This window comes from Platalea leucorodia (genome assembly GCF_965183815.1).
Source record: "Platalea leucorodia genome assembly, chromosome: 6".
NCBI lineage: Eukaryota > Metazoa > Chordata > Aves > Pelecaniformes > Threskiornithidae > Platalea > Platalea leucorodia.
The window spans coordinates 76793841-77080211 of NC_138828.1; the positions used below are offsets into that span (position 1 = coordinate 76793841).

The window sequence follows — 286371 nt, forward strand, 5'->3', positions numbered from 1 at the left end:
CTGAAATGGTTTCTGTATCAGGTTATTTGACGAAATGTAATTAAAGATAATACTGGAGAAAAGCGTGAATTTTTGCGTGTGTGCTATCCAGGTCCTATTTAATACATTGCTCTTCCCAGTGAGATGCAAATGAAAGTAAAATTTTAGTCATAAATCTTATCACATGTTACTATTAACAGCTATTTTTCCAAAACAAGAAAAGAACAGGAACAGAGAGGAATTATAAGGGAGCAATGAGACATTGTTGGTCAGCAAGCTGGGCAGTGCTCACAACGCATCAGTAGTCTAGGCCACCGTCAAGGTTTCTGAAGGCACAGCAGTTGGGTACTTTTTATGCTTGATTCTTTGTTTGTGAAATGACTGGATTACGTCTGTCTCGAATGATGTCTTACTCATATGCATGAGAGTTTGCAGAACTGGATACCTAGATTTTAATGTTCACATGACAAGAACTGTAATTCATTTGCTTATACACATGCACTTGTTTTTGTGTATGAAAGACCAATGATAGTAACAATCAGGACTGAATGTCATTAATCTGGTTTAGCAATGGGAAAAAAAAGAGCACAGAAGTAATTTTGCATAGTGAGAATAAAAATATATTTTTGAAAATTGGTCTTGTATTTTATATACCATCATATTCTGATGTTAGACAAGAACGCTTGATCAAGATGATTCATTCCTACTGTGGTAAAGATAATTCATTTATTGTTTTAAAAGGATATTGTAACATTTCCAGATACAGTGTTTTTGTACCCTGCCTCTCAGCACTATCATACTCAATAATAATTGCCTAAACAGCACTTTCAACTACTAATCTCAAACCCCTGAAAAAAAGAGTTTGTCTGTGACTATACTTAATATAAGCATTTAGTACGATCAAGACAAAATGTCCAATTAAAAAAAAAAGTCCAGCAAAACAGGGCTGGAGCATGACAAGGGATGGCAAACAAACAAACAAAAAAGGTGCTACTGTGTCTCTTTGTCGGAGGAGGAATCACCGTTTCTCCACTCCTCTGAGAAACATGACCTGTTTCTCTGTACCTGCCAAGGTTCTTACACTCACAGGGGATTTTGGATAAGGGAGAGAGAAATACCTCTGTACTCATTCAGGCTGAATCATAATTCAGGCTCCAACAGCTCTCCCAGTGACAAATATCTTTTCTTCTGGCATAGTAGAAATAAGTTTGAGCTTTCATGCTGATATTCACCCCTCCCCTCCAAATAACAATCATGAAAACCAAAAAACGGAATATGAAAACTAAGACATATAGTAATGCCTTGAGAACTCTGGACATACAGGGGTTCTTAACAGAAAGAACTTCAGTTGTGATTGTATTTAAACAAACTGCTATTATTATCATAAATGTTTTAAAACACACACATCAGGAATAAAATGCTTTGTGTTATGACATGCACCCTTATTTCCACACAGCCATTTAGGAGAATATTCTAATGGCTATGTATAAAAATGATATAAATGTATACTGTGTACAAAATGGTAGAAATTTTCTTTCACTATCAGATGTAGAATTTCAGTTAAAGGAGGTAAGAACCTGACTTAGCCTTGTTTTACAACGGAGCTTGGAGATATTTTGAAAGCAATTACATAGGATAAGACTGGCCACAATTTTAAGGACTGGTTTCAATGACCTGAAAGATTCCTTCAGGTTTTACATTTGCTCCTGCGTTCCTGGCCTAGAAAGACTGTGATTGCATTTCCTCTGATGAAACCTGCCCGTCTTAAAGAGAGGGCTGAACTAAGCCTCCCTGCAAAATTCAATCAGCTCAAGCAGCTACTGCTCAAAATAGAATAGGTGTTTCTCTCAGCTGTGTGCTAGAAAAAGAGCCACTGAATACAGAGTACAATTGTCCCAATGGTTACATCCTGCCGTTCTCGTTTACCCTGGACTTTTCTGGATGGCTGACTGTCACCTGAGCGTAGCAAAGAGCAGTTCTGGGCACGGGTCCTCTTCTCAGCAGATTCCTCCCTTAAGGCAGCAAAACATCAGATGGAAAACATTCACCCTGAGCAGCTATAGCCTGGATCTTATGTTTGTTTTTAATCTGCAAGTATTTTGATGTTTTGCGTACCTACTACAAGTATTTTCTTTGACACAGTATTTTTTCCTGTCGAAATATCTTGTGGAACTTCACAATTAAATATTCTGCGTACAAAACCTTCTGCGAGTAAGTGAAGTTGTATTATATTTACGAGATAGGGAAGCCAAAGGACACCAAGGCTGGCTACTTGCCCAAAATCACAACAGTTAACGAGGAGTCTGGGAGCAAAGCCCAACAATCCTGTCCACAGCCTAACACAGGCCCCATTGATCTTTTCTACTGTATTTACAGACACCTAATAAACGAGTGAAGTAGTTATAAGCCTGCCCAGGGCACCAGACCCTTTCTGCGTGCCAGACGCACCACGCGTTTCGCCCATTTGTGTTTTGAAGGTGTAACGCGCGGCTGGGGCCGCCCCGCCGCCCGCGGCCGCCCCTCAGCCCGCGGGGGTCCAACGCCGGGCCCCAGGGCGGGCGCCGCCGCCTGAGGTAACCGCGCGAGCGCCCGGCGGCCCCTGCCCCCGGGGGCGGCCCCGCAGCCCGGCGCTGCCCGGCGCTGCCCGCTCCCGTACCTGGCTGCCCCCGCCGGAGCCCGGCGCCCCTCTCCCACCGCGGCGGGACGCTCCAGCCGCAGAGACGCCGCTGCGGCCGCCGGCGGCTCGGCTCGGCCCGGCCCGGCCCGGCGCCGTTGCTAAGGGGCGCAGGGGCTGCTGGGAGCTGTAGTTCTCCCACGCGCCCGCCTTCGTGTTGCGGAACGGCCCGATGCGGGGCAAAGAACTACCCGGCCGGGAAAAAAGATGGCGGCGAGTGTTTGCCGCCGTTGCCAAGCAACTCGTTCCGCCCCTCCTCGATTTTTGTGCTCACGGGCAGCTAGAAACCAACCAGCCGGTTGCCACGCACCCGGGCGGGGCTGGCTGTCACACGCAGAGGCTTGCTGGCCCGAAGCGGACACGGTCAGCGTACCCGGCGGAGAAGACTACAAGTCCCGGCATCCACTGCGCCGCGGCGCTGTGCACGGCGCCCCCGGCTGCGGGGCGTTGCATGCTGGGGCGCGTAGTCTCTCCGCCTCCTCCCGGTGTTACGCAAATGAGCGGCGGAGTGGGCGGGGCCATCCGACGCGGGGCGGAGGGGGCCGCCCCAGACCGCCATCCGATTGGTCGCGGCCGCGGGAGGCGGAGCGCGGGCCTGCCCCTGGCCCTGCGCATGCGCCGCGGGGCGCCGCTGCCGGCCGCGCAATGTTTTGGGGTCTGTCAGCGCGGCGCCGCGCGCTCCGTGCCGGCGGCCGGTCCCTGCGCTGAGGGCAGCGACCGCGCTCCGCCGCGGCTGGCGGCCTCTGCCCGGAGGAGGAGCGGCGGAGGAGGAGGCGGAGGCGGTTGCTGCTGTGGTGGAGGAGGAGGCGGCGGCGGCGGCTGCGGTGACCCGGCGGAGCCTCCCGGCGAGGGGCAGGGCTCGCCCCGGTCCCCCGAGCGGCGCGGGCGGGGAGCCGGCAGCCCCTGTGGCAGCGGCAGGTGGCGGCGGCGGCGGGGTGGCAGCGGCCGCGGTGATGATGAACAGGTTCAGAAAGTGGCTCTACAAACCCAAGGTAACTTGCGAGGAGCCGCCGGCGCCGGGCGGCTCGGGGGAGCCGGGTGGCGGCTCGGCTCGGCTCGGCTCGGCTCCCCCCCGGGGTCACCCTCACCCCGCGCTGGGGAAGTTGAGGCGCGGCCGGGGGGACGCGGAGCCGGCGGCCGCGGGTCGGTTCGCGCGGGTGCCTCCGCCCGGGAGCCGCCGCCGCGGGGGTGGCGTGAGGCGGGCGCGGAGCGGCGCCGGCTCCGCTTGCCCTCGGACGGGTCCTGGCGGGCAGGGTGCGCGGGGGGAAGGCGGGAGGCGCTGGGCCGTGCGAGGCGCCGGGGCGGGCGCAGGGCTGGTGGCGGCGTGCGCCGAGCCGCCCGCCCGCTGCGGGGGGGGAGATGACAAAGCAGAGCGTGAGCCGCCGGACCGGGGGGAGCGCGGCCCGGGGCGGGCGGGGGGCTCGGGCGGGCGGCTCTCCCCGGGCCTCGGGGGGCGGCGGCAGCGGGGAGCCCGCGGCGGGCGGCGCGGCGCGGGGGCGGCTCCGGCGGGCTGGGGGTCGTCCGGCTGGGCTGGGCTGGGCTGGGCTGGGCTGGGCGGCCGCCGGGGCTGGCGGGTAGCCGGAGCCCGGAGAGAGGCGGCTCAGGTGCCGCTGTCAGCGCCGTCTGCGTGCGCCCCAGAACTTTTTAAGTTAAAAAATGTGCTGAATGGTGCTCTGTGGGTGTATGTTTTCTGCCCTTTTCTTCTCGCTTTGAAATTCTTGGAAGGAGTCCAAGAATCATAGCTTGCTTTGTAATGAAATTATCATCTTCTGGCACGAGTTAAATAACAACTGTCTGGAGAGCGATCTCGTCTCGCCTGTGATGTTCAGATCGTATATGAAGGGCATCGCTGGTTTTGAACATCTACAGCATCCTTTTTTGTCCAGGCGGTGCAGCAGGCAGTGTAGTTATTCACTTTATGAAGTATTCGGTTTGATTTTCATCCCGTTCTGTCACTACTACCCGTTTTTTCTTCTGTTTTAATTTCAGTAATAGTGTTAAGCCTCATTTTTGTAAACCTTCCGTGCACACAGTCCTTTCGCCCGAATTACAGCCATTATGCTGGGGTTTAAAAAAAAAAAAAAAAGAGTCGAGGTGATACTGCAAAATAAAAGTTCTGATTGTGCTGGCTTTATGGATTTTTTGTAGTCATAACCCTGGTGAGTACTGTTGAAGAACACGTACTTGTCTGGTATTGCTGTCAATAACTGAAAGGGAAATAATTTAGAGATTGACTAACTGAAAATACAGTAACAAATTACAGGTAGCTTTCAGTAAACTTTTTCATTTGTTTTGTTTTATATTCAAGGAACAACTAAATGAGAAACAGTTAATGAACAAAAAGAAATATTGGTGGTCTTAAATGCAGAAGAAATCATTGCAAATATAGCTTTTTGTCACTATTTTTATCAAAACTAATTAGATTCCACATTAATTCTCTTTCTAATGGAGATTTCTTCTTTTTATGATAAAACTTACTTATTAACATACTGTTCCTTTGTTGTATGCTGTGTGTTCAGCATCCAAGGTCTGTATCAAACACTGTATGCTTATATTTCTGTGGGACTTTTCTGTGGTAAAGGAACTTTCCAAGCCTGTCACATGACACTGGGCCGCATAAATCGGTCACATCTTTTGCTGTTAGTTTAAAACCAGCACCATGTCCTCTTTCTTGTATATTTGTACTTTCTTTGCAAGCAGCTTTTGTTACTTTCCATAGCTTTTTTTTTGTACTTGTATTCAGCATGGGCTACTGGTGAATTGTAGTAGCGTGTGTTCCTTCAGAAACAAGCATTTTTTTCTGATGTGCCTCTTGAATTGGTATGGATAATATAATTAAACACACAGAAGTTTGAATAGCACTTTTTTTGGTAGAAAGTAGGATGGAGGAGCTCACATTTAGAGACTGTAACTGTCCTGGTTATACTATTTGCTTTCCTATTTTGTCAAGGAATCCTTAGGATTCCTTCCCATAATGTTAGTGGGTTCCACAGTCTATTTTGAAATGGTTTTGAATGTAATCTATTTTGAAGGTTAATTTTTGATTATTTATTCTGGTGGGGGCTAGCACCACTAGTGACTTACGTTGCTTAGTTATAATCCTCTGCTAGGTACTACGGATGCCAGGTACATTTTATCTGTTAGATTTTGCTACTACCAATGATGGGGCATGCTGCTTCTGAAGTATTCCAGATCCTACTATCAAATAATTGGACTTGTGCATGGCAGCAGATTTTGATGGTACTGGGCATTTGGCCTAGGGCTTTGATTGCTGTTCAGAGATACTTTTGAAGGGGGGGGGGGGGGGGAAGAGATGACATCAGAGTGCAGCAAATTCGCAGTACAGCCTGTTCAGAAACCTGAATATATGATTTAGCTTAATCCCAGGGGAACTATTTCATAATTCTTCCTTAAAAAAACCCAACCCCAAAATTGTATAAATTAATTCAACTTAATCTTTGTAAATGGGGGAGACAAGGAGATGGAATAGAACAGGTATTGCTTAACAAAATGGAATTACAAAGCTATCAGGATAATCGTCAAGTTACTGTAAGATGCAGGGACCTGCATCTAGGCAGAGATACTTACTCGGTAACTGCTGCATCTCTGAACATACCAAGGATGGGAGAGAAAACGTGAGTGTAGGCAGTGGAAAGTCTTGACTGATGTTGTGAGCATGTCACGAGAACAGCACGACTCCCCTAGATCCTTGTGCAGTCAGGGCTCTTCCTGTCCAGCCCAGCCCTATTCTTCAGGTATGCTGATATACCAGATTTTAATAAGCCAGATCAAATGCCGATGGTAGAGGTAACCAGAGAATGAAATAAATAGCAGTGGCGTGATCTGTATAGCTGGTAGGAGGCAGACTTTTAACTGATGTGTTAGAGACAGAGCAGAGATGAGATTTTATTTCTGGCCTCCTGAGCCGCATCGATTGTTATTTAATTTTTTTAAATGTTTTCTGTAAGGTGCATTTTCCTTCTGTAGATTCAATGTGTTAAGTTTTTGGAGGGGGGTTGGTGTTTCCTTTTGAAGCAGGAGAAAATGCAGAGGAGTGATTTGAAGCAATAGCGTTCTTGAACTGCAGCACACCGGTGGAAGGATAGTTACTCTGTTTGACCTCCTCAGGACACTGCAGGCTTCCCAGGTGCTGCCACTTTTCTGAGACAAAGGATGATTCCTTCTGAATCAGAATATTTATCTGTATGCACACATATAATAGAAATATTTCCCGTCACTTAAGGGATTTTCTTATCTTGTACCTTCTGCTGCTGGAGCATTCCACAGGTGTCAGGTCAGAACCTGTGCCCAGGCAGATCTGAGCATCCAGCAAAAATATGGAACTGGACTGGTTTTGCAGAGTTTTGAAATGCTTTTGATATCCACAGTATTCAGAATAATTTCTGTGAATGTTGCTGCTTAAATCTAGAGACTAGCTTGAAAAAAGCATGGGTAACTAGCTCACCGGGGTAGCTCTTTTGAATTGAGCTCCAGTTTATTGATATTGTGCAAGAACTGTTTAGTGTTTGACAGGGGAAAAAAAGTCTGTCTCTACAACTTCAAGATGTTTTTAATCTGATTAGCATAACAGATTGAGACACCTTTAGTGTAGGTTTATTTTTCATATTTTAATTTTTTTAAAATTACTGCTTGTTTTGTATTTACATCTATGAATCTGGATAAATTTTTACCTGGGGAACAAAAGCCAAGGAATATGTTTTTCCATGAGACCTTACCTTCTTTTTTTGATATTTATTTCAGTTATGCCTTTACTAACCTAATTTTTTGCTCCTAATTTCTTTTACATAGTAAAAGAATGCAAACTTCTTGTGCTAAATGTTGAAGAATTTTTTATGTTCCTATAATTCACACAATTAGTAGTCATTGGTAGTAAAGATATTGCTTTGTCCCAGTTAAATGATGCTCACAAGGCTTGCCTAAGCCTGGAGGTTTTGTATGGTTTTTTTAATGCCCCTCTCATCTAAGATTGACCAAGGTACAGCTGTGCTGTTAGAGTCTATTTTAAATAAAAGGCTACTTAACTCCCACGGAGATGTGAAGATAGGTTTACGGAAATGGCCCCAACTTGTAGCTAGGAGTGAGCACTTACTGACAAGTAGGTACTCAGCAGACCTCTTTCATATGCTTCAGAGGTTATGCATCTTCTCCCCCTGGAGTGCTTGGAGATGCTGAGAATGGTAGTTGCTATCTTCCTGGGTATTTATTTTGAAATACTTTTCATTGGTTTCTTTTTTTAATCTGATCATTACCTTCTGCAGCTGGATTAGCAGACCCCTCTTCAAGACAAGAGGTTCTTGCTTGTTGTTGACATGTTTCTGCAATGGTGCTCTCTGATCAGAAATAACATTTAGGGATAAGTGGAATGGCTGGTACTTGGAGAAGGCTTGTTTCTGTGTTCGTGCATAGTGCCTTTCTCTAACTTTTTTAAGGGTCTTCTTACTAAGCTTTATTACTAATTATAGGGAAGTAAGCTATAGCTAGTAATAAGAGTTGCTAATAATAGTTGTTAAAGGACTTTGAACAAAAGATAGGTATGCTAATTTTAAAAAAGGCTTTAAAACAAGACATAGCAAATGGGTATCTTGGAAGAAGGTCCCATGCAAGTAAGAGAGAGCATTCCTAGGGGATCAAGAGCAATCCCCTGAAGTAGAAAAGGGAGCACCAATGGCCAAAAAAAAAAAAATCAACCGACCTCTAGGAGTTTCTGCATTACTTTACACAAGGAGAAGTGTTTAAAAAAATTCCTAGGTGAGTGTTGAACATTAAAAGCTACATAGAAGGTAATCTTTCTCAGCGGTGTTGTCAGGATTGCTTAGTGCCAGAGCTGACTCAAAGAAGTAAAAGATGGGAAATACAATAGGAAATAATCAAAGCTGAGTTGTTTTTTTTTTTTTAAAGGAAGAGAGGAAACATGTTTATAGGAATTTTTGTAGGAAAAAAATGGTTGTAAGTAGAAAAAGAAGAAAGGATTTTTAAAGATTAATGGAAGTTTGAACTTCAGAAGAATGGAAGATAGAAAAAAATTACACAGTTGACTGGGCTTAACATACTGCAAAGAGCATTTTTAAAGTTGGGTCAGTAGAATGAGATGCAGGAAGAGGGAGGATTATTTTAAGTGGTGTTTTGATGGATGGAAATGGTCAGAAATGAAAAAGGATGAAGCTATTGGAGTAGCCAAGCAGCTATTGAGACTGGTTTTGGGGGAGTGAATGAAAAAGGAAGGATGGTTTTACAGAGTGATAGGTAGAAAGCAGTTAGCATCTTATTTTAGCTATGATTTCCAAATCTTAAAAGTGAAGGGTTTGCTCTTCACAGAAGAGAACTGGAGCGAGTTCAGTCTTGGGAAAAATGTCTTAGAGAAAACTACTGGAATGAAGAGTAAAAGATGTAGTAAATGCTACTTTTAGCATAAAGCTGCCTTTTACATGTGCCATACAGTAATCAAAGCCTTTGGACACAGCAATATGTGAACAAAACTTGTTACTTAATGCAATATTTACGTTAACATCTAATGACTTTCAAAGACAGAAGAATGAGGAGTTTTTCTTACTTGGGGAAACAGCAGTTACTGCGTTTTTGGCAGTGTTTTCATGATCAGCTCTTTGATCTCAATTATCTGCTTAATTATTCTTACTGCTACTGTCTGATCAGAGGTTGCAGTTATTGAACCACGCTAATCAGTGTTACTGATAACAGTCCTGAGGAAGGCAACTTATAAATCAGTGTGAGTTATTCAGAGTTTTGCATACTGAATTGCTTCATTTTAGAGGCACCATCTAGTGGTTTGAACACAAGTGTGGAAACTAATAATTCTTTGCTGTTTTATTCTAGCTCTGCAGCTGACTGAAGATAATTACCCGCAGTCATATTGTTTCTTAGCCTTGATTTTTACCTGTATCTGAAAAAGGGAAGTAGGCAACTACTGCAGTTGTCTATTAAGAGAATTGCTTCGCTGTTCTTAATTACTCTGATGCCAGAGAAATACATATACCTTGCAAAATTATTTTTGGTGTGGATTACTGTGAGCAGAGTCATAGTGTATCAGATCAAAGGTCCATCTAGCCTGGTGTGATGTCAGGTGGTTATCTCTTTCTCAGTGTCCTGTAACAGATGCCTAGGGAAAAAAGATGAGATGAATAGAAACTGATATTTCCCCTGGGCTTTCTTTTAAACTTATAGTAGTCTGCAGCATAGGAGTTTGCTGAGCTGCAGATTGTACCCTTATAATTCAATTGCTTGTGAACATTTTTCCTTAAAATGTCTAATCAGTTTTCGGTTCATTTATACTTCTGGTCTCCATAATGACCGCTGACTTTCAGTGCTTAAAGCTGAGTTTCATTCTAGTGAGGTAAGCATTTTCTTTAGAAACTTTCTCAAGCGGCCATTGGTGTGACCTAATGCGTCCCTGTCCTGCAGGCTCTCTTCTGCTCTTTCTCTTGGAACCTTGATTTGGATGTTTAGATTCTGTTCCCCTCCTCCCCCCACATGGTGGTACTTATCAGAATTTAGAAAAAAATTGCTTTTTAAAGATCACAATGCGTTCTTCCCAGATTATTTTGAAGAATGACAAAACAAAAAAAAACCAAAAAAAAACCTGCCAAAATACCCTCTGCATTGGACCACAGAAGAATATTTTCTTACTGAACTAACTGAAAAAACCCCAGTGCAAATACTTTTGACATGCTCCACTTAACTGCTTTAATAGTTATGATGATCTACTTTCATGGCAGTTGTGCTAGCAGTATTCATTTGAATTCATTCAGTAAAACTATTTTTAAATAACAATGTTAAAAATAAATTAATTGAAGGCTGAGTATGTTTGTTTGGCTCATGTTTGAAGACTGACCAGCCTTCATAGTGCTTGTGAAAGAGCAAGTTTCTTGAGCTTAGTCATTTTACTGGAGGATGCTGCTAAATTGGAGCCTGTCTTGTTCTCAGCTGAGTCTTTGTTTTCATCTTGAAAGTACAAAATATTCCCACTCCTTATTGTATCTGAAATGACAAGTTGGGGATCGTTGGTATAACGACCGTAGACCCCCTGCTTGCATTCAGGAGGTGAACTGCTGCATTCCCTGCTGGCTGAAGCTGTTGAATCCTAGATACTCAAGCTGTCCCTAAGTCAGCTAAAGCAGAGCACTTAACCTGTGTCTGATGGATAGCTCAGTGTAACAGAACACGGTTTTCCTTTGAGGCAGTGTCAGCTGCCTGCTGTTTGAAAACAGGTGAGTGACAAAAGTTGTAATGCATTTCATAGAGGTCTAGATTTAGGATATAGGAAAGAGTGAGTTTTGGGGGAGATAGACTTTTTGGACAACTTAAAGATACAGCCTTGCTGTCTCAGTATACCTTGCTGCTTAACTGGAAGGTCTTGCTCTTATTTATTTATTTAGATGACGTGGGTCTGACTTATGACATCCTGTTTGTGTATTTCTGTTCTACCCTGCAGGCTGTAATATTTTTCTTCTTGTCTCCCCAGTAATCAGTGACTTTTTTGCATTACTTCCTCAGGGCTCTAGCCTGGCAATTCTTCTTGATCTTTCTGATCCCATCGATGGTGTTTCTTACTCTGATTCCTCTACATTCACCACACTCTCCTCCCTGTAGTATTAATGCTTTTGATCCTGTTTAGGAATAAGATGCCCTGAAAAGCTGATCGACAGGAACTGAGTTATGAAAGGAAATAGGATTCTGCAGTGAGGCTATGGAAGTGCGTGACAATCTGCAGCAAGGACAGTTGACCTCCGAGAGCGTCATGTAGGGACTGCCTCTACTTTGCTCTGTCTTTCTAGGCCATAAGCTCATTTTTCGTTTCTCTCGCAGGGCCTTTATCCACACTTGGTAGCCCTTCGGAATGAAGAATGTACGAGTGAGCATCATGTCAGTTCCACATATACCACCCTGGGTGAATGAATGAAAGGAAGGCAAAAGGGGGAAAGGACACTGACTGGGAGAGAGGTGAAGAAGATAGGGTGGAAGAAAATGTTTGGCGTAAAAATGTAAGAAAAATAGTTTGAGGGAGGAAAAAGGGAGGATTACTCTCCTACTATTTCAAAATGCCTGCTCTTTATTTTCCAACAGGGCACAGGTTAATTTAAATTGGGGTGATGTTTATGCTGGAATGTGTTAATTCCTGCCATCGACTGGCACTTTGATCTCTGAGAATTATAGGTGGTTGAAGCTAAACTAACCGGATACTCAGGGTGTTCTGCTTTTCTGCTTTGCATTCTTCTAATTCTCACCTTCCTTTGTGAACCTTTTAATGTAGGAAATGCTTCCTGACATTCTGAAGTTCATCAGATGTTCAAAAACCCAGTTTATTGAGGTTATTGTTTCCTCCCATTAAGGGAGCTGAGCATGAAAGGGGTCTTGCATGTTTGTCTACAAGTGGCTTTTAGATGTTTGTCATCTAGGTATCTTTTTTAGGAATGGTATGGGCTCTCATATCAGTGCTTCTTTCTCTAATTCTCCTGTAAGCACCAATCTGCTGGCAGAAATTTCACCTTGCTGTCTTAGTCCAGTTGCTGGAGTTTGTGTGCTCTTATCATAGAAGTAAGAACATTGTGTGTGTTGGGTGGTTGTAAAGAGGTATTAGAAAGTTTTGCATTGATTTTTCTGTAAGTCTCTTTCTGTTTGGTATGTATGCTTCTGGTGGTGAGTTTGGCCAGATCTGGAGGTCTGTTTTGAAGACGATAGGTAGCAGTGGGTTCTTTCAAGGAATGAGCTTCCTGTGTATCTCATAGCTATCTCACAATTTTTTGTATAAAATCGAGCATAAGAATGTTATGTCACGATCAGCAGCAAATAATTGGAAGAGGGCAGGTTATTTGGTGTGCCTTATGTTAAAAAGTGCATATTGTTTACTGACAGGTGTTCACTGGTGTAATTGTTAATTTGGCTAATATTTTCTTTACCTTGAAGTGATTATTGAGCGTTTTCTTCAGAAGTGATGTTCATGTTGGAGACTGGTTTCAGATATCATGGGGCTGTTTTGGAGGTATTTTATGGAAGGGCGTTGATGTAGTTTTACTGTACTTTGATAATTTTTCTGCTAATTGCTTTGTCTAAACAGTTGGTTGAGTATATTTAAGGAAGATAAATTACATCCAGAGCAAACATCCTCAGCTTTCAGTAAGAGTGGTTTTTGATTTTGTGGGTTCTTGTTTGTGGGGTAATTTTTATTGTTGCTTGGGTTTGTTTGTTTTTTTTAAATTTTTTTTGCTTAGGCTATATCATACCTCTCTGTGTCCAAAAGTTTTGTTCACTGTTTGCGACGGCTTCTGTTTCCCTAAAAAGACATTACTTCCTCCTAGAATTTTTTGGGGGGTTTTGTATGTAATTGCAGACTTGCTACAAATTTTTTTGCCCTCTTGATTTCAGTCAGGATACTTGACAAATACTATACCTGATAGTAGTGGTGACAGTAGGAAGACAGGTACTGAAGTAGAAAGGCAGCAGGCTTTTTTCTCTGCTTCTCTCACTAGAAGAGGCAAGGAAGCAAGGCTTGTTATTGGGCATTTATCTTTATTTCAGAGCATGTATTACCTTGACACTTTGATTTTTTTGTCCAGTTTTTAAAGGTATGTTTTTCTCAATTGGCCACAGTATTTCCTTTGACAATTAGTTTCTTTAAGAAAGCCTTAGCCTTAGGTTGTATTTATTTTTCAGTTGATTTCTTCTTTTCCTATTGAACTTTGAGAGTTACTATTTGACACTTTCTTAGTAGACAGTGCTGTGTATAGTTGATAGCAAGAAACCAATAAATTGATGTTAAAATAACTCATAGCTCTCTTTTTGCATTTTGAAGTATTTTTAGATACGGAACCTGGATGCAAATTTTTAAAAAAATGAGTGCATCTTTAAAAAGCCATGACATGCTTTTCAGTATAAAAAAATAAAAATTTTTTTACTCTACATTAGAAATGTTCTGTTAATTTCTTGATGTAATGTGTGTATATCAATCTATATGTACATATATATATACACACACATATATAATCTACTGTTCTGATGTTAACAAATAAATGTAGGTGAATTGAAGGTGCCTAGTTGCTTTTGTTTCCTGCATGAAACAGAGGTACTTCATTGTTTAAATTCAGCTGACTTGATTGGTGCTTAATAAGCTTTTTAATTAGTTAAGAAAAAATGTGTATCTGATAGATATTAATTCATGCTTTTTGAAAGAAGATAAACCATGTAAGACTGTCCTAAATAATACTTCATGAATGTTTCTGAAGAGTTAATAGGTGACAACCTTTCTCCTGGAAACATTAGTTCTAATGTAAGAAAGCTAAGCACAATTTTTGCTTAAGCCCAGTCTCATTTGTTATCAGTCAGGTCAAGCAATGAAATGGTGTGAGGTTGGTTCCAGCTCTTTTTATAGTTATATTTCTCTCTCTCTCTGTCTCTGTGTCTATATTTATCTGTGTGTGCCTGTGTGTTGTGTGTGGTCCAAAACTTGTGCATCATCTGTGCATCTTTCAAATACAAATAGTCATTCTTTCTAGCTTTCAAATGGGGGACTGAGGTATGAAGGTGAAGTGAGGCTGTTCGGTGCCCTTAAATGTAAGCCAATAGCCAAACTAGCCAGAAAAGCTTAATTTGGGGGTTTCTTAACCATTTTATTCCTCATTTGCCATTTCTCCCTGTCCACTACTTTATATGAGATAATTTTTCCATTTAGGTTACACTGCAATAACATTTTACAGCGGAAGCAGTGGACCAGATTGTATGTGCTTTGCTATTCAAAGAGTGGAGTGCAACTTACTGTTGCCATATGTTAAGATTCACTGTCCAACTCCTGCTTACAAATGAGAACATATGGGAGATAGGTAATGGTGATTTTCAACTGTTAATTAGTCATGTTTAAACCAATGCCTCACTAACCATGCCTCCAGTCAGTTCTGTCTGTCTTTCTCATCTCCCCCTTGTGGTAAAATCACTGGTGTATGTTGACATGCAAAACTTTTGAGGGGGGGAAGAAAGATTTTCTTACTGCGATGCCTCTGTAATTTGGAGGGTGGGGCACGCCTTCCAAGTCAATAGCTGTCCAGGAGTCCTAAGTGCAAAGTACAGAAAATCCATTTCATTGAGGTGGGGTATTTTACTTGCAGATGGTACGTTTTGTTTGGTTTGTGTAAAATAAAGTTGATGATGTGGTAAATGCAGCATAATAAAATAGGAATTAGAAGTGTCCCTTAAATGCTGGCATCTATGATGTACGTAGGTTTTACAGTGTTGGGTAAAAGTTTTATCAGTAATGACTAGACGTAACCTTTGAACCTGTTCGCTGCAAACTCTTCTGATGAATGAGTCTGTTTTATAGTTACTCCATATCACAACTCCAGTTACTTAAATTTTACCTTATACTGTTTATGACTCCCTTCTTTTACTGCATATTAGGCAACTTCTCTATTATAGTGACCTAAATCTTCTGCAAAGTACTGTAAGATACGGTGAAAAGTATTAGTGCAGTAGTGATCCCTTCAGCGCAAAGGGAGATGTGTTCACTTTTCTCCAGCGTTCACAATATGACTCCTACGAAGAATCTTTGTGCGCTTCCCTTGTGAATTTTAGGTCAGCCAAGACAGTGCAGAAAGGGCAGAAACGCTGCTGGTGCTTCAGCTTACGGCCACGTGCTCCTGTCTGAGCTCCCTGCTGGTTGTATTGGAAATTGTGTGGCCATGTTTGGCATTGGTTCGGCCTCCTAACACTGGTGGAAACTTACTTTTTTTGTTTCTGTAATTTTGCAGAGTTAGTTGCCAGCTTAATAGAGGAGAGGGGCAGCACGAACTCCTTTTGGTGGCAGCATGGTCTTTATATTACCTTGTACCAACTCTGGAGTTGCATCTTCAGTGTCTTTAGTGCTTGTGTCTTATGTTGTTTTCATAATATAAATACTGGTAAAACGAAACCCTAATCCTAATTGCACCTGTTCTAGTGCTCCTTCTTTTGTATGAAAGCTGTTAATTCCTGTAATGCCGAGAGCAGTCTGAAACCCAGTTAAAGTCATGCAGGACTAAGAGTTGGACTTCTGATTCAATTCTTCACTGTAAAACAGGCTCTCTCAAAGTTATTTTTAGGTGACATTAAGGTGCAGACCTTGTATAAAATGTTAATGCAAGTAATCTTGCAGTGACAAAGGCACAGACAGCATTTGCTGGAAGCAAAACTCCGCAGAAGTAGCGAGGCAAGACAGTGAGCTATGTAAAGGGCAGAGTTTTAATTCTTGAACTACTTGATGCTTTGAGCTAGCTGTTCTTTCAAAAAAGAATTGTGAAGGTATTTGGTTAATGTTCTATTGTGTGTTTGGCATATCTGTTCTCCGTTTCAAGTTCAATATATGAATTGTCAAACTTAGAACTTGCTAATTTGGGGCTTGGAGCCAGCAAAGTGAAGGATCAGCGAATTACACTATTTAAACATTTTTTAAAAAAATTAATTTCAAAGCCTTTAAAAGCCTTCCCTCTAATTTTAAGCAGCTGGCTCAGAATTAATATATTTAAATGGCAGTGTTGTCAGATAATGTAAGATTTTTCACTGTGTGCTTACTGGAATGAGATTGAAAAAACTGTAAGAAAGGGGAGAAGTACAAATTCTTGTTAAATTTAGTTTTAGCTGGAAGAAGGTTTTATTTGTTACCTGCACTTTGCTTACTTGAAAGCTAGCAAATAAAACTTCTGCAGTGCTAAATACAAAAGTAAGATCTGGGATACACAAGTAGAGGTACTCCTTTATTTTGTGGATTCCCACCCCCCAAGACTAAAGCACTACCTGCGCAAGCCACTGTGTTCTGCACTGAGAGCACTTTGTAGTGGTCTTGAGTGGTCGCAAAAAGAGCTAAAAGCTTGGCTGTTTTTGAGGAGCTATTCTTAAAGCAGCAGAATTTTCTTCTAGGGAGGCTATTTGCTTAAGCACCTTAAGAGCAATGTGGTTGATGATATTACGGTATGTGGTTCCATATCTATGTGCCCGCTTTCCCCGCTCCACAGTCCATTAGATGCATGTGGAGCAGTTAGGTATTTCATATCTTAGGTGCAGAAAAAAGGCAACATTATGGAGAAGTGCTGCCTTCCTAGATGTTATTCCCACTCAGAACTCCTGCTGTTGGTGAGGGGGGGGAAGAATTTTTTTGATTCATATCACCTTTCTCTCTAGATAAAACAAGGTGTTAGGGGAAGTCTGCCTTCAAAATTTTTTCCAAATTATAATTACTGGTGAAAAATCAATGAGTGATTTGCTGAGCAATGTCGGGATTGAATAGAAACTGTCTATAAGCAGTGTTGGAGCACCCCCTGCAGCCTCATGATAATATTTAAATGAGCTTTGTACATTTCTGGTGATAGATTAGTGGCATGAATATCCAAAAAGGAAAATTAAGTGTCCAGGTGCTTTATACTGCTCTACAGGCCCATCAAAGTACAATGGTAGATCCTCAGGGAAAATAATTAATTAGCATGTTGTAGACCTTTTTGTGTCTATTATCCTACTGTACCTGTCCTGAAAAGAAAACTCTCAGCAGTTGCTGTAGATGCACTGCAGGTTCACTGCAGTTCAGGCTGAAAAGTAAAGAATAGCGTGTCCGATGGGAATTGCGTGAGAACTAGTTCTGTATGATAGGCAAATTATAATGCTATTAAGAAGTATTCCCCTGTTGAACTGCCAGTTTACTGCCTCATGATCACAAGGTTCCAAGATTTGGTAATTTATGAGTTGTTTGAGAGCTCCATGTTCAGCAACAGACTAATCACTGGTGTCATGCTGGGACATTGGTTCAGGTCAGGTTGGGAAAGCATGTGGCCAAGTATATTTCCAATGCTATGGGCCTTTTGCAAACATCTGGGTTTCTTCTCACCTGCTGTTGAACAGCCTGACCTTCCTTAATTTAGGACCCACACTAGGTTGCAGACTAATGTGTTGTAAGGCATTCAAGACAGCACAACTGAGCCATGAACAACTTGTGACTTGTTTTCATAGGTGAATGCTGTTCTTAACATACAACAGTAACTTAAATTTTTTTTCTATAATGTCAATGACACTGTGGGTATACCAGGATCATGTCAAGCCTTCTTTGTGTTTCTTCAATGATTTGTTCAGAATATTGCAATGATAACTAATGACAACTAATGAAGCACATGGGAATTCTCTCTGCTGTGTCTGTGTAGAATTGCTGGGCTTTGGGTGATGCTATTATAGTGTAGCTTTCTGTATATCATAGTTGGATTTGCAGCTGTGCAAAAAAATCACAGAACTGTAGAAAAGATGAGGTTGAAAGGGACCATGTCTACTCAGGTTTTGAATGCTTCCAAGGATGGTGACTCCACAGCCTCTCTGGGCAACCTGTGCCAGTGCTCAGTCACCCTTACAGTGAAAAAGTGTTTCCTGATGTTCAGATAGAATTTCCTGTATTTCAGTTTGTACCCACTACTTCTTTTGCTCTCGCTGGGTGTCACTAAGATAAGTCTGTCTCAGTCTTCTTTCCACCCTCCCATCAGATACTTCTACACATTGATAAGATCCACTCTGAGCTATCTCTTCTCCTGGCTGAACAGTCCCAGCTCTGTCTGTCCTAGTATGACAGATGTTCCAAGGCGTGAATCTTTGTGGCCCTTTGCTGGGCTCTCTCCAGTAAGTTCATGCCTGTCCCGTACTGGGAAGTCCAGAATGGGACCCATCACTCCAGATGTCTCACCAGTGCTGACTAGAAAGGAAGGATCCCCTCCCTTGACCCACCCAACTCTCTACCTAATGCAGCCCAGGATGCTGTTGGCCTTCTTTGGTACAAGGGCGCATTGCTGGACTATTCTTCAAATTTGGCAGAAATGGTTTTCACCATCTCTTTGGACGATCTATTGCTCTTCCTTCATAATAGTTCCTTTCTAACTCTCAATGCCAATCACTTTTTTCCCTGCAAATGAATCTAGTTTTTTCCTCTCCTAATCCCAAATAGACGGGGAAAAGAAATCTATTTCCGAACTTCTTCCATATCAAAATGGTGGTGGTTGGGTTTTTTTTTTGTTTTGAGTGCTTTTGGGTTTTTTCTACTTCCTTGCACTAAATGAGCTCTCTCTTTTTTTAAATACTTTTATAGGCTGTGTTTTTTTTGAAACCTCCTATTCTTGTTTCTTTTCTGCTCCTTCTCTAGTTTGAGATGTAGATCTGCTATAAAGCTTGATAGGCAGGGCTTCAACTAAGACAGCAAGAGTGTGGTGTGGACTAATCTGGTAGCTTACATGTGATCTTGTTTATTGGTGTTATGACATTGAGTTACATTCGGTTGATGATATATTGTAATCAGCTGATCCTTCTTTGTGTTCCTCGCTCATTAGAACCTGTTCTTCATGCATACATTCTACTTCGCAGTTTTGTAGGCTATCATCCTATTGTTTTTTGGATCGTGTCTGTTAAGACAGTGAACTTGATGTGATGATGCAGTTGACCCAATCTTACAGCGTGCTGTGACCACTTCTCACCTTCTGCCTTGGTCCCACTGCTTCCCCAGCTTTGACTTTGGCATTTGTTGGAGCCCTTGCTGAGCTGACTCAGGCTAGAAGAAAACAGTTTGGGGATGTGTAAGGAGACCTGAACTGACCTCTTTTCCACACTCTTTCCTGCCCCTTGGAAAGCTTTTTGGGTTTTTGTTGGTTCCCTGCCTCCTCTCCCCCCAGATTTGCTGATTAAATCAGTTTGACAATGAAAGGCCAGATGAGCTGTAGTCTCACGCAAGAACTGAACAGTAGCCAGCCAGGTATGTAGGAATGGAGGAGGAGGATTCAGAGAAATGGGATTACTCTTTTGGCAACAGCAAGGCATTGAACTTCATCAGTGAAATTGAATCAGTTTATTCAAATGTAAATTCTTTTCCTGCTTTCCAAGGCATTTTTCATGCCTTAATGCAATTCACGTATAAGTAGACTATATCCACACTTCATTTCTCAAAGTTGTATAGAACCGGGCCCATGACAGCACTTGAAACATGCTCAAATTTTAACAGTAATATAGCGTGTAGAGTCTTTATCTCAAGGCAACTTTATCTAGATTGTGTTCCTTTCGTTTGTTAAGAATGTCACATGGGTCAGCATGAAGAGCTTTAGTGAGGTAAAGAGGTTGTTCTGTCTTCACTAGACCAGTCTTGTGATAGAAGAAAGGAGTTGAACTGACTTCTGTCCTTAATGGAAGAAAATGTCAGCAGTTTGTTAACTTATTGTCCTTTCCAAGCTTACAAATTTATGCTTTGTGTGTCTCCCCCATATCTTTCTAAGCTTCTCTGAATCCTTCTTGCTTCCTCATCTCAGTAAAACAGTTTTTTTGACTTCTGTTCTTGGTCCTCCTAGTGTTCTCTACTCTTCATGAGGTGGTCTTTGGCTCATTCCTTAAGTATTCTAAGGGAAATTTTATTTGGTACTACTGATATGAATAATACTTAGTTTTTAACGTTTTATTTGATAGATATGTGTTTATTTCAGTACCAGAAATGCACCTTTTCCAGGACTTTGTTTCTTGTTAGAGGTAACTTGTTAGTACTCTTCTGTTGTAATATTGGAGAAATGAACATTTCCGAGCCTATGGATTCATTAACTTCTTATGAAGCACAATTAAAACCTTTGCATTCTTCTGTATTGAATGAGATACCCTAAATATACATGAAGTAACCAAAGCTATTGAATGAGGCAGTAAAATTAATAAATTTTCTGTTTCTTTTCAGAAATGTTAGAAAATAAAAAGGCCAATTGTTTTTTTCGGATCCTTTATTGAGGAAGGACAGGTTTTGACAGATAACTTCTCATATTCAGTGGCCAATATTTGATTATTGGACCATACACTTTGCAAAAGTGTTGACTGTTTCATTCTAAGTCTTCTTGCCAGATTTATGCGTGGGTGCATGGTGTGGGTTTGGTTTTTTTGTTGTTTTTTTTTTTAGATGAACATGAGGAATCATCAGTTTTGGTGGGGAAAATTCTTCTGGGAAAATAGCTTTTTTACTTAGAAGCTTTGACTCTGTATACTTTGAATATAGCTGCATTTGCTGATTTAGTTTGTGGTCTGCTTTGGCTTCTAAAATATCTATTTGCAGCATCCTGAAGGGTTTTGTTTTCGTGAGAAGTTGCATAGGCTGTAGGCTATTTTTAGAAAAGTTTCTAAAGAGAAAGTTTTCCCTGAAGATAAAGTTATGGCTTGCTTTCTATAATGAAAGTAGCTGAAGTCCAGAATGGAGCTCTTTATTCTTATGAGTTACTGCAGTAGAAGTTTCCAGAAGGTACCCATAAGTTGATGAAGAAGGAATACAAGAACTCAGCTTTTTTGTAGGTAGCTCCTTTAGAGATGTTTGCATGCAAGGAGAGCCTGGGGCAGGGTTGCTGCTGCCTCTGCCACTCTCGTGTTTAATGGCTGTTTGCTGCTGCCATAGAGCGAACCTTGAACAGCCTTATTTTCTAAAACTATACTGCTTTAGAACAAAACTATATTGACTTTTTCTGTCTTTTCCATTTGCAAACAGTCTGAGAGTATTTGCAATTATGTAGGCTTTACAAGAGTTGCAGGGAAGGAGGAATATTGCCCCCTTTTCCTAAGGGAAGAGGTATTGCAAGCTATTCTAAGGCTAACTTTAGCCTAGTGAAGCTAGTCTGCTTCCCACATCAAGGAAGTGAAAGACACTTCTGCGGGAGACAGTCTGTAGCATATGTACATAGTTTATAGTGTGACTTGCCACCTAGAAGAGCTCTTCTCTCCTATTCTCTCTGCTGACTCCTAAGCAGGGCAAGTCACGTTCCTGCAAGTCTAGCTTCTGTGAATACTCCTCTTGGAATTCCTGAAGTGAGCTGGGGAATCTGCTCTCAGCATTTGAAGTAGTATTATTTTCTCCATAAGAGGTACTTCGGGGTTTTGCACATAAAATAATTATTTTATTTAAAATTTTAGAGACATTGGAGAAGGGAAATGAATCATAGCAATCAGTTAAGAGTTTGTATATGCTACATAGGATTCCTCCAGTTTCTGACCTTTCCTAAAGTCATGTTCTTCTGTAAGAAAAAATTCAAATAGCCTGGAAGACACTAGAGGACATTCACAATACCGATCATGTTATTTTAGTCTGTTTTTCTCTTCTGACTTCATCCTTTTATCTCATGAGAACAGCATGAGCTACCCTGAGTCTTTGTTTTAAAGGTATTATGGATTCCAAAAATAAAAAGAAAGATTTGTTAGAAGAGCTTTTTTAGTAAGATTTGCCACAACTTGGTTTATGTTTGAGTGCTTTCATATAGCTTTTGTAAATGCAATTTTTGTTGGTGCCAGAATGCTGCTAATGGTAGCAACTGCCTCAAGGTGCAATCCAATTACTGTCTCAGAAAATTCGCACTTTCTATGGCTTATTTTTTGTTTGAGGATTGGAAAATATTGCATCTGTTTTAAGGTGACTTGTTGGTTTAGTTGGATGGTTGGAAGAAAATAACTTTGCAGGATTGGAATATTGTATTTTAAACATAACACAATATATTTTGGCATGTAATTTTGCAGGTGTTAGTAGGTATAATTTTTTTGGTAATTTTGTCATGTCTGCAGAGAAGGTTTGAGAAAGGATAGTTATCTTTGTGTTTTGTCTCTATGCGTTGTTTCTCACCTGAACTACAGAACCACAGAATGGCTGAGGTTGGAAGGCACCTCTGGAGGTCATCTGGTCCATTCCCCCTGCTCAAGCAAAGCCATCTAGAGCCAGTTGCCTGGGACCGTGTCCGGATGGTTTTTGAGTATCTCCAAGGACGGAGACTCCACAACCTTTCTGGGCAACCTGTGCCTGTGCTTGGTCATGCTCACAGTAAAAAAGTGCTTCCTGATGTTCAGAGGGAATCTCCTGTGTTTCAGTTTGTGCCCATTGCCCAGTGACAGGACCAGAGGCAGCACTGGAAAGAGCCTGTCTCTGTCCTTTTTGTACCCTCCTTTCAGGTATTTGTGTACATTGATAAGTCCAGGCTGAACAGTACCAGCTCTGTCAGCCTTCTCTCATAGAAGAGATGCTTCAGTCCCTTCATCATCTTCATGGCCCTTTGCTGGACACTCTCCACTCTGTCCACGTGTCTCTTGTACTGGGGAGCCCAGAACAGGATGCAGTATTCCAGGTGTGGCCTCAACAGTGCTGAGTAGAGGGGAGGTATGACCTCCCTTGACTTGCTGGCAATGCTTTGTCTAATGCAGGCCAGGCTACCATTTGCCTTCTTTGCTGCAAGGGCACATTGCTGGCTTGTGTTCAACTTGTTGTCCACCAGGACCCCCAGGTCCTTTTCTGTGGATGGCAGCATGACTCCCTGGTATATCAGCCACTCCTTGCAGTTCTGTGTCATTAGCAAACTTGCTGAGGGTATGCTCTGCTCCATTATCTGGATGATTAATGAAAACGTTAAACAGGACTGGACCCAGTAGTGACCTCTGGGGTACACTGCTGGTTACTGGCCTCCAACTGGACTGTACCACTGATCATCATCACCCCCTGGGCCTGGCTGCTCAGCCAGTTTTCAGTCCACCTCACTGTGTTCATCCAGGCCATACATCAACAGCTTGCTTATGAGGATCTTACATGATACAGTGTCAAAGGCCTTACTGAAGTCCAGGTAGACAATATCCACTGCTTTCCCTTGTCAATCAGGCCAGTCACTTCATTGTAGGAGTTCATCAAGTTTATCAAGCATCACTTCCCCTTGGTGAATCCATGCTGATTACTCCTGGTGATTTTCTTGGTGTTCATATGCCTGGAAATGGTTTCCAGGGTTAGCTGCACCATCATTAAATTAAAAAGGTTTGATGGATTCTTCTTGGTACCAGGAACTAGCCAAAATAACTTCTTTGAGAAAGATAGTTAGGGTTGTCAGATCCCATTCAACATGCTCTTGGTTGTCATCTCTCAGAGCTCTCAGCAGAGGAAAGGGATAATTGTAGTATGGCTTACGTTGCAGCATGGATGTTGATGTGTGTTAAAGTAGTTACCAGGATTTTATTGGGCTTCTCCTGGGGTTTCTAGTCCTCGATATCTTCATTTCCATTGCCTGTGCCAGTTTGGCTAAAGCTAGCAAAGGTCTACCAATCTATGACACTTACCTTTTTGATCATCGTTTGTGTACATGAATGTCGCATAAAAGGCACTTATAGACATGGCCAGCTCAAGACTCCTGCACAATTTAGGCCAGTTCCTAAAAACAAAGTAACCTGAAGTTGTCCTGATTTCAGTATTTTACACTACTTTCCATTCATGTATTTAACTTGTAAACCTTGAGAGTAAAGTAACCACCCTGGGGAATAATTCAGATTATGCAAAGTGGCTGGATTAGCCCCTGCTGTATCCCCACTGTCTCACTCTTCTGAACATTGGCAATGTTTGAGTTTTAGCTGATATTTCTAGCAGCTTTTTGAAAAGAATTGGTGAACTCAAGCAGAAAGTCATATGAGAATGGGACACAAACTTTGAGTTACAGCTTGAATTAACAGCATGGTAAGGCAGAGCCCTCAATTTGTCATATGAAAAATGCAGAAGTTTGCCTTTTAGATCTGAATTAATCTGATTATAGAGTACTAGTCCCAAATTTGAATACCTATGGGTGCTGTACAGGCAGCAAAGACTGCAGGCAATTAGATACAGATTTTTTCAGTATATAGATAATCTGTATACTGCATTGCTTAAACAGTGCACAAAAGAATTGGGTAAGTTAAGGTTTGTAAAAGTCTAAATTTATGATGAAACTGATTTCTACTGATCTCTCCTGGAATTCTTCTTTCTCTCTGAAATGTTTAGCTGAGCAGCAGATGGAGATAAAGAGTACTTATAAAGATAAATTGTGTCTTTCTTCTAGTTTTTTTTCTGTCTGTTTAAATAAGCAGCACATATTTTTATAGCTGGTTAGGATCAAAGAGCTGATACATGTGCAGTGTTAAAGGCCAGCTGTTGACAGTCAATCTATGTAGAATATATTTTTGTATGTTACTTTCTCATCCTATGTGATGTTTTTTTATAGTGAAATTAAAGAAACCAAAACATCAGCACTCCACTGCCCCAAATCCTTCTGTTGCAATCTCTTTTCTCCCTTTTTGTTTTCCTTTGAAGAAATAAATCTGATAGCTCCGGAGTCTTCCAACCAAGCTCTACAAAGCTTTTTTATAGGCCTGACTGGGCCCCCCAACCCAAAAAACTGCTGCCACTACAGATAGATATGCAAGATCACAAATGACTAAAATTACACCTTATTTTCTGATGTTTGAGGGACCGCAGTGTGCCTGGGATTTCCAAGCACACGGACACTGTGTAACTTCTAGCAAATGTGATGATAGATGATGGATGCATCAATCTTGCGACATAGTAGAAGCGACTTGGTCTCAGTGAGGTGTATCATGTGCAGTACGTGTAATAAGCAAAAGCTGCTAATACTTGGTTCTGTCCACTGAATGCCAATGTTTTTTTTTTGCTGGAAAAACACTTCACCTTGTGTTGTTCAGACAGTTAGCATCTACTGTTGAAATATGCGCTGTTTTGTGCTAATTCCTGAATGGGTTTTTGTTGCTGTTGGCACCTACAGGTGGGCAATTGATCTGAAAACTGGCTGGAAATGCTACGAGAGGGTATGGCATCAATAGCTTTTCTCTATAATATGTAACTAACTATTAGAGTTGCCATGTAACTTTAAAGTAATGGGTTTAGGGATTGAAAGGATTTGTACCCTCTTTTTAGAGGTAGAGTACATTCTTCAACATCAGTCTTTTATGCTCTTTTGTTTTCTCTGGCAAAGAGCTAAAGCTCGTGCTGTGGCAGGGTTTAGAACACTACTGAATTTGGACACGGGACTAGAAACCAGAAATTCTTGAACACTGGTGTTGCGTCTCATAACGGATTTCGCTACTTGTAGGTGAGTCACACAGAATCATGGACCTGTGTATAGGGATGGTGATGAAGCACTTTTGGGAAGATAGTTTGCTAAAAACCCAAACCAGATGAGCTGTTTGGACTTTTCTCCTTGATGTGTTCTATAAGTCTCTGTTGAGCAGTGTAACCCCAGAAGTAAGATCTGCCTTTCCAGAATACGTACTAAGTGAACAGGGGGGAATCCTACCTCTGAGTAAAACTGATATGATAATTTTTAACAGAACAGATTTCATTAGGGAAAAAAAAATCAGTTTTGTTGAGGTATGTGGGCACAAATTTTTTTCTTGATGCTTTCTGACTTTATTGTTTTTGGTATTCTGTCCTTGCTTAATTAGTACTTAAAGGTTCTACCTGTTGCTGGTCGGTGTTGCACAAAAAAAAAAATAATCTTGATATTATAAATCAGAATCACTGAAAACTTTCGCAGCATTATCAAAGCTATTATGCTTTGAATTGGTTGAATTTCAGCTCAGGCATTTGTTTGGGGGGGTCGAACCCACGTGCAGTCTGTTCAAAGGCATGTCTATTTTACTTCTGATAGCAAAGAAAATTATTACAACATTCTCATTCATTGTTCCATTTTCCTCTGGATTTAAGGTCAGATTATCTTTCTGTGCTTTGTGGAGCACATTCAGATGATGATAATTAGTTGCAATTTAGTAATGGGCTGTATTTTTGGCACAGTGTACAGGAGCTGTGTATGCCACATGAAACAGCTTGTGGGAATTTGTATTTCAAAGCACCTAATGGAGCTCCTGTTTGAGCCTGTGCTTAGCAGAACTGTGTGATTGACCAACTTCTAGAATAGTTTCAGATGTTTTTAAGATCTTTATTTGGGAAATGTCCAAGTTACTATTTCACTTAAGGTGTGCATTTTCTTTCTTGATGTCAATCTGGAAAGTTGATTTTTACTTTAACAAAGGAAAGTTGATATGATGATGATCGGTTTAGAAATGATATTGGCAAAAGAATCAGTAATGTGAAAGTTCAAATTTATTTATATTTACGAAGTCATTGTATGCTTTCAAAGCAGGGATTATCCCTATCAAAATCTGGGGAGGAGAGAGGGAGGGGGGAAATAAAGCAATCAAATTAAAAATACTATGGCTATCTGGGAAGTGGAAGTAAGTGGCTATGAGATATTTATTACTTGTCTCCCAGTGTTCTGAACAATGTTCTTAAATCCTGAAGGTGTTTTTGTTGTGTGTGTGGTTTTTTTTTTTTTTTTTTTGCATTTGGTAATCTGAGGAATAGATGAACAAAATAGAGCTTCATGAGGGATTTATTGTGGTAGTTTGGCTGCCAAATTACCAATTTACTATTTATCAATTTACTATGGTAAATATGTCTGGTTTGAAGATTATTTTCGCTAGCTATGTCTCCCATTATATTTTTTTGGAACATTGATTATTCTGTTTAATTAAAGGATAATGCCAGAGATTTTTGATGCAACTTATTCTTTACTGTTCTAGTTAGTAACTCTGTGATGTGACTACTGTGGTTAAATCATTGACTACATGGTAAAAAGTAATAAGGGACCAGAGTGCAAAGTGCTTTACAAAATAAGCCATGGGCAATTTTGGATCTTAAACTTCTATGAACAATTTCAAATATTACATTAAATATGGTCTCTAACATAATTTCACTAAAGAATTTGTAATGTCTTATGTGACAACCATTTCAGTGTATTGGGATGTCTTCCTGTCTAGAAATAGGCAAATGGCTTTAGTTATCTGCACTGTATAATCTGACTTTTTATGTGACCATATTTAGTTTTTCAGAAGGGACGAAGTTTTTTGTAAATGTGAAGTGTGATAATTCACTGACAAGAAATTTAAGTTTGAATCCTACTATTTGAAATAAGTGTTTAATACATAGGAATTCAGTTTGAAAATTCTAACTTACCTTTTCTTGTCTGTCTTATGCTCTTCTGACATACTTTATAAAACCTTCATTGTATTACAGTTGCCTTGTAGTGACACTTCTAGTATGGAAGTGATGGAACAGCAAATATTGTCTTTGATCAGGAAAAGACCAAATCCTCGTGTGGTGTAGGGGGCTACTGATCTGTAACAGGGTCTGCTTTTTTCTTTAAATCTTAAATATCCCTTTTAGGCTGCTTATGGAGGAACAGAAGCTGGGCAGTGTTTCAAAACTGGAAAGGTTAAGATTTAAAGTGATTATGAGAGAGAGAGTTCTCTTGGCTATTAAAAAAAAAACCCAACCAAACAACCAAAAAAATCATTCAAATATAAACCTGACCGCTGTCATGCTTGGTTTGTGGCTCAGAGGTGTGCTTTTGTAAATTGTTTTAGATGAAGCTTTTAAAATGGACTAAATGGGAAAATTGTCATTATAACTAACACAAGTTACTTTTGTGTAAATCATTTTTAATATTAACTTGCTCTTTTTTAATGTTGCTCATACATAGTTTCTTCATAGTGTAGCAATGGTATAAAAAAATAACATGGCTGTGGCTGCTGTGAGGAGTGAGAACTTTGGTCTCACTGGCTGTGGCAGAATATAGTTGGTAACTATTTAAAGTGTTCATAGTTGCGAAGAAGGCTTCAGTGTGGAGTTTGTGTCTTGTTTGACACTAGAGAATTGTATCCTGAAAGTAAGTCAGGAAACTAAACTTCACGTAGCTCTGAGCAGCAGAAGCGCCCTTCCCATGGCGAGGTGCGCTGGCGGAGGGTTGTCCGTGCTCAGGGTGAATCAGTTCACAAAACTGAATCAGCGAGTGGTTCCTCAAAGGAATGCTATTTGCAAAAGATTACTTGAAATAACTGTAGAGAACCTGCGTTCTTTGTGGACAGCGCTAGTCCTAACTTTCTGCTGTCATCGGTAACACACTGCAAGCCAGCACATACTGCAACTGAACGATTAAACCCAAGCCTTGCAGGAAGGTACAATCATTCATTTGCAATAACTATTCCCTACCATTTTCACGTTGTGAAGAGAATCTTTGTTTAGCAGTAGCTTAAAGGCTTTAAATAACTTTTTAGTTCTGAAATAAGTTTTGACACTATGATAATGTTTTCTTGCAAAGGTTTTGAACCTTCCAAATTTTTTGTGCTACTGCATGTTCTGTGCTTTCAGTGTTTGGCAAATTTGACAGACTTAATCTGCAAGAGAAGCATTGGAATCGGCAGAACAGAAATAGACCGGTTATGTGCCTGTTGGAAGGTAATGTATGTAAGGAGTTTGCGAGGGTAGCCTGAAAGAATCCCTGCCATTCTGAGTTTGGTGTGCAGAGACCATGTCATGGAGCAAGGAACAGCATGAGATTGGTATATTTTTTCTTTACAGATAGACTAGGTAACTAATAAATACTCTCTTTCTAGTTTTTACCCTTAGAAATGTCATCACTGAATTAACTTTTCTTGTTTACTAAAGCATGTGGATAACGCACCAGCTGACCTTATGTGAAATTTCTGTGTGATTTCTGAAGTACATCAAAGCGTAAAACAAAATAATTGCAGTGCTACCTGCAACTTAGTGGAATCTATTATTTGAAGTTTTTAGGTGTTAGTTTATTTGGCTCTGTACTTCAAATGTCAGGATAATAGGCACCTCTCTGTGGCTTTCATTTGATTGTTTTCAATCAGCTGTATTAGAATTTAACTTCTTAAAAATGTGTGGTATATTTCAAATGTATGAAGGGAAGGGCATGACATCTCACTGAAATTATATTATCTTTACTTACGGGTGGCGTAGAACTGTCAGGGATAAACTGATTTTGAAACCAATGTGAGTTGGCTTATTAAGGCTGAGAGCACCAAGGAAACCATGTTATCCTTAGGCAAGCTGTAGTTTTGATATGTTAATACTGAATCAAGTAGTCTAGGAGATGGTAAACCTTCTGTACTAGCTAAAGAAAAAGATATCATCGTAACTCTGCTGCCCAAAGGGAAATAAATGAGTCCAAGTAAGGTTTTATAAAATTTAAACCTGTGAATGCTCCAAGAGGCCATGGTTAAACTTGTTTTGAAATCTGTTTTTGTTAAAAATACGCGCCATATGGTGCACTGAAGGCTTGTCTGGTATCAGTTGTTCATCTGTATTTTTGCAGTGCTGCAAAGGGCACGGGGCGGGACCTGCTGGGGGGAGGGAAAGTGGTAGTTCTTGAATAATTCGTGACAAAAGCCAGTGGAGAAAGAGCCTGCATGTAGCTACCGGCAGGCAGTGTCCTGCTTGCGGGCGCTTGAGGAGGGTCCTGCATTATCCCTTACAGAGGTTTTTAATGCCGTTCTTACTAAGAAAGTGCTGAAGCTTCTACTCTCTCAAATCTCGTATTTTTACGTCTTGTACAGTTTTGCGAATTATTAGGTGGGTTTTTTTGAGATGTTAGTGCTCCCTCTTTTATGCCATTTAATATTTCTAAGGGATTGCCTATCCAGTCACATTCAGGAGAGTTGATACAATTAACTAAAGATGAGAAATTAATGCCTGTAAGTTAAAGTGCCTTACGCCCATTTGCAGAGGAGATGATGGCCTTCGTTTGATTTTCAGGTTGATCTTCCTGGAGGGAATGTCCTTATAAGAGTTTAATGTGCTTTAATTTATGTGTGCTGATGTAATGCCTTTGGCTAACTTGTCTTCCTTCTCTTGACTCTCCCTGTTTAGGTGATCTGTTAGACATGTCCTCTGAAGGCCAAACTCAGGAAAATAACTGCTTGATTATCAGATATTTCTTGTATTTCAGTTGTGCTATTTTTGAAACCTTTTCATTTATGCTTATGGGTTTCTACACTGTTCTGCTCACTTCTAGCTTTGTTCAATGTGAAGGGAGTGTGGGGAAAGATGTAGTACTTCCTTATGTTGGTCATTTATACTATATTATCTCATCTTTTTTTCCTTCTCATGTTTGTACAAGTTGGTCTTCGTGGCAAGAAGTGATGTGGTGGAAAAGCTGTTCCCCAAGCCAGGAATCTGCAGCCAAGGCTGTCATTTGATACGGGAAGCTCTCTGTGGGTGTGACTGTGTGGTTCCACGTGCTAGCTCTGTTGTGCAAAACCCCACGAGCCCAAGATGCGCAGCGTCTTCCCAGACCCACTTCCCTTGGTTGCACCTGGGATATGGGTTCCTCTGCAGGGTTCCTTCTCCTGAAGGCTGTGCTTTCTAGGGAGGGATGCTGCCTTTGGGAAACTCTCTGCATGTGCTGACAGGGATTGTGAGGATGGGATTTTGGTCTCCTCTGTTGCTGGAGGAGGAGGGAGGTATCATATCTCACCAGGTAGTTGAAACCTCTGATTGCTGGTGCGCTCTGACTCTGTGGCATACTGTCTCTGTAACTCTCACCAGAGGTCTGTTCTGGAGTGAGAAAGCTTGGACAGGATGTGTTCTATGGAAGAATTTGCTGATGTGCTTAGCTAAATATTTTAAGTCTTTTTGAATTTAGCTGTTGACAACGTGTTAATCATTGCCAGGAAAAAAAAAAAAAGAGAATTTCATTCAGAGCCGTGGAGGTGATTGCTGAAGCTTCCTCAACGAGTGAGTGACAGCACTAGGAAAAGGGTGTAGATACCTTGGCTTCAAGCCCTGTGTCCTGCTCAGCAGATTTCTTGTGTTAAGTGGGATTAGAAATGGCAGAATCTGTGCCCATAAACTATGTAATCTGAAAACACACTGCTCTTTTCGCATTGTTTTCTTAATTTTTTAAAAGAAACAGAAACTTGTAAAAAGAAACACATGCAAACTACGGACCTATGGCAAAAAAAAAAAAAAAGGGAAAATGATAAATGATAGTTTGTCATGAACTTCGAGCACCACCTTGCAGACTTCTAGCTACAGCCAGGTAGGGAGATGGTGAGTGGGGTCACAGCCACACTCCTCGTGTGGCTACGTTGCTGTCTGCTGGAGAGTATGTTTAGCAAAGCCATACCAAAACAGTGTTGATCTGCATGGTTTGAGAAGTTGAGAGCTGCTGAACTTGGTGGTCTCTTCCCTCCATGGATGCAAGTTTGAAACAGCAATTTTAGAGAACGTGTTCCTTTCAACCCCTGGTACCATTAGTAGAGAGCAGAAAAAGTTGTATGGTGTGCCCTGGTATTCCTGTGTTACTATGTTTTAGTCTTAGGTTATAATGTGACACATTCAGTATTATATTTTGTGTTCTAAAAATATGTGATGGCTTTCAAAGGAGTTAGTTGTAATTACTTATTAACGTCAGATTCAAAACCCTGTTTTTCATGCTTTATCAAAAGGCGAAATAGAACACTTATTTAATATTTCAAGACAAAGCAGGATCGAGACAGTTATTGAATGGTGTGCTGCAATCAAATGTATGGTCTTTGTTTTCTCATGGCCGTCTTATCACTGAATAATTATGGAATTAGCAGGGAAGGCAAAGGGAAATAGTTGTGTGGGGTAATGATTCTCTCTTTTGAGAGAGAGAAGTAAAGAACTGAACCTGAAGCAGGTTAGTTGCGCAGGGTATGTAAATTTTAACTGTAGTTGCAGATATTCCTTGAGGTTAATGTAGTATCATTTTCATTTTAACGTGTACTGAATTTTTTACTTATTTTACAAAGATTGTATTGACTTGTTCTGAGTGGTCAGTTTTCACCATAGTTTACTCTAATTTTAGGAGCAGTAATAATTTAGGCTGACTTCAGTGCCAGTGGTAAACTAGTCACTTATTCTAGAAAGTAATCTATCCAGGAACTAAGACGATAAAACCAGCAGGTAGTGTTCATAGGATTTGGTTGCGTTGTCCTTTTTCTTTTCCCTAAGAATAGGTTAAATTAGTGTTACAGCGTAGTTCTGGAGTAGGTTTTCCGATATGGCGTAACTTTTAAAGTGTGATAATAGTAAATACTGTGATTTGGAATTTTGAATCCATAATGTGCTAGCTGTATGTAGTTTATTTAAATCTCCATATGGCTTTCTCAGTTTGATCTGATGTACCAAATTCTACATGCTGATGGAGTGAGGTCTGCCCCTTCTAGAGCTTGTCTCCTGTTCTTTAGCGAATATTAATACAGGTCGGTTAGGTAGCAGTCTCTCAGATTTCTTCTTGTATGCCACGGAACTTGAGTTCAATGCTTTGTATGACACTGGTCATTTTAGACAATGAGAAGTGACATTAATTTTGCTGGATTGCTAGACTGAAATGAGTACTGCTCATTTCACTGAAACTAATCTAGAGCTAGGTCGCTTCATCCCAGCCATTTATTTGTTGATTTAATACTGCTTCCTAGTGGAAGGAAGCTGAACTCTTGTATCAGCAAGTTCGAGTTTAGGATGTTGTGTTGGCTCATGCTCATGTGGTTCTTCAGGATAGGGGAATGAGTTGGTCTTTTGGCTATATGGAAAAGTGTCAGAGTTACAAACTCTGTTTTGGTTTTTTTTTTTGTTCAGTTATTACTATATCTTCAGACATACTCAGAATTTCTGTTCTTAAGGCAGTATCAGGGTCTCATGTTAACCATGACTGTTTAACCTCCTTGTATTTTTATCTTCCCTGCACCTCGCATCTCTCTAGTGATGTTGCAGTTGAACTGTGCTAGAATTGAAGTTGCAGAGCAAAAAGAAGGGGGAGGGGTTTGAGGAAGAAACCAAGCAATAAAATAGTGAGCAAGAATGTTCCTTAACCTGTTGCTAATTTTTGAAATTATAAATTCACGTTAGAATGCAAAGAGGCATGTTAGGCATCTCAGCTAGCTTTCCACCTGTGCTCTGGTTACAATAGAAAATTATAATGTCCACTTAAGTCTTAGTTCCAAAAAAACCCCACCCCCCACCCCAAAAAATTATGGCTAGAAATGTGAGGATCTCCTTGCAAAATCGGTGCAGTCAACATAAGTGCTTGAGTACTGCTGTTACTGACACATACCACCTCTTGCTGTTTTTTCACTGGTCAATTGCACTAGGAGCTTGGATGTAAAAAATTATAAAATTTGACCAAAAAGCTCACCCTTCAATTTTATACTTATAAATTACAAATTAAATTACTAACACTAGTTATCAGCACTGTATTTCATCACAAAACAGTACTTACTTGAAAATAATTTTTTTTCATAGCCTAGAACTTCCCATGGCTTTCAGGATGGCCTTACCAGAAATCATGTGAACACAGCTGAGAAATATAATTGCTCAATTTCCAAAACAGACTAAGTAGAAACAAGAATAAAGCTACTTCTACAGCATATAGCACCATCAGTACTTATTAGAGATGGTCCAATATACATAGATGACATTTTTAGCTTTTGCTTCAGTGATAAAAGGCAAGACCTTTATAGATTGTGACACTGGAAATCAAAAGAGGAATAGTGACCTTGCTCCAATTGGAAGTATTCCTCTTGAAGGAAAAAGATGAAAATGTGTTAGAAAATCTTTCTGATTGAATGTTTGTACTGTTACTATATACTTTCTTCTAAAATGATCCCTGGGGGAGAATAAATTCAGACAGTTGTAAACACCTCATTAGTGCTGCTTCTCTCTTGCGAGTCCTTACACGTAGAGATGCGCTTTGTGCGCACTGGTCCCTCTCATGGTGAGAGATGGCAGAAATAGTTTCCTAGGAAAAGAAATTCCATTGTTTTCTGAGATTTACTCCTTCCAGTGGAGCATCATCTCTCGTTTGTGCTGTATCGCTCAGTTGTGTGGGTTCGGGATGATCCATGGCATCTGTCTGATTTTCTGTTCGCAGAGCTGCTTTGTTGGTCTGGGCATCCTTTTGCTTTCTCGTTGTTTGGAAAGGCCATCCAAAGTGTTGCCTTTTGCTTCTGTTTTCCTCGGGTGCATTTGGTTATAGGTATGTGTGTGTGTACAGATGTACACATTTATCTATACCCATACCTTGCCTACATTGTTATAGTTTTGTAATAACAAGGTAGTACATGGAAATTGTGAGGTATACTTCAGGGGGACTGTCTGCTTGGAAGACTTCCAAACCTTACTGTTGGCTCATAAGCTATGTAATTTATAGTTGTACATATAATATAGTTGTTCAATTTTTTTATTTCTCCTCAACTAGAGCAGTTGCACTACCATCAGATGTCATCATGCTACGGTACTTGCACTCTTCCCAGTATGTGTTTTCAGAGTCCGTATATTTGGGGAAGCTTAAGCAGATAAGTTAATCAGAACATTAAAAATCTTGGTATATTAACTGTTCAGTGGTGATTTTTGAAAGGTGGGCAGCATGGTTTCCAGGAAACATTTTTTTTTTTTTAAAGGAGGGAGTTCTTGTCACTGTTAAGTCAAGAAATCGTATGAATCTGGTGAGCTCCTAACTCACTGTTGCAACAGTGGCCGCTTAGTGCTGGGCTCTGTGGCCCCTGTCTGCAGCATTTGTTGCCTGGGCTGAAGCAGATGTCTGGCGGGACAGTAGTGAACATCAGGTGCAGGTGTGCGTACGGCTCGTGTGGACAGCGCGTGCAAGTGCTTGAAACTCAATGAGAAAGAATTTCCCATTGATGAAGTTGTCACCAGCCAAGAAGGAATGATCATTTCCTGAGCAAGAATAACTTCCACTTTTTTTCCCCTCTTCAAATAAGAGGGTTTCCCCTCTTCTGATTTTTCAGGGCAAAGTAATACCAACAGATTATTGCACATGATCAGATGTCCAGTAATTCTGGCAACAGTGAAGTTATTTTATTTAGCTTAATTGTCTCCCGTTGAGGGAATCCCTACCTCTGATTGCCTGGCATTTGCTGCTGGCGAAGAGCGTGCACAGCTGTCACCATGAGCCAGATGACGGGCAGTAACCTGTTTGTGTGCCGAAACTTTCAGATGCTCTGACCCTTTTCCCCTGCCCCCTTGTTACAGATCATGGAACCACACCACAAATTCACTGTAAAAATCCTGAAAAAGAAATTAACAAAGATACAATATTAATATTTCACTGGTGGCTTGGTATTTTTCTAGCCTTTTTTTAAAAGCTTAAAAAATAACAGATCTGGGAAATATTTGCGTTTTGAGCTAGAAGAGATGTATGTGTTGTTTAGAAGCTTTCATTTCTACTTGTAGAGCTTATTTTCTCCTGACTGACAAAGTTACAATTTGCTGTTGGGAACTGAGGATGCTTCATTAGAAGCAAGACAGGAGAAACCACTTTAGGGTTTATTTGCGACTTAAAAGAATGTGGCTTGTGTGGTGTGTTGGAGGCTTTGAAGCGGTGACTCATATTATGCATCATCAGTATCAGGAAAGAGTGCTTTATATAACATTGATTTTTGTATCTTGATTAAAAATTTCAGACAAGCAGCCTACATTTAGAAACAGTGAATGTGATGTTTGAAGAAACACCAAGTTGGAAATTTGAATGATGCACATTACAAGTAACTTCAATAAGTGGCTTTGCCGTAAGAGGAATGGGGATTTCATATATTTATTCCAGCTTTGACTATTATAAGCAATTTGTGCTTTCATGATTATTATAATTTTGGAATGGTTTAAGTACAAAATGATGGTCTATGAGATTATTTGCTCTGTCAGATTCTGTCTTGGATTTATCGTGACTGTTAGTGACCACCTTTTGCTTAGCTTCCTGGATAGCATGAATAGCATAAAGCTTCATCAGCTGGAGCTGTTTTGGGAAAAACGTGCTCTGTAAGACTAAGACACGGAGGAAAAAAATGTTTGAATTGTGGAGGTGCCTCCAATGAAACTCTGACATAGCCCCTAGTATACTGCAAATTTAGATATCATCAGTATACTGCATCATCAGAAGGGTTTTTTCTCATTCTCACTTTAGCTCTTCATATGCTTTGTTTTTTTTAGTATTAAGAAACATAGCTGTGACCAAAAAACCCTAAAGCAACCAACTCCAAACAAAACAAAAAAACACAAGCCCCCCCCCCCAAAAAAACACTGCCCTGAAAAAATTTGAGAAGATGGCTAATATGGCAATGCGGCAAAAGAAGTACAACACAACAGATTGAATAGAAGTAACATTTTTAGAATCCTGAAGCTGTCTGTTGGATGTATTCAGAAAGTTTGTAAAGAAACTTGTCCAGTCTCGAGCAGACGTAGGAGGGTAGTGCAGGAGTTGTATGGCCTGAAAGGGAATCCACATGCTGTGGTGTAATGCTTATACCTGTACTTTTTCTGTCTTTCATTCATCTGCAGTTAATGTAATTGTTAATAAGGACTCCCAGGAACAGCTTCTAAAGTAGAAATTACTTGCATTGTAGTTGTAACAGTATTTAAATTTTGACCTGATTGACCAGAAATCACATACTTTGTGAGTATTCCCTGTTCTCTGAGTATTTTTCTGACTTTCCACCGTTACTCTTACAAGCATTTAAACTCTGATGCTTGGGAGAAGATCATGCAAGGTATTATCTCATGCTTTTCTTTGCATTTGAGGTCTCAGGAAAGTCAGGCGTGGCTCAGTGCCAGTTATACCTTCCTCTGCATTTTGTTCTGTTTTTGGCTTCCGTGTCACCACTGAAGCCTTGTGCTGCCTTTGTGTTAAGGATTCAGAGGATTAAAAAATTATTATTGATCTAAGCTGTTCATAATCTTAATTTTTATAAAGGAAAATTTCTCTTTTTCAAGAGAAATGAATATGTAAACACCCTAATTTTTAAAGATGGTTCTGCAGTAGAAGTAAACAGGTATACAAAATACCTGAAGTTGAATTTTTTTTTTTTTTGTCAGGATTGATGTTAGCCTGCTGGCTTAATTGTTTTCATGCATGCTTCAAGGAAGAATGAAGTAGTTCTTTATTCTTCTCTTTCCTTAGTGGTCTGATTTAGAAAGCTCTGCTTGTTAGGTAAGAGAAGTCAGCAGTCTTTTTATAAAATTCTATTTTGTGTATTGAGACTTGAGTTTGGAGTACAAATGCATGCAATTAGATTTGAAGAACTGAATCCCCTTTCTTGTGCTTTCCTAATGTACTTTGGAGGAATTAAGTTTTAAATTGTATCTTATTGATTAAAACCTATGCAGTATGTCTACTCTCAAGAGCTTTCATATCTACAGGTGAAGATAAACGTAATCTCCAGTAGAAAATCGAAATGGAGGATAAAGAACTTGCTAAAAGCTGAGCTGAGACTGTAACCTGCTTCTCTTAACCCAGTCTTGCTCAGTAGTTACTCTTCTAAATTGACTAGCAATCTAACCTCCTCCTCTGTGGGTTGACTGATGGAAGAACTTTCTCTGGCTAAAATCTTGTGTGTTTCTTGATAAGAAAAAGTTCTTTGATAAGAAAAGCTCTTTGCCTTGGAATTTCATGTTCGTATCTTAATGCTGTTCATAGAATTCATCGTAAGCTTTTTGTGGAACGTGCACATTAGTTACAGCAATCTCTTTACAATGATGTTGCGCCATATGATCTTTTTCATTACATCTGAGACCATTTTTGTGGTTATCTTTTTTTAATTTGTGCAGTGTTTTGAATATTGAATAAGAGGTAAGTACAAAAAATTGACCCTCGTTTTAGGAAGTAGGCTGGTTAAAGCTGGCAGACTCTTTTTGAAGTCCCTGATATTACTATGACCTTAGGAAAAAAAGATAGATAGAATTATGGTTCCATTGCAAGTATTTAATAAAATAGTATTCAGAATCATTCTAAAAGAAGATACTGAATGGCTTGCAAGTCTTTTTTTTTTTTTTTTTTCTTCCCCTCCCTTGTCCTTGTCTTTCTAGAAATTGGCAATGGTCACTTTTATCAGGAAATGAGAAAATTTCTGAATGCTTGCTTTTACGTTTGCTTTTGTTTATAACTGGCTCTGAGAGGGTCTGGAAAGGAAACACTTGGTTCAGTGAATAGGTAAAGAGATTACAAAGGATTGTAAAAATTCAGGTGTATTAATATATTATATGTCTGCCTTTCTCTTTAAAAAGATCCTATTCTCTAGATGTAAGTGTTCATCTTGATTTGAAATAAAGTCCTTTTAAAGACATTGAAAGTTCACCATCCAAAAATAGAGGTTTCCCAAGTCATCTCTTCTGAAAAGCTTTGCTCAGTGTCTTGAGGCTTCCACTTTTCTTCATTCCTTTATCAATTAAAAGTAGTTCTCTAAAGTATTCGAGAGTTCATTGTCATTATGATATATGTTGATTTTTGTATTGTGACAAAATAACATGTACTAGTTATTGTTTAAAGGGCTTAAATTTCATAGAAATGTATCTGTAAGGAAACTGAAATCTTTAACAGAAACAATACCCTAAAAGTGAACCTTAAAATGTGGTCTTTTTGGTAAAGTCCAAATGCCAGGCAGGTTTTCCCTTGTGGGTGCAATGTGACTATGAAAGTTGCAAAATACTGTAAATATTACTGTAAAATAAAGCTTAGCTTCACAGTAGCTTCTGCTCTGTTCATTTTAGAAGCATACTGTTACAATAAGTTGTCACAAAATCATCATGCCTAGCAATAAGCTAGAGATGTTTGTGGAGCAATTTGCTTGTCTCCTGGCTTTCCCAGAGGTGGATATTAACGTGCCAGACTTCATTTCTGAGTTCAGAATTGTTACTGCTAGAACTGCTTGTAATTGTTTTACATTTCAAGAATTATTTTTCTTTGTGAGAAAAGGTTATTTTTTTTCTTTCTCCCTTGCTTTAACATAACTGATCTCCTTCTGTTTAAACCTTTCATTTTTGGGGGGTGGGGCAAGATTGCTTACCGCAAGAGATGCTGTCTGAAAAATATTGATTTGCAAGCTTGCTCTGGAGAGTTGTGATAAATTGAAAACATCAGTATTATAATGGAAATACTCCTGAAATTCCCTTAGTGCTAGCAGATAGTGTAGTAGTACTCTGTAGTGTAAGGTAGTGTTAGTCTTTTTGAACAGTCCAGTTTCTCTACCAATATAAAATTATCTTATCTTCTGTGATTTTTCCATTTGTGGCTCCTGATACTATATAGCTTCTTGTATGCACCTTTAAAGGAACTAGTGGTATTCTCATCCGCAAAGCTCTGTTTTCTGAGGTTTAGCCCTGAAGGCATTTTAAAAATAAACTTGGCACACTACACCCAGCTATAAGAAGGAAATTTCACTGTATTAAAAAAACCCTCTTGTCTTACAGCTTTTTTTCTGTTTACTCCTGTATTTATTTAACAGCTCGATTCGCTGAAAAGATGCAGTTAAATTGCTTCATACTTGATTGTAGGTGAAATGCTGGGGAGAGCCTGCTCTGCAGGAGAACTTGGTGCTGGCACGCCTGACCCCGGGCTCGGAGCTGCTGGGACCTAGAAAGCAAGAGGGTGTCCTTGCTCCGGTTGTCTGCTGCCTGTAGCTTTTTCTGTCCTGGGAGGAGGATGAGTGAACAAACTCAATGTGTTGAAAAAAGTTTCTTGAGCATTTAAGTTCACAGTGTTTTTCTGCATTAGATCTTGCTTACTATGTTTCTTGATTTTTTTTTTGTTGTTGTTGTTTTGTTTGGATAGATGGTCCCACCATCCTGATTTTTCCCTCGATTCTCTCTACTGTGCCATTTCAGGCTCTGAGTAGACTTCGCCTCTAATCTGTGTCTCTTTTTTTGCAAATGCTTTTGGCATAGCATTGGTATGATACAGCCTTTCTGTACATCCATGGATATAAAACACTTTGAGCAGACTGCAGTCATATTTTTCCTCTTAATTCAGTGCGTTCATTGACTGTGCGAAATAAATTTTTCTCCCTTTGCATTTAGATTCATACGGTCACTCAAAGTAATACCCTCACTGGCTACTGTAACCATGTATAGTTATATGGCACTCTTTTCCACTCCCTCCCTCTTCCCTGTCGTAACAGACACGTAAGCTATTTCCTTTGTTTCCTTTGCTTTCCTGCCTGAGCCCCCTACCCCACCTACCTCCAGCATATGTAGGAGGTTTTGTTTAATATTGAAAGGTCAGCTCTCTGCTGTCCGACAGTAATACCCAGCTTGTGTTGTTTGCTTTCCTCCCTGCTGCTTCCTGATGGGAATGCTGAGTTAGTTTTCTTTTTTTTTTTCCTCCTGCTATGTAATCATAAAAAACCTGGCTTTTTTTTTTTAGCATGCTAGGCATATCTTGTTCCCCTATTTATGAGTGAAAATCCTAAAGCTCTTCCTCTCTCCAAATATTCAGGAGGTTCAGAGCAATGTCCAACAGCCCTGAGGTGGACAGTAGGTTGGGAGAGAAAAGGACATCCTGGAGAGGTGAGAGGTGAGCAGAAGCACTGAGATGAGACAAGTACTGTTAGCTGGGAGAGGGAATTTATTCCGTGTTTTCATAACCTGAGTTGTGAAACATCACCTGAGTGATGTCCAGGGCAAAGGGGATGCTGCAGTTGCTGGCTGATCTTTTGAGTAAAAGAAGAGATCTTGCTTGTTTGGTCTATTTCCTTTTCTTTAAACAAATAAACACAAAACCCATATGAAACTCGGATGTCTGAGTAGGAACTTCAGCTTAGCCCTTCTCGTTGTCCCCAGTCTAGCTACAAATATTTATGAAGCTTTGTTTTTACTTTGAAATGGTAAGATTCTGTAGCATCTTATACTAATAATACTGGTATTGTCATTATGGTAGTTCCTAGAAGCCACACACATTGTCCAAGTCACTTTGTTTAATGACATTTCAAAAAAACAAACTGCTTTGCAGTATTACCAACATATATTGATTTGTACCAAGTTTTGGAGGCTGGGAGATGATGATAGATGGTGATAGCTGTTCATCATCATGTTTCACATAAAGACAAGAATTTAGGTCTTGTAACAGATAAATACACAAGTCATGAATTCCCATCAGCATGTTGTTCATAATGTCTAAACATACAGAAAGGTAGCGAAGCAAGGTGGCTGAGCGTTAGCTCTTTGTGTATGTTGCAGACTGTTTATTCTGAGTATCCTTATCCCTAGTTATCCTGTGTGGCACACCTCTGTTTTTAATTGAGAAATTTGTCTTCCAAATATTTTTTGATGGCTTCTGCTTGCTCCCTTGGCCACTCCTGACACCAGTCCCTGTACCCTAATACATAATTTCTAAAACCACCAGCACCATGGTTTATAGCAAATGAGTCCTCTCTTCTAATCTTGGATGAGTTATTATTTGTCATAATTACTGGTTTTGTGGAGTTTAATATTTCAATTATTTCATGTTGCTAGGGTTGGTGTTTGAACAATTTAATTTTAACCCTCGAAAGCAACTTGTAAAGATATATTTAATGTAATTTTAGTTACAGGTAAAAGAGAAAACCGCCACTTGTATGTTATAGATACAACTGAAGTATCACATTTGTGTTGGGTTTGCGTGGCAAGGTTTTGGTAGCGGGGGGGGCTACAGGGGTGGCTTCTGTGAGAAGGTGCCAGAAGCTTCCCCTGTGTCCGACAGAGCCAACGCCAGCCGGCTCCAAGACGGACCCGCCGCTGGCCAAGGCCGAGCCCATCAGCGATGGTAGTAGCGCCTCTGGGATAACAGATTTAAGAAGGGGGGGGGGGAGGGGGGAACGGGACGGGACCTGTGCAATTGCAGCAGGAGAGAGGAGTGGGAATATGCGAGAGGACCAACCCTGCAGACACCAAGGTCAGTGAAGGAGGAGGGGAGGAGGTGCTCCAGGCGCTGGAGCAGAGATTCCCTGGTGAAGCCCATGGTGAGGCAGGCTGTCCCCCTGCAGCCCATGGAGGCTGATGGTGGAGCAGAGATCCACCTGCAGCCCTGGAGGACCCCACACCGGAGCAGGGGGATGCCCGAAGGAGGCTGTGACCCTGTGGGAAGCTTGTGCTGGAGCAGGCTCCTGGCAGGACCTGCAGACCCATGGAGAGAGGAGCCGGGGCTGGAGCAGGTTTGCTGGCAGGACTTGTGACCCCGCGGGGGACCCACGCTGGAGCAGTCTGTTCCTGAAGGACTGCGCCCCGTGGAAGGGACCCACGCTGGAGCAGCTCGTGAAGAACTGCAGCCCATGGGAAGGACTCACGCTGGAGAAGTTTGTGGATGCTGTCTGCCATGGGAGGGACCCCAGGCTGGAGCAGGGGAGGAGTGTGAGGAGTCCTCCTCTGAGGAGGAAGGAGCGGCAGAGACAAGGTGCGATCAACTGACCGCAACCCCCATTCCCCGTCCCCCTGCACTGCTCAGGGGGAGGAGGTAGAGAAATGGGGAGTGAAGTTGATCCCGGGAAGAAGGGAGGGGTGGGGGGAAGGTGTTTTAAGATTTGGGTTTATTTCTCATTACCCTACTCTGATTTTGATTGGTAACAAATTAAATTAATTTCCCCAAGTGGAGTCTGTTTTGCCCACGACGGTAATTGGCGACTGATCTCTCCCTGTCCTTATCTTGACCCATGAGCCTTTTGTTGTATTTTCTCTCCCCTGTCCAGCTGAGGAGGAGAGTGATAGAGCGGCTTTGGTGGGCACTTGGCATCCAGCCAGGGTCAACCCACCACAACATTGCATGTAGCTGCCATTAGGGCCAAGTGTGCCATTTAAATGTTATTTTGCCAAAGCAGCTTGTGGTATGGATTCTCGTTTCTTTTCATTAAGTCTTTAAGATGATGATAACTTGCGTTTTCTCTGAGCAGGATTGAACACTGCCCATTGTGACTTAAATGATGTTTCTCAGCATTGGTATAGGCCTGGTTCTCTTATGTCAATAGAAGATACAAAATAGATTCAGTGCAAACCTGTGAAGATTAAGGGAAAAAATTAGTTTGTCAATATCTGCTATATTAGGGGGAAAGCTACGGATGCTGTTTTTATTTTTACTGTTGCGCTTCAAGGCTGTATTGTTTCCCATGGCACTCCCACTGAAATAATTTGTCTTGAAAGTGAATGATGTTCATAAGAGTACTCTCCAGTAGTTCTTTGCATGGCAGCCACAAGTTAAATTAGATGATTCTTATTTTTAATGTGAAATTACCATCTTAATTCCCTCTTCTTACTCCTATGTGTGTCTGATAAACTAGCAGTTCTGCTTTGCTCCAAGCTGTCAATCAGCTTGGATAAGCCTTTCCTTTTATATTTTAAAAGAAAACTAGTTAAATTTTATTTATACCATTTACTGAAATACTAAGACAATAGTGTATATGAAGTTTTCAATAACAAACTGTCCCTTTTATGACCAAAATAAAACCAAGGAAGGATATTCAGAACAACAGTGGAGCAGCCTCTTAAATACCACCCAATCTTAAAAAATAGAAGGTAACTATAACAAAAAAAGAACAAACAAATGTTGGTGGGCTTGTACAATTTTTTGAAAGATTATGCTTGAGTTGTTTTAGACTGACAGGGAAGGTAATTACTGAGTGCAGGTTCCTCCTGAGCATGTTGCCTGTCACTAGGCATTTGTATTTTGGAAGCTCCAGTTTGAACACCTCACTTCACCCTATTACTGCAGCACGGTGCAAGAGCAGTAGCAGCCTCCTGCAGTAATGGTACAGGGCTCTGTCAGTGCTTTGAAAGCACCAGGAAATAAACAGGGAGTCAGGATGTGTATCTGAGAAGTACCTTGTTATGTGGTTCTTGTAATTAATGTTATGAGACATGTTCAGCTGCACTTGTCCACAGCCCAGCCTTGCAGGGGTCTCCTTCGGTTCCATCATCAGCTCTTCCCAGATCTCATGGCACTGAGCTTCTTCCACAGAGTCAGGTTTGTATATTTTGCAGCCTTCCTGCGTCACGCGCTTTGAATATCGGGTTCACACAGATGGCTTCTGCATTGCACTTCCATTTGGCTGGGCCGCGATATCTGTTCCCTTCTCAAACCTTGTACGATGCCAACCAACGCATCTGACACAGGGCCATGGTGCAGGGAAGAGTCAGTTGCACTGTGGCACCCGCCCAGGTCGCCTGAAGGCTTATCCCGAATCTTTCCCGTGTATCATCTCTCGACTGTTGTGCAGCCTAATGTACGATATCGCATGTTAAAAGAGAAGGCAGTTGAAGATTCTGTGGGTTTTTTTGTGGTGTTTTTTTTTTTTCCCCCCCCCCTCAATCTTGTGTGATTTGGCAATGTTCTGGCAGAAGGCAGAAAAAGAAAAATTTAGTTAAATCTATTATATAGAAGAAAGTCTGATAGATGAACAGTTTTGAGGTACTGAAAACATGGGACTGTGCCCATTTAGGTAAAATTTTTACTCAAGGTTTATTTTGTAGCTCAAGAATTTGTTTTGAGATTTTATTTTTGAATGCAATGTGTTAAAAACCATTTTACTTGTACTTGTTATTGCTAGAAAAAGCCTTTTGAGTTTTCTTGATATTGAAAGAGGTGATACTTTTATTCTCTTCTTGAAACACTCTAGCTTTCTTTTACGTAATAAAAACAGGCTATTTTTGTTGTTTGTTTGGGGTTTTTTCCTTCTGCTCTCACCAGGAGTTAAACACATTTTAGAATTTCCTTTCAGAATTTCGCTTTCAGAATTTGCTATACCTTTCTTTCTTTCATGTCCCTGCCCCTCTGCTTATCTCCATTTGACCTTACAAGCCTTTTTCACTCTATTCTGTAGCTTTTGTTGTTGCTTTGTAGTTTTATTCTTGTTTCCTTAAGAGCAAAACAAACCCGCAAAAGACAGTTGAAACCTGTGGGAGGACTCAGGATATGAACGTAATGGACAAAAGCATCCTAAAGTCTAACTTGCGTTGTTCTTTTTTCTTTGACAGGTTTGCTCTGTCTAGTTTTTCTCCTGTGAATTGGCATAGTGAACTCCTCAGAGGAGGATCAATTTAGTTTTGCAAAGCAATGAAGCCCTCCCCATATTTTAAATGTAATGTAATTTTAAGACAAATATATCTTCACCAGTAAGACTGTAATAAGCTGTAATATGTTGATATGGACTAGGTAAGTTGTGCCTCTCTCATTTCGTTGATAAACTTCAAGGAGCAACTGCTATATGCTTATTGCAAGCTTTTATATTTCTTTGATTTAATGTTAAAAGCAGTTCTTTCTTTACTGTTTACAGCTGTTCAAGACTGTCTGATTTTGCTGGGCTGGAACTTGGGGAGTGCTTGGCTTGCTGCCTGCTTTTCAGCAGCTTGTCATGGACAGATGTTGTGCTGTCTCCTGAGTAATTTAAAGCTGCTCAAGTGAATTCTTCAGACAGCACTTATAAATCCACATGCAGGCTTTTGAAGGCTAATAATTTAAACTGTAAGGCTAAAAATTTAAAATCTCAAATGGCATCTTTGACATGCTATTCAGTGAGAGCACACACACAAAAACTGTCAGCCTTTCCTAGTTTAAAAATATACTTAGAAAAAAATAAATACAAATTCTAATAAACTCCGGTAATTATATAAGGTTATGAAAAAGGAGAGGAGCATGTTCCTCTACTTTGCAATGTGTCCCTAAGATATAACTTTGAATATTCACGTTTTGAACGTGCAAGTGATTGTCATGGATTCACCATGCCTAGTTCACGTAATTCCAGATTCATGTATATAATGGAAAATATAAAACAATTCGCATGTCCATAACTGCTAGGAGAAATTTGGAATGTAAATCAAGTCTGACTGCCATGTCAGTGATAAAAGCTGTCAGTGTTTCAGGTAATTATAAGTTTGGAAATGCAAGCCTAGAGTATATTTGTTTAAAAATTGCTTGAGTCTACTGTTCTATACCGTACTGGCATAAGGATAATTTCAAAACAGTAGTAAGAACTCTGTTTTTTACTGGGTTAAAAGAAATTCCAAATAAGACCAAATATATTTTTTTGTATATTCTATCCAAAACTTTCTCAAGACACTAAGTTGAACACAAGTGTGCTTGATATTCAGTTTTTTCTTAACCTTTTGTATTCTGTTCATCTAGAGAAATTGCTGTGTGAGAGAAGGGATAAGAATGCGAAAGTTGGTGGCTTAAAGAATGGAAAAATTCACTTAGCCAATTTTGGTACTAAGTTGGTTAGAAGTATTTTCCTGTTCCATCTCTCTCATCCTTCTATTTTACATTAATGGCATGTACCATCCTGGTATGTTTGTTTTATCCTGGGGATGGTTTGTAGCTGCATGTCAGCCACTAATGCAAGGCTCTTGTCAAGCTGTGGATTGAAAGGACCAGACCGTTTAAGCTAATGTAAGTGCAGGGGCTCCAAGAGAAGAGAAAATACTTTCATTAAAAGTTACAGTTTGGTTTTGTTTTTCTTCCCTCAGTATGCTACTTGAATACATTGTATTTTCTGTAGTTATCCCTTTCTCTTTTTTTTCTTTTTCCCATGATAGGAGGTGTAGGGATTTTGTGTAACTGTGTGCTGTGTGTTCTTTAGTGTCCACTGCAGGCTGCAGGAAAACAAGACAAGTGATCCCAGCCATCCTTTATTTAGCTTTTCACGTGTGAATAGACATGAATGATGATCCTCAAGTTGAACTAAACTGCGTAATATGAATTTGTATTGTGTGTGGTCCCTTAGGGGGATTTAAAGGTGTTTGGTTTTTTAAAAACGCATTTATCCTCACAGCAGTTTTGTTAGTGGGCTTTTATGGCCGCTGTTGCCCATGAAGAACTGACTTATAAAGCAGCACAATATTTTAGCTTGCCTCTAGCAAGTTTTGGCACAGTGAATTGAATTGCAAGTTAAGCTTAGTGTGTTTATGAAGGGGTGATCCAGAAGTTCTGCAACAACTTATGCAGAGACCACAATGTGCAGCAGCCTGCAAACAAAATAAGCTGTTAATCACATATTTGCACTGAATTAGCCTCTTTCTAGATGATCATGATTTATTTCATTCGTGTTTGTGTCATTATACCTAAGACTTAGGTCAGGATTCTCAAATACTGAATACTTTATGGCTTAGAGATGAGGTGCAGATACTCGTGTAGTTGAAAACTGGTAACAATGCTGTTGATGCATGAGGCAGAAGAAAATCCTGCTTCCTATCTCATAACTATTATTTTCTAATTTCTGTGATAACATAGAATAAATATATTCAGTTAACATATTCCTTGTAGCCATGCGTATGTCCTTGTAGATATACCCGTGGATCTATATAATGCAGGGTGTGTGAAGGGGAATTTGGCGCTGGTCCTGCTCAGAGCTGGGTGAAACAGGATGGGGGGACTCAGCCTCCTATGGTGACGGTATGACAAAACGTTCAATAAATCTGCCTCGTTTCACTTCTTAATATGTTTTTGTTTTCTCTACTATGGAATTTACAGAGCTTTTGTCTTTCAATATACAAACTCAGGTCTGGGGCTATGCTATTGATTATGCGGATATTTGTCTTTTCTATACAACCTATAACCTTTATAGTACTTTTGGAGTTTGTAAGTAGGCACTGCTAGGAGAGGGACCTGTTGTTATGGACTAAAATGTGTATCTTCATCTCTTCCAAATTTGTAAACACATGAATTAAATTTGAATTGTCTCTTTTAACTTATACATAAGAAGCAAGTTAGAAATCTGAGTTCATCGGTTTGAGTCATCCTCCACTCACTTCGTGATTTCCCCTAAGAAATCCCTTTCCCTTACGTACTGCTTTCTGCCTTCAAACTTGTACAATTACAAATGATGTTGACGCACAGTGAGATGTATTAATGCAGCAGTACATTTTCCTTTCCAAATGTAATCCATGTAGAATAATGAAAAGCACAGGCTGATCTCATTTGTGATATATGTGGTGTTAGCCAGAGATCATTTCTTCTCCTGTCCTTGATGAAAATTAGGCTGTCAAAGATACTAGCTGTCCATGTGTTAGCAGATGGGCTTCCTTGGCTCTAAATGTCACCAAGTTTTATTATGGTAATGGCTCAAGGTAGAAATGGTGGAGAATAGGTTGTCATTAGCTAAGTAAAATTTAACAATGAAAAAGCGTTCTGACAAAGTTTATTTAAAAAGATGTCCTATCATCTTAGTTTGTCATCTTTAGGGTTTTACAATTCTGTGGAAGAAAACAAAAGGTACAAAGATGCATTTAAAAAAAGTAACAGCCCCCTCCTTGTACTTCATCTTTAATGTCCATTACAATGAACCTGCCTAAAGTTGGTTAGCTTTTATAGTGGATAATTGATAGTTTTGATTAAAGAATTCTCTTCCATATCCACTTTAATTAAAATTGCTGGGAATTAACTATATGTCAACTGATTGCAAAATTGTTAATGTAATCGTTGTGATTTAACTTGAATATTGTCAATAAACAGTGTGGTTGACTTCAAATTTGACTCTGTCCCAGATTTGTAGTAAAATGTTCATTAATTCTGATCTCAGACGGTGCGTAAAGTCCTCCAAGTTTTGTGTTCAATATTTTTTGTATTAACTTATGAAAATAGTCACAGTAAGGTGACTCTTTAAAATATATGCAGAACTCTGAATCTGAACGTTACAGGTGGTTGAGTCTCTGCATTCCTCCTGTCATGAAGCAAGCATTAATACATGGCTTTAGTATTGAATATCTTCTACTGAACAAGTGCTTCAAGACAGTAACTGTATGCAGGGTAATTGAGTCTGAGTAACAAAATGTTTTGAGAGCTACCTGTGCTTAACCAAGGAAGACTGAATGTGTACGTCAGGCACTGGAATATATACCTCCTCCAGCCAAGAAATGCCTGTACAAACTTTTTTCAGCATTTTGAGTGCAGCACCAATGAGCACCTAAATTGGCAACCAGATGAATACACTTCTGGCGTACCCTTGCTCCTCGGAGGAGCATTAAAAACATTAAAAAAACCCAAAAGCGTCTCCATCTTCATAACTTTAGAAAGCAAGGGGACAGCAGTATAAAGCCCAAAATATAACCTCCAAGTTGTCTGAACTGACTTGTGCCAAAGTGGTAGGACTGGAAGGAATGAATAATGAAAACTTTACTAAGGAGTATCTTGCATTCCTCTTTTTCTTTCTGCTTAGTAATACCTAAGTAACTTGTGATGAATTTGCTTTATAGTTTTTTGGGTTGTGGGTTTTTTGTTTGTTTTTGTTTTTTAACTAACCAAACAACACCACCTCCAACAAAACAAAGCGCATGCATTACAAATCATATGTCAGTGCTGCAAGCTTGCTTTTTCTGTCAAGCCTGCCTCTGCCCTTTGTGGTCCTCTGCTCTGTGGTAGGCAGGACGTGAAGTGACTGCAAGAAACTGTCACAGACTTTTAGTTAAGGAAGCTATGCACATTTAACGTGCTAAAAAAAAATTCTGAAAATGCCTGTTTAAAGATGGGGACACTCTTTTAAAGCCCCCCTCATTTTTCAGGGTAGTGATGGAAAGTTAATTTGTAGTCAGGATCCTGGGGCTGAAGAAACAAGTCTTACACTGGTACTTGGAACCTCAGAGACATCTTGTAATAACTCTGTACTGGGTCTGGTGGGGATGGAGCCATGAAGTTAACTTTCTGCATAGCAGCCTGTATGGTGCTGTGCTTTGCATTGTGGCTAAAACAGTGCTGGTAACTCAGCAAAAAACGTGAGTAGGCTGGGGGTTGGCGAGAGGTTGGGAGGGGACCCTGCTGGGACAACTGGCCCCAGCTGACCAAAGGGATATTCCCTGCTGTATGACACTGTACTCAGCAGTGAAAGCTCAGGGAAAGGAGGAGCCAGGAGGGATGTTTGGTTATGGCATTTGTCTTCACAAGCAAGCATTACCCATGCTGGGGCCCCACCTCCCAGGAAGCGACTGGACATCTGCCTGCTGATGGGGAGCAGTGAATTAATTCCTTTGTGCTTTTCTTACTAGACTGTCTTATCTCAATCCATCAGTCTTTTTGTCTTCCTTCTATTTTTCACCCCATCCCCAGGGAGACAGCAAAAGGCAGGGTGGGTGTCTGGCTGCTGGCTGGGGTCAACCCACCACAAACTCTTTCATGGGACATCTGATATTGGGTATGATCAAAAAGCCATTGCAGATGGAGGATGACTGTGAGGCCAGACCTGGTTTATGAAGTAAGAGGACCTAGTCTGCTGCTCAGAGGGAGGGATTTACCAGGAGTTGCAAAGTAAAGGATGCTTAAGCATCTTTAAGGGGTTTGTGTAGCTGGCTAGGATGCTGGTGATAGAAACCATATGTGTGATAGCTTGTTCTGTGCTCTCCAGCCCTAGTCCTGATCAAGCTGGTAGTGTTGAAAGTGCAAGACAGGCTAAGTTCAGGTCCTCTCTGGAAAAAAAACCAACAACCAACCAAACAAAAAAACACACACACAAAAAACCAAGACCAAAAAACAACAACAAAGTGAGGCTGTGGGTTTTTTAGAGCAACTATGAAAATGGGCTGCTGATGCTAGTGGTATCTGCTGTTGCTTTTTAGAAAGGGTTTGTGTAATTAGCTAATGCCACTCCGTGACTGTCAGACTGTTCTTGTGCCAAGCTGAACGGATAAACTATGAACTATTAGAGAGACTATATTTCAGCATTTGGAAATTTGTCCTTGGAATATTGTCTGTGTAACCTGTATTTACAGAGTGAGAGTTACAGAATGAAAGAATTCTGTATTAATTTGTCAGTGGAAGGTATTATTATTAATTACAGACTCTCTCTCGTGAGCAAATTGATATAATCTGACTGTGGAACTGTTTTTCTGCATGGGTAAACAGATGCATGAAACTGTAAACAGAGATGTATCAGGGCTTCTACTTTAACACAGGAAAAATTAAAAGTCAAAGTTGGTGAGCAGGTTCAACATTAAATAAAATTACCAGACCATCAGATAAATGTTTAATGCAGATCATCTTCATCACTTCACCATCCTAACACCTCCCGAGATAAATAGGATACTCTATGCATTTTAGTGCTCTGTTCAAGTTCCCTTTAAAATGAACCAGATGCAGCTTCATCAGTTTTTACTTGAGGGAGTTATGCTGATATGTAGCAATATAATACCATAATTAGAGATGTACACTCAGTGAAGTTAAAATTGCATATTTACAAGATGTAAATGCAATTCTATAGTTGTGAAGTCCAGGAATTAAATAGCTGAATTAATCTGGCAGAAGCAGAGTCAAGAGAAATTATTGAATGCCAGAAAAGGAAGTCTGCAGTACATTTTCTTTATTGCTTTAGTTTTATACAGTCCATTACTGATTGGCAAACAGGGCAGTAACAAAGGCTCTGATTAGCCATGGGAAGGGCTGAGAGTTACAGTGAACAAATCTGCTCATCAAGTGAGTCCATAATGGGTAAACAATACCATAAACATTTTTCTTGAGTTTCTGCTGTTTACTGTCAAAACCTTTTACATACTGATGAAAAAAGCCAGTGTGCAACCTGTAATCTCTGGCAGGTTTATTAATACTGTAATTTTTTTCTTTTTAAAGGTGTGTGTAATGAGAGCAACTTAGGATGCTGGGTAGAATGTTAATAGCCAGCCTTGACAAAATATCCACTATCAAGTGCAGTGTTCAAAATACAACATTTGCTTTATGGATGTGAATGATGAACTGGAATTTTTTAGTGATAATTAACTTGTGAAGCCAAGAAAAAATTCTTATTAGACACTGCAGTCATAGGTAATACTTTAGCATAGTCCCAGATGAGTCTTGTGACACTTTTATTCAGACTTGGACTATTTTGCTCATCCTAATAGCACACAATTTAAATGTTTACTGTGAATTAGGAAGATTGTCCCACCTGCTCTTGGTCTTTCTCTTTCAAAACGGTATTTATGCCATTAGTCACCATTAGTTCTCCTTCTCTGGAAGGATTCTGCTTGAGACTGTAAGGTGATCTGCTTGAGAGACTGTATATTCAGATTTATATTTCAGTTCAAAACTAGTTTTGAGAAATGTCGTATCAATGGGTTTGTATGTGTTACTCTAAGTCGAAAGCCTGTGAAATGCACAGTACATACCTGAATCCGATTTGACACCTTAGGAAGGTGCTAACAGCAACAGTCAGGAACAGATACAAAGGAAGTTTAGTTTGCTTATATAATTATAGTGGGAGAAAAATCCTAGAAGGCATAAGAATTAAGATAATGTGGGAATCAGTTGCAAAGTATCTGAAACTTTTTAGGCTTAAGAAAACAATCCATCCTAAAAAATGGTAAAGGAACCTTTACATTTAATGATGCATGTATGCACATGGTCATTCTTCTCGAAATGCAGCAGTTTGCTCTCTCTCCTACCTGTTTCTTCTCCTCCTCTCGGAAGTGTTATTTCAGCTTATTGGGAAAATGGTATTCCTGTAAATTTCATGCCTTTATCTTAAAAATATTTTTATTAGATTTTGTGGCTTATTGTAAACAGGTCAAATTAATGAGATGGTTCTCGTGGCATATCGGTAACTTTAAAGGTTTTAAGAGGTGGTGTGCATCTGTGCCACATGGCTGAATTTCTAATTATATAATGGTTTCTAATTATAGAATGGTTATAGATGCTGTACAAAGATACAAGAAGATAGCAAGAAGGCTAGGTTTTGGCGGTCCAGTTTGAGACTTGGAGCTGCATTTTTATCTCATATCCACCCTTGTTTCACACAACTTCCAGAAGCTTCAGATAACTTGTGAGCTCTCAGCATTCCCTGTTGTAGCTAGTAATTGTTCTCTCTGACTGCAAGCAGGATGCTTAATGATCGTGTGCTGTTATTTGTCTGAATTTGATAGGTCTCAGTTTAAAGAAAAAGTGGAGCTGTAGATACCAAAAGTGCAAAATATTATTTTTCAAGCTTTCATTATGCAGATGCTCTTCATTTTCTGAGTTGGTTTTTTTGGAACTTTAAAGTCATTAACCAATTATAACAGAGCTTGTTACAGCTTGGCTTGTTTAGTGTGTTCCCGAGGACAAAAAGCAAATTGCTGCTCATGCATTCAGCCGTAGTTGAGCGTGCATTAAACTCTGCCTCACCCCCTGTATGCTGTTCTGAGCTTCTGCATGCAGACATGTGCTGAGTCGAACCAGGTATACCAGCAAAGCCTTGATGTCCCAGGGACGTCGGCTGTGATGGGATGAAATCGTACACCTTGCTGTTATAATAAACATCTCTAAAGGGTTTGGGGCGGGTTTCAGGGGAAGAGTTGTGCTGGTACAGCCTGTGGCCTTCAGTCTGGCTAACAGAAACAGGGCAAAGAATATTTTTTGCCAGTATAACTTGCACTTTTATCACAGGAATTAACAAAGGCTGAAGAATTTGGAATTACTGTTTATAAATCACTTCTGACTCCACTTCCAGCCAAGAGCCCTACTGGCGGGTGTTACGATGCCACTCACAGCCACAATTTAGGAGCTTTCTTCTAAGGAGGGCTGCAGAGACTGGTGGTTGGACTTTGATTGCTTTAAGTCTCCCAGCAAACGAGCCAGATGTGTTCATAGACACAGGAAAGCCCAGTTCTAAGGTTGTTAAATGAGTTGATTTGCATCTGGGAATAGGAGTTTCTTCATTACAGAATCCTTTCCCAGGTATTCTGGAGTGGTGTGTAGGTTTCTGTGACTTTTAATATGAGGCTTTGTATTTAATTGCATTTTGCTAAACTTTGTTAGATGGGAATTAGTTTTATTTGCTGAGCATTTCTTCTGTGAGCTTTCAGAAGGAAAACTAAGTGCTTCAAAAATATACCATGCGAGTACCGAGTTACAAGATGTCATTCTTATGGCCAAATGCAAATTATCCTTAAATAGGGTAATTAGATCAAGTATTTTTTAGTACTCCATGTATCCAGCAGTGAGTATCTAATATTTATACGTAAAAGAAAACAAGTGATGAGTCATGTGATAGGAGCCAAATATGTGTATTTTCATAGCCTGTTCTATTATGTATTCTGTTGTTTAGCATTTCACATACTTAATTTTGTAGTCAGTTTTTATTGAAGTTGTCAATTGTATACCTAGTAGTTAGTATTCTGTACATGCTTTAACTATTTCCTTGTTTCTAAGTACATGTAGCACTTGAATGTGTAAATATTCTGAGTTTAAGGCAGTTTGAGAGGCAGAAGTAGTTAAATAAAGCTAAACCAAGTGAGTTGGTCTTTAAGATGTAATACAGTGAAGTATTTTTAGCAAGTCTGGTGTTTTTCTGAAAAGTACAATGAGAGACTATATGATAATGTTTGAAAAACACATCTGTCTCTGAAGGGGTAACATTGAATAATACAATATCCAAATAGATGCCTTATGGGGTAGATAATCACGTACTGTTCATTCTCTGCTATAGTATTATGTAGTTTGGCTACAGTAAATTGTGTTTGTACCTGAGGGAAAGGTATTGTAAGAGTAAATACCAGCCAAAACTTTTTAAAATTCCTTATTCTGCAGTCTTTAGCCAGGGTTCCTCAAGCAGGGGTGGTTTGCGGGAGGTGGATATTAACGCTCTGTGATTGATTTAGTGGGACCCAGTGAACGTGCACCTGATGTGATACCCAGTAAAAAACGAGAGAAAGGAGCCTTTAGATTTACTGCAACAAGGAGTATAAACTCTCTGACTAGTTGAGACCAGAGCACTGACAAGCTGGTATTTCTTTACTGTCACCGTGGGTGTGTTTTAGGAAAATGCAAAACTGCAATTGCTGCCGGCAGTTTGAGAGCAATGGGATTGTGTCATGTTTCCGACAAAAGCTTTGCTGTGCAACCACATGACTGCGGCATCCAGAAATAATCACATAATCTTGCTGCTAGAGGGCCTGCGTTAGATTCACAGCAGAACTCTCTATTTGGAGCCTAACTGATCTTTATTTTTTTTTAGCTGAAGATGGAAGGAACTTTCCAAATGCACCAGGCCCCTTATATTACTTGTCTGTTTTTTATCTGCCAGACATTGTAGAAAGTGAGCGGTATATTTACAGATAATTGAAATTGTACAAATGCATAATAATTTTTAAAAATGAATTTTTGCTTCAGAGGAAGCATCTTAAAATTAAACATAATTCCAGGTTATTGCTTGTGAAAAATAATGTATCTGGGAAAAGTTGCAGATAATTGAATTTCCATTTTGTTCCTAGGGTTATGTTTTTTACTTCTGTTGGCATTTCTGAAAATCTCAGTAATTCTATTATGCAACTGGCAGCAATAATATGCTCTGAAAAAGCATGAGCAGCAGCCAGGATAGAATTTAATGCTTTAAATAGGGAAATCTATTGAGCAACCTGATCTAGTGCAAGATGCCCCTGCCCATGGCAGGGGGATTGGACAAGATGTCCTTTAAAGGTCCCTTCCAACCCAACCTGTTCTATGATTCTGAGAAACGTTAATATGTTTGAGCTTTTACCGATTTTAGAACAATTGCTATACCTTTGCTACTTGCCTTTCCTATTTAGATGGCAAAAGGAAGAAGTTGTCATTTGTAAGATCTACCAGGTTTTTACCCAAAGTGGTTTTTTTTCAGACTCTGAATGTAATGTTATGTAATTGTAATAGATGGGGGTTGGTAGGTTGGTGTTTTTTTTAGTTCTGTATTCAGTATGCCAACTTTCCCTGTTGTATGGAACCTTTAGAAGACTGTTGGGAAGGGACGCTTTAGCTTTGTCAGGGCAGGTTTCTCTTGTCAACAGAGATTATAAAGACAGGCAGTTCTCTTGTTTTGGGTAAGCCAAAAAGCAGGGAGGGAGACTGGCTGCCCAGAGCTCGGCTGTGTAAAAGACGAAGGTGGTTCTGCAAGCCTTGCATGTTCAGTTGAGCCGGGGGGGGAAGTTATAATGTAAGGCTGGTTAGAATTGCCGCAGTTTTAGCTGGTAAGACTTGACCATATGACTGATATAAATCAGTATCTTCTGTCTTGGCTGGATTTTCTGATTTTTAGCATCTAGCTTGCCCATGTCAAACACACATTTAAGAACACTTACTGCTTGAACCATCCAGCCACTGCTGAAGGATACTTCATAACCAGGTATCCAATGCAGTTAACTAAATGTGGCATGGCATACATAGCCATCGCTCCTTAGCTATCATATTAAAATTTTGCCAGCTCGTTGCTCTGGCTTCAAGCTTCTAGTAAAAGTGTGGAAGAACAAGTTACTTCCCCATTCATTTCCACAGTTGCCTGAAATGTCTTCACCGAACTGATTGCTGAAGCTGCTGTTTTTCAGACACCTCTTTTGATGATAAAAGCAAGTTAGGGATAACTTTTGATGCTACCAAATTATGATGTGTGTACAGCTACAAATAGCTGATGTGTGTAATTTATTTTCATGGTTATCGCTGTCCTCCCCATAGTCAATAATACCAAGAGTCTCTTTTTAAACAGAGTTGTAGTCTTTTCAGGACAAAAGATAATATACGTATGGATAGTTGCACGCTAAATTCTTGATGTCAGTGCCTGCTAATAGCCATTTTTCTTTCAGTATGGAGACCACTACAATGTGCTTGTAGAGTTTCAGATGTAGTGGGCTTTAAAATGTGAACTATAGCTCTTAAAATCATAAAAACATTTAGGTTGGAAAAGACCTCCAAGGTCATCAAGTCCAACCGTTAACCTATCACTGCCAAGTCCACCACTAAACCATGTCCCCAAGCACCACATCTCCCCGGCTTTTAAATACCTCCAGGGATGGGGACTTAGCCACTTCCCTGGGCAGCCTGTGCCAGTGCCTGACTGCCCTTTCGGTGAAGGAGTTTTTCCTAATATCCAACCTAAACCAGCCCTGGCGCAGCTTGAGGTCACTTCCTCTTGTCCTATTGCTCTTCTGTTGTATGAAGTGATTGCTGTATGCACGAAAAATTATTTCAGCAAAGCTTGCTGGGCTTTTTAAACTTGGCTCACAAGTAATAAAAAAGCCAGATGATAAAAAAACTTTGTGAACAAGTGTTCACAATTTTTTTATTTGAATTTCTCAGTAACCTTTCTTACTGCTTAGTCATGATAATTTTTTTCTGCAAGTATTGATCATTTAAAATTATAAAAAGTTATGATAGCAATACTTTTAAGCTTACTGAAGGGTTACCATATTGATTCCTAACCTGACTGAGGCTGAAAGTTTCAGATTTAGTGTGTCTCAGCCTTAGTTAAATAAGAAAACTGAATTTCCTCAGCTGCAATGGTTTCAGATTTGTAACTTCAGGCAGGGCTGAACTTTGGAATTAACTTGGATTCTGTCCCTGCAGGCTGCATGGAAGTGGGGAGAGATGTAGCAGTGGTGCTGTGCATTGGGATATGAGCTCTATTAAGGAAGGATGCAAAATGCCTCCCACTAGTTCAGAGTAATTTAATTTTTAATTATAATATCTTTTGTCCAAGAATCTCCAAGTGCTTTATAAACACTCATGGCTTCATTCTCACGATGTTCTTCTGTATTGCAATGCTTTGCAATAAGGGAGTGCTGTGAGAGTGAAATGTTACCTTAATTTTCCATGTGCAAGATGGGTATGTTATGGGTCTAGTGCAGCAAGTGTTCATGATGACTTCTTGTGTGAGTCACAGGGTAGACCACAGTTTTATTAAACTTAATCATACATTTGCAGGCTAAAATTAAAGGCTGTAACCATATTGTTAAAGGCCTAGAACTGCTCCACGGTCACAGAGGGATTTAGTGCTAATGTTGGTAATGGATATTAATACAGCAGTCAGCAGCATTGCCAGGTCCAAAGCTGATAGTTTTCTCATCATTTGCAGGATATGAAACTTAAAATAGAATTAAGATCAGGGACGTCCATTCCTTATTTAATCCATTTGTTGGCTCATTCCACTTTTTCATCTTACGGTGATTTTTTTAATACTGTTTTGCACAGCTTCTGCGTAATGAAAAACTTTGTAAAATGGCTTTTTAAGATCTACAGTGTTTAATCACTTGAATAGAAATTAGAAAACTGAAAGAAACACAGTAAGAGAAAACACTAATTGAATGAGGCTACAAATCTCAGCTGCAAGAGTTAAGAGGATGCAAGTTCTGTGGTTTCCTTGGGGGCTTCCTTGTTTCTTTCTCTTCTTTTTTTTTTTTTGTTGTCTTATTTAATCAATATAGTTTTCAGCTTAGTGCTTCTTCATATCATGGTTCCTTAGCAAAATGTCACCAGCCCAGCAATGCTTCAGGTTACAATCTGTATCACATCTGCAGCCTAAAACTGTAGCTGGAGTTACTTGGTTTTGCTCATACCTCCCCAACATGGCCATTTAATAATGGGTTTGTAAAAAGCAGAGAACTTGATATGGAAACATTTACTGTGTTTTATTTTTTTCCAAAACTGGGCAAGCTTTAGTGGAAAAACAATTTTATTTAAATAAGAAATCATTAGAGTAAGTTTCTTGGAGACGCGGTTTCAGCAAAGGGGAGGTCGTGTAGTAAAGCTGAAAACTGTGAAATGCAGTAATTATAAGCAAGCTTGTATGAAAGAGGTAAAGAATAAGAAAGTTTCCCATCAGATATTCTTGACTGAAAGGTTCTTCTTTTCCTTAGATGCACATGAGCACTTCTATACAAATAAGGAAAGCCAATACAAATATGAAGGCTTCTTGTTTGGCTATCTTATTTGTTGTGTTGGTAGTGTTTGCTCTAGTCTTCATGCTGCATCAACAGTTGTATATCTCTGAAGATCTGTAAAGTTGACTCTAGTGAAGAAGCAAGGAGAAAGACGTGCCAATGCTGCAAAACATCAAAAGTCTTTCTGTGAGGATCTGGTGGAGGTTCTGTGTGGTCTTAGTTAGCCTGGATTGTTTTTGACTTTACAAACAGGAAAAAGTTACTTGTGAAACTTGAATTTATCCAGATTACCTATACAGCTGGCATAACTTTCTTTTTTTTTTTTTACTTTTATGAGTAAATAATTGAGGAAACTTGTGTGTAGCATGTTGTAAAGATGAATTGTGAATTTGATTCATTCCACATTTCCACTTTGGCTGGATAGTGACACCTCTAGATGAATAAGTTTTATAACATGACAAAAAGCAACTTCATAAAAAAAGTAGCAAAACCTAGTTTGGATTAAAACTTCTGTTTCCAGGTCTGGTGTTTGGCTCCTCTTCTGCCTTTAAACCTTATTTTCCAAATGTGTATGCAGACTTCTCTTACCCATTTTGCCCAAAGTCTTTTCTTTTTCTTAATTCCTCCTTTATAGTCATGTTCCTCAGAACAAGTCCATGTTTGTTTTTTGTTTTCACCTACAGTGAGGAAAGTGGGATTTTCCAGTTCTGCAGTTGGGTGGCAATTCTGTTCCATTGGTTTCTGTACTAAAAATGCAAATTTCTTAGAATATTAGTTGTCTTGAAGATTCGTTTCAATTCAAATATGTGATCATGAACCAAGATTATTGTGCCTTAAATTATCACACATTAACTGTGAAAGTCCACTTCTCACCTCATTTTCCTGAGTCATGGTTTTTATTTTGTGCTTTGAAGCATTTACCAAATGCTCCTGCAAAACACTCAGTATAATTGCTAATAAATTGTGTAAGTGCTACTCTGCTCCAGGGGTAAAATAACCAAGGTGTTGGGTTCACAGTGGTGCTTTCTGCTGGTTCATGCAGGCCTTGCCCAGGTCTTTCTATGGCGTAAAAGTCCAGCTGTGACTGCTCTGAAGGCTCCGGTGAAATTAGGCTGAATGGGCATCGTTTCTCTGCTAAGGCACTCATTAGACCCGTCCCCGCTCAAACAAGGTTTGTGCACTGTTTGCCTTTGACTCCACTTGGAGTTGATGTATGTGATGGTCCTTTTGAGTCATGAAGTTTTTCTTATATGTAGATGATAAAATCTTAATGGGTTCTATGCTTTGTGTACTATAATCTGTTGTCTTGATTTCTTGGGTTATTTTTCAATTTTTAGTCTGCAAGTAAAAACCTGTCTTAAGTGTCAGTGTGTATTTAAAGATATTTCTATTTCCCTCTGCCTCTGATGTAAACAATATGCAACAGCATCCTTTGTGTCCTCTTATCAGAGGACATCGGTAAAGACTGGTTGCTAAAACAGACACTCTAATTTTTCTTAATTTTCTTCATTATTTGCTGGAGAGGGCCAACCGCTGCCATCTCCCCCTCTGCCCCCCCAGTATTTCAGTATGTACATGTTTACAGAATATTTGTGACAAATTTCTGGAGGAGACCTTGAGGCTCAAGAATGCCCACTGGTATCCTGAGCATGCCAGAGCGCCTTCTTGGCTATCGTTAGTCACTGGAAGATGCATCTTCCTCAGCAAGCATTGCTTCTTACACCTCCCTTCCATCCCCTCTGTGCTTGTTGTCTCAGTTTGAAGTGTCCCTTTTTGTAGATCGTGTATGCTAACAGGCAAACTCAATGTGAACACCTAGATGAGGCTAATCTGTTTAGCTCGTTACTAGCTCTAAGAGTTGAGACAAAACACAGAAGTACATGATAGATGCTTATGTGAGAGCACTGTGGTGAGCAGCAAAGAGATTCATATTTCTTCTCATAGTACAAAAAGTAAGGAGTGTTTTATGAAGCAGGGTCAGAACAAACAAAAGGTTCGCTGTTTTTCTTCAGCACATGACTGACCTGTGGAGCACCTTGCCCTAGGATGCTGCAGATGCCCAATGTTTACAGTATTTTCAGGAAGCGACTGGATGAATGGAATAAGTGAAGTGCTAGATGCTGCTCTAGTTCAGAAAGTTGCTTAGCTACAGGCAATGCTTGCCAGATTCCAGCTGTCCATGTAGTCTTTGGGTATCTGCAATCCAGAGCTGAAAATGGGACCCTGGGCTAGATAGACAACTCGTTCCATCCTTGTGCCAACATTCCTTATGGGATCAAGGCTTGTCCATTCATTTGGAATAGGAACACACTTGGGTTCTCGTTTACGGTGCTTTAAATATTCTGTCAACTTACAGGTTTGAGTGAACCTGTAAGAAGGTGCTGAATTTGTTTGCAGAGTTCTTACTGTAATAATTCTCAGCTGTTAGTCACAATTGATGCTACACATCTTGGGTAGATAGCGGTAGTGTGGAGGGAGCCTGTAAGCAGTGAATGTTTTCTCCCCTTGTTGTGCGAGCTGAATTACATGGTTAATGGATGTGCTTGGATGCTGTGTTTAGCGTGCCTCTGAAAAAGTATGGCTGGTTTGCTGGCTGTTAGATCTAAATATTAATTTCTTCGATTTAAAGAATAACCTTCAGGTTTGCTATTATAGCACTTCTGTCTAAATGTTGTAGTTGTGCTATAGTGATAGCACTACTTTTTAAATTTGCAAAATGCTGGACGTTTTCTAATTAAAAGAAAATGGGGAGCAATTTATGCTGTCTTCTTGTATTCTGTAACTTGCTTATTGTCATTGAACTGATGAACCTGACATCAAGTGCGTGCTAGATGCAACAGGAATACAATGTTGGTGGTTTTGTTTTGTTTTGTTTTTTTTTTTTTGGCTTGGTTTGATTTCTAGAGAAGTTTGAGTAAAAACAGAGGTGATGAACTCTAGGTCGTCTTTTGGCTTCTTCTGCTGTTGAATGTTGAAAGAATAACGTGCCTGTAGCCACTTGACATAAAAGTCAAATCCAAATAATTACTTGTTGCTCTGCAACAAATTGTGAACACTACACATGCAAGCAGAAGCCAGCTTCTAAAAACAAAACCTCTTATTAGGTCTCAAAATATGCTCTTACACCTTACATTTATATGTCATACAGGAAAAAAAGGGTATTTCTGAAAAGGAGGCGAGAGCAAAACTGAGCAGCTGAGCAAGCTGACAAGGACTTCAACCAGAATTACAGGAAGGCAAGGGAGGAGAAGCAGCATGGAGCTAATGCCCCGTTCAGGTCTACCGAGCCGGTCTGTTGCTTGCCTTCTGTTCGTTGGGGTTCTTCCTTCTGTTTTTTTCTTTAAAGCTTGCTGTGAAGTTCAAGTCTTCAGGCTAGAGATGGTTTCTCAGGATGATTTGGGAACACTGCAGCATGACCAGGTCATGATGAAGCCTGCTTAGAACTCTGGTAATATAAATATTCTCTTAAGGTTGGTTATTAAACTGTAGAGAGTGACACAGCAGTTTTTTTGAAAACTGCAATTACTTAGGTTATTGCCAAGCTAAAATGAAATTAGTTTTTTTGCTAATAACTAAACAATGGAAGATAGGAAGTATGAGGGGTGGCATAAAACCCATGAATGCCCAGTTTTTTCTACTAAGAATTTTTTGCTGTGTCCACCTTAATAAAAGTGTTGAGATAATTGTTTTTATTGCTAGTGACTCTTTGCTCTCTCAAGATGCCACTGGAAAAGTAGATGTTGCAAAATAATTGTTACTAAATTGTTATTGTTGATAAATAGGATAAGCAAAGAGTTAAGAAAAAGTTTTATTTCAACTTTCTAAGAAGATGCATTCTGTTTTATCAGCAACCAGTTCAATCTGTCAGTTTGGTGCTTTATGTGAACTTTTCCAATGGCAACCAGCAAAGATTTTTTTTCCCCTTGTTTATAAATCTCTAAATCTGTCAAAGTCTGCCTTCAGCCTGGCTGTTCATCCATATGCTGCAGAATGCCGAAAGAACAGGAATGCAGCTATTTCTTAGACAAAGTATTTTACTGTGCTCTGGAATGCTGGATGTGGAAGCTAATTAGCATTTTTTTTTTTTTTAAATTTTTGTAGTTTATTATTACTCAGTGCAAAATTTCACCTGAGTATATGCAAACAAGTTCAAATTTATCTTAGCAGGTTAGTAGGATGTCTGAATGGCAATGGCTAACAAAAAATGGGATGCGGTTCATTTTGTAGCATCCTGCAAAACAGCTTCTCTAAGCAGTTTAACCTTTACTGTGTAAAGCGAACAGTCACTGGGGAGCCTTATGTATAATTCCACATTATAATATGTTCTTATGCATAAACCAACTTTAAACTTCTTTTTTCAGTGTGTTGCAGTGGTTGAGTAGTTTGTTTTTAAACTGAGCCAAAATAACCATAACAACTCTTTGTGGGTATGGAAACCAGATGTCAAGATTCTTGGAAATGTCTAGATGCCCTAATACTAGTATTTGAATTTCTACTGGTGCAGATGTGAACTGTGTAGGATTAGAGGGTCATCTGGTTCTCTAAAATTATTTTGCAGCTATCCTATTAGAAATTGATATGTTAAGACATTTCTGCTTTTTATGGCCAAGTACATAGAATCTATGGGATTTTGGTTTTAAATTAAAAAAAATTTTGGACCACCAAAAGAATAAACCTTGGCGTACGTGAAAACTTTCTTCCCTGTCAAACGGAGCTCACGCATTTCTCCTTCCTTCTCAGTCCTCCAAATGTGCTGCACCATAACTTTTCCCGTCATGTCCAGGAGACTCTGATTTCAAGGCATTAGGACAAACAAACCCATCAGTGTATACACTCAAATGAATGCATTCTGCAATATGTTACCACTAAAACTACTTGCACATAGTATAGATAATTAAAGTCCACTGGCTAGATTATTTTTCTCTCGTGGATGGAAAGTGTCCTTTTCACTTTTCTCTTCTGACTTTCTGATAATGAAAGCAACGTATGTTGTAATTGTTGTTTACTTGATAAATCCATAGTAATCATCATGACCTGTTGGGTTTTTTTTGGCTTGATGCAAGAACATTGGTATTGTCTTGAATAAGGTATTGCCAACATACAAGTAAGGATTAGGTTTTTTTTTTTTGGAATGCGTTTAGTATATTCAATGGAGCTGTATTACAGGCAGAATGGAGTTTTAATCCAAGTTTTTTCCATCAGTCATAGTGAGAAAAAAATTGAAAGATAATTCTTACCTTACCCCAGTAGTAGATGCAGTTTCCAGATCCTTCTCTCTCTTGTTCTGCCAGTTTGTCTCTGTATCACTGTCTTGCCAGTGTTTTAACCTTGATTGGTTTGATCTTAATTCAAAGGCATCTTATTTATATTTGGTGCAAAGCTTTCAGGGCAAGTTTATGGCATTGCCAACAAAAGCAGCATGTCTGTCTCCCTAGGAAGTGACTGCTAATTTTTCTTGAAATTAACCTTGGTTCTTTACATCTTACCTGTTTCCCTGTGTAAGCTTTTTTGGGGATAAGCCAAGGCTGCTAATCCACGTGTAGTTTGGAGCCATCAGGTGTGATGTCAACTCTTCCACTTCAGTCTGGTAATTTTTTTCTCAGAACTGACATGTCAGCAGAGGGCTGCCTCAGCAGCCTGGTCCTAGAGGACAACGGGGGAATCCAGTAGCAGGAGCTCCCATGAGTGAACACATCTTGTACTTCAGAAGTATTTTGGCATAGCTAAGCCATCTGCTGCACACAACTGAAACATTTTGAAGGGAATGCTGGCGTATGTTAGTTCCTGGCTATACTTCGCCCTTGCAGAATTGATCCTTTTACTTTGAGTTTATGGTTTTGCGTGGGGCTGGGCAGCCTTTCTCTTGCAGAGGTGTAGTGTCTTTGGATATGACACTTTAAAACTAGACCGGATCCTTAATGCTCAGTTCTCAGGGGAACGTGGCACGATTCGACTGTACCAAGCTTTGTTTTTCCTTTGGACTGCTTGGTGTTACGCTTTTTCCTCTCTTCTTAGGGCGCTGTGACTGTTTGTGCCTAAGTGAGATTTTTTTTTCTTGGCACAAGCTGACAGACAAACCTAAGAAATAGTCTGAAAAAACTGCTACTTTTGACTCTCTTCCCAGCTAGGAACTGCGCTGATTTTATGAATGGGGAGAAAATTCTCAGTGCGTTATCCCAGTCTAGGTGGCATTTCTGGCTAGGCTGGGTAAGGGTCTAGAAACTTCTGCATGGACTCAGTAAGTCAAGTGGGAATACGAAGCAATAAACTACCAGCTTAGGAGACCCAGACAGATTTAATTTCTCAATAGCAAGCATGTATATTCATATCTCTTCAAAGTATATAAAAGAATATTAATGACTGGGACGGTAAATTTGTGATAATCTGTGATTGAGAACTAAAAGCTTTGTAGAGCGCTGAATCCAGACTTTCTTTTGGCTTAAGGGAAAGGAGCACCCCATGTTCTTTAAACAACCAAAGTATAGATCCTAAAATGTTAACAGTTCACTACCCACTATTCTCTGTATGTCAGTGATGCTCTGACACTTAGGATGTGTCTCTCCCAATGAATATCTTATTTATCAGTTCCTGTACAAGACGCATATTTAGTGGAAGGCCACTTTTTTGAGCATGTAACTTTCTGATTATATTTTATTTTATGGGACTGCAAGTTGATGTCTCTGGTTAGGATTGTGTCTCCCTCGAGAGTCAAATCATATCTAGTTTGCTTGCTTGTTTGTCTTGAGCCTTTGTAGTAATTTTGAGATAACTGGAGAGAATAATACAAAGCTTGATAAAAACCACATGTAGTGACATGATGGAAAATGAAGAGAACTATACTGGGTTTTGTTTGGTTTTGGTTTTTTTTTTTTTTTTTTTTTTTTAATTGCAAATTAGTGTGTTTCATCCAGCTAAAATGCTGTCAGGGCCTTAGACAACCTCTTGTAGCTGAAGTCTTACTATGATACCAGATTCACATGTCTTTACTGAAGGGGATCCTGTTATGATAAGAGATTTGAACTTTGTGTGTGTGTTTGCTGTAGGATTACCAGCCCCCAGCTGTGGACAGGCAAGGAGGGGGTTATCCTTAATATGTAAATACCTTATACACAAAAACATTTCTCATAATCAGATACAGTGAATACATACCATGTTTTATTATGGTTTTGTTCCTTTTCCTTTAGATAAATGTAACTTATTTCTCTCTCGGCTAGACACACTAGCAACAAAACAGTCTTGGGGATAATAACAGGTTTTGGGATGAATATCCTGAACTTTGCTAGGCTACTGTGAATACAGAACATTAACCTTGAGTACAATTCTGGGTTTTGGCCTGATTTTAAAAATTGACATAGAGAAAATACATGTTTGAAATCAATTCTGGTGCATAAGTGTCTGGTTTGTCTTATTCCCTCTGAAAGAAAACTGATGTTCTGGGTCCCATCCTCAGTTGGCATGTTGCTTTTCATGAACTGTTGCTCTCAACGTAAGTACTGTTTTTCAGGATGTAACTTACCTCCAGCTAAAAACACTCACTGGAGCGTCCCTCCGTATTTTACTTTGTCAAGTCCTTCACAGCACGAATGCCTTGGTTCTGTGATGAGGAGCAATGTGCTTTGTATTGGCGGGATGGAGAAGGCTGGAGAATGGAAGAGTGCCATAGAAAGACTTGGAGGTACAATGCAGGCGGATGTGCTTCACACATGCGGGGAGAGGTGGTTCAGCGAGCGAGGAAGACCAGGCTGCCAAAACAAATTCCTGTGTGCTGTGGCTGCGTGTAGTCTAGTTGCATCTGGCTTCTAGCAGCCTGAGAAACTTTGGGGTGTTCCAGAGAATGAGTGAAAAGCTTGCTTTATGTAGTTTCAACTGTTTAGCTATAGTATTACTGTTAAGCAGTAAGTTTTTATAACTGTATTCTGTCTCCAACGGTTTTTTGGAAGCTGACATGATTGAGTTGGTTTGATAAGGGCAGTGTCTTCTTCCAAATTGCAGTCTCCTGTGTTGAATGATGCTTGTGGTGAGCTACACTAAGGCAAGGCTTTATTGTAGCATCATCAATTGCAAGTCAGAATATAATTCCTCGGCATGTGAAATGAAATGTATGACAGTCATGTTGTCTTCTGCTACAATTAATTGCTGAAGTGTGTAATAGTGCACTGCTGGAGAGTTTTCCCATCTGTTGCAGAGGATGATACATGGGTAGGAATGTTGAATCAGTGTTGGCCTGGGCAGAATAAAGAAAAAAAGAACTTTGCTCTTTAAATTCTGATTTTCTTTTTCAAATTCTTTCATGCAGCGTATTGTGCTCTAAGTGCTGTACAACCAGTTTCTATGTAACAATATGTCCAGAGAGAAATTAAGTGTATAAGAGCAAGTTCTTCCACTCGTTCTCTGTTGGGAGTGACAAGGCTTTGTGGGGCCACCTGGAATACTGGGCTGAGTGCAGGTCCAGCTGGAGCCACCCATGTACTACATGAGAGGAGTGAAGAGCACCCTGATAATGGCAGGGTGGCAGACCACAGCCTCATCAGGCTCCTCTGTAGAAATTTGGGGTATATAAGACAGGCTCTTTATGTACGCACCTGCTCTTCACAAGTGCTAACACCTTTGTGGTAAGAAACATATAATCATTAGGAACTCTAGCAGTCTCCTGTTTTTTCATGTTTTGTCTAATGAAATTATTTCCTGGGAAATGAAGATGTTTGTAATGACTCTTCTGGTAATTTGGCAAGTCTCACTTCACAGGTAATGTAGTTTTTCCTTTAAGGAATAAAATAACTTGCATAGCTTTCTTGACATTGTCTTTTACAAAGACAATTATATATACAAGAGCTGTTAATGTAATGTCCATAATTCAGGTTGCTTCATTTACTCTAGGATTTATCCTGTTAGGAGGCCTGCATTCATCATAGCTTTAGAAGTTAGCTTTAGGATTTGATGCTCAGAAGGTACCAGTGAGAAGAAGGGCTGGGTTTACTATGGAACTTGAAGATGCTTTTCTCAAAGAGGTTAAGTTTGTGTTGGGCTTATAAATCTGTCTTTCAGTTATATCTTTTCCTTATATTTGTCCTGTTCTCAACACTAGTACTGGGTTTAGCTTCTGTCTTAGCCTGGGTGCTTTTGTTTGTGCTTTTCTGTATCCTGTACTTCAGATTTTTATTGCCTTCCTAGTCGCAGTACTTAAGCACTCAGTGATGTGTTAAACAATGACTACTATATTTCACATGCGGATTTTATGTAATTGAAATGCAGAAACTACCTGTCTCAAACTGGTCTTTCTGAAACAATCTGCATTAATATACCTGCTGGAAATTAATTTTTGCCATAATTTTTTGACAGATTATTTTGCTATTTATGGAATAAATATATAAATGCATATCCCTGAAATAAGTCATCATGTTGTAATCAGTTGGTACTTTTACCATCTTACTGCAATTACACACACGTGTGCGCACCCTGTAGTTAGTGTCTTTTTCTTTTGTCCTAGGTTGTATTGGGACCTGACTAGTCCTCAGACTGTTGTAGGTAGTAATATGAATAATCGAGCAGTAGCTACTTGGAGAGTAGAAGCATAATGCCAGCTTGATTTACATTGCTATGTTTTCAGTCCATTTCAAAAACATAATTGTGTTTTGCAGAATATAAATAATCTTTGATACTCCTCCAAAATATACGCATATCCCCAAACTTAATCAGTTCCAAGCTATGTTCTTCTGCCTGTCATCTCCAGTTGATAAATTCTGGACTTCCTTTTTCTCTCAAATAAATAAACAAAAAAGTAAATGAATAAAAATTGTTTCTCAACACATACTGTAATTATGGATGTTAGTCATGGTTTTGAATGGTGTTTGTGTTCACAGCGCAATTTTGGGATGCGATAGCATCATCCTCTGAAGTTAATGTGTCTTCCTGAACAGAGCCTTTAATTGGATGTATTCTATTTTAACCTAACTTGTAATGATTTTCTATGTATAACATTGATAACTACAAATAATATAGAAATTATATCAAGGAAAACAAATAGGAGGTACAAAAAAAATCTGAGTTAAGTTATATTAACATGTATGTTTGCAGTTTAAAAAAAAAACAACAAAACTGTCAGTCTCCACAGCATTTTTTTGAAAGGGAATGCTGTATTTCACCTATATTTTGATAAGGAAAAGCAACGTAGCTTTAGAAGTTGTAAAATATTCAGTACATGAGGAAACTGTTGCCTGACTAGGTAAGCTAACTGCTTGGAGGAATAACCTAAAGCATTTTACTGTAGGACTTTTCAATTAATTGCTTTGAGTGTGTTTGCAAATCGACACAGAAGTGCAAAATGTGGGTCTCCTTTAAGGATTTCTCCACGGTTGCTTGGGTCATATATATTAAAAGCGGGTTTTTTGTTTAATAATGCCTTGAGATTTTTTTTTTTAGATCATCATTGGTAGTCCGTGAAGTTCTGCAGGCATTTGCAATCTGCAGGCTTGCCCATTGCGTACATGCTGGGTATTGAAAACTAAAGCAGAGCTGTGGCTCAGATCTGGTGCAACAGTAACCGCTGCTGGAGGGAGCAAAACTGAAAAGGCTATAGGTATTGGAGCTAAATTCAGATGTAAGGCAGCTTGTCTCTAAGGTATCAAGTAAGGGCAAGAAAGAGCTTTTTTAGTTCAGTAGGTTTGAACAGATGTGTCTCACCTTCAGAAGGGAATTGTATCACCGTGCTCGTGGCACATCTAGAGGGGTCTTTCTGCAGCTCTCATCTCTGAACCTTTGAATGGAACAATCAAACATTGATTGGGCTGGAGGGAAACTTGACTGGTTCAAGCAAAGACCGCAGTGGGGAAAGTACTTCCAAGTTCTGACCTCCATTTTGCATTTGTTACACAAAATAAAAAAGCTTGAGCAGGAAAAAAACTGAGGGATGGGAGATAACTGTTATTTTTGCCTGTTTTGGAGCAAATTCCCATGTTTTAGGCAAGTAATGTGATCATGTGACTGTAGGCAGGACAGTTGTGTAAGTTGTGCTCAATGCAGCTACTACCATTCATTTTCAGTGTAGTCTTAAAATTACTGGGAATAATTAAGAACTTTGATTTCAGAAATGTCAGAAAACTTTTTTGGCACTTTGGTTTTATGTTGATTGTTTTCTTCAGAGAAAAAGACTTACTGTTTCTCACTTGAAAAGCAATTAATAGCTTTGATCCAAGACTGCATGTACGCTGAACCTTCTGTCAAGTGCAGTATTCATAGTAAAACCAATTGAACTTCTTAACCAGTTATGCCATTGAAACGTAAGCTATAGCTGCTCCAGTAGGTGTTCTTCCTTAAGGCTTTGGAAGCACTGGAATTCTTTGCCCCATTACATGTGAAAAAAGTCATGAGTCTGCCTGTGATTTTGGTGTGTGTTCATTTCTGGAGTCTGGCTGGGGTGTAGAGCCTGTGTAGAGCCATGGTGGTAGAGAAGGAAGTTCAGCTGTGCTGGAAGATAAAGATTACTATTGTCTCCTGATAAAGACCTGCAGTAGGTGTCTACATTGAAACTGAAGTGAATTGTACATGTATGAGTTAATATTTTTGCATTACTTAAGCATGCTTCATTTTTCAAAGATAAGATTTCTCTTTCTTTTTTGGTGTCTCCAATGTAGTATTGCTTTTGATGCTATTCTCAAATATAACAAAGGAAAACTAGTTTGAATCATATTGTTGACAAAGCATTGTAAATATTACAATAAGCATTACTGGTAATGCATTTCCTTGCTTTTAACAGCAGTTTTGCAATTAATCCCTTTGCATCTTTTGTCATCTAGCATACTAGTGAAAATACTTGGCAACCAGAAGTTTGCAGAATGCATTTGGGGAGAACCTGAACATGTGTAGTTATAACATGGAAGTGATATTGCTGATCAATAAAGAGTAACAGGCAATAGGCTGTATGTATTATAGCTTTTCTGAAAGCTGTTTTGGGGAATTTGACACTGTCTGGCATGCCATCCTTGTCTCTAAATTGGAGAGACATGGATTCAACAGATGTACCACTCGTTGGATAAGGAATTGGCTGGATGGTTGCACGCAAAGAGTTGTGGTCAACAGCTCGATGTCCAAGTGGAGACCAGTGAAAAGTGGTGTTCCTCAGGGGTTGGTATTGGGACCGTTACTGTTTAACATCTTTGTCAGCAACACGGACAGTGGGATTGAGTGCACCCTCAGCAAGTTTACTAACGACATCAAGCTGTGTGGTGCAGTCGACATGCTGGAGGGAAGGGCTGCCATCCAGAGGGACCTTGACAGGCTGGAGAGGTGGGCCTATGTGAACCTCATGAAGTTCAACAAGGCCAAGTGCAAGGTCCTGCACATGGGTCAGGACAATCCCAAGCACAAATACAGGATGGGTGGAGAATGGATTGAGAGCAGCCCAGAGGGAAAGGATTTGGGGGTATTGGTTGACAAGAAGCTCAACATGACCTGGCAATGTGTGCTTGCAGCCCAGAAAGCCAACTGTATCCTGGGCTGCATCAAAAGAAGCATGGCCAGCAGGTCGAGGGAGGTGATTCTCTCCCTCTGTTCTGCTCTGGTGAGATCCCACCTGGAGCACTGCATTCAGCTCTGGGGCTCCCAACATAAGAAGGACATGGGCCTGTTGGACTGAGTCCAGAGGAGGGCCACAAAGATGATCAGAGGGCTGGAACACCTCTGCTATGAGGAAAGGCTGAGAGCGTTGGGGTTGTTCAGCCTGGAGAAGAGAAGGCTTCGGGGACACCTTATAGCAGCCTTCCAGTACCTGAAGGGGGCCTCCAAGAAAGCTGGAGAGGGACTTTTTACAAGGGCATGGAGTGATTGGACGAGGGGTAATGGCTTTAAACTGAAAGAGGGTAGATTTGGATTAGATGTAAGGAAGAAATTCTTCACTGTGAAGGTGGTGAGGCACTGGAACAGGTTGCCCAGAGAAGCTGGGGGTGCCCCATCCCTGGAAGTGTTCAAGGCCAGGTTGGATGGGGCTTTGAGAAACCTGATTTAGTTGAAGGTGTCCCTGTCCATGGCAGGGGGATTGGAACTAGATGATCTTTAAGGTCCCTTCCAACCGAAACCATTGATGATTCTGTGAATGTGGGAAAAGAAGCATCTCTTTATTAAATAGATAGTACCATAATTGTGTTGGTTTTCTATATTTACCTAAACAGGCAGCAAACAGGACTGAGAAACTTGATCTTGCCAGAAGAGACAATATAAGATTTTAAAATCCTTGTAAGAATCACTAATATGTACTGACTAGAGGGTTTGGGGTTTTTTTCCTTTTTAATTTTCTCTCTCAATAAATGAATATAGAACTGTCCATTTTAGGAAAACATATACCAGAAAAGCATTCAGGAACCGTTTGGGGGGGGATGACACAGAATAGCTGAAGACTGATACAGCTTATCCACCATGCATGCTGATGAGGAGAAATGGTCAAACTGAAACTGTATGCTGAGCTGGCACAGAAAACAGGAATAGCTGTACAAACCCATTTGTTTCCCAGGAGAGATTTTCTGCGTGACCAGGAGACCAAGGACAGACCTTGAGGATATTGTCTGAAAAGACCCAGGAATGCCTAATTGAGCAAAAAGATTCAATTCAGCAGGGGCTGGGAGCAGGGACGCAGGTGAGCCTTCTCCCATGCACTGTCATCCGGTTAATTTACTGTCTTCCAGCAAATATATGCTTTTTGTGTACTTGAATATATTTTGTTGTTGATGGACTGTTCCAGAAGTTTTTAGCATGGTTTAAAGTCCTATGCAGTCCTGCTGTTCGTCTGCCTGGTGCCTTTTTCATCTCTCTCTTCTTGCCTGCCTTCTGGTAATTTTCAAAGCCACTGTTCATGTTCAAGCACGCTTGGAAAAAGGATACTAATCTCAGTATCAAGTCCTTAAAAGCGGTGAAGTTCCTAAAAGTTCCCTAAAACTTTAGGTAGGTCCCTACATAAAGGAGGTGGGGACTTTCTGCAAAGAGAGATGATGCAAAATGCTTTGAGTGAAGGACTGTGTCTTGAATGCGTTCGTTATTAGGCATGGATGAATCTCCACAGATAGGTGCTGTGGTGAGCACAGGACAAACATCAACTGAAGCTTGCTATTATCTGGAAAACAGAATAGTAAACCCAGTTTGACTGATGATGGCACTTGGAAAGCTACTTGTTTATATGATTTAGCTGAAATAGTGGAAATAAGATCAAAAGATTTGCTTATGCAGACATTCATTTGAAGTTATTGTCAGAAGGCAGAAGCTGGGAAAGTTTCTGTGCTGAGGGCCTTAAGAGCAGTTTCTTTCATCACTGGGCTTGAACAGATGCGTTTCGGAACAAAGTTCTGATGAAACCTGTGTTGCAATGATTGATTGTGCTAGTGATATGATGCCAAGGTAGTTAAATCCTAAACATCTGGCAAGATGTTCAACCTAAGCTTATTGAAAGCCTCCTACAAGGCAAATGAGGTTATGTATGAGCAACTTTACACAGATGATTGTGCTTTTATTAAACTATGATATGGAACACCTCAGACTCATCATAAGCAAGTTTGCTGAGGCAAAGGAAAATAAAGATGCACTTTCAATATGAAGAAACCTAAGGAATGTGTTTTGCCTGTTCCTACCTGAGAAGGACTATGGAGTAACTCTTTTATCGTCAGCAGGCTTGAACTCGTTGCTGGGTCAGGTTTCCCTCTTGTTAGTTTTGTCTATGCCCTGATTAACTAAGACATTTCTTTCATGATCCAGAAGTAAAATGCTGTATATAGCAGATTGTTCAAAACAGGTTGGTACTGAACAGTAAGGCAAAACTGGCGTTCTACCAGGTCTACTAAGCATGAGCAAAATACTGGAACTACAGACCTGGGAGGAAAATAAAACCCTATTGGGATACGTGCATGCTAAAACAAGATGAAGCTGAAAATAGGCTGCAAAGCAGTCCTTCAACTGCACAGAGTGGGTTTTTTGAGTGTTTTGTGGGTTTTTTTTGTTTGTTTGTTTTTTTGTTTTGGTTTTTTTTGTTTGTTTTTTTGTTGTTGTTGTTGTTTTTTTTGGGGGGGGGGGTGTTTGTTTTTCTTTAGAATAGAAGCCTGATTCTGAAAGGAAAAAAGGATATAGCAAACTAATAGTTAGAAGGACATTAATATTGAGGACATGTCCAAGTAGAGGTCGTTGTTTGCTCAGTGTTTAGGAATTGTTATAAATGATTAGGCACATCCATAAAACATGTTGTAACATAACTATAGTGGGTTAAAACGTCCTCTAACGCAGAAAGTTGTGAAGATGTGCAGCTTAGTAAGATGGAGGATTTGCATTATTGGAGGGAAAATAGTTGTGTGCCACTCCCAAATGCCACACAATTCCTCTGTGTAAGGGGGGGCTGTAGATCTCAAATTGAACATAGTCAATCAACAAGCCCAGGGAGCTAAAATGGCTATTTGCCTCTTAATAGGTGACAAATCACTAAAAACACTGCAGAATCTATTTTGTTTGAAAAGATACTTAGTGTAATGTTTGAGTTTAAATACAAAAATCTGGACAGATCTGAAGCAAACTGCATAAAAGCATTTAAAGAGTAATTAGTCCATTTCACTATGTAGCCTGACAAGCTGAATTTGCTGTTTCTAAGTAAATATTTGTTGTTTAAACTTGATGTTCTGGCAGCAGCTGAGAATGAAATGTGATTATCTTAAGGTCAAACTCTGGGAGATTAGCTGCGGGAGGAGGCTTTTGGTAAGTGTTTTACAAGTTCAGTGGGGTCGGTTGACCTTGGCTGGCTGTTGGGTGCCCACCCAGCTGTGCTCTCACTCCCCTCCTCAACAGGCTGGGGGAGAAAATAGGATGAAGAAGCTCGTGGTTCAAGATAAAGACAGGGAGGTCACTCACCAATTACTGTCATGGGCAAAAGAGACTTAATTTGGGGAAGATTAATTTCTTACTAATTAAAAATAGTCTGCCATAGAGTGGGGAAGGAGGTAGCATTGCAGGTCACCCACTTTTCACATGGAAGAAGTGGCTGCTCCATCACTGCTCATGCCTGCTTAGCATGTTGAGTTCCCCACAGCCCGAAGTCTGTCGCCTTTCTTAGAAATAGAAGCTGCAGTTCAGCTGCAGGCCACTCCTATTCATCAGAGTACGTGTCCGAAAGCTTAAGTAATAAGTGTTCAGCACATGCTTATGTCCTTCCCCCAGAAAATGTGGATTTGAGCACATGCGGATTTGAGCACATGCTTTTCTAGATTAGTATTATGAACACTCAAAAATAGAAACTCTGTATGATGACTTAAGCCATCATGAGTGAAAACTGACTGTGTACCAGTCTCAAGTATTTGCTACTCTAGTTCAGTGTAACCACTTCCAGATTTTCCATTTTGGGGGCTTCGTTTTATACCATTCTGTAGGGGAAACAAAGAACTTAAATGTGTTTGGGGAGAGTGTGCTAGTATTGCAAAAACTCATTGACCTGTTTTTTGTTGTCCAATAAATCATTATCTCACTGACTATTTTTTTTTTTGCTTAAAGTGCTACTAGCATTTTATTGTGTTAACAACCTGTTCACCTGTCTTTCTTGCTTGTGTAATGGTATTCTGTAAATAAACACAGAGCAGCTGGCAAAGCTTTAGCCAGGCTGTAGCTTTTCTCACAGTGCTTGTTTTTTATGAAACCTCATGACTAATTACCAATCTCTGTATTCATCCTGGAGTCCCTTTTCTGTTTATGTGTGTGCAACACCAGTTTAAGACTTCATTACATTCTACAAAATATGAACATTGAGGGAATTTTTTCTCTTTTTTCCTTAACAGATAGCACTTCAGGTAGTCAGTAGATTAAAAAAAAAAAATAAAAAAATAAAAAAAACCAAAACCAAACAAAAAAGCCTCCAAAACAGCTGTGTACTTGCAGTAGCAGAGTTCCTCTTTCATTTAATGTGAAGAAATATTTTCGCTACTGAAAATTGTAACGTTTGAATTTAACTATCAGAAATTTTGGCGAAGAGAATGATGGTTTTTTATTGTTATTTATTAGCATTTGGAAATCAATGAAAAATTCAAAGGACCTGTCCAAAGGAAGGATGTGGGTACACTTGCTTATACGGGAGGTCAAAAATGAACTGATGTAACACCTTGCTGGTATCCTTTTCTGAAGAAATACCTTAAATCTTTGGAACTAGTCACCTGCCAATTAAGCCTACTAGTGCAAATGTGACTGGTGTAGTCAGTGTTCAGTTGGATAAGTTTCTGTCACTGTCTGTTATTTTTCACACTGACAATGAATAAACTTGGGACTTTCCACCTAAATCCTACTACTTTTGAACAAAACACTTTTTCCTGCTGTTAACGTTATGTGAGTCTTAGTTAAGTTTAGTTAGCTTAAAACTAGTTAGATGTAACATCAGTTGTAAGCTTTAAAAATAGTGTTGCCTTATCACTGGCTATATTTAAAATACTTAGGACCTAATTCTGCTTTGGGGTTCCCAGAACATGTTGTCATCTCATATGCAAGTTGTTTTCCAAAATGTTAGGTGGTGTTTTCTGTACACTGCAGAGTAGGAGTGAGTTCTTAACCTCTAGCTTTTCCAAATTCCTACCTCCAAGGGAATGTGCTTTCACTTGTGAAGTCCCCTTTCTGATTTCTGTGCTATGCAGTAATTGTTCGTATTTGGCACTGTCTGATAATAGCAGCGTTTATTACAGGGAATGGAAAGTTTGAGGTTGATCCTCTTTGTCTGGGCATGTGACAATGCGTTTCTTTCTTTTCCCTGAAAATATAGTAGACAACAGATTTCGACTGAGAACAACTGGGCCTTCAGTAATAGAGACATTTATACCACCCTTTCCCTTACCAAAGGGGGAATAAAGGAAGCTACAGAGATGAAAGACAGTTCCACTGATGTGAATGCCATAGCCTTTCTAAAAAACTTTTTGCTTTGGCCGTTAGAGTTGTAGCATCAGTTGTAGCAGAACAGAAATTGCTGAGCAGTCATTTGATGGTTGTTAACCTTCCTGGCTCAGGAAGGGTAGTGTCCTGTGGCACCTACAGCAGTTAAAAGTATCGCACATGGACTGTCACCCAGTATTGTCCTGTGATTGTGAATGCAGTAGCTGCAATTTGTAATAAAATGTGTACTTGGGTAAAATGCACCTTTTACCGTTACCAAGTACTACTTGAAAACTTACCCTAATAGATGTAGGTTTACTTTGTTCCCTTGTCAAAAAACAATCTGGATTTACCATCAGCAAAATGCAGATAATTAATGCTTTTCCGTATAGTTTCTTTCCATAGGGATCGAGTCAGGGTTTCTGGGCGTGTGGGAGAGGCATAAATGCTTAGTGCTGGAAAAGTGCCAGTGAACAAGGGAGATCTGGAGCCTTTCATCTCGGGTCCACAGATTTTATTTTAAGCAGGGTTGGGGTTTAGCTGTTGTTCTGAAGCCTTTAGATCAGCAATTCAAAAATGATGAATATTATTTTCCAGAGGATAACTGACAGGCATCAGAAGATAATTATATCACTAGCTGGGATCTTGCTCATCTGCATGGTTCCCTTGCTTCAGTCTGTTCTTTGGCTGATTTGGGACAATGATGTCTTCTGTCTCTTTTTGTGGTGGTGGTGGGGCTCTGTCCCTGTTGCGATGTCAGTAGAAGAAAAAGCCTGAACAGTATCTCTGCTTCCCTGCAAAGGATCATGGAAAGCTGGGGGAAACATTCCTTCTAGTGTTCAAATTATGGGCTGCTGTCAGTTATGTTTATAAGATGACGCGTATTTTGTGTTACTCAAAAAAGAAGCAGCGTTGATACTTGAAAGCTGTTCTTAAAAATCACACAAAAGGTGCTTGCAATGTTGTTTTGAAAGGAGGAAATCCTCCCCAAAGAAGAACCCTTATTTCTGGAAATGTGATTTTCAAGGCAATTCTTAAATTCCAGAATGACTGTATGGTTTGAGATAGATCTCTCAGCACTGGCTTCTGGCTTCTCGTTGTAGTATCAGTTTTCGGTCTAGCTGTTTACTTCTGTCCTGTGTTGAGAAGTCTGTGCTAAATTTCTTCCTTTCCCAGCTAGTTGACACTTTCTTTAGCGACAGCTTCTAGTTTTGATAGACCAGCTTGTTTACAAGATGTGAGAATAGCATCTTTTCATCTGACAATATGCAATAAGTAATCTTATAGACTTGTTACTTATCTAATAACCCGTAGCTAACAGGTCTCTTAAACTAAGATGTTTTCCTTTTAGCATTCTTTTATAGTCCATATGAATTCTGATTGAAAAATCAAATCAGAATTCATTATGCAACAAACTGAACTAACCTAATCTTAGTCGCTATTCCCTGGTAGGACTTCATGGGCAAAAGTAGAGTATAACCAGTTCAATAATTAATACAACTGTTTTGTATTGACCTTGTGGATGGCAGGCAGTTGTCTTCTGATTTTGATCTCTGACCTAATGAGAGCTGTACCTAATAAAAAGTAAAAATCATTAAAAGAAGTATTCAGTGAGTGATCTTTCATAAAAAAAGATGAATGATGCAGTATTACATGACATGGCTAAATGTTAAAAAAAAAAAAAGTAACTGATGGTGTGCTGGTTCTTGTATTTTTACTGACAGGAGTGATAATCAATGTATACCATATGAATCAGTATAATAAGTGATGATTTCAAATCTGTGGAGAATGTACTCCAGTGGTATGGTGAATTACACACTGGCAATATAGCTATGCAGAATAACCTGGACCATTTGGTGGGTTGAATCCTTTTGAATGTTAGATGTGGAATATAAAGAAAGATTAGACAGAAGGAATGCAGAGTATGTTTATAGAATGTGACTCCGACCTGGATAGCTCACACTCAGGAGGGTGTTGGGATGATAACAGATTTAAAACAGCAATACCACCACATACAAAAAAACTTCCACACCCCCCCACACCCACCCAAAAAACCCCAACCAAACAAAAATATCCCCCCTGCCCCCAATCCCCAAACCATGTGTGCAACCTACAGTGGTGGTATGGTTGAAAAGGCTACTGCAGCCTGTGGATACAGAAATAGGCAAATAGAAGTAATATAAGTACTCAATACTTCAGTGGAAAAAGGCAAAATGACCAGTATCTAGAAGTTGAAGTCCAGCAAATCAAAACAAGAGATTAGATTCATTAATTTGGTAAATGTGATTAATTCCTGAAACAAACTACCAGGATAAGTGGTAGGTTTTCTGTTAGGTGCTTTCAAATGAAGTCTTTCTATTAATTTGAGCAGCTGAGGATGGGAATTACTAATTCTTATTCTGCCAAAGAATAAGAAGTAATTTGGATAGAATTATTTGAACCATATTTTGTATAAACTGAAAGTAAAAATTGGCATTGAGCATGGCACTATCTCTTATTTTCTGCTACCAATTGGAACAAATTGAATTCAGAAAGTTGTGGTTATTTGCTTTAAATGGCCCCCTGCTAAGAGATTGAGTTTCATGCAGCTTTGGCTTGCCAGGGACCATGTGTGATTGACACAATTAATCAAAGATCACACTACTAATCCACACCAAACATAACACAGTAGAGAGAACTCAATTAAAACTTTTGTTCCTCCAATTTAAAAGATCAGCCACGTGGGAGCCAAGTATCTCGGCCTTGCTTGTTTTGCTTGAGACCAGTATTAATAAATTGCCTTGTTTTGCTACTGCAGTCCGATTTAGATGCTTATAAGCCAGTAGTCATGCTTTGCCACAATTCCACACGTGAACTCCTGCATCTTTGGTTAACAACTTTGTCTAGAAAGTTTTAATGGATGTAGATAAATGCTGAAGGAAAATGTAAAAATCAAAAATAATAAAAATAATTGGGTAGGGGAAATGCTGAAAGAAATGCTTTACTAAGCCTCACTTTATAAGCACAGAAATTTAGAACTAAACAAAATTAAATTTAGTAGTTCAATTATAGGCTCTCCCTCTTATTATCATTCATTTTGAATTTTGTTTGTTTCCCTGACCATATATCACAAGCTTTATCTTTCTCCCTGGGCACCTTTATATCAAGGCTATAGTGAAGACATTATTTAAGACTGTAAATTTTTGACAGCTTACACTTAGGGTACTAAACCTGCTTAATAAAAGACAACATTGAAAGTATTAAGAAGCAGCTTATGATTGGAAAGGCTCTCTATTTTGTAGAAAGTGGCTGCTTGAAGAAGAAGGAAAAAAAACAAAAACCCTAGCACTTTCATTACTGCATTTCAACTGCCTGAAAAGATGTTTCATTTCTGATTTGCCTCAGAGTTGGGGTGAAGTAGTGATGTAGGAAGCGGCTGGGCGGTGTGATGGCCCACAGCAATGTTAAGGGTAGCCTTAGATTGACTATATTTGTGCACGAGTACGGCATGTAGGAACAGGAGGCAGTGCCTTTGTTTTCAGGGAGAATTGTTGTCTTGTGAGATTGCTGACTGAGAACCAATCCAGCATGTAACACTGAGGCAGTGTTTAGCATCGCTTATAAGACTAAATCTTTTTCCTTAGGTCTTGCAGCAATAAAGTACTTGTGGTAGTTAACTCCTTGATCCTGCCAAGTGTGGAGGATGTATGCTGTTCTCTCCCAAAGGTGTTAATACTCTTGTTCTTGTTGGTCCTTTTCAGGGACTAAACAGCTGTGCAGGTTTCAATGCTGTTGTGCTATGAAGTCCTGAAAAGATTTTTCTGCAGGATTATGTATCTTGTGGAGACTAAAATAGGGAGTTTAACAATATGTTGTGATACCTTCTGTTGACTTTTTTTTTTTAAAGTATGAAACAAAAATAATGGCTTTTTTCCCCCAAGTATTCCTGATGGGCATTTGTGGTGCTCTGGCCACATTTGAACCTGTGTTGCTTTTGGCAGAGGTTTGCTACTAATCTTTTTGGGTCTTCTGGACCGGTGCTGCAGGACTGGGTGTACGTGAAGCACAAGATTCAGCTCTCTAGTATACCTTTATCATGTCTATTAGTGCTTTAAACCTGTGGTTTGCTAACGGCAGCATTTCTGATCCCACTGCACCATATGCCTATCCCTTAAGAACTTTGGTATTTTCTCCTTTCACAGTACTGGATATGGTTTGTGTTTCAGATAGAAAATGTTATGGTTCACAACATATGCCTCCTTGTTGTACATAACCTCAGTGTTTTTGTCCTTTGCCATTTGTTGCATTTAGTGATGTCTTTTAAAGCGATGTTATCTTCTGGTTTGCTGTTGACTGATTTCTTCGCTGTATTACACTTGTTTCTGTTGGTACATGTTTTGCTCTGATGTACTTATCTTGTACATCTTCATTAGTTGTCATTTTCATTTAAAATGTGTTGCTTCTTGGTAATTTCTATGCTTTTGCAATTTTTTTTTTGTTTGTTTATAAAAGCAATGTTTTCTTTTACCCAATGTTTTTCTTTACCTGGAAGTTCTTCTCTATGTTAATTCTTTTTTTCCAGTGTTTGAGACTTTGAGACTTGTCTGTGAATTGCTTCCATGCAACTTCATCTTTATTTTTACTGGTTCTATACCTAACCTGGTCCTTCTAGAAGTATTTTTGTGTTGCTTCATTCTTAGGTGCATTAAGAATCAATTTCAGATACTTCGTAGCTATTTGTTTTCTGTAGTATCAGGTGCTCTTTCTTTCATCTAGTGGTGACTCATTCTAATTCCCAGTCTACAGTTAGTATAGTCTTAATATTTCTTACACTTGTGATTAAAAACAACTATTTTCATTTTATACGCATCTCTTGCAAATCTCGTGTATATTTTACCGACTACTACTTTAGAATAATATGAGGTGGTGCTTATCTGAGCCGATGAATGTTTCACCAAGTTGCTGGCACCTACAAAAAGCTACTCCCTCCTTCCTCCTACTTGTATCTCCACTCTCTTTTAACAGTCAAAATTCTTATCTCCTCACTCCACACACACTGATCTCTGTTATTTTTCCAGTATTTTAATGAAAGCTTTCAGCTTTTTTGATGATCAGAATTTCCAGTTGTTAATATTAAGAAAACAACAAAAAAAAAAACCACAAACCTTTTATGGGGTAAACTTTTATTATTAATATTTCTCAGTATTTTTGATGATGCATTCCTTTATTCTTCTGTTCTTTCTATTATAATTGCTGTTCTGTTTTAATGTGGCCAAAAATCCATATTGATAATTCTGTTCTTTGCCTCTTGGAAGACTTGTGGTGTATTTTTCTCTCTGTGTAATGCCTCGATTTGTCATGTTATTTGCTTTGTGAAGTCTTTAGATCTATTTGCCCCGGTAATGTATCTAGTAGATTCAGTACTTTCCCCTTCTGTGACTTGATTCTTGTGATCCTCAAAGTGAGGATTCTGACCAGATAACACCGTGCATCATGTTGCAGGCGTTACTGCATCGTGTTGCAGGGGTTATCACACTGCTTGATAGATGATCACATTGCTTGATAGATTTGGGGGGTTTGTGTGTTTGTTTTAACTTGGAAAGCAACTTTGTCTTGTTTTGCCTAGGACTGAAGTGTACTTTTGTTTAATAAACAAAACTTGTGGTTCAGTTGTTTGCTTCACCAAATAATTATGCCATAAGTAGTGAGAATGCTGGGATGGTTTTGGAGATAATGGTAGCTGAGTAATGCCCCAAGTTTGTTATGTGAGATTTTTTTCTTCAAAATTTGTGATTGTGCTTAAATGTCTCAAGATCGTTCTTTTCCGTGCTGCCACACTACTTAATGTGGCATAAGTGTAAAAAAAACCAAAACAAAACCGAAACAAACCAAAAAACAACAAACACAATAAATATAACTAGCTGAAGTGGTTTTTTTTATTCACAAAATAATGTAATATTTTATATGTCTCTGTCTTTGTAGAGAACAGACCCGCAGCTCCTTGCTCAGTTCTACTATGCTGATGAGGAGCTAAATCAGGTAGCAGCTGAACTGGATAGTCTGGATGGAAGAAAAGACCCACAGAGATGTACGCTGCTAGTCAACCAGTTTCGCTCTTGTCAGGTAAGCAAAATGGCACCTTCCTGATTTTACTGACATTTTTGTGTGCGTTAAATGTATTACATTATTATTTAATGTATTAATTAGTTTTTATTGTCAAATCCCTTTAAAATGAACCTTTGGTAGATGTATGCCCTTCCTTAGTTTAAAGGGTATATTTTTGAAAACACTATTCATAAATTAAATCAACTATGTCTTGTTTAAGAGTGCGTTGATGCTTTCCCTTAAGAACATGCATTAAAAACAGTTTCCTTTATATAAAATAAGCAGACAGAGCTTACTAGAACATGAGAAATATTTCAAAATTGCAGGCAATGTAAAGTAGCCATGTCTTTTGTAGATGCTCAGCTTTCGTACCTCGTGAATCTGATAGCTTTTCATTAGTAAAAGAACTATGTGAAGACAGCTTTTAGCTTTGCTGATTTTTGGGTGAATATTATTTGCTTCATGTACAAAGTCTTGAAGATGAGAGGAATCACTAAGGAACTAAGCAAAAGAGGGTTTTTATTTGTAAATTATTTCAAAAGTATTAATAATCTGTCTCTAAGTTCCTGTTGTATGATATAGTTCACCTAAAAAGAGATTCCTGGTAGTATTTGCTGAAAGTATGGCTATACTTTGCACAAGACTTGAAGGGAGAAGAACCAGAGACCACAAAGACCAATTCAGTTAAGTCTAGCTCTCTAGCTTGGATGGTTTTGTGATTTGATTTATTAAGAAAAACAATTCAGAAATTAAAAAAAAAAAAACAATTGAGTAAATATAACTTTCCCTGTCATGCTGTATGCCATTCTACACCAAGTTTTTCAATAACTTTTAGAGATAGAAACTACTTTTGTGGTACACTTCATACTTGCATGAATGCTTTGATACTTCTCCCAGTCACACCCAAGAAAAACACTTTAAACAGAGGTAGGCTCAAGTCCAGAATACACCATGCCCAGGTGGTAGGAGGATTTTTGTATGAAAAGTAAACGATGTCAGCTCAGGAGGACTGTAAGTGGGAAGACCATAGTAATAAAGATTCATTTACATCTCCACCAAGTGAAAAATGGCAGTTAAGTATAAAGGATGTATTTTGATTCACTCCTTGCTAGAATTTCTTACTGTGAGTAATAGCAAAATGTACCAAACATCATTATGTGGAAAAATTTCATCACTAATCAAGTTAAGATGAGTCTGGTAATAAGTTAGCTGAGTCTGTTGAAAAGAGAAGTTGGGTATTATGTGCTTGCTTGCAAGAAAACTAAATGTAAAAAGTGCAGTTTTTTGAAGAGCGCTTACAGAGAAAGAGTTGACAGTCAATGTATTGTTATGTCAGAAACAATTTTAATACTTCTGTCTACTTTGAATATCTTCAGCTTCCCACTGTACTGTCACTAGAGAAAAATGTGGAGTTTAAGGATTTACCAAACTGGAAACTGTGAGTTTAGTAAACAGTCAAAATTCAGTGACTTGGAGGGGAAAAAAATAGGGTTGAGAGTTACCTTGAAAGGTCATTGACTTCAGTCTTCTGTGTGATGGATCAGCTGTACCTAAATCCCTTCTCACAAATATTTATCTGACTTGTTCTTACAAACCTCCAGTAATGGACATTCCACAATCTTTCTAGGCAATTTTTTTCCAGACTGTTTTATTAGGAAAGGTTTTTCTGATAATAAGGATGGATGAACAATATCATGGTGCAAGATAATGTCCTTGTTTGTTGTTTTATCCCTGGAGATGACAATTTATTCCCTGTTTCTCTGCAGGTGCATGGGCTTTCTGATTTTGTTTCTTGTAGTATAGGCAGACCTGAGGAGCTGTTCTGTTTAAAAAGTAGCTTCTCTGAAAGTTTCACCTGTAGGAATGCAAGAAATTCAGACTCCGATAGTTCCTTGGTCAGTTTGCTTGGCTTGCTATACAGTGACTCACCACCTTGTGACTCTTAATACCTTCTGATGCCTGGTAATTTCTTCTTTTCATTTGTCAAACAGATTGCTGTTACTAAAACAATCTGTTGCTGGAGCTGAAAGAAAAGATGGAGATGGTTTTATTTTTTCATGTAGCTATTTTTGTAATTTCTAATTTTCAGAGTTCTGCAGAATAGGTCAGATCATCATCAAATGTCAAAAATGGCTTTGCTAATTAGGACTTACATTATTTTGCAGTACTTTGTGTAAAAGCAATGGGTTTTTAGTTTTTCCTTTTAAGAATTTGTTGTGTAAATGCCAAACAAGAGAAGGAGCAGTATTTTAGTAAGGATTCAGAATGTAGGTATTTGCTAATCAAATATTGCATGGTAAGAGGAAAAATTGGTTTTACCCTAAGGTACGGTGGAGTTTGAGGAAGATGGAGAACCAACAGCCAGCCCTGGGATCAAAATGGTTGTAACGGAAGAGTGTGCATGTGAAAGTAGGATGGTACCTACGTTGTTGTGACATCCCTTGTTTTGCTTTGCTGATTGCATGTCAGTGGTAGAATATTATAAGAACCTGTTTATTAATACAGTATTTTGCATTTATTGTGTGGTTAGTACCTGTGCAACAGAATAAACCACTTCTTCTTCCTCTAGTGGTTTCTGTTAAAATTAACAATAACTTAAGTGTGCAGAGATGCATGATGAAAAGCTAGGTAAGTTTTTCATAAATGAAAAAAGTGTAGGTAGGATGTCATACTTTCGGTTTGCTGAACTTGATTGATGGTAATAGAGGGAAAGTACTTTTTCTTAAGGAAAACATGTTTGCATCTGTGACTCTTTTGAGTAATATGCAATGCTGGTTCATCTGAGGGTTTTTTCCCTGCAACACAAATAATAATTTGAAGGATTTTTATATTAGGATTATAATAAGGTGTCCTTTTCTGTGCTGCTCCCAACATCATATGGTATTGAATTTCATAAGAAGTAATGGTATTTTGTGTACTTTTTAATCAATCACTCATGCAGTTGCAATCATTGTCTAAATTAATTTGCCTTGATCATTGCTATTTTCACATTGATTAATATCTTGTTACTTGAGTTGATAAACTGGTTTAAAACAATTTCTCAGCCATTTAAATGGAATTAGGTTTAATGTTGCATATTACAGAACTACATTGGTTTTGTTTAAGAGTAAAGAGTAAAAAAAACTCATTTGTTTCTAACCCAGAGATTTTATTAGAACTTGATAGGGAAACACTGAACCTGTGTTTAAGTACTCTACATTGTGAAAGTGTTTTTGGGATCATAGTACTTACTTGCTGTTTCAGTACACTGAGAGTTATTTCTTCGCATATAGTAGTGAGGTCTGAGAATAGCATGAGTCAGTTCCCAGCATGGTTTTATCAAAATTATTCCTTGAACTGCAGATTGTGTCTCAGCAATGAGTGATTTGATCTGCTAAAGTACACTAGGAAGGAATTTGCCTGTTAGGGCACTGACCTGAAGCAAACCATAGACTTTGCCTGGCTGTCTTACACCTTGCACTGTGCCACAAAATAGTAAAATGGGGTATTTACAATATTTGTGAAACATGACTCTTTCTGGCTCACTGGTAGGAATGATTGACGCTGTGTTGACTGGTAGCATATTATACTGGCTCTTCACTTTTCCTGCTATTTGCCTGTTTGGGAAGCACCTCTTGAATTACTGAAATTGGCAGTCCAGTGTTTTCAAGTCAGCTATCAGCAGTTAGTTTGCTTTAACATTAGGTTTTAAAATGTAGCCTGTAGTTGGCTGCTTCATGCATAGGTCACTCCTCCGTATAGTGGGTGAGAAGCAGACACCTGTGAATCTGAACCTCATTATCTATCACAGCATAAGTTAATGTTGCTGAGGTATCAGAGCCCTTAGAGAAAGCTGAAGCATATTTCAGTGTTATCATCACTTGTCTGTCTCAATTTCTGTAGCAATATAAAATACATGGTGAATGTTATAAAAAATGCTGTGTTTCAACCAGACTTATCTCCATATTTCTTCCAGCTCAATTTAACAACTGAAAGCATCGTTACGAGATGAGTTGAGATTCAAGTGTCAATGAAAACAAAGCTTTGCCCTTATCATAAAGGAGTATGTGTTAGAGTGGTTCGAACCTACAGGCTGAAGGAGCTTACTGTCGTGTGTGGAAAGAGGGTAAAACGGGGCTGTGGGAAACAATAAGTAATAAGATGGTAGAGGGTAAAATGCTGCCAGGAGCCCATCTGGGGAATCTCCTTTGTCAGAGTGGCATGCTAAAATCATAGAATTATAGAATGGTTTGGGTTGGAACCTTCGAGATCATCTGGTTCCAACCCTCCCGCCATGGGCAGGGACACTTTCCACTAGACCAGGTTGCTCAAAGCTCCATCCAACCTGGCCCCTAACAGTTCCAGGGAGGGGGCATCCGCAGCTTCTCTGGGCAACCTGTTCCAGTGCCTCACCACCTTCACAGTGAAGAATTTCTTCCTTACATCTAATCCAAACCTACCCTCTTTCAGTTTAAAGCCATTACCCCTCGTCCAATCACTCCATGCCCTTGTAAAAAGTCCCTCTCCAGCTTTCTTGTAGGCCCCCTTCAGGTACTGGAAGGCTGCTATAAGGTGTCCCCGAAGCCTTCTCTTCTCCAGGCTGAACAACCCCAACTCTCTCAGCCTTTCTTCACAGGCGTGCTTCAGCCCTCTGATCATCTTTGTGGCCCTTCTCTGGACTCGGTCCAACAGGTCCATGTCCTTCTTATGTTGGGAGCCCCAGAGCTGAATGCAGTGCTCCAGGTGGGATCTCACCAGAGCAGAACAGAGGGAGAGAATCACCTCCCTCGACCTGCTGGCCATGCTTCTTTTGATGCAGCCCAGGATACAGTTGGCTTTCTGGGCTGTGAGTGCACATTGCCTGCTCATATTCAGTTTTTCATCCACCAGTACCCCCCAGTTCTTCACTGCAGGGCTGCTCTTAATCCACTCATCGCCCAGCCTGTGTCCATGTTTTTAATTTAAAAAGAAACCAAAACAACACCACTACACACAATGCTGAAGTTGTTGGAGGGTTTGCTAAATGCCTAGTACGGTTTCCCACGTGGAGGAGAACCATGACTGAGCTGCAGTGAACTCTGTCATAGAACATGCGTGGATTTCTCTGTAGTGGGAAATGGAAAGGATCTTCAGAGTGTGACTTTTGCATTTTTTTTTAATATATATATATTTTAAAAATAAATAAAAGTTGGTGTAGCATGGAATGACAACACAGGTGGCAATCAATAATGCACAAGGGTGAAACTGAAGCTAGGTTGACAAGTTGCTAAATAATGAAAAGGGAACTTATCTTTGTATACAAAATACAATTAATTTTTTATCAGTGAAAAAGGGGATGTGATTATATTAAATGGTGCATGCTGGGGAAGCCATAGGTTGTTATTGAAGGGACTGTGATGTGAGGTTATGCTGCACCATCTGCTCACAATGACCGCATTCATTGCATGCAAACTCCTGTGGAAAAACACTGTCTTTGGTGGAAAATGAGGTAGTCATCCATTTAAAACATGAGGATATAATAGGAGAGCAAGATTAATATTTTATCTTTACTTCAATTAGAACAGTATTCTTTTTGGGTTTTGGTCCAGATGTCACAAGTTTTGTTCAAATTAAAAAAAAAAAAAAAAAAAAAAAGCTTTTTTCTTTGCTGTAGAAGGCTTCTAATTTCTGAGGTTATGAAGTCTTCTAACATTCGACTTAGAAAGATAAGATGATGTTTCATTTCTCAATGCATGATTATCTGCCCTAGATCATACTTTTTATATTAAGAAAAATTGACATGTTGGTATCTTGATTGAATATTGACATAGTGAACCTGAGACACACTGGTGTAATTCCCAGAACATTTGAAGGCCAAATGAGGACAGTGGAGCCAGGTAATTTTAAAACTGACTTTTCTCAGCATTTGTGAAGTATGAGATTCTACCAGATCCACTTCTGTAGGAATTAATGTAATGTGATGTGTCTGACTATCAGGGGCTTTATAGGTCTTCCACATTCATCAATGGTGCCATTAGAGAATTGCTGTCAGCTCTGCTATATTTCTCCTTTTTAAAATTTTTTTTTTACTGTTGCAAAGAAGGATAAATTCTTGTATCAGCCACTGAATAGTTTATGTAGTCTCATGACTTAAATATGCTGTGATTTGCCTTCTTTCCTCCATATACACATGGTAGCACCATGTTAGCAAGATCAGCAATACATGCAAATTGTTTGTTTGGTGATATTTCCGTACATGGGATTAAGTCTGTTTTCTTCCATTAGAAGCTTTTTTCACTTAATCATATAAGAAAAAAAACCTTCCTTTCATTTAATTTTTTTTAATGCTGGGGAAGTATGATAAGACAGACAAGAAGGCAAATTATTTTTTGAAGACAGTTCTTAGCATTGGAATTTAATTTTCATTGTGACCTTAACATACTTAAAAGTTAAAATAAAGGCTGGCTTTATATGAAATAATTCATAAATCATCAACTATTTCATCTCTTTTCAAGGAGTATAACACCAACAGTCTAATACTGTGTTTGTGTATATACGTATTTCAAAGATGAATAATGGATGAAGAATATTTTGTGGAATATTGTGCAACCTTGTTTTCTCATGTGTAAAGTTGTCATAAGTAAGTTTTCATCAAACAAAAGGAAGCCTTTAAATGTTTATCTACATATATATATATATATACACACACATATATTATGCATTGGGTGCAACAAGGACTTCTACATCTTAGAAGGAGGGATTACAAAATATTTTGGGAGTTGAGAGAACAGATGAATTTCAGACTGCCCTATTGTTATTGTTAGTGTATAGTTTAACAGTAAACTACTAATTGAATGGCCGGAGTTCAAGGTGATGGGAAGAAAATAAACTGTTACCCATTAGGTAGCTTGTTCAGTCATTGTAACTGTATAATTAGACAGAGAGGAGGAGAAGCTTAAATAGTTCAGTCGTGACTCCAAGTTCTTTTTGTGGTGTAAAGATACAGCGACTGTCTTCTGCCTCAAACTTATGCTTTGGAAAGAATTTATGTTAGCTCATTGCTCATGTTCTTGATGGAAAAAATGCAAACTTTAAGACAGCAATTTTAAAGAATAGTTCATTTTTGAAAGAATTACATGTATTAGCAAGTTACTATTGGTTCAAGAAGTAAGAAATGGTTGATATGAAAACAGCTTGTGATAAGGAAGAGTTTGATATCGGCGAGCAGACATTGAGTAGTGGGCTTTGTTACTACGTGCTTTTGCATGACTTGCACACAAAAACTTACCATTTTAAAGGCTTTGGAAAATAAATACTTGTGTGAAATGAATTATGCAGAAAGTGTGCTGTGTTGGTTAAGAACCTTTTTGCTTATGCCATCTACTCTCTCCTGCTGGATTTTCAGTTTTTACAGAGTAGCGCTTGTTTTTCAACGCTTTTAAAAGTAGTGTTGAGATGAACAACAGCAGTATTACCCAAGTACGTGGTTCTTACAGGTGTGAAGCAAATAAAGCTAACTTCTTCTATATGCCCATACTGCTCCTTGTTTCATAGTTCAGAAGAAAGCCCAGAATTTAATTTAAAAAATGTAGTGCTCTTGATGCTACCGTATGATGTACACAATATAAATTCTTGGTTTTGCCCTGAGAATACATTTTCAGTTCTCAAGGTTTCTGTGCATGAAGATTACTTAACCAAATACCAAGCAACAGATATCTGTATTCTTTGATTTCTCAGGTGCCCCAGGGTATCTGTAACTACTGCTAAAGTCGTTGTTGTTCCACTTACATAGTGCTCATAATAAAACAGCGGAGTAGTTCATGTAGAAGCGTAAGTGATCATCTTTAGGCTGCAAAGCTTGTTGAATTGATTTGTGCAACTAAGGCACAGAGATAAACTGTCTTATTGATGTAAGCTCTTGTAATTTTTGCTTTAGAATTGTTCTGATACTGTGAGATCTGTGGTTTTTATTGCCTTTTTTTTTTTTTCTGGTTAGGTCTGATGTAGTCTCATAGAATCATAGAATAGTTTGGGTTGGAAGGGACCTTTAAAGGCCATCTAGTCCCACCCCCCTGCAATGAGCAGGGACATCTTCAACTACATCAGGTTGCTCAGAGCCCCATCCAACCTGACCTTGAATGTTTCCAAGGATGGGCCATCTACCACCTCTCTGGGCAACCTGTGCCAGTGTTTCACCACCCTCATTGTAAAAAATTTCTTCATTATATCCAGTCTGAATCTCCCCTCTTTTAGTTTAAAACCATTACCCCTTGTCCTATTGCAACAAGCCCTGCTAAAAAGTCTGTCCCCAACTTTCTTGTAGGCCCCCTTTAAGCATTGAAAGGCCCCAATAAGGTCTCCCCAGAGCCTTCTCTTCTCCAGGCCGAACAACCCCAGCTCTCTCAGCCTTTCCTCACAGCAGAGGTGCTCCATCCCTCTGATCATTTTTGTGGCCTCCTCTGGACCTACTCCAACAGCTCCATGTCCTTCCTGTGCTGAGGACCCCAGAGCTGGACGCAGTGCTCCAGGTGGGGTCTCACCAGAGCAGGGTATAGGGGCAGAATCGCCTCCCTTGCCCTGCTTCTTGTGATGCCTTCTGGGCATTATGTTGATCAACATGTATCATGTTGATAGAGGATACAGTTGGCCTTCTGGGCTGCAAGCGTGCGTTGTTGGTTCATGTCCAGTTTTTTCATCCACCAGTACCCCCAAGTCCTTCTCCTCAGGGCAGCTCTCAATCGCTTTGCTCCTCAGTCTGTACTGATACTGGGTGTTGTCCCGACCCAGGTGCAGCACCCTGCACTTGGCCTTGCTGAACCTCATGAGGTCACACAGGCCCACTTCTCGAGCTTGTCCAGGTCCCTTTGGATGGCGTCCCACCCCTCAGGCATGTCAGCTGCACCACTCAGCTTGGTGGTGTTGGCAGACTTGCTGAGGGTGCACTCAATCCTGCTGTCTGTCACTGAAGATATTAAACAGTATGGGTCCCAATACAGACCCCTGAGGGACACCACTTACCACCAGTCTCCATCTGGACATTGAGCTGCTGACCCTCTGGATGCAACCATCCAGCCAATAAACAAACATGGATGAATTCTAGCAGGCTTGCAGAGTCATGTCTACTTTTGACTTGTGTGATAACTGGGATTAAAAAGTATTTTCCATTTTCACACATTCCTACAAACCTCTGGCCTCAGTGTCAGCCCTGTTTATTAGTTTTACTATTGTCCATAGGGGTTTTGCAAATTTGACTGGAAAATAATTTAACCCTGTAGCTGTAATGTGAAGAGTTCTCTCAGTAGGTCTAATTAACATATTTGTGGTTGTCTGGCTTATTCTGCAATGCAAATAAGAGTCTAAAAGTACATCATAATTTATAATTTAGAAAATAAAATTTTGAGGGCCTTCCTCAAGAAGGAAGGCAGCATTATCTTTATGTAAATTTTTTAGGAGATCCTTAAATCACTCATTTAAAATATACAGATAGTAGAAATGATCCTAGGTCTGGACACTTTGTGTTAGAACAGAGGTCTCCGAAGATCTGGGTCTGCAGTTTTGAGTTGAACTATTATTGAATATAACTCTTTATTAGTGGTGTCATACCATATTGGCCTTTCTTTGTCTTTTGTCTACAGCTGCAGAACTTCAACATCTCTCTCAATTTCAATTAACTCTGTATTCAGTGAAATCAGATATTCCATTGTTTTTTAATGCAAAATGTGTTCTTACTCTACTAGCAGGTAAAGGCTTTTAAATCTACCAATGCTGTGGATTGGCACTGCTAGGTTTTATAACTGTGTTAATGGAAATGCATAGAGTGATTTCACAATAAAAAAATTATGTAAATTTGGGTGCTTTTGGTCAGAGTCCTATGATGACTTTAGCAGCTGTGCATGTGGATTGCCCAGTCTTTGATTCAAGCAAGCCCTTGGGCACTCGGTAGAAATGTTACAAACATTTTAGTTTCAGTAAATCTCTTAGCTTTATTGCTTGGATATGTGGTTGAGTATGGGCAAACAAGATAAACTTTGATTTTATTAAAAAAATCTGCACAAACATGTATTTGTGTTATCACACCTAGTTCCTTAGGCATAATTCCATGGTCCATTGGCAGTGTCAATTTAAAGGTTTTCCTTTCTAAATTTACACTATTCTTGTTCCTATCCCCAGACTTCAGCATGGCACCCCCTCAAGGCACAGCTTCCCATTAGCTTACACTGATGTGAGACTATGCTGCCATCAAAAGAGGCAGCCTTGTCTGTCCTTTCTTCCTTCCAGCACCAGTCCGTGTGCTCCAGGAACCCTGGCTCGTGTTCCAGCAGTGAGTGAATGGCCACGGAGTGGGTGGGATCACCTGGAAGCTTGGCTGTGGAGGAGGCTTTGGTGGGGTTGCTGTATCTCAGCCAAATGGTCACGTTGATTCACTGTCCCTGTGGATGCACAACGGCATGGAAGTGCTGATGTACAGCTGGAGCAGTGTCCACAGATGGGAGCGGAGAGAGAGGAGTGGGTGTATAGATCCTTATCCCCAGCCAGTTTAAATAAGCTGTGGTCAGCTTTAGACCTCTAGGAAACCACAGCTTCAGCTGTACTGATATACATATTTGCAGAGTCATTCTGTGAACTTTAACAGTGAAATGACCTGTGTTACTGTGGATGAGTGCACTGAAACCATTCACATACGTGTGCAAGTAAGCTGAGAGTGCTGGTGAGACAGCCCGGGACAGCCTGGAGGCAGGAACAAAAACTGCAAAGTAGGTGAGATAAGGGGCTGGCTTCTCAAGTTGGCCTTGCTGCCTCATGCTTACACTGCAAAATGGCCTTACACTGTTTGCTGCCCATCTTTGAAAAGTGGCTTTCTATTTCAGGTGTAAAAGAAACTTAGCAGATAATAGGAGACACCTTCAGATCAGTTTAAGTGGTATGAGAATAGGGAATCTCTAGGGAAAAAAAAACATGCCCTTTTATTCTGTGCTTTATCTGAATTGTATCCATGCTGAAGAGAAAGCAATTTTTAAAAAGAAAGTCAGCATTAATGAGTATCCCTTGATGAAGAAGGTATCTGCGAAGAGCTGTTAAATAACTCATAATAATGTCATAGTGGATTGGCAGTGAGTTATCTAAGAAGTACTAATTGTATTCATTAACATTCTTGACAAGAGCAAACTGGGAGTATGTACCATAATCACTGTGAGCAATGAGGCAGTTCAGAGGTGCGACGTTTTCATGTTTGATTGCGTCTGTCCATCAGAGAACGTTTTCTTGTAGAATTGCGCAGAAATAGATCTCATTAAACGAGGGGAGTTAGACTAAAGCTGTAAGAAAAATCCCTGTTGGATTCTGAAACCTAGTGATTGGTTAGAAGTTGGCAAGACTCTATTCCTGATGTTACTTTGTTAATTGATATAAACGTTAAACAGTGTGGATTGAACCAGGAGTACTTTTAGCTAAAGTAATGGCCAAGTCTTTCTAGCCTGCTTAATTTGCAACCCTTGAGATGGTATTGTATTAGTTGTGTTAGTGGAGGTCAGTGAAGGAGACAGCAAGGGTAATTATTGAGATCGAGCGAAGAAGGTGACTGAAAGAAACCTTTGTGTTCCCAAAGTTTAGAAACTGTAGTAGACAAAGATATTTTTAACAGTAGAGGGAAGAAGTAGGAACCAAAAGCAGATCCTTTCCAGCCCACTTTGTTGTATCGGAACGCTTGGGTGGTACTCGATCTGTGGTGACGTGGGAATCATGCTGGTTTTCTGAATTGAAAGAGCCTCTGAAAGAGCCTCTTTGTGAGGCTCTTTCTAAAATATAACAGAACTGGTGGGCTCTAGAGAAATTCTCATAAGGTCTATATTTAAGAGACTTGATACAGATGTAGGAAAGCCAGAAGGATTGGGCAGAAGGATTGGGCAGTTGACTGATGGGAGAGTGAGCCAAGCTGTGTTCAAAGAAAATTATTCTCTCTTTTTATACAATCTTTTCCAATTTAATTTAAGTGGGGACAGTGTCAGTTTGGAAAAGAAAGTGAAACTGAGAAGAAAAGCATTTTTTATGTAATTGATGATGTCAAGATTAACCTTAAATTCCAGAAAATGCACGTTTCTGCTGTACTGTTTATCTGTGATAATAGAGCTTGTAAGTTTGTGGTTTTTTTTTTTTTTTTCCCTATGGAGTTTCATCTCCAGTTCAGCTATTTTATAATTGATTACAGCATCTGTCATTTCATTACTTGTTGTAATGATTACTTGTGTGAGTTGGATTGCTCCAACAGATGTCTTCTCTGTGCTGTCTGACATCTTCAAACAGTTGGTGTCAGGTACCTGTTTGCTGTTTGGGTATGCAACTGAGTGAAAGCTTGTAACATTTGTTTTGAAAACACGCAGGCTTGTCAACTCTTTCGTATGTTTTTACTGTACTTCAAAGCACTGTGAATGAAGAAAAAGAACTTGAGATAATTGTGTTAAATGCACTAAATAGCCTGTAAGTATCAGAAAAGTTGATTTTTCTTCTGTTGGGACTCAGGCTACAACTGCAGATTTTAAATTTACCTTTTTTTTTCCCCAAAAAAAATTAAGTGATCAATGGAATAATATAGCTAAGTAGAAAACAAATGTGCAGCAATAAACATTTCTAATTAGTAAATAAAATAATTGTGTCTTTTTAAATCTTGTCTGCTTAACAGCTGTTCTTCATTGTTGTTGGGAAGCTTTTGGTCACTTGTATTTTTCACTACAGAATGATTAGCACAATGGCTGGAAAAGATAAAGTGCTTGGCCACGAGTTGGACCATCAGTACAACTCTATCAACCAACCAAGAATTTTATTTTGTTTCTGAGTTTTCATTCATATTTGATCTTAAGGAGTGATTAATATTGTAAGATACTTTTTCTTTGAAAAAATGATCGTAATAGTGTGTACTACTGTAGTCTTACATTATAGTTTTGCATGTTAACAAGCTTTTTCATGTGTTTCCACTTGCTCATATGGATCAAATAGGTCATTCAGAGAAACTGCCTGTTATCTAAGACTGTGGGCAGAGTGGATTGAAAATGCTGTGCACTGCAGGTCAGGGAATTAATTTGCAGCAGAGAACTGTAGGGAGGAAAGCTGGCTCCACGCCAGCTCAGCACTGAATGTGTTGGGGATGCAGGATGCTTTCACTCTCTGCACTAGGCAAAGCAAAGGAGGCAGTAAGTCAGGATGACATTGCCTTCGTTCTGCTCAGCTATGGAGCAGCTTTGGAGTGATTCAAAGAAGGTGCTGCCAGCTCTGAGCCAGGCTGAAATTCTTTCGTGCTTGGGAAATCTTGAAGTACATTTTAGGGCAGTTTTGTGATCACTGTACCATGGTAGGAAGGCAGTTGCCTGGTACTGGTGGGAGGAGAAAGCCCACTTTATGTTTATTGCAGCAGGTACCCATGTTCAAAGCAAATGTCTCTTATTCTTCTGTTGAGATGAAACTATGTAAAAGGAAATGTTAGTGTACCAGGTTACTTACCGGATTGTTTTCAATTTTTCTTTTTTTTTAATAAGATAAACATTTTGGGGCCAGTACTGTTTAATATCTTGATCCCTTTGTCCCGATCATTGATAGAGTGCACCCTCAGTAAGTTTGCAGGTGACACCAAGTTGGGCGGGAGTGTTGATCTGCTGGAGGGTAGGAAGGCTCTGAGGAGGAATTGGACAGGCTGGATCGATGAGCCAAGGCCAACTGTGTGAGATTAAACAAAGCCAAGTGCTGGTTCTTGCACTTGGGTCACAACAACCCCATGCAACGCTGCAGGCTTGGGGAGCAGTGGCTGGAGAGCTGCCTGGTGGAAAAGGACCTGGGGGTGTTGGTTGACAGCTGGCTGAATATGAGCCAGCAGCGTGCCCAGGTGGCCAAGCAAGCTAGCAGCATCCTGGCTTGTATCAGGAATAGTGTGGCCAGCAGGACCAGGGAAGTGATCGTCCCCCTGTACTCGGCACTGGTGAGGCCGCACCTCGAGTGCTGTGTTCAGTTTTGGGCCCCTCACTACAAGAAGGACATCAAGGTGCTGGAGCGTGGCCAAAGAAGAAGGGCAACGAAGCTGGTGAAGGGTCTGGAGCACAAGTCTTAGGAGGAGCAGCTGAGGGAGCTGGGGTTGTTTAGTCTGGAGAAGAGGAGGTTGAGGGGAGACCTTACTGCTCTCTGCAACTACCTGAAAGGAGGTTGTAGTGAGGTGGGGGTTGGTCTCCTCTCCCAAGTAACAGGCGATAGGATGAGAGGACATGGCCTCAAGTTGCACCAGGAGAGGTTTAGGTTGGATATTGGGAGAAACTTCTTCACCGAAAGGGCAGTCAGGCACTGGAACAGGCTGCCCAGGGAAGTGGTGGAGTCCCCATCCCTGGAGGTATTTAAAGGCTGGGTAGATGTGGTGCTTGGGGACATGGTTTAGTGGTGGACTTGGCAGTGCTAGGTTAATGGCTGGACTCAATGATCTTAGAGGTCTTTTCCAGCCTAAACGATTCTATGATTCTGTGATTTTAGAGTCTTTATAGAAAAGTCTTAAGTATGTATACACTGCTGTAGGAGCATGTCTGTATCTATGATGTTAACCTAGTAATATTTTCATTCAGTATGGACAAAGTTCTTTACGTTATCCCTTATTCTTAAAGGGAGGCTTGGCTGAAAAGCTCTGTATTGAGAACAGTCTTTCAGTACAAGTCTGGGAATACTTCATTTCAGTAAGGACAGTCATGTCTAATATTAGTTAATGGCTTTTTGGTGTGGAGGAGTAAAACAGATTTTTTTTTTTTTTTTTTTTTCTTATGGTAGCATCAGGAACACTTAGATTTTTTGAGATCTGAAAATGCTCTTTTCTGCAGGAGGTGATGATGCCTGTAAGGGTACTGTACTTAATGTAGCCTCTCAAGTCACTGTTAGTTATGAACAGCCCTTCTGTAAACGGGGATTCCTCTTCTGTTTACTGAGAGCTGTATTTGGACGGGTAGTAAGAGAAGAGGGAAATTAATTCCATGATTATGTCTTCATGTTAGAGGCAGAGATGCTCAGAGCAGATGTTAAGTTAAATTTAAATGTAATTTGTCAAAGGACTGCACACTGGCTTTGTGAAAAATGTCATTTTAGCCAATAAGTAAATACTGCATCTTTGTTAAAGAACCGTTTTTATTGGAAGCTGTGCTCAAATATCCGTGACCTCTTTTGTTTGAAAATTGGTGTGCCAGTGTTCACCACTCCATATGTAACAATCGCTCCACTTGGGGAGATTTAATTATTCAGTGTATTCATAATAAATTTTGAATATATACAGGAGGCAAGATCAAAATTTCCATTAATAAACCTGTGATATTTGGAGTGTTTAGTGTCCTCGCGAGGGTACACTAGCAAGACAGTTCAGGAAGAGAAGCTTTGACGTTGCAATTCAGCACAAACTGGAGCAATCATTGTTGCTGGGCTGGGGTGATACAGCATTTAAATTGCTAGAGATCCAAGTTGCCTTTAATTTGTGATGAATTTTGGTACCACTGTGTAGAGGGCTAGGTTAAACTAGGAGCTACTGCCCCAAAGTTCACACATAGAAAAATCCTAAGTTACTTTTAGAAAGTGGAGCACCTAGAAGTTGGCAGTAGGAAGTAGTCAAATAGCCCATCAGGCACGAGAGACTGAAAGCATGGCCTTTGGGAACTGTGAGAGATGGGCTGGAGGGAAAGCGGTGAACTTGTTGCTGTCTGGAGAGAGACTTTGGATCTCTGATGGGTGAAACAGCCGTCTGTACGGATCCTGCTGGGTTCTGAAGCCAGGACGTTGGGTGTCTTTTGAAATCCTGTTACTTAAAGAGTATGTTGCCTTATTATTGGTTTCTTCTGTTAATGAAAATAACCCATAAAAACCTGACTACTAGCTACTTGCTTTAATTACAGCAAAACTTTCCTTTATGTTTGGCCTTAATTCGTGTTCATCAGTTGCTTCTGTTTGTCATAAATGTGATGTTGAAGGAGGTCTGCAACTTAACATCAAGCCAGAAAAAGATACAAAAAATGTGAAGGATATATTTAAACAAAGAGGCTAAAATATCATCTATTAAGCTCATGGTGATGTTATCAAAGACTGTTACCTTAGCTAGATCTTACTGATAATTAAAAAAATAGATATTAAAGAGGTACTGAACAATGTGGGAAGTTATCTTTCTCTGAAGAAAGACCTCAAGGAGGTCACGTTAAATTTAATAGCATGGAAGAGCAGCATAGTTTTTATCAAGGTCATGTACAAAAGGGTGGACATGTTTTAGAGCATAAGTAAGGTGAAGTTATTGGCATTTCTTTTTGTACCTATTGAGAAAGCTAATGTGGCAGTTGCTGTTAGCTTTATGCTCTGATAATTGAGTATATGGCCAATTACCGCTGGGCCAAAAATAAACCAACTTCTTGTCCTCTACTGTGGTTAACTACATACATTGTCTCACTACCACTCCATTGTCTTTCCTATCAAAATAAAATATAAGTGCTCTCCATTACATGAAACACTGAGCTCTGTTTTCCAGGAAATGAGGGACTTGGAGTAAATCCCAAAGCAGAATCTCTGCGGCGGCTGCCTGTTGTGGTGCTGGAAAGCCTAAACAGAGCAGCTGAAACAGAACTGTGCTCATCCCGGTATGCAAATGAACCAAAAGATAACACATAAAGCCACCAAAGGATACATTAAAATCCGGAGGCTTTTATGTAGAAAGATGGGTCATGTGAAAGATTTACTACTTCAATTCCAACTAATTGATTTCTGTTGCTTAAATCAGAGCAAAACCTCAACGCTACCGTGTATCCGAACCCATTCGTTCTTAGCTTACAAAGCAGAATACTGTAATTAACTAAATTGAATGTTTCTTGAAGCTCTTTTAAAGAAAAGAGTAATTTGCTTACAATGCATTGGATAGTCTGTCTAAATTGGCTGGCATCCTTCCAGCAGCTGAGATTTGAAATCATTATGGGAGTGAGTATTCCAGATTTCCTGTTTAGGTTACTCTGCTCCAGGTGTCATGAGAAGAAGGAATGGAAGAGGGGAGAATTGTGGGGTTTTTTTCTGTAGTAGGATAAAATTAACCCTGTAGAAAATCAGAGAATTTGGGAAATTGCACAGCTTGAAACAGCAAAAACAATTCACTTTGTAGAATTCTCTCAGTGTTTATATACTAAATGGTAAATTTCCATCAACTATTCTTTCCTTAATCTTCCAGTATAACCAATAGAGTATGCAGGAAAAGATGCTCATCTTTTTAATTGGCTTTGTCACTTAGCTTTTTGACAGATTGAGCAGCTGCCTATGTGAAGCCAGGTAACTCTACAAACAAATGCTACTAGTCCAGAGATTGAGCTATTGTGATTTATCTCCATTGGGAAGTGTATATTAAAATTCTGATTACCTATGGTTTAACTTACTAGTACTGCACAAGTTAAAAATAACTTTTTTTTTTTTTTTTTAAACTGACTCAAGAAGTGTGCCATACATGGAGATATGTTGGTAGATCTTGGGTGCTCTGGAGCAGAACCATCTAGAGATTATAGGAATATTGAAGAAATGAGGAAGAACATTAAGTGTTACTTAGGTGGTAAGCAAATGATATACTGAAAAATTAGTATTATATTTGCTTTGTAAAAAGTTTAATTATCTTTATTATATCCTGTTGCCTTCAGTTGCCATAATTGATTTAGGTGCGTTAAAGTACAAAATTTCATGATGCTTATAATTATTATCTCCTGAGATGATTTAGACAGAATCTTAGTACTTTTTTACCAGTATAATGATTAGAAAAACAGAACCAAAATATATAGAACAGTTGCTTGGCCAGGTATGAGTCTTGTTGCTTTACTTTGTTTGCATAAAATGTTCTTTGATATATCAGGAATTTTGAGTATGTATGTAGGTGACTATAAAAGGGGAATTCAATCTGTCTTGTAGCTGCTGTAAAATAAGATTGCATTTGAAAAGTAATGCATTGAAGTAAAAAAAAAAAAAACACACTTTTAGGGAGGAAAGCTTTTCAATATGGGTTTCATCCTATTCTGTGTAGCTTTTTAGAAAAGAAACCAAGAGATTGAATATGGGAAAATGCAATTTTTCAAGTTTAGTGGCAAGTAAAATTGGAATATCATGTCCTAAAATAAAATTGAATTGGATTAATTAAAATCTGATATAATCAGATTCAATTATAATTCTTCTCTTCCGTGCCTTAATATTTCTTTGTATTTCTTGCACCTTTTGTAAAATTTAACTGGTAGGATTACTTTTTAGCACTGTATCTCTCCAGTGCTAAAAGATCTTTGCAAACTTTTATTAATTCCCTGAAAACACAAATCTGGCTTTTTCATCCTCATGTGCCAACCTGTATTGCTCTGGTGATAAAGTGGGAGCTGCAGGCAAAGCACCTGGTCTCAAAATAGATCAGTAATAACTGATATAAAATACATCATGAGTGACTCGTGCCCTTGTACAATTTAAATGCTTTAATACTCAGTTTCATTCTTTGCTCTGTAACTTTGGGTAGGAACTAAGTGGTTTAGGAGTTGATTTCTTTGACAACTGAAACACTGATGTTTTAGTTGTTGCTAAATAGTGTTTATACCAGTCAAGGACTTTTCAGCTCCCCATGCTCTGCCAGGTGCACAAGAAGCTGGGAGGGGACACGGCTGGGACAGCTGACCCAGACTGGCCACAGGGCTATTCCACACCATATGACGTCATGCTCAGCGTATAAAGCTGGGGGAAGAAGAAGGAAGGGGGGGACGTTCGGAGTGATGGCGTTCGTCTTCCCAAGTAACCATTACGCGTGATGGAGCCCTGCTTTCCTGGAGATGGCTGAACACCTGCCTGCCGATGGGAAGCAGTGAATGAATTCCTTGTTTTGCTTTGCTTGCGTGCGTGGCTTTTGCTTTCCCTATTAAACTGTCTTTATCTCAACCCATGAGTTTTCTCACTTTACTCTTCCGATTCTCTCCCCCATCCCGCTGTGGGGGGAGTGAGCGAGCGGCTGTGTGGTGCCGAGTTGCCGGCTGGGGTTAAACCATGACACTGTCTTTACCTGCTTCATCCTCTTTCCATGTATAAATTACAGTGAAGTATCTAAGACCCTGGGCAGTAGCATGGGGCTGCTTTAATGAGATCAGCTCACCTAATCTGAGAACTGAGTGTGTGAGACTCCCACACGGCACCACGAAGTAACCCAAACCAGCGAGGGGAACCCATACATACATGGGAGTAGAAAGTATCTGTCCGTTGGTGGGACGAGTATCCTGTTATGTCCAATTGGGATATATATGGGGCTGGACTGCGACCGCTGGGTGAGAGAGCAAGGGACTAGGACAGAGAAGTATTAACAATAACCAAGCTTGGGACAAAAGTTTCATCTGTTTTTTAATTTTTGTTGTTTTGAGTTGCTAGTGAAGCATGACACAAAGGGATTTGTGCAGGGTATAATTATGCTGTGTTCAAAGCAAGGTATCATTTGCTTGTAGTTGTTATTTTTTGTTGTGACTTCATGGATTAATGGTCTTTCTTTTTAGTATCTCTTCCCATGTCTAGAAACTGCTCTTCCACCTCCCTTCCACTCTCTAAGCAAGGTCAGTTTCCTTACCTTTTCATCACAAAAGCTGTTTGCCAAACTTTGTGCCATTTTTCATTTTTCTTTTCTCCATGATTTCCTCAGTTTGTTTCATTTTTTTAAAAGGTAGGATATAGTCCTCACGATAAGTCAAGATGCTACTTTTACTTGGTTTCCTTTTGTCACCTAAGGTATATGCACCTCAAATACTGTGTTCAGTTTGGGGCCCCTCACTACAAGAAAGACATTGAGGTGCTGGAGCGTGGCCGGAGAAGGGCAATGAAGCTGATTGTGCTGTCTAGAGCACAAGTCTTATGAGGAGCGGTTGAGGGAGCTGGGGTTGTTTAGCCTGGAGAAAGGAAGGCTGAGGGGAGACCTAATTGCTCTCTACAACTACCTGAAAGCGCAGTGGGGGTCTGTCTCTTCTTCCAAGTAACAAGCAATAGGACAGGAGGAAATGGCCTCAAGTTGCGCCAGGGAAGGTTTCGGTTGGATATTAGGAAAAATTTTTTCACCGAAAGGGCAGTCAGGCACTGGCACAGGCTGCCCGGGGAAGTGGTTGAGTCCCCATCCCTGGGGGTATTTAAAAAGTGTAGATGTGGTGCTTGAGGACATGGTTTAGTGTTGGACTTGGCAATGCTAGGTTAACAGTTGGACTCGATGATCTTAAAGGTCTATTCCAACCTAAAAGATTCAATGATTCTTCTTGGGACCTACTTTCAAAATATTTTGGTTCCCTAGCTAGATCTAGCTGAATAATGATGAGAGAAGTATACTGAATACCAGGAATTAAGAAATGGAAGGAAGGAAAGTAGGGAACTTGCTATTACTCTGCTTTTTCTCACTCTGAAGCATCACGCTAATTTGCGGGTGATTCCGTCTCCATTTTATTCTGGAGAGGGGAGGTGGTGGCAGTCTGGCTTGTTCTTCAGCCCATGGCTCAGGATGGTGGAGCTGAAACAGGATCTGGGCATCTTTGCTCTGTTCTGTCTTCTTTCAGGACTTGAACTGAAATTCCCCTTGCTGTTACGCTAGGGAATATTGTGAGGTTGGTTTTTCCCTCGGTTTCTACAGTGGGCATCTCTCTGGATTCCTAGGGATCTAAGTACCCCACTAATCCTGGCAGTACGCTAAAACCCTGCAGAGTGAGGAGTGTGTCTCTAAAATGAAATATTTTATATTTTGGTGAATCTAGCTGCATTTTCTTGTCTCTCCTCATACCTGCTGGCCACAGTCTGTGTCGTGATGCCATGGAGGAGCTACAGAGCATTTGGTTTTCAGATTTGTTTCTGGAAAAGATGGTTGAATATTACATGTGCCAGTGTGTTGTAAATGCTTGGGGTGTTTGGTTCTTTCAACAACTTCACTGAAATGAAATGTGTTACCTCATGATAGACTTGCAAAAATACGTTTCTGTAAAAATGTTCTAATCATTAAAACATAAAGTACCTTATACCAACGTGTAACAAATGTTGCTAGTGGTTATTTATTTATTTATTTATTTTGGATTAAGGCAGCTGTGGTTATGGCATTAATGTTAAGATTATTTTGCGGCAACAGCAGTTCCAGCAGTCTGCACTGAAATTACAGAAAATGTGAATCTTTCTTTGTACCCAGAGTAGGTTTTGTTTTTCTCAGTAGGTAACATACTAAAAGGGCAGGTTTCTTCAAAATTCATGTCTTCTATTATTTTTTTAAATGCAGAGGAAAATAAAACAGTAAAGTGTAGACTTAAAGCAATTCTGTCTGTTAAACAGTTCTATACAGGCAGATTTGTTTTTATTTGTTTGAAAAATATTTTAAATAAAACATGAATTCTGTAAATAGTGGAAGAAGTATGAGACAGACAAAACATCTTTAATGAAAGCACTCAGCCTTTTTCATGCTCCGAATCTACCTTTATTATGTTAATGAAATTCCATGCAGTTCCCAGCAGGGGTATGTGAAAATTATCTTTTCAAATAAATGAATACAGATTATTTACTGCATATCAAGTGGCTGGTTATAGGTCTTTGATCTTTGTCCCGGTGCAGACGTAGATCAGAACAGTTATTAAGAGTCTGACTTGTGCGGTGTCCCCTTATCCTCCTGGATGGCTGGGGGTGAGGTGGCAGGCGGGTGTCCCAGCCCTTGCCCGCTGGGGACTCAAGTGTGGAAACCACCTGCTGTCGATTCCCAGGATAAGCTTAAGTCTGTTGAACCTCAATGGTCCCAAAATAACTCAATTTCTAATGCTTCCAGGGTACTCTGTCAGGCGTTCTTTTGGGGAAGAATGAAGCGCATCTCATCGGGGCTGGTGAGAGGAAATGAGAGAAGTCTAATTTACTTGTACTTCTAGTTTATTTACTGATATTTTACAGATAGATAGCTGGAGGTAATGAGCTCTTTAAATAATGCCTCCTCATCAGAATTCCCGCTAAAGTAGTCGGTTAAATGCAGTAATCTGAGAAACAGTCTCTAGAAAAACTAGAAAAAGTGAAGTTTGCCACTCTTCTTTCTGTGCAATACTCTCTTCTTTGCTTTCTCTGTGTGTGTGATGACCGTAAGAGTTAAATACTGCGTTTTCCATCTTACTTAATTAGTTGATACCTCACTAATAAATTCTATTAAAGGTTAGAAAAATTTTATGGGATTTCTGTGGGAACAGTATATATGCTATCCTATGTTTTGCTTCAGGATAATGTTTTGAACATCATAAATCAAATCATGGATGAATGCATTCCACATGAACGGGCCAACCGAGACTTTTGTGTTAAGTTTCCAGAGGAAATACGCCATGACAACCTTGCAGGACAGCTTTGGTTTGGAGCAGAAGTAAGTCCTCATATTTCTGTTACTTGGGGTTAATGGACAATTTTTTGTGGCATAAAGCCAGAATTTTAAAGTACCTCTTGAGACTTTTCTGAAAATAGTATATATAATTACAGAGCAAAGTAAACATCTTTGAGAACTTGCTCTGGATGCTCAGTGGAAGGAGATTCTTTGACTATGGTTTTGGTATTGGTTGGGCTAACAGTATACTGGTTTATTTTCATAATTGTCTGCTGTCATGTCATTACCACCTATTGAAAACTATTCGTTTGTGAATTAGCATCTGATTAATATTCTTGATTATTTTTTTTTTTTTTTAAATCCTGATGGGCCATCTCACATCTCATGATTTGAAAAGTCTTAGAAGCAAATAAAGATATATAAGGGAATTTTATCAGGATAAAAGTTTATCTCCAACAAATACAAGTGCATGCTATCACTTTATTTTAATGGCTATATTATGCTGTAACTCATATTAAACATACATAACTGTTGAGATGACATTTGTTGCGCATAACTCACTTGTTTCATGTGTATGCGAAGAATATAATGGTTTCTGTGCAAATTAGTGTAAGTCCCCTTTTCTTGTCTTACCTGGTTTCTCTCAAGGACCTGCTTCTACAGTAACCTGTAGGAACAAGGGATTTTTGTAGTGAATAAGCTCGAATTATTTTAACCAAGGGAAGCCTGAAGTGTCAGAAAAAAGGTGATATGTCAGATACTTATTCATGATGTCTGTTGACAAAAAACAAAACAAAAACCAAAAAACAAACAAACAAAAAACCACAACAACAAAAACCCCAACAACCCACTGTGGCATCTTTAATGATAAACTTAGTGTCTTCAGGTCTGCTGGCCTTAGGGTGACTTTAAGCACCATGGATTTGTTGAGAGTTGAGCGGGGAGTAGGCTAGAGATCCCACCAGATGACAACACGTTGTGGTGGTGGTTTCGGCTTTGCCTCTCCTGTAGTCCTTCAGCTCCTGTTATTATCTATTCTTTTCTCTACCAGTTCCTCCTTTGTTTTTAAAGTGCATGCTCTCCATCAATAGTTCCCGTCTTGTTCGGTCCAATATGCCTCCCCATGTTCTGTTTCTGAAACTGTCTTTGGCAGTTGTTAATTGTAGGCTTCTCTGAGCCAAGGGAAGTCCCAGGTAGAATTTACAAAATTGCTTTGATAACGTCAATGCTTTATAATCCTGTCCTCAGCAAAAACAGCAGCAGTTTTTCTTCTCATTATCATGTGACCTTCGCTACCGTCATCCAGGTGATGCCATGCTCTCTTTTAAAATGCTGAGAGTCTGACACGTTGGCTTAATGATGCTTCCTTGGTAGCTAGGTAGGAGAAGATGGGGTAATTCTTTCTGTAACCATCTGCAGTGAATCCCTGTGGATCCCATTATCATTGCTTACTCTAAGGGATGAACAAACCGGGATTACAGCATTGAACAAACAGGAAAAATGCCAGCCAATGTAGTAACTTCTCCTTGCATTGTGGAAAATGCTTGAAGGAATCCCCGAGACAGCCAATATCTTCTAGGAGGAAAAATAAGTCTCCCTTTATTCACTGTTTGTGTTACATAAGCTAATGCTTTTACTCTTTCCAAATCAAACTTTCAGTGTCTCCAAATCAAACCGCCAGGCTGGAGAGACCTGTTGGTTTCAGAGAAAGTAACATATTCAGTGATGAAGTGATGCTAGCTCATACTACTGTAGATACTGTCCTCCTGCAAATTCCTGTAGTAAGGAAGATTGTATGGACCGTTATGAATGTACAATTATGTGTCCTTGTCAGTGCAATCGCTCTGAGTTATCAGACTAAGAGTACCTACCAACAGGGAAGACTTGCCTTATTCATACTCTCCCACAAGTACTGCTTTGGCTGATAACAGGCAAGAACGTGATCTTCTCTGAGTGCCGCTAAAACATGAATCAACACGTCAGGCCGCTGAGAAGCGCTGGGATTGCAGGTCCCCCATACAGAGCTGCAGAAATGCCTTCCATCCAGGGGACTGCAGAGGAGAGGGGAGGGACACAGCTGCAAATGGAGATTTAAAAAAAAAAAAAAGCGAACTTTGAGACTAGAACAACCTTGTATATTTTCAGTTAATAAAAATATTTCCATTAAGACAGCAAATATGATTTCTGTCAGTGCTTGTTGTCTTCCAAACGTATCCATAAAAGAATAAAGCCAGCAGCAGAGATTAAGTAGCTTGTTTTTAATAGCAAGATTTTAAAAAAGTTTTAATAAGTTACAGTAAAAATCTACTTTTAATGTCTTTGTGAGCTGGTCAGAGGGAGTCCGTGTGTAACTTGGGGGGCAGGGAGTCTCTTAAATAGCTGCTTTCCAGAAACTGAAAGGCAAGAATTGCTGTGACCTGGTTTTTATGTTCTTTCCTATAAAATAAATTCACAGCTTCTGTGGGAGACAGGGTACTGGTCTAGCTGGATCCCTGGTCTTATAGCCAGTGTGACCAGTTTTGCTGCAAAAGGCATCACGGTTGCAGAATTTCTGTTCTTGTTGTAAGGAATAGATTTATTTTACAAAATCAAGCAGTCCAGCCTGAATCAAACCAGTCCATTGATCGTACTTTAGCTGGATTCACATCCCTTTTATGCAAGCAATACTTGCATACATAGAGTATATATCCTACCAATACTTACTGCCTTACTAGTGGGAGAAGAACTTTTTTAAGTTGTTCTTACGGCTCTATGGTTCTTGCACTTGAACCTCCCCCCGTTCTCATGCGTCCCTGACTGAGCTGCTCCCTAATCTTTTACGTGAAGGCTTATGACTCTGCATATCAGTCTTAAATCTTTCGCTTGTTTAATAATTTGCAACAAATTGGGGCTAAGTACTGTCCTTGTTCAAAGTATTAAATATCACATCTTGTGCTTTTTTCAACTTAAAAGTAACTTTGTAAAAATTAATATTTTCTCTCTTAATGTATTTCATAGTGTTTGGCTGCTGGTTCAATTATTATGAATCGTGAAATTGAGAGTATGGCTATGAGGCCGTTGGCGAAGGATCTGACCCGAAGCCTAGAGGAAGTTAGAAATATCATTCGTGACCAGGCCTTACGGGATTTGAACCTCTACACAGAAAAAATGAAAGATTCACTCAAGCGTTTTGATGTCCTTTTTGCTGAATTTGAATTAAGGTAAAAGATCCAAAGTAAATGCATTGTGAGCATTGTCTCGGCTACTACAGCTCTTTTGTGGCTTGTTGGTTTTTGGAAGTTGGCTGTTTTGTTCTGTTTTCTTTTTATGGAAAAAGCATGTAATTTTTTTATCATGGTATTTGAATTCTTCAGTAATTTGTATTGTTAGATTTTTTTTTTTCCCTTCCAGTGTAGCAATAATGAAAAGAAAATTAAATAGCTTTTTAGCAATCATCATTTGCTCTCTTCAACTAAACTATAATCTTCCATTTGCATACTGGCATATGGCATTTGAGGGAGGTTTTCCAAGACACAAAAGGAAGCCATAAATCTCTTCCCTTAATGTTTTCTTTGTCAGAGGAAAGGCGACAAATAAGAGACATTAAAAAAAAAATATGTATGATAACAAATAGTCTAGAGATTGAGGTTTTGTTCTCTTGTGCTTAGAGATAAAAGCAAGATGCACCCAGTGAATTTAAGAAGGCAAATTGAAATCTGATGAAGGAAGTGCTTTTGCACAAGCCATAATTAACCGCAGGAACTCATTTAAAAACTTATGATTGAAAAATGGCTTGGAGGTTTATAGCAAAAATAAAAATAACTGCTCTTGGGGTGAGAAAAGTAACTGCTTTTTGCATCAAAGGTCACATTGACCAAGTCATGCATTGTGCTTCAGAATTCAAGACAGCTTCCTGCGTGTCTGTTAGATGTTTGCGGTGCTGGGCATAGTTACAGACAGGATACTGGACAAGATTATCTATGGATCTAATTTAATAAAGCCATTCCTACCTTCGGCAGAACAGGTTTCTTATAATTGAGTAGTGTTTTAAATTTTTCTTGGGAGTAATCTCTAGACTGTCTTGTCTCCCATTACTGTTTGCCCTTCCTCAGTATTCATATTCTCTTGTATTATTTTACTCAGGTAAGCAACTTTTTCTGATTCAAAAAAACATCATTATAGTGTTAGACTGAAAAACATTTTAATTTAAAACATTGGCTAAAAACGTGTCCTTAAGTGTGGCTTTGAGTGCAGACACCGATGACAATCAGTAACTGGTTCTTGACAGTGCCTGTGCACAGTTTCTGACCTGTCCATACCAACTCTACATACAGTGCTTTTCTTTGCCATTGTTTTGCAAGCAACTTTTTCCCTTCCTGTCTTACCTGCAGTCTACAAATGACTGATTAAGTAATACAGTGACAAAAACCACTTATTTTTACCGATATTTCTTGCCTTGTGAATTAGTGCTTTTGCATGTAATTCCACATAGAAATGAGGCCAGCTTTTAAGTCTCCTAAATTGCCTCTACTGGCTAACTGAATTTTAGTAATATAATTTCAGGTAAAACATTTCTAGGTAAAATGTGCATTGTAGTCAGTTTTTTTTTTTCTTAAGGAAATGCAGAGTAAACAATTCTATCTTCAAGATGCAGCAGTAAAGATCCTTCTAGAACCTACCTCCCTGTACCACACAGTATGGAGTTCCGATTGCTAAATGTGTGTAATTATACTTACAAATTACTACTGAGTTCCACTGCCTTGATCTGCAATAAGTACATCGGCTGCATTTCTTATAGATTCTTACACTGTACATTTTTCATAGTGAATGCTGTCAAAATAAATACAAAATGGTAGAGGAAGGGTTATGTTTCTAAGATGATTTGTCTTAGGTTTGTTTTTATTTCAATTCTAATTTGTTAAAGCATATAAAACAGTATTACATTATTTTATAATCTTTATAGTTATGTGTCGGCCATGGTACCTGTGAAGTCTCCAAAAGAATATTACGTACAGCAAGAGGTAATCGTACTTTTCTGTGAAACTGTGGAGAGGTAAGCATTTTAGTTAAGCACTAGATTTTCCTTTCTGTGTTTACTTTCAGTCTGAGCTTTTGTAGAAATACTTTAACTGTAGTCTTTAAGAAGCATCATAAAATACCAGGTTTTTTGCTTTTCTAGTAAGTGTCCAAGTACAAAGTATAAAAAACATTAAGCATGCTTGCCAGGCACAAACCTATGCTTTTTTATTCTCTAGACCAAAAAAACCCCAAAGTTTCAATAATCCAGCAATAACAATATTGTTGGTGTGCCTAGCTGTAGATGTGTAAATGAAGACTAAGCATTTAAATGAGCTAAATCTGTTTAAGGCATCAAGACTTAATGACATTTCATGCAAGAATACATGGGGAGATGTTTCAAATAATCTGTGAACCTCTAGTAATTATTGTAAAAAAACTTGTAAAGGCACTTGAAAATCTTAGAGGACTGGAGCTTGACTCTATACGTATGAAAAGATGATGTTGAAAAACCACCAGCAATTCATAAGCTCTTTCAGGAGTATAAGGTGAATTTGTTTGGAATGTACTGTGAACAACTTTTTTTCCTCCCTGTGACAAGAGTAACTAGCCTAGCTAGTGGGCAGTAGAGAGGAACAGCATGTGAAATCCCAAGCTTTAGAATCATAGAATCTTTTAGGTTGGAAAAGACCTTCAAGATCATCAAGTCCAACCGTTAACCTAGCATTGCCAAGTCCAACACTAAACCATGTCCCCAAGCACCACATCTACCCGGCTTTTAAATACCTCCAGGGATGGGGACTCAACCACTTCCCTGGGCAGCCTGTGCCAGTGCCTGACTGCCCTTTCAGGGAAGAAATTTTTCCTAATATCCAACCTAAACCTGCCTTGGCACAACTTGAGGCCATGTCCTCTCATCCTATCGCCTGTTACTTGGGAGAGGAGACCAACCCCCACCTCGCTACAACCTCCTTTCAGGTAGTTGCAGAGAGCAGTAAGGTCTCCCCTCAACCTCCTCTTCTCCAGGCTAAACAACCCCAGCTCCCTCAGCCGCTCCTCCTAAGACTTGTGCTCCAGACCCTTCACCAGCTTCGTTGCCCTTCTTCTTTGGCCACGCTCCAGCACCTTGATGTCCTTCTTGTAGTGAGGGGCCCAACACTGAACACAGTACTCAAGGTGCGGCCTCACCAGTGCCGAGTACAGGGGGACGATCACTTCCCTGGTCCTGCTGGCCACACTATTCCTGATACAAGCCAGGATGCTGCTAGCTTGCTTGGCCACTTGGGCACGCTGCTGGCTCATGTTCAGCCAGCTGTCGACTAGCACCCCCGGTCCTTTTCCACCAGGCAGCTCTCCAGCCACTGCTCCCCAAGCCTGCAGCGTTGCATGGGGTTGTTGTGACCCAAGTGCAGGACCCGGCACTCAGCCTTGTTGAACCTCATACAGTTGGCCTTGGCTCATCGATCCAGCCTGTCCAATTCCTCCTCAGAGCCTTCCTACCCTCCAGCAGATCAACACTCCTGCCCAACTTGGTGTCATCTGCAAACTTAACTGAGGGTGCCCTCAAACCCCTCATCCAGATCATCAATGAAGATATTGAACAGGACTGGCCCCAGTACTGAGCCCTGGGGAACACCACTTGTTGACTGGCTGCCAGCTGGATTTAACCCTATTCACCACAGCTCTTTGGGCCCGGCCATCCAGCCAGTTTTTTTAGTGAGGTTTTGAGCAGTGCAACACTGTTCTCAAAAAGAAACCAGTGAAGTGTAGTCTGGGTGAAATTATTAGTGACCAATTGACTGTAAAATGCACTTGGAATAAGTGTTGGTTTTACTGTCATGTTAGGAGAACTTGTTGAAGTGGGACCCTGGGTCTGGTGTGTTGATACTTTCATTAAGGAATGAAGGAGTACAGAGCACACTGCCACAATCCGTAGATGACACCAAGATCAGAGGTGTTCAAGCATTTTAAAAGACAGGATTACAACTCAAAATGGTCACAACAAGTAGGAGGAATTACCTTCCATCAGTCAGAGAGCTACTACATATGCACACATTTGCACAGTAAGAGGAAAAAGATGGTTTCTTATTTTCAGCTTTGGATAATCTTGCAGTGGACTGTAGGAAAGGAGAGGGGGTGAGCATGGGCCATGCACTGATGAGTCCATCTACCCTTAGTACAAAGCAGTGCTTGCTTTGTGGTCGTTTTGCTGTCCACCACCAGCAGTGTTGGCAAGACAAGTACTGACAAGGAATAAGAAAATGTTATTTCCATTCTTTTCGGGACCAGTCAGATCTCAGCCGGACTAGTATGTAGTTTTGAGTGTTACCTTATGCACTGATACGGACAAATCAGAGAAGAAGTTTGAGGATGTTACGAAACTTATGAGGAAATTAAGAAGTTGTGAAGAAATTAGTTGCTGCCTGTGATTAAACCACAACACCTGGAAAACATAGCCAAGTGAAAAGCCTGAACAAATCGGGTTTCAGTCTAAAAAGGGCTCAAGATATTTGAAAAGTCATTAGAGGACAATGAAGTGTCCCCAATATTAAGTCCTTAGACTTCAATAATAGTTGCTGTGTAGAACTAGGGGTTTTTTAGCTTGATTTGTTAGTTTACGGGGGGTTGACCTTAGGTGATTATAGCAAGTTTTATTTAAAAATGAAACCAAATACTTATCCCTATTACTTTAAAAATGTTTTTTGTAGTTGAAAAACTCTAAGGCCCAGTGGTTTTCAGTAACAAGCTGAAGCTTGGCATGAAATAGTAAATAAAAGGGGAAAATGGCATAAAAATTATTTTGGTTTTGGATGGCTATAAAAGCTTTAAGTGTTCAAAGATTTTTTTTCTTATGTTAATATTTTTTTAAAGCAGAGACTACAGCCGTCAGTTATGTACATAGTGTTTTAGATTGTACAAAAATAGTTCATGAGTTAAATACTATCAGTTTGGTTTGGCTTATAACATTTTTTTCACTTTTTTCCTATTGAAATGTATTCTTTGAGAGTTTGATCTCTTACTAAATAATTTTATTCTTCTGCTTAGAGCCTTAAGGCTTGGATACCTCACTCAAGATATGATAGATGACTATGAACCGGCTTTAATGTTTACAATTCCAAGATTAGCCATTGTATGGTAAGTAATTTTTTTAACTACTCTCTACTCTGCCTCACTTAAAGATTTATTGAAGATTTCAAAAACTTTGTTCTGAATTTTGACATATTTCCTTTCACCCAAGTTTGCTTGTACTTTCTTTAAAAAAAAATCAAAAAAAGATTGTGTTTTGTTTTGTGTTTTTATTGGGTTTTTTGTTGTGGTTTTTTGTTTGTTTGTTTTGTTTTGTTTTTTAAATCATTACCAGATTCATGCAGAATATCAAGAGGGGGGGGAAAAAAGAAAAGAGAAGGTAGAACTCTAAATATAGAAGGCAGGAACCTGGAATGATTGATCAGTTGTCCTCCAGAAAGAAATAAAAAATGAATTAAGAATGCCAGTCTATAGAATGTCATGTTGTCAGAAATATTTTTTTAAAGCAAGTATTTTGTATCACTGAAAAATAATATGACCTAAGGATTCAAGTCTTGAAAACCAAAAATTTTCGCTAGGAATAGTGTATTTTTCTTTAATGACTCTAGGTTCAAAAGGAATTGTCATGACAAACTGCATTTTGACCACTGAGTTAGGCTTCAGTCTTTTTCAAGGAAAGTATTAACATGTGTAACTTATGTGTAGATTTATGCCCTGTATTGACCACTCAAGACAACTAAATTAAAACAGTTTTTTTGCTTCATGCAGTTTTTGTAATATTGAACAAACAAGATGCATTTTTCCTGATGGATCTTCATGATTTAATAAGACAGCAGTTTCTCTGGAGTGAAGCCAGCATATTTTTAATATTTTACCATTGTGAATGTTTTAAAGTTAGCTAATCTAAGTAGTATAATGAGGGAAATAAGAAACCTCAAATCCCAAGTGTAATACGCTTCTTCTCAGCAAATCTCTGTGGCCCATTGTTCCTGGTAAATAGGATATTGTCTGTAATTGTCATTCTAAAAATAATAACAGTAATAATCTGATCATCAAAAGACAACAGGAATGTGAGAACTCAGTTTGAAGCTGCTGGAAGACACAATGAAAAAGAATACATTATGACTAACTGGAAAACCAAGGAGACTCTGGCAAACATGCCTTATCAATCCCAAATTAGAAAGAAGGACAGAGAGAGAAGAGAAAAATTTTAACTACTCCAAAGTAGCCAGTGATTTGAAGATAAATTGCTGCCATGTGAAGTTCCACAGAAAAATTACACTATCGAGATACAGTGTTGTCTGGAAGAAATGCAAGCCTTTTATTTCAACTGTGAAAGGAGAAGCCTTTAAACACAAGACAGATGCAACTCAAAGTTGCCATGCTGTTGCTCTGTTGTGTCTTAATGAGAAGGATGGGTCTGGGGCAAGAAGTGCTGCATCCCCTCAGTCTTCTAATAGCAAAGATTTAAGGAATACTTTTCAGAGTCATTTTTGTCTAAGGTTTCTTTTCAGACATCAGTTTATCGTGCACATTATACAGTGTACGTTGCCTGGTGTGTTAACAGGTGTCAGGGAACTTTGAACCTAGTAGGAAATATTAAGACACACTTTTTTCCCATTTTTAATTCTTTCCATGATACAGCTATATTCAAACTTTGATTCAGAACTCTTTCAAAGGTCATATATTTACACAGGCCATTTCATGATCTTTTTTTGTAGTGCTCTAGCCCTCCTATTTTTTAATTTCTTCTGAGAGTTAAGCTTTATGGAAAGTGAACTATACCTGGAAATTGCCAAGGAAATGGTGATTTTGCTTCAGTTACAGGTTTGGTGAGAGCAGCCTCGAGCTTCACTCAGCAAAGAAGTAACATTTTTTGTTTTAGGCAGAACATTAGTATGTGAGTCAGCAGTAACTACTTTGCTTCATGGCAGCCTGCTTGTTGAAGCTCACAAAGCTTAGAAAAAAATAAAAGTATGTAACCTTGGTAACAGGATAATTTGTCTTAAGCCAAAAAAAAGGTGACTCACAAAAGAAGCAACTTTTTTCTCTCTCTCCACTTCTCCCCTTTCCCTGCTCCTGCCCTGAAAACCTCAGTCCCCAAAGCAATGCTGATCAAGTTTAGTAGTTGAATTTCTTGGACCCTCTGTTATCTTGACAATTCTGAACTTTCTGATGGCCATCTTCCAGCCTGATGGGAGACCACGGTACTATCCTGGTACCAGGGCATGAGCCAGACTCTGGGTTTATAAACAGAAGAAAAAGAGCAGTATTTCCCAGATGGTAAACAGAGTGTAAGTGGTCCTTTTTTTTTTTTTAATACTTCAGTGGGATTCATATAATTTGTGACATCAGCCTTGCTGCTGTGTCTCATAGAGCCTTCGGTGGTCACACAGGGTGCTTGTTGTGAACAGCCCGTGAGCAAAAAGACATCAGTGTCTTGTTAGTCAGCCAAGGTTCCCCATTACTCTGGATGGTTTGGATGCAGAGTAGCTACAATACTCTCTGAAGCAGCGTGTAATTTGAGCGTAAGAAAAAGAACATAGCTTTGAGATACAGGCAGCTCTCAGCTACCCAAGGTAAGGGCAGGAAGGGGAAAATGCTCTGGCTAAAATATGTAATCTCGAGTGTGAGAACGCGTGATCCGTTTCCCTTTGAGAAACAGGTATTGTTTTTGCAGTGGGCAGAGGATTAAACAGTTTTAAGCAGAGTGGTGCCTGGTGTGGTTGGCATCCACTCTCAGACACAGTGCGGTATGATACAGCAGATAATAGCAAAGAAGGTGAATTTTGTTTAATCCCTGACACACAGACAGGTTTGGGCAGTAGTGATTCGGTCAGGAGGAACTATCGAGATATCTACAGTGAAATACATGGAGGCTTTCAAGTTCATGAACTAACCTCTTTCCAGGGAAATTTCTACAAGTGCCGAGTTGATTGAGAAGCATGGTTTTATCAAAATGTGTTTTATGTGATCTAGCAAACGTGTTTTCTTTTTTACCACATGTTAATACCAGATGGTATTTATCTTAGAGGTAGAAAAATAGGAGCTCAAGAGTCAACTATGTTACCTAGAAATTATTTAGATTGGAAAGAAAAAGCCATTTGCAGTCTCAAGTCAGTGGACCTTCCCCAGTTTACTTGATAATCAGTTCCTTGGTTTTTGGGTTTTTTTTGTTTGTTTGTTTTTTTTTTTTTTTAATCGGTCAGCTGCAGCAATTAAAATAAATGTATGTTCTTCCTCTTGTACTTCCATTGCCTTTTCTCCCATGCTTTAGGGGGGTGGGCAGAGGGGAGGGCACCTTTTTCCTGTTGCTTTAAGTAGCATTTAATTCTAACTGTGGGTGTATAAGAAAAAAAAAAAAATAACAATATGTAACTTGAGTGTAGTTCTAATGTTTATGTACAGTTGCTTTTCTGACTCCTTATTCAGCAGTTGCCCTGTGTAATGAAATTTTCATTTTTGTGTGTGTTCGTGCATGTGTTTGAACTACAGTGGCCTTGTCGTCTACTCCGAGGGACCATTAAACTTGGACCATAAACCAGAAGATATGTCTGAACTCTTCAGACCTTTTCACACTCTGCTAAGAAAAATAAGGCAAGTAATAAAAGATGGTTGTAACTGCTTTTCTTCTGAAGTGAAAATCAGAGGCCTAAAAAAGAACACGTAAATGCCTAGAAAAGTGTGTGTTTGCTATGTTAACCATAAACTACATTTTCCTCTCATCTGCCTGATATACCCATGAAATAACTAAAGGTAGTTTTTAATTTCATGGGAGTTTTCTGAACTTTTCATATCTTTGTGATAGTTTCTTTTTTTCTGAATATCATTTTATTATATTTCAGATTTTCCTTATGGTTGGATGATGCCTGAAATACTAAAGTTGCAGTTTATTTTTGGGAGATCCTGTTTCTCATTAGCATCAATGTTTCTGATTAACTAGGCTTATTACATTTTCTCAGTATGTTATAATGCAATACTCAGGTAATTCTTAATCTAATAGAAATGACTATCAGTTTTTCATATTGTGGAACTGTTTCTACAGGATGGATCATTTTATATATACCTCTTTTCACAGTGCTTCAGTCTTGGTAACTGTTGGAGATGTGGGCATTGGCTCAACTTAAGTATAAAGGGCATTAAAATATTTTTTTCTTAGTTGAGGTCTTTAGAAGACTGATCTATTGCATTGGAGAAATCAAGCTGTATCTTTAAGGGATCTTTATATTCATTTTTTTTATACTCACCCTTAAGGTATCGTATCTGGGTGTTAAACTATTTTCTAAATCCCTAAGGCCTATTATTTTCTTAGAATTCAAATTTATATATCAAATGCAAATTCTGTTCCTAGAAATACCTAGAGACAATTTAGCAGAAGTTTTTCTTTCCTGTGTCCAATTTTCACCTGTTTATCGCTTTCCCTCTGTGTCATGATGACGATTTGATGTAAGAATAGTTTTCACATAGATAAGTTTATCCAAATTAATCTCCTCTCACCCGTTAGAGGTGAGGCATCTCCTGAGGGAGAATGCAAGCTCCGTCAGGGATGGTTCAGAGAGGAGCCTATTTCTGAATTTAGCTTTTATGAATATCCAGACCACATCCTTTTGTGTCCCTTAAAGATTTCCTAGTATTTCTGTCTAGAAATGATACAGTTTTATTTTTAGGTACATTAATGATATTCATATTGAAATCTTAGAATTGACAAATCAACATGTTTGGGGTTTTTTGAGTGATTATGGTTTTATAAAACACTGGATAAAGAAAAACAACATGAATTGAGGAGCAAAACTTAAGTTAGAGGGGAAAAAAAAGCTTTACTGGTACTGAAGCGTAAAAAGTCCATGAAGTTTACATTAAAATACCTTATTGCCAATATATGGCGATCACGGAAATTTTCACCAACACTCCACTGGCTGAATAGAGCCAAAAGAATATTTAACAGCTAATATACTTCTCATATGTACTTTGTGCTTACTCCTTACGTTTTACAACATGGAAAATGAAAATCAATGAAGTCAGTTTATTGCTTAGTCCATTTAATTTTCAGTTACTCTGAACTTAATGCTTGGGTTGAAAACACACTAGTAAAATGTTTATTTGTTCAATAACTACAATTTTCAATGCAAACTTCAAAAAATGAAAAGACACTTTAAGATCCGTTTTTGGAAAAAGTTCTGATGTACTTTAAGACTTACATCATATTTTATTCTTTCAAGTAAGCATTAAGGAACGTGATTTTAGTTGTTTAGCAGACAAAGTTTGCAAAGTGTTCTTAGTGAGATAGCATCTATCAGAGCAAAATTTTAAGCAAGTCAAGATGTAATGCGAAATCTTATCTCTGGTAATCTCTGAATTGAAGGAATGTCAAGGAACTTGAATATTTGAAAGAACTGGGCTCAAAAAGATCCTTTAGTAATATTCTTGAATGAAAAATACATTGAATGAAAGCAACAGTGAAATACAAATAAGTGTGCAGTTCATGTAGGATAATTAAATTACTTTTAAAATTACTTTTACCTAAGCTGTCTAGATTTTTTTTATCACAGTTTTTTTTAACTCATCAGGCTGCAATTCCTACTCAGTGAGAACATTCACAGAAACCTATAAGGGAAGATGGAATGAGATATTTGAGCTTGTCCCCAGCAAAAAGGGAGCAGTTTTTTCCAGGAGTCTTGCTCCAGTCTCCATCATGAGGCATTAAGGCATGAAAATAGATTCAAGTAGTCTTCTGTTAAAATAGTTGCGTCTTGCGTTGCAGTTCTGGGCCTGTTGTAAGAATATAGAACAACATCTTACTGCAGAATATGATCACAACCCAGTAAATTTCTCCATAATGTTCTATAACTTCTTAGCCAACTAAATATTTTAACTCATGGAATAACACCAAATATACAGCTGATTATTTTGTAGGATTACAGGTAATTTGTAAGCTGTATTATCCTAACACATCCCTCTTGTTAAAAGCAATGATAAGCACTGTGTTTATGTGGAGCCACGTAATTAAATCAGAACTAGCAAAGAAAAATATCTATCAGCTAGGAAGATTTTTGGTGTCCTGTTGGTGGCTGGCAACTTTGAAAACAATAGAGATAGTGGAGACTGTCTGAGCAAAAGCAGTAAGGGTTCTTTTTTAGGTTTTGGTAAGGTTGAGCAGCAAATGATGACTTTGAATGTTTTAATTAATACCTAAGCAAGGTGCTTGTATTGATTTTTATTTTAGATATAAAACATCAGCATTGGTATTTTATACATCTACCAATGCATAATTCTACAGTAGTGTTATCTCTGTTCCTTTTAAACTAAGACATTCAAACCATTTCTGCCAAACTACTGTGATCTGCCTGGTAAGTATACAAAGCATATCATCTGGTATAGGCATAGATATTTAATTTAGATGCCTGTGACAGTGAACATTCTCATGATAAACTATTACCTATGCTATATATACATTTGAGGCTGCTATACAGAGATTTTCAGAGGTGAGCAGACTTGGGATTTTGCAGTACTCCTTAATTCTGCCCTTTTTTCAGTGCCCTTTGCTTGCCTGGTGCTTGTTTCTGGACTGTTACAATTGATGGCAGGGTCCCTATGGATTTTGAGGGTCCCTGTGGATTTTGGTGGTGCAGAATCAAGCAGATTGCAGATCAAATGGTGCAGAAGCAGAGGATCATACCATTTTAAGTACACTGAAACCTTTCTGTACCATTGACTAGAAATCAAATGCAGTATACCTGTTGCCACTGTGTTAAAGAAGGGCGGGGGGGCTTGGGAAACTCATGTGCTTTTAAAGTGTGCACAGTGATTGGGGAAAAACTGGTTGGTTTTTCCAAGATGGCTGTGTTTAAAACTTTGAGTTGATTTAAAAATTTTGCCATAAAGGAGGAGTACCAGTGATATTTGTTATATCACTGTCGGTTATGTATCAGAGCAGATCTGCGGACTTCGGTGCGCTGAACTCAGCTCAGCACTGCAGCAGCAGGAGGATGCAAAGTGCATTCCTGTACCTGCATCATGTCCTGATGGTGGCAGCTCCGTAAAGACAGCTGTTTATGCTCTGTTCAGAGCACGGACTGAAGCACAGGCTGGCCATGACAACAATGCTGTTCTCTGAAAACAGAGAATTTAAAATTCTCCTCAGAAGAGGAGCAAAGTTAATGAAGGAGGCTTGGAGAATGTGCGAGATCAGTGCACCCGGGTTTTTGTGGCCCTGTCCTCTATTCCGCCGAATTTGTCTTTAAATTGACATCTGGCCTCAGAGCTTTGAAGAAGTAATTTCTGCACCCTGGATATTGGCAGTAGAGTAAAATATGTTTATTGGTTTTGCAATAGGCAGAGTAAATTTCTACTACTGCTTGTAACAAGCAGAGTACATCTTAAGAACTTGCCTTGTTTTTCTGCCAGTGGCTGTAGTCACTGGAAGAAAAATGTTCCTCATATTTCCAAGGCTAGATTGCCTTCCTGTGATCTATGCCACAAAGAGTAAAAGCAGGTGAAACCCCAACATGTGCCTTTTTTAAATTCAGTGTTTTCTAAAGCCTCTGTGAGAAGGAAGCTGCTGTCAGGGTGGATTGCAGAAGCTCTCTTTACCTGCGGCTTCTGAATAATGAAAGCAGAGGGAGAAATTATTTTTTTCCATGTGAGTACGGCACTGACTTGGATCCAATGATGAGTTACAGATGCTTCAGCGGAAAGGAAATGAACTGTGGAAGTAGCTACAGCTTAATCAAACCCTGTGGTTTAATAATGATGCCCGAAGTTTAGTTTTAAACTTTCAGTAATGAGATTTAACATTTCTTTCAGTACACTGGTTGACATTAATTTCTCAATATCTACATAGGCATTTTAAAACATGCCATGTTCCTAATGTTGGCAGCGAATCCTGTATAATCTAATATACAGTGTATCGAAAAGATAACTGTTGATCAGACATTTGTCACCATGCAAGGAAACTTGTATTTAAAACAGCCCAGTGAATCTAAGGGGGTTTTATGCAGGGAAGTGAAGATAATTGTCTGAACCTTGTTTAGAACAAGCTGTATATGTTAATAGCAAAATTTCTGGTGTTTGACTTGGGTGATTAAGCATATTTCCTTTTTATTTAAAGTGGGATTATTTCTCTACTGAAATAACAGGGTTGGTGGACTACCACATGTAATCCAACTGATTGTGTATAGCAGCTCTTGCAAGGCAGCATGGATCTGACTCACTTAAAAAGACATGAGGACTGTCAGCTGATATTGTTGATTTTTTTTTTTAATCAAGCTTTATTTACTTATCCTCAAAACTGCACACAATTGTTCTTAAATTAGAGGAGGTGTTATTGGCAGAAATGAAGAGTTCATTACTCAAGTGAATGAAGCTAGCCAGCATAAAGTAAATATGTATTTCCAGCAGTTACTTTACAGTGAATGTGTGAAACCTGTATCAAATAGGTCTCGGCAGTCAGGCGCTCCGTGCCTTCAGAAAGGCAGCAGAGCAGCTCTGGGCACCCAGACGCCCAGGAATCCCGGGAGCTGCTGTGCGATGTTCTGGAGACTGAATAAAACCCCAGACTAGATGCTGAAAGTCAGAGGATTCAATCATAGATTTTCCCTGGGTCCATTTCATTCCCAGCTATGCTGATGAGCTTGGATGGAAAGCAAATACCTTTGAATGTTGCCAGTACAGTCTGTATTTGTAGAAGCTGCTAATTCTTATCTCATGTGTTTTGAGAAGAGGGTATGACTGTGGTGTATAGAGGAGTGTAGCTGATGTTTAAGCAGTTGACTGTTGATCAGTTCCCAACAGGCATGTTTTCATCCACTCCAGAAAAGTCCACTGAGGATTACTGAACACAAGGATGCCACCTTGGTTCAGAAATCCCTGAGCTACAGGCTGCTGGAAGCCAGTAGGATGCGTTCAGCAGAGATCACTGTGTGCTTGTCCTGTTCTTATGCTCTTCCTTAGAATCTGTTGTCAGAGACGAGCTTCTCTACTTGATGGACCCTGGCCTGATCCAGAAATATCTTAGGTTTTTAATATCTTCGCATAGGTGAGGGACAAGCTTAAGCCCTTCACTCTTGCATTTGTGTGCTTGCTCTGTTGTGGGTTTTTTAATTAAAAAACCAACTGTTTCTAAAATCCCACATTACCTTGTTTCTGCTTATAAAATAGTGTATCACAGCATTTCTGTAAAAACTGACAAACTGAAAATTCATAATACAAAGCCTCATGGCAAAAATCATGTTATTCTATGTTTTTATTGATTATATTGGTATAATTCTTTCAAAAATAAACAATAACAATACAGCTATTTTTATGTTGACCTTAAAACTTAAACCATTCTCTCTCAGTTTGTTTTTATGGTGATAAAATGCTTATTTGCTTACAGACGCTGATTACTGTTCAAATAAAAGATCTGAGTAATGACATGGTATCATTATATACTGTTTAGACAAAAGAAAGGAATGTATAGGTCTTTTAAAATGTTCTAGTGTGCCAGATAGTAATACTGGTTTATAGCTATATTGGGTAAGTGGGTCGAACAAAGATTGCCCATTTTCCTTTCTTACTCATGACTGAAAAAATGGTCAAAATTCGGACTCGAAGATGCATATGGAAAGATTTAAAGAAATACTGACATGTCTATTAGAGAATGTGGAAACAAGTGAAAAGGGGAGGATACGGTGGTGCAATTGTTCTTATAAGGTACTTCTTCCGTAGGCTTAGAATTTTTATCAGGGTGAGATGTGTTGAATGTTTCTTGGGGGTTTTTTTAGTCCTCTTGTTTAGACTGAAGTTACTCCTTTAAGGGAATTCTTTTAATATGTGCATGTTGTTGTTGTTGTTATGCCAGCTGTATGTCACCTGCTAGCCAGTGATTTCTAAACACATGAGGAATAATGGAGTCTTATTCTCTGTTTAAGCAGAAGGTCTTGCTTTTCCCATAGATTCATTTATGCTAAAGTACACTTGCTGGTCTTTGAAAATGTTGACAGCAGCTCTTGACAGAGGATATTTTTATATGTGGTTTCTAATTGAGAAGCATAGTGTAAATCAAATTCAGACCTAAAATTAAGTGCTGCTGTGTCTATGGATTTGCTTAAAAATTATATAGCACTTAAACATAACAGCTGCAAATAACACTTTGTTTTTAGGTGCTCATAGTCCTAAACTGCAATATTGAGGACACTTGATAACATTGGGGGTGCTTCATGTCTCTAGAAAACGTAGTTTAGTAAATACCTAAATGTTTGCTTTTAGGCGTGCCTGATTCTTAACATAATCCAGAAGCTTGGCTCCCTAATGACTGAGTTACGTGTTTGAGGCAGGAGAGAGCCAACTTCAGTCCCTGTTTCAGTGAACAGGCGTCCGAGATGTCAGCGTTGCATAAGGGATATCACTATTTTTCATGGATTCTCTTTATCTGACAATATAATCGTGTGAAACTCCTGTGGTATTCTTTTGCAGAATAATTTTCAGAATGTAGTACAAGGGGTGGCAAATTGGTTTGCTAATCAAAGTCAAATTTGTGAATTAAAAAATTAAAATGACAAAGCATATCTGATTGTGGGTAACACTTTCACTGGAAGTAGATGGGGAGGGGGAAAGATCCATTTTTGAGTGTGTTTTGATTTATTTGGGGGCTTCATTGCAAGGATGTAAATAACTTAGTACCCTGAATGTGCATAAGTAATCTCAAATTCAGGCATCAGCAATCACATGTGTTCTGAATAGGAATGCCAAATGCACCTTGAGTTATGCAGCTGAAAGTACCCTGTGCTCCAAGTTCTGGATTTCTGTGCTAACAGTAAAAGCTTTTTTAAGATCTGTAACATCGGTGCCTCCTATGATTGTAAATGCAGTGATGTGTATATTCCTTCATTTTCAGGGATCTACTTCAGACATTAACTGAGGATGAACTCCACACACTGGAACGTAACCTCTGCATCTCTCAAGATGTAGATTTTCCTGTCAGAGCAGATCCTGAAGTACCTTCTGTCATTACACCGGGCATAACTGCGACTTTGCCTGCTAAGGAGCTTTCAGCAAAAGCTGAAAACACAGAGGCTGAGCTGGCTTGTTCTATGCAGTATGATGAACAGGAGCTGGAACAGCTGAATAGGATGGTGCACAGAGTCGGAGACGAAATGTCTTCTCTGCTTTCCCCTCCAAGCATCTGTCAGTCTCCAGCTCACAGATCTAGCCTAAGAAATAGTTCTAGCACAGAAGCTTCACCAACAAGACACCATCTTGACAATTTAACTGAGGAAGAAGAGAGAGTGTTTTTTATGGATGACCTAGATGGAGCAGGAGAAGCTCTTGCTGGGTTGGATTCAGTAAGTGATACTTTTGCTTGGGTGAATAACCCTTGCCACAGTTCCAAACAGAACCTGCAATATAGAGACGCTTTGCTGTACGAGAATGGCCATCAGACAGAGGAAACTTTGCTTTTAAAAGATGGTGAAAGTGACTTAAGCAATAATAACAATATTGAAGATAGCAAACAGATGTCTGGTGTCTCAGTTCAGAATTCATGCAGCTGTCTAGAGGGTCCAGACTCACAGTTATACCTCAATGGCTGGGATGCGTATGCTGATGATGCAGAAATGGCAGAAGTGATAGCTCATAGGACAGGGGGAATGAAAATATCTGCTACTGTAATATTCAATCCTAAATCTCCCTCTAGCTCAGAATCCCCAGTAACAACTCCAGAAGCAGCTATTAGTTGTGTTCCTGGATCTGCTAATCCATTAGCAAATGAGGAGGAGGATGAATCCCATAAACTCAGTATAGCTGCCACAAACTGTCTAATTAATTCCTGTGTGTGTTGTGGCAGCTGTGAAGACAGCAGGGAGGACAGTGTTGAAGGTTTAAAGACTAAACATTCTGCAGGAGGTGTTGTAAATGCTTCATACACGTTAGTAAAGTCTAAGGAAATGGACCATGTAGATAACTTGGACAATTCAGTCCCTGCACAGGAAACGTTAAAGCCTGAAACTTCTGCTTTGTTAGCAGAAGGAGGCTGTGGCAGAGAAGAGCAAAAACTGCCGATGTCCTCTAAGTGCCTGGCACATTCCTCAGGTTCACAGGTAGGAGCAGAAAATGACTCACAAGGAGAAGCAGAAAGCATCTCAAATCAGCAGCAGAAGTGGGAGAAGAGAAAACAACTATGTGAGAAAAAACAAGACAACAATGAAGACGCTAATAGTGAAAGGACAGCAAAGGAAGATGTAAAGTCAAGATCTAGTTCAAGGTAAGAGCAACTGGATGTTTTGGTAGGAACTTGCATGTAAATAAATTCCTTTTATCTTTGTACTTTAGTGATGGGTGTATAATGTTGATTTTAAAGAAAATAGTGTGTTGCAGTTGGACTTCATCAGCTTTTTTGGAAAACATTTGGAGAACACCTGAATTTTAATCGTATCATGTCTCTGTCGTTGAAATCAAGTACATTAATCTTACCAGTTCAACGTAACAAAGGGTACATTGCTGCTAAACATTACCTGGGTCATTACCTCTATTGTACTCTGCTGTTTTGCAGGAAAAGTGTGTCTGGCAGGTACTAAAGTTAACTTCTGCATCGGTGCATGGGATTAAATTGGGACCTAAACACATCTTACCTTAGCTTCATTTGAGAGAACGGGGTTGATCTGATCATGTTGCCTGTGGGCACAAGTGTATTTGTGAATGTCTATGTGCTGAAGGAGCCTAATAGGGTGCAGAAGCAGCTTTTAAATGTATTGGACCATTTCAACCAAAGCTGATAGAAGAATAGAGGTCATGGATTAAGGTTCTACCTATTTATGACAATAAGGAACTGGATAACGGGGAGAGACCATAATAATAGTTGTGTTAAAGAAAATGCTATGCTTCAGCACAACCTTGATTAGACATTAGGGATCCTACACACATCAGTAGGAAACCAGACTTCATTTTGGTTTACGATTTAGAGGATAACCTGTTTTGTAGTGAGTAATGTCCTCGGTTTCCCTAAAGTATTAATATCATAAAGCAGACGGAAGAAATTAAATATGTTATTGTTGTTTTCTGTATTTGTGGCAGTATGTAATTGCAGGCTTGCTCTTTTTGTTATATGTGTATAGAGTTCAGGATAACGCACTGGGGGCAGCTTGAACCATGAAGCATTACCACAATATAAAGGCTACAGAAATAAACATTTTTCTAATAACATACCAGTTGAATTATGAATAATTTTACTGGTAGTGGAAATAGAATTAAGAGTTCTTTCTGCTGGAGTTAATTCCTTTTACAGTTAAAACACAACTTAGCATGCACAAAACTTGACTTTTGAGAAGGTAATTTTATCTTCCTCGTTATTCTGAGTATTTGCAATCTTAGACTTGCAAGTATGTTCATATTCAAGGCCTTACAACAGGGTTTTTGAATGGACTTCCCTTTAAGAAGTAATTCACAAATCCCTTTGACATTTCATGCTTTTGCAACACTTCAAGTGGAATATTGCTTAAAAGTAATTACTGTATGTTTAATTAGTGTCCTGATAAATCATACGTTGTTTACAAAACTCAATTTGTCTACTGATTTTTGCCTTGGGTAGGATATTAAGTGAAATTTGTGAGAACAAGTCTGCAAAATATAATAAAATTATATATATATATAAGCTGCTTTTTCAGCCTCCCATGGTTTGTGTATTTAATAACCTCTTTTCCATGTACTTGTCCAGCCTCTGTTATTGTCTGAAAACTGTATGAGAATTGTCCTTTTATAGAGAGTTCTGTAGGTCCATGTTCTTCTGTCTCCTTTTGTTTGCTCTGGACCTGGCTCGTACCAGCTTCATTGAACGGCTCCTAGATCCTGCCTGGCCTCTCTGCGCTGCTTGTGATTTTGTAGACCTCAGTCACACTTTGCCTACATGGTTACTTTTTCAGGTTGGAAAAGTCACAGCCTACTTGATCTGAAGTTGTCCAGAAGTTGTCCATAGCTTTGATCATTCCTTTTGTCTTTCTTTAAACCTTTTTCACTTATACTATTTCCTCTTAGCGATAAGTGAATCAGAACCACACTGACTCAAGAGATGAGCAAACCATGGATTTGCACAGTGGCTTAATTATTTTCTGTTGTTTTTCCAATGGCTCCCAATATTTGCCTTTTGATTTTTTTTTTGCCAAGTGGTGAGCTGGTGGCTTTTTTTTTTTTGAAGTTGTCTGCCAAAGCCCCAAGATCCTGCTTGTGAGCTCAGGGGCTGTCATTCTATATCTGATGCTAAAATTGTTTTCCCTCTGTTCACCAGTTGAATCTCATCTTGCTATTTTATTGCCTGTTATTCAGACTTTAAGATCCTGTGCAGTTCTTCAGTCGGCTCTTGTTGTTATTACCCTGAATAATTTTGCGCCAGTAGCAACCTTTCAGACCTCATTGCTCTCCCCATTTTTGCAGATCGTACGTGAAAACAAAACTCCCAGGGTCCTAAAGAACTTCAGCAGTGGTGTCCTGCTCTTCTGAGAAGTGGTTGTTTAACAGTTCCTCCCTATCTATGGTTAAGAATTATTTGTCAGTTTTGGGCCCCTTCCTCTCATGCTATGGCTCCTTAGTTTTCTTAAAAGCCTTTAGTTGAGGTATTTTGACAGAACCTATTTGGAAATCCAGAGGCTGCCAGCCCAATCACCATTCTTCACAAGCTTCTTGACCCCTTCAGAGAGCTCCCAAGAGGTTCCTTCTGCAGAAGCCACGTTACTTCTTCCTAGGCAGATCTTCCCATTGCTGTCTACCTATTTGAGCTTTGGATATATTGTTAAGTTGCTTGGTATGAACATCAGGCTCACAGAACTAGAGTTGTTTGAATCCCCTTGGAGTCCTTTTTATTTTTAGAGATTGTCATCTTTAAACTCCAGGCATCAAGGAAGTTTTACATGAGAGGTTAATAATTAATCTGATTCATTCTTGAGTCCTCCTAAAACTGTTGGGTGAATATTTTTGTTAACAACTTAGTGGGTTTTGTCTGTTTTCACCATGGTCTCTTCCACAGTTACTTTGTTGATTACATCAAATTCTCTCCATTTGTTATTGAGGCTACAGTGCGTCTGTTATTAATTGACAAATATTCCATCGTTGCAGAAGTAGAGAAATAGGGATGGAGGTGTTTTGTTACTAGATTGTTGCTCCTTTATTTACAAATGTTCTGATACTAACTCCTTCAGTATATTCTGTGAGAGATGGAGATGCTGGGGATCTACTGAGGACTAGATTAAAAAATTATGTGTGTGTAGATCCTTAGTTTCCTCATATATCTCTCTATATATAGATTTGGTTCCTGTCTCTGAATCACTAGTCATGTTATTGGTAAAAGAGAGAATTCAGTTACAAAACAGAACTTTGTGGACCTTTTCTTACTCATGCTGCCTGGGTGGTGACTAATCACTGCTTTTCAATGGTATTTTTAAATTGGAAGATCACATTAGGCCTCTGCGGCTGCTCCCTATTACGGGCTTGTGAATGCCAACTTAACCATAGGGGAAATGTTGGAGACAGTAGATTATTTTCAGAATGATGGACCCATTAGCTAGAACAATAAGCAATCTAATATACATGGAATAGCTGCAGGATATGCCCATTCATCAAATTGATAAATGTATTTACTTTCTAGTTACTGTAAGTCACCAAGTAGGAGAAGAAAATTTTCTTTCCCTTGTCTGAATCAAGCAGCTGTCAAATGTGTACATTATGACACAAACTGTTTCTTTGACACTAAATCAGTTCTTATACTATGCAATATGACATTATAGGTATAATTTCAATGATCCAGTCAGGTTTACTGTAATTGGAATCACAGAATCACAGAATGGTTTGGGTTGCAAGGGACCTTAAAGATCATCTGGTTCCAACCCCCCTGCCGTGGGCAGGGACACCTTCCACTAGGCCAGGTTGCTCAAAGCCCCATCCAGCCTGGCCTTGGACACTGCCAGGGAGGGGGCATCCACAGCTTCTCTGGGCAACCTGTTCCAGGGCCTCACCACCCTCAGAGTGAAGAAAAAAATTAATCCTTTAAGTCTGAAATACCTGGTATTTCACGTTTCTCTATCTAGCCTCAATATTCAGTGGAGTTTCAAGTACAGATTAAATACTCCTCTACTTAAGATTCTTGTGTTGACATATATTTACTACTTTGGTTTTTAAGTCATAGCTGATGTTGTGTCTTTCTCCATTTTTGCTTTTAAGTGTCTCAAAGACATAAAACACAGAGGGCACGGAGAGTCTTGGGCAGCAGCATTAATGAGATGGGAATACGAGAAAAGCACTAGCAAAGATGTAGTCGGTATCTGATCTGCTCCAGGGACCGTGCGATAAGTAGAGGCTGTCATGTAGCAATACAAACCATTGAAGGGCGGAAATAATGTAAGAATAATACAGAAGATAAAACTGACAAAGCAGCGTTTGGTGTTTGGGGGTAAAAAAAAAGCGTAAGTTAACACCAAAACCAAGCTTTAGATCTGTATCTAGTATTCCTTCTTTTTCCACTAGAAGCAAGCTATACGGATTTTTAAAATGCTCATTCTGTCGTAGTATTCTGCCTGCTTTTTCCAAGGGGAAAGAAAATTACAAAGAGTAAAGATCATGTTTATTTTGGTGTTTTAGAACTAATTGGCTTTCTGTTCTTTCCAGAGTTGAAGAGTCCTCGTAAAACTGCTAATTCTTCTACATGTTTTATGAAGTTTGGCAGCTTGTTTCATATTGTTGTGCAATGCTAGTGTTCTCATGTTTTATTCTTAAATATTTGGTTCTGTTTTGTGTTTATCTACATGCTGACCTTGCAACAGTTCTGAAATACTAAATTATTCTTAAGCGTAGTTTCTCTCCTTTCCCCTGCAGGTCTATTATGTCTAGCTTAAATTTGCCATTTTCCTTGTTCTTCATTTATTTGGTGAGTGTTCTCTTGATGAAGCCTCTTACAGTGCACCTGAGAATTGGCAAAAGGAGCTAAAATTTACAGCGAGGAGATCTTGTCTTCGCTTTTCGCAAGCTCTGGCTGTGTCCATTGGCTGTTAGATGCTGGCGCTGTTTGTGTTTATTTGTGGGGGCTTAAAAAATAGAATATTTTGCCATATACTTTTGCAGTGTAGAGGAGGAGGAGGAATGACACATCCTTGGAAGAGCTTGTTTTGCTGTTTGCTGATCTGTATTGCAATTCTAGAATACGATGAATAATTTATTCTTCTCCAGCTTGATATTCAAGTTGTCCCATTTCTTATTGTTGCAATTCTGAAGTCTAAAATTGTGTATATTGTAATATACTTATATATTACAATAGTCTATATTGTAATATATTTAAAGTTCTATTTCCTCAGCATATTAGAATGACTTTGTAAAAAGATGAACACCTGTTTTACACAGTTGGTTTCTAATTCTGATTTTTCTGCCTGTATTTTTTGTTCACTCCTTAGCAACATGTGACGTGTGCACATTTTCAGTACAGCAACTTTGTCATTCCACCTTTAGAAAGGCATGGAAAAGAAGAATTTGTATTTTGGGGATGGCTAGCATTTATATTAAAAAAAAAAACCAAAACAACAACAACAAAAAAAAAACCAGCAAACAAAAACCCACAAAACCAAACCCACACAAATTACCTTTCTAGCTTGTCTTTTAGTTTTAGTTTATAGCATTTGATTCTATAAGTGCTTCTTTATCAAAACTAGATTAATTGATATTGCAATGTGAATTGACTTGATTAAATGTCTTAAATTAATGCTTTCCCTATAATATTCCCATCACAGTAAGACTTAAGAAAATTGTGTCTGTCTTTACATGACAAAGTTGCCTTTTCCATAAAAACTAATGGACAGCTGTGCATGTTCCCATAAACAAAACCATGTCTGCTTAGTGTCTTGTATTGATTAGTCTTTTAACTAGCTATTTGGGAGTAAGAAAACTTCTCATCGGCAAGAAGGAAATAGTAGTTGATTGGGAAGGAAGTATCAGCCTTTCAACTGCAAAACTTCCCGTAAGCAATCCTTTATCTGGCTGCTGATTTGAATTCCTCTCTTCCCCTTCTGGTAGTCTGTTTCCCGTCTTTGTGCAACTGGCCAAATTCAGATTCAGTATAAATGAATTTTTTCAATCCCTCCTCTGCTTCTTCTTTTTAACAATACAAGCCTCAAATTAAAAGCGGCAGTGTTTGACCTTGTCTGTTGAACACTGATTTTGTGTGGTATCCGATGATGTGACTGCTGTTATGAAGCCTTTGCATGCAAATAAAAGGTGTCAGTGTTTTGTACTGGCTTCCCTTTTACTAGGGCTGTAGATCAAATGTAGCAACAGTGAACTGTATTGACTCTCAACATACAGATTCCTGAAATGAGTATAGTAGGTAAAACAGTTTTAAAAGCCACTTACTGGAGTGGATTTGGTGTAGCTGACACAGACTTTAGAGTTAGCTCTCATGTAGTGAGAGATAGACAGAGAAGAGAAGATCTGTGCCAATTAACTAATGTAACATGGAATGTAATTGGGACTCAAGTAATAGAACTCATGAAGAAACCATCCCATGAAAAAAGGAGAGGTTTAGTTAAACCTAAGAGGCTGGAAACACATTCCAGTAGAAAAGAACACACAAGCCAGGATAAAGGTGGCTTTCAATTTGTTTGGCTTTTGTTGGGTTGTTTTGTTGTTGTTGGGTTGGTTTAATTTTTACTTAGAATAGTTACAAAAATGACCAACAGCTTTAAATAAATTGTTCGTTAGTTCAGTCTGCCAACATTCCATGAAAGGAGGAAGCCACAACACCCTGTGTCACTTTAGTCTGTTGCCTCAAATCTTTATTCTGTATTTTTATCACAAGTGCTGAAGAATTCTATTTTGATGAGCATGGATGGTGGTTTTATCCCATGCTAGAATGTAATTTTTAAAATAGCACTGTAGGCGTTTAAGACCTCACAAATGAAACTTTTGCCACCTTACACATTTTAAACAGTCCTATGAATCCTGATCCAACATGGCATTAGTTTCAAATGAGCATGAGATGCAATGAAGTTCAGGTTGCCTGCGGGCTGGTGTGGGAGAAAGGGTGAGCTGCTATCAGCTACAGAATGTGTCTATATGCACATGCTGTCTCTTCTTATAATTGTGCTGACGAACACGTGTGCCAAGCTACCATCCTCTGATAACAGGAATCATGAGTTGGGGAAAGCAGGTCAATTCACCTCAGGATGTACCAGCATCTTAGAAAAGCTGAGCGAATCTTCAGGCAGACACTAATGAGAAGAAAATTCTACAAAGAGGTATCCTGAATCTGTGTGTACTGAGAAAGAATGCAGTGAGTATGTCAGGAGTCTATTTTTTTTGTTGGTTTTAGGAAAAAATAAAGCTATTTAGTATGACTCTGAGAAGGTATAAAACAGAGTTATCATTATTGGATTCCCATTTCTTGGTACTAAATAAAAACAGAATTTCTTATCTGAAGAGTTACAGGCCGAATATCAACCAGAAATAAACATTATAAATATTATTTCTGGTACAAAAATTTGATCTGTATTGGTACATAGGAGTGAGAAAAATGTTTACACATAGTAATTGTCAAAACTGTGCATCCTTTACTACAACAAACTCACCTCTGTGAGCATGGTTTGTGTCAAGCGTGTCCAAGCAGTTTACATTGCCAAATGATGACTGACCAGATGGGTATCTAATCCTGAAATCAGCAGATGCCTCAGCATGGCCAGGTTTGTGCACCAAGTAAAAGATGGAGTAGTGGAAAATGAAGGCATTTATGAAGCAGTTTAGAAACAAGGCTCAAAAAGACATGAGAGAGTGGAGCTGATGAGAAAAAGTTATGCTAATAGGGACTGGTTAGAGGTGAGAGAGGATTCAAATGGCGGGAGGTATGGAGAAGAGGAATGAGATGAGGCTTGTAAGCTGATCAGAGAAACATCCATGAAGATGAAATAATGATAGCATTTAGATCTTTGATAATCTGGTAAGCTGGTCATGTGCCATTATGTTCTGAGGTTACTCATCAGGTTTAATTATCAAGGTCTAGCATTTTGTGCCTTCTGTATCATTCTGCCTTCTGGCTTGCACTGTGCACTCCACAAAGGTAGCTCAGGGTAGAAAGTGATTCTGTGACTTGGGACAATGTTGACAATAAATATTATCTACCCTTAAGAGACATATTTTGATTGGATTTCAAATATATCAGGCAGAGCTTCACAGAAAGCACTGAAGGACAGCAAACCTGACATATTTCAGAAAAAGTGTTACTCCCCAAATAAGCTGGCAGGATTGTGACACTGGAAAAATCTGGAAATGGCAGGGAGGGGAGAGAGAATAAAAGAAGGTGCTGAGTTGGCGAGTTGTTCTTGTTTCCTGGTTCTGCTGTTCAAAGATTACTTTATTCTGAACAACACGTTTCATCTTTGCAAGACAGCTTCTCCTGCTCAATCATGCTGTGAAATCATATGCTAATGGTTTCTTAATATCATTTAGCTGCCATAAAACAGATAGTAAAAGTACATTTTAGTAGCATGACCATATTGTAAGATTGGATGGGTAAAGGTGATGAGCTATAAAAGAGTAAGCCTTTGTTTAAATGCATATATCTCTTCATAATGAGCAGAATTAGCAAGGGAAATTATATAAAACGAATGAAAGTTAAATAGATTTTTGTTCAAGTCTGATAAAATTATTTTCCAGTTGTGGCGGCTCTCCTTTCAACTAAAGCATAGTACACTTGGGATTTATTTTCAAATTGGCAATCAGAAATGAGGAACATGAAGGGGTACGTTTTCCAAGCGATTAGTGGGAGGTATGCAAACAAATCCTATTATTTCTTAGTGGGATTAGCACACATACCTTACGTACACTGCTTTGAAGAATTCCTCTTAAGCGTTCTTCCAGATTTCTAGCTGCAAAAATAGCTACAATAGTAAATTTGGTAGAAGAAAAGAATTTGGAATGTAGCTGGTTTGAATATGTACCCCGCATATGTCTACAAATCAAAAGAGCATAAAAAAATCTGCTAGTAATTGTGGAGAAGTAAGGTAAAATAATCCTGACCTATATAATTACATCTCTTTTAACTAAAGAGATTTCTTAGCTTTCTCTCTGTGTTGTCCAAAGATTTCTGTTGACTGAATGTTTGAATTCAGCAGGTTCAGATGATTCTTCTGCGCTGCCTAGAGCCAATACTGCTTTGATACCTTTGCTCAAGATCACATATTTTCTTATCTAGTATAATTTAATTTTTTTCAGCTTGTGCAATTTCCAGTAGCTGAGCAATAAATTGTTATTGAAACAAAAAATTGGTCTTTCCGAGATAGTTCTGTAGTGCTTATGAAACTATTTTTCCTCCTCTAATCCTAGTTTGTTGATAATATGATGTAATATCTAACATGATATGTTATTTAAAGGCTTTTCATTAGCCCAGGGATGCCAGAGACAAGTTGCGTACCGTTCATTTGAATTATTCATACCCTTTTACTTAGTAGCTAGTGGATTTCTGCTAATGAAGTGGCAGTGGTTTGCCCTGGGACTGCTCCTTCCCGCTCATCTGGTTGGTTTAAAAAAAAACCCATTTGAGGTGCATGTATGGCAGTTACAGGGACTGAGCAAGCTGAGGGGCAGGGGTATTGCCTTAATCTCCTTCACTGAAGTCAGCTTTCTGCTTTCTCACAGACTTTTTCTTTTGCGCTGGAAGGAAATTTAGGTCAAACTTGTCAGGATATTTCAGAAGTTCTTGAAGCTTATTGTTTAGGGTGTCTTGGCCTGAAACATGCAATGACTTTATGAACTTTCAGTTTTGTCATGTCTTTGTTATAACATTAAACCACACTTAGCAGCATGGGCACGCTATTCCCTCTATACCCTATGAAAATGCAAGATCCTCGGTTCTTTCCTGAATATTTTAACTGTATGACATGAATTAAATTGAAGATTTTTGTAAAATGTGTGCCCACTGACTTTGCCAAATTGCCTGTCCTTTTGGGAAGAAAACAGAATAGGTTTGTATCATTTTCTGAAGAGCAAAAAACCTGCCAGTTTACTCTTACTGCTGTATAATCCATGACAAGCCATGAGTTATCACAGTGCTCTGTTTTTACCTTTGTTTGCTTCAGCAGTTCATTTTGTTTCCGTATGTTTTTTCAGTTCTCAGGATGGCTTACGTGATTCCCCCCTCAGCTCCATCTCCAGCAGTGACTATGAGAGTGTTTCTGTCACTACATGTAGTCTCTCCAGCGTATACGCTCTGAGGTAATAACATCACTTCGCAGTCAGATTTGACGAATGGTATTGGGTTATGCTTGGTTAAAAATTTTCATTGAATTAACAATCAAGTGACAGCAACACTTCTGAATATTCTTCCTTTTGAACAGCAGGTGCTTTTTTTTTCCTAGCGGTTTTCTTCAGTGCTGTGGCAATTGAGAGGCAACTATTTACAGAAAAGTTTTAATGCATACAGCAATGAATTATATATGTCCATGATCTCCCTTTTATTTGTCCATATAGCATTTCTTAAGAGAGACTTCAGGTTTTAGCTTGAAAAAGTACCAAGTGTTTGTGTTAGCTAGGTCTTGGCTTTCTAGAAGACATGTTTTTTCCATTTTGTTTCGTTTAGCGAAATGAGGTAGTAAAATGATGGGAGTGTTCCAGTTAACAATAATTTAACTTCCGCAGTGTTGTTGGCCAAAATTGGTAAGAATACTAGTTCATATTCTCATCTTCTGAAACTGCATGAGAGTTTTAACTTTAATTAGTTTTGTTTGGAGCACTTAATGAGAATAATAGAGGAATAAAGTTTAGGGCAGAAAAATGTTACTGAAGGAGAAATGTGAGTTCTTTGCTTTTTATAGGGTATGCATAACATACATGCATGTGATATATTGCATACATTATATGCAATAACATTATTACTCTGGTACAGGCAGATTGAAATACTACTATTTCCGTCGAGGTAGATCTTCTTCCACTGTTTCTTGTCCTCCCTTTTTCATCTGTTTATCTCCATCCAACACTTCATTTGAGCTTCAGGAAGTCCCAATTTTGTCTAGGTCTGGGGATAGAAAGAGAGGGTTAAAAGATCTTTTCTAGCAGTGAGAGGGGAAATAGTACATATAATAATATGTATTTTTTTAGTATGTGTACATCTTCAGGCTCAATTTTTTGAGTGTTCCATATTTTTAAAATAACAGCAGAAAGATGCAACTAAAACTATTTTTCATGGTTTTAGTTTTGAACTACATTTCTTTTCGACTCTTCTTCAAACAAAACCCAATTTACCTGCATGCAAGAGTTGCCCTCTTTGAAATACTGTAGACTGAAATACATCAAGGAGGCTGTTTCACACAGGGCTGTCTGAACAGACAATAGAAGTAACCTCAGTTATTCTTCAGGAGTAACTGGAGCAATGAGAATAAGTCTTCATTAGGGGCACCACCTCTTTTCAAGGCCTTACTGTACTGCCTTTGTATGTTAGTATTGTAGTTGCCACTGTATTGATGCTTAGGTAAATTGGATCTGTCTTTGCCCTTTTTTCAAATTTTGGTTTGCTTGAAGTTTGATTTATAAGGCGGTATTTGTACGTGCGCATTTGTGCTTTTGTCCACTGAAGTATAGCATTGTATCACCCTTGGGTGTCATGCAAGAAATCTAAGTTGCCTGTTTTTCTGTATCTGATTGATATTACTAGAGATCTAGCTAGTGTAGTTTATGGTCTAATAAAAAAAAAAAGCTAAGTGCGCACTTGGCTATACAGATATGATTTTCCCCTTTTGAAATACTTAGTTTAAAAAAAGTTTAAACTCCTTTTAACAACTTAATAAAATAAGGAAAAAAAACCCTCTGAAATATGACTGCTTTGCAGTAGTATGTTCCTAGATCTGTGTGCATAGAAATGTAATATTTGGTACATCTATTTGTATTATATTTTAGAATATGTTATTTTTAAGGGACTCCCCTGTTCTTTTATTTGTATTACCTGAAGAGTTTTATTTGGCTATTAAACAACTTCTCTAGAGATGTTATCATTTGTTCACTACAACAAGCATGTTCCTTGCAAAGGCAATCTCTACAAAATGTTCTTTTCTGAAATAACTAAGTTCTTCCTGATGTCATGTCCATATCCAAAATAATATCTAAATTGTTTTTTTGATTGTTTCTTTTTGTCTCTGAAATATGCCATTTTAATGTACTTAATTTCTTGCTGTTTTCACTTAACAACAATTAGAAATTTAACATTTGCAATTTTTTCTGAAAAGTAATTAGCTAAACGTAGAATTCTTCAAATGCATTTATTTGGCCTTTGAACCTCCCGTGAATCACAAACGATTCCTTTGTGGTGTTAGATAACCGATACTGAAGCTGAAAGTTGAGCTGTCAGATTGCAGTGTGTTTTGGAAATACACAAGTCCTTTCAAACAATTCTGCTCTGGTAGCAAAACCAGCTTAGCCAGAATAGCACAGCATGTTGAATGAACTAGTAGTGTATTAAATAACATGGACTGAATGGATTTGAAACAATGAGGTATTGTATATATGGAATTCTATATATGTCTACATTTATTGTTTTCCAAATGGAGAACTAGGGAGAAAAGTCCTACTCCTTGGATCCTAGAGCACTGTTCAACCCATGGGTCATTGTTTGCCATTTTGGGTTTTATTGGGAGGAAAAAGCTGTTAGGACTGTAGGAACCATTTGGGACCTCTTAAAGAAGGCTGCTTCAAATCAGCCTGTAATTTACTGCCTTAGACTTTTTCCATCATCAGCCAGTGCTGTGTAATTTTTGAGCTATATTCATCCCACCTAATTTCAGGCACCAAATTGATATACCTAAATTAAGAGTTTTGCTGCTGTAGGTTCCCTGTTTAGTCAATGGAGAAGAGTAGAAACCTCGGTTAAGTGTGTAATTTGTTGAAATGCATCTGAGCCAAAGATTTTCAGTCTTAAATCAGAACTACAGTTGCATGCTTTGATTACTGACTGTGCTCTCACAGTAATTTGAAAAACATTTTAAAACCTTGCTCAAGGTTTCTAGAGCACAAAATGAAAATAAAGGTATAGAGGGCTTCTCAAATGGTTTTGCTAAGGAAAGGTTGATTATTTCACTGGTACCAGATCTGTGTAGAAGGTTCCTCCTCGTTGCAGAGGTCTGATGGTCAAGAGGTTAAATGTTCAGCCCAGTTCAGAAGATGACTTTTTGCGAAACATTCATTAAGCAGTATCCAGACTTGAGGTGCCCATACCAGTAGTCAACTTTCTCAGCAAAGAATAAATGTATTCCATGTGTTTCAGAAGGTTTCAGAGAAACTGTGGTTGTATGCAGAATTTTTTTGTTACATCAGTGTGACTGTGGAATAACACTGCTGGCTTGAGTGAGAGTGAGATGTTTATAACTACAGCAGGGAAGCGGCAATTGGTCCAGTGTTTATATTAGCTCCAGGAAACAATCCTTCCAGTTTTTCCTTTTTAATGGTTTCTTTTCATAAATGTAATTTTTAGAACAATTTTTAATATAACTATAACTTACTGAATTGTAAATAGGTAGCTAATAAAATACACTGCTGGAATCTTATCCGTTCAGTGTTGAAAGTAGTAAAGTCAGTAGTTTTTAAAAATAAACTGCAGGAATTTGTCAGCTTTCAACATGCATTAGAATTATTGGGCAAGATCCTGATATAGCCACTAATTTGAGTGGAAACCTAAGTGAAGGCTATTCATATGCTAACAGAATGAGATGACTCCATATGTTTAAACCAAGAATGAACCTAAGTTCTTTGAAAGACAGGAGATAGAAAATGGCAAGAGAAGTGTTGTTTTGGTAATGATGAAGAAAAATAAGTGAGACAACAGAAGAACAAAGTAGTTACAATTAGGTGATTTCAAGCCTCCTTGGAGTTTTTGGTGTAAGACAACGAAAGGGAGGAAGAAATACTGATGAATCTGTATTCAAGCATTTGCCTGCCTAGAGTACATGGTAAAGCCAGCTTCTTCATTTTAAAGTTATGATAAGCCAATAAATGACAACTTTAAATATAAATAATAACTTTTAAAACTAATGTTAATGATACAATAGATGCCTTCCCTGGTCAGCAGTCACTTTTTTTTTTGATATGTCATTGTGGCATAAATATTGGTGTTTTGTGGTATATTTTTCTACAGTTTTAGGCATTTACAAAATGGGTTGTGAAGTTTTAGCCTATGTTATTTACAGTCTGTAAAAGGAGGTATCTGAAATGTATTGTGACTCAAATCTGTGCCAAAACAGCAAGAGTCTGCCAGCAATTACAGTGGGATATTTATCTGGCTATTTCTGTTAGAATATCTGTATTTGCGTACATGTGGGCAGAGCCCAAGGTTGTTGGCTTGCTAGATAGAGTTGAAGGATATCACTTACTTTACTGCATATTTTGAGTATATCTCTGTTAGTATAAACACACATGAAACAAGGCAGGGATGGTTATTCTAGTTTATAAATGAGATGAAAATTTTGCCTGCTTCAGAAATAGAGGGCGTTTTGCAGGAGACTGTTTGAAGCTACCTTGCCAGACAGTTCATAGAATCATAGAATAGCCCAGGTTGGAAGGGACCTCAAAAGATCATCTGGTCCAAACTATCGTGGGAAAGGGAGCCTAGATGAGATGATCTAACACCCTATTCAATTGGACCTTGAAAACGTCCAGCGATGGGGACTGGACCATGTCCCTGGGAAGGCTGTTCCAGTGATTGATTGTTCTTAGTGTAGAATATTTCTTATATCAAGATGAAACTTCTCCCCGTGCAACTTGTCCTCTCCACGTGGCTCCTTGTGAAGAAAGAGCCTTCGTCCTCTTTGTAGCCACCCTTCACGTACTGGAATGCTCTCATCAGGTCCCCCCTGAGCCTTCTGTTCTCCAGGGAGAAAAGACCCCTTCAGTCTTTCCTTGTAGGACAGGTTCTCCATCTTCATGGCCCTCCTTTGGACCCTCTCCAGTCTTTCCTTGAATTGTGGAGACCAGAACTGGGCACAGTACTCCAGGTGTGGCCTGACAAGCGCTTGGTAGATTGGTATGATCACATCTCTCTTTGCTAGTAATGTCCCTGCGGATACAGCCCAGGATCTGATTTGCCTTCGTTGCCGCAGCAGTGCACTGCGGACTCCTGGTCAGCTTGTTGCCCACCAGGTCCCCCAGGTCCCTTTCAGCAAGGCTGCTCCCCAGCCACACAGATCCCAGCCTGCACTGGGCTCTTCGGTCGTGTTGTCCCAGCTGCGGGACCTTGTGCTTGTGTCTGTTAAACTCCATGCTGTTCTGGCTAGCTCACTCCTCCAGCCTGTCCTGGTCGCTGTAAGATGGCCTCCCCTTCTGATGCGTCCACCTCCCCACCCAGTTTGGTGTCATCAGCAACCTTGGTGACGGTGCTCTCAATCCCATCGCCCAGATCATTTAGGAAGATGTTGAACAGTGTGCGGCCCAGTATTGGTCCCTGGGGGGACCCCACTTGTGACGGGCTGCCAGCCTGAGTAAAAACATTGGTCACCTCTCTCTGAGTGTGACCCGTGAGCCAGTTTCCTGCCCATCTCGCTGACCAAGCCAAGTTCTTTTGGGTGGACACTTTTTTACCAAGCCAAGTTTTATACTGTGCTTTTTCAGCAGTCGAACTCAGTGCCTTGAAGGGGATGCAAGAAGGAAAAATAACTTGGTTATTCACCAAGACTGTGAATTATACCAGGAGAATTCAGTTCTTTCATCTCATGGTCCAGAGCTATGCATTAATCTATGCTGTCAAGGCTACAGCACCAATTACGTGCCCACAAGTTTTAATAAAGAGATCACGACTACTCCGGGGATCTTGTAGATGATAGCGTGGAGGACAACAAATATGTTAACAATGTATTTTACCTTCTGTGTCAGAGCCTACCTGATCAGCTGTGTCTCCAGATCTCCTCTCTTGCAGTTTTACTGTTGTTAACCTGGTCAGGTTATATTTGTTTAAGCTATGCAACATGATGGATTAATGTTTGGTACTGTCATTTTTGCTTTGATCAATGCATTACTGTAGACTTTTTGCCCCTCTCTTTCTGTAGAGCTCTTCTTCATGGAAAGACTGCTCATAACCAGAAAACGGCTGGTGATAATGGCTTTACACGTACTGTACTGGAATCATGGAAAGAGAGAGCTCAGTGAGAAGAGTTGTGGGAAGAGAAAGGGATTTATACCTTGAGCAAATCAGAATGACTTGTTCTAGAATAGATGCTATTCCTGCCTAATGATTTTGAATTGCAAACTGTCTGCGTATGTCTTAGGCACTGGGAGTCTATGCTGTTTTGTATAGCTCTGTCACTCAAGCAGTGAGGGCAATTAATATGCATATTAATACAGTCATAAACAGGCTGCTGTGTACAATCTTCTTGCTTTGCCGCTAAATCTCTTGCCCCAACAGCCAGCTGAGCAGTACCAGCAAAACAAAAAAGTCAGCGTTGATGAGGTCTGTCAGCTTTTGCTTATGATTTTAGTCAGCGAGACATATGTGACTGAAGCAGATGTCTCTAGTTTGTCACAGCCAGGATTCTTCTTGATGTGTTTCATGCCTATCTTGTTCTTCACTGTGCAAGACAAAAAAAAAAAAAAAATCAAATCTCCAAATGGTGCAGCATTTTCTAAGCTATAGTGTTCCCTTTTAGGAAATTCCACAAGGTATTTTGGGGTATATTATATGCGTATCTGTCTTCAGTAGCAAGTAACTGATGCAGATTTTATTTTCTCAAGGAATAACCCAGGCAGCTCATGTGAACTACTTGTTAACAAGTGCTTGTTATAGTGGGAAGGTGAAAATTCAGTTGTTTGAAGTTTTTTGGTCTTTCCCTATTAAAATGATAAATTTAATATTTTAGTGTTGTTAACATATCTGATATGATTGAAGTAAATTAAATATAAAATATGTTCTTCTATGTAAATCAAGTGAAATAGGGCAATATTTTAAGCTGACTAGCATCAGTGGCAGAGGCAATAAGTCTGATCTAGCAAAACTGGTAGATGCTGCAAAATTTGCCATTTGGGGCTGTATTCCAGGTGGCATATCATCTGGCTGGAGACTACAGAAGTGATCATAATGGGTTTGTGTTCTGGTTTCCACAGAGCTCACTTGTAATTTTCATTTTTAGTAATTTGGGCACATTTATAATCAAGTTCATTGTAATGATGTGTAAAAATCTGTTGTTGAATGTCACTTGGTGTTCCCTGTGCTACTAATAGAACAAAAATTACTAGCTTTGCAGAAATTAGATTTTATTTTACAGATTGTTTTTTTCCTCAAAAAACCCCCTTAGAATAGCATGTTTGGGAGTTTTGAGATTGTGTAATTAACTAAAATCACTGTAGTAACTGCGATTTTTGCAGTTTTCGTCAATGCCTAAAACCAAGATACATTGTAAAACCACAATTATATTGGAGGGAAAAAGAGAGCGTTTCTTCATACTTAGAGCACCATTGAAGGTGAAAAATGAAGAGAAAGCTTTCTTTTCTAATTAAAATTGTAAGGCTCCACCTAATACTTTAATTAGCTTTTCTCAGCTTTGACTCCCACGGCTGGATACCAAATTCCTACGGGATTCTCATAGACCCTAGGATGCTTTAATGCTTCAGCTGGTTGTTCTGTATTATTTTTTGAGGGAACTGATGGAGGGGATACAAAAATGTTGTGCCAATTAAGTTTCCCTATCCCTTAGAGTTCCTCTTGCTGGAAAACACTTTGCAGTGCTGCTTCTCCGTCTCTGTTTCTGCCTCACACAGGAGTTGCAACTCAATGAGTATCTGCTGGAATTGGATGCTAAATTAATTCACTTTTTATTATGCCATACAGAATAGTTGCTTGTGTATCGCAGAGGACATTGCTGAAGAGCTGTATGAAATGACTCTTTGCCTTTGGAAGTATTTGTATCAGGTACCCAGGTTCTGTCTGTCCTATGTCAAGTTCTGGATATGGCGTAAAAGCTGGGCCTGATGTATTTCTACCGCTGTATCGGATACCAGAGCTGATATTACATACCATTTCTTCATAAGTGCTATACTATTTCTGTTTTTCACTTTCAGTTTTTCCAGTTCAGGATTGTTTTTGAAGCTTAAATATTTATGTGCTCTAATCTCATGTTATTTGTCCTTTTGCAGTGTGAGTGCATGTTTGAGAGCTTTAAATGGATGTTTGATTATAAGGAAGTGTTGGAAAAAAACATCATGGTGGAACTGAGAAAATCTTAGTAGAACCTAAGCAATATTCTAACTTCTTATATTTTCAGTTCTATTTTTCTTGAATTTTACAATATCCTTATCTTGCAGGTTTTATCCCTTTTTGCTTTAAATTAAGAAAAACAGTAAATGTAGTACCTTGCAAGTATCTGACATAAAATTTGATGGTTTGAAAGCAGCCCTGTTCATTACTAATGCTCTAAATTATTTGTTCATAATCAATCTTAGAGAAGTTTTATCTATAATGAACCAAAAAGCTATTTGGGAGAGAGCACTGTTAAAGCTGATAGATCCTGTGCTGGCAATGTTTATTTTAATTCCCATTTGAAATATGGGAAATCTTTGCATTCTTCCGAAAGCTCAGGCTGCAGTGGTAATGAGTTTGAATAAGTCCGTTGTCTAGGTAGAGTTTCTTATGGTGGATCTATTTGGCAACATCCTGCTTCAACAGCTGTGGTTTTTGAAAAGTTCAACATGGTAAGTACAGCGAGAATGCTCTGCAGCTTGAGGTTTGAAGAGCTGAGGAAGGATTTCAGATGTTCTTCCAACAGAGTGGGCAGCTGCAGAAGCTGCTGGAGTGTGGAGCAGAAGTTGTTGCTGTTGATTTCAAATTTGGTAGTCTTCAATGCTCAGGAATTTTTCCTGATTGAAGGTATCACTTAGGACACATGGCTAATGCTGTTAGCCAAATTACTCATTTAATCAGCTCGGCTTCCCTACCTCTACTGGGGCAAAAGATGTGAAGGGGCTTCTGCAAATCTTGCAATGTATGAAAAATAGTTCCCCTACTGTGGAATTCAAAAGGTTGACAGCAGATGGGGCTTCTAGCATATATCCTACCATGTATGGAGCTGGGCATTGCTGATATATGTGATAATACTGTAGTGTAGTCAATCCACTCCTTCTGGTAGTGCCTAGCTAGATTGTTCTTGATGGAGGAATTTGCATGCAGTTGTATTATTTGTTTCTCATGACAAAGTTTTGAAGCCTTGGGAACACTTTATGGGTTGTCTTGTTCCCCACCCCCCACCCCTGTCTTTTTAGCCTTTTCTCTTAAAATGCAGAGAAAATACCTAAGGGATTGCATGCAAAAACTCTCTTGACTTAGTAAAATATTAGGGTTAAAAAGTCAAGAAATAAAGTTATAAATTAAAGCTTTTTTTAGTCTGCTTTAAATGTAGCTTCTGGGGTCATTCCTTAACATATAGTCCTTAGCTAAATAACTATATGCTATTACCCAAATAATAAGACATGTTCTGAATTTTATTTAAATTACTCTAAAATAGAAAGTGTAGCCACCCCCTTCACTTAACATAATTGTAATAAGCCGTTAATCTCATACTTTTCCTTCCAACCATATCAAAACCAAAGGGTTTAACCTGCTGTTTATTGTATTTCTTGTGAGAGAATCCAAAAAGAAACACCAGAGGTACTGCAAAAAGCAGAATGGGAAGTAGCAATATTTTTTTTTTACTGACATGGAGTCATACTGCTCTTACCGAATGCCTATCATTTTCCTTTTGTCATTCCTCATGTATACAACCTTTGTCTTTCCCCAACTATTGTCTGATCTTTTAGATGGCTTTTGGAGCAGTTGTTTGTTCCTTTTTTTTGCAAATTGGAACCCAGAGTTCACTACAGACTTATGAAGTATAAAAGTAAGAGTAATAAAAGTGAGACTAATAGCTTTGGAAAGACAGGTTGACAGGTTAGTGGTGGGGTTTCCAGTTACAGCCTACATGAGTATTAGTGGGATGAATGTACCAGTTACTGAAGTAGTTTTAGAAATTGTGTGCAGACAATAACATAGATTTGCCTGCAAGAGTTTTTTTGGGGTTTTTTTGTTTGTGGTTTTTTTTTTTTTTTTAATTAAAGTATGAAAAAATTCAGATGTGAGAGAAAAAACTTTAAATATCAAAGGCTGGATAAAAAGTGTACATTACTGATATTGTACACAGAGCATAAGGTGGCCATTGTGCTAAATTCTGTATGAACAAAAATGAAAGGCAGGGAGCGCATGATAATGTTTTTTGAGAAATATAAGAACTAGAATATTCAAAACATATAAATATGAAAATTCATGTACATGATACAGCTATACATGTATATATCTTTATCTTAGTTATTCAAAACGTGGCATTTTCAGTAATGGACATGAGAGATTTGTTAAGGCCAACTAGTGCAAATGAATTGATGTCATTTAAGTCCAAGGAACTACACTGTTTTATAATTTGTGGGCAGTCTGTCATCAATTTTTTAATGAACTATAATTGATACTTAAGAATTGGACTACTGTTCTTCTGTAAAACCTTTCAGCATGGTTTATAGTTGTAGTATCCTTTTGTGTAAATAGGAATGTGTGAAATCATAGAAAACCTTTTGCAAAATTGTCACATTTCCTTACTGTAGAAGGCATCTCACCTGCTTCTGTATAGCGTGTATGAAATTTAGCTGAAGGGCAACTTTGTCTCCAAATTTATCACTCTGGTTTTGCAAAGTAGGTAAACCTCTACATCAGAATACTACCATTTAATACATGGATTTTTAATTCACTATAAAGTGGATTCACAAGCTTTGAATTCCAACTACAGCAGGAAGTGTTACCTCTTTTGTTGCAAATAGTTGCCTGCTACTTACATCTATGCATGTGCAGTTTGCTGAAGATTTCAAGCAAGTGAATAGGAATGGTGTAAGGATAGTCACTGAATTATGTGTGAACACTTTTCTAGTAAACATTTGTAGTATTGTTCATAGAACTTACAAGTGTTTTGCTCTTAGACTTTACTGGGATGAGTTTGTCTTGCTGGAACTTGAGCCCTCTCAGTTTAAAGGCACCGCTGACAATCTTCTGAAATCTGTGCCTGAAAATCAGTTGTAATCAAGAACCTTGCCTGAAATTAAAGACTTAGAGGGTGATCTTAATTTCCTATTAAATTTGGTGATATAGTTGCATCATTTATAGTAGAATAGATATGTTAGGGTTATTCCTTTGCAAATAGTGACCACTTTTGCTCTAAGATTTCTGAAAACAAACAAATAAAACCAGACCACTTTCTTAAAGTTTTTTATTATTCTTTTGAAAACATAATTCATTTGATTTCTTTGTATTCATTGTATTTGATACAGTGAAATTTTAAATTCTTTTTATCTGCCATTCCTCTATATTTAATGCATACTTAAGATACTTTGAGGGTTTGTTTGTGAGTAATGAGAAGTTCTTCGAGAGAATCTCCTAAGTTCTGCATTCAGGTCGGAGCAGATTTCAGGTTTAATGGACCAAATACTACTAGACAAATTTGGAAGGAAACACCTGTGAGTAGTCACAGATTTCTACTAGCACTGACTATTTTTTGAGCACAAATGTAAAATATTTAAATTTGGACCAACTTTGAATCAATTGACTTTGGTTGCTCAATTTTAGACTTTGCTGGTTTTACTAGTTTTGGATGAGTGCCAATGACCAAAAAAATTCAGCACAAGGCCATCAGTATCACAGATAACTAAAATGACTGGCCATTCGAAAGTGTCAGTCATAATATTCTAGTTCCACAGTCCTATCTTCCATTATAGAATCATTAAGGTTGGAAAAGACCTTTAAGATCATCAAGTCCAATCGTTAACCTATCATTGCCAAGTCCACCACTAAACCATGTCCCCAAGCACCACGTCTACCCAGCTTTTAAATACCTCCAGGGATGGGGACTCAACCACTTCCCTGGGCAGCCTGTGCCAGTGCCTGACCACCCTTTCAGGGAAGAAATTTTTCCTAATATCCAACCTAAACCTCCCCTGGCGCAGCTTGAGCCCATTTCTTCTTGTCCTATTGCTTGTTACTTGGAAGAAGAGACCGACCCCCACCTCGCTACAGCCTCCTTTCAGGTAGCTGTAGAGAGCAATAAGGGCTCCCCTCAGCCTCCTCTTCTCCAGGCTAAACAACCCCAGCTCCCTCAGCTGCTCCTCCTAAGACTTGTGCTCCAGACCCTTCACCAGCTTCGTTGCCCTTCTTTGGACACATTCCAGCACCTCAACATCCTTCTTATAGTGAGGGGCCCAAAACTGAACACAGCACTCGAGGTGCAGCCTCACCAGTGCCGAGTACAGGGGCACGATCACCTCCCTGGTCCTGCTGGCCACACTATTCCTGATACAAGCCAGGATGCTGTTGGGCTTCATGGCCACCTGGGCACGCTGCTTGTGTATGGATACTACTGCTTAACCTGGCTCACAAGTATCATTTGGAACTTAAAAGCTGTAAAGCAGATTGGTTCTACGGGTGAAAGATGATATTGTGTACAGTTACATTGTTGGGTTTTGTTTGCTTGTACATATTTGACTAAATTTCACAGTCAAGCTTTGACACCAGGCAACTGTTCTAGAGGTACATCTTTAAAGTGATAAAAGAGTCTTGCTACTCTTCTAACATGACAAACGGAGAGTAGTTTTAAAATTGCTAGCCAAGTTAGATAAAAAGCTTAATTCACTGTATCTGCCAGTGGGTATCTGTTCCTTTATAATGTATAGGCAGGTTTACTGTTTGGAATCAACCTTTTACATAATGTCTCATTTCTTGATATTCACCTCCAGACATGTTAACTTTGCAGTGTTTGATATATGAAAAATAAACACATGATAAACATGATAAACATTGTTTATACGATAAAGATTTCACAAGGGGAATTCCATGCTTATTTTGGTCCTATCTCTTAACCTAATTCCTTGGGTAATGCAGGGTTCCCTTCAACCAAGAAGTTGAGAAAATGAGGACTTGTCTCTAGCTATTTAGTATGGCTATTTATATTCTGCAGTGATACTTGATTCTGCGGATACCGGCAGTGAAACATTCCAGATCTGAGTGTAGTCTGACGTTAATGAAATGCTTCCTACACATCTGGTATCAGCTGAGAATTTTGAAGCCCATTTATGCATGTTAGATAAGCCAAGTAGGAATGGTATTCCTTATAGAACTGAAAAAATAACTTGTTTGAAAGAATAATTGGGAGAAAAGGTAAGCTAAACTCTGTAGATCAAAATTCAGGTTTATTTTCTATAATATCAATTTAAAAAATCAAGAGAATCTTTAATATTTGTATAGATGCAATCACTGCTGTTTGGGATACCCTGTTATAAGAAAAGCTGTTTTGCTCTTTATCTGAAACAATTGCTATGTTTCTGTTCTTACAGTATTTCTGACTGCCTCTACAATATTAATTTTCTGGCTACATTCTTTAACAGCAACATATATTTTAAAGTAAAGAACAGATGGTTATTAGTCATTCTGAGAGTCATTTTTGTCTAAATCTGACTTGGTCCTGTTGGTAAAGGTGGAGTAATTGTTTCTAACTCCATAGTGATTCTTAGGTCCAGTTTTAAGTTATTCTGGAACGTTCACTTTTATCTTTCCCATGGCACAAGCAATCCTGAATACAAAATATCCTCTTTTCTGAATGTCTTGTATATGGGTATTGTACTTTACATGTGACTTTGCATATGAAAGTATGTTATAAATGGGAGGATACATACATGCTGACCTTCCATCCCACAGTGCTGAAGCAATTTGTGTGCTCTGTGCTAGGGATTTCAGGACAAAAAAAGTTCCAGCCAGTCTTGTGGTGGGACATGACCAGTCTTAATGACACACCACAAAATCTAATGCAGAATAGCCTGGAACGTAAGTAGGTCAAATCACATTCTTTGGAGGAATTAGGTAAAACTGCATTCCTCCCAGTTGGAGGAGACTTGGAAAGGCAAACATTATTATTAAAATTGGTCAGAATTGTGGAATGAGCCTTTCTTCCTTTCTGCAAAGTGGGAAAGAACTAAGTAGTTTATATTCTTGAAAAGCACTCTTCACAGCTCTCTGCCCACTTAACACCTTACTTTGAAATATTTCTTCAACTGTAATTTGGAGAGAAGAGTCACCCTTGCATCAGCACCGCTGCTTTCCCCTGCACTAAGGTTTTTGCTTTTGGGGAGTTTCAAAGAGACCATTGTATTGGGATTATATGATTACATACAGACTGCAGTTGTCTCCGTCGTGAGGTCCGTGCCTGCCTTGGAGAGCAATTTATAGTGCAAATGTTGTGTATCCCTGTCAGATCAAGTCTTTTAAAAACAAGGAAAAAAGTAGACCTTATTGGGCCATGTTACAAGGCAGGTCAACTCCTTTATCTGCATATGTGAGCATTTGTGCAAATAGGCAATCACCTGCCGCGTACCATTGCGAATCGGGAATTGCTTCCTGGCTCACGCTGCCTTTCAGCTTACTCCTTCGTAAGCCATATTCTTAATAATCTTTTCATTGGCTTGAACACAAACCTTTCCACACTTACAGGCTTGCTATTATATTTTTTTATATGTATGTAAAAAATATCCCTTATGGAAAAGCAAAGGAAAAATTAAGAGAGGGAACTCTCACTTGGTTCTCATATCTTTAATAAACCTAGTCAGTTGTGATGCTAAGGGAAGTGTAAACATAGAACTAACATCTTTTTACAAGAATTTGCTTTTGTTAATAGCAATAGATAACATGAACCAAATGAGTCTTTTGCAAGCCCGCTCTTTACTCTGTCTTTGAAAGAATGGGAAGCCAGTTAAGGTACTCGTGCCACACATTTTCCATTCTTATTTCTGTCAGTAACTAATGTCCGGTATTTATTTCTTTTCAGTTCTGTTTTTACTAAGGCATTTAAGACTGGCCTAATAAATGCATTTTTACATTTTAAAGGATTGCCTGTATAGCCTACAGGTAGAATTTCAAAACTATATCCCATGAAATTTTGTTACAATAATTATAAATGTTACCTATGTGTCTTATCCTGCAGTAACTGCTCATGCATACTGCCGTAGGGATGGGATCTGCAAGGCGGTGAATGTTTCAGCACCTAATGAAAGCGGATTGAACTCGGAATGTGTTAGAAACTACTTCCTTCATTATGCATGCTATTTATGCAGTCGGTAACCTTTTTTTTTAACATAGTAGTTGTCTGCATGGTAGAGAGTGCTGGAGTTTTGGACAGCCAAAGTATGATTATAAGTAAAATATTCTCATTTTTTGTAATCGTTGGCAAGATTAGTTTCTTTCCAATTTGTGGGGAAAAATGATTTAGTGTTCCTCTGTCTCTGAATGTAGTAGAGTAAGAAGGCATGTCTCCTTCAGTCAACACAGTGAATCCTTAGGACTTCAGTGTAATTACATCCTGTGCTCTACTCCCAATTAAGGGCTTTTCCATTGGCAAAGTGCTACTTTTTCCTAAGTACTTCATTGTTTTAAAAATACATCACAATTTACAAATAGTTTAGGTAATTCCTGATATTTGAAGAAGCTGAATTCCCACCAAAGCTTCCCTGTGGTCTCAGGTTGTTTCAAGCTTCCTCTCCATAAAGTGGGGTGGGGGTGGAAATGGCTGGCAACTGTGCATCTGGTCTTTAAAAGAAAATTTAAATCTCTAGTAGAGATTTGGTGACAGATTTTAGTCTCTTTGGAGTTGATGAGCCATTCTCTTAGAATAGTTTGACATTTCAGCAATTTCTAGTTAGGTATATAAGGGGACTAATCTACCTCTCTGTGTAAATTATATTTTATCACCCTTCTTTCCATTTTTTTATGTTAGGTTATATTTAGATTCTATTCTCACTATTTTAAGGTAACATAATTCAGCAATTCTTTTTTTTTTTCATGTTAACTTCCACATTAATAAATTTCTAAGTTGACTTCAGAACTAACCTTCTCATTTTTAGGTTGATAGTCCCCTTTTGGATTTTTGGAGTTATGGTCTCAGGACTGAGCTTTTAGAAGAAGTTAATGTGAAAAATGGCACAGCACTTTGTAATAGCTATGGAAAATGCAATAAAATACAGACAAATGATTTTCTGCTTAAAAGTTTTTTGTTTTTTGTTTTTTTTTTTTTTTTTTTTTTTGCAGCTATGCCACAGAGTGAAAATCAAACATGATGGTGATTGATTGCATGTTGGTTAACTTCAAGAATTTACAGCAATTAGTTCCTGTTTGCTATAGAGCCTTGGTTGAGTCATAAATCCATTAGGATTTGCTGAACATCCTGAACAATGGAGTGAAGATTTACATTACTTTTCTTTACGTTATTTTTTTTTTCTCCGACAGCAGTTTAATGACGAGTTCTTGTTCATCTGATGACATTGATCAGGAAGAAATCCAGCTTGCTTTGCAGGCTGCTAAAATTGCCAACCGAGAAAAGATCAGATCCAGATTTCACGGCAGTAATGATCTTATTCACCGCCTTTTTGTCTGTATCTCAGGTATGAGAGTAGCCTTTTGTTCTGAATATAAAAACTATTCATCCTTTTTTCTTTTGTTTTCCTTGGTGCACATAAAGTTATGGTAGAACAGACTAGAGGTGAAGTTGCAGGAAGACTGTGTTTTGGGGCCTAAGTTGCAGACTGGTGTAGAAGGACCTGTTACCTAATGGGAACTTACAGAATCAGAGATGCAGACATCTTAGACCTGTAGTGATGAAGAGTTTGGGCGTGCCAACAGGTTTGACTTGAAAGTGCTTCCTTTTTCTTGGTGATGCCCTGTGTCATCAAGGGAAGAGATTTGATGCAGCAGTTGTATTTTGATGCAAAAACAATCTCTCAGTGTTTGCTGCCAGAGGACAAGGAAGCTATGTATCAAATTGCAGCATAAAGGCCAGAATGTAACTTGGCCATTATGGAAAATTAGTTTAATTAAATGTTCAATTTTTATTCCTAACACAAGCAAGTGATCCCCTCAAAAATAAATATGAGGCTGTTACTGATAGCAACAGACAAATTTACTTTTTTTAAGGGTGGTACAATAGTCTAGTATGGTTCACCTGATTTCTTAAACTCCTAGGTGTTGCTGACCAGCTGCAGACAAACTATGCTAGTGATCTGAGAAGTATCTTAAAGACCTTGTTTGAAGTTATGGCAACCAAACCTGAAACAGAAGACAAAGAAAAGCAAAAGAAAGGTAAAGAGATTTACACATTGGTTTTCTATAGTGAATTTCTCCTGGTAGCCTGTGGAGATCCATGGACTATTTGACAAGAATTTCCTTAACATTCTGTTAACTTTTTGGCAGGGCTCACTGTACAGTGATTTGGCCTAAGTTTAAAAAAAAAAAAAAAAAAAAAGTCAGGGAAACAGACTGGAAGTATAGGTACACAGGAATATGACTTGAGGCAAATGTTGAAAGAGTTAAAGCCTTCAGAGTGTGTCTGCTCATTTCCATATTCCTATGTATAACAGAACAATGTTTGTAGCCCATATGGTCATAACATAACCTATGCAGGGTTTGGATTCCATAGATTTTCTTTTTTTTCCTGGTATTATTTCACACTGGACACATTTTAATTTACCAAGACATGCGTCTTTGTGAAGTTTAAATAGCTGTGTAAAAAGAGCAGACTATAAGATGAGAATGCTCAGGAAAACGCTGAAATCTGGATGGTCTTGTAGAAATTGCAGAATGCTGCATTTGGCTTTAAAATAGAAAAATATGAACTTTGGAATTCTAGTTAATTAAGATAATAGAACCAGAACTAGATCATGAGCCAATGCAAGATTTTTTTTTTCTCTGTCACCATTTTGATTATTTCTTTTTCAAAGAGGCAAGTCTGCTAACTTATCTAAAAATAACCATGTCATCCCAGCAAGACTGCAATTACCTTTGTCCTTTGTTATGATTAGAACTATCAGCATCTGAAGGTTATTGGAGCTCTCTTTTTTTTTTTTTTTTCCCCTCCCTTTCCACATGATTGAAAACTTTTCCTTTCCCTTTCGCCCAGTTTCATTTAAAAGCATTTAGGATTTTATATGAAACACTAAGTTAAAAGTTGGTTAAATTTAGCAGAAAAACCTCCAACCCAACTCTGCAGTGGGATAATGCACAAGATGCATTACAGTCCTCTATGACTTGTGGCTGAAACTTCCACAACATTTTTATGGTGGCAGGATGTCATGATGTGAAGAGAGACTGTTTTTTTCATTGGCAAATAAAAATGGGGTTAGACAGAATTGCTAGGGAGGATCAAAGAGCTCCTGAGCATTCAAATAAGAGTAATAAACAAACTGGAGCTGTAAAGAATTACCACTAGGAAATATATTAGCCAACAGTATTTGGTTGGAATAATTTCTAATGGATGAACTATTACATTAGAAAAAAAGTGTTGACAACAGTTGACAACAGTAAGCATAAACAAAACGAGTGAATAGAAGTCAGGGACTTTTGGAATGAAGTTTCTCTTTGATATATGTAATTTGATGTGTGTGTGATTCACCTAGGGAATCTCTGGTTGTTCTTATAGTCTCCTTCTTTGTAAAGGATCCAAGTTAAGAACTGGGAAGCAAAATACGGGATGCAGCTAAACTGCAGAAGAGGACTGTATGTCTGTAATAACAGCATCTTTCATTTCTGTTGTCATTCCAAAGAAGAATAGAGGAGACTTTTAAATTACTGTTTGTGGCAGGGTAAAGAAAAAGCAAGAAGTATAAGAAGGTTCATATAGATGCTGCTGTAATCTAATCCCAGAAGTCCTAACATGAGTATTTTAAGTGCAAATTGGAAAAATAAGAATTTCAGTACTTTTTTTTTTTTTCTTTTACAGTTAATCAGGGTTTAAGGAATGCAGCACTGGAAGACTGTGCTTTATGTCAAGAAAGTATATCATCCTCAGAACTTGCAGCAAAAGCCAGAGATGGTGACTTTGAAGGTACTTTCTTTTTTCTGAGAATTAAAATGATACAACACTGATGTATTAAAAAATAATCATTAAAATGAAAAGAAAGAAACTCTTTTAAAGATTCTCTCTGGAAAGTGACTATAAAAATGTTGTCATAGTATAGTTTAGAGACGAAGTCAGATGATAAACTGAGCATATTTCTTCCAGATTTTTTTTCTAACAGCCTCATGAAACTCTGATCTACAAATTGTCATATCCAGTATGAATTCCTTTGTATCAGTGGAGAAAGGTTCTGTATAGTAAAGGCTTTAATATAGCCTGTGGCATTACACGTGATGTTGTGTAAGATGCAAAGCCGTAAGTAAGGTCATCTCAGCCAAATCTAAAGAGATCTTTGATATCGTTTGCTATATGTGCAGGTGCTACTTTTCCCCACAGTAGAAGTACCTTTCATATTTTCTTCACTTTTGTCTTCAATATTATAAAAATATTTTGGTTATTATTTTCATATTCTTTACCATATTACTTCAAAGAAAAGGTTAGTTTTAGGTAAGTCTGCTGAGGTTACTCAAATCTCACTGAATACATGATAAGAGTTAAGAAAAGTGCATATGTAAGTCTCAAAGTTTTGGTCGGGATTCAAGCATTCTGAGAGCTCAAAAGTTTTTGTTTCCCTTTTTTTAATCTGAGCTGCTGCGGGAGTGCTTAGGAGTCAGTTAGGGACTGTAGCCCTAGTATGGTAAACATTGTATAAAAAATGGATTAAAAGATATCAGAGCACTTGCAGTCAAAGAACAAGAAAAGAGAAAGTACATGTATGAGATGGAGTAAACAAGAAAGCAATCAGCTTTGATCTTCAGGGCTAAGTGGTGGTTTCAGCACACCAGGAGCCCAATTATCAGAGTGGTGGTGTCTCTGTGGTCAAGTGAGAAATAAAAGACAATCATCAACTGTGAAACTGTATCTAAGCTTCCCAGAAATTCAAGCGTGCAGTAATTTCCCTGTGCTTTAAAACTTTGATATATTGTTGTCTATTTGTCCACGTACATTAGTGTTCTTACAGTGAGAGGTTTTCAGTGCAGGATGACTGGGAACTGAGTGATAAGCAGTGTACATCTCTGCTTGTGCGCAGAGGGGGGTGACCAACAGAAAAGAAATGTTGGTTTATGTCATTTGTAATAAAGATCAGAAATCACGGGGGGGGGGGGGGGGGGGAAACTCCTAAAGATTACGTTATACAGTAATGCTACATACTTATAAGTTATTTTGTGCTTATAGAAAACCCATGGTTTGCTTGCTCACCCTTCTTCTGAAGCTGCAGGCTAAAGGATCTCAAATTTAATCTATCTATTTAGAATAGCAGGGCTAATTCATGTATGATGCACTGTAGAAATATTATCTCTTCTGGAGGAAGATGGTTTGGTGGCAGATAAAGAACTATTCAGTAGTCATTTTAATTGATTTTTCTATTGTGCCATAATTCAGAACGTCACAGAAGGTGCAGTAAAGAACAAATCTTTAAGCAAATCCTTACCATGTATAGGCTGTATTGGAAAAGTATGCAAGAGATTATTCATTCTCTACCATTTCAGTTCATATTCTTTTGTTTTGAATCGATGCCTGATGCTGTCAGTGAATTTGACTTACAGAACTTGAAAGCAAGTTATTCTGAACTGCAGGATGCTGAATAACTTTCTCATGGATGTACATTTTGTCACGGCAAAGTCGCTTCACTTCCCGGGCATATTATTCAGCTTTTAATATTCTTCAGCTTTTCACGGCATCTTCTGTTGGCATGGGGAAGGTTTTATGTTTGGAGAAGTGCAGCCTATGGCTTGGGATGTTATTTATTGAAATAGAGGACAACAGTCTGGGCGCTTAGGTGATATTATGGCTGCGTAGGAGTGCAGTAAGGGGGGCCCTGTTTCAAGGGCCCCTGCAGCACCCAGTTACATCCCTGCCCTAAGTGAATGGTAAAACTCAACCGGTAGTATTAATAACACATGCAGGTAACTACAGCAAAACCAACCCCCTGCCTGCACCTTTGTTCCGAAATAGCAGGTATTTCACATATGCCTGTGTGATGGAAAGCAGAGCTTTGTGGGACAACCAAGTCCCTTTTGAATAAGTAGACTTGGATGCCAGAATGAGCTTGGCTGCCGTGGCACAATGTTTTCCCATGCTAACACATCCTCTCAACAGAGCCAGTTAGCCAGTGCTCCTGCAGGTACTCCGCTTTTGGTACCCATGCGTGCTCCCTGGGAAGGCTTGGGCATGTCTGACTCAATCGCCTTGCAGACTTTCTCTGGGACTCTTACTTGGCTTGTGTGTAAGTGGTTATGCTGTAAATACCTACTTGTACAAATCCGTACGTGTCCTCTCACTATGTAAACTAACTAGCATAGTCTGCTGGAACTTAGCTTTCAGATTTGCTGATGGGCGGGGATTTTGTGTCACAAAGAGACAGAAGGTGCTGGGGAGCAGGGAGATTAGCTCCACCTTCCAAACCAGAACAAACCACAAAAGGTCTAGAAAAAGGGGCATCTGAAGAGGGTCAGTTTGTTGAATTTGTGGGAACTGTAGAAACACCCATTCTGTCCCCTCTCCTCCAATACATTCCAGGCCTCTGTCCCTTCACGTCCCAAGTTGTCATTGCTGACAATGCTGTACAGACTTTTTTTCTGCTGAGGTATGCAGTGATAGCTAGTGGGATACGTGGTTTTGCTATCCCTAAGGCATCCAGTGTGAGGCATAAACTTAGAGCAATATTTTAACCTCAGCAGCCATGTGCCTTTTCCCCCTTATAACACCTCCCCACCTACTTCATTTTTGCTGTCACTGTGGAAGCAGCAGCCTTTGTGCTGGCTGATGTTTGGGTGTAGACGAAGATGCCTGGTGCTTAAGGCAACCTTTGCTGCATCAACACTGTGCCCTCTTTCTCGCAGCAAGCCTGACGGGTTCGTCCTCTAGGCCAAATCTGGACCACGGGCCACCAACAGGAGTGCACCGTAGCTATGGCTGTAAAAGGATTCAACGCAAAGCCTGAGAGAGTTGCACCAATCTGTTGACAGCATTGCACCAAAATTAATTATATTCTTTTTTGTACATCATTTCTATGCTTCAGGTCACTCTTAATGATTTCAGCTGAAAGTGAAAACAATTTAAAGTAAATGAGCACATCAGTAGCTCCTCCCTTCTGCCATCGTGGCAGAACTTGAGCATGTATCAAATTGAGAAAGTCCAGCAAGCTACCTGCCAGGAAAGCTTTTTCCAATTATCAAATGAATTCTTCTTACCGAAAGCACCAAATGTTTAAGATTGCATCCAATCAATGGTAATAACAATAAAAGAAAGCAAGCCCAGCAACCTGAACAAATAAATGAAGAGTTTTAAGATTCTACTGAAGGTTCCAGCCTCTACTCAGATTATGAAGATGAATCACTTGTTTTTGTCAGATTTCTCATTCTTACTGTATATAAAACCCACCAGCTGGTCTGGGTCGTAAAACAAATATGAATGGTTATTATGAGCCAGCTGACATTGGCAAGGATATGAGTTAAATCCTGTGACCTTCTGAAGGTTGAAATACAATAAACTACAGATTAATTGGTATTCCACAACAAAAGCATTTTTGAAAGTACAGATGAGCCTGTGGTGTATAAGTTCATCTTTGCTGTCCTGATGCTCTAGGACTTTTTTTCAGGAAAGCATATGTATTTATACTTCATAGAACATTATAAGCACTAAAAGCACTATTTTTATAGGGAGAGAATATAAAGCAAATACATTTATATTTTCCTAGACTATAAGGTGAATTTATACAACATTCCATAAATAAGTTTTAAATATAGTAAAATTTCATGCCCTGGTTATGTGATGGAGATGGCCAGTGGGGACAAAGTTCTGTGTATAAACTCAAAGCAAATTGTAGTGGCAGCTGCTCAGAAAAAAGCATTTGGGGCTCTTTGCTACCAGTGGTACTTGCTCTGAATTGCAGTAACAGCAGAAGGTCCCTGTGTCCCAGGACCTTTTGTGGTACTGCCTTTCTCCCTGTGTCCTGGTGAGCTGTGAGCCAGCATGGAGAGAAGGATGTTGGGAAGTTCCTGAGCTCCAGCCTGGGACAAACCACTGTTGGATAATAAGCTGACCAAGAAGTTTGCGTGGGACTGAGAGTGGGCAGCATGGGTCACATACGAATTAAAGGAAGCCTCCATATTTGAAAATGTAAGAAAATCACTCTTCGTTAACCTAGTATAAATGTATCCCTGCTGGGACAGAGCTGCGTCATTCTTAATACATATTACAGCTTTAAAAAAACAAACATCAGGGAAGTAGAAGTTTAATGTCATTCTGCCATTTATGTGTCTGGGATTATGTTTCTAGCCCCAATGCAAAACTCGCTTTGTATTTGCCAGCAGGTTCCCATATATATATACACACACACACAGAGAGTAACTTTTTTTTGTCTTGATGAGGATTTTTATGTATTCATTTCTTTATCAATCTGTAAATGGGATCAAGCATAAGTCCCTGCTCACCATATTTGGGGAGCATAATGTTTACCCTTGTGAGCTTGATGATTTTAATAGTGAACTTTGGCAAATCTGAGTTTTGACCCTACCTGTATTTTGGGGTAATTTATTGCTCAGGAAGATTCATCTGTTGCGATTGAGGGAGGGTGAATATTTTTAAATGTCAATGTCATGAAGTTACAGGCTGGCTAAGAGAGTGAGTTACACTTCTAGGAATAAGCATGAGACATCTAGAAATCGGAAGATTTTCTCAAGGGAAAACACTAAAGCTTTATGAAGTTATTGGTGCTCCATGAAAGTATTTGCTGTAGCATCTCAACGTTCTCTGCAACCGTACATTCATTTTCACTCCTTATCCCTCTAGCATCCATGTAGAGCTGCCTTGCTTGCTACCACCTAGCTATAACTCCAGCCGTAATGGATTTGCTGTGGCTGCCAGTACAAATACCTGTTTGTGCCAAATGGTGTTAGCATCTGTTCGCTGCGCAACAGCACGGTATTTCTCCTTGATCCCTTTCCATCTCGTAATGTTCCAGCCCACCCACTTTTGTCTAGTCACAAGTCCTCGCCGCTGTCCAACCAGCGGCACAAGCACGATTCAGTAATTTATGGTCCCAAGGCTCAAGCTCTTGTTCTTGTTGCAATAAGAAGTCACAAGTTCAAGAAAACCCACCCATGCTCCCGTATGTGCAGAATATAATCACCCTGAGTCTAGAATTAGCTGACAACCCTAGCTGAATGCTTCGATTTTTCTTTTGTTCTCTACATGCCCATGGCTACTCTATTATTTATAATGATGACCAGCAACACTTTCTAAATGAAAGAAGTTAAATTGTTGCACAGTTCAGTGGCCAAACATATTCTGTCCACATAACTTTTTACCTTTTCCTTATTCAGCAGCTCTGCGTACACTGTGCGAGAGAAGAATCTAACATTGAGCTTTCCATATTGAAGCAATGTTTTATAATCAACTGAGCATATTTAATCATGCATGTAAAATTTTGTATAGTTGTTTTTGTCATAATCGTGCATGTAAAATTTTGTACAGTTGATTTTGTACAGTTGTTGGGTTGTATTGCAATAATTTGATCTGACTTACGTTTTAAGAACTTGCTCAGAGCCTTTTACCTTTTCAAAGACTATCCCTCTCTGTCAGCACAGTGTGGAACTTGTTGAGACTTCATTGCAGGAGGAGGAAACATCCCATAAGTACTGTAGAGCACAGGCTTGTTCAACCCCACAATGGCATAACTGGGATTTTGATTAGGTTTGAAATTTTTCTGTCCTAAAAATACACGTATTGAGTATTCTTCTGGCATCTAGTATATAGATCTACATTATCAACTTGCTTCTAGTTTGTAATGTTGATAGCTCTTACAGAGAAAGGCTCCTAGTAACATGGAAGATCCAAGTCTCTGGTTCATCTGATTTAAAGTGAAGATTTGAACCATATCCCCGTGGAAGTCGGTGTTTTCTATCAGAAAACATTGTTCCATTTTATATAAATAATTATTTTGCCCAAAGAATGAGTTGCTGGTCACATACCTGTGCAGAACGGACGCAGGATGTTATCATTCAGGATCATGTGGAATCAGGCAGAGCAGAGGCTTAAGCCCCATGCTCTGGTGAAAGCTTTCTAGATTTGCACAGAAACTCCCTCCTAAGAAAGCTCTTTGACAAGAGCTGTCCCTGAAGCTAATATGTCTGTACCTCTGTTTCCTCTGTCACCCCTGAAATTTTCATCAAATAATATTGTTGAAGCAGAAAATTTTTATTGAAAAATTTCAAGCCAGCTCTAATCAACACTGAATCCATTGAGCAAGGGTAGAGATTACTTGGGTACAACTGCCTCCCAGGAATCTTGCATAAAAGTCAGAGATGGCCCGGAATGACATGTGGAAAATTATGCGTGATAAGGGACAAAAGGGTTCATCTTACCGTGGCAGCTGAAGTGAGGGGTAGAGTCATGTAACCTTAGTTCTCTACTTTCCATACTTAAAACAGTGAGAATTTACAATTCCTGCTTTCATCAGAAGAGCTACAGCCGATCTGCCCTTTTTTGCAGCTGCGAGAGTAATGCACTTTGACGGCTGCAGTGGCCTAAGTTCTGCAGGTTGCTGTAGGAACAGCCCTCTAAGGTTAGTTAGGTTAAAGTACGATGCATGATGCGCTCTAAAATCTGATACACATCGATGCAGGAGGAACTTTCAGTTTGAGTTCTGTTTTAGAAATATTTGATAAAAACAAAAGATGCAGAAAGGGGTCTTTTCTCTGAATTGTCTGGCCATAATGCAAACACCACCAGAAGCTTAGGGTTTAGTAGCTGCTGTTAAACAGGGAGTTGTGGTACACATGTTTTCTGATTTGTTTTCTACCAGCGTATAGATTTGCTAAATGAGACCTTCTGCAAGCTCCAACAACTTTTGGGATTATTTCCCTCCCCCACCCCCTGACCTGTCTCATGTGTCTCAGCACCATGGAATGAACTTTCTGGTCTAATCCTGTTTGAATCAACACTGTTGATGGATCCGGGTCCAGGCTCTCTTCTCCTTGTGGTCCGGGACACAGAGGTGTTCTGCTTGGTTTTCTAAGATTAGATGGGACTGCAGTAGATCTGTTGCACATATTTAAGCAAAATGAATTCACATGTGCTTTTTGACAGTGTTTACGGAGTCTATGATTTTTATCATGACTGTGGTTTTCTTAAAGCTCCAGCATCTTGGACTTACGTGAGATTTCTAACTTTTATAGAACAGAAAACTTTTTTAGCTAATGAAGTTGCAGAGACATGTGAAGGTGAATTTGAAAAGCTACAGCATAAAACAAATAAGACTGTAAAATTTAATGATATATGGGAGATCGTAATGCAAGATTTTTGAATAGTTAAGAGTTGGGAATACTGTTTCTCCTTTCCAAAAGTCTTTTTTAGTCTTTACACTATTTAATCTTGTGCCTTTTCATTTCTCTAAACTTGTTTCTTATTTGTTTAAATACTTGTTTTTCTTCCTTTCTTTGCCTTTTTTTTCTGTACATGCTTTTAATGTTTTTCTTCTAAAATTTATTTCTTTAGTCTTTCTGTCTTGTTAATCCCTTCCCTCCCTGCCTCCTCCTCTTTGATGTTTGTGCTGTGGTCTTCCTCTGTTTCCCAACAGACTTCTTTTAACTCTCATTGCACGATAAAGCAGTGGGCCAATTAGCCCACGACCAAGGTTTTCCCTCCATTCCCCGTACAAATCCCCGAAGCACAGGCAGACGGTGCTTTGGAGACTGGGTGTTTCCATTTGCTGCTGCATGCAGAGCTAATGGAGCAGCGTAGCCCGGAGAAGGACTATAACATAAAAAGCCTACGGGTGCGGTGCTGCTGCCCTGCTTCCAGCGTGTCTTCAGGCTAATGCTGAGGGCTTCATTTGTGTAACTCGCTCTGCTCCTCGTATCGAAGCTTTATCCCCTCATGAGACTGCTCTTCGGAGAATATTTCAAAAACCTGTTCTATAAAAAGCCTGATGACTCAATCGTTCATATACGTAAGTCAGAAAGGCTGCTCCCGAGGTTGAGCGAGATGAGGCGCGTGAAGGGGACCGAGGGGTGTTGATCCCGTTGCCGCTGGGGCTTGCAGGGGCTCGGAGAGACCGAGTCATTCGGGGCTCGTCCTTCCTGACAGTGCGAGCGCCTGGGCTCCAGTCCCGGATGGCGTTTAATTTCTCAGCAAGTGCATACTCTCAAAATGAAGCCTCTGGGTTTGTACTCGGTGTAAGGACTTTTTCAGTCACAACTGGAAGCAAAGGCACGGGGCTAATGGCCCAAAGTTTCTTATTTCGAGTGTTATTTCAGGACTGTACCACTGTATGATATTGGGCAAGACATTTCTTTCCTGACTTCTCCCCACACAGACTTACTGACTGTAGCTGAGTGATGAGGATTAAAGCAATTAATGTTCGTACAGCATTTTGAATGTTAAAAGCCGTTACGTAACTAAGTGTTACTATTTGGGGGTGTGCTGCAGTGCAGCTGAGCTCGGTGCGAGCGGTTGGGATGCCAGCAGGGCACCCCAGCCCCGACGCAACGGGGCGCGGGGTGGCCGCAGAGCCCTCTCCAAGGGCCTTGCTCTTGTGGAGTCGCCGTCTGGGGGAAAACATGCCCTCGAGCTCGCTCTGCCGATGCGTTCACATAGTGAATCGGCTGACGTGACACCGATGTGGAGGCAGAGAGTCGCACTGATGGGGGAGAGCATTCTGTAGAGAGGGTTGTACTGTTTCTATACATTGAGTACCACTAAGATGTGATTTATTCTTTTATGCAGTTATAAAAACAAAGTTTGCAAATGAATTCATCTGGCAGTCAAGTAATTCTGTAACCATGAACTGTGGATTATATGACTATTATGAGTTTATAAGGTCATTATTAAAATAAATTTGCTGTTTCTCATGGGTTTTTTTGCAATTTTTCTTTTTATTTAGCACTGGAGACAATTAAATCCATACAAGGTCAATTAAAAAATAACTTTTTCAACATTACATTTCAAGGGCAACCACAGAAAAAAACCAAACAAAACCCGAATGGTAAACACCTGATAAGAAAGCTGCTTTCTGCTGATGAGCTCCAGAGTCTTTGTGGTGGGGTTGTGTTAGCTTATAATGTGTCTGGCCTAATCACGATCTAAGGGAAGGAGTGATTATGGTACAAGCTGCTGTGGAAGCTGTAGTTCAGATTAGCATGCTGCAGTTTGTACAAAAAGGGCCTGTGTTTTGTGGCTTTTCTGTGAATATTAAAATCGGTAACTAGCTCAGCATGGTAGCCCACAGTATAACGCAGCTGATAAAGCTTCGGTAGTGAAGTAGGCATCTTACCAAACCTGAATAACTTCCTAAATTTTGCTGTCTTTAAAATTAGTGAGAATCAACAGGATAATTACATCCCTGAAAACATAATCAAGGCTATGTAGTCTAATGGCAAGTTTTAAACATGAATATCGTTATTGGCTCAGTTATTTTGTTCGGAATATATGTGATAACCCAAGGGACCTCCTGGATGGAGAACATGGAGATGCTCCAAGGTCAGCAGGCTTGCCATGGTTTCAGATCAGAGATTCCTGTGAAAGTGATGCAAGTTTTCAATATCGACATCACATTGGGAGTAAGTTTCACTGGACAAGTTACATGTATGGCTAGAGAGGTTGCAGAGAAGGAGAAGAATTGGAAAGGAAAATCCCTTGGTTTCATTGCTGTTAACGCTTTGACGCAAACTGGCAGTCCTGCATCTCCCTGCTGCCGTAGGAAAGCCTGCTTTTGAGTAGGATGTTGTAGCCTTGTGTCCCCACAGAGCATTTTCTGGTGAACTGTTCCCAGGGAAGAGGTGAAGGCTGCTATGTGCAACCTCCTCTTTTTCACCACATCGGTCATTTTCTCTGCACGCAGACACTGGTATTGGTTGCTGTCCCTATAGTTGTGACCTTTATCAGACGAGTTTGTTCATTAAACAAAAGATTGCTTCCTTAAACTAGTTTAACTTCCAAAATAGTTTAGAGGAGCCCATAAAAGCTGAGTCAAAATTGGAAGTTCTCTTTGTTTTTATTAATCTGCTCTTTGAACATTTTCTGCATTGAGTGCTATATCCTTTTTACTTTTAATTTGACAAATGTTGCACTGTGACAAACACATGAGAACTGGTCACGGTTATGTTTGAACAATACGGTGGATTTTTCATTTAATTATCTTTGTGCCTGTAGCTGTAGCCCTCTTGACCTCTGTGTTAACTGCACCATATGTTTCGTTGTTTGATAATATGCTCCTTGAGGCAGGGATCTTGCTTGTCAGGTTTATAAATCAGCAAGTGCATGGGTTGCATACTCTAAATAATACGCGGAGAGGAGCTGCTTACTGGGAACTTGGGTAAACACATCCAGCAGTTTGTGTTCCCTGTGTCCATGAATTCCTTCTGGATAGAACTTGCTCTGCCCTTCATTAGATTTTTAACAACGTAATTAAGCAATCAGCTACATCATTTCTACACTCGTCATTTTAGACTCTGAGGGTCCTGTCAGCCTGTCGCTAGCAGAAGCAGCTCAGCAGAAGTGAGCCTAATACCTGCTGCTTTGCCAAAACCCAGTCATTTCCCTGCTTGGCTTTTATGAGAAGTTAGGGAGCTCACAGGAGAAATAAACAACTGAAACACGCTGGTAGGGGTAATGGTCGAATCCTTTCTTTGCTAAGTCTTGTACACTTGATTTTGTGGTTTTGTTGTAGTTACTGGTGACTTCCAGTAAGAGTCCTAATAGCTTAGCAGACAGTGATCAGGCTCCGAGTTTGTCTGTAGAGTTGCTTGCCTCATTGCGGAAAAGCAGTCGGCCTTTCTGTAGGGAGGCCTGAAGAGCCTGGGAATGGTCCCAGCTCTAAGCTTGTTTTGATGGCTGGTTGCATTGACAAAAACACCTGTGTTCCAGCTCAGCTTTAGTAGTCTCTTATCTTCATACTTTATTTTGCTTATCTCCTTTTCCCTGCCACTTTCACTTGAATAGGATATATTTCATTTTGAGTCCAGAGCTGCCGTGTGCTGTTTCGGTGCCTGCTGTGCTGTGCCCAAGGTGGGTGCCGGCCGCGAAGGGGGGAGCTGAGCCCTCTCGGGCATCCTCAGCTCACCTAGCTGCCTGTTCGCAAAGCGCCTTCAGAAACACAGATGAAAGCAGCTGTTGTTCTGTTTCATTCTCCCTACTCCCTTGAGGATCTGGCAATTGCATGTTTGTTTTTATTCCCTTTTGATTTATGTTCCCTTTTTGTTGCTGTGTTTCTGACAGATCCTCCTGACTGGGTTCCAGATGAAGTCTGCAGCTACTGCACTGCGTGCAAGGCTCCTTTCACCGTCATTCGCAGGAAGCACCACTGTCGGAGCTGTGGCAAGGTAATGACTCAGTCAAACATGTGAGAAACTATCCGCCAAAGAGAACAGCAAATTTATGCGTACCACAAACTCAGCTGTGCAGAAAAATGCGTGCACTTGGCCACGGTTTTCAAGTCACAAGTGTTTTTGTATGTCTTGGCTGTCAGCTGCTCAGCTTACGTTTGGGGGGGGTGGGAGGGGGATTGACTTTTATACAGCAATAAGCATTTCTCTTCTAAAAGCAGAACTCCCTGTTGAGATCCTGGAACAAACGCCCCGAATCCAGAGTCACTCTGGACTACTGCTCTGAGCTTTACCGAGCCGCAGCAGCCTGCGCTGCGAGGGTGACGCACAGCTCGTGTCCCTTCGCTTTCTTTCTAAGCCTTTGCAGGAGGACTGCGGTGTGTAGGGCTGCTGCTTTGCAAGTTTGTGGGGGAGGAAGAGGGAGCGAGGGAGAATAAAGCAGTCATGTGCCTCGGGAAGCCAGGAATCTGCAGTCCCATTTCGCTTGCTTGCTGTACAAGTTAAAAAGGAAGAGGGTAGAGAAGCTGTTTTTGTTAACTTTATAGTGGACTTGCAGGGATAGGAACTTTGGAGATATTCACAAATATTGCCCTAGTCTTTCTTTAAAGCCAGTGGAGAGAGATGCTTCTTTTCGTCTCTGATGCCTTCCCCTGTGACCTGCCGAGACACAGGCCTGCCTTGGCTAACGTCAGTGCTCGGGCACCCGTGTCGGAGAGGCTGAGCACAGTCAGATTATGGTCATCGGGCTGTGCACTGCCTGCAGAGGGCTGTCGCTTGGTGTGCTGAGGGAGGTCGGTGTGGCCGATTCACAAGAGCCCAGCGCGTGCAGTCTTTTCTCCCCTCCCTTGAAATCAATCTTGTCCCATCCAGTTCTTCCAAGGAACTAAAGTGAAATCTCCCTCTTGTTTTTCAGATCTTCTGTTCCCGCTGTTCCTCCCACTCTGCTCCATTACCTCGTTATGGTCAGATGAAGCCTGTCCGTGTTTGCACTCACTGTTATATGTTCCATGTCACTCCCTTCTATAGTGACAAAGCTGGTATCTGACATATTAAACTACTGGTGTGGCTTCTGGAGTCTTACACGGACTGATATATTTGACCTAAGCCAAGAATTAACTTGAAAGAGGGACCCCGTGAGGGCGTGTAGGCTTTGACATCCATTATTATAAATTTTGTACAGACAGTTTTTATTCCATTTTACTAAGCTGCTAAAGGGAAGTATGAAGTGTCTGTAGCTCTAAGGCTGCAGTACAGTCTTCCATAAATTTATAACATTAATGTTACGATGCCATATGCAGAACAAATGCACTGTGTGGAAGGAAATAGGGCTCAGAGAATTGAACAAGCATTGCTGCTTACCTTACGTGCTAGGAACAGAGTAGCCGGGTAACTAGTCCATCCCAGCACATCAGCCCCAAAGCTCGGACACTTCTGTGCTCACTAGAATACCAGCATGGCTGTGGACGTCAGCGCTTTCCCTCCTGCTGCGGTTTAACTTCCCCATTACTAGATTTGTGCTACCTATGCTAGGATTAATTAAAGCAAAACTAGTTCAAATCCGTATTTGATACTTACAAAGGCAAAATTTTCTGTGAATCAAATAGGGAGCACTGAGGGTCCTGAAGCAGTATATTTCTGTTGCCTTTCATTTACCGAGCAGAGCAATAACTCCAAGTTATCTTCTAAAAATTAAGTTTTACAACTTCCAGTTCCGTATTTTGGAGTTTTGGAAGTATTTATAATCTGCATCATTTATGCTAAATCCTGTTAATAAAATTATAACACAGAGCTTTGGTTTCTATATCAGCATGTCAAACTTTTTTTGCTTGAAATGCTGATATAGAAATCAACAAACTTCAGAGGAAACTGTTACCAAATGAATGAATTAATATTAAAATACATATTTTTGAAAGAGTTTAGCAGCAAAATTCAGTAGATGTGACAAATTATTTCTCCCATACTGAGTGTGTAAAATGTTTTTTAAAAGGCAAATACATAATGATATATTGAAAAGGTCCTATAGAATGGTCAACCAGAGAAGGGTACTTGTTGTCCACATTTGGCAGAGTAACTGTGTAAAATACTGCATACTGTTACTTCACTCATGCTAACAACTCAGAAGACGTTTGTATTTATTTGAAACACCAGGGATTAATTTTTATCTCCACTTGGAGAGGAAAGAAATAAGACTCACATGGATTCATGCTATGATCTTGCACAAACTATTTGCAGTAAGAGCTCCGCGAGCACTGAGGTTTCAAAGGCGTTTGGACATGCGTTGAGTTAGCCACATGAAAAGCGAGACAGCGTGTGCTGTGGTTGCAGAGGAAACGAGATCAAGAGCTCTTTGCTGTATCCCCTTTCCTGACTCACGGTGTCACACACTGTGTTTCAAAGTGATAAATACAAAAAAGGATGAGGAAGTTGTTTGCGGTATCATGCTCAAGGAAAGTTGTCATTCAAAATGATAAAGCAAAACTGGACAGTGTTGATTTTTTTTTTTTAATTTATTTTGGGGGGGACATTCCCTTTGTTAAGTAGTTTAATGTTCAATGTTAATGAGCCATATAAGGGTACAACAGTTTGGCACTACTGTCGTTTTGAATCAGATGGAACAGCTTCACTTAGTTTGTGTAATGCACAAGCCTTATGATGCTGTTTGTAGACAATGTCAGCTACGATGTGTTATCCTCACCTTATTTATATTTTTATTATTATTATTATTATTATCTCCCTGAAACCCTTCCCATGGAATCCTTGAGTTGGAGTGTTGGCATTCACCAGAGTTTGGAAAGGCATGGGGTTGGGTGATGGGTGGGAGGTGGGTAACGCGTGCGAGCAATGATACCTATTCAGGCTTAAATCTCAGGCTTCACATTGCAATGATTATTGCAGTTTTATTTTTAGAAAAAAAAAAAAAAAAAACAACGAATTTAATGCTTCTTTTATAGGATAAAAAAATACAACAAACTTCAATTGTGAAATAAATATGCACAAAAAGTTGCTTCTGTGAAAAAAAAAAAAGGAATCTTATTTAATGGACTGAATATTTATTCAAGCTTGTTTTTATTTTGTAAATGCTGTAATTCAGAATCATTTCCATAAATATGATATTTAAAGATCTCAGACACTATAGTTTCTTATGTAAATACAGACTCCTATTTCTCTTACTGAAAAGCACAATGACTATATCAATACTAATATACATTTGCCTCAAGGAAGACTTTCATCTTGTAATCTCTTCAGATAATTAAAGTGTCAGGACTTTCTACTTCCATGTGCTGGATTGCTCTTTCATTTCGGGGTCTGTTTCCATGGAGTGACAGCTGCCATCCCATCAGACAAACTGGCCTTAAGTCTTTCTCACTTTTGCAAGTAACATGAAAGAAATGAGCTGAAATTTGAAAATGGAAGTCGCCCGTACGGAGAAGGGGTGGTAAATCAAAGCGGGAGTACTAGCCTGTCGCTTAACACTGCCTTGTGCTGTCCCTTGCCACTGGCTGAAGATCTCCCTTCCCAAAATATCTTGTGTCAGTGGCCACTTCACACATTAGGCGTATTTGATCTGCCTGTGTCACATCTGAATAATCTTTTCAGTGGGGGATACAAATCTGCAATGAAAATAGCGCTCCTTGGATCTACCTGCACAGTTACTCTTGTGAAGCATAAATGCCCAGTGCTGATTTGTTCTGCTCCATGTATGAGATATAACTGGTAGGTTTTATGAGAATTAATTTTATTTTCCAGAGGACTTCATGCATATGGCTTTGGGATGCCATTTCACTGGAGAAAAACCATGTTACAGCTCTGTGACATGAGGGTCTCAGCTTCAGAGGTGCAACAACAGGAAAAATTTATGGAAAGCCTGCACACAAGTTTAAGATTGCATTTGAATTAACATACATAATATTTATGGGCAAATAATGCTGCCTTAAGGTGTGTATAAATAAATGAACAGTGAACCTTATCCTAAGGGGACTTTTTTAATGAAATTTACATCGCTTCAGGGTTTTGAGGGGAAAAGGGGATCTCTTTTCTCCAAACCACAGCAATGTGTTCCACAGCAGTTTTCCTGCTGGGGATACCACAACGGGACCAATATGGGATAATAAGGTAAGAACAACATCGCCAAAAGTGGCAGTAATTCACCTGGTGTTGGACTCTCTTGTATGACAGGTTCCCTCTGAATCACGGCTGTTTTCAGAAAAAAAAAAAAAAATAGAGTAAAGCCTGAAGTGATCCTTTCTAGATGTGTACAAATCATACAGCGTTTCCTGCTGTATGTAAATACAGCAGGAGAATCCTGGAGAGCCAGGTTTGTAAAGGGAGGTGTGGGATATCAGAGCGCCCTCTGCAATGAAAGGAACTTCAATAAAAAAATACCTCTGCCTCCAGAGAATAACCCTGTCCAGAAAGCTCAAAAATACTTAAAAGCTGTCACACGGCAGCTCGGTGGGGAGGAAGCTGGATGGAAGCGATGGGCGAGGAAAATGACCTTCGTGTGCGTTGTCTAACCTGGGAGGCAGGAGGAGGAAAATGAGGTGCGTGCATGCGTGGTGGTGCCTGTACGCGGTGGGGGGACGCGAAGGGTGGGCTGTGGAAGCGGGGGAAGCAGGAGCCTTGACTGTAGGAAAGCTTCAGATACAGCCCCATCGCAATCCTGCCTGGGAGCTGGAGGAAACCACCAGCATTCTCGGTGTCTCGTCCCCAGCTGAACTCGCTGTCGGTTTATGCAAAGTCAAAGCTGCTGGGTCTGCATCCTCCGGTTTCCGTGGCAACCCCCGATAGCATCTCTCCACCGAGTGCCAAGACTGCAGCACTCCGTTCCCGCACCGGCAGGCACGGAGGCTTCTGCTTTCTGCTTGGCTTGTGATTGCTCAAACATCTTTATTTGTAACGAAGATTTATGCTGCAGAGTCAGATGCTTACTGTGAACTCTATTTACTGATGATAACATTTTACTGAATTATGCTTTATTGATGTTGCTTATCTGGAAGAAATCTCCTCTGTGGGTATGCTTTTGACTACTTTTGAGGGCTCTTTAGCTATTTTCCCTTTCCTTCTTTCACCTTTTACCCCACCCCATCACCCAGCTTTTTCAGTTTCTGCTGTGTACAAGCTAGATGTCTTACGTAGCCTCCCTGGGTATCTTCCAGGTAGTGCAATATCAGAGGTAATATTAGACAATTCAAGGAGCTTTCAACCCTGTTGCTTCCTGATCTTGCCCTTCAAGTTCCCAGGCACGGGCTCTTTTCAAACCCTCATTTGGTGTCCTCGTACCTGCCACACAGGTCCTGCCTGGCTGCCTGAGCTGCCGTGGGTTTGGCGCCAGGGTGTATGGAATCATAGAATCCCAGGTTGGAAGGGGCCTCAAGGGTCATCTGGTCCAACCTTTCCAGCACAATCTAGACAAGATGGCCCAGCACCATGTCCAGCTGAGTCTTAAACGTGTTCAGCGTAGCGGAGTCAACCACCTCCCTGGGGAGATTATTCCAATGATTGACTGTTCTCATTGTGAAAAATTTACCTCTCGTGTCCAATCGGAATCTCCCTGGGAGTAACTTGTACCCGTTACCCCTTGTCCTCACCATCTGACTCCTTGTAGAAAGGGAGTCTCCATCTTCTTTGTAGCTCCCCTTTACGTACTGGTACAAGGTGATGCGATCACCTCTAAGCCTCCTTTTCTCAAGGCTGAACAAGCCCGGCTCTCTCAGCCTGTCCTCATACGGCAGGCTGCCCAGACCCTTGATCATCTTGGTGGCCCTTCTCTGGACCCACTCCACTCTGTCCACATCTTTTTTTTGTATAGCGGGGACCAGAACTGTACACAGTATTCCAGTTTAAAGTCCTGCAGTATTCCTTTACTTTGTGGAGGAGAAAGGGTGGATCTTGCATCCCACATTTTAAAAGCTGTTAGTAAATTATAGATATTGCAAAGACTTTTTTTCATTTGGCTCTCTTTTCTTTGGTCTTAAACCAAAAAATGGCAAAATATTAGGCCAGAAGGATGAAGAGGAGAAGACTTGTTATAGCAAATCTGGAAGTGAGAAGATGATGTTTTAATGAAATAATTGGTCTCTTTGAAAACGAGCTGTAACTGCATGTGCTAGGAATGCTGGGGCTCATGCATAAAACAAACCGGGCAATTAGTCTTTCATGAACTCTTTTGTTTCTTGTTTTCACTAAGCACGAAGGCTCTGAAATGTAAAGTATGATTTTCCCTCATGTTTCACTCAAAGGTATGAAGCTGACGTGTCTTCTGTTCGGTTTTTCTCTGCAAACCACCACCGGCCTGTTAGGGCTCTAACCGCGCTTGTCTGCAAAAGAGAAAGCTCTTCCGTACCCGAAGCGATGCAGCCACCAGCGGGGCCTCCAGGCCTCCCCCCGCTGCCTGGGGCGCTCCCGGGCGGCAGCGGTGGGTGCCTGCGGGCACCCGCGGGCACGGGGCGAGGGTGAAGGGGGCTGCTGCTCACGGCCAGTTGCTGAGCGATGCTGCCATCGGCTCTTTCTCATGAGCGTGAGGTGTCTGACACAGCCCGGGATGCGAGGGACCGCCGTGCCTGGGAACGGCAGAGCCAGCCAGCATTTAGCTGTAACTACCTCAGATATTACAGAGATTTTATTTTCTGAAAATAACCCCGTGCCAGGCGCTCATACCACTTAAGCAAGCACTAAACTCATGTCTTATTCTAGAAAGTCTTATTTACCTATTTTTGCAGTTTTACATAGTTCTTCACAGGGCAATAAAATGTTGTTACTGCCATGACTTTTTTTATTCGCTGAGTTAATAATAAAAAAGTAATAAAAGAGCAGCAGGGAGGGTGTTAGAGGTGGCTGCCTTCTAGGTAATATTTCAGCAGTGGCCAGCTTTCATTTTTTAGCTGGAATTAGGCTGCGGTACCCATGGGCTTGTCAGTACAGAGGAAGATGCTGACAAAAAATAGTCCTGAATAGTGTTTGTGCTGGTAACTTCTTTCATGATGTCCTGTAAAACATGCTGAAAATATCCATCTTTCTTTAAAGATGTGTCCGAAGATGATGCTGAAGTGCCTCAGCCTTTTTGGACGGTCTGGAGACAGTCGTCCCTCATCCTTCAGAGAGCGTGGCTCCACCCTGGGCTGTCCCAGACAGAGATCCTTGGTTGTGACAAGTCGCCTGTCAGGAATGTGAAGAGCAGTGAGACTGTCCTGGCTTTATTAGTGAAGGACTTGTACCGTGCTACCTTCCTTTCGCATTTGGCGAGCCTCTGAGATCAAATTTTAAGGCACTTGGTAGATAATGATTTTTTCTGGCCAAGACCGTTTGTGACTGTTCCTTCTTTAGCAGCTTTTCTGTTTACTCTGTGGCAGTAAAGCCTGCTGGTTTGGGGTGGTTTTGGTTGTTTTTTAAATTAATTTCACTTTCTTTGGCTTATCTGCAGAAAGCTGGAAATTAATAATTGAAGATATAAGCAGAAAAAGAATCACTTCTGCAAGTTCATAAATATATTTAAAAGGGAGCTACCTTGTGATCCCTTGACTCTCAAACACTGGGAGATGGTACAGAAAAAAGTGAACCCCACATAGTTCAAAAGTCCTGGATGTCAGTCTCTGAACCATCGGCTTTTGTTGAGGAGGACTTCTTGTAGCTAGGGGGAAGGGTAATGTGGATGGATGATCTCCGGGGGAAATGGTCTCAGGGAAAATACTTCCATATTTCTTTCCTATAGGTAGCATTTGGAACATGGCTGGTTTTCTGTGACTAGCATCTGTCTCAAAAACTTATGTTGTGAAAAGCTGAGGTTTTGGATGCAAACTTGCATCCAGATGCTGTCTCCATGCGACTTTTGTCTTGCACTGCAACAGGAGCAAAGTAACTGCTGCAGTAAAGAAACCAGAAATCAGGCTGGTGTAAAGCGTGAAGGCTTAAGGGCTTCTTAGGAAGAGATTCTTGATGGTGCTCACTAAAAATACCCAAGTAGAGAGCCGGGCTCAGTCACCAAAAGGCAGGAGCCTGCAGGTGATGCAGCCCTGAGCTGGGGACCTGAGACCTGGCCAGGCTGAAGGAGAAGCCAAGGAGCCGCCAGCCCAAGGGACACAGCCCAAGGTGATTTTTTTTTTTTTTTTTTTTTTTCTCTCCATTGTATGGCTAAAATCAAATCCCAGGAGGAATGCGAGATGTTGTCTTACCTACTGCACGTAGGGTATTTTCAAGCAGGTTGGAGAAAAATCCACTCAAGTGCACTGGATTTGCTACTTCTATATTCCCGGCCAGCGTTAACATGAATACCAGTCCTTGGCAGGTGCAGGGGGACAGAGAGAGGCTGTTGTCTTTTTGCTTGTTGATTATATTTTTATCTTTTTTCTGCTTGCTTGCTGCAATAAGAAATTAAAAGGAAGAAAGTGTTCACTTTTTAAAAATCTTGAATCCCCATTCATTGCCCAGAGCAGCTGTGGATGCCCCCTCCCTGGCAGTGTTCAAGGCCAGGCTGGATGGGGCTTTGAGCAACCCGGCCTAGTGAAAGGTGTCCCTGCCCACGGCAGGGGGTTGGAACCAGATGATCTTCAAGGTCCCTTCCAACCCAAACCATTCTGTGATTCTGTGATTCATGCAACAAATAATTCTCATAATGTGATCTAAGTGCATAGTGCAAATAATTACCAATCGTTAAATAACATTAGTTTGGTTTTAAACAGAAAAACCATTAACCCCAAATCAAACAACTACAGAAGCGCTTCCTCTGCGTACATAGAGCTCAGAAGCCACGGAGAATACCAGCGCGGTGTGATAAAACCCTCTCTGCCCGGCGTGCTGCTGCTGGAGGCTTTCCAGTGCCCTCCCAAGGTTCAGATGTTGTCACGGCGTTAGCTGCCAGGGGAAATTGGTTCTTGCCAAATCGTATCCTCATTGCTGCTCTGTGTGCTGCTGGGGCTCAGCGCTGATGGCTCTGCACGCCTCTGCAGGGTTGCTTTTACTTGTAGTATTTATAAAATGGCGTAAGCACCTGGTGAAAAGGAAGTTTTCCTTCACAACTGCTGGATGTGGCTCTGCTGCTCAGCTCAGCCAGCCCTTGTAGCTGGGCCCTGGGCGCTGGAGGCAGCGAGGTGGGATCTGGGGAGCTGCGAGTCATGTCCCTGCTCTGGGATTTGGGATTCAGGCAGAGCCTTTGCAGCCCCTTCCAGGGGTGCTGCATCAGACCCCAGAATCCTTCCTGTGCCTCAGTTTCCCCACCACAGAGCAGGGAGGATGCCTGTTTGCCTGAGGAAGCGGGCATGGATCACAGTAGCCGACGCTGCACAGGCGCTATGGTGAGGTACAACAGAGGACGTGAGGAAACCCCATACACCAAAGGGATTTACTCATATTCTCGCCCAGCAGAGCACATCAGCCCTGAAGGATGGGACGGGGGAGTTGTGCCTTTCCCCTGCCTGAGCATGGGGAGTGGGCTACTGGCCCCCTGCCGCTCCTGCCGAGCCCCTGTCCCAGCCCAGGGGCACTTCTCTTCCCTTCAGATGTTCAGGCCGAAGGGACTGTTGTGAGCGTTCGTTTGGGTGCCCCCACAGCAGAGGCATTGCAATACTGTGCCATAGTGGAGCCTATAGCATATTGTATAGTAATTCCTTCCTCAACCCTACACAATGCATAGTCCCTCTTATCTTTCCCTGCTAACCACAGCCCCAGCGTGCTAACATGCCATCCCGTGGGGCCTGCTTATGTCACCGCTGTAGGTATGTTATCTCCATCCTACAGAAGAGTTTATTAAAAGACTCAGGAACACACGATTGGAGCGTCCCATCCTGCAGTCTCAAACAGCCATGAATAATCCCTTTCATAAATCACTTGTACCCCATCACAGAGGTAAGTGCAGTTTTCTTTACTGTAATCCTGTCAATTGACTGAAGGTCTTAGAGATGCTGACATCTCCAGACTCTGATGTTTTAGTGGCCCTTTGAAGCTTAACCTTGGATCTCAGAATCAGTGCTCCCTGTTCCTCCTGCATGCCAGGGGACCTTCTGCTCTCTGCCCATCACCTGCACACTCATCTAGAGATGTGTCTGGTGGGAAGAAGAGAGCCAGTGGGAAATGTCTATGCTGCTGTAAAAGGGTGTTGTGCCATGTAAATTGAGGCTTGTGGTGGCTCTGGGCTCCAGCTCGAAAATCACAGCTTCTCTGGGTCCTCTGAAAGTGATCGGTGTGCTGTAGGTTCCCTTTCCCTTTGGCAGGCTGCTCCCATCCTAAAAGCGGTCTCTGGCCTTCATTTGGCTTGTTAAAACTTCCCAGACCCGCTGGACACATCAAGCACAGGCGCCGGTGGTCAAGGTGGACCTCTGAAGGCTAAATTCTGCTCTCATCTCCATCGCTCCCATCTGGGTCTACAGCTCCATCTCAGCAGGTATTTACTGATGTTGTGGGGCAGCTCAGCCCATGAGGGTGCTGAGCTCAGGCTCACTGGTCTAGTGTCAGCATGCCCGGAGCAGCAGAGGATGTCTAAAATCTGCTCCCAGGGACTGGCTGGGGAGCAGAGCCGCCATGCCGGGCTGCAGGGTGTGGGTCACGGCTACAGTCTGGAGGATGATGTTTGTGTCTCGACATCAGTCTCTACTCTGGGTAAACACAGCAGAGACTGATGGGTTTGTTTTGCTTAGATGGTAATGAAGCAGTTAATTGCACTTTGTAATGGCTGGCTCTGCCCGGCTGCTCAGGGAAGCATCTTAGAGGCTTGCCCCACAGATCCCGGTTGTGTAAGCACGTCTGAGCCGTCTCCCGCTTCCCAGGCCACTCGGCTTTCCCAGCTCCCTTGTTGGCTTCTTTTGTTCTTTCCAAACATGTTTTATCTCCTCGTCTCACCAGCCCGCCGTGCTAAATGTTGTCTGCACCGATTTGCAGCACAAGAGGTGCCTGTGCCAGCGCGGGCTCCTCCTGGGGACGCCCGGGCACCGGAGCAGCCGGCACAGCACCGTGCTCGGGTGGCCCCGTACCTGCGGGAGCAGGTGGCTGCGCTGCTGAGTCAGCATATTACTGCTGTGGTGCGTGATTCCCACTGCGGCTCCTCGCTGTCCTCAGGTATTTCGGGTGTGCGGAGGCTCTGCACTGCCCTGACAGATCTGCATGAGCTCTTCCAAGTCTGCCATGTGCTAAAATGTCTCCCCTCCTTCCCACCTCCACCAATAGTCCCCTACCCCCCATCCTGCTGGGGCATGACCCGCTGCTCTTGCATTGCATCCAACAGCTACCAGGTTTATTTCTTTTTCTTTTGTAGTTTCTCCACTGGGGCCTTTGAATATTTTTAAGGCCTGGCCTGGCATCCCAAAGTCATCTTCCAACAAAACAAACATTTCATATTTAAAATGCAGCAAGTCTTCTTGCCAAATCATAATTTCTCCTCCTTTAATGGCCCAGTAGCTCGGGGCGGGGAGAAGGCAGTGCTTACACAAATGAGCCTGCTTTACCTGCTGTCGCAGCACCACGGTTTGGCTGTGCAGGGTCAATTATATTTTTAAGTCAAGTGCTTGAGCTGCGTGGAAGCTGATTGTGCGCCTGCGTGGTGCAGTGACATGCCTGAGGGACGGGATGGCACCCAGAGGGACCTGGACAAGCTTGAGAAGCGGGCCCATGTGAACCTCATGAGGTTCAACAAGGCCAAGTGCAAGGTCCTGCACCTGGGTCGGGGCAACCCCTGGTATCAATACAGGCTGGGGGATGAAGGGATTGAGAGCAGCCCTGCGGAGAAGGACTTGGGGGTACTGGTGGATGAAAGCTGGACATGAGCCAGCAATGTGCGCTCGCAGCCCAACCGTATCCTGGGCTGCATCAAAAGCAGCGTGGCCAGCAGGGCGAGAGAGGGGATTCTGCCCCTCTGCTCTGGTGAGACCCCACCTGGAGCCCTGCGTCCAGATCTGGGGTCCTCAGCTCAGGAAGGACATGGACCTGTTGGAGCGGGTCCAGAGGAGGGCACAAAAATGATCAGAGGGATGGAGCACCTCTGCTGTGAGGAAAGGCTGAGAGAGCTGGGGTTGTTCGGCCTGGAGAAGAGAAGGCTCCAGGGAGACCTTATAGCAGCCTTCCAGTACCTGAAGGGGGCCTACAAGAAAGCTGGAGAGGGACTTTTTACAAGGGCATGTAGTGATAGGACAAGGGGTAATGGCTTTAAATTACAAGAGGGTAAATTCAGACTAGATATAAGGAAGACATTTTTTAAAATGAGGGTGGTGAAACACTGGCACAGGTTGCCCAGAGAGGTGGTAAATGCTCCATCCCTGGAAACATTCAAGGTCAGGTTGGACGGGGCTCTGAGCACCCTGATGTAGATGAAGATGTCCCTGCCCATTGCAGGGGGGTGGGACTAGATGGCCTTTAACGGTCCCTTCCAACCCAAACCATTCTATGGTTCTATGATTGCAGTGGGGGCAAGTACTGAGTCCTACCCCTCTCTGCTTAACTTTCAGGCAGGAGCGTTAAGGCCTCTATACTCCAACATAAAGCACAATATTTGGGTCAAACGTAAGCGGTTCAAGTCCTGAAAGCTTTCCCACCTCGCATGTTAACAGGGATCACGCCATCCTCTCGGGGCTGTCACCAGCCCTCGTCCCCAGCGCGGCTGCGGGGCTGTTGGCGCTGAGCCGTGTGGCTGCAGGGTTTGGCACGAGCGCCAGCGCCTCGGAGGCCTCTGCTCTGGTGATGCCACCATAGGAAGCCCTGGCTCTGCAGGGCTCCGAAGTGAGAAGTTCAATAAGATTTTCCATGCTCCGTGAGCTCAGCGGGAGACACAAGCTGCAGCACTAAGCCGCCGAGCCCTTTGGGGAGGCAGCGGTTCCCCGGGTGGGATACAAGCAGCAATTCTGGTTTTCATTTCTAACCTCTCTGGGACAAAACGCAGCCGAGGCCGGTCCTCCCTGCCCAGCCCCTGCCATCGCCCCCGCATCGCCCCGCTCCCCGGTGCATCCCCCCGCTCCGGGGTCTGCCAGCCCCGCCGATGGAGGTGGCTGGTTTGCCCCTATAAAGAGCAGCGGCCGGCGACCCGAGCCGCGGTGAGGCGGGCAGGCAGCGGGCAGGCAGCGGGCAGGCAGCGGGCAGGCAGCGGGCAGGCAGCGGGCAGGCAGCGGGCAGGCAGCGGCAGGCAGCGGCAGGCAGCGGCAGGCAGCGGGCTCGGTGTGACACCCCGCGGCCGCCCGGCGCAGTGCCGGGGCGGGGGAGCGGGGCTTCTCCCCCCCGAAGGTAACATTTCCAAAATATTACAGCTTTCAGCCCACTGCAGCCCAATTAACCTCCAGCCTTATTAAAAAACAAACCATAACAACAACTCTTTTTCTGTTAGGTGAATTCAGGTGCCAGGGCTGGATCGATGTCTCTCAAATAGCGATGGCTCGCTGAGCACAGGGGTGCCAGTCCCGGGTCCCTCAGCGGGGCCCTTCTGGCAGCCCCCGCGCCCACATGGCCACGAGTGGGTGCCTCTCCGCCAGCCGAGGTTCCAGCACCGTTCCACCCGCTGTCCCCTGCGCTGGCTGCGGCATTTAACGGGGGAACAGCAACAAATCCCGTAAGCAGCCAGGCCTCCAGATCCCCTTGGAATTACAGCTGGAGACGAGAGGCGTTTTAGTGTGTTCCCAGTCTCAAAAAGTCTTGAAATGGAAATCGGCGGTTGAGGTTGTTCAGCCAAGGCTCAGCGCCCAAAGCGGTCGCTGCTCGGTTTCCGTGGCCCGGCTGCGCGCAGAGCCGGCGGCACGTGGGGCTGCCTCGCCTCCCTGCCGGCTGCGTAAGGACGAGGCCAGGAGCTTTGCGCTTCGCTTTGTCAAAGACGATGGCCGTGTCCGCCGGGGCTGATGTGGGAGCCTGCTGGAGGCTTCAGGCTGCAAAACCACTCAGACACTGAAAAGACCCAAGCAGCTTGCGAACATCTGCTCCAGCAGCAGCATGTATGAGGCAGGTTTTGGAGGCATGTGGAGCAGGACGGCCGGGGCTGGTGCTGCTCCTGCTGCGTTGTGACAGCTGGGAACAGAAACCAGCTCTGACCATTTTGCAGTTCCATCCTCTGAGGCTTAACGTGGAGCCCGGAGAGCGCAGAACGGGTAAGTGTCTGCTGGGCTGTCCTTGCCAGGGCTGGCGTTTAATGTCCTCCCTGGGATGGGGAGCAGGAGAAAGGTCTGCTTTTCTTGCTGCCCTGCCACAAACGCTTGGTCTAGGCCTTTTTTCCTTACAGTTCTTCATTTGTTTCTCTTACTGCACTTGCCAGTGGTCTGCCTTTTGGTTAGTAGGTTCAGGGAGCAACAGGGCAAGGCGTTCCTCTCGGAGTGCTTTCCCGGCCTGGCGAGGAGCAGTAGCCACGCAGAACCAGCTACCCCTGTGCACGATACTCGGGATCATCTTTGTGCGGCTTCTACCGAAACTCAGTGTGGTATTTTACACCCACCCCATGCAAAGATCATTGCATGGCTGGGTGATACCAGGAGAGACTGGAAGGATGGGACTTCTCAGAAGAATGGCATTTCAAGGCCTCCCATGCTTCTTTGTTAATTTATGCTGACAAGTATTTATAAAAATTTCCATGCATCCAGCCCGGAATGTCCTGCTGTCTCCGAATGTGCCATACAGCGCGGTGCTCAGCTTCTCCTCCAGAAGCATCTGTGCCGCTGGGCACAACATGTGGGACCAAGGCGCTGACCATGAAAACCTGGTGAGCCGCTGACATGGCAGAGCGGAGCCGCTGGTGAAAAACCTCAGCTCTTCCTTCCCCTCCGCTTGGAAATCTCACCGTTAACTTGACTTAAGGCCACCCTGTAGGTTTGCAAACTTGGAGGAAATTTTTTTCTTTCAGAGATGAGTTCTCCTTGCCAAGAAGGTTTTAATAACTCACTACGAAATTTATAGTGTTTAAATTTAAACCACACGTGGGAAAGTGGAGCTGTAACAGTTTAATCCAATTTAACCTTGAGCGATCCGTTCCGCAGAACTCGGGCAGACAGTTTACACCACAAGCAAGATTCCTCTGCGGCGTGGCAGACAGTGGCTCTCTCATCACGTCTGTGTCCTTTCCAAAGCACAGAGGACCAGGGCTGGCCATCTATGCCCCTTTGATCAGACTTTTTCATCCTCCTGCTGGTCTCTCTCTGTGAAATAGCAAGAGCCTGATGCAGCTTGGAGCTGGGCATACCCCAGGAGGAGGCTGAGATAAGTCTTGTTCTAGCTGTCTTGTTTTCCTTCCTATGTTAAACAATATCCTTTTCACAACCCACTTGCATGCCACCTGCTTTCCCTGTCCCATCACAAGTGGAAGGCACATTTCACGGGTGACCATATAAATGCACCTCTCTGGGGAAGCAATCTCCTGGGGATCTCCCCGATACCCTCCAAGGATGGGAGGTGGGAAAGTCTCATTGCTAAGTAAATGCTGTGGATCGTAAAAAAAAATATTGAGCTACATTACAGCACAAAGAAAATAGTTGGGCTGCTTGTGAGCAGTGCTAAAGACTTAAGCATGTTTAAAGAGTTGTTCAAGCATCCCTCGGCAGCCAGCAGAGCAGGCAAGTCTGTGTCATTGCTGAGGCAAAGCAACACATGCTAAGAAGCTCTGACCTGCACAGCATTATCACACCCATGGAATAAATGATCCCTTGACCCTGGTAGGGGCTGTGGTAGGAGCTCACTATAGCCAGCGGTGGTGGAAACTGTATTGTGGCATAAAGCTCAGATGCTGCCTTATAGCAATTGTATCTTCCCAAGTGCAATGCCCAGGAGACCACCGCCACTGCTGCTGGCATCTCTAAAATAACATAGTATTGAAGTTTTACAGCCTTTGGCTTCGCAGCCATCAATGATCAGGGAGAGTCAGACGTGCCATGGTTCCCGGCCAGTTCTGCCACTGGATGGTCCAACGCGGTGATGCTGAGCCAAGCTGGGAGGGCCCTGATGTGTTGAGCTCCCCTGCCTTTTCAGGGTGCTTGCTCCTATGCTTTGGTGCTCACCTAAGCAGCTCTGCTGGACAATTAGAAGCTCCTGTACTATGGAAGTGGACACTTGCTATTGTGTCTCAAGGAAACTAAGGTACCAGTTGTGCTGAGGGGCTGCTCTCCTCTCCAAAGTGTCTAGGTCATATCCCTCATTTCATAGAAACACAACGGTTACATACCATGATTAGCATGTATTGGACAGGTAAGCGTTGAAAGTTTTCTTTCCATTGACCTGCTTTGTCTTTTGTAGCAAAGTCAGCTTTATATCAACCCTGTTCAAGTGTGGAGACCTGAAAGACCAAACGTACATTTGTAGCACAAGTGGGACATAGAATTGGCAAAAGCCTGTTGAGTGGGGATGTAAAATGGCTGCTGACGTGTGGATGCTCCAGCCCTGCGGAGGATGCACTGACTGCATACAGAGCTGTTGGTGGCTTAAACCTGGGAGGGCTGAAGTTCTTGCATGGTGTCCAGCTAAGGCAAGGAAATTCAACACTAAGCAGCCACAGTTGTAAGACACCTTTACGCGTTGCATACATCCACAGCAGTTGTGGTCGTTTTAGTAACGAGAACTACACTCACTGCTTAGCTTTCCATTGCAGTCCGTAGGACGCTATGCCTGTCGGAAATGGGCACACCTGATGATTTTCTGGGATGGCCAGTTGGAGAATAGAAATCCAGGCTAGACCTGTCATGGCTGACTTGAAGCTTGGAGGAACTACCTGCATGGCAGTGATGTTTCTGATCCGGCTGAACCAACAATACCTGCGTTCGGCGTGTTTCTGCACAGCCGTTCCTGGTGCTGCCCTTCTTGGAGATATCCCAGCAAAAAATGTGTAGATGGCAAATTCTACTTTTGGGATTTTATTTTTTCTTTCCCTTGGGCTTGTCCATTTAACAGAAGATCATCAAATAGCTTGCTTTGGTGAGATTTGCTTCTTTGCTGTTTTTTCTGGAGAGAGGGAACTCATAGCCAAGTATTCTTTGGACATTACATGTGACATGGTGAGACCATAAATGGGTTTCATGTCGTGTTCCCTGCCAGGCAGTCTCCCAGGGAGGCTGACTGCTGCCTGTGCAGCTCAAGTTGGAAACTTTGGGGTGGTGAAAAAAGAAAAATCCCCAAACTGGATTCTGTTCCAGCTTGCCAGGTATGCCAGGCGCCTCGGCTGACTCAACAAGGTGGAGGTTTCCAGGATGACTAATGACCTAGCAGGCATTGATTTCTGCCTGTCTAATGGGATGTCTTACAAAGTCTCCAGTTTCCAGACTGGGTGGGGTGCTTGCCCTTTGAAAATCAGATCCATGTATTCTGTATTGAGTTGGCTGCCCCAAAAAAGAAACCATAACCTTGAGATCAGGTAAGTGTGTCAGCGGTAGGCTCCAGGCCGCCAACAGTCATGCAAAGTGCTGAGGCAGGTACTAAAGCTGCGCTCGTGTGCTCCTGTGCTTCACCATTGATATCGAACAGGGCCTGAATTACGAACTAGACTTTTCAAAGCCTTGTGTCCTCATGTAATGGGTTAATACGCTCCCTAAAATGGAGTTCCCTTCTGTTTTTTTTCCCTGTAAGGGTAATATTTGCTCTCCTGTTGCCACCTCTCTGCTCTTGGTGAACACATGACATTTCTACACACTTAGGCCTGGCTATCCAGTGAGGCTTGAAGTTGTTCTTCATCAGTAGCTCCATGTCAGCTCCACAGGAGGCGAGAGCAGACCCTAAGGCTGTTGTGAAAACAAGAGCATTGAAACATTATCTGTTATTTCTCATCATAGCTGTAACTGTTTATTCCTGACTCGGTGTCACAGAAGAAATACAGAAGTTAGTTAGACATCTTCTGCCACAGAACTCGCCATGGAGCACCCGGTTGACAGGAGTGGCTTCATACCTGATCCAAGCTGAGGTCTTCAACTGATGCGGGAGTGGGTAAAGCCCAGGCCCGGCTTGTAAATCCACCAAGCAAATCTGCTACCCTACACAAAGTTATCTATCTCCTCTAAAGAGCAGCCACTAGGTGTGAGGAGACACGGGTTTGGGTTATTTGTGGCCTTTCTTGTGTTCTGCTTCATTAGTCTCTGAAATTGATTGCACAGCACCGTGCACGTGTGGTTTCCCTGCTCTTTGGTGACAGCCGTCAGCACAGATGCAGCACGGTGTCCCTGTTCCCCGCCGTTGCAGAGGGCACGGCAGTGCCAGGCTGCTGTGGACCCGGTAGACGCCCTTCTGGGAGATGTGCCGGGAGGTGGTTTTGCAGCCCCGTCTGGGGACGTGCGTCCCACTTGCGAGGTAGGTCTGTGGGGCCGGGTGCTGCTCCTGGTTTAACCCTCCTCGGGGCATCCAGGGGCAGCTTCTTGGCTCCAAAACACGGGGCTGTCTCCCTGTGGAGAAGAAACAGGGGCTGCTACTATAACCCAAGAAAGGGTCTTTCCATTCCTCCTCTGGACTCACAGTCACCCCTGCAGCTGGCTGTCTGCGGGACTCCGGGGTCAAGTCCTTTACGGGTGTGTTAAGACTAATCGTGCCTGGGCAGGGGCAGCAGGGAGAGCTGGACACAGTCACCGTGGACTGATGATATCAAAGGCATCCAAGTAGCCTTGATAAATACGACCGTGATCAAACCAAGCAGTGTTTTGTGGTCTGTGCGCTACGCCGGCTACACACACATCGTTCATCAAGTTCCTCTTTTCCTAAGAATAAAACTTCAGTCTCGGGCAACGGAGGAGGGAGAGAGCATTAGGCTTTTAAGAAGCAGACTTCAGCAGCTTCAAATTTTCTGCCATTTAAAATGTTTCCCTAAGGTTTTACTGCACGTAAATGAAATGATAATTACAATATTTTAATCCAATTAGCTCGCTTCATGATCTGGCAGGTGCAAATTGGAGATGGATCAAACTTCTTACTGCGGATTATGCCTGGAGCCTCCTTAAAGCTGCCGTCTGGCCCTGTGTGTACACGCTGTACAACGTGTGTTACGGGGGGGACTGCAGCGAGCTCCTAAATTATGTATAGCGTATGAATTATTGCTGAAATGCATCACTAAGACTTCACTCATCAAACATTTCCAGCTCCATGTGAGCAACATGGGAAAAGCAAAGAATTTGCCTGTGGCGTGGGCAAGGTTTTCATTTGCATGGATTTAAATGGTGTATGTCACTGACAGAGCCACAGGTCAGCCGGAGTTAACACATCTTGAAGGAAATGTATTCTGCAAGCTTTCATCTGATTAGCAGGGAAATTACACTGGGACTTCTCTTTAAAATGAGGACAGAGTTGGAAAAAAAATAAATCTTGATGCGTTATTCTAAAAAAGAAAAAAATGTCTTTGAAGGCCAGTGCAGGCAAATCTCCAACTCACATCTGGGAGAGCATCCCCTCTTCCTTCTGCCCATCGAAACCTGGAGCAGCGAGCCCACCCTCTGCAAGGACAACGCAAGAGGGACATCTCCGCAGCCAGAGCAACAAATACGGCCTAAGCAGGCAGCATCCCATGGGTGCCAGTTTCACGCTGGATTTCCTACCACCTTCAGATAAGGTTACGCTAAAAATGATGGAAAACTGCCAGGTAAAACCCCAGCTCTGGACAGAGCATTTGCAGAGCAGTAGGGTTCTCATCTCACAGCGCTGTCCTGATGTGGCCATTTTGCCTCAGGGACCCCCAAAGTGCACTGAAAGGATGAAGAAATTGTCTCTCGACAAAACCCCTTTGACAAAACCCAATGGGGCCATTTTGGCAGCGTTACATCACCCATTCCTCAACCTGAGGCAGGAATAAAATGACACCTTTTCTTTTACTGTTTTATTTTATTTTATGGAAGTGACTGCATTTGCTGAGAAATGACTAAACCTCCAGATCAGCCACATTAAATGGCACAACTGTCCCTTGAACGTACAGCTCCGTACTGGCTGGGAAGCCGCCTTTACCGCATGGATGCGATAAAGGATAGCTTTCTTATCTTTACCCCATTTTGAGTGGAAAAATATGTTTTATTTTGCCGTTTATGTTCTGATTTCCCCTCGGAGGACTGCTGTCAGTCTGCACTGAATGAAAGCTCCCTGCCTTATGGGATGAGAAACCTTCACTCCTTTTAAAAGAAGGACTGTATTTCAGAATAAGGTTTCTTCTGATACTTGCATTTGAAATCCCTGCATGCTGACTGTATTACACTCCCTTTATGCTTCTGTACCTCCATAGTCTCCTGTCCTCAAGACAGATGGAAAGGGAATTTAAAGTTGCCTCTCCTTTAGAATTAGCACCAAAACCCTGGCTGCAAAGACAGTGCTCACCAGTGAAGGGAGAGGAACCAGCCCCAGTGAGATGCTGGAGCGGAGTTGTGAGGGGCGAGCCACAAATCACATGAAATAATAATAATAATAATAGTAATAATAATAATAATAATAAAAAAAAAAGGCACTGAATGTTTTCAACCAAACTGGAGAAAATTGGGTTTTGCACATTAACAGTCTGTGAACATAAGGTGGTAAAATCCTGCCAGCAGTGGTTTACTCTGCTGTTTCATGTAGAGACACAGCTGCCTGGTGGGAGAGGGACTGCGATGGCATTAAGGGGAGTGAGGGAGAGGTGTGTGTTTGAATGAGAGCTGTACCATCAGCATGAACAGTGGAAATGCTGCATAAACCCTGAGACAGATGGGAAGAACCATGCCGTAAAGGCTGTATATAAGATTATTGCTCAGCAGAACTGTGCACATAGAAATGTATATTAAGAGGGTAGTGAAATACCACCTGGAAAGGATGTTTTCGTGGGCAAAGCAAGCTCTTTAATGCTCTGTGGTGCAGTATGGTTCTACCTTTCATTTCCAGGGGATGGAGAAATGCTGTCACCTTGAGCCGAGACTGAGGTGGGGGTAGTCTGTTATCTGGTTTGACCTTGTTATTCGACAGCCTCCACTTCAGGTGAAGTTCCCCCATTTAATGGGGGGGCCAGCCTGACCCCTGCTCTGACCCTCCACAGACGAGGTGCAAAGTGGGGACATCAAGAAGCAATTTTGGGTGAGAAGGTCTTTGCTTCTGTGGGAAGAGATGTGGTGGTGGATGTTCAAATGACGATTTGGGTTTGGAGTCCTCAACCACCCCATGAGGTTGGTTCAGCTCCGTATTTCCACCTGAATTTTTTAGCACAAAAGCACAGAGCACAAGAAGCAGAAGCCTTGGCAAACTGAGGAAAGCCAAGGAGAGAGGAAAAATTTCTCATGGTTGGTGAAACAGGAGCCAACAGAAAACGGAGAGCAAGGCAAGGGGCCGGGGAGACGAAAGGTAAGATTTGCTCTAGGTAAGGCAAGTAAAATAGTCAGATTTGAGTCCCATAACCAGTTTAGTGAATTTACTTGACAGCTGCCTAAAAATTCATGTCCTTCATAATTTTTATTGAAAAATGAAAATGAGGCAGGTTTGGAAAAAGCTCTTTTTTTTCTCCTCTGTTTTTGCTAACATCATGGGAGTCTACCCCAGGCCTCCTGCTGGGAGGGCTTCCTACTGCTGGGCTAGGAGGAGATGGGTTAAAACAGCCTCTCCTCTGGGAACAGGTCCCTGTCGAGTCATGCTAACTGTGAGGTTTGAGGGAAACCTTTTACTCGTCCAATATTTTGGGGGTGGGGGAATAAATCTGTTCTTTGGGCAAACAAAGAAGTGGCCACTCATTTGTTTGCCAGGTCATGGCTTGCAACACCTCTGCTCATTTGGAGCATCTCCTTACAGACAGTGCCCGAAAAGTCACCTCTGGAGTAAGGCACAGCCCAAAAGGTGTGAAGGTATCGGGGCCCATCTTCCCCATGTTGCACATGAAACAGAAATGGATATCAAAATGGTGGTGTTTCCACGGACCCTGGAAATCCCACAGTCACACTTGCCTTTTCCCCACATCAGTTATTTAGGAAAGAAAAATAAACCCTCCGAGCCATGTTTCTGTGGGAACAGCCCTTTGCTAGAGGCGGCTGCGCCGGGTGCATCTCCCAGCGATGCCCTCTGAACGGCAGAGGCTGGCGGTAACTTTCTGGTGGGACGTGAACATTTGAAGGGTTTCTTGTTCCCGTTGCAGACCTCCTGTGTTCTCCTGGGAGGCCCTCTCCTTTCCTTGCTCCTCTCACTGCTGCTGAACTGCACTTCCAGGTATCACAAAAGGACCAGGACGCAGCTGCGGTCACAGAGGTGGAGAAAACACCCCAGCCACCACACCAGGTGAGGTGGCAGGAGCAGCAAGCCCCACCACAACTCCCCTCCACCTCCTTGCTCTGCTACTTTGCTGCCCAGAACATCGTGCAAAAAAAAAGAGATGCTCTGTCCACAGCAAAACTAATCATGCCTCAGCCCAGGCAAGAGAGAGGTGGTGGGACGAAGGTAGCTATAACTTGATGGGGCGAATCTCTGGGTATTTGGTTGCATCTTTCGTTTCTGCCTCACCACTGACTTCTCAAGAAATCTGCAGCAGTTTAATGTTTTTCAGGCTGCTTCCTCTTGCTCGAACTGCCTGACCTTGGCCAGCGCGGGCTCTGACGCAGCTCCGTGGTGCCACAAGCCCTGTCGCAACCCTGCTGTGCTCATTGCCGGTCCTCGTGGGAACCCGGCGCCGTTGGGTAACACCAAAGCTTCTGCAAGACTCGTGCTGAAAAAGCAACCAGAGTCTGGTACTGACCAGAGAAGAGTCGGTTAAGGATGAGGGTTTTTGTGAGGTGCCTGTGGTCACTGGGGAAGACGGAAGTGCTTTAGGTCTGTGCTTATTTAACAGTGTTACGTCAGTGGGGAGGTAGGAGTTAGGGTCCTGGCTGAACCTGGGCCTGGGAGAGAAAACCCCTGAGAGTACTTTGGCTCAGTTTGGGAGCAAATAACCACTCTGCTCCCTGATGAAATCCTTAGCCCCAGAGAGGCCTGTAGCATAGAGCCTCTACTTAACTGAGGTGCCAAAATTGCCATCTCCTGACTGCATAACATGGCTGCATAAATGTCCTATGTGACTGGTCAGACATCTCTGGAGCCTGCAGTCTGTCTCGCACAGGAGCTTCTTTCTCTCCACTGACCATGTAGGAAAACTGGGGTGCCTCCAGGTGGCAGCCCTGTCCACTCAAAAGAGGGGCTTGTTTTTCCCTTGAGATGATAAGGAGACTTCGGTAGTGGAATTAATTTGGGATTGAGTCCACCTTAGCAGCACGGTGGTAGGATGATGCTGTATGTGCTGGTGGTGATGCCCTCTGATGTCATACAATGGTCCAGCACCTGCAGGACTCGTCCTAAACCAGAAGTTGAGGGCTCTGGGCTCTGCCAGGCCATGGACAGGGTTGGAGGATTGCAGGACTGACCCCGCAGCCTCCACAGCAGCTTTGGTCCTGCCCAGGACCAGGCTGGCAAGAATCATGGGGGCATGATGATGTGGGTAGGATGAGCATAAAACCAAGCACAGGCCTTAGTGATTGCAGCATTCAAGTGACTGGTTACAGATAGGAACCTGGAAATATAACATAAAAATGTAATTAGAGTTAAAAAACCACCAAAAAGTATAGACTGGAGTCCTACACAGAAGTGACCACCACCACCAGCAAGAAGCCTTCTTCTGGCACTGGGTGGTAAAGTCATCATCTACTCTTTTTTGTGCCTGGGGCCATACCTAACAGCTATCGGGAAGAGAGGTGGAAAGCTCAGGCTCCAGCCAGCTCTGCACCACCAAGATTTAGGTGGTCGGACACCCACAAGCATGTTCTTGGTAAGAAGTCAGAAATCTGTAGGTAGGAGCTGAGAGGCTCTTTGCAAAACTTGGGCTTGATCCCTTTGTGGATCCAATCAATAACACCTTGAAGGTCTTCTTAAAGGTGTTTAAAATAGTAATAAACCATTTGCAAGCTGACAGCAGTAATGAAATTTGGGTGTTCCCAAAATTTGCAGTGCAGTTTCTATTCCCAAAAGAACGATCCAAATTTAAATGTTTTAAGGATCTGGCTAGCTCATTGCTCACAGGTGCTTTATGGCATTCAGAAAAATGCCCTGTTTTCTGACCAGAAAGGAGACTTGGTAGGCTGGTCATGCAGAATTTGGAATTTTGCTTTAATACAGTGAAAAAGCAATGCAAAGAGCTGGTGTCTGAATTCTGGTTGGTCTAAGGATAGAAATCCCTTTTATTTATACTTTTAATTAAGGATGAGTTTTTGTTTCTGTCACAATGCACAGAATTATTTCTAAATCATATTTGAGACTTCCAGCAGAAGAGGTTAACTAATACTGTGAACTCATCCACCCAGGGGAGCTCTGAATTAATGTGGTATTTAAGTGGGGAGATCAAAGCACTGATACCAAATGAAATGCTATTAACAGTTTCTCACAAGCAAAAATCTTCAAGAAATTTCAGTGCAAAACATTAGAACAGAGCAATGGCTGTGGATGGGGAAAAGGTGGCTCCATCCCAGTGCTCACTTTATTTGACGGTCAAAGCAGGGCTGATGCTAGCAAATCATTCACTGACAGTTGTGGATGTATTGGCCATGGTCAAGGATGTAATGCACCATCGGAGAAGTTGCAGGGCAGAAGCAGAGGCAGCACTCCGCAACCCTGCACTGTCTTCTCCCAACTCCCCAGTGAAGACAAATGCCAAGGTGTGTTGCTGTAGTTTGGATGTTTCAGCCTCGCAGCTTGCACTGTGAGCCACCTGCTGCTTTTCCCACATTGTGTCCCACTAAGTAGTTCAGGAAGCTGCTCTACCCAGTGGCTTTTTCTTTTTTTCTCTTTTAACTAGAAAGCATCCCCATTCCCAATGTTCCCAGCCAGATGGCAGTTCTGCCATTGATAGTAAAAGTCAAATTCATTGAATAAACCAGAATTTGGTTGCCATCCTTTCATCCCTTGTTGCTTTGCTAAAAAAAACAAAAACAAAAACAAACCCAAAATAAAAATAAAGTATTGCAGAGAGACTTTGCATTTTCCAAAGCCTGCATATCTATCTTACAGCAATATTTTCCTAACTCCACAACTGCGATCAAGTCAACAACTTATAAGGGTAGGGTTAGGCCATTAATTAAGCGAGAACTGTAGGCAAGATTTAAGTGGGATCTACAGGGTTGACCTGTCCTTTTTCAAATGCCAGGTTTATATACGTGACCGTGCATTTCAAATGGGTCAAGAGAGCTTGGCTGTAAGTACCCAACACATTGCTGTGAATTAATATTTAATCAAATGTACAACATAGGGCTGAATATCAAAGCTTATCTTTGATTTTGACTTCCATGATTTTCCTGGGTTTCTAAACCCCTCTGAAAATACTTCAGCATTTCATAATAGTGTTACTCATACGATATGTTTCTTAGCTGTGATTAAAGCTAGTGAGAATGTAAATCTACAAAGGGAAATCTAAGCATGACCTCATCAGCATAAAGTATGTGGGAGACTAATTTAGTTACATCCCTGTTAGTAATGACAAATCAAATTGTTCCTCCTGTTAAATGACTGATATAGCAAGGTTTTGCAACTCAGCATATAGCGCGCACGATAAATCAGTTCAGTCTGTACACAAATACTGACGACTGCTTTAAATCTGGGTTAATTTCTGATTCCAAACTATTTCAGTGCCGTTCAGTTGAGCCATCCTAGTTTCTTTAATACCTGGAAAGAAAAAAAAAAGTTAATCTCTACTCCCATGTACCGTATATTAAGCACTCAACATTTATAACCCTGCAGCGGATTGCTTAGCAACGTCTTTGGGAGGAACGGCTCACCTGATGCGCTATCGGGCGCTCCTCTGTTGCAGGGGAAGAGGATGGATGAAATGAGGTCAGGCAGCGTAACTTATCCCGTGCCGAGTGGCGTTCGCTCCTCTTCGTAATGAAATTAATCAAGGTCATTAATTTGATCCTGTTTTATTTTTATAATTTGAAGCTATAATTTGAGGTGGCTTAAAGAGGCACAGTCTTATCTGTAATTATACTTTTATAATTACATTTGTATTTTAAAGTAAACATTTTCATGTATTGCTGTAAATAATAGACTATGTGATAGAGAATAATGCTGTCTCATACTGCTTTTCAGCCAGAGCTGCATTATTGAAAACATGGACTGTAAATGGGATGGGGGAGCTATTGAAATCAGTCAGTTGTGTGCTGTTTACTTTGTTTTTATGGGAGCGTTTTATCTATCTTACATCTTAAGGTTAAAACTGAGCCTAAACCCCTATATAGACCCAAAATCAAAGGCTAGGGCAATTGAAAGAGATAAAGAAGAATTGCTGTTTAGTCACATTAACTTTTAAAAATTGCAGAGCCAAGGCACGAAGATTGTCCTCATCTGGCAAAGCTCTGGGAGTTCACAGTGGCTGAAAAGCCACATGTGGAGATACATCCAGACCAATGGTTGTGACAACGGCGGGCAAGCAGCAAGGGACCAGCCCTGCCGATCCTGCAGGTGATGGTGAGGAAAAATTGCTTCGCTTGTCCCGCATTTAGCATCTCACTCAGTGAGACCGCGATGGGGGTACGAAAGCACCTTTTGTCTGCACAGCCAATTTGGCTGCCTGTGTTCCCCCCGGGGCTCTGCTCACCGGCTGTCTCCACGGCATGCATATGAGCTCCCTCCTGTCTCTGCTCTGGAGCAAACCAACTGGTTTCTCACAAGGAGAAACCTCGACACAACCGACAGTGCTTTTTTCCAGGGTTGCCCAGACAGAAGAACCTGTCATGTTCTGTGTCCAGAGTCCTCCAACCATCCCAGGAGACCTCATGCCCACCGACCTCCACGCTGTGCTGCAGAAACCAAAATGCCTTCACATCTTGCTGCAAAAGCATCATGCTGGCAGGCTGCCACCCAGTCCTTTCATTGTTTGGAGAACTTCAAAATAAATTTTAAAAGTCCCTGATACAATAATTATTGACCCAGGGTCTTTGGTGCTCTTCAGGGAGCTCAGAGGAGACCCAGGCCAAGTGTTGCACAGCATGAAGGTAACCATTGCCCTTCAGAGTGCTGGTCCTTAGCGGTGTGGACACAAGCCAGCCCATAGCAATGAGCAATGAGTTAATGGTGCCTCCCGGGCATTTTCCACAGTGGCAGTGAACTTGCAGCCTTTGCCAAGTAGCCAACACTCAGCATTTCCTTTCTTCTCCCTAAGATTATTTCTGGACTTTGCAAATCTCTTCTTCCCTGTGGCTCAATGCTCCGGCAGCAAAGCGATGGAGGCTCTCTGGAGCTGTAGAAGTGGGTGACGCAGAAGCGGGTGATGCAGCAGGTCCATGAGGATGGGTCTCCAGAGGCAGAATGAGGACATCGAGCGCAGGGAGCCCAGAACGAGGTAAGCAACGAGCCTGCGCAGGAACAAGAAAAGTATGGTGATGTTGCTGGAAGAAAAGAGCTTGGGAACGAATCCCAACCCTACTCCATTTTGGACAGAATCTCCTGAAGCATGTAAGAAATCTGGCAATTTACATTAAAGAGTTGAAAAGCAAAAGCTGAGATGTTTTTAGTGTAGTAAAAACTGCATTCACAAATTTAGTGAGAAAGGGGGAGTGAAAGAGTCCTGAGTTCTTTACTTACTAATAACTTTGATGCAGCTACCAGCAATATCTTGAATATATGTCCTCCTTGGCAAACTAGTGCCAAAACTGGGAGCTGAACTCTAAAGGGCACAGTTGGCATTGCCCTTGGGTACCTGGCTCAGCTCTCAGCAAAGAGATGTTTTCCATTTCTCATCTATATTTACCTCATAGTATATATATATAATATATATTTGTAACCAAGCATCTGTCTATACTTGGCTTATTCCCTTCTCTGTTTAAACACACACCTGAGAAGAATCATGAACAATTGGCAGTGAAGCTGATCGACCGTCACCAGCAATAAAAGCATTTATAGAAAATGTTCCAGTACATCTCTGCAAAATGAATACGTGAACATGGATTTGTAAAAGATGAACTAGAACTGAATGGCAGAGGACCTGGCAGGCACTGCATGAACAAGCCACACAAGAACCTCACGGCCCAGCCATCAGGTCAGCGTGCTTTATTTTAACTTGCCACAATTTTTAGAAGCGACATGGTATTTTTGCAATCTTCTTTTTTTCAGTTTCTCATTTGAGATGATTTTTATACAAGACTGCTGCTGTGAAAATGCTTGCTCACCTCCAGATAAAAAAAAGAATTAGCTTCTCAAGATGTTTCAATTTGGGCACCCAAAACCAACGGTCTTTCTTGAAAATTTTGGCTGTGGAAACTATATCAGGGCTGGGAGAGAGGGGCCATAAAAGCACTGCGCTCTTCATGCAAGTACTTATTCCAGCAGGAGACTGAACAGGGACGTTTTGGGGCAGGTTTCTCAAGCGGGGCAGGGGATTTTTTTTTAAGCAATCCAGCAATATTCTGTTTAATTCAGCAATTGTGATTGAAAGAGGTGCAAGTTCACTTTGACCACTTTGGTCTCCTTCACTTGCTGTGTTGTCCCAGGATCCTTCAGAGCAGGTATCCTCCCTCCAAAAAGTTGTGTAAATGTGTAGAGCCAAGTGACGGGGAACAGGACTTGATCAGACGAAGCTGGAAAGGCTGGAAAAGCTTTTTGTGCCTCATTTCTTACAAAGTCTGGGCTGGCTGGGGTGATATCAGTGGCTTCACCGGCATGACCTCCAAAACTAAACACCCCATGGTTTCCCGATTGCTCTTATCCTTCTTCAGCATCTCTAGTAACAACACACCAGCAGCAACCTTGGCTGTTTGAACAGAAAGTCTCCCCTGTGTAGTCTGTTATTAAATTCTCTTATGTCTTTATTAGATATCAGATGTGATGAAAGAAGGTGACATCTCCGGGGAAATCTTGCATGAGGTGTGGGGATGGGATGTTAATGGACTGGAGGAGACGGAAAGTCTACAAGTGTAATGATCTTCTAATGTCCCCGTGAAAGTGTTAAGATCCAGATGTCTTTTTTTTTTTTTTTTTTCCTTCCAAAAGGAAAAGGTACTTGAGGAGTATATAGAACAAGGTACTTATCTCTTCCCTGCCCAGTACTGCTCCTTTCTGTTTTAAGGATGGTTTTGGTGTCTTTGTTTTTTACTATTTTGCCATTCTGCTATCTCCATCCCTTTTATCTCACCAATTGGTACAACCGATGAGTTCTCCTTTCCCTGTGACAGTTTCATTTCACAGAAAAACGGCAAAATCACTGCATAATCAGCATTTTAAAGAAATTGGTGATTAAGCAGGAGAGGGGAAGATGGATGCAGACTGCAGGACTAAACCCCGAGGAGGGGGTGGGCGGGTGCCAGGCAGCATGGCGGGGGCCTGCCCGAGGCAGGAGGTGGCAAACCCAGGGGCCCGGGTAAAGAAATAAATAGGTTAACATGTTGCACCGTATTACATTTGTATTCCTTAATTTAAAAAATGTTAAAATAGAGGTAGGGTTGAAAGAATATAGTTTGAATTATTTAAAGCCAGGTGCTTAAAAGCTCAGGAAATGCAGAGATATGGTTAAACCTATACGTTCAGGAGTGTTGTGTTTATGTTAGCCCCCTTTTCAGTTGGGATGAACATTAGGAAACTTCCCTTATTCCTATAAGTCTGGGATATATTTGAGGATTAAAGTGAGTTAAAACACCCTAGAAATTTAAGCTGTTGTTTTCTTTTATTAAATTTCCAAAGGACCGAAGGGCAGGGGGAAGACATCTTAAAGTTCTCTTTAAACTCGTTTTTAGCTGTAAACTAATTGGAAATTTGTGTTTATTTCTAATGGGGAATGCATTCTGCACTGCAAGTGCTGCAGCGTGGTGAAGGAGATGCTCTGTTTCCCATATATAACAGCAAAAGGGTCTTCCCTTTCAGTGGAAATCCCAGCCAAAGCTACGCAGGGCAAGGACGGATGGGTCTGCAAGAGAAGTCCACGTGCTCCTGGGTCTTGACTCACACCCATCTGGTCACAGTTTCAGGTCTGGCTCCAGTTTGCTCTTTGTAAGCAGATTTCCCTTGCATCTCTCCGGACAGGAGTACGCGCTCACAGCACCGTTGGGACGCTGCACACACCCCCTCATTTTTGGGAAAGCAAATCGGAGCGCGGTTTGCTCCCGGAATACGTCTACATTGCAGCTGTGTTATTAGTTGGCGCTCAGGCTCTTCTGAGCTCAGCGGTCAGATGCAGCTGCTCGTTAACTGCACAAAAACCTGCGCCTTTACGAGGAAGGTGTGTTGTCGTTGGCCGGGTGGGCTGTGTTTCTTGGATTGCCTCAAAAATAGTTTTCTGCTTTAATAGACCTGAGTGGCTGATGATCTTAACATTTGCTCTAATTGCTGTTTAACTTCAGAGCTGGTTTAATGCGTGTAGCAGTAGTAGTTACAAAGAAAATACTCTACCAGAATTTAAATAATTTAAAAAAAAAAAAAATCCGAAGCCTTTGTATGTATAGGGAGAGACTTAACCATGCCGGAGCTTTTTAGGCTCTGGGTTTAAAACAGTGAAATCACAGAAACAACAAAATTGGCCACAAGGGCAAGAGAGGTGGTGCCCTGCAAACCAGAAAGCAAATTGCTTTCTAATGGATTTCTTAAGGTGTTGGAGAAGACTTGTTGGTTAATCTAAGCTAAATCTAAGTCTAATTCTTGTTTTGTTACAGTTTATTATGATGATGATCAGGAACTGATGTAGGATTGCTGGAAATGGATAAAGTGCTACTAAAACCCGTAATATTTTATCTTTGATTTGCCTAAGCAGAGGATCAGCACATTAACAGCCGAGCTGCCATCAGGACCTGTTCTCTTCTTGCAGGAACTGGCACCGGGGTAAATCTCTGATTCAGCACAGTATTTCTAGCAGGAGCCGAGCACTAAGTGCACGGGAAGGACAGCAAAGTCTCTTACCCCTTTTTAGCCTCCTCACACTGCCCGGAGCAATATGCAAACCTCTCCACAACTGTCCCTTATGGATGAGGCTCTGCCCCCCTGCCCTTGGACCTGTGAAGAGCTGGGAGATGCACGCGGGACGGCAGCCTCATGGAAAGTCCCAAAAAAGAGAAGGGAACAGCTCCGACAGAGATGACCGATGTTATAACTCAACAGGCAGAGCCATATGCAGACATGTTTTCATGGCCTGTCCAAGCTGCAGGTAAGACAATGACCAAAATCCAGCTAACATCCAACTGGAAATTTAAGATTTTGGCTTAAGGAAACCTGTATGCCCAGAAGATCTGCTGGGGAACATAAAAAACCCCAACAAACTACAAAAAATCATAGACACTCCACAGTGACATAATTGCGTGACTTAGCAACAGGGCTCCCACGGGGAATAAGGAATGCATCCGAGCGAACCAGTGATTTATTGCTGCAAACCCTGGCATGGACACAGAGAGACCTGCGCTCCTGCGAACAACCCCTCAGCACAGGCAGCTTAGCAAATCTTGTCGTCTTCCAGGAAATCGCTCTTGTGTCACGTCAAAAACCCTTCCTCACTCCCAACGCCACAAGTCAGTGGATGCCAGAGGGCGAACGGGGCATTGCTCTCCATCGGAGCATCGCCGGGTGTCTGTGTCTGCTGCGGCTAAGCCGAGCTGTGGTCCTGCGCTTTGGGGAGGCAGAGGAGTTCAGGTTGGTCTCAGCTTGGCTTACATCTTTTTGCACTACCAAATATTCAAATCTTCTATACTCAGATGTCTACAAAAAAATAATACAACGCCCCTCCTCTGCTCGGGATGTCTTTTATAAACATTGAAGATCAGCGTAAAGTAAACAATTACCCTGTAATTACCATGAATAATGCCACGACCATTCCCTTGCAGTAGTAATACAGATGGTAAGTACTCTCACCACAAGCCCTGCACACAAATTTATCAGCAAAGTTGCTCTCCGTTGGCACGACCCTTTGCGATATCACACGTGAGCTGAATTGGTATTCTCAGGATGGCAGGAAATGCTTTTTTTCCTCCAAGTATTTCCATGAGCAGCCAGGCTCCGGTGGTGCAGCTGACCCTGCCGAGCCCTGAGCACAAGGAACAGTTTTTCCCGATCTCCTTCATCTGTGGCTTGGCTGAAGGCTGGGGCATGCAATTGGAGGCATTTTATGCCTCTTTTTTTTTCTTTTTTTCTGCTGGGAGAGGTATTTGGGATCTTGCTTCTGCGATTTCAGGGTCCCCACATACCCTTCCCTTTCTGGCCATCGGCTGTCAGCGTGGCTGCAGGAGCAGCTTGAAGCTGAAGCTGTCTGAGACACGGACTCCTTCAATGACAGAGCAAAATGATTTTTTCTTAAGTGAAGGCCTGCCATATAAAGTGAGACTTATCTCAGCTTCTGAGCTCCCTTGTGTTTTGACTGACTTTTTAATGTCTTGGGATGTGTATCTTTATTTGCAAATAATTTTCACTGAGAAATGACCGAGGACCTCTGGATACAGCTGTTCTCTAAAAGCAACAACACTTTTGATCCATCACCGCCTCCATCCCAACTGTAACTCAGCTGCCCTGCAGTGGTTAAATGCAACCAGGAATTAAAATACTGGGTTTTGGAGTTTTTGTATGTTTTGGGTTATTTTTGGTTGTTTTTTTTTTTTTTAATTCTCACTGTGAAGCACGGAGATCTTATGTCTTTCTGTCTTGTGAGTTCAAACTAATGCTAAGGGAATCATTCAGTGAATGCTACTAAATATTTGTTCAGGATGGGAACCTCCAGCCCTCTTCAGCTGAAAGATTTTCTTCTGTGCGCTCCTGACTGACAGAGTTTTCCTCTCCCTTTGTAAAAAGCAGATTTTCTTGCTGTTGTTTCAATGAGACTTGAAGGTTTTGCACCCCCGGGGCCATTGCGTAGCTGCTGGAGCTCTGCTCTACTGGCAAACCTTCTTTGCTTAGTGGTTATTAATACTTTCTTCATTAGCAATTTAATATTGCAAAATGAAAACTGCTTACATCAGCCACGGACTCACTGGAGATAAGTTTGTGAATGTAAAATATCATCATGTCATGACGATCAGCAGGTAGCAAACGTCTGCTCTCTGCTCCCCCACAAGCAGTTGCAGGTTGTCCAGCTTTTTATCAGCCTGGTTTACAAAGTACCAGGTAGTGGTATCAGCCCCAAAAGTCCTTCATCATAGCATTTAAGATCCTTTCTCGGGTGTTTCTACCCTTTTGTCACCCAACACCCTCCCCTCATCTGTGTCTGTAAAAGTGCTAATATGGCAACTCATGTAAAGATGCCCACGGCTTTAGATAAAAATATTTAACTGCCTTTAAGATGCTAGCCTCATCCTATCCAGGCCCTGGGACAGGCTGCCCAGGGAAGTGGTTGAGTCCCCATCCCTGGAGGTATTTAAAAGCCGGGTAGACGTGGTGCTTGGGGACATGGTTTAGTGTGGACTTGGCAGCGATAGGTTAACGGTTGGACTCGATGGTCTTAAGGGTCTTTTCCAACCTTAATGATTCTATGATGATTCTACGGGGGAATTGCCTTCTTTTCAGCTTCCTCTGGTCTGTATTTACCCTGCATGGGCTCAACAAAACCTGTCAGTGGGAACCATCAACTCAGGAGCAGGGGCACAGGGATGGACCCATACCCACAGCTGAACATCTGGCAGTACCTCTGGCACCAGCTGTGCCAGCTCCCAACTCCTTCCCCTGCTGCCGGCTGAGCCTTACGGGGCCAGCACTGCCAGCAGCATTGGGTGAGGGATGCAGGAGCTTAAAGGAGAACAAAATGGAGGTAAACACCTTGTGGATATAAAGCAGAGCGATCGGAGGGAGTCTTTGTGGGACCATATCTCTGGGTACCGCGGGCCAGCGTGTGCCAGTGCTTCCATTTCTCTGCTGGTGCGTCTGATGTTCTGGTAGATCTCGTGCAGCGCAATGTCTGTGACGCTGGCGCAAGCACCCGCGCCTTTCAGCCGAGGCGTTTCATTAACTTTGAGAACACTAATTGCTTAAGCTGAGCAGGGGGGTAAGACACCCTTTTGCCTGGGAACCATAGAAAAGTTACACTCTAGGGCTCTGCAAACTGAGAACTGTGTAAACAGAACAGATAAATTATCCCCTAAGTTACAAATGGGCTCAGAAGTAGAGCTACAGCCAACCTTTGCATTAGATGGGAACAGCTGCATACACCATAGCCTCCAAATTTCCATAGAAACTTGGATCAGCCATAGATTATCTTCATTTTGTAAATGTTTTAATTATTATGCTATAATATTGTTCTGTAGGGATTGCAATGCTAAAGCCAAGGCTCCATGGAAGCCACATTTAAAAAGCAGTTTCCCTAGACCATATTTTAAGAAAAGGAAAGCTGGTTTAGGATTAAGACTTACGGTTTCTGATAGATTTGATTTTTTTCCATGCTACTGCATGCACTCTTTTAAATAAATAAACTCCCACTGAGCTTGCTACTCCAGTGGGACTGGATTGAACTTCCCAGGCATGCATGAATTATAAAGTCAGATATATATTCCTGCGGAGAGGAGAATTACTCGCAGAAACCATCCGCTGATGCACGTAGCCTGCCTCAGTCACTTGAAAAATAAAACCCTGGGTGCGTGCGGGTGCAAAGAGGCGGTGCCGCGCCCTGACGGGAACCAGCCCTGCATTGCCCCACAAAGATGTGTTGCTCCCCGGGTGTCGCAACCCCTCTGCGTTGTGGCCAAGGAGATGGCCCTGCAGATTGCAAAAGGGGTTGACAGGATGTGGCTTCTGCGTGCGCGGCGGCCGCGCCGTCGCCGACGTTTACAAGATCAGGTACTGAAGTGGAAGCGGAGTCCGGCAGGCGGCCCTGGGAGATCTGGTTAGATCAAAGGCTTTCCCACGGTGAGGGCTCCCTGCGTGGCGGCAGCGGCAAGCAGCGAGCGTGTCACCGCGCCGGCACCGTCCCCTGGGGTCTGTGTGCGCCTCAGCCCAGCTGGGCTGGAGAGCTCTTCTTCAGCTTAGCTTTTGTAAAACCAGCTGGAGGACCCGAGCTGCTGTCGCTTGCTGCCACAAGGTGTACGTAGGTTGTCCCAGCACGGTGCAGATGTGGATGTGGAGCTGCACGGTGTGGTTGGGAGCCTGCCCGCAGCCAGCCCTGCCTGCAGAGAGGGGCCGCGGGGGCGGTGGGTCGAGCCGTGGGTGCTGCCACCAGCGCTGCCCCACTGCTGCTCTGCCCCTGCCAGGCTCCTCTCCCTGCCCTTTCTCTGCCTGTCTCCCAGCAAGGCAAGGCCCCAAGAAACAAACCTATCCCTGTGCTCGAGGAAATGGCCCTTAAATAACATATCTGCCTGGGACAGAGTCAGTCAAGTTGCTCAGATGAGGTGAAGCTTATTTTTTCCCTTGCAGGGCAAGGGGGAGCTGAGCACCAAACCCCGAACCTGTCAGCTTTTTACAGGCACTGGGCCAGCCATGACTCTGTGGTTTTTATGTGCTTTCTCTATAAAATGCTGTGTTTTGCTGTCCTGCATTATAAAGAGCAGAGATGCCGGCAGGTGGGGGATGGTGCAGCTGTGCAGTCGCACCACGTTCCCACAAGGCTTAAGTCAACAGAAGATATTCGCCCAAGCCCAGCAAATTGTGAGTCAGAATATGGCTCTGAAGAAAACAGAAGTCCTCCTAGCCCGTGCTTTGCTAGTCACTGATCAAGGCAGTGATGAAATACTTGGCCCTTCTCGCCCTGATAAGCGCCTTATTTTTAGACTACCTTTTAGCATCGCTTCGGCAGCTGGTCCTGCAGGCTGGGCTGTCGCCTCCGGCTCCCGACGCAATCACAGACCCTGCTGTCGGCACGTGCTGGGCTGTCGCTGAGTCCTTCCAGCTCCTAATTTACACTCCAGGAAAACGTGTCACTGCAAAACATTTGCTTTGCTGTGCCTTCGTCTCCCTCTCACCTTTTGCTGCCATCCCGGATCGCGCCGTGACTTTTTGCAGACGCAGTTTTCTGGCCAGCTGAGCAAGAAGCATCCTACGTCTTCACGTTTCTCCAACTGACTGTTTTAGGGGCACTTCGGGGTAATTTGTTAAGACAAGAAAATGCCTGGCAGGATATTGTTCTGTGCAGAGGCAGCTGCGTGTGCAGCACCCTCCGGCTCTGCCTGCGGTGACAGAAACCAGCCGGCCGTGTGTGCCTCGCTGACAGGGCTCTGGGTGAATGCTTAGGTGTCTGCTCCGGGTATCCCAGGCGATCCCAGGGTATCCCAGCTAGAGCCCACATCAGCGTACGGGGACCGTCCCCAAAAGCTGCTGCCAGCGCGAGCGGCCACGGGTCCCTGGCTGCTCTGGCTTCGGACGCTTTGGGGCTTTTCTGGCAGCGGTGCGGTAACAGCACAAGGGATGGGAAACTTTGGGACCAGTGTTCTTCTGCTTGGAAATGGCAGTGTTGAGAAATGTATTCTCTTGTAGGAATGCTTTGAATTGGACAAAATTTCATTTAAATAGAAAAACTGGTAACAAGAAAGTAATTTTAGTTTCTATTTTGGAATGTTTTGGTTCGATGTCTTTCAGTCTTATAGAAAAAGATAATGTATAATTTTAAAGGCCTACATCAGATTTCATAGAAACCAAACCCTTTGATCTACCTCAGGTTAAACAATTTTGGAATTGCCATCCATGACAAATTTATTACCCGCTTTGGAGTGGAAAACAAATTCCAAAATTGCAGAGTTTTCCCCTAAAACAAAAAAACCCTGGCTCCCTCCCAGATCTCCTTTCTGAATGAAATATGTAGCCCAGTTCCCTGCAAAAACACAGAGCTATATTTATGACCAGGATGGTCCCTTTCACCCTATGTCTCAGGCTGCTGGATTTCCATGCAGGATTTCTTAGCTGTGTCGGGTCAATCGGCCATGTGCTAGGCAGATGCTTTGCACCGGGGTGATAAATCGGAGGGTTTCAGGACCCAGCAGATCTCCTGCGCCTGCCCTTACCCCCTGCGCATCCCGTCTCCATCACCTGGCCTTTCCCAATGCCGCAGCGGTCCCTGTACGTTTGCTGTCCTGTGATTTCGGCTGGAGCTTTGGAGTGCTTCCAGGTTTACGCCAGCCTGTGGAAATCCCTCAACAGCAGAAAAGGACCTCAGAGTCCCCCCAGACAAACTCTCCCAGCAGGAAAAAAATGTGTTTCTCTGGGTGATACCTTAAAGGTGTTTGGTTGCAGCATCTTCATTAAGCACAGGTGAGGAGAGCAATTATACCTTGTAAAACACTCATGTTTTCTCCTGAGAGCCTTTCCCTATTCCCTGCTATAGCTGGTCTTCCTCCACCCTCTTCTTCACCAGTAATTAGATGGCAGACTGCAAAGCTGCTCGCAGTAGGGCTCTCAGCCGCCTCGCTGCACACCGTGTGCACTGGGAATCGTGCTCATAATTATTATTATTATTATAGTAGCATCTAGAGGGCTCAGGCATTGTGGCGGGTGTTTTGCAGACGTGTAGGAAAATGTAAGTCTTTCCCTATGGATGTGCAATCGAAGGCAAGATTCAACAAGCGGGAGGCAAAATTAGAAGGAAGGGTTGGTGCTAGGGATGAGCAGCCAAACCGACCACCACTGCTCGCCCTTTGAAGTGTTGGGTAAGGTTGATAAATGGAAATGTGCTCCATAAAAAGTCATTAAAAGTTTTAAAATTTTAGGCTAGTTACAGTCTTTATTTATTTATTTTTCTCAGCCCCACAATTTTGAAAGGCTTTGAAGTCCTATTTTCTGAAGCCACTTGGGCAATCAAAGTCCCAGTGACTTTCAGGGAGATGGGAACTGCGGGATCCCTTTGCTGCTGTAAGAAGCAGCACACTGTTTCCTCCTTCATCTGAAGATTCTTGAATACTGCACCCGGGGTCAAACGTTTTTGAGTTAAAATATGCATGGAGGGAGGAGAATGAGGGTGATGTGTCTAAAAAAAACCCGCAAAATGTTATCTAAAATTGTGCATTTATATGGCGTTTTATGACTTTTTTCAAAGGTGATGCTGCTAAGTATTTTATATACCAGTAAAATGTGAGTTTATGTGATAGTGACACTTTAGATGTACTAACAAAACATTTCAGCTTATGTAGGCCTCCGCTCAGTTTATGTGTTTATAGGTATTTGGGGGGAAAGAAATAGCCAGTTTTAGCTGTTTGTGAATCTCTAAGGACAACGTTCATTGACACAGTGTCTGCAATCAGCCACGATGCTGCGTCCCGGCGATCGGCGCTGCTCTGCAATGCCAGTGTGCCAGAAATCCCCGTCGGTGTCCAGGAGGGATGACAGGAGGGGTCACCCCACGCCGAGCTGTAACTGAACAAGAGCTGAGGTATTTCCTAAGTATTATCTGTAACTCTCTTACAGAGATACAACTTAACCCATGGACGAGCGAAAAACAAAACAAAACAAAACAAAATACCTATGGAAAAATGACAGGAGCATTCACGGTCTGTTTTGGATAGTTGTTTTCCAAGGAGCATTAACCTGGTCTTTTTTGACAAGGGGAGATGTTCATGCACGTCCTCTTCAAGCGTTGGTATCTGAAACCTGCCCGTCGAGGATGCGACACTGTGAAATCGCAGGAAGTGGAAATGAGTTTATCTGAGTAAGTGGGTATTTGTCATGCATCTAAAAGTATGACATGAGAGCTTTGCAGAGCTGCAATCCTGAAAAAGCTTGACTACTCCCATTCAGAGGAAATAAATAAGAATTTTTTAGTCTGTTTTTACCACTGATAAAGGGCTGGCGTGCCCTGAGGACGGTGAGCCGAGGGAGAAGGAGCAGAGGGAGGAGCACTTAGAAATTTGGCTTCAGTAAATTGTTCCTTAAATTCAGTGACTCATGATTTTCTTTTGGTGCATGTGGCTCTTGTGTATAAACTCCAGCCCAGTCAGAAAAATATCCTTCGGTCATTCGTGAGAGCTAGTAATGGTTTCCTAAGGATTAATTCCTCCTAAAAGATACCGTCTGCATTCCTTTGGAAGATGCCCTCCCACAGGCCCTCTCTTACAGCGCTGCACTAAATATAGCACTCAGAGCTTCGTTGCGACAGCTCCGTGTTGCAATTTTTATGGCTAGGTAGGTGAAGTCACTTTAATTCACCCAGCTCAATTCACTTAAATTTGCATGATAATGTTGTTAATTATCCATATACTTCAAACCGAATAATGATTTCACAAAAAGATAAGACAGGGTCCTGTTTTTCTTTCCTTATATTTTAAAAATGCGCATACAGTTTGCATAATTAAAATGCATCTTCTCTGGAATGGAGATTCGTATCTCTTGCAGGTTGAAGTGCAAGCTCGTCTGCATGCTGGGATGCCGTCGTCCAGCCGCTCGCTCGGCATGCACGCTCCGGCAGACCTGACTCGCCGTAGTTTGCTGCCACGTCAGTGCTGGCCAAAGGAAGCTGCTGGGAACGTGACTCCAATCCGGGTTAATAATCACAGAAAAAGGCTGTGCAAAACGAGCTGCTGCCCGGCTCCTCTGTGGTTTTGCTGCAGGGTGGCAGCGGTGCTTGGGAAGAGCAGCAGCTCGCCGCTCAGAGAGCAGACCCTGTCTCCTATCTCTGTGCAGATAAAGCAGCCGGTGGCAAAGGACACTTCCTCGCGGGCTGCCGCCGTTGGCAAATTCGGTCAGTCTTGGCAGCATCTTTAGTCCTTGACCTTTCCTGCGGTCTGTGCAGATGCAGGAACCGGGGCAGGCTGGAGCTCCCGGGTGGGAGCGAGCGCCCTTGACGGGGACAGGGCAGGCAGCACCAGGTATCCCATGGCTGCTGTGGATGTTCAGCCCTTGCCTAACTGTACACCCCCAGAGTAGGGCACGGCCTTAGAGAGTCCCAAAACCCCTCCTGGCCCAAAGGAATAATAAATACGAGGGATATTTTTCCACCCACCTTTCCTTACATCACTTTTTTAGTGCATCATCCCAGTTCTTCAGAAAATGCAAGGCATTCTGTCTCTTCTGAGTGAGAAACGAAGCATCTTTTTTCCATTTGAAAAAAGACCTTGCGGAAATGGGGTTGTGCCCTTGCTTTTCTGTTGTCTGGCTTGGTCTGAAGCGCTCTTCTTGTCCCTTCTCCAAAAAACAGACAAGGCAGCCGAGGACAGAGGAGCGCTCCCGCTGCCGGAGCAGGAGCAGGAGGGTGCCTGGGCTGGGCTGGCATGTGGTCAGGTAAAACAAGTCTCTTGGCCCTTCGAGATGAGGAAATTCATCCAGTGTTAAAAGGAGGTTGTGAGTGGGTTCAAGAGACATCCTTCCTCTGGGAGAGGGAAAGAATGCTCCTGTGGGGACCTGAGCAGTGCCCAGCACCCCCGATGTATCTGAGACACATGAAACTCCACGTCTGCTACTACTTGAACCAATGTTAATTAAAGCATTTTAATGAGGATGTTTTGAGAACTGCGCGTTAGTCTGTGCATGCCCTTCGTGAAATATTAAACATCTCTGCTCTCTCAGAGGCGTCCTCCCCAAAAGGTCTTCCTGCAAATGGGGTTTGACACTCCTGATAATTTCAGAGCTAAAGAAACCCAGAGAAATAATCTTCTACAAAAATCTTAATGTGATCTTTGATGTTGCAGTCAAAGAAGCACATGCCAGAAAATGTTTTGCTCTCTTCAGTTCATCCTCTGGTTGTGTTTGTTGTTATTTTCCCATCAGGCACGACAATAAGCAGCTGACTAATTCATTAGCTGAGAGCATCAAAGTGCAGGGTGAGAACGTGAAATCTGCTCCTGTGTCCTCCAGCCGCTCCTTGCAGCTCGGTGGTTTCTGCAGGGCCCATCTGCGGTACAAAAAGTTGTCTCAGTTACTTGTGGACAGAAGCGTGCCCTGTCTTTCTCAAGCCCATGTCTCCACACTCAGGGACCATGGCCATGCCAGAGTATCTCAGCCTCCATCCAAGGGGACAACCCAAGCTCCAGCCCATGTGTTCATCATCCAGTGGGCAGAGGTAGCCCCACAGCATGGCCCCATCCCTGAAAAACACCCCATACCCTATGCCAGGAGCTCCTCAGGGCTACATCATGTGGAGGGTTGCCTGTGGAGAACCACAGCCATGGGAAAGCGCCACATGGTGATGCTCCAGGTTGAGAGGCCAAACACTTGGTGGACAGGTGACGCAGAGAGCACACATGCAGTTTTTCAAAGCTGCTTCTAACTATCCAGCTCGCTGGAGCTGCGGGAGTAACTGGTAATGTCGAGTTTCTCTTGCAGGTTCAGGTCACATGGAATTATGCTCAAGGTCTGGCGAAGGTGGTACTTTGCACCTGAGTGCTGCTGCCTTGGGTTGAAGGCCACTGAAGGTGTTTTCTCCCCTAAGTGGTGTGCTCCATCACAGTGTGGCCTTGAAAAGACCAGCAATGCCCCAGATCTCGCTGGTGGAGGGTAAGGTGATCCATCTGTCATCCGTATACACCTGCAGCCCTTCAGAAGCAAAGGATTAGCAAGTAGTTTGTTGCATACATGGTAAAATCTTGCAGATCCAGGTATCTGTCTAAGCAAGCCCTGCAGTTGTGGCACAGGAGCACAGCAAGCCCATGGCCTCCCAGGAGTGCTCCCACACAGCAGACACCCAAGAGATCACCAGCAGATACCCATCAGGTACCCAGGGCGTCTCTTGCCTTCCACCTCTTCTCACTCCTACCCCAAGCTCATGGTCTCCTGCCCTCTCTCCTCTTCACCTCCAACATCTTCCTCCATTTACACCCCACCAGCTTCTGCCTCCTCCTTGCTTGCACCCCTTGTCTCAGCGCCTGGGCCCCAGATGTGTGGAGCCCAGCAGGACCAAGCCAGCTCTGGCCAGGGGCCTCACCACGCTCTGCCAGAGCTTCTTATTTTGCCTTTAGCAGCCTCCTAAAACTTCTACCACCCATTAGGTGCTACGTGTCAACTCCACCCACAACAACTGTGGTTCGCCTGACTTCCTTGAACATCGCTGCTGACGGCAATTGCCGCAGCCCAGTGGGGCTTGAATGCAACCCAGCACCATCTTGCAGCTACGCACACAGGAGCCTTCCGAGCTGGTGAACGGTCGGTATTTATTTGCAATACTGGCTTCAGGTCCATTATGCGTGGCACTGTCACAAGGGGAAAAAAACAGACTTTGCACCTGCAGAGCTAAAAAGGACTCGCAGATTAGCTCCTTTTTTTTCTCCTAGAGCAAAGGTCTTTGCAAGGATGTTGCTTGCACTGGCAGCACTGGGGGACCGAAGCTGTTCCTGGAGAACTCATCAGAAAGGTTGATGGGTTGGTAGCGTAACCAATGGCAAAATGAGGGAGAGGAGCCTGGCAGGATTAAAGCATTTTTACATTGCTGAATCTCCCGAGTCCCAGCCCTGGCAGCGGTGCCACTGCTGAGCTCCCAGTTCTCCGGTGTTCCCCTCTCTCCTGCAGCCCAGCAGGCCTCTGGTTCATTCAGCACCAAGCGAAAAATCAAACACTGAGGCCCTTTGTTTTGCAAATCTGCACCACAAAGACCAGTGTCCACTCACACACCTGCCATGGGCTTTGGGCTTCGTTAGCACCTGAAGCCCTCTCCTGACACAGCGCTCCACAGAAGGAGACATAAGGAGACATAATCCCAAATGAAGTCATGCAAGGAAATGGTTATATTTTTTCCCTTTACATACGGAGCTGCCACAGTGCTCCTGAGAAATAGATATCCAACAGCAAGCTGCAGGCAGTATGAGATGACAGATACATGTTTAAATAATGTCTTTATTCCAGTTCAGCTGAAAAAATAATTATTGAATTTGGGTCTTTTAAGCCAAGAAGTACCTTTGTTTCTGAGTGCTCATTGATTAAAACATCTTGTGCTTTCAGCTGGGTTCTAATAAAGACACTACATTGCCCTTCACACAGAGTATTAAAATAATATCTTTATTTGGGAGGAGAGAGGAATTTAGAGAGTGACCTTAATGTTTCTTGAGATTTGAAGAATTTCACCCAGCCTAGAGAAACTCCTACTTCTAAACTCAGGGATTTCTGCTACCACAGGAAGTTTCTCTTGCATTGCTCTCCAGCAAAACAGCTCTGGATTATATTTAGCTCCATTCATTCAGCACAATGAAAAGTAAGACTCCAGCCAATTTCCTTCAGCAAGTTTATTAATAAGCACTCGTTGTTTGGTGGCTGGTCGTTACTAGGTGGCTGGGGAAGATGATATATGCAGCACAAGCTCCCTCCCTCCTCTGAACAAGGTTCCCAGTGGATTCGACCACTTGAAGCACTTTATAACCTCTACTGGGTACCTGTACAAGCCTGGCAGCCTAAACATTGTCCCAGGTACAGCTTCCAACCCTGCCCTGGTCGTTCATGCTTGCTGGCCCATGCTTCACTGGAGCTGCAAACAAATCATCAAGGGCAGTTTAGCAGCTTTTAAGCAGGAGGTAAATAATCTTTCAGGGGCTCCTAACTACGGGCTGGAGGCAGCTCTGTGTAAAACTACTAACGCTGCAGCTGCTGAGCTGGAGGAAGCCTCGCTCACTGCAGATACCACAATAACAGCAAAGACTCCCCCAGTGTATGGGAGCACGTGTTGAAGCCACACGCAAGTCAGGAGCCTTGGGTCGGTGAGGTTGGCTATAGCCTGGCTGTAATTCCTGACTTCATCCATTGTTTTCTGTGTGTCTGAAGACAAATCACTTAGGGTGTGTCTCTGCTGAGGGCTAGAAAACAGACTTAAGGTGGTTTTATGCATGACAAACTTCATGACCCATAACTTTCCATCCGTTTTGCTGGCTGTCACTTCGTCTCAAAGTATCTATAGTGTTTGGGATGTGCTGAGCTCAAAATATCCTGCCTGTGCCCACCTAATTTACACTATATGACTTGAAGTTTGGGCTTGCCCTATAGAAGTGAGGTCTATACCACCCACCTCCATCTGTAGTCATCAAGGGGAGAGGTCTGGAGCTGACTGTCTCTGCAACACTTGCAGCAGTGGGACATACGTCTCTTTAGGCCCCGAGCAAAAATCAGGCAATATGATGTCTTGGTTTTGCTTGGACAGGAAAAACTAGTTGCTTTCCTCCCACTGGGAGCGATGGTGGGGAAGGGAGTGGAGGTGATCTCTGTGGTTCTGCAAAAACCAAGTATAGTAACATATGGCTGTCCTCTCCCCATCTAGAAGCTGTGGTAGGATGCCTTCAGAGATTATGGGCACAAGGGAAGAAAGGACCTGGAAAGCAATATGTGGCAACCACAAACCATCAGCTGGGGGTCAAATGTAGAGGAAGGAGTAATGTTAGTCTAACTTCTCCCAACAAACTGTAGATGTCCATGTACAAGAAACAAAAATTATCTGGTACTCTGGAAACCAAACACCAGTCCCAGGAAGGTGGTCCCCTGGATGGTGGACTCATCCCAGCATGGTCGTGGGTCCTTTTCTGGAACAGCTGGAGCAGTCGTTCCCTCAGTGCCCACCTTGCTTCCTTCAGTGCCCATCACATCAGCAGTCATGGCACTGAGACTTCCCAAAGCTCAGCAGTTTGCACTTTTCAGCCTGCAAACTCAGGCACCACTGTGAGGCACAGGTTTCAGCCAGATCTGGAAGACCTCAGTCAAAAGGTCTGCAAATGGACTTAACTATTTCTAAGGACAGCTGAGGCTGTGTGCCATCAGAGCATGGCATCTTCAAAACAGGCACAAAGGAGGTAGGTAAGGCCACCTAAACCAGCCAAACATGTTATAAAAACAAGTTATAAAAGTAATAAAATGTTAAGCCACAGAATTTCTTCAAATTTTCAGAGTTTTCATGTATGTGTATGGTTGGCACTGCTCTGTTATTCCTGCCAAGCACTCAATTAGCACTTGAGTTAATAAGATGTTTTAATGGCTGTTAAATTAATCAACGACTCTGACACTGCTTTCCAGTGTTTTCCAAGGGAAAGATATTCTTTCAACCCAATTCCTATGTTATCATTGTCACTAATTATTTGTGTTTATTCTCTTTACCACGCTTATTTGATTTCATTTGAAATTAGATGCAGTGATAGGGGATGTAATTTGGCGTTTTTCTCTAATGTGTTGAATAGATGAGGATTAGAGCTCCACAGCTATGAGAAAATGAGTCCTCATAAGCATTTGTTCAAACAGAAATCACAGAGCCTTTTTGATGACTGTCATACGCCCTCTGATTTGCTCTTCATCAGTGCTTTTGCGAGTTTGTTCAGAGAAACCTTTGCCAAAACTAAAGTATTGCTGAGAGGTGAAAACATGTAGTAGCCCAGGAATACCTGTGAAAATGTTTGGGCTGACCTATGCCACAGCTGGTTTTTTTCTGGTGGTCTGACAGTGATCTGAGAAGGAAAAAAACAATATTTTGGGGGTTAGCTCATCAGTCACTCAAAACAGCTAGTGTACTATAAATAGAAGGAAAACATTGAGTAAAAGCAATATGCAATATGTCCCAAAACCCAGAGATTTAGAATTGTTTCATGCTGAAAAATTAAAAGAACAAAAGAAGACACATGATCTGTGGGCAGTTTGTGGCTCTGCCCCGGCTGGGGCGGTGAGGATGACGGTCTCCCACCCAGGCTGGGAGCGGGGTCGGTGCATGATCAGGTTGTTGTAGGTCTCGGTCTGAGATATCTCCCTGGCTTCGTTCAAAGTGATGCTGCTGCTGTGAGTGGAATAGCCTAGGGCTGGAGCTGCGCTGAGAGAAATGAAAAGCTTTCATAAAATTATGTCATGTGCTGAATGTGCCAGCCTGTCATGTAATAATAGCTAAAACTTTCTGTAATTAAAACAAGTAGCTAGTTATGGTGTCTGACTATGATCAAAGCTCTTTTGTCTGCTTTGACAGTTGGCACATGTGAAAGATTTTGGCTTACATGGAAAATACTGTTGTGGTTTTTCTCTTGGTTTTAAATGGCAAGGAATATACATCTCGGATTATCCCTAAACTGAAAGAAAACAGTAACGGGAAACTGAGAACCAGAATGTGCATGACGTAAAATGTCTACGATTTCTGGCAGAAGCAGCTCCTCTACCCAGCCATCATGCCTTCGGAGCGGCTGACCTGTTGCTGCTATGCAAATGGCTGTATCAGGTCATTTTATATTTCTGCAGAGATGGAAATAAAGCTCTTGAGAACATTCTCAAATGTCCTGCACTGCCTTTTTAAAATAAGAATTGCTTTTGCATAACAAATATTTGTCTGAATTGTGACAAACCAGTTGTCTCCCATTAGAGGATTTTTTTTCATTACTTGGATTGTAATTGTTTTGAGACATTTTACAGATAAAAGCTACCTTTCTGTTCACAAGAGAAACCCACATTATTTTTCCATATTCATGTTTGGTATCCATATTACAAAATAAAGGGCTTGGTGAGTAAATATAAACTGCTTTTGCCCTCAAATTCCTCTTCATCTTGAAAAAAACCCCAAACTAATCCAGAATTCCTTTTGCATCTCTGAAAACATCTACTTCCGCTTAGAAGTCTCTGGGAGGATAAATACAAAGAAGTTTTACAAAAAACCAGATGTGAACCGATTGGCTGAGGAACAACCGCCAATAACATGATGTTTTAAACATTATATTAGGCAACAAAACATCATCTGAGGGAAGTGGCCAGCAGAGTGTATTGCTGAGCATTGGGATTTTTCCATCCCTTCTCCTGAAGTTCTGAGGTACATTGTGAGAAGATTTGCTTCTTCCACATCATGTGTGCAATCATGTCTTTTATGTGTTTCCTGTAATTTCAAATTATGACCTGTGAACTCAGTGGGCACGGGCTGAATATTCCCCCCAGTTCAGCTATGTTTGATGTGGGTTGTCTTCTTATCTGGGTCATGGCCAGCACAATGGGTTCCATCTTCAAGTGTCACTGTATGCAAGCGTGCCTACACCCTGTCACTTCTGACCAGAGATTTTTTCCACCTTTGTGGCTTATCAGAGATGACAGGAAATCTTTATTCCTCCTTATTTGGATATCTGGCTAATGAACTGATCTTCAGTCATCTTGGGCCACCTCTGCTTCAGAGGGCAGGACTTCACCATGAATGCTCAGAGTCCACCTCTTCAGTCTATGTGATCCTTGGAGCAACTCCAACTCCATGGCTGGCACTTTTGGACCTGGAGCAGACTGCAGAGCATGCAGGATCCACTCATCCCTGGAGGCTTAGCCAACAGCTACTGCCAAATCTTGCTGACCTCTGTGAGAATCTCCAGTGGTTTGTATCTCGGTAAGGCCCCATACCAGACTGCACCTTCTCCACTTGTAATCTTGGTTCCATATAGTACTGTCTACAGAACGACCCATCCTTATCTCCTCTTGGGTGTGTGACAATTGCTCTTCTGGTGTATGAGGAGGAGATGCTTCCCAAGCATAGAGACAGCCATCCAGGGTGCTAGTATGATGTGCTCATGTGGGCATTTCAGTAGCACAAGATCTTTGGTCGTTACAGAAACAAACCTTCAGCTCAGACACGATGAACCACATTGCCATGCAGGCTGCAGGCAAAGGTGTCACTAACATATCAGGTCATTGCCTCCAGGTGACGAGACAGTATTACCCTCATGTGCAATACCAACAAGCAATGTGCTGTGACATTCCCCTGTCCCTGGCAGGAAGCTGTTGACCTATGGAGCTTTCCTATTAGATTAATTTATCCACAGCTCACCTTCAGCAAGCGCCTTTAATTGACAACCTGACTGATCTACCTTTCATGGAAGATGAGCACTGGCATCTTGTAGACTGGTTTCTTGGACTGGAAAGAAGCATATTTACTGCAGATGTCAATGTAGAAGAGTCAAACCTGCTGTCCTCATAAAGGAAGCAGTCAAAGGCTGTGGGGGGACCTGTTTCTGCTCCTATGCTTGGTCTGATTGCCTGAATGTGGCCAGCGTGGTCCTGTTACTGGGATTTCCATTGCCTATGTCAAAGAGCTCTGTGGGATAGCACCTCCCTTTGCTGCTCTCCCTGTGCAGAGCTCTGGATCCAGGCTTGTCCCCAGCTCCTCATGGCGTTCATGCCAGGCAGCTCTCACCATTAGGACATGCCTGCTCCTCTCTGTAAAGGAACTTTTCACCAGTAGCAGAAAAGGACAAGAAACATTTACTTGGCACAATACGCAACTTTCAGTTGGCGATCTTTCATGCTAAAGTTGAAAGACTTCAGTCTCTGCTGTGGCTCAGTCAGAGTCCATATGCAGCCTCAAACGGATGGAGCACTGATATTTTTACATCCCTCCATCCTGAGATCTCATAAATGGCGATGGATATCACCCCTTTGTCTCAGGGTACAGGCAAGAGGGAAGGGTCCCTCACCCAAATCCCCATCATACTGGGTGTTTACCTACTCACTGCATGAACGTGCAGGTTGAGTATACACATACCTCTAACCTTGCTTACCATAACCAGCCTCTCTTTTTGCATACATAGGCTTCTGTGGAGTTATCTTGAGTCCTCAGGGATTCATTCCACTTAATGATAAAACAAAAGATCTGCGTTACTACTATTGTAGTATGAAGTGTTTCTCAATATTGTACTGTCTCACACCAGGATATGGTTAAGTAGGAGAAAGATGGAAGCTGTATTTCAAGCTGGGCATGGGAAAACTAGACTGTAATTTGCATGGCTGCACAAGGTACAGGAATCCACTGTGCAGTTTAGCACTTTCTCAAGCTGAGAAACTCAAGAGCAGAAAGGTTCCCTGAAATCCAAAAGCTGAAAAAAATGTTGCTATTTTGCACCGTTTAAATTCTGAGGTGATGTGAGCATTGCGCAGACAGTTAGGGTGCTGCAGTTCTAGCAGGCAGGAGGAGGAAAATTCTATCTTCTGTGATGGTAGCTGGATTTTTTTCTATGATATTACTTCCTATATTGACTATTATTTGTCTTGCCAGAATGCAGCATATATATTTTTTCATTCATGTTGGTGTGTGTGTATAAATGCAGACATACATACATATATATGCATGTGTTTATATATATATATACATACATACATACACACGTGACCTGGGGGACCTGCTTATGTCTGCACAAATACCATTTGAGTTCTAAACTCTGCTTCTATGAACTTTAACTTTCAGTGCTGATTACAATGTCTGTTTCACAGCAGAATAATGATCTCAGCTCCAACTCAAGGCATCAAGGACCATCAGCACTGTCCTTGGAGCACTTGGCTTTTCATGGATATCTTTTAAAGATGCTGCTTGGAAAAAAAGAATAGAAAATCTCCAAAACTGAGAGATACAAAGAGATCACATCCTACTGCAGAAGGGACATACAGCCCCCAAAAAAGCCAAGACTAGAACCAGAAGACTGAGCGAGGACGGGTGGGCCAGAGCTACGTGCTGTTTCTTGAAAGACACCGGTCAAACCTCAAAGGACTCAAAAAGCAGTAAGTACTCCCAGAAAGGGAAAGGCATTCAGGTCTTTACTGTTTTTCAGAGATGTTTTTATTATTTGCTTGACGTTTTAAGTATAAAGCAAAGGTGAGTTTAAGGTTCCTCTGCAAAGCCTTCATGTACATTGATCTGGCACACACGTGAGTTCCCAGGAGGATGAAACTGGAAGAATCCAGATGTTTGAAAGCACATTGGCTCAGGTGGAGCTGCTGGTAACATCCACAGCCTGAGAGTTAGGTGGACCTGAAATAAAGGACCCAGTAAACAAAGGATTTTTAAAATGAGTAACATGACTTTTAAACAAAACTAGATGTATAACATTAGGGGAATACACATTTAAATAAAAGCTCAGTCTTTAAACCTCAAGAGCATACTCCCATGGCAGTCACTAAAGTGAATGCAAGCTAAAACCACAAGATAATATAATAAACATGAAGGATTCCTGCAGAGAGGGCTCATGAGGTGCTTTGCAACTGTAAAATGATACAGAGAAGACTAATAATTATCAGTTAGCTATGAATTGGTGTCTCGTCTTCTGGAAACCCCTGCAGAGCGGAATGAGTTAGGCTTCCCATATAAACACGAAGTAATCCTGGTTCAATATTGGCCTCCTCCTGGGCATGAATAGCTTGGGAATCTTCTACCAGCTTTTTCAGTAAATCCTTGCTCTACTACACGTGTAGTTCAGTCTCTCCTGCTCCTTAGCTGAGCATGGTCCTACTTGTCTGTGCCCTGCAAAATCACTAGGTCCTGAAGATGGCTCAGAGGGCATTAGTTACACTGTAAGTTTTTTGTTGTTTTTTTTTTTTAGATTTTTTGATCAAAATGTATACAATCTGCCCAGATAAAATGATGGATCAATGGCATAAGCACTTGTAATGAACACGGTAGGAAATGATAAGCAGGTGCTGCGGCCTGTGTTAGCTCATTATAGAAAAAGCAGAGTAAAGAAGCCCGGTTGTGTCCTTCCACCTCTGCTTTCCACAGCCAGCTGTACCATGGCATCTCTCCAGCTTTTGGCAAAACATCTCCCACCCAGACAATTGTGAATATGTTTCATGTGGTCAGAGAGCGCTGGAGAGACAGGCCAGAAATTCAGCCTGTTATGCTAAACCCAACAAATAGGAAATTATCTGCATATAAATATCGTTTATGCTTTTCCACTTGAAAGGAAATCCCCTTATCAGCTCAGTCTCAGATGAAAACAACCACGGACACTGTGAGCCAAGCCAAGTGTCCCTGCTGAGAGGCATCGGTGGCCTTCCCTGGCAACTGAATCCATGTCTTCATGGCCCTTTGTGGAAGGAGTTTTACCATATTGTGTAAAATAAGTTGCCAGAGAGAGCTGTTGAAGGGGAAAGTGGAGCATGGCGATAGCACATGGCTGTTTTGCTCAGCCAGATACTGGGAAGTGATGCAAAAGCAGGGAAGGAGATGTGAGGTTGGAACAGATTTGTTGGGTCAAATGCCGTTTTTTTCCCTTTTAAGTAGACTGCAGCCCTGCTGCCACTGAAACCAATGAAAACGTTGCTATTAAATTTAAAGAAAATAAGCAATACTAAGCCTTAGAATCAGCGAAAACTTTTCCTCATTGCCTGAATCTTCAAATTGTAGTCCTTCCTCCATTCTCCCTTTCTATGTATTTTCATCTCAAAACGCACTGGGTCAAACTCATGAAGTCCTATACAGCTGAACACTATGCAGGTACAGGTGGGATAAAGCATTTTATTTTAAAAAACCCCAACCCTCAAGTTCCCTGCTGCAGTAACACAAAGCTATCTTAAAAATAATAAAAAAAAACCAAACCAAACCAAACCAAACCAAATCCCGCTCCAAAACCAGTTACAAGGATCACGGGGTGGCATGAAAGTTAAACACAGTGCTCAGAATTCAGCACAGCCACACACAGCAGTAGACAGTTCTCCACATGCTCGTCAGGAAGCACAGCAACCCCTTTAAATTATCCTAAGTAACCGTCAGGAAAGACACATTTTTCTGTGTTATCTGCTGGCCAGAAAAGTGTTTTTTACCCCAGAAGAGCAATGATATGGCTGATACAGATAGAATTTGGCAACACCCACTAGTGGGCTCTATGCACGTCTCATACAGGGCTTGAAATGTAAATTTTCTCTGCAGCCGGCCTCGTTGTAAGAGCAGAAAGTGGGAGCTTGCTCTCCTGGAGCTGTTCTGAACCGCTAAGCCACCTCCTTCTCGCCAAGGCTGTGCTCGCCGAGGGCTGGACAAGTGCAGGCAAAGAGCAAGACTTGCTACTCATATGAATTCCCACCAGCCCCATCACGATGGTTTGTACGAGCAGCCGTGGTGAGTCCCTCTGTCTTTCTGGAGTGACTCCCACACTCCGTAGCGGTCCCAAAGACCCTGCACTGGGCAGAGCAGCCCAGAGCAGCTGAGGAGGGAAGGAGCAGCAACTAAACAAGACTGGAAGGAAAAGTGAGCTGATACCATATTCAAGTTTCCCTTCAGCTGTTGCCTACATTGGAATTATGAGCAGCAGCCATTGAGCAGGAATGCTGCCTTTCCCAAGCAAGGAGAGATGGTTCCCGGCTCCCCGGGGGACTCCAGTGGGAGCCACGGCCCAACAGCACCGCCTGCCCCGGGCACTGACCTGCCTGCAGGTAAGAACAAGGCTCGCGTGGCATTTTCAGCATGCCTGGTCCCTGGCAATCCCTCTGGGCTGCCAGAGCGTCGCTCTCCCACGCCGATCCTGCCCCAATGACCAGAATTCATTTTCCCCAGTTGCAGGGGGGAGCATCCCAGTGCATGAGCCCAAAGAAACAATTTTTATATCTGGTTTCCACTGAAACATAGCATCAATTGCCTGATGGCGTGGGGTCGGTTAAAGTTCTCGAGTTGTGTTGTGAAGGTTTTCTCCACAAAAGCAGGGGTGTTAACCATGGTGGCATGGCACGGCTCCAGCTCCGCTCGCACCACTCGGCTCTCCCCCGGCTCTGGCAGCACTGTTTAAACAGCTGCCTTGTGTCATCTGGGAGGTGGCTGCCCTTCAGTCCTGGGAGAAGAGCTCATCTTCTGGATAGTTTGCATAACAATTAACATTTGTCAGCTGAGATCTGCCTGGTGAAAGATCACTATTTACAAGTAGGTGGTGAGTCTTCTGAGGCTGGAATACTTCTTGAACCACTAAAAACTAAGCCGAGAGTGGGAACGAGCCTGACAGTGGACTGATTTCACACGGCAGGTTTAGGAGGAGTTTCTTTTGCTTTCAGCTCGGAGGCAGACAAGTGGATCTGCCGTGAAAGGGGGGATTCTTTAGCTCTTACAGATATCATTCAGTTGTTCCAATGAAATAAATACACCCGCCTTAAACAATTGAAAGAAGAGGTATTTACTGCTTGTGGTTTAACAACTGTACTAAGTCAAAGGGACCAGTCAACTAGAGCCTTATAATTCTTTTCTAAAGAGAGGATGAGAGAAAAGAATGAGACGACAATGCAGTATTTATAATAAAGATGAAATGAGTGGAACTCAATGGCGCCAGCAGCCCCGGAGCTCCTGCTGCTTGGGCTAATGCATTTTGCATTAGCACGTCTGGATATCTGGCACTGGAAAGTCCTTAAAATGCTTTTACAAAATAGTGGCATTCTTATAGCAGCGGCACTTCTTCCAAGCACCACCATCGACTGGTGCAGCTGGGATGGGCAGCCCCTGCAGCTGGGTGAATCACCAAGAAGGTTTCAGGCGACTGGGACCTGCTTTCCACTTGCCTTCTTGCAGCCAGGTTGCTTTTTGCCCTGCTCACCTCTGTGTGTTGACAAGTGGCTGCACCAAAAGGGCTGACACCCTCACGGGGCACCTGCTCGAGCAGGGGTGGGTACATGGGATGGATACCCATCCCTGCCTGGCAGCTGGGGACTTGGCCCGCGAAGGCAGGATCCCCGCCTGCTCAGGTTACAGTGGGGGCAGATAGATGTCACAGTGAACATACAAACACAAAATTACATCTGTAAGTAGATTTGCTCTGCACTGGCTAAATAAATAACATCTGTGTTACAAGAACCCCTAGATCTCTATCCGATACTACTCCATTACTCCAACAGCTAATCTTATATTTGCCTTGGAAGCAATACAAAATCCTCCAAGGAATTAATAGCCAGCAACTGCATGTCACCAGAACAATTTATTTTTCATTCTTTCCCCCAATAGACTGGAGAGATACATGTCTCTTATTTCTTTCTGAAACCTGGATTTGAAAAACTTTGTGTTGTTTCATCTTCCCATAACCCTGCAGAATGACATTAGCAGTAATGAGCAAAGCCCAGCAGCACCCCGGGACAAACTCTGGGGCAGGTGGAAAGAACGCCTGGGTGTAGGTGCCATCAGAAGCAGATGGCAAATGGTACCTTCTTTTTAATAACTAGGAGCATAGAAAGGGGAAACTCAGCACTTCAGGGTTTTCTTTTGGTTTTGACATATACAAATGATTTCTTGTCCTAAGAAATAAGTGATACCAGGATCTATTTCAATAATTCTTAGAATATAGACCTCAGATGTTTGGTTTTCTTTTTGCCTAAGCCTCTGTTACGTGAGCTTATCTCTATACAGAAGCAGCACATCAGTCTGAGGGGGAAAACGAAAATGGTGCTAGAGGCTGCCAAAAAGTGTGGGAACAAGTCAATGAGGAGTGAGGCAGGGAGAACAAAATAAATTGATGAAGTTATTGTCCTGATTGCTGTATGCTTGAGTCCAGCTAAGAACAGGTCTTCTTCCTTCCAAAAATAAGGCTGATCTCAGCCTCTGACCCCCAAATGCTAGAGCAGCGGGATGGGGTAGCAGCTACGAGCTCTGGCACTTTGATCCCAGCCAGCGCAGAACCTTGTGTTCATGGACAAATAACTTTTGGCTTGATTCTTCAGCAACCCTTCTTGTTCTCAGTAGGACATGTTGGCGCTGAACTCTCTGAAATCTGCTTTTAATATCTTGACCTCATATACGGGAAATCCATAGGATGTAGGCAGGGTTGTTTAGTTATCATAGCACAGTGCCTAGAAGCCGTTCAGCAGTGAAAAGTCCAAGCCACGCTGCTTTTCACTGCTACCCTGCTCGTGTACTGAAAGAGAACGGGCATATTTTCACCCAAACTGGAGGGTGAAAAGAAACCAACGCCTACCTATGTTTTAAGACAACCCTGATGAGATGTGTCTTGCAAAGGGCAGGCAGAGACTTTCAGAGAGAAGGACGGCATCACAACAGAAGCCTGAGCTATGGAGATGAATTAGTAAAGAGACATTTAAATACCACATGTGGCAATAGCTCAATGCCTGGGATATCGAGCGAAAGGCAAGTCTCCAAAGCAGGCAGAGCCCCCAGGTCGTGACTCCCCACATTTAGGCTGCTGAGGCTGGTCAGGATACGGCTTGGATTCAGAGGTCAGGTCTGGACTGAGGTTTTGACTTGACTTGTTGCTAGTCAGAAGAGTTCCCTGGGGAAAATGTCTTACGCTGAGTAACCTCCATGTCAGGTCTCCAGTACATCTTTAGAGTCTGGATTGGTGTCCGAGAGGAATCTGAAGTATTTAGCAGCACGGATGTTGCCGGCTTCAGGAGGATGTGCTGCTGGCCTCGCTCCACAGGTTCCCTAGGGATGGGCTGAGCTTTAACTGAAAGCTGCTGTAAGTTTTGCAGACTGTTTTACAGGAAGATTAAGACCCAGAGGATGCCATGGGTCTGCAGAATCATAGAATCATAGAATCGTCAAGGTTGGAAAAGACCCTTAAAATCATCGAGTCCAACCGTTAACCTAGCACTGCCAATCCACCACTATACCATGTCCTCGAGCACCACATTTACCCATCTTTTAAATACCTCCAGGGATGGGGACTCAACCACTTCCCTGGGCAGCCTGTTCCAGTGCCTGACTACCCTTTCGGTGAAGAAGTTTTTCCTAATATCCAACCTAAACTTCCCCTGGCGCAGCTTGAGGCTTTTTCCTCTCGTCCTATTGCTTGTTACTAGGGAGAAGAGACCGACCCCCACCTCGCTACAGCCTCCTTTCAGGTAGTTGCAGAGAGCAATAAGGTCTCCCCTCAGCCTCCTCTTCTCCAAACTAAACAACCCCAGCTGCCTCAGCCGCTCCTCCTAAGACTTGTGCTCTAGACCCTAAAGGTGCACCAAGAAGGTGCACATCAGGGCAGGGTCTTCCACTTCTTCATACAGAAAAGCCAAAATGTTGACTCTGAAAGGCATGCTAAAGAAAGCAGGTCTCGGAGCCAGTTCTGGGCTCTCAGGAAGCAGGAAAGTCCCTCGTGTTCCTGCCCTAACACAACCTCGGCACAACTTTCTAATGGGATGTATTTCAATATTTTTGTCAAGCATCGATGCCTTCTTACCATCTTCCCATTCCATCTCATGCGCTGCTACTTCTGTGCCTTCTTTCTAGTGCAAACACTGTCTCAGAGAGTCTGAGCTGCTCCTCAGAGAGCCTGGATGGAGAAACGGCTGTAGAGGGATACGATTTGTGACAGGTAATTCTGATTTATGCCACTTGGTGCTATCACACAGGGATTTGAAAACAACATGTCCCAGTGCAGCCACATGTATTTTGCTGTCTGCTGTTCTGTGAAGCCTGGAACAGCTTAAGGCTTGGTATGTATCCTCCTCCGCTCGGAGCAGAGAGTATCCTGCTATTGCTAAAAGGCATTTTGACAACATGCAGAAAGTAGTATCCTCCCTGCAGGGGATCTCAGCAGCTAAATGGTCCAGGCTGAACAGATGTGGCAATGGGCCGTGCTGTGGGAGTTTTAATTTCCCACCTTTGCTCTTCATGGTTTATTGGGTGAGCTGGGGGCAGCTGGTTTGCCTTCCAGGTGGTGCCTGGAAGCAGCAACAGATCTGGGAGGGAAAGGTCTTAGGTGTCACTTGCTGTCCCCTCAGTTTGAAGAACAGTAATTCATTGCTTTCGTAAAGAACCAGCCCCAAATAACCCCCTATTATTGAATTGGCCTCAAGGAGGGACAGGAGGAAACCCAGTGGTGTGATGGATCTGTCGCTGCCTGCAGAAATGACCCATGTGGATCCCACCAGGGAATGGACAATGTGCAGGAAGGGAAATCTCTGAAATGCAGCTCCCTTGGGAGATTTGAGAATCACCCGAGGAAGCGTTTTGAAGAAAGCCTAGAAGAGCAGGAGTGGTGGGAAATCTGCATGGGTAAGATTCTGGGGGTGGGGCAAGGTGGCGGTGGGGGGAAGGAGACGTGCAAGATGACCCCATGTAGATGTGCACCCCTGCAAAGGAGACCCAAACCAGGGCTACTGGCTGCATGACATGACTGTACGCAGCTGGACCCCAGGAGCAGGGGACCGCCGCGCTGACCCCGGGCACTGCTGTGCTGTTGGGGTGTTGCCCAGTGAAGTAGCCACTTTGTGAAGCTTTGGCAAGCCAGCAGACCCCGTGTCCTGAATGCAGAGACTCTGCCCTCCCAAGCACCCTGCACGTGATGTGATCCAACCATCAGAGGACTCATTCTGTTGTGGGTAGGTGCTGGCTGTGAGGGCAGCCCCAGCTTGGCGTTTCCCTCCTTTGGGGTATATCACTGTGTTACCTGATTTGTCTCTTTTTATGGTTTTTGCACGTATTTTCATTGTGATGTGCTTTGCTAATGCAGTCATGTGTAAAAAACAGTCAGGATATACTACATAAAAACAGGAAAGATCTTTAATCTTAGGGTCATGAGAATGACACTTGACCTAGCAAAGCTACATGTCCAGTTGCTTTACTTCTAATGTACTTGTTTTTTCTTCAGTACTGACAGTGCTTCAAGCCTCTGGATTTCAGCAGTGTCTCCAGCTATGAAGTTTTAGACGGGTGATGGGTCAAGGTAGGTCTTGAGAGCACTGCAGTGTACTAACAAATTACACCATCCCAGAAGAGTTCAGGACTTGTTCTTGCTCTCTTTCCCTCCATTTCTTCTTTTATCTTGAAATACATGCAAGAGTCCCTTAAACAAATTGGTGGGTTTTGGTTCATTGCTCTATTTTCTTCAGCTAGTGAAGATTAATTCCCCCTTTGGGTGAAATAATTGGAATAATGCAAATAAATCCAAATAACAGTTGCAAATTAAATTATGCTTTAAGTACTTTATAATAAACAGAGTAAGGAAATACATTCATTTTAACACCTGAATTCATTGTATAAGCGGAATCAAGAGGCTGAAGACCAGAAGGAATGTTAAAAGTTGCAATGACCCTAAATCTTGAGGCAATTTGAGCTCTGTCATTGGAAAACTGCTGCATATATGCCGTGTTTTAAAAATGACACTGATGACCCTGCAAGAACACTTAATGCATCAACTTCCCCAAATTACATGGTAAAGTCTGTGATCAAAATACATCACTTCAGAGCGTGGCTACAAGGCACAGACGTCACTTATGGAAGTCTTCAAACCTAGGCTGAACTTTACAACGGTGCCTAGCCTTTACGAATGCTTTCACTTCTAATTTACAGGATGGGATCACCCTTGCATAGGGTTGCTCACCCCACTTTGGCAGTGGACCAAGCCAGCTTGCATTTGGCATGAACAGGGAATGGTTATGGGAGGCGAATAACATCTATGCCCTGCTCTGCTGCCTCCTAACTGCCCTGTCTCACCAAACTCCAAGAATGCCACTTTGCAGCATCAGCCTACATGGAGCGTTTCTAAAGTTGCATTGCAGGCGAGGAGTTTCAAACTCCTGCGTTATCAGAAAACTTCTAGAGTTTCTCAGGCATTCATCGCAAACCCACAATCTGCCTGATTGAGTGAGAATGCCTTGCAGCGGGATCGGGTTTTATCCAGCACCAGGTAGGCTGATAACCCTCCCTAATCAGTCGCCAATCTCTGCTCGGCGAAAGCACTCCCCGTGGTATTTTTACTGAAGCTATTTTTAAATGACAGTGTGATATTTTGTTTTCTTTTGCTCATTTGTCAATGGAAGAACTGGCTGTGCCATGCATCTGCTCTGACAAGAAACTTCCAGCTATTTTTCAGCCCATTCCAGCCGGATTGGAGGCAGGGCTGGAGAAAGTGCTGGCTGTGGGCAGGGTGAGCCCTCCAGGGAGCAGCGACCCTGTGAACCTCTGCCTGGCGGGGTCCCCCCATGTCTGGCTGTGGGAAAAGCCTTCTAGGTTTCTTGTGACTCCGGCATTGATGCTACTTTGGGCTGTTTTTCACAATTTGGCTTGTCTTATGTTTAGCTGAGCTGCTACTTGCATGAATGTTGGGTTTTTAGTTTGGCTTTTTTTCCCTTGAATTGCACTAGATTTTCAAGGAATTATATTTTTAGGTTTAGGTTCTGAATGGCCCCAAAGCCTGAGCATCTAAAAATTGAAAATTAAAACCTGAAATGTCCAAACAGCGTCACTGCATGGACAATTCATGTTTCATCTCATCAAACAGCTTTCCCAAATGGAGACGCAACAGGTTCCACCTCTTCATCCAGGTGCCTGGACATTGCTGCATGTTCTGCAATGGTCTTTATATTTCATTTCTCTCAATAATGCATTACCGAGTGACATTAGCCTCTTTCCATCCCCTGGGGGTTTCTTCTGGATGAAGGAAATATAAAATGCCTGCTGGAATTTTGCTGATTCCCAAGCCCTCCACCCTTAAGCACAGTTGGATGACAGTTGCCCCACAGTTTTATACCCAGATTTTCTAGCCCGTCAAATTCAGACACGAATGGCTCACAGTAGATAAAACCCTACTGAGAAATATGGATTGTCTATGTGTGTGCAGCTATTGGATATAAAATATGCTTAATTAAATCCTAGAAAATTACATTCTCTGATTTTAAGCCCTCTGTTTGTACATGGGCCCAAGATTTCTGTTTTTACACCTCTGAGTAATCCCAGGATTCGTTCCACTGCCTTCTCTTACATATAATAGGTACACTACTGCCTCCCTGCAGAGCTAATCCCTTCAGCAAGATTACTGCTCAGGTAGCTCGAATACCTTTCCATCTAAGAAAGGGTGCTGGACCCAGTCTCAGGAGAGGTGCCAGTCTCTGGGGTCAGCCCTAGGAGCAGAACTAGGTCTTTACTAAAATTTTCTGCCCTGATCCAGCAGCTCCAGCAACTGGAGCAAGAGGGAGAATTGCATCCCTGCTTAGCCTGAGCTCTGCCAATTCCCACCAGTTATCGAGGCTGTTTTTTTCATTGTGGAATCCAGTAGAACTGGATTGAAACCAACATGCTTATTTTCCCCATCGAGAATCTGACTGATATTCTAAAATCTCTTAAATTTTCTTGTTTCTAATCCAAAAGCCATTGGGAAGAGCAGATATAGTTTGATGGGCTAGATTTTAAAGATATGTTGGACCCTAATAATTTCTGCTGCCTTTGGTTAAGATTCCTGAGGCAATAATAACGGAAGCTGTAAAAATATGTCGCGTATTCATCATGGCTTTACGTCAGGAGTTTGCTGCTCTAATCATTAACTAGCCTGCTGCATTATCTATGAAAATTGCTCTGTAATATTTATGAAATGTGACCTTTGTTAATTCAATGTTACAAAGTGTTGGATTCATTCTGTTTGCAAGTGGAACAGATTTCCAAATCACTCTGCAATTAGTACAGTTTGATCTAACCAGCCTATCTCTGCATGGGGTAGCCTTCTACTGAAACAGCAGGATTGCTGTCAGAAATGAAACGTATTTTCCATACGGCTGAAAGTAAGGCTGTAACACCTGCTTGCACTACATCATCTTTGGCAAAGGTAAGTGCTGAATGAATATTCCCAATAAGGGAGAACAGTAACCAGACTTAGAAAGCTTTTAATTATGAGAAATAACTCAATTTAAAAAAAAAAAGAGTATGTGGCCAAAAATGTTTGCTATGTGCAATATCATAAGGGGAAACCAAAAGGAAACAGGACAATCTCAGGCTGAAACAGGCACTATTAGCAATTCCGCAATAGATACAGATAAAGCAATTGCAAGTGACAACAGGAAGGTTCGGGAGTCCAGTAGAGTCGAGATGCTTTGGCGTGTGATTCTCCAAATCACTCCCAAGGCCACCATTAGGAGGGGATGGTATGGTCCCTTCCCACCTAAAAAGCCCGTCTTCCTGATTTGCCTAATGCTACCATGAATTTTGGATTCTCTCAGTCATTCAGGACAACCTGTACCCCTTCAGTGTGTGTGGTGTTCTGCAGGAATGAAGCGACAAATGTTCCGGACAAGCATCACGCAGTGATGCCATGTGGCACCATTCAATAGCAGATCACTAGGGCTGTGTAGTATCCGTAGCATTAATATCATATTTTTCCATCCCCAGAGCTCCGTGCGGTCAGTGTCCGCGCTCCATTTTCAATACAGGGGCACCAACGCTCACTCCCACTGGGACTGCCTCATGTGACATGCAACGTCGAGAACAAACTGAGCACTTTCCTGTCCCTGTGTCCCCACTAGCGATCGACAAAATTAGAGTTTGGTTTGATGAGCCACGTTATCTCTGATGAAATCTCTACGTAGACCCGTAAAAGATACCCGTTTGGCCCTGTATAGATCTGTTTTATTTTCCTCTAGCGTGACATCCGACTGTGCTTTCCTTTGCAGGAAACAAACATCCTCTCGGATAAAGCAGGGACTGGAAAGCCACAGAGACGCCACCCGCACGCTCTGGTCCCTGCGTGGGAACAGAGAGGGAGGCTGGGGCAGCGCTGGGACGGGACGGGTGGCAGGTCCTCACCCCGGGAAAACTGGTGCAGCTGCCCCGCAGACAGCGCGGCTCTGCCAGACTTGCAGCTGCTCCAGCCTGCTCAGCGTTCGCAGGTCAAGGACGCTTCTCAGGAGGAATAGAACAGAATAGAATCAAATTTAATCAAATGGAATCGTTTAGGTTGGAAAAGACCTTTAAGAACATCAAGTCCAACCATTAACCTAGCACTGCCAAGTCCTCACGATGGTCCTGCCTTTCAAACTGGTATTTTAGCACAGTTTTCCCACATATGAAATGGAAACAATATTAACCTACAGGACATGAGCGGTTTGATGTGAAGGCAGCAGCACAGGCTGCAAAGAAAGTCCTGCCCATGTTTTGCTGCCAGTCAGTCCTCCACAGTTCGTGATTTGGTCCTAAAATTCAAAGCTGCCTGCAAGCCTGGCCAACAGTGCCTGATGAACCTCCCCTCTCCCTGTGACCTTGATGATGTGGTGGCGAACAAAGGAGCTGCTAAGGAAACGAATGCGAGTTGCGCCTGTGAATGACATGGGTTTCTTGGCATCTGGCTGAAAACTGTGGCATTCATTCCCAGAACTCGCCAGAATCGGGGAATCCTCATTCCTCCACATCACTCCGCTGTCCCCCAAGGGAAAGGAAAAAATACAGATGTCTGAGCAAGGAAAGAGCAAGAGAGAAGCTAGAGACATGTACAGGCTGTTGTGATATGGGAACTGGGGGAAAAAACAGGCTCCGCAAGTACCGGTACCGTGGGCTGCAGCATTGTCTGCTAGTGGCAGTGGGGAGAGCGACCCTCCAACAGGCTCCGCTCGCCACCAGCTCACCCCACCCTGCAGGTGAATTTCTTTGCATGCCTTTCCCATTTCCCAAAACTGTTACCCAGCGCAGGAAAATTTGGAAGGGGTTAAATCACGTGCTGTGAACCAACTGGCAAGAAGGAGAAGATCTGCGAGCGAACATGCGAAACCAGGGAGAAGGGGAATGGGCAGCTGCTCTGATGGGATGAGCTCAGCCCCTCCAGGTGTCCCAGAAACACAAACACATGCCCTGCCAGCCACGGCGAAGGCAGCAGGACGGGCAGTGACTGCGGCACTCGGAAGCAGGGCAGCAACAGCATGGGCATAGCTGCTCTCCAGCTTCTTGCTGGGGCTCCATCGCACGCATTTATTGCAGTTGCGTGTGCCTGCACTGGTGCAGACTGGGTGAAGTCCTGGGGGTTTTGGTTATCCCACAGCTCTGAGGCAGGCACAGGTCCAGCGAAAGAGGGAGGCTGAGAGAGAAGAAGTGGTCTGGGCAAAAACATGTCTAGAAATCCCCAGGCTCCCACTGGAGAGCAGTGCTAGAGCCAGGTTCCTCCCTGCTGAGCTGAGCAAGTTCCTCTCTGCAGCAACTCAACGCAATGTTTTCTCTTTTCAGGATCACAGATTGCTCCATCAGACAACAGATTTTCCTGCTACTGTGTCCTTCCTCAAAGACGGGGCTCTCTCTACCGTGCGCTACTGTCCTCCTCTTCTTGTAGCAAACACATAAGAGTAAGCGTGCTGTGAGAGCACCACGCATCTTTGTAATGTCTATGAGATCCCAGCATCCACGGTGTGAAATCCCCATTTGGTTTCAGGTCTTCTTTGCTTTGTTTTTTTCAACAACTTCAGCATTTTTGAGCTTCTGAAGGTTTAGGAGTTTCTACTTTTTTGCATAATTAGGAAATTGAGACCTGTGGTTTATCTGCTTGTTTCCTGTGAAACACATAGGGCCTGAGAGATTGGGGTGTGGGTGTGCGTGCAAGGTCGGGGGGGAGTAGATAAGGCTGCCTAGACAGGACAAGGGTGAGTTTGCAGGATCATGAAGAGAGATTTTCCCTGGGTCCCACTGGCGTAAAGAGGAGACCGCAGCCACATTTGTCTATGACTTCTGGAAAGTATCCCTCACACCCAAGGTGATGTGCTGCAGCTTGTCATCACTGTGGTTCAACGGCCACAGCAGTCCTCTTCTCTTGCCAATGGGCACTGCAGTGCTTGCCGAGCACCCTCTCTTCCTCACCAACGCCAGCGACATTTTCTACCATTCAAATCCTTTCCTACACTGCAATGTTTGCCACAGAAGTGTTTTGTTGACTAGAAGGCGTTTCAAACAGCTGTGACGAGGAAGGGGCACGGCGGGTGTGAGGGACGGTCTGTCCATGAAGACGGGGGAGGCACTGATGGAGAGGCTGGTGCTCCCCACCCAAGCTGCCCCTTCCCATCTGGCCCTGGCCCCACCGCTGGGCTGGGACTGCCGAGCTGGGGAAACGGCGAGCAGGCGGAAGGCATGCCATGATTCAGCAGCGCTCATTTTTGCAACCAGCTTTCCAGCTGCTAGAAGGCAGTGAAGTTCCTGTATGAAAATGTTTTCAGTTGAATATATCATAAAAAGTAATAACAGATATTTCAAGATGTAAACAGTAGCTTTTTTCCTCTAGCTAAAAAAAAATCACAATTACAGTCTTTGCATGTCACGTAGCTGTTTACTAACATGTAACATAACTCTAGGGATCAAAAGTGGGGGAAAGAAATTGGATTAAAGGAAATGTGTTTTTTTTAAACTTAAAGTGTTCTCCATAAAACTATTATGCTGAGAGGTTGACTAATGTAACCAGTGTGTGTTTTGAAGCGTGTCATGAACACTTTTTATGCTTTCTGAACACACAAAGAGAAACCCCAGGAGAGAATTAATTTACAAATCTGATTAAGCATGGCAAAAAGCATCATACAATAAATAGTAGACTCCATAGGTAAGCAAAGCTTTAAAAAAATAAACATACTCTACAAAAAGCCCAGATGTGTGCATTTTGGGTAATGTGTTTGATTAGATGTCAAAGGTACAGACAATGAAAGCAGAGGTCACGCTGAGGTATTACTTCTGACCTCTTCTTCATTAGGCCATCATACTGCCTGTCTAGTGTAAAGCATATATCCTAATTTGGGAAGTAAAGGCAAGCCTGTAAACAGAGGAATGAGTCATAAGATAGGGGTTTTCTACCTGATGTCAAGACAGACTTATAGTGTGGTCCTCAGCCAGTCACAGTGGAATAAGTTGGGGTGGACCAAGAACCTGCCATCTCCCGGCGGTTTTGTCCCCCACGAGGCACAACCTATTCCCCCACCGTTGACCCACACAGTAGGGCCAAAGTACCCCAGCACCGACTCTTTCCCCTTGGGTGCAAGATCCGCGTTGCTTTGCACAAGGCCATGGCAAGGTCCTGCCCCAGCCTCCTTTGGCATAGGTCCCAGCTACCTGAGTCTCAGCAAAAGCCACCTTTGGTGTGGGTTGTGTCAGCCTTCGTTCATTCATATTTATAGAGTAGTTTATGATAGCATTTCAGAAGTGAGCAGTACTATTGCTCAGCAATCGGAGTTTACCTGCCTTCAGGGACTTTCTGAGTTCCCCAGAGTTTGGATGTTAATTACAATCCCTTATAGCTGTAGATCAGGGGTGCCTTCAAACTCCAGATAGATGTTTACTAGAAGTTAAAGCTTTAAGGCTCATCAGTGCATCTCTGAATATTACAGCTATGTTTTTATAAACAGGAATATGCTTCTACTAATCTTCTCACCGCGTGGGATAACTGCCAATATACGTAACACTTTTAAACAACCCTCATCATTTCATTCAAAAACAGAGAGGTGCCAGAGTGACTTGGCATGACTTAGACCTTCCCAGGTGAGTGAGTGAGTGAGTGGTGAAATGCCCTGTCATCTGATGTAGGTCCACCTTCCACCGTCCTTAGCACATCTGAATGGGAGGCAAAAGTGAAAATCCATCCCTGTGTAACACGTCCCAGTGAAGAGAAGGACCATTTTGTGGTGAAAGCCCTGAACTGGACTCGAGGTATCCAAGTTACTACAGGTATCTCATTACCTCTAGTAATTAGATCCGGGGATTTCTCTGTGTTTCTACTTCCCTCTGCATGGGGAAGATTTATTCATAACAACTTTCTCACCTTTGTCTGTTTTCCCCATGCTGACTGTAAGGTCTTCACATTAAAAAAAGCTCTCTCACTGTGTGTAGATCATCAAGACTAGTGGGACCTTGGTCTCCTGTAGATAGCAAGAGACCAGCAACAATGAAGAAGTGAAGAGCTGCCCGTGTCCTAACGAGTTAGAAAAAGGAGAATCCATTAAGTAATGCCCTGAAACTTCTTTTCTGTGGGCTGGTAAAACATACGCTCACTTATACAATGCAGACACTGTCAGCGAAGCGGGAAGTCGTGTCCTCAGCATCGAGTCTTTGTGCCATAACTGCAGGGAGTCCCAACACCTTGGACGTGGCTCAGGCGGAGAATCTGTGTCACACGAAAGGAGAGGAATGGAAGCAGCGTGAAACCATCGGCAACAAAGGAAGGCGAACAAAAACAGGACAGACGGGATCAGAGACACAGAGCCAAGTACAAGGCAAAAAAATAGACCTGTGGAAAGCTGGAAGGAAAACAAATAAACCAAGTAAGTTAAGTTCTCCACCCCGGCCACCAGTTTCTTCCACCTCACTTGCACCTTGTTACTCAAATTTTCTCCCAATGCTAAAATTGGTGCATGAACAAAAAGGACGTGGCACCCCACAGGACACTTGCATGGTAAACATCTGCCTGAGGATGAAGACTGCCCTTTGTAATTTTTGCATTTTGCAGACACCACATTTAGCAAACACAGTGCTGTGTGGGTCCCACAAGGCTGGGTCCGAGCCACTATGTGCTACAGCATCTTAGATTCTGGTCCCCAAACAGACAGAGCAGCCTAAGCGATATTTTTTTTGCATGCAAGGTTGCTTTCAGCAAGTTGTGCCTTTTGGAGGCCATTCCTTTTCCCCTCCACGCCGTCACAGAAGTGTTTTAGGGTTGTTGAGCAAAGCTCTTTCCTTTGTTGGAATTCGGTGCCTCAAGCAAAGCACCAAAACCAACACTCAACTTGAAGGTTTAGCTGGGAAGTATTACAGGGAAGCACCACATACGATCACTGTTGGCCAGACCTACGCAGCCTCCCACCCGCGATCCCTGAAAAAGTATTCACTAAATCAATTCCATCCACACAGCGATAGAGTCTGCCAACACTTACACGCTCATTAGCATGATTGATTTCCCATTATCTAATTAATTACTGCAGATTTCACATTTTCCTGTTACCTGCTTTGCCGTTTGTTCAAGAATAGCAAATGGCCTGTCACCACAAGGTGATGGCACCAAATTTGTCTTTGTCCTGTCACTTGCATTTTTCCCCAAATTGGTGCAAAACTCCAACCAGGCACCGGCAAGAGCGGTCCAGGAGGTCTCTGGGCGCTCCATCCCCTGCGCGGAGAATCTGGAGCCAAACCTCGCGCAGGCTTCTCGCGCTGGAGGTACCAAAGGCTCCCCGGGTAGCCCAGCCCAGTGCCTCGCTGCCCTCACTGTCAGAACGTTTTGCTGACATCCAGCCTCCTTGCTGCAATTTAAGTGCGTTGCTTCTTCCTCTCTTGGATGCTGAAAGCTGATGATTTCCTGCTTGCACTAGCTCTTTTTTTGCATAAGGAAGGGAGCTTGTTACTCTCATTCTGCCTGACTCTTCACTCGGTTTCCGCACTCATACCAATAAAAGAGAGTGGGAAATTGTACTTGCTTTATGCGGAAGAAGAGACTATGTAAGACAGTGTGAAATGAAGCCCATAATTTTTTATTCTAAACCATACGTTACAGATACAGTTCATATAGAGCGCTCATTTAACATTCAGCTTCATTTCGCCATAGGAGTAATTAGCTTGCAATGAGGAAAATCATTTAATTAGGCCCACAACTGATTAGAGCCTGGTGCATAGCCTATCGAAATAAAGGAGAAGATACAAATTGATTTCAACATGTTTTGGGTCAGACCCAATCTTCCAAAGCAAATAGAGAGATAAGACAGCATCTGCTGACTAGTCACCTGCCAAGTCTTTGTGCTGAGCTCTAATTTTAGGTCCTGCAGGCAATCGTCCAGGTTATTTACCACCTGGGCTGTTTTGATCTTCTCTCAAACGTGTGTAATGATGTACGAGCTCTCTTATCTCTACCACGCTAATATTGGCCCAACTATACTAGCTGTATGAGGTTCAGGATCAATACTGATTCCTCCCTCCCTCAGCTGAACAGCATTTTATTTACCTAATTACTAATACCTACTACTAATATTGACTAATATCAGGGCCTGAACCGGCAAATCTTGACTAAGCAGTCTAAAATGCGTGAGTTGGACACGCTACAGAAGTGCCGAGTGTTATCATTACCGTACAATACGGGGTGCACCTACGATCTTCCCGACACAGACTCACTCGGCTCCACCACAGCAAATACAAGTAAGTGACAGAATCCTGCGGCTGGTAGTAGATGTGCATCGGCCACATTAGGCATTCATTTTTCCCTACTGGGAATAGAACTCAACAATTTGCTTACATACTTACTGCAGGCCTAACTAGACATATGTTATAGATATCCATTCTTTGACAAAAATCCGTTCTCCCATATATGTGTGCGCATAGCTTGGCTCCTGGAGAATGGCTGTATGAAAAGACATCAGGAGTCCACCTCTAATTTCCTTCTCATCTCAAAATCTGATTTACCCAGCTTACAACTCGGTAGATTTTTGGATGTCCAAGCACCCAGGTGAGCAATCCCCATGCCTAAATTTAATACATTATATTTATTATTTATAATAATATATACTATAATCAATTTAATAATATATAATTTTAATATATAAATTTAATTTAATAAATTTAATATAACTTTTTCTTCCTTGGTTCCTCATCTGTAATAAATATTCTATAAACTAATGGCTGGTGACTACTTTGCTGGTCTCCATAGGACACATGGACTCATTCTTCCATAGCTGGATGGATTTTCAGACCAAAGAGCAATACAAATTTGTTGGAGCTTCTTCCTATAAGCTCAGCAGACATGATTCACAGATACACAGGAAGCAGGTACCTTGGGTAAGAAAATATTCTTTTTTATGAAATAAAATGTTCTTTCTTTATGAAGAAAATGTGCATTTTTTTATGTTCAGAGGATAGATACCATTGAGACTGTGTTACCACTGACTGATTTTATTCATAAAGCCCACAGCTGTCTCCCTGTCCTCTTAAAGTGGACATTCTGTTTGCCAAAGGCAGACTGGTTCCAGCCCCGTTTGCTACCACGCGTACACAACCCTGCTCTGTTTCCCTCCCTGTCCTGGACTGCGACGGTGGTGCTAAGCATCAAGGCAGCTTAGAAGATGACCACAGCAAGGTAGAATAAGCTTTTACTGCTATATGATGTGCTTATATCAAAGTTACCTAATAAGAAGGCCTGACCGCAAATTTTATTGGATAAAGGAGAAATGTTTAATTTATCTGAGATTCAGATCCTAAATCATATAACAAATCCTTCCTCTGCAGTGTATCATAATGCTGAACATGCCGGAGTGGGGACTGGGACACCTAGTCATCCTCCCAGCTCTTCCTCTGCCTTTGCTGAGTGACACTGGCCAGTTTTTTCGCCTATGTCTCATTTCTTTTTTGTGTTTTAAAATGAAAGCAGCAACACCACTGCCTTTTGTAAAGTGCTTTGAGTGTGGCAGCATCAGTGGAGATTTTTAGAATGATGCTATCCAAAATTGCCACGCATGGTTGAGGTGAAATAGAGTTGAGGCGGAGCAGGATGATGGAGTAAATCAGTGCCTCTCAAGCTTTTCAATCTATGCCTCACTTCAATCAGTTAAGCATAATTTCATGCCTGATCACAGAAATGGCTGCGGGGCCTGGCGGCAGGGTACTGCACGTCTCGCTGGTCGGGGACTGCTGTCGGAGAGGGGCATTCGAGGTCCCTGCAGCCAAACTCTCAAGGACGCCAAGATAAAAATGTTGTCTTTCATAATACAGCAATTAACAAGAAATGAATGTTACAAGGGACTGGCATTCAGTTTGAAGTACTATTTTTTTCAGATTTGACTTTCAAGCACGTCTCTTCCATAGCATTTCTTAAACCCTCGCTAAATCCCAAACAAGACCAGGAGAAATTTAATTGTTTTGGGAAAGACAGTGATTCAAACAGTGCAGCAAACAACTCGTCAAGAGCAGGCAGCAAGCTGGGCTAGCGAGCATCACGTAGAGAGCCCACCAACCCAAATGCGTGGGAGTCACTCAGGTCCATAAGAGCCTACGGTATCCATACTGTTTATTTGTTGTTGCGGTCGTTGGACCAAGCTACTCCCCATGCCTACGCCTGGGTACAACAGGTCGAGGGCCAGTGCAGAAGGCACATGGGATGAGGCTGCACAGGCATGATGCCTCCACGGCCCCTCAACACTGTAGCAGCAGCTCATTAACTCCGGTACCCCACATACCTTCATGCCACGTAACCTTAGCTTTAAGCTCTGAAAGCAGCTCTCTGATGGGCTGCCACACACCTCCAGGCACTTTGAACTTAAAAAACTCACCCCAACCTAAAAGCAAAGCACGCATCAAATGAAGTGATGACTAAAAGCCACATGTGCACCAGCGGCAGCCCAGAGGAGATGCAGGGCCAAGCGGCTGCAGTGACATCTGCCATTTGAGATCAGGGATGGAGAACGGTCTTTGGCCCTGCTTTTTTGGCAGGGTAGATATAATCAGAGTGTCTCAAATTGGGCTTGGGCACTGACAAAGTTGTTACTTCTGAAACTTCTTTCTGTTCAACTTTCAGGTGTTTTGGTTTCTGCATGTCGGAGAGTTAATGACCTGAATCACAGGTGAGATGAGAAGTTAAACGGGATTTGAGATGCTGAGACAGGGAGCTGAAACTTGTCAGTGCCAGCTCTGATCGCAGATCCCTTCCAGCGTGGGAAGACAACTAACTCTTTGCTAATTACCTAAGCCTCGCAACACCCAAGGAAACAGGGGGATAGACTCCAAGGCATGGTGAAGGAGGTTATTTCTGAACTTGTGGATAAGACACAGTAAGGAATTTGAAAAGATTTAATTTAAAATTTTAAAAGTTTAAAATTTAAAAGCAAGAAACATGCAGTAGCTGCAATGAGCCAAATCTGAAAAGCATGGAAGGCCTAATTATTTCTTTAAGGCCGTACATGGAGAATAGTGGCTGAAGTTGCTTGAATTATGAATCCTCAACTTCAGAGCTCTGCCCTCATCACTGATCTTGCATGTCATGCCACAGGACAGATTTTGGAAAAGAAAGGCATTGTAATGTTTAAAAATTGAAATACTACCACGCCAATCACAAAGCGCAGGCAGCGAAGAAACCGCAAACAGTGCAGGTTGTGGGGTGTGGCTGCTGATGGCTCTCATTTCTGCTTCTAAATATAAAGTTTTTCAAACTTCACCATGAAGTGACAGCTACCCCTTATCACTGAAGGCCAGCTGTTTCTTCAGCACTCAGCTGTTCCTGCTGGTTGCTCGTAGAAATGGAAAAAAGCTATTTAGAGACGCAAATCTGCAAAGCCTTTGAGCACATGTAGCTCTTTTAGAGCCTGTCCTTCAGTTCTTAAAGTAATTCAGTTGATCTTCTTTCACACGCATTTTATACCTCTGCACCCACGCTGACACCACCAAAGCTAGTCCTGGTTCACTGGCACAAACAAAAACAGAACCAGAACGATTCATTCTAGGTATTTTAAAAGTTTCTATGGCGCCTCCTGAGAAGGACTCAGTTGAATTCACTCTAGGAGAAATAATCTTGGTAAAACTACTCGGCACTCTAACACGTTGTTGCACGCTGTACGGAAAGCTCCTTCAACGCAATTACAGGTAAAAGTGCGTCGGCGCTTGTTTGATATGAGCCAAGCCATACACTGTCCTTCTTAAACGCATGTGGGTTTACTCTGGATTTCATCAGCAGGGGCTCTGCGTGGGGCGGGGGGTGTGTGTGTGTGGTTACACGCACGCTTACAGTTCAAGCAAACTAATATAGTTTATGACTCCTGAGGCCGAGAGCCACCATGAACAGAAATCAGCTGGCTTTTGTGACTGCGCTGGTCCCTATTTTGCGGTCCTTAACAGCGCTGGACGACACACACGCACCCACGCAGTCCAGCTGGCTTCAGCGGCCCCTCTCTTCCCAAAACACCCTTTCCGTCGAGCAAAGGGTGGAAGCACAGGGCCCTGGGAAGTGCCAATACCAACGTGAAATTGTGCTTGATCACCTTAAAACAACGGTCTTCAAAATACTTCTGTCCATTTAAAAATGTCCACATTTAAAAGCAGAAAGAGCAATCGCGTTGAGTCTGATGGTGTTTGTCCCAGGAGAGGTTAGGTTGCTGGATTTGGGTCCCAGGGGGTGCAGGGGAGGGCGAGGGCTGAAGCTGCCGGGGAGCAAGACCTAGCAGTCGGATGGCAGATACATTTAGACACATATACAAAGAAATATAGGTGCTCTGAAAATCCGAGGTACTGCTAGATCACTGTGGCTAGAGAACAACGGTGCCTTATCTGTACATCTTTGCATTTTCTCTACTACATGCCCTACACACGTGGCTGGGCAGAGAATTTTCTTTCCTGTGTGGACAACACAGACCTATGCATATATGGTTTCACGCTATTTCGTAATAGAAAGCAATGTCAGTGTCTAAACCTACTTCCAGTTAAGTCAACAGCAAAACTGCCATACGTTTCAATGGGTTTACAGTGAAAACAGTACTGTCTCACCCACGTGCAGCAGAATTTCAACAGTTCAAGCAGCAAGTGGAAAATGTTACAGCAATTTTTTCACCGTTGCAATCTATGCACCAAATTCTCTTCTGCCTTGTCATTCAGAGTCAGACTTTTTCCAAGCAGATATAAAATTCTCTTAAATTACAGTCACAATGCCGCTTTCTTCACAGCCTTGTATTTTGTCTCATCCCTGATGCCTGGACCAAACGGCAGCAGAATGTGATCTGTGTTCCAGCAATGTTCAAGAGCCACATTACACCTGCATATCTGAGGCAACAAGATACAGCCTAATAAAACTGCATATACATTACACCTGATCATTTAACACAATCCTTTAAAAAGACTAAGGCATAATCCTTATTTTAATCTGAATCACTATTATCCTCTTAAAAGGAAACTGTAGCTGACATCTTTTGCCAGGGAATAAACAGAGGACATATATTCTGCAACCCTCCTGTATGCTGAATAGCTCTTACTCAAATAGTTCAATTAAAATCAATGGGACCACTTGTGTCCGTAAGTGCTACTCTGCAGGAGGACTGATTACAGGCTTCAGCACTTTTGGCCTGAAGACGTACGAATGTGTGATCGCAGCACAGCTTAACGCTACTTGCTCCTGTTAAAACCAACCAGTTTTGGGGAACAGCTGTGCAGCAGCTATCTGAGATAAGGATGCAAAGTTAGCAGCGCAAATAGGATGGTGCGGACAGGAAAGGTGCTGAGCTCCTTCCTGTTCAGCCTGCACACCAGGAGCCAGGCTATTCTGGTAGATGGCTTCTGTGTACCCAAATGACGAAAGGCAGCTGAATATGCTGGCAAGGGTTGGAAACCTGGCAGTAACTCTGACTGCATTTCTGAGAGCTTTCCAGTTTCTTTTTTCAGCAGGTTAGACTATTGTGTAGAGTTTAGTAATTCTTTTACATCTCTGTGCATGTTTTTGCAGTACTGCTGTTTTCGTCTCTTGCCTGTGCTCTGTAAGGGGTCACGGATGTATGTGCCAGACACATTTTTACAGCATCTCTGGCATCGCCTTTGTATCACCTTCTTCATTCCAATTCATTTCTTGCCATGCTTTCCACTACGAGAGCAGTCGGCTTTTCCTTCAGTTGTAGTCAGATGCCAACAATCTTCTAACTTACGGCCCTGATGGTAAGGAGAAACAGAACTGAAATCTGCTTGAAGTGCCAGCTAGCTTTAGGAAACCCCTCCGGCACTGGTGGCGGTGAGAAATCCCACCGCGGGCACACCAGGAGCCGCTTCCTTGCTTTAAGACGCTCAGGGGCCCAACCCGGCGGCCTGGCGGTGCCCGCGGGCTCTCCGTTCGCCGACGCCCGGGGAGGAGGCCGGTTTATCTCCCTCGACGCCTGCCGAGCCGCCCGGGCGCTGCCGTGAGGCGGCACCGCCCGCCAGCCCCGCCCCGCCGCCGGTTTCTTTTCCGGGGAAGCGGCTCCGCGCCCCCTCGCCCGCCCCCGGCGCATGCGCGGCCCGCCCGGGAGGGCCGGGCCTGGCCTTTCCCCAGCGCGGCGGGCCGGGGCCGCTGGCGAAGGGCCGCCGCGGGGGCGGGCAGCCCCGGGAGGGAGGCGCTGCGAGCGGCCGTGCCCAGCGTGGGGAGGCCGCGGGGGCGGAGGTCTGACCCGGGCCCGTAGTGAGGGTGAGGCGGGGGGGGCTGCAGCCGCCTGCGCCGGCGGGGCACGCCAGGCCCCGGCAGCGCCCTGGGCGGGCGCGGTCAGGCGGCAGCGGGTTCCCTCACGCAAGTCGGCGGTCCCCAGGCCTGGGGCGGCGGCGTGCGGGGGCGGCCGGGCTCCCGCACTCCCCGCCCCCGCCTTTTTCCCGTTTTCTCCCTTTCCCCCCAGCGCCGCGGGCCCGCGCTCCCGCGGCCGCGGCGCCCCTCAGGCGGGCGGGCGCCTCACCCGCGGCGGCGTGCGAGGGCGGGGGCGGAGCCTCGGCCGGCCCCGCCCCTCTGCCTGCCTCTTCCTCACGGCAACGCCGCGCCTCCGGCCGCCCATTGGCTCCCCGCCTCCTGCCTCCCCGCCTCCTGCCGCACGGCACGCGCCCCCACACCCCATTGGCTCCTTCTCCGCCTTCATTTGCATGGCGCACCGCGCACCAATCGGCGGCCGGTACCTCATTAACATGCAAGCAGCCGGCCAGTCAGCGAGCGCGGGGGCCGGGCCACCACGTGCTGTTGCTAAGCTTCGGCTTCTAAATTGTTACTATAGCGGCCAGCCAATGGGAGGGGGAGACGGGGATCTGTCAACATTCCCTGCCCCGGCCAGAGGGAAAGGGGGGGTGCTCTGGCTGCCGGTTGGCCCGGCTGCCTCCCCGCGTCCCGCCCCCTCGCCCGATCGCGATCCCCTATTGGCGGCGCGGGCTGCCCGTCGCCTGTGTGTCAAATGTAGGTTGAGAGAGGTGCCTTATAACCGGGGGCTTGGAAGTCCCCCGCGCGTGAACTCGGCGCGGTGCGCGACGCGGGGCGGCGGGGGGCTCGGGGCTCGGCGCGGCTCGGAGCAGCTCGGCTCGGCTCGGCGCGGCTCGGCTCGGCGCAGGCAGCCATGGAATTGAACTCTCTGTTAATTCTCCTGGAAGCGGCCGAGTACTTGGAGAGACGAGACCGAGGTACTGGGCGCAGGCGGGCAGTCAGTCAGTCACCCGCAGGCGCTCCCAGCCGCTCTCGGCCTTTGTTGTGCGGCGGCGGCGGCGGGCGGCCCGGGCCGGGGGACCGGCCCCGCTCCCTCACCTGCCCGGGCGCCGCGGGATTGACCCGGGCTTCGCCAGAGGCACCGCGCTGGGGGAGGAACAGCGCTCTTCTCTTGGCCTTTTTTTTTGGTTTGTTTTTACATCTAAATCGGTTATTTTTTTCGTCAAGCTGCGGACGGGGCCGGTGCGTGCGTCGCAGCGCTCAGATACCGCACACTTCTCTGTGTGTGGCGGTCGGTAATTGTATGGCAGTGCTCCCCTCCCCCAGCGCAGCGTGACAAGGGTTTGCATGATCCGCCTCGTTCTGTAATGTGCACTCAAATAATCCTCCTAATTTCGGCACTTTTTTTCCTTTTTTTTTTCTTTTTTTTCTTTTTTTTTTTTTTTTGGTTTACCGAGTTGTTATTTTTTTTTTTGTCTCGCTTCTTTTAAGAGATGCCAGAATAAAATCCAAACAAATCAACCGGAAAAAATTCTGTTCTTTACCCTAGCGTTCCTGCAAAGGAGGAAAAAAATGCATGGAAAAAATATATTGCCACTAATGCTGACTTTGTCCCTAGAAGCAGAACATGGCTATGCATCAGTGTTACCCTTCGATAGTGACTATTCCAGAAAGAAAACAAAGGCAGGCACCATGGCCAGAAAATCCCAGAATAACAGGTAATAGACGCACCGCTTTTTCAGAATGAATCGGCAGCTTTTCCAATGTGTCTAGCTTATGTGCAGTGCATACATTTATTAAAAATAATAACTAATCCAGTGTCTTAGTTTCCCCCATCCCGGTAGTCGCCATTTTTTCCCTGGATGGGCTTGGCTCTGTTTTGATCTCTCATATAAACACTGCCACGCGTACACCATCTCCTTAGTACTCACTGCACTTCTAAACCATCCGCCCTCATTGCTCCTTCTGCTCCGCGCTCACCGACAGCGGCTTTTACTGCAGATCTTAACACCGTAATCGCCACCCAGACTTCTCTTTGCATGGCACTAATTTCCCCCCAGCATTTATTTATAAACCACAGGCAGCGAACCGGCCGCCTCCCCCATCGCAGCCAGAGCAGATGCAGCCTCCGGTTGCGGCATGGCCAGGCTCTCGGAGGGGGAGCCCGCACGGGGCAGCGGGGGGAGACCCACCCGTGCACTTGAACTTCTCCTGTAGGTATTAAGCGAGAAGGTGCTGGAGTGAACTTGACCTCTCCGGGGCTTCTGCTGCACCGCCGGGTCGCCAGCCTGCCTGCCCGCCGCATGCAGATCCGTCAAAGTGCATGACTCGGTCGTTCTTTATCGCGATTATTGTCCGCCTTTTTGTCGCGGTAGTGGTGGTTTTGTTGTTTTCCCCGCAGCCGTTACCTGTGCTGCGATGACATGAGCGGAGGGCTGCTGTGCGCAGGCTCTCTGCAGCTTTGTTTGCTGCTCGGGCAGCGGCTGTGTACGTGCAGGAGGCTGTCTTACAGGGACAGTGCCGGCCCCTGCCTGGGAGCTCCTCCAGCCCTGTGCTCTGCCTGCTCTGCTTTGCTCTTCCAGGGCTGCTCCGGAGAGGACTGAGGACCGTGCCCAGCTGGGCCTGCTTCGCCCCGGAGCGGCGATGCTCTCCCCAGCGCAGGCTCCGCTCTGCACGGTCGTGCTGGATGGTGGCTCTTGTAGAATAGCCTAAAATGAACTCGGCTTGCACGTGACTTGTTTTCCAAACGAGCAGTGAGTCTCGGTGGGCCCGCTCCGCTCTCGCTCCTCCAGCGGGCATCCCGCACGGCAGCGGGCAGCTGGGTCCGCTGGCACTGGGGAGGCATGGCGCAGAGGGCCAGCGGCTGCTTGTGGGGCACCGGAGGTGCAAACTGAAATCAAAAGCTGACGAGCTCCCTCCTTGAGAAAAACATGAGCTGGTGAGCGCCCTGCTCGTGCCTATCGTGGCCGAGCAATGTGTCTTCAAGATAACTGAGGGGGAGCAAATTGTTCCCCTATGCCCCTACTCCAAGCAAGGCAACCATTTCAGGCGGTATTAATTGCAGTACTCCTACGTTTTTTGTTTTTAGTTGAATTCTTTGTCTCATCTTGGAGCATAGAGAAGACGTCAGTTCATTTTAAAAAAGAAAGTCATCAGGAGTGGGAGGTGTGTCTTGTTTCCTGAGACACTTTGCTCCTGAAGATTTTTAATTATTTTCTTATAAAGTATGCTCGCTGCCTTTTTTAAAAAAAAAAATCACAGTTAACCAAAAAAGGTCTCATAGGATTTCCAGCTGTAAACTGCTCATTGAATTGTACGGATTTCTTCTTTTCTGTCTCTTGCATTCAAGAAATCTGTGTTACTTACAGAGCTATTATTCCATCGTTTCCGTTCTTAGGTCTCTTGTCATCCGCTGCAAAATAGTTATTTGTCTGAACTGTAAGCTGCTTTCAGGAGTTTTTAGGAGAGGATTTGTAATCTATCAAATACAGCAGAATTAAAAGATATCTGGTTACAGATTTGCTAGCATTATTAAAGCTGAGGCATACATGTCTGCTTGCAGTTATCTTCCTCCTTTTTTGCTGCCTGTAGATTTATATTTACCTGTTCAGTCTTTCGCTCTGATTCTCACTCTGTAGCAGTGGCAACCTTCAAAAATGCCATGCTGCGGTACACAATGTATACGTTTACTTACACTTTCTTTTCTTCTAGCTGCAGTGATTAGATTAGGAATGAGTCATTTGTGTTACGGGACAGGATAGCGCTTGTTGAGAAACGGTTTCGAGGGTGGCCACCGCCAGGATGGTGGTTTGCCTGGGTCAGCACGGACACTGGGCTTGCTCGCCGGTGTGGGAAACACAGGCGCGTTGCTTTAATGCAGCACCCTGTTATTTCAGGGATGGAGGTGCAGCAGCAGGGCTGTGCGGGCACCTCTGCGTTGTACCTACCGACTGTGGACCCACATCTAGCAATCGCTGCTCCAGTCTGCCTGTGAGCTTAGATTGGAGGGGGAGAAATTATCCTTAGGTTTGAACATCCAATCTAAAATGCATGAAGTACACCAGCATCGCTGGTTTATTGTTATTTGGAGCTTATAGGCTATAGGGTCCAAGCCCCAGACTAGAGTCTGAATTTTTGATAATACAGTTAAATCTTCCTAAACAACTGAAAGATTAACAGAGGGAGACGACTGACCAAAGTTCAGAGGATCTGGAGTGACCGTGGGTGATGTGAACCACCAGGCAAAGTGTTTGTCCATATTGTTCCACTTGAACCATTTTCCAGACATACTGGGTTTGGAGCATCATATGCAGGCAAGCATGATTGTGTACATGTCTAAAATTTATGCCTTATTATTGCGTTGTTTTTCTTACATATGAAAATATATACTTAAGGTTGGAGGAGTAGGAAAGGAGCAGATAACTGCATATTTCAAAACTGCAGGGGCTTTGTTGTTGTTGTCATTATCTATTTTTGTATCCTGCTGCTTGCAGTATCTGATCAGATTAAAAAGTGATATACATATATATATGTATATATATTTTTTTCATGCTTTTCTGAGCTATACATACACAAAAGCATGAAAAACATCTTCCTCCTCATTCTTGGAAAATCAGAAAAGAAGGGAGGAGGAGAAAAACTGTCAGATGTGAGGAAGCCTGGTGTGCTGTACCCTTCTTCTTTGTTCTGTATTTTCTCCCCCATGTTGCCTGCCTGCGTGGGTGGGAAGAGCGTACCCCGTGTGGTACAGGTGTGCTGACCGGCCGCTGCGGGCTGGGGGGCCGGGCAGGGGTGGATTACAGCTGCCCTGTTGTTCAGCGAGGGTGCTGAGGGACACCTCCTTCCTCTGCCGAGGTGGTGGTGATGTTCCTGTAAGAAATCCTATCTTGAGACCTCCATCCTCTCGTCAAAGGCTGGCGAGGCCCAGACCCGCAGGAGAAGAAGGAGGAGGAAGGCTGCCCACCCTTTGGACAGGATGCTCAGGTCCAGGCTAAAAGCTTGCCGGCCTCTCGACTGCAATTAAGTGAGAAGTAATTTTGACAGGTTTGGATTCATGCAGGGAAAAATATCAGTAGAATTGCATTTAATTAACTGAAATCTATAAGCCTTCTCTCCACCGCAAGAATTTAACATTTTTGCTTTGTCCACTGATAGCTTTGGATCAAAATTGAAAGTGGTCATTAGCAGTTTCTTGCTAAACAATATTTCCGAGGTTATTGGTAGCAATCAGACACAATTTTTAGCCATTTCTTTTTCACTTCTACATTAAAATTACTTGATTTTATGTGCTTCCTTCTCACTCAGTTCCCTATGATGTGCCCTTTCCCGTGTCACACAAACCAAACTGCTTTGTTTTCTCCCTTTTTCTGGTTTGCCGTTTGTAGTGTGTCCTCAGCTGAGATTCAGACTTGCTCCAGTAGTTTTGACCAAAATCCTCTGGCAAATGAAACTGGATTCTTGTTTTGCAAGGAGGACAGGAGATCGGAGAAAGGCACAGGACTGTCTTTTGGGGGGAGGTAAACCTAGGTCACATCTTCTTGTTACACTAATAGTTATCAGGTGCTTGACCACAGTATAATAAATGTCTCCTCTTCACAGAGCAGTGGCTGTAGTTCCTAAAGCAGTGCCATGCAGTCTAATAATTCTTGGTAATGTGTAGTTGGAATTAAAGAAAAGGCATAAAACAGCTGGATTTAGTGCGGTTGTGCCTTGGAAACGTTAATAACAAATATCCAAAAGTGTCCCCCCCACCCCCGCCAAGCTTGCCGTTTGATCCAAGGAAATGGATAGGTAACACGTGTGCAATGTGCCGGGGAGGAATATGACGCAAATCTGAAATTCGGTGATGTTTGCTCACGAGGCAAGGCGCTTTGACAGAAAACCACGCTAGCCTGCAGATAACCGGGCTTGCTTCTGCCCTGGCTGTAATGACACCCACCAGGTGTGGGGTGGCTTGGGCTGTGCGTGGGCGTGAGGTGCGTGTCCGCCTGTGCACGGGGGAGCTCGGGCAGCCGCTTTGCCACGAAAGGGTCAGAAATAAGGTAAAATGAAAACTAAAATCTTAGATGCCAGTCTACTGAGGTCACAGTTGAATTTACTTGCAGAGAAAGGAATTGGACGTCAGTGGTGCAGTGTGTTTGGCCTGTTAATTTAGGAACTGGTCTGTTGAAGGAGGGGGAGCAAAATAAATGCCAGTTTATAAATATATCTTCTGTATCTATTAATTAATATTTTTGCTTATGTGTTATATAAATAGACTTGTACTTCGTGCTGTGTTCTGGCGAAGGGTTATATCTAGAAAAAGATGAAAGCTGCATTTGGTGTTTCAAATAAAAACAGAGCTTAATGTCCGAATTCCTCTGTTAATGTTGGCTCACAGTGAGGGTCAACCTGTGGCCTGCAGAGCGAGCCCCTTGCTCTCTGCAGATGTTGTTCTGTGCCCACAAAAAGCAGCTTAGGGATCAGAGCCTGATTTTTATTTTATTTTTCCTTTTTTTTTTTTTTTTTTTTTTTTGGTGGGAGGCCGAGAATAAAACACTGCAAACCAGACTGTGCAGACACAGCTCCTCTGCTTTTTTGCCTGGCTTTCTGAATTTGATAGATCCCTCTGGGTTTGCTTTCCTAAAGCTAGTGGCAGAGGGACAGCAAATGATATCACCGCGCTTGTTTTTAAAACTGGTGCGTTTTAGTCCCAATATAATAGATCTCACCAACTGGTCTGTCACCCCTGAGGAACTGCGGTAGGTCTGCGATGTCTGGGAATTGCAGTGCTCGTGCAATTGAGGAAAACAAATTGCCACCCTGTTGGAAGTGTGTTCGGACCTCGCCACCGCAAACGTGGCAGCGCAAACTTGAATGAGGTACTGGAGCCAGAGCTCTGCATCGAGGCTGTGCCAGTATGCCTGGTTCCCAGATCCCAGGTGAATCTGCAGGGCCGGTTAAATTTTGCTATGAGGAGAATGCAAAAGTAATTTCTAGGGGATTAATTCCATACAGGCTGCTTCTTTGACAGGCTGTAAGTGATGTGTCCAGTTTAAAAGAAATGGAAAGAACCCCGTGACCCAGGAGCAGTGAATACTGTGCAGGACGTGTACTTACACATAAGTTTATTATTGCACCACTCCTCATCTCGGGTGATTCAGGTGGTGGGCTGTAATATTTTCAGGTGCGTCCCATGGCAGGTTATGTGTACGGACAGAAAATTCCCTGGAAGCGAATCGGGATCTTTCCAGCCATAAGCTGTGTAGCAGTCGCAATCAGGCAAGACTGTGGGTGTACGAACTGTGTGCTCCTGTGCACCGGCACGCTTGGGAGTGGGAATCAGATGCAGATACTTAGCGTGTAGCACCTTGTAAAACTTCTTGCTTCTTATTTTTTGGCCTGGACAAAAGATGAAGTGCAGGCAACATAATTTGCACGTGGCCCTCCAAGTGCTGTGCGACTTGCAGTGGAGTTGCACCCTCTGCACATGGGTTGTACAATACCCTGGCAGCCCTGCCTGCACCACAAAACCCTGGCGCAGGCAAGGCTCTTGCCACCTTTTTAAGTATTTCGTTAACTAGCCCGCTCCGCTTCCTACAGCGCTTCCAAATGCATTGGCAACTGGTAGCGTATCAGTGACTCGCAGCCTGGACCTGGCTCCCGTTAACACTGGGGAAGAAATTTCAGTGGTGTTGCTGATTTGTCCCTGCTTTTGTCAGGAGCTGTGCTGGTTTCCTTCCAACAAGATGCAGTGTCTGGTGGGGCAAATGGATGGAGGAGCAGGGGAAGATGATTTAGTAGCCAAACAGGCAGCATGTCACATGTACGTTGAAATCTCAGCTCGGTACGCATGTGGGCGGTTCTGCTGGCTTACCTGTAAAATGGTAGAAAGTTATTCTTTTGGGAGGGGGGGACTTGCCTTTTCTGGGTTGGTCTTATCATCTCAATTAGCACCCATCCTAATTGTGATGAATGTTGCATCAACCACATGCTCAAATACAAGTACCTAGAAGTCTTGTTTCGGGGAGGGAGGGTGGTGGAAAGGGACAGCATTAGGGACTTGCTGTTGGAAGTGGCACAGCATCTTCTAAACCAACAACTGCATTTACTTGTCTCCTTCCCCTTCTTTCAAATCTTCTTTTGACAATTTATTCACAAAGAAAATTTAACTGCTACTTCATAGTTTGTGAACTGCTTGGCATTTGCTAAAGGGATATTAGGGCTGTCTCAGGTCAACAGTGTAATCTAAGCAGCAGCATGGCTGACCTCCTCCTTCTGAATCTGTGATTTTGCTGATGATTTTTTTGTTGTTGGCTTTTTATTTTTATCTGGACCTTTTTATTGACACCTTTTCTTCATCACTGCAACCCCCAACTCCCCCAGGTTTTGCCTGGAGATACAGAACCTAATATACTGAACTTAAGCTAAACACCAAAAGTCTTCCTTCTCTTGCAGCCGCTTTTGAAGGGCTCCACCAGACCATTTGTCTGAAAACCACCATCATACATCTGTCTCTTCTATATAAATATATATATATCCATATGTCTTCTTAGTCCTGGCCCACACCTTATCTTTTACTGAAGTAATAAAAGAGTCTGTTTTAAAACAGAGGTAGTGCTTGGGCTGCTGGTTTGTGTGTAGACCCATTCTTACGGTTTTTTTTCCTCGCTTCAGGTTGCATGAAGAGCAGAAGGAGCTGGATATTCTTGCAATATACTGTGCTGTAGACAGTGAAGGAGAGAATAAACAATAGAGAGAGGTTCATCTCTTCTGAAAACAAACCCAACAAAAAAATAAACAATCATGCTTATAATAGGGTATTTATCCTGTTCTGTAGATGGAGCAACTGTCAGGTGATTGTCAAAATTCTCAGTTTTGGTTCCTGGATAGGGCCTGATAGTTGAGGCATTAGCCTCCGTGCACCTCCTGAAATGTGTGGCTGGTGCCCATGTTTGCACACATCGATTAGGCTTCTGTGTCCCAAAGAGCTCTGCAAGGAGGCACACATTTGCTGCCACTCCATTTAGTAGCTGGCATAACCAGGCAGGCAGCTGTGCCCCTCCAAACCTGGTCAGGCAGGACGTATCCCAGGCGAACACCCGGGTCACCCTTCATGAGCCAGAGGTGCCTTGCAGGTGTGCTGCACGCAGAAGGACTTCCAACTGTTCATTGCATCCTCTTTTAACCTAGCAAAATACTCTGTGCAGGCTGAATTTCTTCGCCAGTGGTTCTCCCGCTGGTGCGGCGGTCACCATGCATGCTTCCCGGAGCTGGGTGTGAGCTCCGCTGCAGCAGGCAGGTCGGAATTGGCTAGTTACAGTCATCGTGTTCATCTTGTGTATAATTGCCGAAAATGTCAGGGAGGTCATGCCATAGGGCTGAATCTAGGCCAGGCCGTATTTCTTCTCTCTTCCAGAGCTCCCTGCAAACAGTGTCTTTGTGCCTTTGACAGGCCCGTTGGGATGTTTGGGGAGCATGGTTCCTCCTGAACTTGTATTTTCTGTGTGTTTTTGTAAACGTTGGCGGATTTGGCATAGTGTTTGTCACTTTTCACGGAGAAAAGGTTTGAGCTATCTCTGTGTGTGTAGGAGTAGAAAATAAAAACAATATTCCCTTATTATGGTCAAATGGCAAAGGCAGTAAATAACAGCAAACCCAGCCCACCTTGACTGATTAATGTAGCACAGAACATGTGTAAAACACTTACAGTGTTGCTGCATTGGTCAGCAGCACTTACAAGGCACAGTAGGAACACATACGTTACCTGATTGTGGCTCACTTGATGCAACAAGTTAAAAATATTAAATTCATAGGCTTTTCAGAAACAGATACCAGGTAATGGCTGACATAGCTGATGTCTTGGCAGCAATACTGGGATGCTTTCCAGTGAAAATGGGTTAACATCAGTGCTGAACCTTGTACGTATTTGAGTTTTCTTCTGCTTGCAGAGGGGCGGTTTGCTTAATTCCTTGCAGGATCAGGAGCTGCGCTGGGCTGAAATAAATTGTTTGTGGATTTGTTCATTGGTTATTTCTTTGCATGAGCGTTGCTTCCTGTTTTCCCCTCTCTATGGCCGGGGAGATGCTTTTGTCATCAGTAACACCCAGGTACGCCGCAGCATCCAGCTGCACGCGTGTGTGCGGGGAGAGGCGAACGGCTTGCCCCTGGGCAGGTCGCGTGTTTGTGCAGGAGGGGTTTCTCACCCTGGGATGGCTCTGCTCACTCGATGGACTGTGCACTTCCACCTCCACAAAGCCGTCTCGGTCAGCACGTCATGCCCAGATGCAGGCAGGGGTTACAGCACGTTGTAGGCGAGCTACTTTGACGTAATCTGCCAGCCATAAAAGCTGCCACCGCCTTTGTATCTTTTGATCCTTACGTACTGGCAATGTTTCCAGTTGGACAAAGTTAAAGGTCTGGGAAGTTGCTGGTTTTGAAGTGGCGACAATAACTTCATTTTAGGAATGTTTTTAATCTGAGCTGTATAAATAAATAAAATCAATATTTCCAGCCGAATCAATTGAAAAAATAATCCTCCAAGAAGTTAGGCTGCCTTCTAATGGCAAAAAACCCGAGGCATCCATTGGGGCGGAAAAAAACCCCTCAAATCATAGTAGATTGGAAGAGAATAGCATACTGATGGGGTCAGTTCAGGGACTGTGATTTTATTTTATTTTTTTTTCTGTTTATAGACTTGGAAGAATTAAGAGGATTCCTCTATTTTTGCCATTAAGATGTCAACAGCAACAGCAGTGGTTAGCTGCTGATTTTTCTTTCTGCTTCTCTGTGGGCTTGAAAGCTGGCTTTTTGGGTGCTTTTTACTCTTACCTGTTGCCATTTAGATCTTCTAACACTTTCTGCCCCCTCATAATTTTTCTTCACAGATAAAAATCTTGTGGGCTGTTTTTATTACTAACCTGCTCAGTTTTTTATGTCCAATTCTGTCTCTGAATCTATTGAATGCTAATAAATGCAAATTTATTATAATTCTCCCCCAAACCCACGGTTTACTCATGGAAATTAAGTTGATACCTTGAAGTATCTAAGAGATGTAAAAGTGAAGCAATTTAACTCCGAAGCTGTTTCATAATCCATATAAATACATGTTTGAGAGAACTCTTTTGCAACTTATGCAGGTGTTGTCTTTTAAATTTTCTAAATCTTGGTATCTGTTCTTTTCTCTAATATTTCTTTTCTCTTTTCAATAGGTCATCACACAACGAACTAGAAAAACATAGGTAAGTCTTGAGAAAAACGCAAATTAAAAGATGTATGGCTGACATTAGAATTACCATGCTTATTGAAGAATATTTTGTTGAAATTGTTTTGATTCTGCACTAAATAGTTTATTAAGTTGGGGGTTTTTTATCAACTAAAATCTAATAGGTATATTATTATTTGGCTTTTTTTCTGTTGCTTGGTATGCTGTTTTTGAAACACCCCTGATAATTAGCTTTGGACTGATTGATGCTGTAACTGGTTAACCATACTGTTACTAATAAAGAAACTGATTGCAGCAACTGTTTGCTAGAGGTGTTAAATGCTATAAGTACAATCAAAGTATTTTGTGATTAAGGTGGATGATTTTTGGGGAACAGTATGTCACACAGGGTTATTCTATGTTTTTTTTAAAGTATGCCTAAAGTGCAGTTAATTTTCATCTTGCATGTAAGTACCTACAGATACGTTTTTCCCCTCCGTCTGCTTCCTTGCTGGTACGTGTCCTGTCCAAAGAGCTGTGTGTGGGCTAGAAATCAGCAACTCCCGAGCTGCAGCCCTGGTTCTGTGTATCCAGCGCTGTGAAAAGCTGTACTGACTTACCAAGGACATTCATTAGACCCTGAAGACCCGATTTTTGAAGAACTCATGTTTGCACAGTTTTGGAGGCAGTGTTTACCATCTATTGTATCTTGTCAGAGTTTGTTTGCAGATGGGCTTTTTACCTGTAGGAAGTCTCCTGTGAAGGTGCACACGGAGAGCTGCCAAGTGCAAAAGGTGCCCATCTTCGCACTGGCTTTCAGTTCCCCGGCTGAGCAGCACCTCACTGCAGGATCACTGCCTTTCGCTTACCATTCAGGCAGCAGGACAAACTCTCTTTTGGGTAGTTTTTTGTTCTTTTTCGTGTAGCTTGTGGTCTTTCAGGTTTCATGCATCCAAAGAAAGCAAGGAGTGTATGTGTGAATATGACTTAAACCTATTTGCATGCTTCTAAATACATGAAACATGGTCGATGGCACAACAAGATTGAACTCATGGGGGGATTTTTGTGTGTTGTTCTGTGGCCGCAGTTATGTAGCAGCTAGACCATCACTTCCCTTGCATGCCTACATGCTTTCCTGTAGTTTAATTGTAATATGAGTAAACTATAGCCCTGCGTAATAGCCACGTGGTCATCCTAGAGATGAGAGGAACTGGGGAAGGCTCAGGCTCACAAACGCAGGCCTGGGCTGCAGAATGCAGTGCATTGGCTAAGGCAGTGAAATCAGCTGGCAGAAGTTCTGCTGACAGAGTCTTCAGGAAAATAACTTCATGCAAAATTCTGTCCTTTGGTCACACTTCTTTTAAAAAAAAAAAAAAAAAAAATCTTTGGCCCCAACTGTGCTTCTTTCTCACTCTCATTTTTTTCCATACACTTTCCAGATATTCTGTTCCATTTCTTCCTTTTCCCCTGCTCCATCATTACTGACTTGTCATCATCTAAACTACATGTTCCTCTTTTTGTTTTCTTCAAGTCATTTTTATAACCTGAGCATGGAGTTGCCTCTTCTTCCCCCTGCTCTGCCTTAACATGTTTAAGCAGTAGAGTAAATGAGGCACAGCAGCATTTGCAGCAGATGCAGGGGCAGAAGAAGGATCTATTAATTGTTCAATCTCTGTTCTCACTTTCAGTTCTGTGTTGTATCTTTGTAGTAGCTGGACCATATAGTATTTGCCTTGCTAGCTTTTCTCTCTCTGCCGTCTCAAGGTCAAAATAGATAACCTGCAAGGTATGATGTCTTGTGATTATACAACTAATATTTGTAACCGCTGCTGCTTGCTGTACCTCCTACAGTTACACTATACTTGAAGCCAGATTTTATTATTCCTGGTGAGAACCTGCAAATTAGTGCAAGATCCTTGTGTGTGCAAACAGGTGTTGACAAAAGCAGATCAGGTATGCACAATTGTAGTTACCTAATGTGTTAGTGTGAAGAACTCTTGTAATTTTAATTTTTTTTGACAACCCCCTCCTCTAGCACTGTGGGTGTGTGAGCTGATAATACCGATCGTACTGTTTTTCACTCTGTTTTACTAAAGCTGCATTAAAATCCATCGAGCATCTTGTAAAGTTTAATGGAAGATTCACAGCCATAGTGAGTCCCCGTAGCAGCTGGTCCTTGCAGCAGAGCCCATCCTCTTCCCCCGGCGCAGCCCTGCCCTGCTGGCAGTGAAGCACTGGATGTTGATTTTGGAGGTGTATCCTTTCCAGGACCAGCGCCTTTGACTCACCACTGCCATGATGCTTCTGGCTGAGACACACTTGGTTATCTCACAGGAGCCCGTCCAGGAGGAAGAGAGGAGATGGCTGCTCATATCCTCCTCCTTGCCCAGTCCCTCACGTGGTGTCTGTGGGCTGGACTGAGCACTGGAGGGCAGGGAAATGGCTTCCTCATTTACAGGGCCTTCGTGTCCTGGATGAGGGTGGCCAGAGCTGCCACTAACCAGAAAGCCACCGTAGCTGTGTACTGGTACACGGTGCTGTTCAGGTTCTGCATTGGTGTTGCACATAAGAGGTTTTATCTCTGGTTTTGACGTCAGGGGCAATGGCAGTGGTTGATCTCTTGGTGTGTGCAGACTCGGCCGTTTGGCACCACTACTTTAATTTGCATTTTCTGCTGCTCGGTCTCTTTTCTGTATGCTCTTGAGGGGATGCTCAGAGGAAGACAAATGGAAGCAGAGACATAATTCCAACAAAACCTCTCATTATATGATAGAATTCAGACTACAATTATGGTAAAGTGTTTGTCAGCAATTCATACATAAAGTTCCTTTTTCTCTGCTTTAAGTCTCCCTAGAATACCCTGCTCAGAACTTCAGTGTGTGTTCATTATAGGGAAACTCTGTAAGGACTTACCCCTCTCATGGCAGTCCTGTTTTGGTCCTGTGTGATTAAGGTTTGCATCTCAGAGCCATGAAACGGGAAACCCCTTAAATATAAAGTAGGAAGGCAGGAAATCTTCTATCCTAAGGACGGATAAGGTTCTAGAAGATATTTTAATAATTACAGACAGGTCAATCAGAGTGGCACTCGGACGTAACTAGTTCTTAATGACAAATATATACGTGTATATTTATGTATATATTTTTTGTTATTGTTTCCATCCAGAGCATTATATCAGTAGTCTTTCACAGAGCAATGTAAATAGCAAGTACATTGGTAATGATGACTTTTTGCAAGGCAGTTTTTAAATCGACCCAACCTGACAGCTGTACAGAGGAATTCAACTTTCATAGCAAAAAAACCCCAAGAATTCTTAAAAAGACAGCATAATCTCATTTATTTGTATCAATTTATACTTTGGTTTTTACATTGTAATGTAGATCTAGTATATCCCCCTGTAGTGAGATCTTCGCACAGCTCTGTGAAGGCCGTGAGTCATCTGCCCGCTGCCATTCACGTGTGGACTTGTCCCCTCAGCTTGCGCGGGGCTGCGGGAGGAAGCGACGCCTCCCTGCCGTGGTCCCTCCTTTCTTGCTGGAAGCAGATGGAGCTCTGGGGAGGGATACTGGGACCGACCCGCCACTGGGACCGACCCGCCAGGGCTCCTTCGGTGACAGAGTCATGTCACTCCTGCCTGGCCATGAGGAGCTCTGCTGCAGGACTTCAAGTCATTTCTATGGCCAAGTCTTTGAAAATAGCTTGTGAAACTGAATGATGTTAAAGAACAGCTTTTAAGAATTAACAAAGAAATTAATAGAAGTGTGCCTTGAAATCAGCAAGCCATGTGCTGCTGTCCCCAAGCTGGCGCCGCGTGAGCTGAACGGGTGCCTTGGCTGAGTGACCATGGTACGGCTTGATCTAGATGGACGATTATCTCCTGCCTCTGTCAAACTGTTTGTATTATTCTCCGTGGGTTTGGGTTTTTTTTTTTTTAGCCAAGAAGGAAGGAAGGGGCAGATCAGCAGGGGTAAAAGTTGTCCTGCCTGCATTCCACAAAATAGTAAACTCCGGGCAAGGAGTGGGAGTATAATTAGAAGAGGGAGCTGATTAATGCCTTTGGGCAGGATGGACCGGAGATCCTGAGCACGGGAGTGCTCAGCAGTGCAGCATCTGGGTTGCAAGTGCTGTCCTGCTTGGAGGAATCAGCAGATCCCGTCCCAGGTCCCTAGGCGCAGGTTTGACAAAAGCTGGCGAGCTGAGCCGGGTGGAGGTAAAAACCAGGCACTGCTGTTGGGAGAGGTGTGCTCTAGGGGCATTTCCCTGCTTTCCTATGGAAGTTATTCCAAGAAGGAGAAGTGCACAAGAGTTTTGCTCAGTCACTGGGTGTTGGGTGGGACAGGGAGCAGTTCTCCCTTGTTCAGGGCTCCCTAGTTTGTATTGCAGGGAGCTGAGACTGCTGTGGAGATGGCCTGGATCACCTGAGTGGGACAGCCCTGAATTTTTAGAAGTGCAAGACCAGGATGGGCAATACATGAGACATAGTGACTTGCAAAATCTTTTAGTAGAAGAAAAAAAATCTTTCCTTCTTCCCAAATGAGCCTAATGTATGCATTGTTTACAGTGCTGATCAGGTGGAAACGGAAAGTGTTCCCGTGCGTGCAGAAGGCAATGCAGTCCTGAATTTTGGGTAGTGCTTTTTGTGTTCTTTAAACCTAAAACCTTGCCAGAAAAAAGGTTGTTATAGTGCATCATCGTGTATGAAGTAGATATCTGTATATAAATGCAGGCTTTGATGAAAAATATATGTATTTTTGATGGGAGCTTTATGATGTACAATATTAGCTGATAAAGTAAATAAAGTAGGTGCCTCTGGAGTTAAGTTCTAATAGATAGTCAGTTTTCTCATGATGGAAGAAGTGCAGGTGAGCTTGCCAGGAGCACAGTGACATTCATTGGTACATTAATTTCACCCGCCAGGGTTACCTGCAGTTCAGAGTTTGTGTAAGCTGATAGAGTGCATAGATGGACGTCTTGAAATTCTGTCTTGCGGTTCTTCATGTTACTAAACTGCAGGGTTAATGAAAAGCATGTAATTGCCAGTTGCTGATAAACTTGTAAGTTTTGAAACAGAACTGAAAAGTCATTGAAATAACAGCATACCAAAACAATGCTTAATGTTTATTTTTATTGTGGGCTGCCTTTTCAAAATCACAAATTACCATTGTGGTTAGTACTGGTGTGCAGCATAAAGATACACCTGCCCTGATCCATCACGTTGAATGGCTAAGGTACAGCCAGTAGCTGAGGAAATCCCCTAGCTGGCTGCTGGAGGCGAAGCACTTCCAGGGAGGGATCACCCAGCACGGGTCTCGCTGCTGTGCTTCCACCGTGAGTTTAACCCAGCCCGATTGCAGGCTGCTGCTGCTGGGTCCTGCTTGCTGCCGGCACAGGAGGGAGGGGAGAAGCTTGCTTCTTCAGCCAGTTCATTTTCAGGACCCAGCTCACTGTCACAGGCACACCCAAATGCCAGCACAGGGAGAGGGTGGGATCGCTTCTTTGAGTGATGGTATTAATTTACGGGACAGAACAGTACAGTTCACTTCTTTGTCAGTTTAATATTTCTCCTAAGCATCCAGTTTTGGCTGCTGTTGCCTGGAGAGTGCTGCACTGGATGGGTCTTACTGACCTGGTACAGACCTCATTGTTATAATGGGTCTGTAAAAGCTGCTGCTATTTCTAGGACATGTCCAGATTATACATAAACCATCTAGATAATGTGGCTGCTGCATTAGTGATGGGAACCACCTTGTCTTACTAGCAGAAAACCTCCCTATTATATCTGTTTCTTCTGGTTTTCTCATCAAGTAAGGAACTTTTTACACCATCTGGTTGGTGTGAGGTGGTGAACTGCAATAAACATACCTTTGTACTGCTTAAGCAAGGTAATGTCTTAAGAGTCTGACTTGCCTTTGTGAGAAGACAGCTACCCCCTTCCCAGCTGTGAGTGCCTCTCTAAGGATGCCCGCTGTGGTGGGCAGGTGAATGGCAGTGCCTCAGCCAGCGCGAGGCTGAGTCTCAGCTCAAATCCCCTTTTAACTGTCTTTGAACCTCAGGTTTCCAACAGAGGGGCAAAGTATGTAGCGGTGTTTGTGTCTTAAATTGCGGTGGTAAGTTTTCTTGTGGAGCTTGTTTAGCAAAATCTATAAAGAACTGGACCCACAGACCTGAAAATTTAGTCCTATGCTTTTGTTGAAATGTCCCATGTTTCTGAGTCTGATAAATCCATGGAACTAAAGAAATTAGAAGGTTTAAAGCTTTGTGCTGAAATGCTATTCTTTCCTTACCTTTTCCCCACCTCTAGGCAGTCCGCAAATATCCGAACCTGTGGTTTGTCCTGTACTACATACTGCAATAGCTACTATAAATGCCTGTGCACTGAACTGCTGTCTTTTCAGTGCACGCAGCAGCTCACCTGATTATGCACTCCCAACAGAAGTGTCTTCCCACCTGGACTGCTGGTTTGGAAAGGAGGGGTATATTAAGCAGACGAAGCCTGGAAGTTAATCTTCTCAGGAAGTTATATTCCAGGTGTCAGAGATGTACACATCCTCATGCTTTGGACAAAGCTTTTATTCGGCAATGAAAAATGGACTAAAATACAGTCTTGACTAAATTGTGATGTCCTTTTTCCTGCTGAAGTCGGCTTTGAACTGTGGGGCCTAAGTGCAGTCTTGGGTCTGGGCTCCAGAAAGCCGTGTGCTTCCTGGCCAGCCGAACAGCCAGAAGAAAGCAGATGGGCGAGAAACCAAGTGCATGTGTTTTTTCCACTCGAATTTGTTCATCCCTCTTTCCAAACATAAGTCCATTGTGTGTCGGCCTCTAATGGACTATGTGAAAGGTGGTTTATGTTCTCAGCATCTGCTAATTGACCTGGCCAATTCTTATCTGCTGTGGTGGAAAGAGTGGGCTGGTCTTGTACAAAATGGAGATAGATGGGCCAGACCTCCAGGTACTTTCAGGACCGTACAGACTAGATGCCTGGTGGTGACTGCTGTCTTGATTGGAGGAGAAAAAGATTTGTTGAATTAGGTATTTAAAAAAAAAAAAAAAAAAGTTTTCCTTTTAAGCTTGCTTAGCTACATCTGGGCAAGTGAGCTGGAATGTTTTTTTTTTTTTTTTTTTTTTTTTTTTTTTTTTAATGAAAGGTATTTGGGCAGCTAATGGGCTTTAAGAAGCTGGCCTCCCAAATGAGTCTTATGTAACGCGATGGGAATCCTTGGCTGAATCCCAACCAGTCAAGTCTGTGGAAACCCACAGACGAAAACCGGGTATACGGATGTGGTACCTGCCATGGTTTGAAGAGGTGGCAAATGCACCTGAAAGCCAGCAGTTTGGCTCCGCTGTTTAAGGCAAGGTTGGCTCTGCACTCAAGATTCACACCAAATCTGCAGGAGGCTGGATTATTTTCTCCCAAGTATGTCATGAGCACAAAATTTTGATCAACAAATGTCCCTGGTTGGAGTAGACACTAAGGGAGCAACCTAGGCTGGAAGAGGTGGCTATATTCTGTGGGCTGCTTGTCCTGTCCCCTCCTCTCCCTGCCTCCATGCTGTATTGGCATCTCTAGCTCATTGCAGTGCTCCTTTCTGTGGGCTGCTTACCCCGTTTGAGTATCAGACATACGGTCCCAAAGTCAAAATGTCTCTTTCTATATGGAACAATGTGTACTTTCCTGTTACAGCTCATGCTGCCTTCCCATCACGGTCTCTGTCGGTGGACGCTGTGCTTAGATTTACTACACAGAGTTCTTTTGCAGGTCGATTAATTTTTAATCTATTGTTTTCCCCTCGGTACACATGGTGGTTTTGCATGTGGCAGGCTGTGGGCCCAATTCTGCGCCCTGCTGAGAGGATTTTGGTAGGAGCTGTGCATGCCTGCCTGCAAGCTGAACCCCACATCACATCCAGGCAGCTACAGAGGGTGCAGTTCAGGTTCCAGAAGCTGTACTGAGCATGAACATTTAGCCAGCAGATCATACACATGAAAAAGCATAATGCTGTTCCTTCACAGTAGTTCAATTTGGGCCTTTTAAAAAAAAAAAACAAAACACCAAACAAAAACAAACAGAAAACCCCCAAAAACCCAAATAAAAACTCCATGCATGTGATCCAGTTAAAACTGACTTTTCTTGTCCTAAAGACCTGTGCAATTCACAAGAATGGATAAGATATTCCCCCGCCCCCCTGTTTTTGGAAGGAGAGGGTTGTTTGGGGACTTCAGGGAGTGCTGTGTTTTGAGGTGGAAACTGAAAGGTGTGCGCTGCTCTATGTACGCATCCTGCTGAATGGAGCAGCGTGACAGGTCTTGTCAAAGGATGGCAAGTGGCTAATATTATTGTTGAATTCTCGTTTATGTTACATAATTCTTTCTCTATACAAATTAGTGTAACTGATTGTGTAGTGCCTGGAGATTGGTGTAGCTGACACCGAAGAGGTGTGCTCTAGGATGTATGGACATGAGGTCATCTGTTGAATGCCTCTTACTTGAAAACTAGTAACTAGTTACAGGCTACATGCCCTCCATTAAGAAAGCCTATATTAAGTCCTACCTTATAGAAAGAAAGCAGAAGATTCAGGGAACAGTCAAAGACCACAACTGAATGTGGTAAAACGTCTCTAAAAGGTTGGAGAACTACTTGTGAGTCCTCTCCTCCCAACTGCTGCCTTGGGATTAATGCCTAACAAATGTATCTGCTTTTCTTTCATTGATGTTTCAATTGAGGTAACTAAATAAAGATACAAGGTGCTAAATAAGGGGCCTGCCTGGCATGCAATTGCTGCCAGAACTCAGCAGCTCCTATTGAAGTTGGGCGTACTGTCAGTGTTTGCAAATACGGGCTGCACAGACACTGTGTGTCTTACATACCACATTAGCTGGTATTTACAAAACATAAAGGTAGCAAACCCTGTAATTCCCCCAAGAAAGCTGACTTAATCCGGATTGGTAAGTGCTGTTGTGTTGACTGCTGAAATGAACAGCATGGGTGGAGCAAATAATTTCTGCTAGGGAAATTTGGGAGCTTGTTGTGTGTGTTTGGCTAGAAGCAGTTATTGGCTTTAGGTGCTAACAGGTATTTGAAACAGACTGTCAGGTGTCTTGGTTCCCACTGCCCGACTTTACATACTCACACGGGAAGTGGGTCCAAACTTCTGGCTCTTCCTTCCATTGCCAGATAACCCCAGGACACTGCGCTTAAGAAACCTGGGCTGAGTTTTGTGGGGAAGGAAGAAGAAGAAGAAGGAGGAAAGGGGGAAGAGTTCTGAAAAGCTGTTCCATACCTTATCATCCCAAAATTTTCAGATTCTGCTCGACTGCACCCTGTCTGGCACAGAGACAACCAGCTTTGTAATGTTCAATGGAAAGCGAAATAGGACGGAAATTAAATTATAAACAAGGCACTATCTGTGCTGTGGCAAGCTAAATCTAAACTTTGAGGCAGGACTGTCAGATATCTGCAACTCTCCACTGTCCCGTGATGCCAGATTTTGTCACTGTTTGGGGGGAACATATTACATAAGTGTTGCTCAGCTTTTAATTCGTACGAAAGTAAGAGTACCCATTGTAGCCTTGGAAGAGACCATTTTTAATTACAGTCGGTGCATTTAATCCTTCCCCTAAATTTGTTTTTATATACACCTCACTGTCTTTTCTATCCACCTCTAATTACAAGGTTTCAATGGTGGAGTTGGAGACATACAGCAAGACATTTGGGGACGTGTATTCTTAATTACTTCAGCGTGATTTCTTCTTTTGCTTTGGTGTTCTCAGCTGGGGTCTGAAACAGCCTTCGGTTGGCTGGAACAGGCACCTTGCTGTCGTTCCAGGGCACCCCAACTGTCTCGTTGGAGGACATCTCAAATACCTACAGCGGTAAAAGACAGCAACATCCACCACCTCCTTTCCCCCAAAAGCCAACTAACTTCATTCGTGCGTGCTCAAGCTGCCACCATTAGCTACTCCCTCTAAGATGGCCACGAAGCTTTGGTAGGTACAGGTGCTGAGGAAGTATTAGCAAAAGCAAAAATGGAAGTAAGACATAGCACTGAACATCCCTTTCTGATACTTCATTTCCCAGTCAGAGCTTAAAACTTCCTACCTCTGAGAACAAGAAAGTGGTTGTTTAGGTGCTGGAGATCTAACTGCCTTAACTCTGATTAGGTTTTAAAACGGTGGTGTGAATTGCTGTTGTTTCTTTTGGTGCCTTGTGCACGTGGGAACGTGGAGTCCCTACAGCATTTGTCAGGCTAGTTAAATTGGATGCTTGGTAAGTACTTGGTGTTTGGATATAGAGGTACAACAGACAATAAAACCACGGTCACAGGTATCCAGTATTGCAGATATTAATGCCTCACACTCTTCATTTAACTTGATACGGAAAAAGGCTGCTTAATTCCGGCTGTCTGCCATCCCAAGGCCTTGCGCTCAGTGTGTGATGGCAATGTATGTTTTTCATTTAGCTAAAATAATTCAGCTTGACTTGCCTCTCCTTTAATTTGGCATCATACAGTGGTGTAAAAAAAAATAAATCTTGAACACATTTCTCCCCTCATTTGACATATGTATAAAATAACTAGGTCTATAGGGAGGTTTAAAATTAGGCAGAAGCAGCTCGCTAGGCCTTGTACCGTGCTCTCTCTACTTAGTGCTGTGCTACAGCTCAACTTCTCTGGGCTTCTCTAAGCATTGTAGTCACACCACCCCCCCCCCCCCCCCGCTTTTTTTAAAGATCCTTCCTGTTGGCAACTGTCCTGAGACATGATGTTCTTGCTTAGCATTTTGATGTGGGGAAACAGTCTGATAATTAAAGCCGGTTTCAAGCCATGAGCTGATTTGTAAGCAGTGACTTGCTCTGGGGTGTTGTCAGTCGATGAACGTGTAGCTGGTGTGCGCAGAGCCACGCTGCGCCTTGTGCCCTAAGTGCCACGTGCGAGGGACATACACGTTCCCCAGCGCCGCTTGTGGGGGACACTGACTGCATCCTCCCCAACCACCTTTTGGTGAATGGTTAATTTTTGGAAAACTATAGTTACCATCCTGTTCCCCTCCACGTGTAAGCCCAGTGCAAACCCGTTGTTGTTATGCAGCTTTTCCTTGTTTAAATAAATGCAGTTCTCTTCGACCTATGCTCAGCAGTCCTCAATAAATTAATTCCAAGAGTACCATGAAAGGTGGCAGCTGAAAACACACCTATTGCAGAACTGCAGACCGATGTTGTGGGTTAGGATTTGCTGTGCAAATCTGCTTTGCAGTATTCCGCCACCAGTGAGGACCAAAGCATTACTGCACGCGTGTAAATGGTGGCGAGTCCTAATCCACTCTCGGGGTTTCAGTGGGGAGTGTGTGTAAGTACGTGTGTACCTCCGTGTAACTTCAAGTGGGAATTACAACTGCTTGATACCGGAATGGCATGATCTTGCAATGGCATGTTCCTTATCTAATTGGGTCTGTCACTGTTCTGAGGTAACAGACAAATTTAAAATCTTTAGTCTCCCTGCAGTGTAATCTAAGAAACTTGAGTGCCAGTAAGACAGATGGGTTTGAGAGGTCTAATTTAGGAGGACTACTAAGTTGCAATGTGTGCATTTTAATGTGCGAAACAAATGGGTGGAAGGCTGCATGAATGAAGTATTAAATAAGTTTATTAAAAGCATCGCTGATTATTTTTTTGTGGACTCTGTTTTCAAGTGTGTGCATCGCTCGCGTATTTCCCCACAAGGCACTGTTGTCCACCTGCCTGTATTAGGTAGGTACTGTGTGATGCTGAGCTCGTGGTACTAGGTGATACCTCTCTTGCTACTGTTTAAAAGTGTTTGAGAGGTAAATGTTAGAAGATAATCAGTAGATAACAGGGCTAAAAATAGATGACACCTGAAACAGAAATATCTTTTCTATAGGTGTAATAATTGTTCATATTTGTCTAACACTGACTTTGAAGGTTTAAAATATAGAAAGCTCTTCTTTATAGATGAGCAAGACCTGAAGGCTGCAATGCTAAAATATAGGTTGGAATCTCCTTTTTTTTTTTTTTTTTGCAGAGGAAAAGAAATCCATACAAGGGCAAAAACTTACTGCAGGGGATTTCTACTGTTTCCATAATGTTTGATTTCTGTTGCCTCACATTCTGGCAAGGTCAGAGATTTTATTGCCTCTGGTCAAAGGATGGAGAATCCTGTACGTGTAAATTTGAGATGGTCACCATCCAGGAACAACAAATTATATCCAGCTGCCATTACGTTTGCTTGTGATGCTTTTGGGAATCCCTGTATAGTTCGTAAATTCCTATTGACATTTTCGGAGAAGCACATCTCAAATTTCTTCGTGTTGCTGTTACTTATCTCCAAGACCTGAGGCGACGAGGGGCTGTTAAACCTTTCATGGCTGCTCTTTCGATAAGAGCAGCTTAAGACAGCGGGAGGGCTGAAGCCTGGGGAAAGCTGTGAGGACAAGCCTGGCTGCAGGGAGGAGCCTGGAAAAAAACGAGGAGAGGAGAGGAGGGTGGTCAGATGTGGGTCCTGCAGCTGTTAATACTGGGGAGCCCGAGGCTACGGTTCCCCAGCAGTTAAAACCCATACCAGTCAGAGCTGCTGGCGTCCCACCGGCCCTGGCGTCCTTGCTGAGATGGTCCTGCCCGTGCGCTGCCTTGCACAAGTGCTCCTCTGAACGCCCATCACGAGCCCGTGAAGGAAAAGGACTGATTGGAAACCAACCACTGTAATTTGACTTTGTCGCCTTGCTGGGCTGGTCTGCGGGCTGTTCAGGCACGTGGCCGGGCATGCGGCGGGGTGGCAGCAGCGGGGGGATGCCTGTGTCACACCTCGCACGCCTCCGACAGCCCGTGCTCGCTCCCTGCGGCAGGAGGAGAACTTGGGTGGGAGAAGGCGGAGGAACAATACGGCAACAGGCACTAGCTGTGTCACAGGGCTTTTATTTCTTCTGTTGGCCAGAGTCAAGCGTGGCTCTGGGACCCTCATCAGTCTGTCTGTCTGTCTGTCTGCTGCTGTCAGGCAGGTACATTCCTGGAGGGACAGCCTATGGGTGGTCTGCCCAGCCACCAGCTGCTGAGGCTCCGGTCAGGCGTCTCACACTGGTGTTGTCCAGGTTGCTCTCCGGAGTCATTCCAGCCCAAAGCGAGCCTCGGGAGTTGCTGTCACTTGCCCATCTTAGCTACTGCCCCTGGCTTAGGGTAGCACATGGGCCACCACAGCTCACCCTCCGGTTGGAACCAGAGCGCAAGGAGCATCAAAGTCGGCTTATAGGCATTTTGAGAGATGAAGAAACATTGATGTAGCCCAGTGCTCGTAATTTAGGATAGGCGTTGCACTCAGCAGGGAGCTGCTAGAGGGATGGGGAAAGGAGGGAGAGGGGACAAGGGCAATGTGGGCAGCAAGGTCTGCCAGGCAGCCCCTCTCTTGGGAGTCAGCAGCTTCCCTCTCGCAGACCAGCCAGCGTTCACCTGCATTCACCTGCTGGGCTTGCATCCCTGCTGGCTTTCTGCACACTGCTGCCAAGAGGCTTAGCTGGCCAAAAATGCATACATTTGTGGCACTGCAGGTACTTCCCTTAACTTATGTTTGCTGAAAGATGTAGGAATAAGTTCTCGTTTCATGCATATGTTCTAAAATGTGAGCAAGCTGCAACTTTTGGAAGGTAAAAAGGCAAAGTTAAAAGTGTGGAGTCTTGGCTCAGCAAGTGAGCTGAAGTGGCACCAAGTGAAAGTAAATAAAATGCACTGTGAATGCTGCAGTGTGCATTTATATATAGTGAAATAGAGAACTTAAATATTTTTCAGAGTGATAAAATGCACAAAACATTGAAATGGTAAGCTGTATAGCAAGCAGCAGAGGTTTTCTTCTGTCTTCCTAAGTGCTAGGAACAGCACCAGACATTTCTGAGCAATATTCACATGAAGACCTGCAGATGACTAAGCTAGTGATGGTAAGATAGGCTTGCAGCCATTGCCTTCGTAGGCAGTTGATGTCTTGTGTTTGGATACTTCAGAGGTACCCCAGGACCATCAGCTACCTGGCTGCTAAAGCTGTCTGGCTGGTTTCACTTTAGGAAAACAGATGCACAAAAATATTCAGCACATCAAAAATGCATATAGGAGGATGAAACTCCTAGTTAATACTAAAGTAAATAAAGCAGGCAGTTGCACTGATTGTAGGGCTGTTGCATTTAATTCACTAACAATCACTGCAATTAGGCATTCGCAGCTTTTTTTGCCTGTTAGTTGCCACAGTGCCTTCCCGGGCTTTGCTGCTGAATTTAGTTGCAGAGGCCTCTATGAGGTGTTAGACACGGGCAAAAAATGCCATATGGAACAAATTTTGGATGAATCTTCACCTGCAGCACAAGCTTCAGGATTTTGTTCTTCATATGGAAAAAAAAATGGCATCTAATGCAGAACACTGGTGTTTGGCTTATCTTTTCTTGGATAATAAAAAGCCAAGAGGTTTGCTGTAAGGGCGCTACTGAATATTCTGGTTTGACTCTGAGGCACTCAGCTGTGAGCAAGCATTTCACACATCTCGTAGCAACTGGCACACTGGGTGCCTTGCTATGGTACAGTGCTTTAATACTAAGAGGTTTTCTTTCCTTTTCACTAAAGCAAATTTGTTGTGTAGTTGAAATAGATTGTGCAGCTTGTGTATGAGCTAGAGCCTCTTCTGGGGAAAAAAAAAAAGGCGTTTGAGGTGTCCTTTGTAGAGTAGAAAGTATTGAAAGTGTTTCTGACTGAAATAATTATGGAAGAGACAGGATTTTGTACTTCGGTGGAGGGTTCTTATCTTCCATTGTATTTAATATTTTACAGAAGGTTCTGTCTGGACCATTAATAAATAGGTTTCTTCAGAACCAATTTTATATGATTGAATTTCTATGATTTCTTAAGATGGACATTATATATAATCTCTTCAAATGCCTTTGTAAACAAATGTGTTTTAATTAGTACAGTATCATCTTTGCTAGCTTATAAAAAGTATTGTAGAGCTGTAAATATATCATTCCTGACACTTACTTTAAGAAAAGTGTTAGCTTACGGAGGAGTGAGGCAAGTATGCTTGAGTACTAACATCTACTAAGCAGAGTGGGGTATATAATTATGTGTTTACCTACATTATATGTATGGCCATGACATCCAGGAATATACAAAATAATAAGAACACATTTAATTTTCAGTACCATTAAAGCCATTTGCCAGAAAGTTCTGTCATTGCTCGAGAGTGTGACTGTGCATAAAATAAAAAGAGCTGAAGCCCTTCAGAGATCCTGACTTGCTGTGTCAAGCTCTAGTAAGAAAGGGTTGATGTTGGAGTCAGAAGGCAGGCAGCGTTCCTCTCTCTGATGTTTATCTTGGTGGCTGGTGAATCCTGAAGTTGCAATGGGGAAGTTTTTACTGCTGGCTTGCATTTCTTAAAAACTTTGAAATAATGATAAGTTTATGAATAATGATGCTGTCTGTGTTCATCCTGACCAGTGCATGTCACAAAGGATCCTGAGCTTCTGTGTTTGCCGATTCTATCTAAAACTTGAGTGCTCCCTGTACGCAGGTATTTGCATTTCATAAATAAAACTGTGAAGAGTCTTCCTGTAAAAACACAAGCATCTTAAAATTGCAGTTAGCTCACTTCTGTATTTTATGCTGAATTTCACGTCTGGTAGCGTGTTAAAATCACCTTTCTTTAGGGAGAAAACACAACCGTTAGTTCACCGCAGGGGTCTCTGACCCAGCGTTGTGGGCTCAGCCCAGACCACTTTGGTTCACAATGTACCTGGAGAACATTTGACTCCAGAAGTGAATTTTTGGTGCAGAGATTCTTCTCTGACTTTACCCTATGTATGTTATTAAGCCAGATTACATAGTCATTATGCAACAATGAAAAATTTAGTAACTGCTCTATATTTAAACCTTTGTGTATTAACTTCATTGCACAGCACCAGGACCAGGATAGGTTTGAATGTGGAAAAAAATGTGAAACATGAGAGAAGGAATCTGAAATGCTTCGGTTACTCTGTCCAGTTTGTAATACGTCTTCTTCTAGATTCATTTCAAATAGGTATATATTCTTGGGGGGGGGGGTATTAAATTTTTATTGAATTTGCCTTGCCGTAGGGTCTGAGGCTGTCTGGTTTTTGGACTTGAAATGGTTAGTGTACAGAAATGACAAACTTTTAATTTTTGCATCTATTTCAAATATATCTGTTGTTCTCACTAGTGCGGCTTGTAATGATTGCATTTTCAATGTCATTTGAGTGTTTGCTCTATAGTGTCCTTTTCTTTTCAGAACATCACCAAGCAAGTATATTTAGCCATTGATTCGAGAGTATGTCAGCCTCCTGTCCACACAGCTAGTTTAGTAGACTAAATTTGGGACATCTGAAATACAGACACATGTTCAGCCACGCAAGCGTGTTTCACATTAAAGCTTCTTGCGGAAAGCACCGTTAGGGCCGCCTTGTGAGGCAGGCATTGTCTCACGCCCATGCGTGCTTTGGTGATGCACTATGGTGTGGCAGGTACGTTGGGCTGTGGGTGTTGAAGCAACACCATCCTGTCTAACCCAGCCAACTTCTGCTGGAGCCAGCATGAAGGGAAACTGAGAGCATGCAGTATGGGAATACGGACATTTAGTGGCTTTTTGTCCACTTCCTAGCCTTCCAGATCCTTGCTGCCCATCAGCTGGAGATGCTGCAGTTCTAAGATGCCTCCCAGTATGGCCAAGACAGCTCCATGTCTTGACTGGGCAATCTGTTAGTAGGAGTGAGTGGGTGTGGACCAGAGCTGTTCTGGGACTTCCCACAGGATGACAAACTTTGCTGGCAGAGTTGCTCCTTCCCTTTTACAGCCAGCTTGAGAATGAGTATATGCAAGAGTCATTCTTCTAATTTGGGGGGGCTGTGGACTGAGACCTTGAGGATGGGCAAGGTGAACACTGTCATGAATTTGACTTTGCTCTAGTGAGTTTTATGCTCTTGCCCATGACTGCTGAGAAACAGATGAGCATGGCCCTTTTGACCCTTTCTACAAGTGATCTCTGGCAGTCAGCAGTGCAATGTCAAAAGCAGGATCTGTTGTTTCGAGGAAATGCCTACCCCATGCCACCTACCGTAAACGCGTGGAAGGCTGTCGGCAGCTTTGTCTCCATGGTTGCCCAGCCAGGGTGGTGGGATCGACAAGCGTGCCTTTCACTGTCACGCTGTAAACTCTCATGAGTGTTCGTGGCCATTTAATTTTGCTGAGGCCTGGCTAAGGCATGCCCTGCTGAGGACTAAGCAGCTTGTTTTGGACATACACTTGCTGAAGGAAGGCTTTGCCTTTCCAGCTGGCTTTGTGCAGATCAGTAGCTTAAACGGTGAATGCTGTTCCCTCCCACAAATAACGTCTATAGATTTATACTTGTATAGTTTAGGAAACACACCTTTGCTGCTATCGAAAACCTGTGCAACTACTGCCTGAACAGCTGTCTGCTCTCTGACTAGCTGCAGGCCATTTCTAGCTGCTGTGCTGGACCTAAAAAAGCCCTGGAGAGCCTTTGTGGAAAGACTGCAGGTGGATCGGGTCACTCCACGAACCTGCCAGCACTGTATTGATCAGACTGGCACAAGTTTCAGTCGCACAGCTGGGGGGGTTTTTTGCTGTTACGTGAATGGGAGCAATCTTGTGAGTCGAATGCTATGGCTTTGCAAGCAATCTCTGATTTAAATGCTTATAGAAATGTTGATTGGAGGGACCTCTGAATGGCAATGGCTTTGTCTGGGTACCTCTTGAAAAACCTCCAAGGACGGCACTTCGACAGCCTTTCTGCCAACCTATTCTGATGGTGCACCACTGCCCTAGTGAAAAATTAGTTTCCTAATGTCCATCCTGAACCTCGCAATTCACAGTCATTGCCTCTCATTATATTATTTGGTCCTACTTGGAAGTGTTGTGTTCCCATTGCAACCACCCATCAAGTAGTTGTAGGAATTTCTTGGAATTGTTGCAGTTACCTTGGAATGAAGATTATCCAGTGTGAACAATAGGCTCTTTTGTTTCCTTTCTTTTTTCTCCCCTCTGCATCTTAATACTCCATTTCTTGGTCTGCTAAAATGGATTTGCATCTGAGTTTTCATACATATGGGGAAGCTTATTGACCATTATCTAATAGGCTCATTTAGCACAATTTTGAAATTGGTTAGAGTCAAAGATCTTAATTTACTTTTGCATGGCAGCCTTTTTTGGAGAAGTGGTGAACCGTAGCTTCTCTGGCCAGCATTGCTCCCACCTTTTTGTAGCTGAGCACTGGAGCAAACTGGAGTCTCTGAGGACTAGAGTCAGAGTGGTCTTCAGATGAACTTTGGGTGATGTCCTCGTACTACAAGGAAATTCCTAACAACACTGTGTAGCTGCTTTGTCCCTCCCAAGTTGTGGGGCTCCAGGGTTCGTTTTGTTGCCGGTTCTGAAATACCTGCCAGTATTGCGCATCACAGCTTTCACGGATTCAAAACCAGTTGAAGGGAATTCCAGCTGGTACCTGTTGTGTTAGTTGTCAACAAGTTACATTCTCCTTTCTGTGAACGTGATGAACCGCCCGACTGCTCCTGGATGTGGCCACTGCTGTGGAACGCTGACCAAGTCTGTGGGGTTAGTAATTCATTTTTATTAAGCATTAAAAGAGCTATAATGCAGATTTATAGGACCATGCTGTGAACTCACTTATGGGGAAACACTGAAGTCCTGAACATCTGAAACCCCTTTATCTTCTGGCAGAAAGGAACGTGGTAAATCAGAGACAGGTCGCCCATGCGCCGCTCTCCATGCGTGGGGCTGTACCCAAAACGGAGAGCTGCAGGTTTGAAGATTCAGATTTTGGATGGCTTTTTTTAGATCCTTACCTTCCCTGATTAATTTGGTCTCAGTGACGAGGGGGATATTTCAGTGCATCCGCATGAGGTGAGAAAATTGCCTGCTTCTGTAGGCAGCGGCGTCCTGGCCTGGCACCAAGCTTTGTGTGGGCGAAGGTGTAACAGTCGGGTTTCGAAGCTGGAGCAGAGCATCATTACCAAACTTCAACCACGTTTCATGCACAGAGGTCGTTACCCTGTTGCTCTGAGACCAGGCTGCTTTTTTTACTTATTTTCTAGGTGGAATTTAAGGCATGATCTGCAAAACACAAAGCAGCTCCGGCTGCGATTACTTCTGTGAGTGCCTTTCCCTCCTCCGGCGGTCACAGTCAGCCAAGGAAAAGCGAAAGCTGTCAGGTCCCTGCAGAAAAAGAGAGAAATTAGTGCTGGCAGAGCCTGTACGCGACAACTTATCTGCTGTGAAGTTTGAGTCCCCTGTTCCTGCTGGTGTGATCTGTTAACATAACATGCCTGAGATGTTTTCTTACATTCTTACAGTTTTTTCTAAGATGTGCAAAATGAAAAACGTGGGGGTATTTACTCCAGTACCACAGGAATTATGATGGGCTGGTTTTCTTTTTTCTGTGTTCACAATCTATGCCATCGATTATGCTGTTGTGTTATAATATATGAGTTAACCACATAAGCATGCATGCATTTATGTAAAGATCTACGTAAAGCGTATGCTTTAACATTTTTAATGGATTCATAGGTGCTAAGTAATTAAATGAAAGAAAATGTCCCTTTAAAAAAAAAGTGAAGTTAGAGTAGGTCTTTTACTAAGTGTGTTTAATACATTTAGTGCTATCAATTGTTAGTGCTGAGACTGCCTTAAAGCATTTTTTTTTAATAATTAGCTCTTTTTAATTCTTCTCATTGGTCAGTTAAAACACTCTTCTTAGCTTCAGTCCCGTGTTCTTCATGCCACTTCTGCCATGAAGCATGCCAAAGTCCTGCTTTACCTCGTTGGCAGATAACATAAAAGAATTTGTGCTTTAAAAAGACACACAGCCGTGCCCTCTGGATCTTGGTAAGGTTTCTGTTAACTCCCCAGCTGATGGTAAGGAGGTGCACTAAATCCTTATTTTCTCCCTGTGGTAAGCAGATTTTCTTCAGACAGTAATAGAGGCAGATAAGTTGAGTATGTAGTCTGGTTTCATTAACGTTTTCCAGGATTAATATTAAGTAGATCTCAGATCAACAGCTCTGCATACTGCTTATCAGACTTTTAATTACTGCAAGTATATTGATCGTTCCTTTTCAATGTAATGTATTTAACTCTCTGTTTACTACTTGGATACTATTCTTGTCCTCTTCCTTGCCACATCCTCCTTTATCTTCAGTCCCCACTTTCTTGTCAGCTGTCTAAATACAGTTGCATCCAAGTGGTGCTGAGTGACGCAGATGATTGCGTGTGCCTTTAGAGACCATTTAAAAAGCAAAAAGATTAATTGAATTTAGTCCCTGGAGCAAGTGTTTTTTATTTAAAACACAAAACCAGCCAGGTAGTTTTTAGAGGTTACAGACACAGAAATAAAAATTTACCTGATTAGGATTTTCTGTATAAATACCAGTAGTCCCTAATTCTGGTATTTCACTATTTTAAAGATCGATGTCCCAGTTTCAGTTAGCAGCCACAGGGCGCTCTGCGATCTGATGGGGCTATTTTTGTGAATACTTACCCCAGTCTTTGTTGCTGTTGTTTAAATAAAAGCATTTAGATGGTTAGGTTTGGAGCCTTATATTTAAAAACAAACCCCAAGCCTAAACAAAAAATCTGTCATCAGTTTTCTCTTGAGAATCACACTTTCACCAATATTCCTTTTTCCCTAAGTGGCTTGAAGAAAGAATTAACAGCTTTCTAGAAATGCTCTTTGATTTCCTACCTAATACATTGCTGATTTATAGGCAGCCAGGACTAAGCGTGTGAGTGTGCAGTCATTACAGTACCGTATTTTAATTAGATTTTGTTTTGCTTTGGGTTTTTCCCCCATTAATTCTCAGGTTGTTTTCACATTACACTAATCATTCTAATTACACATGTGTAATTCGTCATTTGGTGCATATTAAACTCTCTTCAGCTGCATTTCAAACACTGATGCTGGATTTTTGTTCTGAACTGATTGTTCAAAAGAAAGTTTGTTCTTGACCAGAAGTGTTAAATTTCCTGCAAAGTTTGTTTCCTTCATGCAGCATCGAGCAGATTTGAAAAAGATGATTATTCATCTCAGACTTGCGATCCGCTTCACTTATTACTACTGCTTTGTGTGGGATGTCGGCATGCTCCAGGTCATGGCTTTGTTCAATCTGTAACAGCCTGGCAGAAAGGAAAATATTAGAGATGTTCTTCATGTAAGCGCTTCCGCATCTGTTTCTATCTCGTCACAAAACTGAAAGGTGATTTCATATGGATTCCTGTTCAAGAATTGTGCATTAAAGCCAGGAGGGCTTTTCTTTTGGATTTAACTGTAGAAACACACTCAGACACTGTTGTTGGTTTGCGACTGCCTTGTTTTGGGTAGTTGAAGCAACTGTTTCATGGACTGTTGTATTGCCAGCTTCTTTCTCAAAGACAGACAAAATGTTTGGAAACCGAGTATCTGTCAAAATACCACTTTGTTTATCCTCTCTTTACTGAAGGATTTAATGTCATTAGTACAGGAGAGGGAGTTGAGAGCAGCAGTAGCGATACTTGGAAAGGAATAATGGAGAAAGCAGGACCCAATGTGGCTGGAACTGTTTTCTCTTGTGTGCTTACAATAAAAGTTGTGCTGGCTGCACAGTGAGAGGAGGAACGTCTCCTTCTCGGGGAGACTGGGTCGGTAGATGGGAGGAGAAGGGGGATCAGGATCTCCTTGTTACAATATATTGATAAACCATGGCTGGAAGCACCTCGGAGCTGTGCAGAGCTGCGTGGGTGCCCTTGCCGTGTGTAGCAGGAGCGTGTCTATCACATCAGGCCAGGCTAATGGGGGAGAGGGGAATCGGGTCTGCAGCCTCCGTGCTCCCTCCCACAGCTCCATTTCTGCCTGCAAAAATGACTGGGTTGGAGCGAAGTCCCAGTTTTTCTTCCTTACCCAGCCACGAATTCAGTCTGCAGCCTTGCCTGGATTTCTCAGCTCTCTGAACATACTCCCCCTTCATTAAGATGGGACTAACCAGACTGAGCAAACTGCTTTGAAATATAGGTATGAAACTACTATCTGAATGTGCCAAACAGCATTACTGCATTTCAAGTGACCTTTTGGTCTGAAACTTTGCCAAAGGGAGGGGAAAGGAAGCCACCGTTGAATCGAGCTCTGCACACAGATCCTGCAAACAGATGGTGTTTGCATATAGGATATGCTGTTCGGGTGCAACTTTACTACAACGCTCTTCGTTTTTAATAATTTCAGGCGGGCTAAACTCCGGCTATATTTGGAACAGCTAAAACAGCTTGTGCCTCTCGGGCCGGACAGCACCAGACACACCACTCTAAGTCTGTTGAAAAGAGCTAAGATGCATATCAAGGTAAACATTCATCCATATTTTTATTTCTTTTAAAGCAGGCTCATCCAGAATGTGTATTCATAGAGAGGAAACTAATTTTCACACAAAATCCATACGCATATGTCCGATCTTCTGGATATATTGGCCTTTGTTAGTTGCAAGGATTTCAGTCACAGTATCAAGGTTTTGTGTTTTGCAATTTACCCTGCAGTCTCAGATATATTAAAAAAATGGTGATTTTGTGATTTCTGCTTAGTGACTAATGCTTTGCCTTGTATTTTAAAATAGAATATATGTATGTATATCAAGGCTGTTCTTTGATTTATTTTTTCAGGACTGAGCAAAGTAGCATTGTACTTCACTGACTCCAATGTAAAAAGCCAGATCTAGTCATGATCGAAAAAACTAATGGAGTCAAAGGGATTATAGCTACTAGTAAGCCTCATCCCCATCTCACACCTTGATGACCAGATCCTGGAGCATTTGACAATCATTTAGAAGAAACCAAAAATGAAATGCAGTCTCCTGTTAGTTGCCACTCCCCTTCCATGTTTCTTGTGTGTAACAAGTTTAAAACAAAAACCAAAACAAAATCTCACCTGTGACCCAGCAGCAGTGCAGGTTATACATTTCAACACTTAATTAAAAGGGAACTATTCCTCAGGCCTCCTCTCTCCAAAGACACCTTCACTCCCATTTTCACTGTCGTAGTTGTCAGGAGAATAGGGTTATATGCAGAAATAAGACAAACAGGTATTCAAATGTGAAAGTTAAAGAACAGGTTTCTGCTGCTGTGTCCAGGGCTGTAATTATTCATCCAGCATTTTTTCAGTGTTATAGGGAAACAGGTCAAGAAAAGTGTCAGGAGAGGTTGAACACTGGCGGTAATCTTGGAATATTCTGGAGAACAGCCTGCTGCTGTACAGCATTAAGATTCACTGCAGTTGCAGAAATGGGTGTAATTCATATGAAGTATTAAAGAAGAATTTAAGCAAAACCATTCTTGTGAACAAGTTTACTGAGCTACTTCTTCAGCTCTTGTAAGCACATTTACTCCAGCTGGGCAACCCCTGTTTTTACCATTTGAGATTTTGGCCTCTTGTTTATAATTCAGGCTAACATGCGTGAAAGGCACTGCGTGTGGTTTTTGTCTTGGGCTGCCCCCCTATCACGGGCTTATGCATACAAAGTGAAAAACTGTTTTTACAAGTGGCAAGTGTGAGAGATTAGCCATGTAGTTACCATTTCAGCTGCTGATAAAAAAAGCTAGGAACAGATTCCTTCCAAGTCCATCGTGCGCAGTACCAAGTACTCCTTTTCTGAAAACTGAAACTGAAGTTTAGCCTTCTTTTTAAGATTTTAACTGAACCTACCCTAACCGGGTTGCCCCTTAATTGCTCCTCTTTGTCAGGCCATCCTGCCTCCCCGCTGCACTGCCAGAGCATGCCCACGCCTGTCTGCCATTTCTAATGCAGTCATTTTGAACTTCTCACACGCACATCCCCATATATTGAAACTTGCCCTGAAAGATTGGACGGGTTTAAGTCTCCTGGATATGAATCACTGAGTTCATTCCTAAAATAGTTGTTAGAGTTTGGGATTGCAGCCAGGAAAAGACAGGAAAAGGAAATCTGATCAATTGGGCACATGTGGTTCGTTGTGTACATGGATGTACCAACCCCTTTTCTTATTATAACATTGTGTATCCGCGTATGATGCCCATCTACGTAGCGTATTGCCTGGGAGGGAGCTTAACACGAGGCCGCAGGAGTTAGATTTCATTCAGCCAGGAAACTGCCCAGTTCAATAGTGTTAATTATTTTTTCAAAGATAAATACTTTTGCTTTCAGGCTTGCATTGGAACAGCAAAATGTCTGAAATCGTTTTGCTTGTGGTTTGCTGTGCACTGTCCCACCCTGCTCTCCTCAGAAAACCAGGCGTAGGTTCATTCAGACGGTGGGGAGGAATTGTCAGCAGCTGTATTCCCTCCCTGCACATCTCCTAAATCTCAGGGGTTGTGTAAACACAGCTCACAGAGAAATGTGGTCTTTCTTGTAAGTGCTTTTACTGCTACCACCTGTAATTTACGTCATCAGTTAGATAATTTTTTTAAAATACTATAAGGTGTTTTGGTCCGTGTGTCCTTCCTGCTTTTGATCCCATCATACTCATTACACCTCCTTCCCTAATTATATAGTCACTTTTTTTAAATTGCTATCAGTGATTTGAAAGATGGTTCAGTTGAAATCTTAAAAGATCCTATTTCTGTTATTGCATTTGGGCCAACACTGCAGCACATTTTACCAGCTGTGAAGTATTCTTTTTATTTCCAAAATTAATACCTTCTTTTATTCAAGCAGGGGGGAGATTTTAGGTAGATGTGTGGAAGGATCCTCTCACAGGCTGTTCGATGAGAGTTTTGGATTAATACCACTGATTTTGTAGGAGGTCATCACAGAATCACCACATTTGCTGTGCAGAAGTTCAAGGAAAAAAGCTGCAAGAATAAAAAGAATTGTTAGAAATTCCTCCTACTATATATAATTAATACTGCTTATTGTTAATGAAGGTTTTTAAATGGTAAAAATTTCCACGGCCTGCGGTAGGAGGGAGAGCATTCAGGAGGTTCGCAATGGTTCCTTTATGGTGATAAGTCTCTTATTTCACCTGAAGAGGCGTTATGTTCTGACTGAAACCTGAGCTGCGCTCTAGTTATCAAAGATGATGCCAGTTTTGCCTGACAAAATGATTTAAATATTCCCCACAGCCAAGGCAACAATAATTTGGTTTTAGCTGAGAAACGTCTGCTAGCGGCAAGAGAGTCTCTGAGGGATTTTTTTTCTCCCCCCCCCGTATCCATGTATTTTATTGTGAAACATTCGGTTCTGGCTTAGCCAGCTTAAATTGAACTGACCTCTATAGAAGGGTAACAAAAAAATTAATTTTGTAACTTTAATTTAATTTAAATTTAATTTTAAATTCATTTTTTAAAATGTAAATTGTTTTAAAATTACTGTTTACGAAAAGATCTTAGGTTACTTATATTTTAACAGGAGTAAAAACTGTCGGCTTACTACCTTTTCTCTCCCTTTAAGAAATTGGAAGAACAGGACCGAAAAGCTCTAAATATTAAAGAACAATTACAGCGGGAGCACCGCTACCTCAAACGCAGATTGGAGCAGCTATCCGTGCAGGGCATGGAGCGTATCCGCACTGACAGTATGGGATCAACAATATCCACTGACTCTGAACAAGGTAATTGAACGAGGGCTTCCCAAGGGGAGGTGCAGGAACAGGCAGGAAAAGGGAAGTAGGGAAGCAAGAAAACATTATTTAGAACTAAAATCAAGCTTTCAACAAAACCCAGACAAAATTGTTCCATTATGCGATTTGCAGAATAAAAAACTACTGCATCTTTTTTACATTGTTTGAAAAACTTTCTGTTTTCTAATCAGTTTTGAAGCTATTAATACTGCATGTATTTTTAAAGCTATTTATACTGCATGTGTTTTTGCCATTTTTTTAAACAATTACCATTTAATGTTCCGAATTTTTAGTGTAATTATTGGTAAGGCTGGCATAATATTTTCTTCTTGGAAAAAAAAGATCTTATTGGCCTTAATTCATTTGTGTGAATAAATTAATTCCACATCATTTATTGTGAAATTTTAAAATATTTTCTGAGTAACGATCACCAAATGTTCTCTGCATTTGGTTCTCATTTAAGACAGAGCCCTTCAAGCTGCCTGTCACCATTTCTTATTTTCTCACTTGAAGTTTTTCTGCGCCTGAACACTCGCACAGGCTGACTTTTTCAGGGCCTATGGGGGATGAGTTGTCGGTCACGGTGCAGTTACCGGTGGACAGATGGCCACACCACGGTCGCTGCTAGCCGGCACCTGTATAGGTTGGAATTACCATGCACGGTGCTGCAGCACTGTGGCCTCTGAGGGTTTTCTTGGTTTTTTTTACGATCCGTGTCTAGGCACAGGTTGGAACAGTTGTGTGACAGCATTTGGTATTGATGTCATGCAGTATATTTATGTGGATGAGGACAGAAGGGATTTTAATTCTCAGGTGGACAAGATGATCCTTTCCTCAGGAATTACTGTTCCAGTTTTTTTTTTAATTACAGAAAATGAAGTACGATTCAGGTTTCACCTGCATGTTGATTGACACAGGCATTACTGGCCCACGATTACTTGCTGCAACCGCTGCCTTTCTGAAAATGTGCCTTCTTATGTTTTCTTTAGAAGTAGACATTGAAGGAATGGAGTTCACTCCAGGTGAAATGGACAGTATTGGAAGTGCCAGTGATGCTGAAGACCACTACAGTTTGCAAAGCGGTTCGAGTGATGGAGGTTACACACATTCCCGCAGACTGAATGCCAGGCTCTCATAGTGCCTGAGTTACCCGCTCAACTCAGGACCATCTGACTGAAGCACTTATATATGAATATTCCAGAGGTGTCAACTGCCACTCTTCCGGGAAACCCCAACCACAGTACTCTGACATGGAGGTTTCTTACCCACGGTTCCCTGCACTGTAACCACAATATTCGATATTGTAAATCATGGGTTTGCTGCAGAGAACTGTGGTTAGGTACAGTTGTGACTTAAAGCTAGCTTGATGTAGCCATACTGCAAATTAAAGAAAATAAATTATGTCATTCCATTCAAGAAGTATTAAATTCAAACTGTTGGAAGCATGGCGTGAGGGAGTTTGACAGTTATTTTGATTTTGCAGAAACCATTTCAAACATGGAAGAATAAATGGAATCTACAATGTGTTAGTGATTCGGAGATACGAAAACCTAAAACTACTTTTTGTGGTATTTTTCCATGGGAAAAAAAAAACCCAAAACATTTTGAACGTCGTGTAGTGGGCTCTATAGAGTAAATTCTCTCAGCCATTGTTGTTTGGGTGAAGCAGGCAGATAAATCTTCAAATCTCAGATGATCTTTAGAAAAGGTCATATTTACAAGTCACTACTGTACTTCAAAACGGGGGAAAAGCCAGCTCTAATAATGACTTCATGTGGGATGATCTCAACTTTCTTTTGCTTTTTTGTATTCAATATCCAACCAGCAGGAAATCATTCTATCCATGTTAACGGGAGTAGTAGAAAGCAACACTGCAGTTTTAACCTGTTACCGTGGAATGGATGACATTTGAAGCATTTCAGTGGTTTTTTGGGTTGTTTTTTTCATTTCTTTGTCTGAAGAATACAGAACTCAAGTGATCCAGTTTGTGATAGTTAATCTTTCCTTGCAAGGAAATGAAATCTCTGTTTGCTTGTATTTTTTTTTCTTTTCTTCTATTTACACATGTCAATACATTTTTATGGAAGGCATGGCTTACAATTACAGTATTCAGCTAGAAGATAATTAATCTTTTTTTTTTTCTTTTGCACACTATAATTGTATTTTCTATTCTTAAAAAAGTGCAAAAAAATTAAAATGTATGCTGTAAAACAGCAAAGTTTATTTAGTACTCATCAAGCTGTTCAGAACATATTTACCCAAATTGTAGCAATACTATGAAGATGTATTTTAATACAACTTCTGCTTAGTGAAGTCATTAGAGCTTGGCTTGCCGGGTAAGAAAAAAATGGACCAGTCTTTGCATTATCTGTTTAAAGAAGGTCTTTTAAAAAAAAAAAAAAAGATTAAAAAAAAAAAAAGAAAAAAAGAAAAAAAAAAGAAAAAAGCTATAAACACTTTTAGGGAAGTGATTTTAGCAAGTGTAGTCTATATTTCCTGTAAGAGATTTTGTATTATATTTTCCTAAATGTTCTCATTTACTTGTATAGGGAGGGGAATGGTACAGACCCAGACCAGAGTCTCAGGGACTCTTCACCTTTGTCATATTGTGCCTTGGTGACCATTTATGTATGCCTCTCCTTTTCATTGTTTAAAGGACAACTAAGCTTTGTTTCCAGACCCTCTGTTCGAATGGTCAGTTGTCCACCTTCTGACGGATGAAGCAGAGAGGTGTATTTATATCTTCACCCTCTCACAACTGATTCAGTGTGGCTTTAAGTAAAATCATAAAATTAGGTTTTGGTGCGAGGGTTAATTGTCTTTGTAAAAGCCCTCCCTTGGATTCTGCAGCACCCGAATCTATATTTTGTTAGCTTATAAAGTCAGGGTCTCTGTGAGACCAGTGCTCAGTGGCTAGGGAAACACAACCGTACTGTGTAAGGCTATGGGATGTCCAAGTGTGGTGCCATTTTTAGCACTCGGATACAAGACCTCATGACAGACTGACCATCATGATCAAAAACAAAGATTCAGTTGTTCTTTCAACATCTGACATACGTGTCCTCCCTTTGGCTCTTACAACACGGAGTAGAAATATGAATACATTTTGTGGCAGCTTACAGATCCTTGTTTGCACTCTCGCTTACTGCTTGGAACTTGCCAACAAGGAGAACGTATACATTTAATTTACATAACCTAACGGATGGCCACCCCTACTTTGGCTCTGGGGAGGGGCCTAAGGTTATAAACTCTGGCAGCTGAATAAGAAAACAATTAACCTTTTCTGTGATGCAGGTTTTGGTATTATGTTCTATACACCTTGCATATTACTAAAATCCTCATTGTTGGGGAAAGCACACAGCAATATACTCATTGTGTGTAGCTGACAAGCAGCAGAAATTACTAGCTCCTTTGGTGCATATGTAACTAATTTCCAAATCATGGAAAAAAAAAAAAAAAAGAGTTTACTTTAACACACGACTGTTAACAGGAAAAAAAAAAAAGGCTAGTATATTGTTGCTGTTCATTTATTATATAATGAACACATTCATGAATTGTAAAGTGTTTCCTTTCATGACAAGCAGCTCTTGCACAGAACCTCCTAATGAAAAGAGATTTGAAACTTCCAGAAGGAAAAACGAGATTTTAAATTGAACATTATTGTACCTTAGGTCGACCTGAAATTTTCCTTTTAAAGATGAATGTGCTAACTTAATGAGTTCTTCCACGCTGGGTATCCATGGCTTTGTAGATCTTATATTTTCAATAAAAATTACTCGAATAATCTTGAGTGGAAATAAAAAGGGTTTATTTGTTTTTACTTTTTCAGTTGTTACAGCTGGGGGCTGTTACGCCAGTAAAGAAAAACGAGAGGGTCCTGCCTGTGTTTCTCCCCCAGGTGCAGCCCAGTTTCAGGCGGCGTTTCCAGGCCTGGCCCCCTTCCCTGCAGCTCGGACAGAGGCGGCCCAGTTGAAGGCAATGGCACAGCCGTTTCGGGTGTCGGGTTTGGCGGCTGGTTGGGGCGGCCGCCGGCCCCCCGCGCGGTGCCGCGGTCCCCCGGCCGACCCGCCGTGGCAGTCGGGGCTCCGGCATTCCTTTAGGGACACGGTTCACCTGCTGCTGAGCAGCCGGCGCAGCGCTACCTGCGGCCGTAGCACCTCGGGATGCAAATAGCGTTCTATTTTTATTAATTTTTTTAAGCTGGATATTTGTGTGTGTGTGTGCTCTGTGAGTGTGCATGCATGCATGCGTCCGTGTGTGCGCGCACAACTGTATCTGTAATCGCAACATGACTGCTAAAAGCATACTGCTTGCTGCGAGATTAAATACTACCACCGCCTTGGCAGCTCTGCCGTCCTGTGTCATGACTCTGCTTTTAGCAGGTGAGGAGACACCGCTGCTCGGTTCAGCTATTTTCTCTGCAATTACTACATAGGAAAAGAAGGGGTAGGGACAAGATTACAGGGCTGCCAGGTCTTTTCCTCTGTGGAAAAGGCTCTGGAGAGATGAAGTCATCGAGAAGTTCTTTTTATGGAGGCGTAGGGGTTTGGCCCGTTTCCTGGTGGGAGAGGAAAGGACGGGCTTTCCCGTGCGGCACGCAGGTGGCGGGAGGATACGCGCCGCCGTTGCTCCTGCGTTAGCTCGTCCTCCAGCTCCCTGACTGCACTCTCTCGTTGCGGGAGAGAGGCATAAAAAAACCAGCCTAAAATCGTTAGCTTTTTCTGCAGATTCTCCCCTGCAATTCGCTGGATGATCACTCCTTCACGCCCGCCTGCTCTCTGCCCAACCTGTCCCCCCCAGGCCCATTGCTGCTCGTTTATTTATCTGCTGAAAAGAGCGGGGTTTGCTCCGTAGAAACGCGACAACACGCTGCTACCCAGAGCCCGGATCCAGCATTGTCTTGTGCAAAAAACAAATTTGGTTCAGAGTGAGTTTTATTGGATTAAAGCAGAAATAAAAACACCCCCAAAAATCCACGAGGAGGACAGTTTTTCATCTGGTCTTTGTAGATGAGTTTCTATGCTAATTTCTTAGTGTAAGATTTGGGGTGGAAAGAAAAAAAATTAACATCTAATACAATTTGCATCTAACTTAAAGAATTAAGACTTTTTCTGACCTTAAATGGTGTTCTTGACATGGATGAGTATGGGTTTTGCTATACCACACGCAGCCTAACATCATTTTATATTAAAAAAAAGTTACTTCTGTTGAGCTACAAATCAATTACTGTGATAAATACCGGTATTCTGAGCACCTGACCGTGCGCTCTGCGTAACCCGTTTCAGTGGATGAACTTCAATGCCAGAAGAAGCGAACTGGGAAACGGAAAGAGGCGAAGGTGCCTGTGCGTGAGCTCCGCCGGCAGCCTGCTCCCCTCCCGAGCCCCGGGGCCTGCGTAGCCGCAGGACGTACTTCTGCTTTGCTGGGAGGTGTTTGCAGCAGCCTCTGCTACCGTGACAAGTGATCATTTCACCATTTTACCAACTTCACCGCAGACTGGTAATTAGCAGTGAAATTTTTCATCCTTGCAGATCAGCCCTGTGGAAAAGAAACACATTTTTGTGAAGAACCACATCATCACAGCTTTTAATCAAGTAATATTAATTTTATACACTTCATTTTATGATGGTGTTGATAAAGGAATGTCTGCAAAACAGATGACTCTCTTGGAAATCTGTTCATTTTGGTTTTAGCTATTAGAGGCCATGGGTTGTGTGTGGTAAGAGCCAGTAACAGTGCTGATACTTAATCCACTAACTTGCGCTTTCCAGAGTTGATGGAAGGAGAATTGAATCCCTTTAGATACTCTTGAAGGAAGAGCTGTACTCCCTACAGATACTAATGGGGCAAACACATCAGAAATTAATGTCACCAGCAATGAAATGAGCCAATTTGCTTAAGTGACTAAACGCACTGTGTTAATTGGTAGCTGCAAAAGACACATCCAAGCGTGTTGCGTAACTACCTAGCATTAAAATGCAGGGGATATATGGAACAGAAAAGATCAGAAACCATTTGGCCGCCTTGGCTGTCCTTGCTACCTGAAGCACTGTCGCTTAGCCCCAGCAGAGGATTCCCGGGGAGGCAGGTCCAGCCAGACTCGCCCGCGGGCAAAGCGGAGCGAAGGCCTGCCGACGGCAGAATTTCTTCCTTCCATTTTGCACGAGAGGCGTAAAATGTGGTTACGCGCGCTTCGTGTCATTGAAAGGGTCTGTGCAATAAGGGGTTCTGAGTGACGAAATGTTGGTGCCTGCGAAGCGCTGACAGAGAGCCTTCTGCTGTTTACTGGTCAAATTGTTAGCTGCAGGTGTTAGCGAGGGTCCTGCGCCAGAGCCAAAGGAACGGTCCAGCGTCTGTCAGATGTATTATACTGTACGGATTCATTTGTACGCATGTACGTGGTGCTCGCTACATTCGGTAGCACGCAGGGTATTGTGTTGTATCATTACCTCGCCATAATATAAATACAAATTTTTATACCTTTTTGTTGTGGTTTTCAGGTTTTTTTAATTTCTCATCATCTTATTTTTTTGTGTATAGCGTTTCTTCTCTTTGCAAATCTTTTCATATAGGCTTAATGACTATTTCAGAAGGAGCTCACTGAGTGTTAGCAATTCAAATTAGTAGTATGGTATGAAGGCTGGAGTGCTATTTAAATTAAAGTTCTTTTACATATGTTGGCCCAGTGTAGCCCCAGTAGTCATTAATGTTATTTGTCTCTAACCATGGGTGCCGCATAAATGCCTACTTTTACATTTCTGAAGACAAGCCAACCTGTAAAGCAAAGTGCAAATTGAAATGCACTAGTGTCTGTTCTAAGTAATTATACTTGAAATCATTCCAGCTCTGCACAAGATAGAAAAAAAAGCATTAAAAGGCAGCCTACCAGTTCCGCAGGTGTATTTTGTCGAATATGAAAGTCACATCACAAGTGATGTACAGCCAGACAAAAAAGAGCGTTTCAGTTTGTTACTGGGAGAGATGAGAGGAGGGACAGAACTGAAACGCGTTTGCAAATTGCACGGTTATACTCTCGGCTGTAGTCTGTGACAGCCACTGGGGTTTGTTTCAGTTTGTCAAGCATGTTGCACTTAAATACAGCGATGTCTTAAAAATACAGAAATCGTAGCTTTCAGTTGAAATCATGGCAAGTAGCCTGTCAATACGTTTATGCTTGATTCAAATAAGCTGAGCTGCTGAATCAGTAAAAATATTCATGCGCAAAGCACAGTAAACTTTTTTTTTAATCAAATTTTCTTTCAAATTACCACCACCACAGAATAAGCATAATATACAATCCAGCACATCACTAGCTTATTATAAATCAATCTCCAACAGGAAAAAGGCTATAATAAACATCTAGCAGAGCTATATTTTGGGACAGCACCACTTCTCTCAGCACAAGAAAGAATTGCACGGGGTAACAGAATTAGCACAAATGTGGTGGCACTATTTTTGTAAATCCTGTACAGTTTATGACCTTCTTTCCTGACATTTGTAATGTCTTATGATTTGTTTATAAGAAAAGTAAGTTTCCTCATTTTGCTAATGATGGATGTTTCAAATTTAATATTAAAAGTCCAGAAGCTTGCCTTGCCTATCAGGATGAAAATGTTTTGTCAAAGTCTATTTAAATGGAAAAGAGCCTTAAATTACAGTTCAATTAATGATGACATAACCATCAGCTTCCTCTAAAAGCAGTAGTTTAAAGTGGTTTCAATAGCAAAGTTCTCAGTTATTATTATTATTCTAGAAACTGTGAATTACCCAGTGTTTTCAAGGACCGTGGCATGCAAGAGAGGTACGATTATGGCGTGGTGGACAGAGGAGGAGCGGAGGGCTGGCATGACTGCTGCCAGAAGAGCTGGGTTTGGAACAGCGGAGATCGCTGCTGGGCGGAGGCTGATTTCCTTTCGCCCGCTATGATTTTACGCTCCCCAGGTTGAGGGCGCAGCGCTAGAAAAGCCTCCCGAAATCTTGCTCTCCTGTGCCACTGCTGCGCAGAGGAACCGCTGCCCCGCCGGGGAGGAGCCGGCTGGAGTTCGATGGGAGAGGGGGAGCAGAGCGAGGGAGCAGGAGGGATCGGGCTGGTCCTCCGCCGTCCCTGCCCAGGCCCCTGCTGAGTCCTGGTGTACGTCCCCACACAAAGGTTCCGTTTCTTATGAACACAACCCATTTGCAGACAGCCCAGCGGATCAGCCCCACGCCGGGTTTGAATCCAAAATAGGGTCAGAAGAGTAAACAAACAATTTTCGAGAAAAAAAACAACCTTGTGCATCATATGTCTAAATACATTAGTAGTGTTAGCCCAAACGCATAGGCGCTTCTTTTTTATTTGTGGCATTCAATCCAAGAAAGCTGAAGAGAACTAATCACTTTGACCTGCTTTTCTGGGAATACAAGGTCTCAGAATGAAATCTACCGTTCCTCTAGAGAGAAGATACGTGTGCTTGGGAGAGAAAGCAAGCTGGTGCCAAATCTCTGTCTGCTGACTTTGTTATAATAAAAGTTCACATGGCACTTCAAAAGCTGTGCTTAATTCAGAATATAAATTTGTTCAAAGCAATGAATTACCTTTTAGGACTTGGCGTTTCCATGGTGTGGTTGGTACTCCAGCAATCTGCAGCAGGGACCTCTAGCATCCTGCTGCTGCTACGAGCAGATGTGCAGTATGATGCAAAATGAAAAAATTTCTACAGTGTCACAGTTCATCAGCTAAAAACTTATGTCCATGTCTTCTCTGTGGTGGGTTTTTTTTTTTCACACAACAAAACAACACAAAGCAAAACCCTAAAGCAGTAATAAGCAAATCACTTTTATAAGAGTTTTTCATCTGACAGATGTATCCCAGTGGGAGGGTTTATACTGGCCAGCTGCAATGCCTATACGGTGGCAACTGCACTCCTCGCCTGTTTTTTACAGCCTTGGCCAATGGGTAACCGATAGCTCCTCTCTGAGGTATCAGGCACGATGATGTCATATTTTGCAGTGGAACAAACGCAACATGGCATCGATGGAATAATGCAGAGCTTGCAGACATCCTTCCAGAAATGTCTATGTCTTAATCTGCTGGAATCCACCATAAAATGGCTTGTAAAGGCAATATGCTATCTAAGCAACCCCTCCGGTTCTCGGACACAGATGCAGAACAACTGCTCCTAGAATGGAAAAAAAGGGTAAGGTAAGCCTTTAATTATGTTTTGACTGCACACAACCAAGAAAAAAATGAATCAGAAAAAACAATCTTGACCCATGAGGAGCTGCAAAAGCAAACGCTGAAGCACGTGGGGCTGTGGCTGGGTGGGGAAGGGGCTGTAGGAAATTTCGAAGGTATGTTTGTAGCATGTTTGTAGGGGAAGGCTGTTCTTTAGTCTCTGCCCTAAAAGCCAATTGATGGTCTAACAAATGAAAATTTGTTTCACATTAGAGGCTTGTTCTTTCAAAATAAGAAGTTTAAGTGCACAATGTTCTGACCTAAAATATTTCAATTCTAGCCTGAATTCCTATGCCAGCGGGGATTATGAGATCATGCTGTCTGTCAACTCCTCTTTCGTCCATCTGTTCCCCTCCTCCTTTCCTTGATCACTTTGAACCTTCAGGCTAATTTTCACCAAATTTGACAAAGCAGAGATAGGATGGAGGCTGCAACAATAATCCGTGGTGAAAACTTCCAGGAAAATTTCCATGTCTGGGTAGAAAGAGAAATAAATCATTTCCTACAGTGACGGTGCCCGAAAGCCGGCCCAATTGAGCTCTTCACTCTTTCGAGAGGTGGCTACTGGCCAGCGCATTTGTAGCTCCAAACCAGCTACAGAATGAGCATATAGCCCTGCTTGCCAACCTAAACAGATGGGCACCTAAGTTTTGTGAAAGGCCACGAGGGAGGTGGGAAATCGGACATGGTATGCGTGAGTCTGGAAAGAGGGAGAGGAACCGGTCACGCCGGGAATGGAAGGCATGAGTTGCAGCAATCCAGATAGGCAATTTGATAGACAAGAGATAGGCAATCCTCTATCAGGTGCGTCTTCTTTCATCTAGGATGTGGGCTTCAGTAGCAGAGCTGAATTGCTCTCAGGACAGCAGAATTTTAGAAAGTTTTCTAGGTCCTTAAAATTTGCTTTTACTCAGGCATTTTTTACGAGTAACACTGATACTTACGAAATTTAAAAAAAACCAACACTGTGAAGCACAGGTCTCTGAAATACTACTGTAGGACAAGTTGATTTTCGTACAAGTAAAATGAACCGAACTGAACTGAAACGGCATCGTCTTATGAAATAAGCTAGTGAATGCTTTTGTTCCTTCCCCATCGGAAAGATGCAATGCACTCTATCTGCAAGACGATTTGAAAACTTCAGCTAGCCTAAATTGCAGCTGCATATCAGGCTGTAATCTGATGGGGAGGAATTCAACACTACAGCTCTTTTTACCCATGAGAACTCACTGCCAGGTCAGGGTTTAATGTAAGTGTGTCTTGCACAGACCACATCATACCAGAAATCAACAAACTGCACTTTGCAGGCAACACAGGTGCTGATTTTGATCTAGAAAACCTCATGTGAGTTAGTCTTAGCTGTGCTGAGCTCCGAGGTTGCTCATTTCCCTGTGTTGATTCATTTCAACAATTGCGTTAAGAGAGATTAGAGAAGCTGCACATTTAGGACATGTAGTGGGAGGGCTCAGCCACCCACCTACAGACTGGGTCAATGCCTCATCAGGGTGAAATATAGAGATAACATTTCTGGATGCAATAAACGATTTCTTTCTAGAATAACTGGCCTTAGAAACCACAAGGAAAAAAAAAGCCATTCTGAATTTAGTCTTCAGCAGTGCAGAGGATCTAATTCAAGAACTATTAGTGGGTGAGCTGCTCCGTAGTAGCAACCACAATATAATTAAGCTTAACACTGGAAGAAGAGAGCAAGACAAATAATGCAGACGGATACTCAATTTTAAGAAAGCGACCTATGCAAAAATGGGGAAAAATGCCAGAAAACCCTAAATAAGCAGTTCAAAAGCAAGAAGCTTACAAACACCCAGAAGGCTTAAAAATACTGTACTAGAAGCCCAGGTAAAATGTCTGACACAAACATAAAACCGTGGCCCCCACCTCCCCCCGCACGACTCGATGAGAGGGGAAGGAGGCTCTCGCGGGGCAGGCAGGGAAGCCCAGAAAAACGTGGCACGAGAAACGTAAACAGGAAACGAAGATGGCTGAA

General features: G+C 42.1%; 2 protein-coding genes and 1 long non-coding RNA gene across 13 annotated transcripts; all 3 read left to right on the plus strand.

Annotated features, from left to right (window-relative positions):
* Positions 1–3403: 3403 nt before the first annotated feature.
* On the plus strand, positions 3404–167915 carry ZFYVE28 (zinc finger FYVE-type containing 28). 6 transcript variants are annotated; one of them, XM_082316421.1, is made up of 15 exons: positions 82554–82637; positions 100041–100152; positions 101203–102160; positions 104818–104955; positions 107911–108113; positions 109856–109945; positions 112954–113043; positions 116431–116532; positions 123809–125173; positions 135037–135141; positions 151226–151380; positions 151958–152074; positions 153711–153815; positions 165108–165211; positions 166128–167915. In XM_082316421.1, the coding sequence occupies exons 4-15, from the start codon at positions 104848–104850 to the stop codon at positions 166257–166259; spliced, it is 2676 nt and encodes an 891-aa protein (XP_082172547.1). In that variant the 5' UTR covers positions 82554–82637; positions 100041–100152; positions 101203–102160; positions 104818–104847; the 3' UTR covers positions 166260–167915. The 6 variants fall into 6 exon arrangements, with proteins under 6 accessions (XP_082172544.1, XP_082172545.1, XP_082172543.1 ...); XM_082316420.1 differs by having other exon boundaries at positions 82575–82637; positions 100038–100152; XM_082316418.1 differs by lacking the exons at positions 100041–100152; positions 101203–102160 and adding an exon at positions 3404–3645 and having other exon boundaries at positions 82497–82637.
* Positions 167916–216479: 48564 nt separating this feature from the next.
* Positions 216480–228730, plus strand: LOC309592353. 4 transcript variants are annotated; one of them, XR_014228551.1, is made up of 5 exons: positions 216480–216973; positions 220752–221519; positions 222115–222189; positions 222816–226864; positions 227445–228730. It is a non-coding gene; the product is annotated as an uncharacterized lncRNA (long non-coding RNA). The 4 variants fall into 4 exon arrangements; XR_014228552.1 differs by having other exon boundaries at positions 222816–225063; positions 225905–228730; XR_014228553.1 differs by having other exon boundaries at positions 220752–220836; positions 221321–221519; positions 222816–228730.
* A 10409-nt stretch (positions 228731–239139) lies between these two features.
* MXD4 (MAX dimerization protein 4) lies at positions 239140–278927 on the plus strand. 3 transcript variants are annotated; one of them, XM_082314894.1, is made up of 6 exons: positions 239140–239312; positions 239885–240053; positions 249525–249554; positions 271795–271909; positions 274984–275143; positions 276142–278927. In XM_082314894.1, exons 1-6 carry the CDS (start codon positions 239249–239251, stop codon positions 276288–276290), a joined length of 687 nt encoding a protein of 228 aa, XP_082171020.1. In that variant the 5' UTR covers positions 239140–239248; the 3' UTR covers positions 276291–278927. The 3 variants fall into 3 exon arrangements, with proteins under 3 accessions (XP_082171020.1, XP_082171022.1, XP_082171021.1); XM_082314896.1 differs by having other exon boundaries at positions 239141–239312; positions 239957–240053; XM_082314895.1 differs by having other exon boundaries at positions 239142–239312; positions 239954–240053.
* The last annotated feature ends 7444 nt before the right edge of the window (positions 278928–286371 follow it).

Coding starts and splice junctions, on each gene's coding strand:
- MXD4 (XM_082314894.1), top strand. CDS start 239,249: ATGGAATTGAACTCTCTGTTAATTCTCCTGGAAGCGGCCGAGTACTTG. Junction 271,910..274,983: donor GAGCTAAGATGCATATCAAG/GTAAACATTCAT, acceptor TCTCCCTTTAAG/AAATTGGAAGAACAGGACCG. Junction 275,144..276,141: donor ATCCACTGACTCTGAACAAG/GTAATTGAACGA, acceptor TGTTTTCTTTAG/AAGTAGACATTGAAGGAATG.
- ZFYVE28 (XM_082316418.1), top strand. CDS start 3,607: ATGATGAACAGGTTCAGAAAGTGGCTCTACAAACCCAAG. Junction 108,114..109,855: donor TTTGCTGAATTTGAATTAAG/GTAAAAGATCCA, acceptor TAATCTTTATAG/TTATGTGTCGGCCATGGTAC. Junction 125,174..135,036: donor AAGTCAAGATCTAGTTCAAG/GTAAGAGCAACT, acceptor ATGTTTTTTCAG/TTCTCAGGATGGCTTACGTG.